The sequence below is a fragment of the Cheilinus undulatus genome, linkage group 19, assembly GCF_018320785.1.
Source record: "Cheilinus undulatus linkage group 19, ASM1832078v1, whole genome shotgun sequence".
Taxonomy (NCBI): Eukaryota; Metazoa; Chordata; class Actinopteri; order Labriformes; family Labridae; genus Cheilinus; species Cheilinus undulatus.
The window spans coordinates 25846507-26107884 of NC_054883.1; the positions used below are offsets into that span (position 1 = coordinate 25846507).

At 40.8% G+C, this 261378-nt stretch overlaps 1 protein-coding gene across 1 annotated transcript; it reads left to right on the forward strand.

The window, feature by feature from the left end:
- Window positions 1–106541: 106541 nt before the first annotated feature.
- zfhx4 (zinc finger homeobox 4) lies at window positions 106542–224041 on the forward strand. The gene is made up of 12 exons (XM_041813614.1): window positions 106542–106896; window positions 134713–137251; window positions 137642–137854; window positions 138254–138548; window positions 140916–141457; window positions 167733–167967; window positions 201363–201461; window positions 210888–211021; window positions 213169–213369; window positions 213637–213757; window positions 213857–219256; window positions 219750–224041. The coding sequence occupies exons 2-12, from the start codon at window positions 134759–134761 to the stop codon at window positions 221327–221329; spliced, it is 11313 nt and encodes a 3770-aa protein (XP_041669548.1). The 5' UTR covers window positions 106542–106896; window positions 134713–134758; the 3' UTR covers window positions 221330–224041.
- Window positions 224042–261378: the final 37337 nt, after the last annotated feature.

The following is a 261378-nucleotide window of genomic DNA, read 5'->3' on the forward strand; positions in this document are numbered from 1 at the left end:
AAAAAAATGCATTAAAACCAAGAATGTCATTAACAAGGGTGTCGGGCAGCAGCACAATCAACAGACATGCCAGAGCAGTTACAATCACAGATCAACCAATCCTGAGTCACTCATTAGTCAAAAACATCTACAACCTAATGCATCTTCCTCCAACACCTTCAGTCTGCTTTAAATAAGATTTAAAGAGACCAGATTCACAGACTTTCCTGCAGCAGATTCCAGGCTGCAGGAGCAGTGTCCCTCAGACTCCTTTTAACCATTTACAGATGGACTTTGGGGACAGAGAGCCAAACTAAGTATTGTGACTGAGTCACAGAGAGATGACAGCAGCTTCAAGAACTTTCCAACTGAATAAAATCACACAGGTATGATGGAAGCAGGATAAGGGTGCAGTGTGTAAAATTGGGGAATAATAGCAACATGTAACAGATTATTTTGATGCTCAATTCCACTGCAGCTAGTGCAGTTTTAAAAAATGTACATCCATTATTTTGCCCCTTCTTTGGTACTCTAGAGCAGTGCTTCCCAAAGTGGGGGTCATGAGACAGTGATGGGGGGTTGCAGGATGCTTTCCAAAAACCAAAGAGAAATTTAATCTGATTTGAAATCATAAACTACTGTAAAAAAATATTGTTAAAATGAGACCAATTTAAAATAAAAATGTAGGTATCAAGCAATATTTGTGCTTAAATGTAATTAAAAGTTATAAAATCTACCTTAAATGCAAGTTTTGTACATGATGGTTTGTGCAACATTGTGCACTTTATCCTCCTCAAGGGAAGGGGGAGGTCCCTGATCTCTGACGCCGGCTGAAAAGTTTGTGAACCTCTGCTCTAGAGACATGCAAGATGCAGAAACCCAAAATGGTGGATTCCATAGAAGGGACCCTCCCCATGTTTGAATGAATGGCTTATTTTAAGATAATAGGAATAAAACAACTTTGGACCTTTCAGGTGATCAAAAACTGATTAGATAAGCCTAGTTCTAAACATTGTTAGATATTAACCAAGTTTGTTCTGCTGAAACAAAAACCCAGACGCAACTTTAACTTCTTTACATGTTGCTCAATATGGCGCTTAAAAGTTAAATAATCAAAAATCAAAAGCCCCAGGCATTTATAAGAAGACACACCCCTTGATATGTAGTAGCAGAAGGCAGGTTCAGTGGTTTTATCTTTGAGTTTGAAAACATCATGAGTTTGGTTTTATCAGGATTCAGAAGCAATTTTAACTCACAACAGAGCCTGGTGAGAGTCATCTGCATATAAATGAACATTTGCATGAGTACATGCTGACCCATGCTGTTTATATACAGTGTAATTACCCGCCTTCCCAAGTGTGATCCCTGAGGAACTCCATTTTTAACTTTAAGACATTGAGAAGTCAGGCCTTCAGCCTGCACACCAGTCAGTTTGATCAATAATTTTCAAACCAACGAACAGATTGTTCTGTCACTGATTCGATAACTGAAGTTCTGCTTCCTGATTGAGCAGGAATCCATTAATGAAAAATAAGATGGATCTACAGTTTTACTTGGAGAAGGCTCTGCTTTAAAGATGCTCCTTGGGTTAGTCAAGCAGCATGCTTTAACTTTCCACTGAGCACATAGCTAGATATGGATGGATATATGGATAGATACATTTATGACAATGCATTTTGAATACAATAAAAATAGTTCAAAAGCAATAAATCCATAGTAGCATCTGAATAAGACAGTGCAACAAGCTTTATGCTATAAAGGAGGAGGTTGGGGTGGAGGAGGTTAAGCTTGCCAGCAGCAGCAGTGTAGTGCATCAGCTCTCCTCCCGCTCTCAGTGTGCAGCAGGCAGGCCACACTGTAGTGTCACTGCTTCATGTTCTTTAATAGATGTTTACCTGACCTCTTTATGGGTACCAATAATATTTACACTAAAAATAGAATTAGATTTCTTCTTCACTACATGTCACAGAAATAAATCCCATTCTGGGTGTTGTTTTAATCTGTTCATTTAGTAATTTTTAACAGTCTAAAGCTGGCGTATAAATGCATTTATGAACAGAGGGTACTTGCGTAAGGCTGCAGCTGTAGGAATTCTGCTTACACTCTACATTTTGAAATAAATATCTGTGTTAAAGTGTGCCTAGTGAAAGAATAGATTTAAAAACACACAAGAGAACACACAACTCAAAGTGTGCAGAATTTGTGCTAAAATGCACTGATTAGTTCCATAAAATAGCATAAAATAATGCAGGAAATAAAGGAATATTCCGGAGAACACCTCCAGACCTTCTTACCTGATGGTGGAAACAGCAGATGGTAAATAGGCCTATTTAAATGTTGCATGCATTGACCAACAGGTTGTTGCATGATTTGTGCTTTCTTAAAATCATATAGGAAATAATTTTGGGTGTTCTGATGTCTGATATGTGATAGTGACTTTATTTACCCCCCGCCACTACCTTCGTCCCCGGGACTTGGGCCAACGACCCTCCGGTTCTGAGTCTCTACAGACTGAGCTACCTATAAAAAAATCCCCTCTCTTGGATGTGGAGAATATACAGCAGTAGAACCTATTTGAATGGTGCCATGTGCGAATGTATCATTGAAATGTGTAATCCCCGAGCAGCCGGGGAGCCGTGTGTGATGGAGAGAGCCGGGCTTCATCATAGCCTCCACGGGAGACGATATGAGTCCAGAGCGAGGGAGACAGACAGAGACAGAGAGACTGAGAGGGAGAAGAGGGGGTGAGGAGGAGGGAGGAGAGACACCACACTGACAGTATGAATGATACATCATATGATTGTCTTGGACAGAGCTGTTCTCTCTGACTGCATATACCACACTCTCCAACTGTCCTCCATTTCACGAGCCCTGCTGGACTGATTTATTACACTCAACAAAACTGCTAGACTACATTCGCTGCTGCTGCTGCCTCTAAAGTTTGAACTTTTCTCTGAAGGATGTGAGTAGTTTTGCAGTATTTTAACTAAAATTGAAGACAGCAGCATTGAAATTACTTAAATAGTTTTAATTTTCACAGATACCCACCATGTCTGTCAGTAGTCCACAACCATTAAAAATGCTTTAAAGGGTGCACCAGATTAGGCCTAGCTACCTGCTGCATGCTGAAGCATGTGTCACCCCCTCCCAGTCCTCTGCTGGCCTGCACCCTCTTTGCTCGAAGCCCAAACAGGCCTGTTTGGGCTTATTTTGAGTGGTCCTGGTCAAATACAACTCTCTGACCCTCAGCCTCAGCTGAGGAATTGATGTTGATTATGCATCAGGTCCATGCTGCACACTGAGCGGGTGCATGAGCAATTGTATCATGCCAAAGATTACCTCCTCCATACCAGCCATGACCTGGGAAGGGCACCATGTCTACGAGTTCACCCTAAGGCTAAGAATGCAGAGATAGATGTTAGATAAACTGGGTGTTTAAGATGCATTTTTGATGCCTACCTTTGAACTTAATTGCTGGTTGCAAACAATACTGCATGCAACCTAATGCTAGTGAAAGATGGCACAGAGTCATTCTGCAAACAACTGCTTTCAGAATTCCTATCTCTTATGCCAAATAGGGGTTGATGAGCAACTTATAATGAGAGTCAATGGAATGCTCATAGTGCTCATTTCTGTATCCTGACTATAACCACGTGACCAGGAAGTACAACCCTATTTTAAGAAAATCGGACTCTAGTCAATCTAATCAAAACCAAATACATTGACTTGCAAATGTCACAAACCCATATTTACAGCTTCTCAAAAAAGCAGGGACAGCACCATGTTTACCAGTGTGTAGCATCCTCTCTTCTTTCTATTGGTGAAAGGTCTGGACTGCAGGCAGACCAGTTCAGGACCCAGATTCTTCCCCTGTGAAGCCATGCTGCTGTGATGAATGTGGTTTGTGGTTTAGCATTTTCTTGGTGAAATAGTCAAGGCTTTTCCTGAAAGAGACATTGTCTGGATGAGAGCATATGTTGCTCTAAAACCTCTATCTGCTTTTCAGCATTGATAGTTCCTTTCCAGATGTGTAAGCTGCCCATGCCAGAGGCACAGATGCAACCCCATACCATCAGAGGTGCAGGCTTCCGAACTGAGTCAAGATGGCAAGCTGGACAAGATCCCACTCCTCTTTGGTCCACAGGACACAGTGTCAAATTTTGATTCCTCTGACCACAGAGCAGTTTTCCATGTTTCCCCAGTCCATTTTAAATGAACTTTGGTCCAGAGAAGACAGCAGGGTTTCTGGAACCCATATGATTTCTTGCCTCCATGATCCAGCTTTACCTGTCATTTGTGGATGGCACGGCCAACTGTGTTGACAGACAATGATTTCTGGAAGTGTCCCTGAGCCCATGCAGTGATTTCCTGTAAAGAATCATGCCTGTTTTTATTGCAGTGGCCCCTGAGGGCCCCTCCAGCCTTGTCCCTTGCTCACAGAGATTTCTCCAGATTCTCTGAATCTTTTGTTGATATTATGGACTGTAGATAGTGGGAGATTCAAAGTTTTCACTATTTTACATTGAGGAACATTTTTCTGAAATTGTTCCACAATTTTTAGACTCAGTTTTTTTACAGATTGGTGAAGCTCTGCCCATCTTTATTTCTGAGAGACTCTGCCTCTCTAAAATGTTCCTCTTATACCCAGTCATGTTACTGACCTGATGCCAGTTAACCTTATTAGTTTCAACAGCTCCTCCAGATGTTCTTCATTAGCACAGCTTACTTTCCAGCCTTTTGTTTCCCTGTCCCTACTTTTTTGAGATGTGCTACTGCCATTAAATTCATAATGTGCTAATAATTTTCATGAAATGGTAAAATGTCTCAGTTTCAACATCTTATATGTTCTATTTTGAATAAAGTATGGGTTTATGAGATTTGACAATCATTGACTTCTCTTTTAATTTACATTTTGCACAGTGACCCAACTTTTTTGTAATCTGAGTTGTAGTTTCAAACCCACACACCATTTCTGATTTACATTTTAAATGCACATTACATATTTAATCTTCAGTCATTTTATTATTATTTTTAGTCCATGTGTATTACTGTATTATTGTAGTGGCAGTGTAAATATTATGAGTATTTTAGGACCTAACATGTTTTTTAAAGGTTGTAATATTTCAGCTGAACGTGCTGACACCAGCTCAGATTTCTGGCTTGTGACAGATTCTGTTAAGAAAGTTTCCTGGTGTTCATCTCAGGCATAGATATATATTTTCTACCTGACTGAAAAATTCCTCAGACGACGGCGGCACCTAAAGACATGTTTAAGTGGATTTATTGGAAAGGCACTTTGGTTTTATCTCCTATCAACTTGTCAATAACAATCAATGATCTCTGAAGAGTGAAGCCTTTCTCTTTTCCTCTTCTCCCTCCTCTCGACAAGCAAAGGGCCGGAATAAACACATGTCATGAGTTGGATAACAAGAATGGTGTGTTTGTGGGATGTAGGTTACATTTCAAAGGTTTGAAAGGCCAGAGAAAGCTGCCGTGTGTGAATTATTGAAGAGTTAGGGGATAGGATGGAGGAATATGAGTGAGTAGCATTTAGAGTTCAGAAGAGTGAGAGACAGTGCAGCATCTGTGTGCGTGACTACGATGGGAAATCTATAGACGCTAACCTTTCTTTGTCTTTAGTTTTATTGAAATTGACTGGTGGGGGGGTCACTAGCAAAGTACAGAGTTGGTTCAGTCCCTCCTGAGTCCAGACCTCCTCCACTCCTCCACTCAACCTGTGTTTGCAACCTATGCAGATGATGCAATCTTGTTCTACACGGCGACTACTTCCTTATTCTGTCTGGACTTTTAATCAGAGACAGAAACTCCCTCTCCTGATAATAAATGTGCACACTTCTACTCACAGTTCAGCTCTGTTTCAGATAATAAGCTCTTCTGTAAGGATGTATGGATCCACAATCAACTTATTCAAATATCACAACACTTATGGGATTATGTTTGTTTTGGACCCAAAAAATGCCATTTATTTTTTGGCGTTTTGCACCTATTTTCTAAATTTGCCAATTTACAGACAGAAATGACAACATATGGAATTGCAAAGAGGATTAGGCGTAAACATCTCCCGTATCTCCTGCAGCCGCCCCATGGAGGGAGGGCAGGTCGACAAATAGGCTTTTCACATTTCAGACACCACAATGTCACTCCATCTCATTGCTGCATCCATTACGCGCTACCTTGGGAATGAGGAGAGGTCCACGCTGAGAATCAGGGCAGAAAATGGCCGCCCGCTACGAGGGGTAAAATGGCCAGCGTTATTATTCCGGCTCCCCCCCAGGGGGAATTGGCCTGAATATAGATATGCAACATTATAAAAGCAGGTTATTATGTGGGTGCAGGGTAACGGCCTCTTGGCTCTCCCTCCCCTCTGACGCTGATAAACACAAAAACATGGCGGCGTATGTAGCCTGCATGTTATAAAATCTCTGAGCAGGATCTGGCTTGTGTAGCACGCTGTGATGACTGTAGCCTTCCGTTGATTGAGACATGTTTACCGTATCTGTAGCTGCTGTTTCTCATCATTTGTCAGGATTTCGCCTCATTCTTTTCTTTAAAGAAATTTAAGGTCCAGCTTCCTTCAGTTCTCTGTCTCTGCCTCTGCTCTCCCAGTACACATAATGTCATTTTATGGTGCAATGATATTTCCGACTTCAGTAATGCAGACTGCAGCTTCATATCAGAGGATATTATTCACTTAGGGGCCACTTGCTTTAAAACATATTATTACTTTGCCTATAAATTTGTTATTTGAGTCCATATCTTCTTGTTCTCTGTGTGTTTGTGTGTGTAGAAGGATTAAATGGAGCTTTTACACATTTTACCTGAAACACTGGTAGGGCTGGGCAGTATGGACTGAAAATATCTCTGCATTTTATCACTGATAAAGTCATACATGATATATTTATATATATATATATATCTATATATATATATATATATATATATATATATATATATATATATATATATTGTCTTTATTGATAACACAGTCTTTATTGTCATGATGAACAGACACATTGGTTTGATGCATGTCTGTATACTAACAATAATATATAATTATGATAATAGGAGTTTAAAGAGATATTTCGGGATTTTGAAGTTTGGTTGAATGAGGTACTTGGCTATAGTAGTGGCATTAGCCTCCAGTGATTCCTGTGAAAGTTGCTCCTGTAGTTATTACGAGCTCAGAGAAATCTGGCGCATAATGGCTGTAGATGGGAACATTTTGTCTGCGTAGTTTAATGAGTTTTGCGTAAGAATTAGCCAAGAAAATATGTTGGCTCATCTGTATGCTGTGTCGAAAACGTACAAAGACCTAAATCCCCCCCGCCACCCACCCAAAAAAAAAAAAACATCTGTGGCGGGTACTAATTTACAATGCAGCTTTCGGCAATTTGTCTCCTTCCGCTGTGCACTGTTATCCTCTAATCAGCTGTGTGGGTCTGCAGGCTTCTACAAGGATAATAACACCACACCAAGCTAAAACAAAGACAATACGAGCCATGTTGACTCAAGGGATGATGACGTGCCGTTTACTGTGGATACGAGAGGATATTTGTATGAACCGGAGTACACCGAAGAAGAATTTAAACAGATGGAGAGTCAGCAGGCTGAAAGAGAGAGCAGAGGAACTTCATTTGAAAGTTTTGACTTGTAGAAATCCCGAGCATGGGCATTTTCCTCACCTACACCACCAGGTAACTGGAGAGTCTGAACCCTGCTGGTGGTGATAACAAACTGAACAAGGGACCAGTGAGGTCACTTGGATGAGGAGACTGAGGTAGCAGAGAACCTGTAAGGATCTGAACTGAATAGAGGTAGCTGGGGTGGAGGAGGGTCCACACTGAAATGACAGGCAGACTATAAAAGTGAGAATGACATATTTTAAATATGACAGGTGCATGATGATTGGTCAAATGAGGCTGTGGTAGAATCTGATGAGCTGAATACTTAAGAGAGTGAACGTCCATAATCAGCTGATCACCAGATTGGGAAGAGAGGAAAAAGGGGATAGATATGAACGAGTAGTGACCAGTGAATGAGTAGAAACAGCTGCTTGAACTTTCAATGAGCTCCATTAAACTAAAATTCTTCCTTTATTTTAAGTACAAGGTTTGCATAAAAAATATTAACAGCTTTTGAAAAGGGCATATTGGAATAGGTTTAGTATTTGTCAGTATAAAAAAGGTTTAGTTATTTGTTTTTCTCCCATTTTCATTTATGATTAAGTTAGCTTGTCTTTAAAGCAATTTTACATCTAAAAATCAAACGTCTTTATCACCTGGTTCTATCTTTCTTTCTCTCTTTCACACCTCATATTTAATGCTTAATTAATGAGAGAAATGAATGTCATATCCTCCTAAATCCCCCCTTTAAATTTGAGCTGAAAATATGCCACATTATTATTTTCACTCATTAAAAGGATTTTTATATAAACTCAAACTAACCTAACCTGAGGAACATAGTTGGCACATTGTTCAGGGTTTGTCGGCGTGTTGAATGGATCTCTTGATTCTTGGAGAGTATTTCCAGGTTGACGCGCCAGCAGAGAACACAGGAGTTGATTCGTCGAGTAGTGTCATGTATGAAAGGTGCTTATGCAAAGACAGGAAAAGCTTCACCATTTGAAACAAACTACTGTTTGACAGTAAAACAGCTTATTATTTCAGTATTTATAGCAGATCCAACTGCAGAGGGAAATTATACAATCAGCGCTGCATCAATGATGAGCTGCTTCTGCATTGATATAGAAATACCACGTCTGCATTACGATGCATCGATGAAATGATGACTTTAAACACTAATAGCTGATATTAATGTGACCGTATCGCACATCAGTGCTGATCGAGAGAGAAAGAGAGAGAGAGACGACCTGACCATGAAGTAAGTATATCGTGCGCACAAAATACTAATTTGTGGCCACTAAGTAGGTAAAATGTGCACACAAAATACTTATTAATAATATTAATATCATTCCTGGACAGCTGGGTAAGCAAATTGAGCGCACCTTCTCAAAGGTCTAAGGTAGAGGCAGTAGAGGGGCTAAAGCTACACGATTGACAGGGATAGTATGATTGAATTTTGTTTTAGGCTGGGAATGAGATACAAAGACACTGAAAAGCCTGGTACTGCAAGGAACCATTATTACTGAGAGGCGTTACTTTACCGGCAGAGGTACGATTTGGACGCCAGGTTAGGAAGGTGCACTTGATTTTCTTACCCAGCTGTCCAGGAATGATAGTATTATTATTAATTCGTATTTCATGCACATATTATACCTACTTCGTGGCTACAAATTAGTATTTTGTGGCCACAATTCAATTTTCGTGGCCACGAATTAGTATTTCATGCGCACATTAGAGCTATATTGTGGCCACAATGTTTTTTTTTTTCAACCATGTCATGTCTGGGGCTCCGTGGAAATGAGACATAACATTAGTGGACCTATTACTGTGGCTGTATGGAGATGCTGCAGAGACTCAACCAAAGAGCACTGATAGGGACAATAAGCATCTTATTAATCTCAATTTAAAAAATGTAGTGCACTAATTGTGGATCTTGATTAATAAGTTATTTTTAAACAACCTTTTACTATTCAGTCTTACAGTTTACTGCACATTTACAGTTTTTTTTTGTGTGTTTTTGTCATCCCGATAGTGCGTAATATTTATGTCATATACGGGTGCACAGGAACAATTCATCACTGAACCTCCTAGTCATCACCATCGTTGTGATGCAGCCATTTTACAGCACATATAAACACAAAAATGCTCTGCTGGCTAAGTCTTGGTATAACTAAGATATCTGGAGAGAATAACTACAGATAAGTTGAGCTGAGTGTTGAGTTTGTCATGTATCAGCTCATAAAGATCAAGAGCTGCTGTGCACAGCTGATGAAGGAGAACTCGTGTTTACAGGTTTACAGGTGGATGTATCTGTGTAAAAAGTAAAAAAAAAAGAAAAAAATCACTACATGAATTTGAATATTCTACCTTGAACAGATATTTTCTTTGTATTTATGGCCTTTGAAAACGAGATTTCCATTCCCCATTAGACATTTGGGTGCTTGCAGCGTCCTGAAACCAGCCGTCTGTGACTTGATGAAATCAATCTCAGGCAACACTATCAGACAGCCTGATTGGAGATGAGACTTCTTTGATTTTTTTTTTTTAATGTATCTGAAAATCTTGACGTGTTGCCCAGCCCTAGATGTTGTGTTGATGATCCTGCTTTTAAAATACATAAATGAACATTTATGCTATCTCTTGGTGCAGCTCAGGATTGACACAAGCAATTTAAATTAGGAGTAAAGCCAGCAGCGACCCCCATCTTTCTCTTCTTCTGTCCCTATCTTCCCCTTCTCTTCCATATCTCCCCTCCAACTTCTATCCCTCCTTCCTCTTGTTTTTAAATCTCATTTTTTTCCGGTGATCTGCTGTGATTCCGCCGTTAGATTTGCCTCTTCCTTCCTTCCGTCTGATGCCTTTCATAGAATTTAATAGCTCCCTCTCTTCTCTTCCGCCACCTTTCTCTATCTGTCTATCTGACTCCTCCAGGTCTGCACTAATTCCCTCCCTTATTCATGAAGCTAACCCTGCTGGGCTGCTGGGCTGGGCTCTGCGTGTGTGTGTGCATGTGTTTGTAGCTTTTGTGCATGTGTTTGTGCGTGTCTGTGTAAGAGGAGAGGCAGACAGTAAATAGGAATATGAATCTTTAAGGGCCTGCTGCTACTGTGGCTGAAATGACTTTTCAGAGCCGCAGTGATTTTCCGAGAAGGATGTTGATGAGGGCTGGATGGCTGCAGATGTGTGTATGTGGTCGCTGCATGTCTGGTTTGTTTCTCTCTGAATACATAGATATAAAAATGCCATTTCAGTCCTCTTTTCTCCAAATCAGTTTTATAAATCCACAATCCTTTTAACTTTATAATCTCTTTTGCTTTTTAAAAATAGCATTAGAGTAGTGTATTGTTTGTCTTTATACGGGAAACAACAGGGAGAAATATTTCCACACTTTCACACAAGAACACAGCCCCAAAATTGTCCTTTTTATTTAGAAATATGGACGCGTATATCTTACTTTGAGGCTTTTTCAATTTCAATGAGGATTTTGGCTTTTACCGGCTGCATGCTTTGTTGGCGGATTGTCCTCCAGGTTTGTGTCTTGTAAATGTTTCAGGGTTTGTTGTCAGTTTTTTACCAGCACAATCTCAGTTTAATTATATTTTATATATGTATTTATAGTTACGTCCCTTATTTTCTTTCAGTTGTTGCTTGTTCTGCAGCGTGTTCATGATGTTAACGATGCTTAGGTTTGATGAATGACTGCATGATGTCAAACAATAATGAACATCCTCAGACTTTTCTTTGGAATGCATTTTTTGTTTGTTCCACTTATTTGGGATCAGTAATACCTGATAAGTTTATAAACTAAGCTTTGTCCAAGAACAGAAGTTAGTTTTTACCACAAATGATGTCCACAAGTCTCCTGAATGTCATGATTCAGGGGAAAATATAGGCTTGAATCGGTTTTAGAGCAGATGTTGAGGGTCTTCAGTCAGTCAGAAATCGGGTCAGCCACTCAGAGAGGGAGTGGGGACTCAGTTTAATTTTCCTTTTTTGATAATGGACTGCAATGACTTATAAAGGAACACAGTTTCAAAAGTTTCACCAAAAGTTCTGATTTTCTGGGAAATTCTCCTTCCAAAATCCACACAAATTCCCTAAATTTTCAAAGAATTGCCTTAATTTTCTATGAAAATTCTTAAACATTTCTTTAAAGTATCCTATTAAAAGTAATCCCAAAATAGCCCCAATATTCCTAAAATGTTTCAGTAAAACTACAGTAAAGCCAGAACATTTTAAAGCAAATTCTCTGAAATTTCTCATCAAATTCCCCAATTTTAAAAAGACAGAAATTCCCTCAAACATCCAAACAAGTTTCCTGAAATTTCATTTCATTGATTAAAAAACCTAATTAAATTTCCCAGAAATTTACAAATGAATTTAACAAATTTCCCACATTTTCATGAAAATACTAAAAATATCGAAGCAGCCCCCCCCCCCCAAAAAGTCAAATCAATTTAACAAAAATTACTGTCCTGATGCCCTAAAACTATTAAATAAATATTCCCCAAAAAATCAAATCAAATAAATTCAAAATAGAAAATGAAAAAACTAAAACTGTATTTTTTAAAGCAAAGTCACAAAATTCAAATGTCCGAAATTTCCATGAAAATACCTGATAAAAATTTAAATTCTTCAAACATCCAAAAAATCCCCAAATTTCCATGAATATACCTCAAAATATCAAAGCAAGTGTTCCCAAAAAGACTCAAATCAAATTCACTAAAAATACAAATACATTTCACACATTTTTATTAAAATGCCTGAAAAAGACACATTTTGGCAAGCAAATTCCCTAAATTTCCATGAGAAATACAACACAAATTCAAAAAAATGTACTCTAAAACTTTCAGTGACTCTCTTCTAAATATTCAAACATACCCCTTAAATTTCCTTAGAAGTACTTGAAATATTCCAATCAAATATCCCTAAAATATCCCTTAGATTTCCATGAAAATTCCTAAAAATTTCATTGTGTATTATCCCATCACTTCTTGAAGAGCACTCAAACTTTCATGAATATTTAATAGACGATTACCTCCAAATGTCTAATTGCAGGAATATTACTATGTTGTATGAAGTCAGGATGCCATCTCCTTATAAACATACGTATAGAATCTTAGAAGGTTAATCATGCTGAATAATCTCATTAATAATCAGAATAATCCTAATTCTTATTTTGACCCCATCTTAACTCCTAAACTCCTCTCTCACTTTGGTATTTTCTCCACTCCTGATCCCAGCGGCCCCTCTAATCCCCCCGGGTGTAGTGGACAGCGTGAGGGACCTAAATGACTGTTTGAGCACCGCAGCCATGTGTCTCGAGCCCCAAAGTGTCAGGTTGATTACTCACTGCTGACCATGATGAGTCAGCAATAATTCATTAGCGGCTCCGAGAGCACGGGCGGGACGGCAGCTGGGGGGTCAGGGCCGGGGTTAGAGGCCATGTGGGAGGTGCTGCACACTGAATTAAAATAAGTGGCTGTAGCCGTGGAACGTGGGCTATCAAAATATTTGACATTTGGAGGAATTCAGAGGGGACGGCAAATGGCAAATGTCAACCAAATGGAAAATATGAGCTCAAAGAAACGTAGATGAGAGATAAATATAAAACAATTCATCTTAGAGATGTTGCTGCTGCATCTGAGGAAAGATAACACTTGTTTGAGCTGCTGCTGTTTATTTCTGATCCTGATGGTTATTATCTGGTTACCAAAGAGCTGAAATGAACTCTGATACCTTTTTATGACCAACTAAAGCAAAGAAGACTACCGAAGATCCACAAATAGAAACTCAAGCTATACGAATCTCTGTATACCACAGTGTGGTACTCTGCTCTCATGCCCAGGATGTGGAATATGTCTCCTGTTGTTTGTGTATTTAGGACTGATGTTCTGCTGAGTCAGCAGTATGGACATAAGACATGGCTGTACCAGACGTGGACTGTCATAAGTCAAACAACTACAGTTCATAATGATGGAGGGTTTCCTTTTAGGGCCTGATTAGAATCAATTCCTTCTTCATTATTTCATTTGTAATGTATGTAAGAACGAATTTAGCAGAATAACTGCTGCTGCTACTGCAACCACAGACAAGGCCGCCCCTAAGGGGGGATAAAGAGGAAGATTTATTGGGGCCCGGGCAAACTGGGGTCAGCAAAATCATGGTAAAGTTAATTTATATTAACCATAGTTTGTTTTTAAATGCATAATGACCACTCTTATCAAAGCAAAAACTAGATTTTTGTCTTTTCATGCCATAGTATAGACCATTCTTCTTCTTAAAACAGAGTTAAAATGGGATTAAAGTGGCTAAAATGGGCAGTAGAGGAGGTAAAATGGAATTTTAAAAGCAACAGAAATGGGTTAAAAGTGGCAAAAACCTGGGTTAACTGGGTTAAAAAGGGTTAACAGAGGAAAGAAATATGTGGAAAGTGGCAAAAAATGGATTAAAAGCATCAGAAACAGGCAGAAAAAGTGGTGGAAAGGTTTTCAAATTTGCAAAATGGGTTGAAAAAGTGGTGAAGCTGGATTTAAGTAGCAAAAATGGATTCAAACTGACAAAAATATATTTAAAGTAGTGAAAATTGGTAGGGGAGTAATGATGGGTAGGGGTTATAATATGGCAAAAATTGTTTTAAAGTGACAAAATTGGTCAAAAGTGGCAAGAATGGGCAGAAAAGGTGGAAAAAGTTTTTTTTTTTTCAAGTAGCAGACTGGGTTAGAAGTGGCAAAAAGAAATTGAAAGAAAAAGTTTTGGAAAGGTTTAAATGCCTTAAAGTGAGAGAAATGTGTATAAATGTTGGTAAAGTGGGAATTTAAAAGTAGCAACGATTAGTTTAAAGTGACAAAAATTGGTCAAAAGTTGCAAAACTGGTCAGAAAGGTCGTTATATTGGATTTTAAAATGAGCAATAAAGGCTGGAAAAATGGTGGAAGAACAGTGGTGAAAAGGGGTTAAATGTGGTAAGAAGTGGCAAAAACATGTTTAAAGTGGCAAAAACCCGTTAACAGAGGCAACAAAAGATGTAAAGTGGCAAAAAAGGGCATAACAGAGGTGAAAAAGGACAGAAAAGGTGTTGGAAAGGGTTTAAAAGTGATAAATTAGCTAAAGGGGCAGAGATGGGTTGAAAAGGTGTAGAAATCGTATTTTTAAAATAGCATGAATTGGTTAAAAGCAGCAAAAATGTGTTTAAATGCATTAATAGTGTCCAGTACATCCCATTCTTTGGGTTATTCAGGGGCCCAGCCAAATCTGTGGGTAGGCCGGGAGCTAAACATCTACACTTTGCTTCAAAGAGCGTCCACCATGACTTTATTTCTAACAGCAATGTTTTTCACATTCTTATTCTGACATCCAAAAGCACAATAATGGATCTATATGTTAACTCACTAGTCAACTGCCATAGAGATGATGGTCTTTACCTGCCAATGTTAAACTGATGCATCGGTACATCCCTACAATGAAACAAGACCATTATGTGACGTAAACTTCCAGCTTCTACTGAAGTCTCTAACTTTCCTCAAAACTTGATCAGAGAGCATTTTCTCTTCTAATGAGGCTGATGTGTTACAATGCAGATTTCATTTCCTCTTCACCACCTGGGATTTATTTGATTTTTATTGCTTTTACATTTTTTAACATTTTACCCCAAAAAGCCCTTCATGCTTTGCAAAGTTGGCTCATAGGCTACAACTGTTTTTACATTAGATCAGATTTAGCTCCTGATGGAAAGCCTTGAAAGGTCAGCGGGTGAGATAGTCCTGTTTCATAAACTAATCAAAGCTGACAACCCCATCAAAAAGGTCTGAGCTACCGCTGACAGATTCTTCAAAAAACCTTCTCTAACTGTGTTTGTGTGCGTGGATGTACGGCCGTAGCTGCTCCAGTCTTTCCTGCCACTCTGGGGCGTCTCCATCACATTACCATACAGCCATGACATCTCTGGCAGCCCTTCTGAAGCCTCAAATCTGATAAAAACAGAGATAAATCTGATCTCTGATCTTCCTGATGAATATGATAAGACCTGCTCCAGGTTAATGGACCTTGACACCGATCGGGGCTCCGGGTAGCGCTGATCCCGGATCAGAGGTGGAAGAGACTGAGGAGGTGGAGTAAGAGGGAGTAAGACCCAGAGGGGGTTAGCAGAAGCTGCCCTGGAGAGGTTGCTCGCAGGCTGGGCTTGGATGACAGCCATCGCAGGGTGACGGTCCAAAGCTGCACGTAAAGCCCCGTCTGTCGTCTGTGGGAGAAACTCACACACTAACACACACTAAAGCACAGTAACACACAGTCACAGCTTTGTGTCTCTCCTTTCCAGCTTTTAATTGACCCTTTGTTTGTAAACTGATTGATACGCTGGCCCACCAATCAGAGAGCCCCCTCTCTTTACTGGGCTATTTCCAGTTGCCCAGGTGTGTCACAGTGAATGTTAATTTGGTTACTTCAGGTGGTTGAAAGGTGTGCTTGGGGTGTTTTCATCCTTTTTCCTAAACTGAGGGTTAATTACTGTATTTCCCCAAATACGGACCAGGTGTCAAACTGCAGCCAGACTCTGATTTACGGCTGGGGTCATGGTCCATGCTAATTAGGGCAGGTATATTTAACTTTATTTAAAAATAAATTTTATTAACTTAAATTTGCAGTATGTCATACATCCATGGTACAGAATATATCAGAGCTTTTCTTACATGGAAACAAAGATCAGCACACAATCATGTCAGAGTGACACCTGAAGCAGGTGCTCATCACACAAGTTAAGTTTTTAATATCTGCAGTCTGGTTTAGCACAGCAGGGACAGAGGAAATGTGGAAAAGTAGATCTACTTTGATAAGTGTCACGTTAAAGCAGAGAATAGCAGCGATAACATTAACAACAGCTTAAAAAAACTAAGACAAGTTCACCCTTAACAGCATCAGTCAGGTAATGAAAGAGACAAAGAAGCCAAGAATCAGTAGTGGGCTGTTTGAGCCAAACAAACAGGTAAGATCCTGTTTGTTCATACTCTCCACTCTGCTGCTGTGAAGTCTTCATTATTATTCAGAGGACTGATGAATTTAGTGATGATTTAAATATTTTAGCATGTAATAAATATAAGGCACAGTGTTTGAGGGTGCATTTGTGTTAAAAAAAAGATGAGATTGTTGATGTTTGTATGTTAATATGGAGCTGTCCATGGTGCTGACTGACATCTGTCACTGGTGAAGTAGGGAGAAGGCCATACACAGCTCAATCTACTTTCAACTGGATATTTAGAGTGATTATCATGATAGCTACGGTATGTCCTGTAGATTGTATTGTTGATACGGTCCGTGACCCAGGAGTCATGGATGCTGTTGTTTACTGAACGGACCAAAACGCGTCTTTCCTATTGCATTCCTGTGTGTGATGTAGACAGACAGACAGACAGACGGTAAGCAAATAGAGCTTATTTAAAGAAGGAATACATTGCCGTCAAAAGTTACCATCAATTTTAATTTGATAAACTCCTAACCAAACAGGCGTGTGCCTTTATTCTTACCCAAATACTTTTGTCTGAGCTTTAATATAATAATATTATAATACATTATAATTTTAATTTTGACAACCTTTTTGCAGACAAAGCCTCGTGCTCCCCCAGTTACTTACCCACAGCGTGTGTGGGTCAGTTTCCTTATGGATAATCATATATGATAGCACACTGATCATGTTTCAGGTTCCCGTCACCAGCTTCATCAACCGTCTGAATGTTGCCAACATATTTCAAAGAAATATGTTCAATTTCAGCACCTTTTAATAAAAATCCAACTGAAGATAATAAAAATTTCTGCACTTTTTGATACCAATCATTAGAATAGTGAGTCTTTGATCATTTTGAAAAATATGTGAGTATATAGAGAATCCTAACATCCTCACAAACTGGGATGTTGTCAATGTTTTGCACAATAAAGACAGTGTGCAGAGGTTTGTTTGCAATTTTTGATGGTTTTAAAAGAGAAATTAACATAACACAATTACATATAAAACACAGACGTGTATCATATACTGGCTTTCAGATAAGAGTAATCCAGGTATGATTTTTGGCACATAGCCTCCTGCCCATCCCTAGAGCGTCCCAGGCTGACTCTGAACATGTGTTCTGGATGTGTGCTAGCACATGTGTGAATGTGTTTGTAAGGCATAAGCAAGAGCAGATACCTGTGTTTTTCACTTGTACTTTTATCTCTGTTTCTTGGCCCTGTAATCTCCCACTGGGCATCAAAGCAGAGCCCCATCACGAGCTCTACCACACCCCTATATATCCCCCAGATCCCTCTGAGTGTGAGGGAGAGAGAGAGAGGAGAGAAAACAGATATAGACAGGAGGGAGAGGCTACAGGAATATGTGAAAGGATGGAGGAGTTGACCCTTTATTAGGCTCTGCCCCACTAGGTTGCACAAAATCTCATGTCCCTTAGCTTTGTCGTGTGTGAAACAATTAAAAATAGTTTTACTGACCTATAATTGATCCAATTATTGATTAACATGATAAAATCAATGCAAACATTATAATTAATAATCATTCATTTTTTAAAGGAAATGTTCAGTTTAAAGAGGAAGTATCTATATAGCTTGTTTTCAGGGATACAAAAACTTTCTGGTATTTAAGTGACACTCACACATCAAAATGCTGCCACAAAGAACGTCACGTGATTATTCTTTTCTTTTGTGCAGTTTTCTCTTCAAGTTTGTGTGACCCCCCCAGAGCCTCCTGGTGACCCCGAAGATGTCTATTCTTGTTTCCTTTTAACCAATAATGTAAATGCTTCTGAATGACATGAATTAAAAAATTGTCCATTCAGTCTTAACATTTCTGATATAATAAGCTCGTTGTTGTTAGCGGATCTTCTTGTAATCTCTCTCTTTCTTCATCATTAGGCCTGGCATCTCCTTTTATTTCTCAAAATCAACATATTGATAAAACTATATTATCTAGTGTTACTCTCGTTTGAGAAGGTATTGGTATGTCTTAAAAAGTGGATGTGTTGCTCAGCCCCAGGATGCACACAGGCCTACATACACACTAACATGTAATGGCTAGTCAGTGACACCGGGGTCTTAGCCCCTGTCTGCCAGTCCTCATTTGTTTCCTGGCCCCTCCTCTGTGTGTGCAGCACTAGCACTTGCTACCGGGTGTCTTGTTACTCCTCAGAAGGTCTATTGATTTAACTCTTGCCACAATCTATAACACTATTGTCTTGCCTTAAGTGTCTCATCTGTACAATTCACTGGCAGGAGTCTATACATCAAAAAGCCAGCCTGCTTAAGGATATTGGTATTCTGCAACATGCTGGGAATTCTTTTTCTTTTTTGCTCTGTGAATTTCACATTTCTTGCACACTCAACCTTACTTTTTTTTTAAGGCGAAGATGCTTGCAGCGAGGCATAACACAGGCGGGTTTATTTTTACTGCTGTTGTGTTTATGAAGTCAATATTTTATTTCACCATATCATATAGCAGAGGCGCAGAGCGGGAGGTATATTTTAGGTTTCCAAGAGTGGGACACAGATGAGATAGTCAGCCTTGTTGTGGGATTTTGACATATTGAAAAAATGACAAATATTGAATAGGCTTCGAGTTGAGGAAATAAAACAACAAAGGTTTGGGGCCTCAAAAGGCCCCAGGTTTGCTGCCAAAGCCTCTCTCTTTTTAGTCTACAATAAACTTTATTTTCAGTGGCATTTAAAGAAACTCGCTGATGCATTTGCGGATTCTAGTTCAAACAAATAATCACCCTTGTTGTCCAGTAAATTTAGGAGACACAACTGTTTTGTAATGGCCATCGTGCTCCTTGCATTCATTGGAGTCATCTTTAAAAGATGACAGAAACAAAGGATGAAATCAGAATCAGCTTTACTGGCCAAGTTTGCTTACACAACAAGGTATTTGACTCCGGTTAGCTTTCCTCTCAGTGTACAGGAACCATACATTAAATACACAAAATAAAAAAACTGAAAAAGTATTTAAAAAATAAGATTTAAGTATGCACAAGCTCTTGTAAGAATATTTCTTGCATATACAAATCCATGAGCATTGATAGTATGGTTGCAAGATGAGCAAAGCATGCATGCTGGCTAGACATGATAAGAATGTAAAACATGCAAGGATGTGGGCAGATTTACATGGAGTAGATAAGATAATTTATTTAAGATAAGATATTTTTTAAGATAGTTGATGATGCAATGTGCATATAAGGCATTTTACCACAGAAAGCCTTCTTACAGTGTTTGAGTGCAGTGGATACATCAATTAATTTCCCTATTTTACTATGGTAAATAGATTAAAGTAGTAATTGGAACCGTAAGTGGTGTTGGTCTCTGCTGCATGGATATGAGAGGTTATGAAGAGACAGGAGACGTTTAGGATTGACTATACAGCTCTGCTTGCTGCCTTCAAATAACATTTATCTGTAGGGTTAGTAGACCAGCTGGTTTTAGAACATTTGCAAAGTTGCCTGTAGTTTCAACCTCAGCCTTTGTTCTGACCTGGACTAAAGAGAGGCTTCCTGTAGAGAAGATTGTGATTTCTGTTGCACCTACCAACTTTATTATTGTTATTATTATTATTATTATTATTATATTTTTTTTTTAAAGAAAAAGGTTTAGTCAGGAACACTCTTACTTTACATTTTACCATTTTTTGCAAAATGAATCCACGGTTTTACTTGGCTGAGAAGACTCTACTCCAAAGATGCTTCCTGGGTTTCTAGCCAGAAACCCATATGGATAGATACATTTATGACAATGCAAACTGAATACAATAAAATTAGTTCAAAAGCAATTAATATAGTGTAGCATGATTCTCAATATGTGGGTGAAAGAAGCTTTATGCTATAAAGGAGGAGGCTGGGGCGGAGGAGGTTAAGCATTGCCAGCAGCAGCAGCAGTGTGGTGCATCAGCATTAATGCAACCAGAGATTAATGAGAAGTACGTAATGTTTAAACACACCGCTGTGTATGAGAAAGAGCTGTTATTGGCTGTTGGAGCTGGGAGGAGATGATTAGGATCAGTGGGCTGTCAGCTGATCACAACTCATTTGTTTAATTGGTTGCACGATCAAATGCAGACAAACCAGTGTTATTCTTCAACAGAATGCCAACAATGAAAAAAAAAAACTAGAGAGGAGCAGAAAGAGGATTAATGCTGTTAGAAGCTCCTCTGTCTCTTTAGGGTACTATAGACAGAAAACATGAACAGACTGTTCTACTGTGACATAAATCTGACTGTCTTTAACATTACAGCACCAGAACACTGACTCACAGCTGACAGTGATCCCCAGAATATCTATAGCTAACATCAGCTAACTTAGCATCTGTAGTGTCCAGTTTTCCGTGGCTGTCATTTGATGTAAACATGCTGCTTATTTGCAATAAGATGGAGAATAAAGTTCAAGGTGCAGCAGCTCCATGTCGTGGTCAGTCGTAGCTGCCTACGTGACCAAAAGCTATGAATAAACTAAATTATTTGCAGAATACCAGAATAGGATCCACAGATAATTTGAAGATAATATGGGACCACTGTTAATGACAGGTCACTTCTTAATGTTACCTGGCTTGACACCACATACCAGCCCACTTTGGGATGAGACCACCCACTTGGATCCAGGTCTGGGCCCCTCAAATAAAGTCTTACTCTAACTGTTTATCACATCTGTGTGCTGATTAGAAAGGGCAGCCCTCTTTTCAGGTAAGAAATGCTTTCCTGCAAACAGCCACTTCGCTCTGGTTTATGTCCTTCACTCAAGACTTTACAGTGCAGTATTCTTTACAATAATTGTACACCCTCTATTGATATTGCTTGTATACCTTTCTGAAGAAACAGCGATGTAACCCATAAAGAATATAAGTACTTACAAAGGTACTTAGTTGATGCCTCAACAATGTTTTTATGAGTTTTGGCCCACTGTGCATCAATCTCAAGGTAGCCTTTCAGAATCTGGAAAGCTCTGACCAGTGATTACCTTCAAGTGGCATCTCAGTACAAGTCAGTAACAAGGGACTTTGGCCCTCTGTGAGCAGTATTAATTGATCTGGTAAGAATGTATAGAAAAACAAAGCTGGGTGGCAAGGCAGGTGAGTAGTGCTCTGAGGCTGAATAGTGAAATTGTAAAAAGATGTTGTTTCTTTACCTTTTCAGAGAAGCAGACGTGATCCGGGATCTATACTTCTGTGACAAATGTAACAGCTGAAAAAGTAGGCTTTGTTGTGAAAGCCCATTATGTGTCTGCTGCTCGCTGCACAGCCTGCACAAGTGTAGGCAGCCAGTTGGTAATACGAGGTACTCAGTTGTAATTTCTTGGCCTTCAGGAACAAAAACCTTACCTGAAAAAGGGAAACAAAGGCTGCTAAAATGCACTTGAAAGGCCTCAGTTTCTCCAGATTTTTTATTGGAGCATCAAGTCTTTGACCAGAGGCGTTTAGGTAAACAATGATGAAAGTACAGCATAAGGATTAAGAAGAAGAGCAGGGGGGAGATTTCTCGAAGTGTGATTTTTAGAAATCATGTGTTTTATCGTTGTAGTTACATGCTTTGTAATATTTTGAAGAAGTAAAGTGAAATTGCATGCATGTGCTCATCAACTTAACTTAGCAAAACAAAAATACTGATATATATATATATATATATATATATATATATATATATATATATATATATTAAAGATATATTTTTAGGCTTTTTAGTGCCTTTATTGGAGAGAGGAGGACAGTGGATAGAGTTGGAAATAGGACGAGAGTGGGGAGAGACATTCGGCAAAGGACCACAGGCCAGATTCAAACCCGGGCTGCCCACGTACATGGGTTTTTTGCTAAAAGACAAATGTATAGCTAGTGTTGTCAAGAACACACTATCCAAGGTGTCTGCAGCTCTTTCAAAGCATAACATGCAAAAATCTCACATCTTAACAAATTTGTTCAAATAACTTCTTTTAAAAAATAAATCCTTGTATGTATTTAAAAGCCACTGACAAGTCCAGGTGTAGCTATTTGTTGTTTTGGCAAGTGCTTCTCCTTATTTCACAATAATGAAGTCGAAGAAGAGCAGATCAGTGCTGGTCTTGACCGGTCCCTTGACCTGGCCAGAGCCTATTCGAGAGCATGCTCTAATGTTTGAGAGCAAAGTTTCAAGTTTTGAGAGCAAAGCCTTTTTGTTTTGAGAGCATTTTTTTTATGTTTGGGAGCAGATTTAAATGTTTTGAGAGCAAAACCTTGTCATTTTGTGCTCAGATTTTTCCTTCAAATCCTTGTTTGTGCGCTCGCATCTCTTTTCTCCGTTCGGATTTCTTCTGCTCGCACACGAAACAAAACTGCTCTCAGCCAATAGGAAGTGAGTATCGGTTCGACCAATCACGGTAATGCTGCATAGTTGCTAGGGAGGTTCGCTAGATTGAGCCGAGCGTCCCGTACGGGCGGCTCCTCTCCCGTGTATCTCCCAACCAACATGGCGTCAGACAGTTGTCAGCAGACGATGCAAGGAATACAGCCGTATCTCATTCTAAGGTAAGAAAGCTTGTGATGTCCCAAAATGATTCAAATGTAAGCTCAGGGATTTACATCCTGCTATTTCACATTTGAATATTTGTCATAAACGAAGCTCAGATAGCTTATACCAGCCAAACAAGGATGATGCTAGCAGCTAGCCGGCTAGGTAGCATTGAACTAACAGTGTAGGTTTACAAACGCTAGCAAGCACCGAATAAAGAAACACATTTTTATTTTCAGTATGAAAAAGAAGAAAGCCTCGACTGCAGTGGTGGCTAAAAGTCAGGACCATCCACAGCTGGAAGGCGAGGTGTAGTGGGAGCCGGGCTGCGGGCCGGCGCAGCTGAAGCTGCAGAGCAGAGGGAGAAGCAGCCGTGGTTGGACGTGGACATGGAGGAGCAACAGCCTACGGTCCAATAAACAAGGATCTCGTAGAGGTGAAGCCAGAAAGAGGAGCCAGGTTTAGTTATTTCCCTTTGCCCTCAGTTTTAAGTATCATGGTTTTGTGCTATAGAATAAATGACAGTGAATGCTCGAGAGCATGCTCTCTAATAAAGATAGGATTTTAATTCCATAAAAAAATGCTCTTTAGTCTGAGACAAGACCATGTCATTCAAAGTGTGGTCCTGAGACCAGTCTCAAGACCAAGGCAGTTCTCGAGCACTACAGCTGCTTCAACAAACAATGCTTTGAAAAAGTTATAGCTTCACATGAGGTCCAAAGTCATAGTGAAGCATAAATGTTTTAATCAAAGTGAATTAAGGATCAGAATTTGTGCATTTTTAAAAATCACATTAATTACATATTCCATGTATAATACAGCCTTGACATCAAATATATTTTAACTAATACACAGTCCTTTTGGTTATATGGTGTGTATGTCTATTTGGACCCAAACCCCACTCATGAAAAAACACCTGTACTACAGATTCCAGGATATTATTTTGAAGCTGTACCTGGAAGCATTTTCTTTGTGCATGACTCATCCACTCTGATCTCCATCGAAGTCGCCGTCACGTTCATAACCCAACGCAGTGACAACGTAGGATCTAGCAAGGGCCTCTGTCACCATGTGAGATATCAGTGTGTAATCTGTGGGAGGTACATGTACATCATCCTCGTTACCATCAGCCTGCTCAGCAGGAAATGACACGGGCCCAGCAGGAAGAGGCAGTGATTAGAGCAGGGAGAGGTTATAGAGATGGCATTACAGCATTTCATAGGGAGCAGCACATACATGCTTGTTTTTCTCAGGATCAGTACATATTCATCCATCTATCTATCTATCTATCTATCTATCTATCTATCTATCTATCTATCTCTCCAGTTTTTCTCTGATGCTCACATTTTTCTAAATAATTCTCCCATCTCTGTACTGCTGCAGAATATTTACACTGGAAATCAAATTCTGTTGTTGTTTGTGGTGCAGGCATGAATAAAAACATGAGGCTGATTTTCCAAGGCAGAATAATGTGCCATTGGCGCCTTTTCCTCTGGAGTTCCATTGCCCTAAAATGAGGCCGGTCAGACGGGGAGTGATGGTGGTCCACGATGGTATTATACGATCTCTACCTACCCGCACGCTTCCGTCACCCCTCTGCCGCGCTCCCTCTCTCATTCGCCGTGTCCCTCATGCCTCATTTTCACCTCACCTCGGTGTCCACATACTAAAAACCAGCCATTTTGGATCCACATCACTGTCATTTCATTATGATGGGGAGCATGCAGGCATGCAGGCACATGTGCAAAGATCACAAATATGTATGGAGTAATGCACACATGGTCACATGTTGACATTGCTCTCAATGGTAAAAATCCCCTGAAAGAATCCAACACCGTCAATCAGTTTGAGACAGACATGTGGAAATACACTGAAAGGCATTGAGCAGTGTGACAATTTAAAGCTTTTTTTAACACAACAAACGCATGTGTGATGTATGGTACTAAAATAAAAGTCAAATAAGGTTTAATTGCAGTTCATGTTTTAACTTTTAAACCTTTTGTAAGGACAGATATGATCACTAGATTAATGTCTTTTTTGGTTACTGTGTCACAAAAATCTTTGAGTTTTAATATCCATTTAGTTTTTTTTTCTTTTGTGTTTATAGTGCCATAACTGTGTTTGAAACCCAAGTGACATTACTGCAGCACAGATATTCTGAAAGCTCAGGTTGTCCTGAATAAAAGAGGATGTTTAGAGCTTGACTGTTCACCAAAGGGTTGTTTTTACAAGATTTTTAGGACAAAGAGTCCTGAAGAGACTAAATGCTTGATCTGATATTGGTTTTGGATTATTATTTCTCATATTACATCTTATGGAAAGGGGGAAGAGAGCACATATACCCCCTTTAAAGCACAGAGGGAGGACACGAAGGACAGAGGGGATCGCTTGATCTGATCCTCTGTCCTGATTTAACTCAGTTTACAAGTGTGAAAACAATGCTGCAACTATAAATCACTTCTGCTTTTTTAGACTTAGAGCATTCTGCAAAAGGATGAATGATGCACAAGCAGAAGCACACGGTGGGCAAGGTCTTGGTCGACCTATGAACTTTTAAACACCTGGCGGTAATACTGCAGTAGAATTTTGGGAAAGTTTAACAGTAGAGGTGTGAAGAGACACTTAACTCACGAGATGAGACAAGATTTTACATTATTTTTTAAACTTTGATATCAGAATAAATGACTAGCATTTTCTCTTTGTTCAGTGTATAAAGCACATCATGGCGTAGTATATTCTACAGGCTTTACTGCTGCAGAATCCAATGGGCTTCTATGTATTCACTGAGTTTTGCCATGCAACCAACACCTGGTATGTGTGACTCCATGAGATAAACGCAGGAAGGTTGAGGCAGTGAGGAGAAAGGAGCAAAGTTGAGGAAGTAATGCAGATCATCGCTTTGCAAGCCATCTCTGTGCGAAAGTCTGCATGGATTTATACACTAATTAAACATACTGTTGTCCTCCTCTTTATCCCACCCATAAGGTGGATAAAGGGGAGAGCTTTCTCTGCACCATGGAGATCAGCAAAACAATAATCATTTGTAAAGTAAATCTGTGATAACCATATTTCATATTTTAGCTGAATAATAATCACTCTCATTAAAGAAACAAAAGCAACACATTTTTGTAATTTATGCTGTAGTACAATATAACATTTCTCAAAATGTTTACCCCTTTTCTGAAAACAGAATTACCTTTTTTTTTTTTTTTGCCAATGTTTACAATGTGGATGGGCATATTGGCTAAACCATTTGAAAAGTAATATTAAACTCCATAGTTTAGCACAAACGTCACAGTGCCAGAAATAAATCAGAAGGAACTGAAATTACTTTAAAGGTAAAAAATAATGAAACGCTTGCAAAAAGAAAAATTGGCAAAAATTGGATTGGCAAAAAATAAATGGTTACAGAGTGGCAAAAAAAGGTGAAATGGACAAACATGGGATAAAAGCTGGAAAAAAGGGGCCAAATGGGCCAGAAATGGTGAAAAGCAGTTAAAAAGTAGCAAAAATTGTTTAAGTTAGGACAAATATGGAAAAATGGGCAATAACAGTGATGAAAATGGGTTAAAAAGAGGTATAAATTTGTCGTCTTAATTTTCTTAGTCTCCAGACGTGGTCAACTCACAACAAGGTGGGGTAACAGCACCACAACAAAAAAAATCTTGTGAGTGTTTAGTCTTACGAGATCTCATCACATCCCGATTTAACAGTAATAAGAAATGGATACTCCCCAGTCCTAGGTAGCTAGCATACACAATAGTCTGTGTATCGAAATAGGATAAAGATAAAGTATCCTAGTTTTACTCTAGTATAACTGAAGCAGACAAAGTAACATTCTTCATTTTTACATACATGTAATGTTTACATAAAAGCCTCTGTTGATTCTTATAACTCTGGCAGCAAAGATTAACCACTGAGACAATCCCAGTCCTGATTCAAACATTTCCCAATAATGGGCCAAGTAAGAAGTCTGGAGCTGTCCTACCCAAGCTTTGTTGAGTAAACTTCAGACTTCTGTGGCCTGTGTCAGTGTTTCTTCCTTGAACCAAGGCAAAAACAGCCCCAGTGGTCTAAGGAAACTCAAGTTATAATTTTATAACGAAGCGTCATTACTTTGTGATGCTTTCTGTACCGTACATTACACCCAAATGATACGTGAATCTTTGAGACCTTGTGTTTCTGCATCTTTAAATGTCAGCATAGCAGAGGGGGTAAATGGTAAACTGTGACTCCACATATCTATGTCTGTAGTGGTCTAATTGTGCTGCTACTCCTCATAAAGGAAATCCATATGTTGGCAGTATAAATATACCCCAGACTGCTGGCACCATAGCTGCGATAAATACATCATTTAAGTTGTCTTACTATCCAAATTATGTGCTGCATGCTCTCTTTGCATTCTGTATCATTGGTCCTTCTGTCCTTGAAACGTGTCAGAATGTCTTTTTATTAGTGTGTAAGCCATCAATACGTCTTACTGAACATTCAACATTCCTCCATTCCTACGCCTGCGCCATTATAGTGTTTCTAATTCTTATTCTGTCTTTGAATAGGCAGTACATCTGAAGCAGACTGTTCATTTATCCAGGCTGAAGGCTGCTATTGAATGTAACAACGGGCCCACGCAAAGTAATGTTCAACGCAGGAACTTGATCCTTGGATGATGGCTGTGTTAAGATGGCAGATAGGAGAAAGAAAATCCTCCCCAGCGGTGTCTTCATCTTTGATATGCAGGCCTTCCACACATGTGGCTCCCTCTATGAGTATTTCACACGTTTGTTTATATATATTTATACACACTTTTTTATTACAGGGAATTATGTCTCGAGAATGTCAAGGTTAATTTCCTGGTGAGGAAAGTGAGTGAGGCCTGCACCGAACAGAGGAATGTGGAGGATTCAAACGTGTGTTTGTGCATGAGTCACTTTGTGGGTGCACGTCCGTGTTAAACAACCACACAGAGGAAAAGGACAGTAGCCAATGGAGGAAGGATAGAAATACTTTTATTTTTCACATTTTTTGTGCTGTAGCATGCAGGTTTTCTGACTGAGGAGGGAGAGAGAGCAGGAAAGAAAGGAGAGAAAAAGATCATAAGAAGAAAAGAAACTGAGGCAGGAGTGTACACAGTAAATATTTTAATCCATTTCTGCTCAGGCTGCAAGAGAGAGAGGCAGGGGAAAAAGAGAAAGAGGGAAGGGGAAGACATATTTAATAGAGATGCCTTAATTGATTGGGAACCATCATGATCAGCTGATTTGCATAAAAGATATGTAATTATATGATCTGATTTTAATGCTTGTATCACTCCTCCCCTAATAGGATCATGAGGAGGAAAGAGGGGGATGCTTTCAGGGGCCTGTCCATGTGGGGGACATGTATTTATGATCTGGATTTGCCCAGTGAGCAGCTTTGACTGTCTGCTGCAGGTCAGTCATCCTCTACTCCAAATGGACATGGTAAGACCTCTCAAACTCTGTAGTGTGTCTTAGAAATATTAATCCAATATTAAATTGTGTATGAGACCAGTAAGTCAAAGCTATCTATTCAACTGAATAAGGCAGCTTATGCTGTGTCTGAAGAAGTGTGTTTTCACACTATTCATACCCAATGTATCAAATGGAGACCAGTGCTGCCCATGCCAAGCCTCCTTCCTACTAGAGCTCAACAGCATGGGAAGGAAAAATCCCATTTATTTTCTCCATTGTAGGTTTGATTATTAGCCATGTTAGCAGAAATAAGTTAGACTTACCATGAGCTACTTGAACGAAACAATGGTGTATGCTACCATAGTAGAAGTTTCATTTGCCGTTTTAGCCCTGAAACAAGTGTTTAATATTTGTGAGAATTCAAGTAGGTATTTAGCTTGGTTTATATTTTAACTGTATTGTAAAATGACATTTATGTGGGATTTAAATGGTGAATTTTACTTCTGGAACTAAAGTTGCTGAAAAAATGGGCAGGCACTGCTGTGCTCTATACTTCTTCTAGTTTTTCACTAAAGACTCAGTTTGTCTAAAATTCTTTTCTATTTAGGTTTTATTCTAGTTTATACTTACTGCAAAAGGGCAAGTTGTTGTAGATTTTTTTTATTTGTATGCTTAATTTTGATTCACTTTATTCTTAGATAACCAACTGCATGTACATATTTTTGTTGTGTTTTTTCTACATATTTTTGATGCTTCTTTATGGTGTATTTATTTTTGTACTTCATACCTGTTGATAAGTTGCTGCTGTAACACTGCAAATTCCCAGATTTGGATCAAGCTATCGATTGATCTGTCGATCAGTCAACCAATGTATCGATCAAGGTATCCAACCATGTTACCATAAAGCATCCATCCATGCAGGCATTCATGCAACGATACATGTGTACATCCATCCTTGCATCATTTATTCATGTACCTATTGATCAATGCTTCCATCCATCCATGCTACCATCCATCTCTTCATCCATCCATCCATCCATGTTTAAAACCATCATTTATACACGTAACTATTTATCAAAGTGTCTCAATCAATGTATCCATCCACCCAACCATCCATCCATCATTTATCAATGTACCTATCGATCAATGTATCTATCATCCATCCATGCATACTTCATCCATGATTTATCCATGCAACTATCGATCAGTGTATCCATCCATCCATTCCTCCATCTAACTAAATGGAAACTCATAATGTGCATTCTTGGGTTGTTTCAGCCCGAACCTTTAAAAGCATTTTTAACAGCTTTTCTCCCTCCTCATGAGAAATTAACGTTGGGTTTCTGTTTATTAAATATTCTGGTCTCTACTTGTCATATTGTGTTATTTTTTTAATTAAGAGGACTTTATATTTTTTAGATTTAAAGCAGTAGCATCAATGAAATCATGACATAGCAACATTTTTTATCACACCAAATAATAAAAAGTTAAGAAACGTCAGAGTGCAGAAACCATCACAAAGGGGCTTGTATGAAAACATTCCTAAGTCAAAAACCTTCAACTATAACTAAAATGTGACTGTACCTTGACGTGCACAAACAAACATTAAAGTAAAAGTTGCTGTTTCATTCTGCACCCCTTCCTTCCACCTAATTTAGCCTCTTTCTTCCTGTTTGCTGTGACGTTTTTCCCTCCGCTACAAAGCCGACGTCATGTTCAGAGCTTTTCTACATAAACTGTTTCATGTCACTGCTTTTTCCCCTAAAACACACTCGTCTATTCCGTGTGTTTCTGCTCTTATATTTGGGTTTGAGAGAGGATAGGTAACATTAAAGAGCTATCACTTCCTCTCCCTGTCATTCCTTTCCTTCATACACCATTTGATCTGAAGCAGGATATGACTTTTAGATGCGGACACGCACACAAACACACACAAGCAATAGCTGCATGCAAACAGAGCGGGGCATGAGTGACACTTTAACAGTTTGAGGGAATACACGCACGCTCAAACATGTGCAAAAACACACCTTTATCTCACAGGGCTTTCTTTTCTCTCTGTGTATTTCCTCCTCGCCAAACATCAAACGGCGAATAGCATCTCACATCACACAGACAAACAACAATATTACAAACCTGGCTGCTCCACCATGCCATTTCAGAATGCCCCACCCTTGACAACTTGTGGAATGGATTCAAACAAAAAAGACATGAAAACACAACAAATACCACCTACAGCCAATAAAATATGCATGGCAGAGGACGCGTACCTTTAAACTGACTACTGTCAGAATTAATAACATGCACAAAACACACAAAAACACAACAACACTGACGGCTTCCACAGGTGCTCCATATTTTATTCCATCCATGTTCTATTTTTGTTCCAACGTGTTACACGATTTTGTGCTCTTGAGTTTAGTGTAATGTCAAAATGCATTCAAAGTAGGGCTGTCCCAGTCAAAGGATTTACAGTTTAGGATCCATATTCTCATTTTTAATATATAGAGATTAAAACATAATGAAACTAAGAGGAGACTTTAACATCATTTTTCTGCTAGGACTCAATCCTTTTTCTCACTTATTAAGCCTCCATTATAGTGGCATTATAACCACATGGAAAGCTAACAGCTTTAAATCAACAGGAAACAAGAGTGGCAGGGTAATAAAACTTTGATTTATTGATCTGTAAGTCACACAGAAACAACAAAATGATCAAATATCAAATAAAGTTTTGTCTCATTACCAACAGGTTTGCTACACAAATACCATGATAGTCATTAAGTCTTTTGACAGTTATAACTTACAGTTTAACAAAAAAGGTCAAATATATAACTATCATTTCTACTCCTTCAACCAACATTAACAATTTTAATCTCAAAAGATGTAGATAGTAATGCTTCATTGGCTAAACACAGATTTTAATACAGTTAACATAACTGTGCAAAAGACCCTAAGAAAATAGAGCCATGCATCTTTTTCTTACCTAAACACCTGTGTAGACAGTATTTAATTTTAGTTAATATGTCCATTGATAAAAAATATCCAGCCAGATCTACATTAAAAACTCTTTTTGCATATTTTCTTTTATGTAGATTAGCCAGATTATTATTGTTTAAAACTACTCTTTTTGTTTTTGTTCAAGAACAAAAAAAAAACAAAAACAAAAGAACATTAACTAACATTCTTAGAGCAGACTGAACAAAACTAGTCTTTGTTTAAATTACTTAACTTATTAGTCTAAATACATGTCATTTAAGTAAATCCAACTCATTAAAACCAACTTATTTTTAGTGTGTAGTTAAACAAAACTGGATTCTCATAGTTTGTGGATCCTTAAAAGCAGAGGAATTAAATTAGAAACATATTTTACTATACTGAGAAAGTATGCATCCACGTGCACACATCCTTGATTTCCCCCTCATAACTGAGGATAATAAATAAGACTGAAGTTTTTAAAAATCACAGACAGTTGAGCTGATCGTTTTGAAGTTCTCTCTTCACTCATGGTGCAAAAGTGCTGAACATCAAAAACAACGATTATCTCTCAAAAACACGAGCAAAAGAATCTGAGTAGTGGTCTGTGTACAACAGGTCACATCTGTGTTCAGCTCAACACAGCTAAACACTCTGCCCAAGGGCATCATGGGAAAATTCTGCCTACATATTCCCAGCGATTGTATCCACCATCACTTCCATGTCCTCAGTCAACAGTTCAGCTCCTGTTGTCTGAAGTTATGTATCACTAATTTTAAAATACCCACAATGCACCACAGGGAACTTTGATTAATAATGTAGTGTTTTGTAGTTTTGAACAAAACAGAAGTGAGTAAAGATAATAAGATCAGGTTTAGATATATGGATGAACTTGTGTGTATAAGGTGTATTTATGTGAAGTTAAAAATGAGTATTTTTATTGTTGATGTCAAAGATCAAATTAGGTAAAATTTTTCAGATTTATTTTTCTCCATGTGTGGATTTAAGGTTGTTAACAGAGCAGAAAAAGCCCCCTGAGATCTTTGCCCCCCCCCCCTTTGTGGGTCCTGGACCCAGGTCTGAGTTAAGGGATTCTGTCACATTGATACGGAATAAACTTGCAGCGACGTGCAGCACAACTGCAATGCAAAATAGAATTAAAGTCACATCAACATTTAAAATAATGCAAAATGAAAAACACCAAAGCACTAAAAAATCAAATAAAAATAACTGCAGGGAGACTTCAGCCGTTGAATCTCTTGGTTTTATGTACTGGTTTATAACTATGGTGCAAAGAAGGTTCAAATCTGCATTTAAACTTTGAATAAGGTGATATTTACTCAAAGATAAGTCTTGATTTATGTGGGGAAAAAAACAGACAGGGATGTCAGATCAGATATTTAACAGCTCTATGTCACCGGAATGGAATGATACTGGTTTCATAGGCAGCTGTGAAACTATTGAGGCTTGAATTATCTAATATGTGGTTATTTTAGTCTAATTAAAATCACATTTCCACTCCTTATTGATATAATAAACCTCTACATAATATCAGTGAGTAAATTACAACAACTATGGAACAATAAGAATGATTTTGAACCAGAGCAGACGATAACGGACACAGCTGAGCTCTCCAAAAATTCAAGAACAAAATGTCCCAGAAGTCAAATGTAATACTGTTGGATTTTAACAGCGTGTCCGTCAGAAAAACCTTGATATGTTAGATCCCAATAACTCATCCTTTCTTTTACGCCTGCCTTTGTTCGCTCGCTTTCTGATCTGTAATTGAAAAAGCATTCCATTTTTATTTTTCAGCGCTATCCAAAGGCTAAATCCAAAAACACCAGCCAAGAGGTTAGCCTGGTCACCTGGCACCCACAGGCGCTCTCTCTCTCTCTCACATACACACACCTGGCTGCTGTGCTTCAATAAACTGTAAATTCCTCCTCTGCGCCCACCGTACCCAAGCTAACCCTTTAAAAGTCACCCGCCTCCACCTTGTAATGCATGAACACACTCACACATACATAGTAACCCACAGTCACACACAACAGACGAGCCCAAACACACAAAAACAATGTGGCTTAGTGCATGGTATCAAATTTAGTGGCCACGGGGATCTGGCTGGGGTCGTAAATCTATATCTAACATGTGAGAAAATCTCAACATGAATATCTGCAGATACACTCGGAGAGAGAGAGAGAGAGAGCAGAGTCTTATAGACAGAACGAGGGCCATGGGTAAAAAAATGCATCCGTAGGAGACAGGAGGTTGAGCGAGGTATAGAAAACAAACAAATGCAAGACGGTAAAAAAAAGAAGAAGTGAGTGGGAGAATGGGCGACAAAGCACGGCGGAGGAGAGGAGGAATAAGTAAGAGAGATAAAGATAAACCGGCAGAGGGAGAAAGAGAAAGATAGACGGAGCCACAGAGCCACAGACGGAGGGAGAATATGACAGTGAAAGATATTTGGGCGGAGAGAAGGAGGGCTGAGAGACAGACAGACAGAGATACATGACCCCGCTCTCTCTAACAATGGCTCTTCATGTGGTGCCCAGCTTAGCAGGCGAGCCGCTGGAATCAGGAATGTGGAATGTGGGATTTCAGGCTTGGAAGTGATAGCTACTGTCTGTGTGTAATATTTAGGGCCGACACGGGGAGCCTCTGGCACGCCATGAAACACATGGACGCCAAGGCTTCTTCTGCCACAAATCTGTTTGTGTCTGTACTCGTACACAGATGCAAACAAACATCAGTAAACAGCTACGTATATGTCGGCAAGATCCAAAAATTTAACCTCCAAGAAAAACCGGGACATTTGTTTATTCTTCCCTTTTTAAAATAATTTTAACATCATCATAACGTGGCGCACAGACCCACAAATTAATAAAAGACATGATAAAAACCACAAACAGGAAAAGACACTCAAACAAAGCAAAATATACAGTAATCACAACCAGCATAGACTGCAGAGTAAAATCCTCCATGTTCTTACTCAGTTACATTTACTATCATTAACCACTCTTCTTCCAGGATTACTGCTAATGGAGGCCTTTCCCTTAAAAACACCTCAGATGGACGCACATTTTCCCTATCACACTGTGATATAAGGGCTCTTCCTCCAACCATTTCCATGATATTTTTTCAGGAAAAATATCTCTAAGAATGTTGCAGGCCTCCTTCACCCTTTCTCTGATTGTTCTTAAATTTGGTCTTAAAGTTCTCAGAGAAACCGATGTGAGATTCATAACATGTTCTTAAACTGCTGAATTGTCTCTCCTGTGCAGACGCTAGTAATCTGGAAGCATGTGCACATTCCTTACAATAAGCACAGAGAAACGCCCCTTTTATGCCCATATAAGGCCATGAGACAACAGGGCAGTGTGCAAACACAGAAGATGCACAGAAGTGAGAGGAGAGAAGCGACATATCAATAAGGTCCAAATAAAACAATCAGAATACTTTTGAATCTTTGATCATTCTAAAGTGGATTCTGCTCCAAATGACACCAAAAGAAAAAGATTTAATTCTATTTCAATTTTAAAAATTTGCAGCAGCTCAAAGTGTCCTTCAGCTTTTTTGTGTTGTCTTGCACATTTTTTACAATGTCAATAAATCTTATTATTCAATAACTTTTCACAGAAATGTCTTCATTTAACAGTCCTTTATTCAAAAGTAGCACTAGAACAACTTCAAAATATTCCTGAAGTAACACAAATGAAATATTTCTAAATGACTTCTACAACATATTACATTTCAATAAAATACCAAAAGTTACCGTGAAAACTGTGCAGAATTTATGACTAAATGCCTTACACAAAAATCCATAAAGTTCTGATCTCATCAAGATCAGGCCCATTAAATTCGCTGGTTTATTTTAGCTGTTGATATCGACAGGAGAAAATTTTTGGCTTGAACCGGCCCCTCGAAGCGAGCCTTAATCAATCAGAAGTGTATGAAATTTATACCTTTATTTTCAAGAAAATCTGCCTGAAACCTTTTTATTTTTAAATCAACAAGGCCATAATCTCATAAATGCTTACAGGTAAGAAACTGCAGATTCATTAAGAAAATGTGCAGGAATAATGCCGATAAACACATATTTTATTTTAGATACTTTAAAAACTTCTCTACTCTGACATTTGATGGTTCTGTTTAATTCTACTCCACTAAATCTCATTAGTTAGTGCTTTACTGTTTAACAACTAGACCAGACATTTTATAAAATACAAAATATAAGAAATTAAAGATTGAAATATGCTTATTAGCTAACAATTCATTTTGATTGTGATATAAGTATAATAGCAAATGAATCACATGTATATTTTTTTTATTATACTATTTAAAATAAGAAAAGTATCAATGAAAGTAATGTTACAGGCCTACATGTATTTAACTGGGATAAAGTCTGAATTTATTGTAATGGAGTAAATTCATGTGATAGTGAGAGGATTTAACCATCCCTTTATTCTTCAGATCACAGCAGAGCTGCAGATTTAATCTCGAACTGTTTTATTTTCTTTGTAAAAGGGACTCAAGGACTAATGATGTTCATTAGCCTTTATTATGGCACTCTACAGATCTTCCACATGCACCATCATACTGTCTTTGCAGACTGCAGTCTTGACACCTTCTGTGCATCTTGATTGCCAGTTTTTTTTTGTTTTGTTTTGTTTTTTTTTTTTTGTTAATTTGCAATTATTCACATATCCAATCATTTAATTTCCCACCTAACTTTTCTCAGACACTTTAGTTTCACTTTCTAAGCTGGAGCAGAGCAGAGGGAGGGGCTTAAACAGACCTTCAAGAGATGTGATTGGGCCAGTAAAATGTCATTATAGCAAACAACCAATGGGCTGCTGACCTTGCACTATGGGCTGGTGCTTAGAACAAAAAAGATAAATCCCACACAAAGTACATCGGCAAACTGGGAAAATGTCCGGTATGCCACATTGTCTGTTCACTCCTGGACATTTATTACCTTTAATTAAACTTCATTTTTAAATTTCTATTATAACAGTTAATATTTAGTGTTTTAGGAGTTTGATGTCTAATATTTCAGATGATGGTGCATGAACAATGTAATACTCAGCATCTCTCCACATACAACACGTTAATAGTAATTATTTTCTACATTTCTACTTAGATGCTATCCCTCGATTGGTAATTCTTCAATAACAATAAAGTTTCATCTGATTCTATTGAGAAATATTACCCTCCAAAATACGGTAGTTTTTATGTGTTTTATCACAGTAGTAGAAGCGTTTATATAAAAGGCTTGCTGAAGCCTTGTTAAATCCTAATATTCTGTAACTCCGCTCATCCTAAAGCTCAGAAATGACCCAGCCTTTGTTAACTCCAAAAGCAAAGCAGCTTTTTTTTACATTTTAAATCAAAAATCTGCTTTGCATGAAGCAAAACCCCCTCACTCATTACAAAGTTAGTTAATATTTCAGTTTTCCTTATTCATTTATCAGAAAGGCCACATTTAATCACAGGACACCACTTGTTTATAATATCACACATCATTAAGGGTGTTTTCTTTACTAAATTAAACATTAGTTACTATTTTCAAGGCTATTTTTTGCAAAAAAGTACTTGTATACCCTGAGGATGTTGCAGAAATGGGCAGAAATCACCTCTAAATACAATTAATTAAAGGTAACAGAGAAGTTTTTATTAATACAATGATGAACACTCATCTCCTCTGATTTTTAATTATCTCTGTACAGATAAAATGAGGTGAGAATAAAAGAAGGTCACAGATACAAACTCACAAAGACCTTTAAGACTGGGCTGGGTCATATTAGACCCTGAGAACACAGAAGAGTGGGGTAAATGTGGATCAAATGAACATGATAGACATGTGTGCATGTGTCAAAGCTGATGAAAAGTTGACTAAACTTTGTGGAGGTGAGTTTAGTCTTCCTGAGCTCCCTGCATAAATAAAACAGAGCAAACACACACACTGCATATCTTTGTCTCTCTCACACTCACAGTCAGGGCTGCTAACACAGGAGACAGTTGTTGCTGGCTGCCCCAATGCCTGTCATGGCTGTTAGGCCAAATCCTATGAATTATGGCTCTTCCAGATGTAAGAGATTTCTAAGCTGCCTCCAACGGCCTGCGGTCTGTGGCGAGAGAGAGAGAGAGAAATAGAGAAAGAGGGAGAGAGAGAGACATTGGGGTTTATGCAGTGTCATCCAGAAATCCATTTCCCTTTTCTGAATCTCTCATCTTTATTATCTTTCTGTACTCTATCAGTCACTACGTTCACTTACCTTCGGACAAATTTATTTCACTTATCACACATTCAGATTTCTCAAATCTGTGAGAAAGACTGAGCACCTGGCACACTCGTATGTTTTAGAAAGAGGGCTGGAAATTGGATATTTTTCAGGCGAATATATCTCCCCGGCTGAATGGCTGCATTTGTGTGAAATAAGACGACATATTCCCATTTTGATTCATTACCTGTCTGTGATTTTAAAAGTTCCTAACAAAAACCTGGAGGATATTAGACGTGTGAGAATAACAAAATATTAACTGTAGCTGTAGTAACACATCTGTTAACAATGGCGGTCATTTCTGTTAGAGAAGAATCCTGATCAGTCAGGAAACATGGACTGTTTTTGTTTAAAGAAGTGGCTGGAACAGGACTAGTGATGGTCTGGGTTCGTTACTTATGACCTACATGGATCAGGGACCCTCATCAAAGATTATACAAACAAGAGGCACAGCATTTAGTCCATGAGTTATTTTATTAGAGTTTGAAATAAGCCGACATCATGAATAAGGATCTGGATCTTAAAGGAAGAGACAGGATCAACACACCACTGTTCTTCAGAAGTTTGTTCTTCACATTTATTTAAAAGATTCTGATATTCACTGGCGTCTTCCTCTCTGAGATTTATTCTAGCCTAAGACAAAATCTATGAGAGATGCTGACAAACATTTGACTCTAAGATTATTATTTTTTACTTACCAGCTCTCAAATATGCTAAATAAAAAATGTGCAATAATGTGATTCTAAATATTTTACTGCATTTTATTGATATCATTAACTAACATGCACAATTACATGACCTAAATATGGTCAACTCCAATTCAACTATGCAATGTTTGATCAGCACCGTAAAATGTTAAATTATTAATATGAAATCACCACACTGGTGGGAATTTAGTTTTTTATGAAACAGTTATTTAAAACAATACAAACCGATGTGCCCTCATTTATAATTTTAGATTAATGTATGTTAACATCAAACCAGATTCTTTATGAACTAGCTCTTGCTAGAAGGGGTCCTCGGACCCTAAAAAATACGGGAGGAATTTGGCTGAAAACAATCTACAATTGGGTGACCTGGAATGTGGGGCAGAAAATTATGTACTAACTCTTTTTTGGGTTTTCCTTAGTTTGTGGTGTGTTGTGTTTAATTTCATCCCCCTTATCCTAACCTTTATGGTTCGGGTGCCTAACACTAACCCTATTTGGGTTTTCCTTAGATTTTGGTGTGTTATTTTTAATTTTATCCCCTTAGCCTAACCCTTAGGTTTCCGTGCCTACCCCTCTTTTGATCCCCTAAGTATCTGGTGTGTTAATTTTAATTTGTCCTCGTCTGTATATTTTAGAAGTTTATTCATAGAATTCTGCTGTTGTGAAAGACAGCCACTTACATCAGTTAGTACGTCAATCTGGTTCTGGCTTTGGTAATGTACGTCACTTTCTGCCCCACAGTGGAGGTTGCCTCATTTGTAGAGGTCTGCAGCCAGATCCTCTTGAAAAATCCCCCAAATTCATCATCTCTGATGCCAGCTTTGTGCATGTTTTTTCAAATGACAGTGCCCTCTGAAAGACTAATACCATCTGACTGAAGTGTTTTAGCGTATATTTAATACCCACTTCTGGTGCTAAAAATAGCCTGAAAACCTTTTTTTGGTTTCATTGGAGCAGCAGGATGTATCTGAGTATTCCTGGTTCATGGAGTCCAGTGTGGGTTATTTTTTATGGTGCATTTTCATTTGGACATTACTGACATCTCCTTACTTCTATTCACCATCCTGTGTACCTTCTATGTTTGCACACTGCCCTGCAGTCTTATAACCTTATATGGTCATAAGTGGGTGTGTCTATGCTAATTAGGAAAAACGTGCATCAGCTCAAGCTTACGAGAACATGGCAGTTATCGGATTAGGAACACAGGAGAGAACAATTTAAGAAGAGATCATGAATGTGACGGAGAAACTTTAGGAACAAATTTAAGAAAAATACTCAACAAGATATCGTTACTGAGGCCCAATGAGATTTCCTTAACAAGCATCATATTATACAATCTCATCTCTAGTGTATAAATGTCCTTATGTTGTTTTTTTGGTTTAGATTTTGCTAGATAAATGAAGAATCAAGTGACGACATCACTGCAGAACATACGGAGTGTCTTTAGTGAACAGCTACTTGGCTAACAATGCCAGGGACTGAGTGGTTTAAAAACAGGCTAAGGGAGAATAAAGAGTGGAAGAAAGAGAGCAGGTTTAAAGACTGGGAATCAGGTCAGGTAGGAGATGGATCACAGACACTGTGAGGATTTTTAAGTGTGAAAGATTTGCACATAATGATCTAATTAATATACCAGTGCTGAAGAGCACATTGGACATCACTACACTTAAATTACTGTTTTTGGTAGTTTTTTAAAGTTATTCATCGAGCTGCCTCTCATAATACATTGTGGTCTATATCAGCGATTCTCAACTGGAGGGTTGGGACCCAAAATGGGTTGTGTTCGTGGGTCACGAATGTGTACCAGGAAAACATAAAGCGGCAAAAAGTCTGTATGGAAGCCCTAATGGACATGGACAGAGTAAATTCACACATGCATTTTTCAGATTTTCCTATGACGACAATTCAATTTCAGTATTTGTCTCAAGATTTCTACATATTAATCTCCTTTTCTTTGGATAACAAAGCTTGTTTTTTTCCAGGACAATGAGGAAAATCCTACATAAATTACCAAATTTCCATGCTTTCCTTGAAAAAATGGAGTGAAATAATATATATGCATGCTTTTCCTTCTGCCTCTTTGTTCTATATTTTTTTATTTTAAAAATTTGCATTGCAGTTTCTCCTGAGGAGGCCATGGTGGGTCTAATTGACACGTTAGCAAAAAGCACGACATACATCATGTCACTTTAATCCCTTTTTTCTGTAGTTTAAGTTTTCAAAGTCATAGTTCACCTCGGAGACTTTTCGGTGCATTAAAAACCGCGACATGGAACATCTTGAGTTTTGTCTGCAGGGAAATTTTGGGAAAGAAAAATGCAAAAACTACAAATGAAGGTATATTGTTGATGGCTGCTTATGCAATGCAAAAACAGCCCTTATATAATTTGATCAAGCAGCCTCTATCTTACACATTATGGTCCATACAGTTTAGCATTTATTTATCTAATTCTCTCCCTAATCTCTGTCCATGCTGTTTCTAATGTTGCCATGCTCCTCTGTGGTGTTTGTATTTGTAGTGTTAATAAAATATAACGATGCTTCTGCTGCATTTGTGGTTGCATTTGATGATTAAATATACAGAAATATTTATCAGACATCAAACATTTCTGTAAAACTAGCAGTTTCTGCAGGATTATCGACAAATTGATCATTTTGTCCCGCCAGTGCATTAGCTTAAATTTTCCCGTACGCATGTCAACACTTAAAATTCACCCCCCATACTTCTGGTAGTTGGTTTGGGTCTGCTCTCACTCTTTCTCTCATTAGTACTTCGTAACCAGACAGTTTATTTGAAATTATGAAAGCATTACACTCTCTGATGTAGCAGTTTAAAAATCAATAGCTGAAACCCTACCCGCCTCACTTAAGCCCTCTCCTATGGCAAAGGGGATGTCTCTTTCTCCCTCTCTCTTAAATGGTAATTTCATTTGCAGTCACTAAGACCTCGCCGATAATTACCAATGCCCTGAGAGAGAAAGGCGAGTGAAAGGGAGAGGGGAGAGAGATGGGTAAGAGGAGAGATGGATTAAGAAAGGAGAGTGAATGCCAGTCATTAGAAAAGCTTTCCTCTCTCCCTCCTTTGATCAGAGTTAAGAACACGTTGCCTTCGCTCTATCACTCTCTGACACCAACCTCTGAAAAGAAAAGATGGAGCGCCGACGGGAGGAGGGGAAGAAAAAGGTGAGCGAGGAACAGACCGAGAAAAAAAAAAAAAAAAAAGATCCCTGAAGTCTTAAATAGCAGGCCTTAATTTTGACATTGAACCCTCTCTGTTCTTGGGTTACACCGGGGCCGTCCATTTTCAGAGAGCTCCACCATCTATTTCTCCCCCCGTCTTCATCTTTCAAATGAACTAATCAGAAAGAGGAATATGAAGTGTCCTGCAGGATCCATTTCTCTGCAAGCATATGGCAATGATTGATGGGGGACAACTTTGACTTTCCCAGGTCATCCTCCTTGTGCACATCTGGGAGCACGCAATAATTCTCTTAATTTTAGACCCCGGCTCTTCCTCTGCTCCTTCTTCTGTCCTTTCTCTTCAGTTTCAACTCGGTAAAAAAACCCTCCTCTCTCTCTCTCTCAAGGCTAACACAACCAGTCATTTTGGCTGAATTTAAGGTACTGTAGTGGTTGCCAGATGTTTATAAGGACTGTCGGGGCAATCCCCTTGTTTTTTATGGCTCCCATGATTTTTCTTTTTTCCTTAAAAAAGCCTCAAGAACCACTTATGTCATATAGCTGGGGTAACTGGATTTACCATATGTGTAATGTTAGTTTATATTTCATCATGACAAATACTGTAAAAGAGCCACAAGGAATATGAGTTACCTGTGTTTATTGCTTTTGGATGTATTTCAAGCTTTGAAAGCTTCTTTTAGGAAAATATCCACATTTATACACATCCAGGTCAGACCAAGGAGACGGGGGGCTTGTGTTTGGTTTCACTTCTGTTTGTCTGCAAATCAGGATGAATTTCTGCATCTCTGCTTATTCCTCACACCCCCCGACAAAATCTCAGCAGATGGATGTTCAGTATGAAGGTTTCGGCTGATAGAAGACGTGTATTTCCTCACCACCTTTCTAAATGTTTCTTAGTGCTGGGCTCACGGTGGATTAATATTAGGGATGCATGATAATCGATTTCTGACATTTCCAAACTTACTGTAGAGATGGTGATACCGATGAATACATGGTTCTGCTTAAAACTCAACAAAATGATGTTTCACCTTCTGGTTAAACCCAGTGGTGCATCGGTAAATTCCTCTACATGTACGGCAGATAAACCTTCTGTTAATACTTGAAAATATTTTCTATCTCTCCTCACCAAGAACAACTTTATGACCTGGTATTCTGGCATTGAGGAAATCATGTCAATTGTAGTCTGCCTATCTGATTCATTAGTTAATGTTCAGGCTTTGTTAGTATCACAGTTAAGACCTGTTTTTTTTTTCAGTGTTTATTATTATGAACTGGTGCAAAGAAAGATTGATGGTTTAAACATAAAGCAGTGGTTCTTGGGTCCATCTGCAACATGTCATTAAAAACCTGTAAATGGTTGACCATGTTTAAACCATTGAACTGTGAGGACACATGGATACTGATACCAGTATCACAGGACCCCTGAAAACCCAGAGGATGGAATGCATTGGTAGGATCTGTAGCATCAGTGTTAGCATCCTGGCTAACAGTTTCTTCATTTTGGAGCTAAAAAGTGTCAAACTTTAACTGGGTTCTAATACTGAAATTATATATTTGTGCTGCTTTTAAACCGATTTCACTGTGGCTTCCAGCCATTTTACCACTTCTTTTTGCCACTTTTAACCAGTTTTTTGGGTTTTTTTCTACTATATTCAAGACTTTTTGAACCTTTGTACAACATTTAATCATTTTTTGCCCCTTTTTGCCTTTATTTGGCCAGTTGCCACTTCTCTTTGACACTTTTAACCTTTGTTTTTTTTAACCACATATTGCCCATTTTTACCACATATCTACCACTTCAACCCATTTGTTACCACTTCTTTTTGCCACTCTTAACCCATTTTTAGTGCCTTTTACATATATTTAACACTTTTTGGGACATTTTGCCAGATTTAATGTATTTTTGCCTCTTTTTGCCTTTTTTTCTGGTCCTTCATTACCATTTCCCTTTTTAACTTTTAACCCATTTTTTTCATTTTTGTTTTTTAACCATATTTTGCATCTTTTCACTCATATTTGCTGCTTTTCGTCCAATTTTTACTCATTTTTTCCACTTTAGACCCATTATGCCATTGTTTGGGGCAAAAAGTCTGTTTCTGCCTTATTTTGCCACTCTTTTTTGCCCCTTTTCACTCCTTTTTGTTGCTTTTTACCTCATTCTTACCACTATTAGCCCATTTTCAGCCTAATTTTCACCTCTAATTTTTGCCATCTTGATGTGTGTGCACACTATGGCTTCGCTATGAAGTTGACATTAATTTCCTAATCATTTAGTTCAGTGTGTCGTTCCACACTGTTATAATTACCGATAAAAAGGTCATTCTGTTTTAAGGGGTTAACATTTTAAAAGTGCTAAATTGTACCAAAGCATAAATAAATTAAAAAGGATTGTTTTGTTGCTTTGATAAAGTGGTTAATATTCTGCTTAAATATAAAATAAATATAGTTACCACAGGTTAATTTAACAACAAACTATCATTTTTCTGACCTCCATGGACCCCCAGTTTGGCTGGGCCCTAGAGAGCCTACGGCCTAGCCAGTATCAGGTATCAATGCCTTTACTAAGCCTAAGTACTCACACTCATGAAACATTGCAGATACTGTACTCTATTGCGTTACAGCATGATCTCCTCTTATTATGTGACAGTGTAGTCAAAGATGGAGCCTGCAGTTTGGTGAATGATCTATGGAGGGATGAAGAACATCTGATGAAAATAACTCAAATTTTCAAAATAATTATAAGAACATTTCTGATATTATTACGTTCTTGTGTTTTTCATTTGTATTGGTGAGTACCTAAATGTAGGTGCTTGTACTTGGCCTGGATCCCTAATGAAGTCTCATACGGAGGTGGAATGGGTCATAATACCCAGTTAAGAACCACCAACATAAATCACACCGTGTTGCTGTTTGTGCCTCACAAATAAAATTCATCTTAAGTTAAACTAAATCTGACTGATCAGTCAGAGCCATCCTGAATTCTTAAAGCTCAAACTTTTCAGAGTATTTTTGGGAGAATGAAAAAAAGGAGAGGGAGAGGAGCGTCTCAAAGCACCCCGACAGCGACTGGGCCTTGTTAGCTGTGCATTGAAATCATCTTTGACTCCGGGTTTACAATAACAGAGAGGAACTTCGACCGCTAAATGCTTTCGGGAAACCCACCCCGTCCTCCTTCTGCCATGTGATGATCCCACCTCTGAAATATTCAGCACCATTAACATTCCGATGGGTATCATCCCCTTTCAGACACAATTCGCTCTGCTCTTCAGACCTGTGGGCCGAGGCAGGGAGAGGCCCGGAGCAGATGCTATCTGCTCTCATTCCTCATAATATCCATGCTCTTCAAAAACACACACTTTTATGTGTTAGATTTGGTGCAGGGGAAACAACACACCTACTGGAAAAATCACCTGACAAAGAAACATCTGCTTTAAATTGTTGGAATGAAGGTGCAGGATTACAAAGCTGAATTCTATTGCGTTTGCTTTAATTGAGCTTTTATTTCATCTTGTTGCAGCTTTCTTTAATCCTGCTGCTCAGATAGTGTTGTGTTATCTGTAAATACTCCAGCATTAAAGACTTCCATCAGTGTTATTGGCCAATAAAAGCTGTTTGATCTTAATTGCTAACGATGTGACTATGCAGCTAAATTGTTTTGCCAATCAAATGTGATGTCTCTCCTATACTTACAGCTGCTTTCATCCTGCGTGTCTCTAATCATGTGCGATCATGTGAGAGACAGAGCTCTACACTTTGAGCACAATTAGCCCGGCATTTAGGCATCTTAATTGGCGACATTCGATCTCCGGCTCTCGCTGATGAACCACTTAGCAGCAGATGTATGGATTAGCTCCCGGCTCGGCTCGCTCTTCTCACATGTAACTAACAGGTCAGGAATTAGTGCTCTTAACACCACCTTACAAATGAAGACAGCTGTATTGACTTGCATGGAGGAGTACTTTCTCCTCCACTCTCTCTTCTTATCATCCTCTGTCTTCTGTTTTCTCTTCTTATCAACTGAGCAGAGCTTTTGTTTCACTTCTTCGCTCCCTCCTGGATGATTTCAACCACACCATGCTGGCAGCGGGCCACTCAGTATTTGGCGTTTAGTTGTCATGGCGCTGAAGCTGTCTCAGTTGTCTGGGCAACATGTGCCGGGGCTCATGGGAGCCTCATAAATGTCATGTAACGACGGAACCGCTTGGAAGAGCAGGAAGTCCTTGCCAAAAAGAAGATAGATAGAGCGCCACTGGTGTTGGGGATGCCATGTTGCATTAAATCATGTTTGCGCAAGCTAATGCGGACATGCACATGCACATTTGTACAGATGTGCATGCAGCCATGCATACAAGTGCACAACACTCGCCTGCATTTGTGCTTCTAAACATGCAGTGATCGCATACAAAGAGGAGGTATTTCAGACTTGGGAGCTTTCTCCTCCTTCCGTTTTTAAAAGAACTCCCAGAGTCTGCAGTGCCCCCACCCCACCCTCTGTAGGTGTGTCACATTTTCCGACACTTTCCCCTCCTCAGGTCACTGTCATGTGCCTGGACCGACTGAGCACACAGGCTTTAAAGAGGAGAGACAGCACATGTCCGTTAGATTAGCGTGTCCCTGACGTCCCGGGCCTTTGCCTGCACACGTCACCACTTGTCTGGAGGTGCCTGTCGAGGTTCATTAGAAAACGCCAAGACTCAGAGAACAGAGGAATTTTGTCAAAAGGTAGACAAAAAGCTCCAGGATGCATGTTTCCACTGAACCTGGGACATTTCATGTGCACTGGTATGAAATAGGTGATGCTTTTTTATCAATAACACTGCCTTCTGAATTTTTTCCTCTGATCAAAAATAAATATTCTCGACCTCACGTCATTATTATTCAACACAAAACAGATATTCCAACCAACAAAGCAACTTCAGGCCGAGGAGAGGGCTAGCCGGCATTTCAAACGCCCCTGAGATTCCAGATATTCTAATACCGTGGGACCTCCTCTCATATTTATTGTGGGAATCAGAATTTATGATGAGTAAATTGGGCTTCTTCATCTGTGTGCCGGGGGGGTTGCAACATGCGGCCGAGATGGCTTGACTTATTGATTACAGGGAGCAGTATGCCCCATTTCAAAGGGAAGGAGAGCCCCCGCCACGCAACTTCTGAGAATTAATTTGCCCGGCATGGGCCTTCATGAGAAACACATGTCCATGCACACAGAGAAACGCAGGCAAAGACACACAGAAACCAAAGCCTGCAGGTAAAAGAATCACACTCCAGAAAGAAGAAGAAGGGAAAAAAAAAAAAAAAAAACAGTTGCACATGCATGCAGCCCCCCTCATATCCCCCCAAAAAACAGCCGTACACACATACATGAGACCAATTTCTGTAGTGCTTCAGGTGACAAACAAGGCCGTTCTGCTGCAGCCAAAGATTGTAATCAGACATGCTGGCATGGGGAGAAAAAACACATGAAGCATTCTCTTAGAGTTCAAAAATGTTACCAAGAAGTTGCTCTATATTTCTGCAAAAAGTCATTTTTCCCTGTGGGGCTTCACCTTAAAAGTCTTGATCTTATTGATATTTTTAGATATAAATAGTTTAAACCAGGCTTCTTTTTATTCTTTTATTCTGGCTGTTAATGGAGGTCAGATTTAAAAGGGAAAACAGAAATCTAAAAAAGTCCTCTTCCCCTTTCATATAAAGTAACGTCTAGTGACACTGTAACTGTACCAGAGGTATACATGACTCCGACACGGTCCCATCCTGAGCACTTTTCCAGATCGAGCCACAGCTGAACTATCATTGGTTCATCCCGGGCATTGTCCACTGGATCACCCTCTGCACTCAGACACCAGCTCCTATTTCACCAGCAGCACCCGCGCTAATTTATCATCATGCTCCTGACAGACAACACATCTGTGTGTGAACGGATTGAGCGAGGAAAGAGGGGAAGGAAGTGAAGGAGGGGACAACAGCGGGAGCGGGCCGGATTGAAGGGGAGTGGGAGGAAATATGGTAGTGAGGAGGATTCGGATCCCACAATCGGCGAGGGCTTTTAAAGGGTCATATTTTGTTTGAAGGGCCCCATCCTACCCTTCGCTCGACCTCTCTCTCTGTCCCTGCAGCCTGCTCCGCCGTAACACGCTGTCAGCTAACCCCCCCCGGCGACTGGACAGCTCATTGTCTTGGGCGATCTTATATTACAGCTCGTATACTGCAGGTGTGATATGGGAAAGCATTAAAGAGCTTAAGGAGTGAATCGAGAATGTGGACCTGCAGAGGTTTACATCCTCGTATAAAAACTGTAGCCTCACACCTAGGAAAGGGCGAGTCCATAAGGCAGCAGCGTCTTATAAAAGCTCCTTTTTCAAATGTTTATTCCTCTGTATTATCTGCTGGAGTCCGTCCAGGCTGTGCTGATGAGTTTGATGGACAGTTAGGAGCAAACATGGCTGGACGACAGATGGGATGACACATTTACACACATGTCTCCTGTTCACATGTGCATGCACATATTCATACAGCATTTGTGTGTGGTTGTGCGTACATGCATGCATACATGTCAAGACGGCAGGTGTGTGCACACTCGCCTTCTCATGTGTGTGTTCAAGCAAGCATATCTGTTTACTTTTGCTTCCTCCAAAACCCACTCACATTTGAATGCAGGAGACAGGACACATCTCTCTGCTCTGTGAGCCGCTCGACAGCTCAGTCAGAATATTTTAGTACTCACACAACCACACAAATACACGCCTCCCTGGGGTACCCCATATGCGGCGCCTGGGGAGTGCAAAATGGAACTTTTTAAAAGCCAAAAACACTTCTGCAGAACAAACTCGTCTGCTTAATAATACCACACCCGTGTTTTTCCCTCTCCTCTTTGGCGACAGGCCGTCATTATCTACAAGGGGTGGTGGGTGTTTGGGCTGCTTTTTAGGGAAAGGTCGTGGTTGTTGTTTCGGTGTCTGAAAGCCTCGCTACATGACGGATGGCAAATAGACAATAAACTATCTGGAATCTATGCATCTACAAAAACATTTTTGGTATGGAAATGAAAAAAAGGGCGGTTTGGGAATTGTGGATTTAGCATGAAGGCACTCATAAACTCCGAAGACGTTCAATTGAATGAATTTCTTGTTTTGGCGGGGCGTTCGGCTAAATTTTGAAATGTGTTCCATGGAAGAAAATCTACAATGCTTAAATTTATCTTCTCCCCATAGAGTGTGTGAGAAGCTTGAATCTTTTTATTGCCATTTGGATAAATAAATGTGTGTAAAGAGAGGTCGCTGGTGTTCAGCTGCTTCTTAGGGAGAGGTCGTGGGTGTTGTTGTTTTTTTTTTTTTTTTGGTTCTGACAGTCTGAATAAGACGTAAAAACACCAAAAACTACTTTGAATTTATGCATGCACAAAAACATTATTGGACTGAAATGCAAAGTGGCAGTTTGGGGATTGCGGATTTAAACAGACAAAAAAAATATTATGAATGACTAAATGTCTTATTTTGGCGGGGCATTCTGCTGAATTTTGAGGCCAGTAACATTCAATAACCAATAAAATCTGTGATGTTAAATGAAATTTTCTCATACATTTGGTGTGTGAGATATTTGGGTCTTTTTAAGATTGAATAAATGAACTATAATAAATGCATGGCAATCTCTTCATCCCCAATTACATTTTTCATACAGACATGAAAAAGAACAGTGGTTCAGAAGTTGTGGACTTAGCATAAAGATACTCTTATGTCTGATCGAATGAGTTTCTTATTTTGGCGGGTTGTTCTGCTACATCATGGTGCGCATTACATCAAGAAAATCAATGTTTGGTTTTGTTTTCCTCATACACTTTGTGTGTGAGCAGCTTGAATCTAGCCAGTTTGGATGAATGGTCTTTTGCAGAAGAAGTTTTAAGGGTTTGAGCTGCTTTTTAATGGGAGGTTGTGGCCGTTGGTCGTTATATTGGTGTCTGAAAGCCTTGCATGACAGACTAATAGACCAAAAACTATTTTAGATTTGTGCATCAAAAAAATAAGTTTTGGACTAAAATGGAAAAAAGGGATCTGGGAATTGTGGATTTAACACAAAGATATTCAAGGCTGACTGAATTTCTTATTTTGTAGAGCATTCAGCTAAAATTTGATGCCAATAACATCAAAGAAACCAGAAATTCTATGATGTTCAGGATGATTTCTTTCAAAAAAACTGGGGTGTGAGCAAGAATCCACCAAGCCTTGCACGATGGATGGTGAATAGTTTATAAAGTTGTTAAAATCTCTGCATCCACAGATAGATGTTTGATACTGAAATGAAAAAGAAGAGTGGTTTGGAAGTTGTGGATTTAACATAAAGATACTCTTATGTCTGATTGAATGAGTTTCTTAGTTTGGCGGGGTGTTCTGCTAAATCTTGGTATGCAATTCATCAAAGAATCAAGAGAATCGACGATGTTTGCTTCTATTTTTCTCATGCATTCAGTGCTTGAATCTTTTTTAGTCAGTGTGGATAAACAGTCTTTTATGAAAAGGACGTTTTTAGGTGTTTCTGCTTAGGTGGTGGTCGGTGTCATGGTGATAAATAGACAAAACTGTTTGGGCATCAGTGAACATATGGACTGAATTGGGAAAAAATAATTTTGTAAATTGTGGATTTACATGAAATTATTCATGCTAGACTAATATAATTATTTTGTGGGACATTCTGCTAAATTTTGACGCCAATGACATCCAAGAAATTCTCTGATGTTCAGTTTGATTTTTTTCAATAATTTTAGGTGTTACGCTCTTGAGCAGCCGTTTTTTTTCTTGGTTGTAAATGAGTGGACGTGTATAAGGCAGATTTAAGGAAAGGTTGGGGTTGGTGGTTCTGGTGTCTGAGAGATGATTGTAAAAAAGAGCAGATTTAGGGTTGTGAATTTAGCATAAAGATGCTCTGATTTCAGCCTATTTTTAGTGTGCATTACATCAAGAAACCAAAACAGTGGATGCTCTTTGGAATTATTTTTCTCATACATTCTGTGTGCGAGCAGCTCGGGTCTTTTTTATCCATTTTGGATAAACTTGTGTTTAAGGAAGTGCTCTGTGTTTCAGCTGCTTTTCAGGGAGACGTGGATGTTTTTGTTTTGGTGCCTCAGAGCTTTGCATGACGGATGACAAACAGATTATTAACTATTTCATATCAACAATCACATTTCAGGTAAGGAAATGAAAAAGACATTTAAGATTGCGGATTCTCTTTTGTCTGTCTGAATAAGTTCCTTATTTTGGCAGGGTGTTCTGCTAAATTCAGACGTGCATTGCGTCGAAGAATCAAGAGAATCGATGATGTTTGGATTCATTTTTCATACATCGGGCGTGTGAGCAGCCCGGGTCTTTCTCTCCAGTTTGGATAAATGAACTTGTGCACACACAGAAACAAACAGGAGCACAGCAGCAGTATGTATACAGACAAACACACATGCACCTTCTGCTCTTATGAAGATAAATATGGCAGGGGGAGATTTTCACTCGCACCCTCTGAATGGGACACACACATTCATCTTTGCTGTATTTGGTGTTTTGGGGTGTGGGTGTGAATGTGCATGTGTGGGTCCGTGACAGGGATGGCGGCGGATGGGGTGGGGGGGGGGGGGGGGGGGCCCATATTGGGGATACAGCGGCAAGGGTGTGTGCACCTCACTGCCTTTTCAATGTATGGAAATGTATGTGCATTTTTAAAGTAGGGGGGCTAAATTTATTTCTCTTCCCCTCCTGTTATACCCTTCGCCCCTTCCTCTCTCTCTCTCTCTCTCTCTCTCTCTCTCTCTCTCTCTCTCTCCACACCTCATTCCCGGAGCTGATAGACCTATGGATGCATGATGGATGGAAAGAGAGAGGAAAGAAAGATGGAGGGGGTCTCTGCATGGATGCATACATGCATGCACAGATGTATATACACCCCACTCCCCCTCTTGTCCTCCCAAACACTCACCATAAAGTCGCACACATATATTACAAACACACACACCTCTGAATGCGGGATTCATGCGCATACCAAACGTAATCCATAGTTTTACATAATGGGGAAGAGGAAAAGAGGGGAGGCGAGCCGGCTCCTGTAGCCGGGTGATAAAGATAATATGAATCATCTGACTCTTTCTCTTTCTCTGTGTATGTATACACAGTCACCTAAGGGAGATGCTGATATGCTATAGGGGAATATAATGAGATATGGAGAAGGTCCCCCCTGATCGTCAAGAACACATGTGGGTCATATGTGTGCTTTGTGCAATTTTCACTATGTAGAAGGATTATGGTTCACGGTATGCAGAGATTTAAGAAAATTGCTCCAAGTGCAACTGGCAAAGCTATTGCACTCTTTGCACGTATCGCATAAAAGCAATTGCATTGGGACGGCACAATTGAGTGCACTGTTTTGATATGCAATTGATGGATTTTTCCCCCTGCACGTTTGTATAATAGTATGTATATACTGGGAGATAGGAGTTTGTTTGTCACTGGAATTAATTAAAACTACACACTCTTCATACAAACAAAAAGAAGAGTCAGTGTTAATTATGCAGAGAAAGTTAATTCTTCTGAATATAATTAAAGGCATTTAACCATCAGGGACGCAGCAGATCAAAGATGTATATTTGATGTCATGCAGATAGCATTTTTAAATTAGCAAACCCTCTTAACTTTATAATTATCTTTGGTGTGAGAACTGAGGCAGGAAGTTCTTTTGTGTTAATTCTGGGCCTGAAATGTCTCTAAAGAATTAGAGGAAAATTAATTAGAAATAATTGCAGATAGACATGCAGATTGCATTTACAATGCAAATAAATCTTAGCAGAGCGGAACTAAAGTTGCTTTTTGCAAGTATTATTGTGTTAAAGCAGCAGAAATAAAAAAAGGACTTTTTATTCAATTACATCAACTTTTCATGACATTTTAAAACCATTAATTGAATTTAAATATTGATTCTGACAGGGAACTATCAAATTAAACTTTTTTCTCTCATTTAATTCAATCAAACAAGATATCCCTTTCTAATTTCTGGGAAAGGAGTAATATTTTTGTGTGTCACAGCGGCTCGCTGCCTTGTCTCTCCCATGTTTCTGCAGAAGCTGACACACAGTAATGTCCAGACATATCAGAGAAATAGAAAGAGGGAGTGGTGTGTGTGTTTGTATTAGGGAGGGAGAGGGGGCTGAGGGGTTGAATTCTATCTCCAAGTATCAGTGGCCCCACGGAAAAATAGAATTGTTTCCTCCATATTAGGAATCAAAGCTAAGCCCGGTGTTATTGTGTCCACCATTTTGACTGCAGCCGACAGACCTTGAGGAGGCAGGTGCACCGGGATGACTGTGTAGGTGTCCCTCCATTTTATTTATTCATTTTTCTTTTTGCAGCTGGGAGCGCATGCATGCGTTTCTCTGCTGCTCTGGAACTCTTTATTTTGTCTAACAGTCATACATGTGCACATGCAGTGGATAAGGGTGGAGCGTGTCTACGTATGCGGCTTGTGCACAAGCATGTACGCCTGCAGGTGTCCGTGCCGGGTGCATTTATAGTCCCAGAGAACTGTTGACCTCGACTGCTGCCCTCCACCACCACCACCACCACCACCATCACCACCACACTGTGTGTATCTAGCGGACCCTTGAACTTGACCGTGCAGGGAGAGGGCTGACGGGAGCTGAGGCTTAAAACAAACCACTCTGATGGACAACAAAGACAAGGAGGGAGGAGGGGAGGCTGGCTGGGGAAGGAGGGGAGGCTTGGACTGGGGGGGTGCATAAAGGTTGGGATTCAAGGGGGGAGGTCCCCAGGGTGTTTGTGTGTTTGTGCTGCTGTGTCCATATGTGGAGGAAATCCCTCATTCAATAGGTCACTGCTCATTTTTGGCTGACTTTTTTTAACATTTATTTTTCACCAAAAGAGTAAAAAAAAAAAATCACATTCAAATCCAAAAATGGCATTAATGAAATGAATATTTTTTAATGGCTTTTTATTGGGTGCATGTGCTACTACAATAAAACAGCATGTGTGGTTGTAAAGCTTTTTCTCATCAGCAACATGTGTGTGCCAACACATGCATATGTGCTGTGTGTCCATGCATGTATAATGTATTTAAAGCTCTGTGCTTTTTTTTTCTTTACATGCGTCCTGTACAGTCCTGCATTGTAGCATAATGCATATCAGTCTTGTGGCAGGAAATCTTACACATGTGATTTATCATGAGAAAATTGATCATTTTCATTTTAAAGATATTAAAGTATTCCCTAAAAGCAGAGGTTCTGTAATTGAGCAGCTTTTTGGTGCATCCACTGTGCACATGATCAAAAAATGCAACATGCACATTAACTGTGGAGGACAGAGTTGGAAAAAAAGGGATGTGGTTTAAACATGGGAACAACAGCAAATAAAGTTACAAAGAGCTGATAGACCAAGTCCAGTCATTGTCACTGCACATGAATAACTAAATAGAAGCAAGATTACTGCATGGGTTCATTTTGTGACTGTACAAACTGGTAACTTTCAGCTACAGTGCAAATAAAAAAGTATTCACCTCCTTGGATGTTTTATCCCTCTTCTAATTTTATAACTCAATCATGGTCAATATCTGCCTAGATCAGGATGTCCTCACAAACTGAGTGAGCGTGCAAGAAGGAGACTAGTGAGAGAGGCCACCAAGACACCTACGACTACTCTGAAGGAGCTGTAAGCTTCAGCAGCTGAGATGGGAGAGACTCTGCACACAACAACTGTTGGCTAGGTTCTTCACCAGTCAAAGCTTTATGGGAGAGTGGCAAAGAGAAAGACACTGTTGAAGAAAACTCAGATTAAATCTGGACTAAAGTTCACAAAAGGGCATTTGGAAGACCATGGTCAAGAGGAAGAAAGTTCTTTGGTCTGATGAGACTAAAATAGAGCTTTCTGACCATCAGGCAAGGCGCCAACCACTGCACACCACCATAAACACGCCATCCCCACTGTGAAGCACAGTGGTGGCAGCATCATTCTGTGGGGATGCTTCTCAGCAGCCGGCCCTGGAAGACTTGTAAAAGTAGAGGGGGAAATGAATGTAGCAAAATATAGGAACATCTAAGTAAAAAAAAAAAGAAGCTGTTTTCACTTTGACATTAAAGAGAGTTTTTGTATTTTTTTTGTCAAAAAAATCAAAATGATTTTGACCATGACTGATTACTAAAATCAATAAAAAGGGGAAAATATCCAAGGAGGGGAATGCTTTTTAAGGGCACTGTATGTGCATCAGTGGCTGTTTGTATTAGTTTTATTTTTATGTACACTATTATTAAAAGAGAAACAGTAGATATCAGTAGTTAACACTTTTACTCATTTAACTGTAATGCAACAATCACGTTTGTGCATGGAGGAAATCCTGCAGGAAGGTTCAATGCTGTCTTTAGCATCCCTTAAAGGGCTTTTTTTTTTTTTTGCAGTAAGATAAACATCACGTCTCATTCCATCAGGACAACAATAAATACAGAGAACAATAAAATAACATTTACAAAAATGAAAGTAAAAATAAAAAAATCATAAAGCAAGCTTCAGTTTATCCATGGAGTTTATTCATGTTACCGTGCATGCATCACATACATGGTAACATCAGGTATATTCAGGTATAGGTGAGGTATATTTACATTTGGGCTCATGAAGCAGCCAGAATTGGGAACACAAGGTTAATCAGAGAGTATATCTCTGGCCTAAAATGAAAGAAAGTTTGAAAGGAAGGTGAGAGCAGAAAGAGATGTGGATTAAAGAAGAGGAGGGTTTACATGGAGAAGAAGGAGAGAGGAGAACAGGTGGGGGTGGGAGGGGTTTCGAAGAGGTCAGGGAGCGTGGCGTCTTTCGTCGGGAAAAATGAAGGTGCGTGTGAGTGCCTCCTTAATTGTGAGGAGAAGGTGAGGGGTGAGGTCTAGGCATGCTTCTCCTGAAAGCAGCAGATAGAGATGGACAGTCAGAGGCAGCGCTGCAGTGTCTGAGTTTGAGTGCACGTGTGTATGCATGTGCGTCCGTTCACGTACGTGCGTGCATGTGTGCGCCTACGAGTGTGTGTTTTAATAGCCACAGTCAGAGAGCCTCTGTCAGACAGTCAGCTAATTGGCCATCTTACAAGTACAGAGGAGGCTGCTCGCAAATTGGCAAAAAGGGCAACCGGCTTCAATCTGATACCAAACTCCTTTCTGTCACGATGCTGTCCATTAGACAACAGCTTAAGTCAGGGAAATGGAACAAAAATAAAGAAAAACAGAATACAAAACAGCGGGAAAATAGTGGCGTAATTGTGCTTTGGAGACTTGTGTTGTTGCGCTTGACCCGTGTGTAGCGAGACAACGGGGATCATGCCAGATTTAGCGTAAATAAAAATTTGGGGGGGTGGGGGGCTCATTGGGCTGGCATGTTTTTATATTTGTGTGAGCAGAAGCCTCATGTATTTTAATCCATGTAAAGTCCCAACTGGGTTCCAATTAGGAACAGGTTTCCTCACGCCCGGAGGGGAAACTGATAATTATGCTGTTGACTGTGGTTGTGACTTCTAGTGTTTGTGTGTTTCTCTGTGTGTGCCACTGACAAACTCTGTGCATGATACTCTGTTTTAGCTTTCTGTAATGTTTACAATGCTGACGTTGTTCGCTCTATCAAATGATTCTTCATAATTAGACACAATGCAGAGATTCAAATCCTCTTATCTGGCTTGTTTATCATGAGTGCTGGACTAACGCACTCTTGTGTATCATGTTGTGTACTGAATCTTAGCTCCGAGGCAGATACAGTGTAGTGTAGCTGTTTCTGAACACTTTGGGCCTCGTCCATGAAGCATTTATTTGCACCCACAGTGCAGTGGGTGGTAGTCTCTCCTTTTCATCTGTTTTAATGTTTACACAGCTAACACTGTTAGCTCTAGCAAATGATTCTTCATAATTAGGCCTGATGCAGACATTCAAATCCTCTTAGATGTTTACTCACTTCTAGAGCCATAAAGTCTGAGCATAAAGAAATGGCGGCCATAATGGTTTTGTATATGTAAGCTAGGGATGTGCATTTGGAAATAAATTACTCCTTAAAAGTCCCCGGCAATTGAGGAAAACAGGATGATTTAAGATAGACATCCCCAAATTTTTCCGCCCTCAACCCCCCAAAATAAATAAATAAGAACAGTTCCAGAGACTTGGGACCCCCACTGTGGGTGGTCACACTGTGGACATTCATTACTAAACCTTTTCCAACACCGTACGCAACACTATACAGCATAACAGACAATCAACACATTTTAATTTTGTATAATCAATGAATGAAAGGCTAGAAGCAGAGCACGGGTATTCTTCATTTATGGGGTAGTATGTAGTGCATAATAATTGGAACTTAATAAGGCAACTATGTCTGGGTGCTGGGACACTGCACTGCATCTGTGGTTCTCAATTGGTGGGTCAGGACCCAAAAGTGGGTTGCAACGCTGATTCCATAGGGTTGACATTATTTGTTTCTCATTCATGGTTTGCTCCATTAAGGGTACAAACTGCAACACTTTTAATCAAACAAATGTCAGTGTTTGAACATTGAGAGGTGTAGAATAAACAGGAGGCCAAACTGAGATATCACTGCTCCTATCCTTTTTTTACCCTGTGATGAAGGGAGGCAATCCTCAAGAGGGCTTTCGGCTCTGGTATCAAGCACCCAGCCCAGCAGTGGCTGCTGGGACCGTTGACGCATTGCTTTCTGTGTGTGTTGGGGGCGACGACAACTGAGCTGCATCCAATCACGCGATGCACCAGTCTGACGCTGGTGTGTTTGGGGCTTAACTAAGGCCGGCCACACACTACAGGATTTTAAGACCGATTTCAGCCAAGATTTGACTTCCCTGGCGATTGTGGGGGCGTATACCGACTGGAGCCTCGTCGCAAACAATTATTTGTCTGAGTAGTCTGCATGTGTGTGGTGTCAACACGATTCATTTACTGCTCCAAATCGCGTCGTAGCCTCCCAGACCCTGAATCATAAATATCAAACATGTTTGATATTTACGATACTAGGTCGTAATGCTGCTGACGTAGCACCCACAACAACCAATGAGAGCGAGCACACCAGGTAGCGTCACCAGATGAATCATACATGCTTTCACCACTTACAACCATAAACACAACTGTACCTTAATTCCAGCCAGGATTTCGTCCTGAGTCTTCCCCCTGTTTTATGAATGTTGCTGCACCTGTAACGCACGCCAGGATAGCCTGTTGTGGAGAGACAGCATGACAGTATCGACAGACATCCGTGTTTTTTTGTTTTTGTTTTCTGAAGTCACGTGATCACGCGAGGTCGTTGGCAGGTCTGCATGGTCTTCAGTGATCTGACAGTCTGGCTGAGTCGTCTAGTGTGTGCGTTCAGAGAATTAAAAATGAAAAATCTTTGGAAATTGTCCTGAAGTCTGTGGTCTCTCATAGTTTTAAAATCGTTTCAGATTTAAAAATCGTGTAGTGTGTGGCAGGCCTAAGTCAGTAACTAAATGCCTAAAGGCATTCTGGGAAAACTCTTTAGATTAAGGAATGATTGTCAAATAATTCGAGTGCAATTACTATAAAATACTCAAAGTGATAAAGTAATGTTTATTTAAAACTAAAACTTGCATCCTATCGGAAAACTAGAACTTAAGTAGCTGTTTTGCATTTTAACATTACCACAACTAATTTTTTAAACAGCCTCCACCTGTTCAGCCTTTCCAAGACTGAAAGGTGCACTTTAGCCAGGAAGCACTCTTCCACAGAGTTCAATTACTTCTCCTTGTCACGTTAAGAATCGTCTCTTCAGGTGGGACATCTCTCACTGAGTTAGTAACTTAACTCATGGTGCTATAGTGTATAATGCTCAAAGGCATTCTGGGAAATTTCTGCAGATTAAGGAATGACAGAAATACTTAAACTGATTGAGTACGGATTACTTTAAAAATATGTTCAATGAACTCTCAGCAGAAATGGCTGTTTTGGATATTTAAGTTCACACAACTCAATTTCTTTACAACCTTCTACTGTTCAGTCTTATAGATCATGATGCATGAATGTATGTCTACTAAGGAGTTCAGTTAAACTTTTTTCCCAAGATTTCTTTCTAGGAACCCAATAGAAACAGCTCTGTGACCCACTTTTGGGTCCCACCCCACCAGTTGAGAACCACTGCTCCATAGCCATAGTCCGGCAGTAATGCAAAAATGAAGCTTTTAATGGTGATATTAGTTGCATGAAATGTGCAGGTTGGTGACTAAATATTCAAAAGTCATCGCTGATTTCTGATGAATGTGTGTGATGAGTCTTAGGTGTGTTTTTTGTGATCATGTCAGGTATCTGCTCCCTGATGCTCTTAAACTCTCCGCCCGCCCGCTGGACCGTCTAACCTTGAAAAAGAGAGAGTGACGCTGATGTAGTGGACAGCACGCCTCTCACATCTACACCTAAATGTTGAAAAATGTCCCCTCAGATAAAATGGATGACCCGAGCACACAGCCCATCGGTATAAATACATTGTTTTGCAAGGCTGAGCTGACAAGAAAGCCAAGAAAATGTTGAATTTTCTCTGCATGGTTTTCTTGCAATTTGAAAGCTTGCCATAGCGGTAAAGAAGCAGCCCTGTGTTTATTTTCAGTGCTGCAGTGTGTTTTTTTTTTTTTTTGTGGGGGGGGGGGGTTGCTTGGGCCCTCTTCACTGTGTATTCATGAACTCTTATTGTGGCTGCCACTATTTCCATATCATGTCAAAAAAACATCCCACAGAGGGGAATTGAATCTGAGATATTTACAGCGTTTTTCTTAATCCGTACAGATGGACATGCTGGGTTTGAACATATCGCTGTAAAATGTTGTAGACGTATTCATATCAGACCAGATTCTGGGAGGAGGTTAAAATCCAGCTCCAATTTACAAATCAGAGATAATTTTCACACTCCCCTCTGAAGATTTTTACATAGAAATGAAGCGCGCCCGGGGTTTCAGGGGCAAAAAAGAATCTTTTGAGACTGCAGAACAGCATAATTGTTTTGCTACCCAATCGGGTGTTATACTACACATAATATATGGTTATTTCATACAGCCTCCAGACTGCGAAGATGTTTTCAATTTGGCACAGCCCTACGATCATGATATCACAGAGAAAAAGGAGAGAGAGCCAGCTTCCAGTCTGGGATGGCCAGAGCAGCGAGAGGGCGATCATTTCGCCAAACTCAAAGGCTTTTTTTCCCCTACTCTCCCTCTCTCTCTCTCTGGGACGAATAATTCCACAGTTGCTGAGGCACTGAAAAAGCAATCTGCGGAATACCCCAGGGTCATGTCTGTGGCCGGATGATTTGTGTGAAATGTCATACATTAAATATAAGTTTAACATTCAGCCCGGTGCACTGTAAAACTGCCCTGTCGTTGCCACAGTCCGCCATTTCCCTCCGTGCGAGGGAGGGTTCGGGTTCAGGAAAGCGGTCACAAAGGAGTTGGACACACAAATAGACACACTCGCAGACAGACTCACACCAACCCCCTGTGTCTGCCCAATCTTGGAGGGGAGTAGGAGGGTGGGAGCGGACGACGGGGGAGTTGTGAGGCCATTCGATCCACAGCTGCATTTCATTTACGAATGCGAGAGCCTGAGCTTTTTCGTGAAAAATATATCTATATAATTTTTTTTTTTTTTTTTCAATTTCATCTTGTATTTTTTCCAGGGAGCTTTTGGGCCAGACGGGGGGAATAAAGAAAGAGTGGGGGGTTGGTTAGTCGACAGACAGATGGACGGAGAGACGGACAGTTTGTCTAGAGGCAGGTGTTGAATTCACGTCCGGCCTGAGATGAGAGAGTAAGAGAGAAGGTGAGGAAGGAAGAAAGGGTTGTAACTAATTCATAAAGTTTCAAGAAAATAGCAGCCGCTGAGAGGAAAAGAGAGAGGAGACAGAGGAAAAAGGTGTCTCCAGGGACTTGTGTGAAGCAGTCATCCCAAAGAAAGAGAGAGAGGGAAGATTCTGTCCATTCTAGCAGATGAGAAAGAAATGACAGCGAGGGTACAAAGGATGTCATCCGCCAGATGGACAACTGATGAGTTTTCTCCCTTTTCTCTTTGTCTTGGCTGTTTTTTTCTTCCTCATGGCTTGTTTGTTTGCGCTCAGTCTGTGCCTCTGGAAACTTTCTGTCTGAATGACTACAATAAGAGAGTGAGTTTGATATGTAGAGGGGAAACGCGGTGGATACTTCAGACACGGGAAATTCAGTCAAGAGGTGCTGATCAAAGGGCAGAGAGGCTGTGTCCGAAACGACATATTACTACAGTATAGTCAGACATACTGACCGTAGACCAGGCTAATGGTTAGCATGTTCTCCCACCATACTGACAAAATCACCTCAGCATCACATGACTTTATTGGTTATGCATTTCCATTCAGAGCTTTGTTGGCTAATCTATCGACAAGCTAGTGTTGCCTTCAAGACACAGATATTCATCAACAATTATCATGTTTTAATTCTTTTAATATTTTTTAAATTCTGTTAAGAAACCATGTATATTGAATGTAAATGCAGACTTTGATTAATTGCTCCGGACCCATTTATTATTAATACGGATACCCCTGTTCTTACTTGAGTTTTATTTAACAGCATTTAAATCATATTACAGAGCAGTTACTTTTATTTTTACAACATTAGTTGGCTGACTGGTGAGTTCCACTAGTGCAGTGATATCCAACTGGAGGGTCAAGGGCCACATCAGACCCCCTGCAGGTTCCCATCCAGCCCCCTAGATGATAATTAAATTCAGAAAATTTGAGAGGGCAAAAATATGGCATGCTAACCATTTTTCTCTAAGTCTAAAGAAAACCATCAACCTAGTGGCTTATCAGGCAAGAAGCACACTAGTATTTCTGTAATGTGGACTGGTAACGCATACTTATTATTATCTTGATTAAAGTTGCAGTTTTTCACAATAATTTTCCACATAAGGCTCTTTGAGAATGCAATTTCCCTTCTCTGTGAATTTTCACAGATCTGTTTCCTGCATGTGTTTTTGGCCAATCACAACACAGCATTTTAGCATCAAACTCAGTGATAGACCCTAAGAGGGTTCCAGAAATACGCAGCTAAAATATCTCAATCGCCCCCTTGTGGCTGGCTGCAGTAAAGGCGATATGAACTGCTCTCATTGTTCAAGGCTTAAAGTTCCATTCATTTTGGAAGGAAATAATATTTACAAAAGAATATTTCAGACAAAAATATTGATTTTATTTTTGTTTATTTCAATGTCCGCCCCGTATTTGGTGAAATAACTGTATTTATATCACAGCTCTTTCTTGTTCTATTTTACTCCTTTTATATATTTCATATTTGTTTACGATTTGGTAGAGGTGACGCCACTGTACCTGTGCAAACGGAAATAAACGTCTATTCTATTTTTTTGGTCTGGGCTCCACTGGTGAAACTTCCAACATTAGCCTTTGGTACATGATTAGAATCCAACAACACAGGGCCTTATACAGACATTTGGTCCTAAAACCCTTCTACACAGTTTTTAAGATGATTCTGACATTCAACAAAGTTTTCTTTTCTCTGATTGGTTCTTAGCTAAGAATAAAATCTAAGAACACGCTGACCAACATCTGAGGGCTGATATGACAGGATAAATGTTAAATTTTTCACTCATGAGCGCTCAGATATGCTAGATTAAGCATGAATGCATTGAAAAAGAAATTTTAATTATATTTTACTGCATTTTTAATAAATTTAACATTTGAACCCCCTTAGTCCTGGGGGGTCTACTGTTGCTACTAATGTGGGTAGACCGTTCAGTGAAATACTGATAATAGCAAAAACACTTTTCTCCCATGTCTTACTAAAGTGACTCAGCGCCAATGGTGGTTGTTTTGAACAAAAATAAATCCCTCTATAGCTATTTCTGCTTCATTTTTTTAGATCAAGCATCAAGATAAATGTTATTTTCAGCTGAAAATAACGAGTTACATGTTCTGTACCCATACCTGTTGCTCTGTTTGTGGCACTTATAACTACACAAAGTTACATTTGTGTGTCTAACAATGTCGTTTTAAACATGCAGTCTGAATGCATCAGGGATGTAATTCTTTTAAAGGGATATTTCATGCAGAATTTCTCTGCAGAGTTTAGTGAGTTTTTGGTAAAAATGGGCCACAAAACAATGTTGGCTCAAACATATGCACTATCGAAGATTTTTTGCAGTATTTTATTTTATACCCAGAAAGCCTCTGTATTTTTGTCACTATTTTGCAGTGCAAGAGCACGTAACCGGTGGCCAAAGCCTGCTCCAATATGATGAAATCAGACTTACATTGAAAAATGTTCTTATTTAACTATTCTTAACTTACCTGAATACATCCTTTTATTATTACATCATAAGTAAAGTCATTTCTGGTGAAAGCACAGTCTGGATAAGTGATTTTATCCCATTAATGTCTTTGTAGCATATATTGAATACCCAATGCTGGTGCTAAAATTAGAAATCTTCCTCTTTTGGTGTCATTTGGGGGAGAAATACATCCACTTTAGAGCTATCAAAGGATTTCAAAGTATTCTGATTACTTTAATACTTTATTATAATTGAAATGTTACTGATATCTCGCTTCTTCTCCCCTCATTCCTGTGTGCCTTCTGTGTTTGCACACTGCCCTGCAGTTTCGTGTTCTTACATGGCGTTACAAGGGGCGTTTCTCTATGATTATGAGGAAAATCATGCAGCTACTTGCAAGTTAGATCACCTGGCATTCCTCATCTTAAGAACACAGGAGAGAACGATTCAGCAGTTTACACACGTCATGAAATGCACGGAGGATTCCCTGAGAAATTTTCTTTAAAACAAAACTCTCAGAAAGAAAAATCTCAGAAGATACAAGATAAGTGGTGTAGAAAATGGATGGACGGATAGAAAACACTCTTGGCATAAGACAGAATCACAAAGTAAGAGCATAACAAAGAGCAATTAGTTAAGTGAGTCTCTTTTCTTAATCGTTAACTTGAATTGAAGTATTTAAACAGAAACAGCAGCTTATTGTGACCTCCAGAAAAGTAAATGCTGTCACTTATCTAAGGTTAGTTGATATAAGTGAGTCATTTTGTACATGCACTCCATATTTCTTACTTAGTAATAGTGATAAATACTGTGTTGGGATAATGAAGCTATCTGAATCTTAATTTGAATAATCAATCTTAAACTCTGGATTTTAAAATACATTTCTTTGCATTCATCTGACCCCAAAATCAACACACAGGCAAGAATTGAATCATGCTATCATTAAACGCACAGTATGTAAAATTCAGCAACCAGGGGGATTAATGAAGGTTTTGATGTTACGGAGGTAAGTTTGGTGATTGAACTTGCAACCTATGGCAGCCTCTGTTACAAATATAAAAACAAAAAATTTCCCTGCTAAACTTCGGGAAATATTTGAGAAAATCTAAAGGTCTCAATTTAATAGATATTTAACAGCAAAAAATCTACATATTGTATTTCTAAGAACTTAAATCATTTTTCAAAAAGCAAATGATAACATTTTAAGATAAATATCTAGATGAACTATCTAATTTCAGTGATAATCATGACTGAGACATTGATTTCTTTGACAGCCCTAATAATTCTGCACCTTTGTGCCTTTTTCAGAAATATTCTTATCTCTTTGGCACAGTTCCATTTGGCTTTGGCCTGCTGATGTTTGACAACATTTGCATCAAAAAAAAAGAAAAATCCATGCACCCTTTCTACAAATCCTGCTTATTATTGCCATGAAAGAGCTCACCACCAGATTTATCAATTTCACCTTGAAGGTGTTGTACTCGCCGGTGCATTTGTAAGCAAGTCGGAACTCTTTGAAGACAAACACAGTATCGTACAATCTGTAGCCCCCCCAATCCCGTCTGTTCCCCCCTTCCCACTCCCCACTTCAAAGCAGAAAGGCTCAGATGAAGGTTTGGAAAGAAATGGAAAACAAATTGTTCATTTGTATCTGGGAGGAGACCAGACACTTGAGTAAATTCCGTCTGTGCTCTCTCTTTACTGGCGAAGCGGTAAAGTTATCTTAGGTGGGATGGAGGAGTCAAGGCCTGGTGTTTTAGAGCTCAGACAGGCAATCAAATGTGTAAATGAGAGCAAGACTGATCAATTATCAGCTTCAGGATAAATGTACAGAGATATTACCTGAGTATAACTCACATAGATTTTTTCTGCCCTGCTGAAATGATAAGCTCTGCTCTGAATAAGAAATAAAACGTAGCTGCAATCCTTCCTTTTACTTTTTTAAATAAAAATAAAGCAGGATGATTAAATAACCCACATGTTGAATTAGAATAACACATTTTAGATAGTGCACTGATTGATTTTCTTCCCTTTTAGTACAAATCTCATAAATTAAAAATTAAACAAAAAAGTTCCCAAGAGCATACACAACCTAAAAACGATGAATCGATGTCAAAAGAGATTTAAGCATTGATCGACAAGCTTCGGCTTGTTGGACTTGTCTACAAATGAAACAACAAAGTGTACACTCTTATGAGAAACCTCCAAATATTCTTTTATTCTAAAAGGCCTTGTGTCTGCATCATAAATAACATTTTTTATGTAATTATTTTATGTTTAAGGCAGAGGTCAGACGTCCTCCATAATAGGGGATCTCAACCCACATTTACAGAAACTTTCAACCATTCATTGAAAAATGTTGCATTTTGGACCTTCCATGGCCTAGAACCAAAATATGCACAATAAGCATATATGTCATTACAGAGACCTTGGGAGGACATGCCTCTATATATCTGATTTTACACCATTTCCTGCAATAACAAACAGATTTTTGTCTTTTTTTCCCCAGAGATCTCAAGTAATAAACATGCAATGATGAGAAAAAAAACAGCTTTTTATCCAAATATACCAAGAAATTAAATCAAGATCTAGTAAAATGACCTAAATTTCCTTATCATCACAGCAAAATTAAATAATCCTGGCTATTGCCCCGTCTTTTTCCCAGGCACACATTTGCAACCAACTTTTATCAGAATAAGAATCAAATTTATTGGCCAAGTGCTCAAGCAACAAGGAATTTAGTGTATAGGAATTAAACATTAAAAACATTCTTTTAAAAAAAGAACTGAAAATACAAAACAAAAAAGAGAGATGTAAATATACACATGCTCTTGTGGGTTTTATTATTTGTATAATCAAGTGCATTGACAGCATAGTTGCAAGACGTGCAAAGGGTGCACAGATGCTGACATGATCAAAGTAGAAAACATGCAAAGATGATTGATGAGTGTAATGTGCATATGAGGTGAGGTTTTCATCACAGTGAGCTTTCTAACAGTATTTGAGATCAAGTAAAGCAGCCAGAAACAGTGCATGATATTTTACATTAAGCAGGGCTAACATGCATTTTTATTATAAAAGTTCTATCTTCTGACACTCTGACTGTTGAGTGGTTATCAGATTAACTCTTTATTGTTCAACTAGATCCCTATCAGCTTTGACATGTGACCATAGTTACTGTTTCTGCAGTCCATAATGTTCATCCCTACTCAAACACTCCCATTCACCACCACAGGCAGCTATAAAGTCATTATAAACCTGAATAATACAGAGTGAAGTTTACCTTCAACAAGCCAAACAATCTAACTAGGAATGTCAAAATTCATGCATTTATTATGATGTGATTCAGGTCCACAATTAGTGCATTAATTTTTTTTAACTGCATTAATATTATGCTTTATTGTCCCCTTTCAGGAGACTTTGGTGTCTCTCTGCAGACACAGTGATGTAAAGTAAACCCACCACTGCTTAAAGTCTCATTTACCTTTAAAAACTCAAAGACAGCTCAGAGGACAGGTCAGAAGTCATCTGCACCTTTTAACTTTTTACTGTTCGCTTATTTCATTTCTAATCCATAACACATTCCTTTTTCTGTGGTTTAGTTCACGTTACACTCTTGGATTTACCTAAAGTCATCTCCAGAGTGTATAATCAACTTTATATTGTCCCCTATTTATTTTCTATTTGTTTGTACTTAAAGCACTGTGTGCCACATATATTTTGTAAGAAAATGTTTTAGAATTAAAGTTGGATTATTTTATTGTTCTCCAAACCATAATACGCCATCCTCTTCCAATGGTTGAATTCATGCTATGATGTTCTACCCTTCAAAATAAAAGCAGGTCTATATCCAAAAAAAAAAAAAAAATCCCCCAAAAAATCCAAGTGAAACAACAATGGTTCTAATGCAAAATATTGACATTTTAAAAAGAGGTGATTAATTGCAATTAACTACAGACAGTCTGAGATTAATCAGAATTTAAAAAATGTTTATACAGCCCTTATCAAACCAAAGAAATGCTGAATCAGATAATAAAAGCACAGAATTAAAAAGTCAGTGTCAACAATTGCTAAATAAATCTCAAGTATCCCAATTGCATCACGTATTGTCCTTATAATCTTTGTGTAAATCATATTTCTGTATTTTGCATTCCCATTTCCATTATCTACCCTAGATGAGAACCACAGATTTAGTCATCACACTTAAAGGTGAAGTGAAAACCAAACAGACCAAACCTCAGAGATAAAGAAGAAATTGCTGCACATTTAAAGTCACCTCTGCACCAATTTATGGTGTCGCTGTTTGATTGATGAGACGAAGGACTGTTTGGTCCAACAAAATTGTAACTGCCACTTCTTTGTATTACTAGTGCAAGGTATCCTGGGAATTTACACCCATACGTTGGACGTAGGTTCAAACAGGAATTGAAAATGTGAGTCAGGACTGCAGGCTGAGGTTTAAACGCAGGTATTTCTACATCCACTGCAACCCAGACTGCATTGTACGGGGCTGAAGATGAGGGACTCCATACAATAAGAGTATATAACAGTAATTCATACATGTTTGGGGCTTCAGAGCCATGATAAGGAGAAATGGTTTGATGGGAGAAGGCCAGACTGCAGCTTCCTCGGCCATTATCCACAGGCAGGCAAATCAAGCCAGCAAATCAGGAACAATGGAGCCCTCAAAGAGCAGAGTGGGGATCAAAGCAGCGCTAACTGGCCATTGCAATCCAATTGAAATGTTCACTTTGCATCTCTCCAAAGGTAATGGATGTGGAGAGTGGGAGGTGAAAAGAACGGAGCTGCCCGTTCGCATTTGACGTAAAATTATGGAAGGTAAGAAGAAGAAAAAAGGAGAAAAAAATGCTGGTGACAGGCCTGGCCTTCTCAAGTCATCTACTGTAGAAGCTTCATAATGTCCCTTGGTTATTTTGACTTTGAATTTGCGAAGACCAATTTTTTCACTCCCTTTTTTTCTTCCTTTGAACCTTCCAATGGTAACATTATGATGATATATGAGAGCTATAGTATGGCCCTCGTGCATGTGGAGTAGTATGGAGGCAGGCTATTTCTTAAAGTGTCCTCTCTCTCATCTGTCTCTGCCTCTCTTCCTCTCTTTGTCCGCCCCATCACTTTCTCCCTCCATCTTTCCAATCTCTCCATCTGAATGTGTTGATCACCTGGGGAGATGCTGCATTAACGCTGACTCCCAGTAAAAAGCAGAATCTCCTCTTTATTTATCTGCACTAAAATTCCTTCCAATCTTTCCAGCACATTTCACTCAATCACGCAACTCAGGCCATTCCATTAGCCACACAGGGGCGTTTTACCTCATTGAGCACAACACGCCCCGCACTTCTATGAATATAGATTCCCCTAAATTATGTATAATGGGAGTGCTCAGATTTTAGCATTTTTACTAAGAGGGTTTTGAGGGTGTATGAGTTGTTTCTGCTGCTTTTTTGAGTGCTTCTTGAAATCCACGGAGTGTGCAAGCGACTGCTGCTGGTGTATATGCCTCTTTGGAGTTTGTAGACGGTAAATGGAGCTACGTGCATGTGCATGATCGTCAAAAGTTGGTCTAAGGTCAGAGCAGAGTTCACTAAGGGGAAGTTCCCGAGTAAGGCAGGAAAGGTGACGCATAAATATTCTCTTTCCCAGTGTCTTCTGATCTGTAAAAGCTGAAATTTCTTTGAGGCAAAAACATTAATCAGACAAGGATGTAGTTGAGGGCAAGGCCACCCATAAAGGGGGGTAAAGGGGTAAAGTTTCCTGGTGCTCAGCCAAACTGGGGGCCCATGGAGGTCTGCAAAATCATAGTCCATTGTTAAATTAAGCTGTAATAACTGCATTTCATTTTTAACCCGAATAATAACCACTCTTAAAAAACCCTGAATTTCCTTTATTTATGTCATAGTACAATATAGGCTTTTAAAAAATGGGAACCCCCTTTCTTAAAACTAAATGACCTTTTTATTGTTAAAAAATAACAATGTGGATGGACACTCTGAATTAAAGCATTTGGAATGTAACCTTAGAGTTCAAAGTTATAGGCCATGATTTTTTCCAGCCGGATCCAGAAAAAAACTAACCTTGCAAAGCAGATGGATACGCCCAATTTCGTGTTTCTCACTGGCGAATCCATCTTGCAAAGCTCCCGTCTGAACCGCTCGGGCCTGGTTAGAAAGTGACAGGACCTATCAGCGACGAGGGGCAGTACTGTTATGACATAAGCAAGCAGTAACAAGAGACCGGTGCCGTTATGGTGGAAGACAATAGCATGGATGCTGCTAAAGAACCTGTTTTTTCATAACTTGATGAGATTTCTTCATTAAAAAAAGAACAAAGAACAGAACGTTTCAAAAAACGACAAAAGTCGTGTACTGACATGTCTTTAGTTGCCATGGTTCGCGTTATGCAGTTCTATATGGAGTTTATTCCTCGGTAGCTGCACACGCACACCCTGGTAGCAGCAACGACGTCACATATTTTGTTGCTCTGATTGGCCTGTAAAGATGTGACAGACAGAACATTTATCCAATCACCCTCCGAGTTTTTATCCAAAGGCTCTGCCCTTTCCCAAACGCTGTATATTGAAGGTCTTCCAAGTTTTCCGGTGTGTCAGGTTAGAAAAAAATCTGAGGGGGGGGAAAAAAAAATTAAACGAGGAAAACTTTGGCGGAAAATAACATAATTGTGAAAAGAGGCAAAAAGGAAAAAAGTGTCATGAATGGCCAAAAAGCAGCAAAGACAGAGTAAAAATGAACTAAAATGGGCTTAAAGGCAACAAAAATGGAATATAAATACCAAAAAGAAGTGGCAAAACTGGGAGTAAAGTGGCTACGAAAAAGAATGGTTGAAAAATAGCAAAAAGAAGTGGCAGAAAGAGATGAAAGTAACTAAAATGGGGCATAAGCTGCAAGAAATGGAATGTAAATACCAAAAAGAAGTGGCAAAATGAGGTTAAAGTGAAAAACACTGGAAAAATGGCCAAAACATAACAAAAAATGTATGTAAATTTCCAAAAAATTAATAAATATTAATAAAAGCCATGTAAAAAAGGGGTTAAAACGAACTAAAATGGGGGATAGGCTGCAAAAATGGAATATAAATGAACAGAGATCCCCGTGCACAGCCCAGGTTGTCAGGTGCCGGTCGGTAGCAGGTCTGAAGTAAACTCTTTGTTTACCCAGAATTTAAGTCAGTTTTTTTTTACATAATACAATCAATTTGGTAAGATAAAGACAGTCAAACATAAACTAATTACTGACTTAATTGCACCGATTTTGTGATTCTCCTTAAATTGTCTAAATTGTACTCAAGTAAAGGTACAGGAACTTTGGTTAAAATGTACTTAAGTAAGAGTTTAAGTACTGTTCTAGCTGTTTTAGCTGTTCTAGGATGTGATGTCGAATCATCCTCTGGCTATATGCTACTATGTAGTCAACAGAAGTGGAAAAACTACAAGAGTTAAAGTACAGTTACACTGGTTGAAACTGACTTAGGTAAAGTAAAAGTACAGATTTCAAAATTTACTAAAAAGTACAAGTACATTAAAAAAAAAGTCAATTTGAGTAAATGTAACAAGTAACTTTCCACCCCGGTTGTAACCCTGTTCACACAATAACCAGATTTATTAATAAATGTAAAGGATAAAACAGAATATCATTTAATGATCAATGTAATTTCCTTAATACATAGTTAAAAGTGTATTGTGAGAAAAAAAAATCTGTTAAATATTGCTCATTTACACTGTGACACTTGTATTAAATGTCTTGTATTCAACTCAACTCTCTTAAAATCTCAAGTTATTAAAAAACAAACAAACAAAAAAAATTATATCACGTTTGAAATCTCGCATGATTACTTTATCCAATGGCAGCACGCACGCACTGTTTTTAGACAGGAAGTACCTGACGGACACGGAGAGGCGCGGAGAGTCATCAGAGCGGCTTGAACACTTATTTAAAACTCTTTACATTTCATCAAAACCCCTGTCCATGACTTAAACTCCTGTTGAAACCCATCAACTAAAGACAAGAAGGGATTTAAACTACCGAAGGAGATCATTTAAACATGAAATATACCACAAATTGGTGAGTGATGTTTCATACCTGGTTACCACTGACGTCATCGGGTTATTCACAAACTTTAAATCACCACATTTATGTGAAAGTAGAGCGAATTATGTTTGAAAGTCTGATTATTGAAGAACAAAATAATGTATTTTGTTTGATGGAATGTGTTTTGCTCTTCTTTGAGTTTATGCAAATTAATATTTAAAACTAAAAAAAAAAAATGTTTGAAACAAACCGCTTAGTTCTAGTCTTGTTTTATGCAGGTCATGTTTTTTTTTTTTTTTTACCCATATGCCAAGCCAAGACCAGGATTCATCATCTTCATCACTCATCACTGATTTGTCTTACTGGGCTGGTAGGACAAACCAACTTTTCCTTTCTTCCTCTTTTATTGAAGTGGGGGTATTATGCCTTTTTTTTCCCAAGGCTTTACACATCTCTCTGATACCCACGTAGTAGCTTCACATGGTTTACAGCTCAAAAAACTCCTCATGTTTCTCACACTGGCGTCCTGAAAAACCCCTGTTTTAACCTCCGTCTGAAACGCTTTGTTTTTGCTGCCGTCTCATTAACCCCCCCCCCCCGACCTGCTTTCCTCCGATTGGCCAATTTTCCGGCGGCAGGACTTAATGTTTTGTGCCTGCCCCCTCCAATGTGGCTAATTTGCTATGCTAGTATTTGTAAACTTTGAATGAACCGGTCCAACTGAGTAAAATATGGCGAAATTTGATATACGTCCGTACGTGTTAGACCCGAAGTCTGACACTGATAGTTTGGAGAGAGCGGGGGAAGAAAACCAGCAGCAGTGAAGGATAGAGAATGATGTATCTGTTTGGTGTTACTGTGTTACTAAATGGCTAAAAGGCCTTGTGGGGGCGGTCTGTTCCACTTTGCCAGCAGCACGGACAAACCAGTCAGGAGATCTTATTGCTATGACCTTATCAGTTCGCTCCATTGAAATCTCGTCTCGGGAAGATCTCGGAGGGATTCCCAACTAACCGTTTTCATCAGTTTACACTCTAATTCCAAGATTTCTGCCACACATGTTTATCTTGCGGTTTGAAAATTTGCATACGTGAAGTATGGACACCCAACATTGTTACTTTACATTTATGTTTTAAAAATTGGAAAAGTATAATACCCCCACTTTAAGTAAAGAAAAAGTACCTGAAGGATAAACATTTGTCTTTCCGGATACATTGAAATCAAACCGGACTAAAGGAAGTATTGTTTGGAAAAACAAACACATATTAATCAGAACTAAAGAGCTTAAAGAAAGACTCATTAATTTTGAACAATTTACATTTATTTGTGTTTGTTTTTTTTAATGCAAGTAATTCCAAGTACCATTATGAAAGTCTCGACTGTATTGAATATTGCTATCAGTTTGTTTCCTCCTCCTGTCCAGTCTAGAGTGTTCTGGGTTTAATTAGACTTCTTCTAATTTCTTACGTTTGTACCAAGTTTTATGCTAAAACTGAGTTTTAAAGGTAAACTTGTCAGTGCTTAACACAGGATTTTTAAGAGAGTGTTGTGGGGGGTTAAATGAACCAATCTTGTTCATTTTTTAGGATAGAAGTACGGGATGCTCCAAAGAAGAAGGTTTGGAGCCACTGGTATAAAGGATGACTGCCAGACAGCCGTTTATTTTACATTTTATAGCTGGTCTCTGGTCTTAGAATGGAGGTTAACAACAGAGCTAACACTTGGTAGAGTTCTAGGAGCAGCCCTGGGTGCTGGCAGTGATCACAAACCCATTTTTCAGAGCGCCTTTCATTGGCATGTATCAATGCTAGTTTATGAAAAATGATTTCTCCTTTCCTGAGTAATATCTGTAACAACACTGTGTGTTTAATATTCCCCTTTATCAACAATTTTGCAGTGTTTCAAGGAAGTTTTTTTTTAATGAGTGAATCAAAAGTGCACATAAAAATTGGTGGATGGTCACCCCCATTATGATCTGTACAGTGGAGCTCTAGCACAGGACAGACAGAGGTGCATCTCTGCTCATAACTGCAACGTGCCGATTACTCCCACCTGAACCCTCAACACTTGTGTCCGCCATTGAATCTCTGTTTGCTCTGCAGCACTTTTAGCGTGTTTTATGAATTAAACGATATCTTACTAACTCATTCTCACAGTTTTAGCAGGCACCAAAGACGCACGGTCCTTCACTGAATCAGGCCCTCATCTTAACAAAGCATCCCTCTGTTTGGCTGCAGCAGAGCTGACAGACACTCAATTATAAAAGATATATGTGCAAAACTTGTGCTTTTAAGTGACAAATAACAAGAACATTTTAACCCTGATGTCTCTGCAAATATCTCTAACAGCATTGGAGACATTTTTCTCTGTGCTGTGCTTTTAATATGAGCAGAAAGATGTGATTAAGTGACAGAATGAGAAATTCGTCCCATTGTGGTGGTTGCCTTGCTTTGTTTTTGTGTTTCAACATTCATCTTCCTTTTCATGTCAGTTCTAACTTAACTTGACCATCTAGGACCTGCAGCCACGTTTCTTAATGCCTGCAGAGACAGTAAAACTTGCTCTTGTGAGATTTGCAGTGCAACCCCAATGCAGCCCTCTAATTTGAAGATAAAGGTAAATTATAAAAATGAGGGGGGAAACTGTCCAAAGAAACGACTTTTTGAGAAAAAGGCTGGCTTCAGGCCTGCTGTAGACGGTGGCATCACTGCTTCTTAAAATGCTTCTTTATTAACTCCATAGCTTACAAGAAACTGCAAAGTCTTAGTGGAGGAAGTCTGAATTCGATCTGTTGTTGTGCTGAACATTTTCTGCTCCGAGCATGAGCTGTGTGACTAATTGGATGGTAAGTAATTTTAATTCACATGTTGGCAGTTGGTGTCCATGTAGCTCAGCAGGAGGGAAGGCCACAGCTGAGAAATATCAACAAACAGACCAGCAATTCTATAATCAGAACAAAATCAACATCCTCATTACTGACTCTGAGCTGCAGCCGACATCAAAAAATGGCTTCGACACTCTCGCCCTTGTTTTCAGCCAGTGATTATGTTTAGCGTCAGGCCAGACATATCAACCAGAATGCTAACAACCTAACGGGGGATGAAGTTAGAGATGTTTTAATCATATTTTGGCGGTTTATTTTATGTAGCTGTAGTCATGTGGCAACATCTTGCTGAAGTTAAAATCTTGGATTCTTTTTCTTTAAATAACATCGTAGCAGTGAAAACATGCTGTAAATGTTTGCTGGAATGGGATGTGAAATTGTAAACAGTATTTTAGCTCTAAACTCATCCTGGTGTTTTTCTTCCATATGCTCATTTCTGCACGCTTTATCACTTCATGCAAAAATGTTTTTTTCTGAATGTGCTTACAACCTTTTCATCAGTTGATCTGAGGCCGTATGTACACATATTCTCCAAAGATTTCAATGGATGTTTTTTAAAATAAAAAATATTTATTTCTCAGCAATTATCTTTGTTTCCACAAAGTGATTATCGAGACAACTTTGAGGGGAGAAATGAAAATAGTTTCCATGTGATTTACACAAACTGTACTCATTTTTCTGCAGTTTATAAAGGATTCTTACATTTACATTCAGAAATAACTTTTTTGTCCCTGTTTTTGCCATGTGATTATCACAGAGTATGGTGTTTAACCTCTGGCTGAGGTTGCTACCACCCATGGGAGCCTTTAGCTTTCTGTCTGTGCTGCAATGCTTATTCTCTAACAGCAGTCTTAGGCCACGTTTGCATGACAGGGATCCCATCAAAAACGGAAACCTTTTGTTGTTTTCACTGTTCTTTAACTTGATAACAGTGCAATAAAACTAGTTCCAGAGTGCAAACTTTGAAAACGCTGCCTTTTGCACTGTCATGGAAACTGAACATATGGAGTTCTTGCCAAAAAGAGGAACCATCCGCACATGCTCATTACAGTCTCAGTGGACTACAACAACAATGGCCGCCTCCTGAGTTCTGCTTGACCACATTTTCTTAAATTTACTGTCTTTGTAGTTTATAGTCACTCATTGCCTGTCTACTCAAACATTCATGTGATGGCCATTTTTGCGCAACACAAATTCCAAAAAAATTGGGGTGCTGTGTAAAGTGAAAAAAAAAAAATCAATGATTTTCAAATCTCAAAACCCATATTTTATTTACAACAGAACATAAAAAGCATATCAGATGTTGAAACCGAGACATTTTACCATTTCAGAAAAAATATAAGCTCATTTTGAATTTGATGGCAGTAAAACATCTCAAAAAGTCGGAACAAAAGTAGCACCCCTCTTCTTTAAACAACAGTATGTAGACGCGTGGGAAGTTAGGAGACCAGTTGATGACGTTTCAGGAGAGGAATGTTGTCCTTTACTTGTCTGATGTAGGATTCTAGCTGCTCAACAGTCCTGTGTCTTCTCTCTTTTGATACTCTAAATGTTGTCTGTTGGTGAAAGGTCTAGACTGCAGGCCAGTTCAGCACCCAGACTCTGTCTTGCTGAAATAGTCCAGGCCTTCCCTGACAGAGACGTCGTCTGGATGGGAGCATATGTTGCTCTAAAACCTCTATCTACTTTTCAGCATTGATAGTTCCTTTCCAGATGTGTAAGCTGCCCATGTCATAGGCACTAATGCAACCCCATACCATCAGAGATGCAGGCTTTAAGACTGTGTGGTGATAACAAGCTGGATGATCCCTCTCCTCTTTAGTCTGCAGGACATGGTGTCAAGCTTTGAATCCTCTGACCAAAGTACAGTTTTCCATGTTTCCTCAGTCCATTTTAAATAAGCTTTGGTCCAGAGACAACGGCTGTGTTTCTGGATGCTGTTCATATATGGCTTCTTCTTTCCATGATCCATCTTTAACTGTCATTTGTGAATGGCACAGCCAACGGTGTTGACAGGCAATGATTTCTGGAAGTGTTCCTGAGCCTGTGCAGTGATTTTGGTAATTTTTTTAACGCAGTGGCCTGAGGGGCCCCTTCAGACTTGTCCCTTGCTCACAAAAATTTCTCCAGATTCTCTGGATTGTTTGATGATATTATGGACAGTAGATGTTGGGAGATTCAAAGTCTTCGCTAATTTACGTTGAGGAACATTGTTCTGAAATTGTTCCACAACTTAGTTTTTCACAGATTGGTGAAGCTCTGCCCATCTTTACTTCTGAGAGACTCTGCCTCTCTAAAATGCTCCTCATATACCCAGTCATGTTACTGACCTATTGAGAAGTAAATTAGTTAAAAATGCTCCTCCAGCAGTTTTTCATTAGGAAAACTTACTTTTCAGTCTTTGTTCCCTACTTTTTTCAGACCTATTGCTGCTATCAAATTCAAAATGAGCTAATGTTTTTCATGAAATGGTAAAATGTCTCAGTTTCAACATCTGACAAGTTGTTTATGAGATTTGACAATTGTTGCATTGTTTTATTTACACAGTAACCCAACTTTCATGGAATTGTTGTTATACATAAAGAAAGCACAGCTGAACCTTTAGACTGATCTGTTAGCTAGCTATTCCTTTATTGATAATTGCCATTTCTTTCTTTGTAGGAAGCTTGATTGTTTAATCCTTGTTACATAGAGAAATGTAACAAGTAAACATGTAAATGCACAAATAAGGGCATGTAACTGCGGTGTCACATAAAGCCACACAGGATTGAAAAGAGAAATAAGGAAACATCAGAAAAGAGCAAATTAAAACCCAACGAGTGGCAAATGTAAAAGACAAACATGCACGTTTATTTTGCCATCTTTAAGAATAAAAACTACAAACATATTTTTGAAATTGTTGAGAGAAATGCCACACCAGTTGAAGTTCTTAAACTTGAGCGTCAAAAACAGCTTAAATCCATAATAATAACTTAATAGTTATTCAGAGTTAGTACCACATAAAGGTGGATTCTTTCCTTAAAGCTGCTGCTACAAGACAATATGTTAACATGCAGTACGCCAAAAATGAGGCTATATTTGTTGTGCATTTCACAAAATGTACCTGGATTATTAATTATTTGTGTTGCATTTTTGTAGATTTTGTTATCTGAGATATTAGTTTGTTCTCATAATTGAACATTTTGCAGGATGGATCCATATATCAACATCTAAATCAAGTTAAAAAAAAAAAAAAAAGAATACAACTACCAGTATTTTTACCCCAGCATGTAAGCTCTCAGATGAGCGTGAGAGTCTTCTCAACTGTTTATAGATTAGGTTCTTAGTTCTTAGTTAAGAAGAAATTGCAGAGAAGAAAACTTTGATGAATGTCAAAATGTTCTTGACAACCAAGTAGGCTTTGGTTACAAATCCCTTCTTTGTCTCTCTCATCCCTCTGAGAATGAGTGGTGAATGAGGCCCATTACTTTTTGAAAAATATGAAAATAATTTAATATCTTGCAGCAATTCAAACCATTTATGCATAACCTGTTTTGGTCCAAGTTTTCCTCCACCGTTGTGAATGTAACCTTGCCGCCAGATGCATTGATTAAGCCGAGCACCCATCAGCTCCAACCAGCCAGCAGACATGGATCAGAGCTGGACCTCAAGCTGCTTGGCTGCACTCACAGCATTCACTCATCTGTCCTATCTGATCACAGCCTAATGCACTATAATTTATTCCATAATATCACATGACTGTGCATTTTATTTGCCTGCGGCTAATCTTGGCAGCAACCAGCCAAAAGTGAAGGCCAATAGGTTGAAGGTTTCCCTCTGCATGTTTCATGAACACAGCACCCATGACGCCTGTTGAAATCCTGAAACCTATGTCGAAATCTTTTTTAGGAATGATTTTCTTTTTTTTTGGCTGCACGGAAGCAGCCGAGAGGCTGTCAGAGACTTTTTTAAGGTTGAACCGGGCCTCTGACGCCGGCTGTTCCCCGGTGTTGGAGCGTAATGGACGTGTCACCTCGGAGGAAAGGCTGCCGGCTGCTTGGGTCACTGTGCCCTTCAGCTCATGACACTCACATCACCGATGTGACAGCAACATGCAAAAGCACCAACACCATGGCAACCGCAGCTTGTTTTTCTGTGTATGTGCCGGGCTGTGCGTGTATTGATCCAACATGTTTTCTAAACTGTATTATTGACCTAAATGTTGTTTCTAACGTCTAATCTGTGTGAGGCGAGATGTAATTTTATAAAGAATTTCGAAACACTTGTTAGTCTCACTTAAGAAATTGTCAGCTGATAGAAATTTATTGCTGTGATTCAGATGGATTGCTTTCATAAAAACCTGATGTTGCATTGAAGGGAGCCAAATATAGTAAGTGTTCCAGTAACTGTATGATGCCTCAGCACCCACACCCACCCACACCCACCCACCACACACACATAAACATAGGACAAACACTTTCACATATACAGACACACGCACCAACACTTGTTATCGATCTACAGCTTAGCTCATGCCAGCAGGTAGTCCGACTCACCGCTTATTCTGAGGAATTGCTTTCAGTAGCTCTATCCCCACACACACACACAAACACTACATGATAGTTTCCAGTGGTTAAATCTACACAATTTGAGCACAAGCAACTCTTAAGACACCATCACCTCCACTTCACAGATCAAGGGCTGAATCTGTCGATACCATGCACGCTCACATGCGCACTGCAGCCATGTAACTGAGGCATGTTTAACGCTGCGAGGAGGTGAAGAGTTCCAACAAAGTCGTCCAAACCATCTCCTCATCCCTCCTTTTCCTCCTTCCAATATTTCTCCTCTTCCTTTTGTGAGGATGATTAAAGCCACTGAGAAACTTTCTTTAGTCCAGATTACTCTCCCTTGTTTGCCCTTTGATTGATCTGTTTACCCACCAATCAGGGAGCCCCCTGTTCTAGCAAGCATGGATTCCAGTTTGACAAACTTATACTAGAGCCAGGTCTTTTTAGTTTGTGGTGCTGAAATTGTGACCTTAATTAGGTTACCTCTACAGGGTTAAAAAATGTGCAAGGGTTGTCTTCAACAATGACTCAATCCACATTATAATCCAGGAACATCTTCCATCCTGTTCCCTAACCCAAAGGTTAATTATGAGTGGTTTTCTTCAGATCTGACCCCGTGGTAACCTGACACGCTGGGAAAGCTTCAATAGGAAACATTTGAGAAAAGGCAGTGGCTTTGAAAAAACTTGGAGTGTAATTGGGTGAACATTCTGTCACATCTCTACGGGCCAATCAGAGCAACAAAACACATGACTTAGCCGCTATTGAGCTGCACGTTCTCAGCTACTGAGGAATAACGTGAAACATGGCGACTATAGACATGTAAGTACTCGACTTTTGTCGTTTTTGAAAAGAAAACAACTCACTGCTGTTCTTTGTTCTTTTAATGGAGAAATGTTGTTAAGTTCTGATAAAACTGGCACTTTAGCAGCATCTACGCTAATCTCATCTTCCATAACTGCACCAGCTCTTGCTGCTGCTTGTTTATGTCACGACTCTGCTGCGCCTGAAAGTACTGCCCCTCATTTCCGATTGGTCCTGTCACTTTCTAACCGGGCCCAAACGGTTCAGATGGGGGCTTTGCAAGATGGATTCGCCAGTGAAAAACAAGGAAACGGGCATATCTATCTGCTTTGCAAGGTTAATTCTGTGGATGATGAACTATTGCTAAGTCCCGCCCCTACATGCTATAAGCCAATCACATTTCTTGCAGCTACTTAGGCCCTGATTACACCAAGCGGCAACCTACGGTCCTGAAAAACGAAGCCAATGTGGAAGTGTGAAAAATTGCAATACCACAAGTGTCCACTTGAGGCTGGCTGCAGGAACACAACACATTAAACAGCTGTTTTTTTACCCTAGAAATAAACCAGTTTACAGCCTGGTTCAAAAACCAGATGTGTCTTATCAGCTGATGTCTTCATGTTCTCTCACTGTACGGGGATGAACTTTTTCATTTTGATTATATTGGAAAAAAAAAAAAAAAAACGCACTGCCCACTGATTGGCATGTCTCATCTGATTGACAGATAGCTCAACAGGCAGAAGCTACCTTTCTGTCAACCAGAATGCTAGCTAGCTAGCTGACAGGAAGTCAAATTGGTGGGCGGGCTGTTAGGTTGATCCAAAGTTCGGTTGAGACACCGATTTCAATATGGAAGCCACCGCGGATTGGCTTCAAAAGCAGTTTTAGCCCGCCTATTGTAAGCAGACAGTTAACGTCACACAGGCTTTGACCAATTCTTTTTACAGTCGATGGCTTACATGATGTTTTCGGGTGGAAAGCAGATTGTTTTGCATGTTGACAGTCTCTGTGTTTAGGTATTTGGGTGCCTGAAAATGGGGCAATTTGGAAACAAGCTCAAGCGTGAAAAGTTTTCAAAGCACCTCCGTCTTCATGTAGAAAGGCAAAACGCAACTTCCTAAAAAAACGCAATTCGGCACTACGGTTGCAGTCATTTGCTATGCACAAGAAGGGCTTTTGCACATGCATGGGTGGCATGACTCCTAGTCTACATTTTTTTTTTAAATGTACCCGCCCTAAGGTTAAAGCCCAGTTCAGACCAAAGATTAGCGGTGTGATGAAACACTATGCGCAAACAGTCACAAGTTCCAACTCATCTTTTGTCTGACCTGGGCTTAAAGCCTGGTACACACTGTGCAATTTTGGACCTTCCCAGACTAAAGATGACCAATCGGTGATATCTTTGCTTATGGCTCTAAAACGGTGGTCCTACGTCACACTGTGAGACAGGTTGACAAGCCACCGTTGACATGGTCTTGTGACAAAAGATAGCCTGGGAGAAAATTTTGACAGTGTGAGAAATTTAGGATGACCATCTTGCAGTGTGACTGCTGCTATGACCTACGACAACTACATGTCTAGTTTGACAAAGTATGACAATAGAACAGCCTGCCATTGGTCTTCACAGCCCTTTCACAATGCACTGTGGGATACAAAACAGACAATATGGTGGCATCAATGGTGTGAATTTAATCTTTTAAAGTCCCTGGAAAGTCATCCAAGTTTCAGGTTCGCTAGAAAAGCTTCTGTAAGAGCTACTAAGGCGTGGATAGCGTCATTAGAATGGCAAAACAGAAGGCTTTTTAGAAGGAAGAAAAGTACGTGGCTTTGATTGATGGTCCAACGTCGTCTCAGAGGATTAAAAATAGAGTAAAGAACCACAATGAAAGATTTTCTTGGTGAAAATATGTTTTTGTTTTTCTCCTGACTTGCTTCAACAAGAGCTTAATTTACCAACTGGCTCCACTGATGGTGAACAAACCTGGACTGACATAACAATGGCAGCCTGTTGAGCTCGCCCTGTATAGTTTAATCCCTGACTACTATGTCATGTGTTTATATGCTCTGATTGGCCCCTAGTGAGACAGATCAATAACTCTAAAGTCTTTATTCAAAAGTCCTTTTCTTAGATGTTGCCCACATGAATGTGGAATTTATCTCATGCCATGCAGATGTAGAAAAAAGTCAGAATAAGAGGGACTATTTCTAAGTGGCCCTAATTGTCTTCCATATTTCTGTCATAGTCAAACTTTTCTAATTGTCTTTACAGCCAATAACAGAGTTTTGAGAAGAATAAAAGCATTGTGTATATATGAAGGTCTCCAGCCTGCTTGTGTGCATGTGCATGTCATGTTTGTTGTGATCCCAAACGGCCTCTGCTGCCGTGTCCCTTTTCTTTTGAATCTAATTTGAAAACAAGTCAGAGGAACACAAAGTTCAGTTAGTAAAAGCAGCGTTTGGTACAATGGAATGTTTCTCATTAAAGTCAATCAGCCAGTAGACAACAAAAGAACCTTTCATTGAAGAATATGAAGTGAAAATAAAAAACAGGGCAGAGCTTTAGCTGGCACTGCTTCGCCTTCTAATATGTTATGTGTGCAGCCTCCTCCTCTCCCAAAATCGGCCTCTGTTGTTTGAAACGGATTGAATTAAGACTTTCAAGGATTCTTTTTTTTTTCTTTAGCCCTTCCCGCTCCTCTCAAAGGTCATAAGTCTAATGTAATTATGGCACATAACTGTGGTAAGGGAAACACATGCCAGGAGATGATATGAACATACAAGCTGTAAACTGCAACTTTCTCCTCGCTAAGCAGAATGCTGCTTTTTTACGACCGAATCAATATCTTTAACTAAGGCTTGTAAAGCGGCCCAGTTAGAGACTTTATTTAGGCTTACCTCTGCCTGACCTCCTCGCACTACGCCTTGACTTTCAAAGCATGGGAACAGCAGGAAGCCTTGCATAAGAACCAGCAGGCATTACGTACTGCATGAAAGAGGCTTGGTGTGCTGGATTTTCAAACACACCATTGTGATGTATGTACTGTTATGATTCCTCTCCAATTAAATTAAAGCATGCTCCTTTCCAGTTTTAGAACTAATGAAACTTTGTGTGGTGGGTCATTTAATATATTCAAACCAAGTCAGGCATAAAACATTGACCAAGTACTGGCTCAGAACTAAATATGAGAACCTTTTCATTTACTTTTGATCACTAAATTCCAGTTGGGTGGTTTGTAAAACCATTTTCCAGCACTTTCCCACAAGAATAATGAAACTTTTTAAGTGGACCAACAATCAGGGCTAAAGAAGTCGAGACTTGACTGACTCTACCCATTTGTACGAATACTTTGAAGCAGAGGGAAAATGGCGACACACAAGGTGAGGTAGTAATTTGACAGCAGTTTGTATATTAATGCATCTGAAAGAATTAATATTACAAACTATAAAAATTAATTCCACAATCAATATCATCATAAGAAGATGGTTTCATTTTTATGTAACGTTATCTGTGTCAGAAAGTTAATTTTATTTGACCAGGTGATATTCAACATCATCGATGAAGATTCATTAATCTTGGAGGTGGAAACCACAGGATTTTATTTGACACCACACTTCTTTGCTCCAAAAAAGTTAGGGCAATGTGTACAAGGTAAATAAAAATGGAAGTCATTAATTTTCAAATCTCATAAACATATAAGATGTTAAAACAAAGAAAGTTGACCATTTCATGACAATATTAGCTTATTTTGAACTTGATGGCACCAGCACATCTCAAAAAAGTAGTGACAAAAGGCTGAAAAGTAAGTGGTCGTAATAATAACAGCCGGAGGAGCATTTTTAAACTAGTTTACTTCTCAACAGGTCAGTACCATGACTGGGTATTAAAAGAGCATTCTAGAGAGGCAGTCTCTCAGGAGTAGAGATGGGCAGAGGTTTGTAAATCTGTGAAAAACCGAGTCTCACAATTGTGGAACAATTTCAGAAAAATGTTCCTCAATGTAAAATAGTGAATACTTTGAATCTCCCACCATCTACAGTCCTTAAAATCAAAAGATTCAGAGAATCTGGAGAAATCTCTGTGAGCAAGGGGCAAGTCTGAAGGGGCCCTCAGGGGGCCACTGCATTAAAAACAGGCATGATTCTGTACTGGAAATCACTGCATGGGCTCAGGGACACTTCAAGAAATCATTGTCTGTCAACACAGTTGGCCGTGCCATCCACAGATGACAGTTAAAGCTGGATCATGGAAAGAAGAAGCCATATGTGAACAGGATTCAGAAACATCGCCTTCTTCTTTGGATCAAAGCTGATTTAAAATGGACTGAGGAAACATGGAAAACTGTTCTGTGGTCAGATGAATTAAAATTTGGTCAGTCTTCTGTGGACTAAAGAGGACAGGGACCATCCAGCTTGTTATCCTGGCACAGTTCTAAAGCCTGCATCTCTGATGGTATGGGGTTGCCTATGGCGTAAGCAACTTGCACATCTGGAAAGGCCCTATCGGGCAACTGTGGGTCAGTAGTTAGAATTGGTTGTCTCACATTTAGAAGGTTGTGAGTTCAATTCCCAGCTCCTGCAGTCACAAGGCCTAAATGTGCGAAAGTGGGCAAAATCGAGCAAAATATGCTCCCATCCAGCACCCATTTCAGCCAGATACTGCTAAACCATATACCACATCCATCACAACAGCATAGCTTCACAGTAGAAGAGTCTGGGTGCTGAACTGGCCTGCAGTCCAGACCTTTCACCAAAAGAATTTCAACATCTGATATGTTGTTCATGTTTGATTGTGAATAAAATATGGGTTTTTGAGATTTAACATTATTGACCTCTGTTTTTTTTTTTTGACATTTTTCACAACGTCCCAACTTTTTTGGAATTGCAGTTGTAATTACCTCATTTACTTACTCATGGTAGAGGTAAAAACTCCCAGAATAAAGGGGCAAAGTAACCTGCCGTTTACAGGCTACTCTCCCTTAGAACTCTTATCGCCTGATCTTGAACTTCCCACATGAACTCCTAGTTCTCTGTGATCTTGTGATCTCTCCTCTTGATTGGGTGAGGGTGCACGCCATCAGTTGGAACACAATGTGTATGGAGCAAGAGGAAATCTGAGGGTGAGATTTAAAACATGCAGAAGAGCTCTGCAGTGTCAAAAAGAGAGTAAAAACATAACTATATCTAAGTAAACTGCAGCACATTTCTTTCATTTCCTTTTCTACGTCACAGCTTTCCTCATATTCTTCTCATCTGTCACCTATTCAACTCAACAACAGCAATAAATAGGGTTTGGTGAAGTATATCTTCCCAGTAGTACACAATCAGATTTGAATTCAGCCATTATGCTTAAACAGCCCTGTATTTCCTGTATCTCCTTCACTTTTTCATGTCCAACTGTGTAATTCCATACATTTAAATGTATGTTCCATACATTTAAATGTCTAATCTAACTCTATCACTGTGATTCGTCGGTAATTCTCTCTGTATCCAAGGCAAAAATAGCCATGCCAAAATCATTCAATAAACGGAAGAAAATATAGGATAAAGTTGTGATAATTGGAATAATAAGCACATTGACTAAGCAACAAAGAAACAGGTGTGTGTTAGAGTGTAGGAGGATGGAGGTGGCGGTGTGAGCATGCTCTCTCGGCTATTTGCTCCACTGGTTATCAGCCAAACACGCTACAAGTCTCCTGCTATGATTTGCCCCCCCGGTGTGTCTCCAGTCTGAACGCCTGTGAGTAAGTTTCTTTATGCCGACTTGTGCATGTATTTATGTTGCCGTGTATGTGTCTGCCCCTGTCGTGGGATTATGTATGTGCTCTCTCTGTCCATTTGTGTGGATTTATGTTTGTTTCCTGTTCCTTTCCCCCCGCTGAGGGGTGCACCCCAACTGAGCTTTACCGCTTGTGTGAGTGTGTGTGCAGCCGTGCACGCTTTATGGATGTGTGTGTGTTTGCCGGACGGAAATACAACTCCTCAGACATTTGATCTATGGAGAATTTCACACTAGTTACTGCTTGTCATCAAACGTTTCTAGCGTAAAAGACTGCAGCAATCTTTTATCGGTGGACGTTTGGGACAAATTCGTGCACCTCTCTGTTTGGTTCCCAACTGGTGGGTCGGGACCCAACAGTGGGTTGCAGAGTTGCTTTCAGTAAGTTGCCTGGAGAAAAAATTGTGGCAGAAAGTCTATGATGTACAGAAGACTAAAGCGGACTACCATATAAAGGTGCATCTAAAAATATCAGAATATCATAGAAAAGTAGTTTTTCTGTTATTTCATTCAAAAAGTTAAACTTCAATATATTCATGATTCATCACAAATGAAGAGGAAAATTGCAAACCTGTTTTTTTTTTTTAACTTCCAAATAATTTTTTTTTTTTTTTTAATCTGGAAAGAGGACTTTGTAGCGCTGAGTTACTACTGTTGATTCATCAGGCCAAACCTGTAGCAGCTGTCTTCCAGGAGATTTTAAATAACTTCATGCATCCGTCTGCTAACAAGCTTTAAAGAGATGCCGATTTTCTTTTCATCTACCCACAGTGAAGCCAAAACTACCAGAAAATGCCTTGCTTACCATGGTATCACTAAGGCCTTGTCCACACAGGGATGAAAACGATATATATTTCCATTTCGTTTTGAAAACATTTTTCGTAAGTACGGGATCGTTTCAGGAAATGTCCGCGTAAGCATGGAACCTCTGAAAATGGCTGAAAACGCTGTAGTATAAATGCCAAGCCTGTCAGTGGCGTTGTAACAAAGAGAGAAGATAATTACAGAGCATGAGTATGAACCAAGCGGCAACCTCTGGTCCTGAAAAATGAAGCCAATGAGAAAGTGCAAAATAATTGCAATACGGCAAGTGTCCACTTGAGGTTGGCTGCAGGAACACCAGAAGCCCCGTCTGAACACCTGTTAAAAAGCCGGGCTTTTACCCTAGAAATACACTGGTTTACAGCCTGGTTCAGACCCTGTGTGACGTCAGCCATCACAGGGTTTGTCCAATTCTTTCTACAGTATATGATGTAAACCCTGTAATTCGCCATTGTTGTTTTGGCTGGACCTGTGCATGCTTAAGTGAGCTATGCTATGTATGACGTAATCGTTTCAAGAAAGATGTCGGTGGCTGTCCAAATGAACATGAAAAAACATGTCATGTTGCAATGAAGCAGTAATCCATGACCAGGGTGCAGATGGCCTTGCATTTAGTACTCTCGTCATTCCCCACTCTCTGTCTCTGACTTTCAACACTATTCGTTGTCTTGTCCATATAAAGGCAAATGGCCCCCCATAATAAAATGGACATGTCTTTAAGGCCTTTGCACACTCAGTCTTTTTTTTTTGTCCTAATTTTTTGCACATTAAAAAAGAAGATCTCAAGCTGTTCTTATGTTTACACACTTATGTCAAATCTTTCATCCGAATTGTTTTCGGAAAGGGTCTGATTTTGTTCAAAATTTAGCCCCTTTCCCTCTATTTGAAACCTAAACCTAAACCTCTCTTTGAAAACCAACTGGATATCAACCATGGAAATACAACATCAAGGCACAACTTTGTTCTCACAGTCACTTAACAGAGACTGAATTATTAAGGTGCTATCGTCTCTCCAACTTTGCACAGCTGTGACGTATGAGCTGGTGCTGTCAGGATTGATGGATGCAGAGGCATTTTTTTTTGAAGGAGTGACAAAACCACAGGCTCATCCTCACTGCTTAAGTTCCTTGCAGTACAGAACTAATTGCCACATTTTCGCACTGAATACGAATAAAACACAGCAGACTCGGTGTGCAAGGTTCTAGTGCGTTTTTATTTTTTGGATTAGGGATCAGAAAAAAAAAAAAAACACATCTGAACTTCTGCTTTCCTCACTACTATCAATGTCATATTTAAAGAGCTCAGTGCTTTTAATTTTTTTCTTTTACTCAAGGAAATGTCACTGAGAATACAGTTTGAAGTGGTCCTGTGCTTAAATTTCTTTATTTGAAGAGACGATCAGACAAATTTCTCCTCCGACACTGTTGTTCACTGGGCTGCTTAAAGTCCCGCCCCTCCTCAATTTTGATTGGCCAATAAGGGAGAAGTGACATTGACGAGCAGAATGTGGGTAGTTACAAAAATTTAACTTTTTTTTCAAACGAGATAGCAGCAACCAAAAGGAAGAAAGTAAGAACAGCTGATGCAGAGAGTGTTTTTAAAACCAGGATGCTAAATGCTGATTTTTTAAAATGTTGACATTACTGTTTCATAAATCCTTTTTTTTTTCTTTTTTTTTTTTTTTAATTACAACTCCTAGGAGATTTTCTAGAGTTTTGAGATACTGGAGTTTTAATTTGATTTCTGTGAGCTGCAATTATCAGGATTAAAACAATGAAAGGTTGAAATATTTCACTTTATGTGTAATAAAGCTAGATAATATCAAAGTTTCAGTTTGTGAATTCAGTTGCTGAAAAAAACTTTTACACAATATTATTTTTCTAAGACTTTTTAAAATTTTACTTCTTTTTGTCAGGGTAATAGCTTTTATCACAAGATCTCCTTATTGTTTCCTGGGAATAAAAGCAGTATTATGCATTTTTCAGTTAATTATCTATTGACTATTTATTGATCTTTGCATTTTCTTTCTGCTGTTTTTATTAAAAGCACACTTCTGTCTTGGTGTCATCCTCCATGTCTGTTAACAATTAGTAGTTATTCCTATTTTTTTGTATTTTTTTATTTTACTCACAGGTGGTTTATTCTTCCTTTGTGTCTGTTGTTTCTTGCTTTTATTTACCTTATTTTTACAGGTGGGTTGTCTTTTTTTATTTTTATGAAGGGTTATCCTTTATAGCACTGTTGTCATTCCATCATGTTTTGTCCTGTGTGGTCGATTATGTGTGAAAAAAGGCCGACTGACTCACTGTAAACCTTGTCTACCTACAGGTATAAATAACGCTACCTTAGCTTACCTTTCCTTACCTTATATGGTCTTTCCTTGTGAATATTAGCCCATTTAAAGGCACAGATATGTCTGTATGTTTTCTATTATTCCTGTTTGCTTTGATAAGGAGTAATTTGAGTAATTTTCATGATCCCAACTATTTTATCCCCTTGACTTGGGATTATAAAGCTTGTTTTCCATGATAATGTGTTAATTTAAACCAAAATGTCCCTGTAATGATGGGGTAAAATAAAATACCTGCTGTAAGTCCTCCCAGGACTGTAGTATCAATTACTTTTTAAACTTTTTTTTTTTTTTTATAAATCTGTCTAAGGTCCAAACTGAACATTTTTGATTGGTTGAATATTTTCTGGTCATGATTTCTCATTAACAAGGGTGTCGGTGGCTTCTGAGGACAGACTTGTAGAGAACCTGCGATAGACTGAATGTTTGTGTTGAGGAAGATTGAGGAAGACACTAATCATTGACTGAGTTTGATGCCAAAATTTTCCTTTCCTCTTGGGTGAAATGAATCCAAATTTAGCGAGTATATAAGAGTTTTCTTTGCAATTTTAAAGTTTATATTGCAGATAAATTTGAGCCTTTTTTCTTGACATCCACTCACAGATGGGATCTGGAGCCTTGGGGAAGACGGATCTAGTATATCGTATGTGTTCACTTAGTAAGCCACAGCTGCTAGCACCATTACTGTGATTTCCTGCGTGTACGTCTCTGTCTCTCTGCCCCCTCGACACAGACTCACATCTAACGGCCAAATCCGAACGGGTTTTAGCAGGACACATATTTTACACCCGCCGAGCCTCTCTGATGTTCAGGTGCTTTGCTGTAAAATGTGACCCAGGTTGTCTTCTAATGTATATCACAGCCTGAAAAAAATGACGTATTCCCTCCAACGCTTCCTCAAAAACGCAGAGAAGGAAGCTGTAACCTCAGCTTTAAACGTCTGACTGATTGCTTTTTTGTGTTCATATTAAAAAGCTTTCAGTGTTTAAGCGAGCAGTAAAAAACAAAGGACACATTTGTTTAATAGAATAATCCTTCCTGTGTTTAAGGCGACTCCAAAGCTTTCAGATTTGAGCCTTAATGTTTCGACAAGCTGTTCAATCAGTTGTTTTTGAGGACATCACAAATGGCAGGCTGTCTCTGAAATACGTTTGCTTGTTTTACCTGACCCACTTTTCCTCCGCTCTGACTGTGTGTGCTGTCCCTCTCTGCTCAGAAGGTTGTAAATGTAATCTTAGACACATGTTACTCCGGCTGATGTTTTTCAGATTGATGTCAGTTGCGATTAGCATATCTCCTGCCAAGACACTGGAGTGCTCTTTAGAGCCTGGCCTCACTCACACACAAACACACATGTATTTGAACCGTTGGGTAAACACAGCTCAGCTGCCATTTTGAATGATTGCACCATGATTATTTGATGCAGTGATTTATTTTGAACGCAGCCTGTAAGTAAACTCAGGCAGGAAAGGGATGAGAAATGTGACTGACAAGCTCCAAAACTCAAATTCTTCCCCAGAACTCCCCTTCTCCCAGAAATTTATCATTTCATCACACCATAAATATGCATTTTAAATACAGAGCATGTAAAATCAGCCACCAGGGGGCATCTGGTCAAAACAACAGCGAAAGGGTCTTCCCCATCCTGCCTTTACAATGTGGCCCCACTAGACATTTCCAAGTCAAGAGTGATACCCTGTTAAGCTCCTCCCTCCTCTGCCACTAACTAGTTCTCTTTAATCTGTGCTAATTTTGGCAGCTAAATTTATTCGTAGCTTAAATCTATAAACACACCAACGCCACAATGTGACGTCACGATATGCCTCAACTCCCGCCCAACACAACAGTAGCAGCGCATCAACATCAATCTCCCCATCAGCCAGAGTCAGGAGCCTGCTTGGGCCTCGCCTACCCACCTCACCAGGTAAATGGAAAAACGATAATGGAAGTGGTATTTCACTGTCAACCTAGGCCTCCCATTTATTCTACACCTTGAACGAAAGATGCTGTCAGATGTCTCCTGTGCTTTGAAACAGAGCTGCTACAACAGCAGCCACAAAACAGCTACAGCCAGGTTCCCACCTTTTGCACTGTAAACAGTCAAAAATGAAGGAATGAGATTTTTTGGGTGTACCAGACCAGGTCTGAATGAACTGTTAAATATTAAATGGTGTGGGGCAAAATAAAATTTTTGTCAATAAGTGTCCAAATTCGATGATTTATGTCACATTTAAAGCCTCTTTTCTAAACCGGTTCACTGTTAAAAAGCAGAACTATAATTATTGTCAGAACTGGACTCTAGAGTTTCACAGCAGTTGAATTACGGAGAATCTGTTACAGCTGTGCATCAGAGGGTAGAGTTGTCAGTCGTGGGCTCAATCCCCAGCTCCTGCAGTCACATGATGTGTCTTTAGGCATGCAACTTGACCCTAATTTGCTCCCGCTGCTTCGTCGTGGTGTGTAAATGGGTATGGATGCGTACGAATGGGATTCGCCAATACTGCTGGCCTATTCTCCACAGCAAACTCTGCAATCATTGTGTGAATGTGGAGTGAATGAATGGACCTGCTGTGTAAAAGTGCTTAGAGTAGTCAGGGCTAGAAAAGTGCTACACAACCTCAAGTCCATTTAATAGTTTAAAAAGTTAATAATCCGTTTCTGCTAATTTGAACATTTCCGTTGCTTTATCGTCTATAAATATATGAATGGATAGACCGACCTCAGCTGAAACTGTTTCTTTGCTCATAGTTCCATGACTTTAAAGAGTGCTAAATATTTTCGCACTTTAAATCTTTTATGTATTGTTTTTGTATTTCAGGCATTATGGTGGTTGTTTTAGAAAACTACACTGCAAACCTGCTGTTTAACCAGGATAATTCATTTTAATAACATCGTATTTTAGTTTAGGAGAGACTTGCTGTTCTTTACAACATTTTTTCCCACGACTACATTCGTGACCCACTGACAAGGGCTCTGCGACCCATTTCTAGGTCCTGATCCACCAGTTAAAAGCCACTGCTTTAAGATAAAATAAGTGTGTATTGTTTTCAGGTAAGTTTGGTATTACTGACAGTCCAGATATCAGCAAAAATCCAAAATCCTGAATTCTTTGAAAATACCCTTCTGGAGTGCTGTTCTTGTTGTAAGGCCGTCTGAATGTTGGCGAAGCTGAACATTTCGCCACTTGACATGAAAATGTCTCATAAGGCCATGCTATGACACGGTTGGGGGTGTTGGAATTACCCATTACTGGGGGAGTTTGGGCGACAGGATGTGTAGCCGATGGCGGAGAATAATCATGATCCATCACGAGAAAGCAGCACAAAACACGGACGAGATACAGCAATAGAGCGGCAGCTTCCTGCTGCTCACACCTCCTAGTCTTAAACATAATTTCTGGTAATGATGAGCATGTCTTTAAGGCTCTGTCGTGATGGCCATCTTGAAAAGACTTGACCAGTTAGAAATAAAACGTCAATGATTTCTCTGGCTTTGACACTGGTTGAAATATCCGGGGTAATGTAGAGAAGTAAATAGCATACATTTTTAAAATAATTCATACACTTTATTGTGAATATTCAAGATATTGTACCCTAAACTCTTCCTGGCCTCTGACTTTATTGTCGCCCCGTCTGTCTCTTGAAACGCCGCCATGTAAATGCCGCTGTGACCAACACACTCTGAGACGAACCTGTTTCATTTACATTCATCTTGCGCTCGGGAATGGAGAATTCCTTCTCCAATGTAAGACAGCGGGGGGAACTGTGCGAAACGAATTTCTCTCCATCTCTGGAGAGCGAACGGTATAGGGATTCAGAACACACCCTTCAGACAATGGAAGAGGAGGGGGGCTTATTTTCCTCTCCCCCCTCCTCCTGTCTTTCTCCACACCTCCGTGACCCTGCCTCCCCTCAACCTGCCCAGCAGAGTGAGAGAATATGTGGAGCGCCAACAGCAGGGTGGAGGGAGAGACAGAAAGAAAGTCAGAAAAAAGTAGTTAAAAGAAGAAGAAGAAATTTGGAAGAGGAGGGGTGAAGAAATAACAGAAGAGTGGCCGACCAAATACCCAGCGACAGAGCGAGAGAGGAAGACGGATGCAGAGAGACGGAGGGAGAGAAGATGAGAATATATATGCGGTGGCCAGTGTTGTGAGACAAGGCAGGTTGCTGTCACTTTAAAAATGACTGTAATAAAAGTGACCGTCGGAAGATGGATCTGGTGATTTTGGCTTGCTAATCAGTCATCTGTGAAGAGGACCACAGCCCAGATTCAGCGGCCGCCTGACATCTCTTGATTGATGCCTGCGCCCGATAAAAAAGGCCCATTAACTGTCCCTCCTATTAAACTGGGTGAAATGGCGAAAAAATGCTCCTCTCTGCTGCTCCTCTTTTCTAATCTCGCCTTTATTTAAACCGTATATCCCTTTATTTTCTCTGACGTTTTATCACTGCAGCCCGCTCCTCTTCAGACTCAGTTATGTTAATGCTGAAGGCCTACCAGTGTTTGCACATGTTTGCCAGATGTCACTGACTGTATTTGACTTAACCTCAACACTCAAATCAACAGATCAATAAACACAACACAGATTAAAGCCCATGGATAGTTTTAGTCCCGGATATACGACGTGTAAAGAAAGCCTCATTCTTGTCTTTTTTGTGTCAGAAAAAAAAAAAAGAAATAAGACCTCTTTAATAGAGGCTGCTAAACTTTACCATGAAAGGACCCCCCCAGTTAGCAAAAGCTTTTTGTGTTTTATTTAACCACACCATTGTAAATATCAAAAACTATATATAGGCTGCAATTATATCACATATTCCCTCCATTATTGTCAGATATTTAGCTGTTTTTCATTAACAGGCTTTTATAATTCCTCTATTAAGGGTGACAACAGTTAAGTAACAGTAAAGGGTTTTTTTTTCTTTTTTTTAAGAAATTCTCACTTATTTATTGATTGCATTCATTACTTGTTATGGAGTGTTTTTATTAAATTAAAATATATGGATAGAAGAACAGTAGCATTCACTCTGCATCAATCAATAAACCTATAATAATTCTAATAATTCTAAGACGAATATAAGGAGGGAATTGATCTTGCACCCCCCCCCCCCCTTTTTTTTTTTGTTCAACAAATCACTGCATTTCTGTTGTTCTCAAGGATGGGCAACTTTGGTTTCCATGAGTGCTGCTTTAATTTTGTTCTCATTACCACAGGGCCAAATTGTTAAAATCAACTTTATTAGCTAAGTCTGATTATGCAACAAGAGATTTAACTCTAGTCAGCTTTGCTCTCAGTATACAGGAATTAAACATTAAATAAAAATATAAATACACTAAAAAAGTATAAAAAATGAGGATTAAAATGTGTTATTATTTCTAGAATACCCAAGTCTGTGTGCATTGGTAGTGTGGTTGCAAGATGTGCAAAGGATGCAAGGATGCTGACTAGACATGATCAGAAGTATTAAACATGCAAGGATGTGGGCAGATTTATATGAGGTAAATGGGATAATTTTAGATAATTAGTGCAATTTGCACACATGATGGGAGGCATTTTAACACAGAGAGGTTTCTTACAGTATTTGGGTTACAGTGACTAGAATAATCACTTGCAGCATTTGTGTACAGTAAATAGATGACATTAAAATGGTAATTTTAACAGTGTACAGTGAGTAGAATAAGTAGTGCAAATGTGCATATGAAGAGAGGTATTTTACCACAGAGGGCCTTCTTACAGAATAAGGGAGTTACAGTGAATAGTTTAAGTAACTTTCAGCATTTGAGTACAAGTAAATAGATTAAATTAGCAATTAGTAAAGTGAGTAGTTCAATAAGTGCATATATGCATTAGAAGAGAGGCATTTTACCACAGTGAGCTTTCTTACAGCATTTGAGTTACAGTAAATCACTTAATAACTTGCAATATTTCAGTGTGGTAATTAAGAGTAAATTCAATCAGTAATTAGTATGGTGAGTAGATAAATTAGTGCAAATGTCCATGTGAAATGAGGCATTTTACCACAGAGAGCATTCTTAAAGTATTTGAGTTGCAGTGAATAGATGAGGTAATTGCAGCATTTGAGTACAGTTAATAGATTAAATTAGTCATTAGTATGGTAAGAAGTATAATTAGTACATATATGAACATGAGGGACAGAATTTTACCACAGAGAGCTTTCTTACAGCATTTGAGTTACAGTTAATAGATTCAGTTAATTAAGTAATTAGTACAGTGAGTGGCTTAATTAGTGCAAATTGTCAGATATTTTTATTTTGAACATTGTGATTATAAATGATTCAATGAATGGAAGAATGTGTTGCTTTAATTATTTTTTATTACACATTTGTTTTTAAACTGCAAACAGAACAAAGTTGATTTATTAAAAAGACAGAATTAAATCAGTTTCAAGCTGCTTTTTCAAAGCACTGAACATTAAAGTTGCTTGTTATTGTGATATAATTTTCTTGCATATTTTTTTTTTTACTAGTGCATTTAGTGATGCATATAAAAAAGTTTTGCAGAAACAATTACAGCCAATTATTTTCAAATAACAAATCCTACACCAATAATCAAAGATAAATAGATGAGGGTTTCCATTTTCATGATTTTTATGGCAGATTTTGGCATTTTTTTCTTCATGTTTATGAATTTTTAAATTGACGTGGGGGCAGCGTTGAGTAAGGCTGCATGTGGCCCCTGGGCTGCCAGTTTCCCACCCCTAGCTTAGATAGACTAATTTAGTCAAAGTTTGACTCCAGGTGAATGTTTTTGAGTGATATGAATGAAAATACTAAGATTTATCTTGCGCATATTAATCATCTTTGTCTACTTAGAGCAGTGAGGTGATAAAATATGGAATATTTATGATACGTAAAAGTTAGATAAAGTAGGCCTGGGTGTTCTCTCCTGTTCTAATCCTAATTTCAGACCTCACTCTTAACTTGATTTTCTTTAATTTCAGATCTTTGAATGAGACAGCATGGAGACATCTTTGAACTTGGACTGAGTCTCATACTTGTCCCCTTTTGCTCAGCTGAGATCTGCAGGAAAATCCACAGACCCTGAACTTTGATTTTAAGACTATTTGAAAATAAAATCACTGTTGTCTGATTTAACTTTGAGCAAATATTGATAAAATATACCAGAGATGTCACTGACGCAGCGCTGACTGTGAGACAAACCGCTCTACCTCTCAGGATTGTCTCTGAGACGTTTGAGAACGTGACCAGTCTCTCCTTTTGGTGCTTATTTTTGTCATAAATGAGATAAAGAAGCCAGGATGTGTTTTCCTGTGAAGTCGGTGCTTGAGCTGCTCAAACTCTAGTTAGGCATGTAAATGGGCCTGCATCATTAGTGATGTCACGAATCACGTGACTGCGAGCTTCTTTTTGCCCCATGACATGCGTCAGAAAAAAAATAATGACCCCGCAGCTGAATCTCATATCTCCCCATCTCTGCTGCTCCTTCACACACACACAAAGATTGCCTGCAATAATAATAACCCCACAGACGACAGCTTCACCCCCCTCCCTCCCATCCCCACCTCTACCCCCCCTCCCACATACAATCAAACAAAGCCTCTCTCTTACCTTGCGCATGACCAATCCTTCCATCTCTCCCTCTTTTCCTCCTCCTCCTCCACCATCCTATCTATGCATGCTCTTCCTTCTCTGTAAACCTCAACCACACCTAACAGCAACACCTTGCACTCTCCCCGACCATCCCACAGCCTACAGCGCGGCACTCACACCCCCAATAAATACAGCCCTGGTCTGCCGTTTTCCCATCTATCCCTCTTTCTCTAGCCCCAGTCTCTCTCTCTCTCTCTCTCTCCCCCCTTTCTCTCTCTCTCCCTCCGTCTTTCCCCTCTCCACTCGCTCCTGGCTGGTGCTGGTGAAATATCAGGGCAAACGGATTCCAGCTTTTTTCTCTGGCTCAGAGGGGTTGTTCTGTGCGATTTGGCCCTGGGGTGCATTTCAGCGCTTCTGATGTGAGAGAGGGGGCGAGAGAGAGTGAGACAGAGAGAGAGAGAGGGCAATGTAGAGGAAGAGAAAGAGAGAAGGAGACACTGCTGAGGTTTATCCTTTCTTTTTTTGTGAAAGGGGCAGTCAGTGGTTTAAAAAACGACAGGCTTCTGACCGGCGTTGAACCGGCAACTCGAGGTGTGCATGCTCTCTGTGGCTTAGCGAGGCCTTGAGGTGATCTCCATACATAATCAGGACAATCCACCTCCATGACAGGTGCGCCGCCATCTTGGAATCTCTCTGAGCCAGTGGACTTGAGCAGAGAGCCCGCGGTAAAGATGAACGACTGCAGCGCTGCAGCTTTATTGCTTTAAATAAACCCGAGAACGGTCAACAAAAAGGGCAAAATAAATCTTTCTGCAACACATCCTTTTTTTCATTATCACTCAAATTCTTTGCTGTTTTGATTTTTATTTGGTTTAACCTTTATTTAACCAGGTCGTCCCTCTAGATTAGGATCTGACACCTGTCACAATTTAAAAGCTGCCAAAGGAAACCTCAAGGATTTAAAATTTTCTTGTATTAATGAGTAAAAGAATGACCATGCAATGACAAAAAAAAAAAGATTACATTTATTTACTGGTGCATTGAAAATATTTAGATGCTGTCAGGCCTGCAGATGCAACATTTGCTTCTGAATCTGCACAGCTGCTGGTGTTTTACCTTTCCCTTTGTGCATCCATGCAGGTGTGCAGCCTGCACAGCTTCATGCATGCATCCATGGATGTGTGTGCGTTTGTTTCCTAATCTCACATCTGACTGCGGGCTGCTCTAAAAGGATTTGTCATTCTCAGCTCAGCTGGGCTGATTGTGAATTAAATGTATTTTTAGGCACCTTTTTCTCCGTCCCTTTGTGAACCCAGTTAGAAATTGAGGTCAGGACACACAAACAGACAGACGGACACACAAATACACACAGGAAAACGCACACACCATCTCAGAGAAAGACACATAGCTTTCAGAACAAATCACTGTTGAAGCAGCCTGTGTGGAATGATTCTGACATTTTGTTTGGGAGAAATAGCGTTTAATTGAAGGGAGGGGCGATACGGATGGCAGTTATGCAACCCAGGGAAAATGTCTACATTTCAACCCAAATTGAAAACATAACAGAGTTTGTGTTTGTGTGAGTCTTTGTGTATACATGAGGGTTTGCACCCAGGGGTAGCTGTACCGCTTCACTGTTAGCCTCGCTCTGCTCACACGTTTAGTCGAGAATTAGTTCAACTTGGGGAATTTATGTTGCACAATATTGACTCTGCATTTTTTCACAAAGTCATCTATCTATCTATCTATCTATCTATCTATCTATCTATCTATCTATCTATCTCTTAAATCAACATTATAACATTGTAAAATCTCAGTCATTAGGAACATTAACATGCATTTAACTATGAAAAATGATTAATTAAATTTTAAAGGCCTTCTAAATGACACCAGCTTTAAATTAATTGTTGCCCTTTGCAGTTTTTTGTATAAATTGTCATTTTGATTCTATTTTAATTTCTATGGTGTAAATTAAATGTCTTTTGCCCCCAAATACAGAAAGGTCAGAGATCACACGGTCCTCTGGAGGGAGGAGGGGCTCTGCGTTTTGCTCGATGACACTCCGGCACGGTGGATTCTTGCAGAAACTGCTGCTTGAACTCGGGTCATGCGGTCTAATGATGGTCACTGGGAAAGGAGGCTGAAGAGCCCTCATAAGGACTCCTCTAACACTGTGAGGAAGCCAACAAGCATCTTTCAGGGTCACTGCACACCTTAAAAAATGACGCCTCTTTCTCTCTCGCCCTCTCTCTCTCTTTCTTTATTCTCTCTTTCGCTTCAAGCGTTGCCAATTTGTCTGAGCCGCATCCGCTAATCCGTGCGCATTTACGCATTGGTCATTGCGCCTCCGGTTGACTTGGTTGGCTTGATGGATGATGGCGTCCAGGCAGGAGACTGACTGACTGACTGTACATGCTCACAGCTGACAGCAGCGTTGGCTGGTAAAAATCTGGGCTGTGTGTTGCTGCAGCACAAACAAATAGAGGAGAAGAAAACACCCACTATTATATTATTTATATGCAAACTTGTATAATTGATTCATTAAAATATTTGCTTATTTATTTTAAATTAAACTGATGGAATAAATTGTTGCTGTTTTATGATATCATGCTGATGCATCCCTTATTGATTAATGTGGAGTCTATAAATAAATAAAGTGTCCTAAGGTAGCATTTGTTATTAATTAATGCTCTACAAAGACAGATTGATTGGTTGAATATGAAGCACACTGTGTTGCTCTATTTGATAAAGTTTGGCTTGAATTCAGTGATTTACAATGATGATATCAAAGCCTGATTTTGGGAAAATTTAAAGAAATTGGGACCAAAAAAGGATGAAATTATTGTAAAAAATCAGAGCTTTAAAGGTGTCAAATAATGAAGCCACAGCCACAGATGCAGGCCTGCTGGTGCTGCAGCCCACATCTACAGTAGAATTGTTTTAAAGGCATAAAAAGACATTTCTGAGCATCTCTGTCGACCACATCCTCCTGACGTTTTCCCCTTGATGTCAAGATGTCAATCTGCCGCCGTTGAAGTGGCTTCTCGGTACTGACCGGGTTATTCGCTGTGTTGGGACGGCCCACTGACTGTCAGAGGAAACAAGAGGATGAACGCGTGTGTTGGGGGTGTATGGATGGATGGATGGATAGATGGATGATGGGCTGGGAAGGTGGAGGGGTGACTGTCCCCTAGAGAGAGGGAGAACAGGCAGGGGGTCTCCTGGTGAGGACCTCTCAGACCACTAAATTGACATGTAGGAGCTAGTGGGTTGTCATGAAGAAAGCACTTTAATAAGGCGTGTGACAACACGCAATGCAGCAGTCTTACTTTCATGAAGACGGCCTTCTGCTAGTGTTCTGATTCAGCTTTTTATGCATTAAAGTCACTTGTGTTTTATTGTGAAAATATCTTAGATCATAATTGATATCTTAATTAAAATATTACTATTATTATTTACTTTTTCCTCTTATTTTTTCAACAAGTTTTGAAAGTAAATAAAGATGTGTTAAATATGTATTTACTTTTTAAGTAATTCATATGCAAATATGAATGTAGTAGTTAAATTTCAAATTAAAAGCCCTTTCTTTTATTTCCCTGATAATTTTCCAAATTAATAAGCCATATGAGGGAGCATACAGGTGTTGTAGTTCCCATGCACGGCAGCTTTACTGCTCTATAAGCGTGTGCTGATCTGAGTGATAATCAATAGAATTCGGCGTTGAACGTTGCTGGAGGCGGATGGTTGTGTGTGTTGGGGGCATTACACAGAGACCGTGTTGGGGGGGGGGGGGCATGTGGGGGGCTTTTTTTTATTCTTCTGTCCATATATGGAGGACACTCACTGGACGCGTGTCTATTAAAGAGGGATCAACAATGAAAAAGATCGGAGGAGCAAAGGGCCAAGTGGGAGGAGGGCAGCAGGGCGAGGTGGAGTGAATGGAAGCAGCAGTGGTGGTGGTGTTGGTGGGAGAGATGCACATGGGGAGCGTGTCTGCGTGTTCCTCTCAGTCTGTGTGTGTTGATTTCCTCCCAAACGCTGGCGACGACGCCTGCCAAGTCACCCTCCTCCTCCTCCTCCTATCTTGTGTCCCCTCTTCTTCTCCTCCACTTTTCCTGCTCGCTACAACACTTGTTCCCTCTTCCTTTGGAGCCATACCCTGGCAGCCCCCGCCATTCTGCCCCCGCCTGCATCATGGGAAGGAGAGACTGAGCTTGGTTGTGTCATGTTGGTTGGTTGTCACATTGTTTAGAACAGCAAAAAATTCTGTTTCTCCATGGTCATTTCAAATATTTGGCTGAATTACTCCTACAAATTTTACCAGGCAAACACCAAACATAAAGGTGACAGTGGAATTTTTCATGTAGATATTTTAGTCTTTAACATTTCCAGTTGATGTGTTATTTCCCAAAAGTGGATGATTGTAGCTTTGATTTGAGCTACGTAGGTAGCTAAATCCATGCGGGCGCTATAGGATAAAACTATTGTCATGTAGCTCAGGCATATGTAGCACCAACACACATTGCAATTATGCATGCTTGCTATTTTGAACTCTTTTTCAATTATTTTTGATGCTTTCTCTCATCCACGCCAACATATATATTTTAATTGCATTTAACACCTCCTTTTTATTTGATTAAATAGGATTATTTAAACAATTACACAAATTTAAATTGCATAGATGATTATTAGGAGGCTGATTTTGCTTTAAAAAACACATTTTTTAAACACTTTCTTTCTGAGTAATTAATAACAGAAAGGTTGACAGCATCTATGATTGGGCCTTTAATTGATTTTCTGATAAATAAATTGCTGTTAAAATAATGTAGGAGGATTAAAAATGATGCTCATTTCCCTGTTAGACCTTAAACTCTGGTCTTCCTCAGGAATGATCACTGCAGGACGTATCGATCATGAGGAATTCACATGAGAGTAAAAAGTGTGACAGCCAACCCCGGTCTCCCCTAAAGACTTTACAGTCAGAGGCCATCGATTGCTCTTATCAAATAAACAGAATGGCACCAGCGGCTGCACAGACCCCACCACTGCCGCTGCCCCGTCCCCTAATCTTAACCCCCCCCCACTCCTCCTCCTCCTCTCCCCTAATTCCCCCCACCTCTTCTCCTGCTCGAGAGCCTGAGCAGCTGTGGTCCCATGTAAATTTTACATGATTGGCACCTCCTTATTTTACCCCCCCATGCACCCCCACCTCTTCCTCCCCCTTCTCCTCCTTCATATCATATTGCATATTAATGCAGAGTTTATGCAATAGCTATCATGTCCAGGCCTTTCCCTGGGAATTTGCATAGCTGATGATAGAGCCTGAAGTGGCTGATTGTTGCATGGCTGCCTTTATTTGATGCTGAAATGTGATATTTGTAGTTGAGACAAGAAGAGGGAGGGGGTGGGGGTGAAACGGTTCCCCTTGACCCTTAAAATGCAACGTGGCTCTGTTTGATTGGGGTGTGTGGGGAGGGCTTTTTTTTCTGTCTAATTGTTGTCATCAGGACTTGAACTATCATTGTGCATCTGGAAACACTTTGACATCTAAGTCAGTAGTTCTGCAAAAGTCTGCTTCAAGGGACCTCAAAGGTCCACCGAGGCCATCGCCCCCACCTTAGACTCCTAACCCCAACCTCAGGCAAAATGTTGTTTTTTCATTTAAATTTCACTGTGATTTCTTTGACTCAGTTCAGGCCAATCAGAGAGCATACTGGAGATTTGACGCAATCTTTAAGATCCATCAGTGTATTTTAAAGAAAACATGAGGCAGTGAATGATCATTTATATCCATGTGATGATGGGGAAAAACAGGCCGTATCTGATGCAAAGTAAAAAGAGAATTAACAACATGCATTCTGACCACAAGATGATCTATTTAAAATATGTCTAGAAGCTTTCATACTAGTTGTACCTGTTTGATTCCACGGCAACAAAAATGTTAGTCCTACATGCCCAAAAGTGGGCAGTTTGTTTCTCTTAATTATCACACTTTACAGGAAAACTACTTAAATTGCACAACTACACTGGACACATTTGGAAAAGTTGGCCCCTTTTTTCCAAATGCTTGTGCACAATTACACAGTGTGCATGAGTATGTTTGCACTTTTTATGCTTAAAAATGAAAAATTGCTAATGCAGGTTGACTGATTTGTTGCTGTGGTATCAAACAGGCTTCAGTTAAGATTTTTAAATATCAAAGTTTTTCACTCTTCTCATGCTGACTGCTGTTTCTTTGCACATATGTGTCACGTATGACCATTCTGCTAGAATGCATAATGCTGTGTGATTTTGGTCCTTCTCGCCCAGCCCTATAACATATGTAAGAACAAAGGTTCCACTTGTATGTGCCGCTCTTCTATCACAATGAAACTGTAAATCAATAACAAAAAAAAAAAAAGAAAAAAAAAGAAAAAAAGACGGCACATTTGGAGTCCCAGGGACCAAATCCAATTAAATGGGGACCCTCGGCATAAGGTGTGTCCATTTGGGGGTCCTTGACATGAAAATGTTGCAGAAGCCTCTGATCTAAGTGACTGAGGCAAAGGGCTGCATTGACAGTCTTTGTTTCTTTTTTCTCCTCACCCCCCCACCCCTCTCTCTCCCTCTCTGTCTCTCTCTCTCTTTAAAAGGGAGCGGAAGAGTGGGCTGATACTGGTCTCATGTTGCGTATGGATTTTCGTTTATATAATCGATTGAAATGTCCCAATACATTGATTTTGGGTTCAGTGTTTTACAAACAAGCGTTTATGGGTCTCGATTTTATGTTAGGGATGATTCCAGTGTGACACCGAGGCGCACAGAAGTCTGGGATGTTGATTTGAAAAGAAATGATGTAAATAAAAACAAATAATTATTTGTTGTGTCCTGTGATTTAAAAAAAAAAAGCATGAGGTTGATCCGGAGTGGAGGAGAGCAAAGAAGAGGAGAAAAAGGGGTGAAAAGACATAATATTGGTCTGCCTCTCTCCTTAATCAAATAAAGTGGTGTAAAAAAAAAAAACACACAGAGTCACGCACACGCACGCACAAAAGCATTTCCTTCCCTCTGAATTTCTCCTTGAATTATATGCCATCACTAGTGTGTGTGATTGCGGAATATTAAATTAAAGTGGGATAAGTCCGCACCGAGGCGGGCTGCGTCCAATCCGCAACTCATTTCCCGTGTTGTAGCAGCGCATCACTGCGCTCCTCTCTTTTCAATGACAATGTGCCAAATCTGGGCATTTTGAAAACACTTTCCATATGCTATTATCGGATCGCTACTGAGCAAGAGAAAGGCAGAAAAGAAGAAAAACGGAATGTTTTATACCAAAGGTACCGAGACTCTCCATTCTGATTTCCTTTCTCTTTAACCGGCTTTTTCTACTTTTGTGCTTTTTTGTGGGATTTAAAGGAGGTAAGAGGAGGTAAATTTCAACTTTTTAGAGCGACTGCATATTTATGGATCGGTGTTGGATGGCTTTGAGCTGCAGAATGAGAAGGTGGAGAGAGTTTGTGTGGCTCAAACTTTCATCTTTTCTTTGTTTTGAGTCGTTTTGACTGATTTATTTTATTTAAGAGGACGGTGATTTTTCACTTCTTTGTGGAGTTTTATTGCTTGCAAAGACGTTTAAGAAACATTTAAGCTGATTTAGATGAAATCAGAGATAATTCTGCATTTTTTTTTATTGATTTGTAATTTGTTGATTTTGCAGCTCGGAGCTTTATTTCAGTGGAAATGATTTCACACTGCGAGGATTTCTGTCAGACTTGTTTTGTAAGGGTTAAATAGGAGCTTTAATTATTGCACAGATTTAGATTTTAAACATTTTTATTTCACGTGGATCTTTGGGTGAATTTTCATGCTTTTGCCACACTTTGAAGGACTCACCTGAGGTGTTATTGCGCGTGCTGTTTATGGTATTGTATTGTTTTATGGGCCTTTGTGTTTGTGCGCGTGTTTGCTGGTCCAGACTTGGCCAGTGGGTCACTGTGGCAGGCTGTGGGTCAAAGCTGTGGGCTTTTTTTTTTTTTGGGGGGGGGGGGTTCTTTTTCTCCGTGCATGTGTGAGTGTCTGTGTATGTGTGTGTCGTGGGGAGGCAGAGGGGTCAGCCATGTAACCCCATGAGGGCGCCGACGCATAGGACAAACAAGGTGGAAGTGTGCGCGCGCTGACCAGGTGACTGATGGAGCAGACGTCAGGATGGGATGCAAATAATAATAATAAAAAAAGATTTTTAAATATTAGAACAAATGACATCATTGCTTGTTTTTTTTTTTACCTCAGAGAACTGATCGATTCAGCAGCAGTGTGGCTTCTTTCTGCGCGTCAAGTCTTTATGGAAATATCCGCATGATTCGAACTTATTGATCTCTTCAAGTGGCACAAGATCACTGCGAGTGCTCTGTGCTTTCTTTCAGGTCCGATGCATTCCAAATAAAACAAATGCAGAAGTTATAAATGCGTCATAATTACACTAGAATTAAAAGAGTTAAATTTGGGACATTCTGATCAATGTTTGTGCTGGTGGCACGCGCTCATTTCTACTTCATTAATTCCCCTTTTCCACGCAGACTTGCAGCCACACTGGCAGACAAACACAAGCATGCACACACTCTTCCACAGGCACTAGCAGAGCAGATAAAAATCTATAATTAATTGAGGATGCTGCTGATATGGAAATGGGGCGAAATATTAGTTAACGCGGTGTATTGTTGCGCGGTCCTCCGGAGAAAGAGCATCGTCTGTGGGGAAGAGAGGGAGGCTGGAGATAAGCGCCAGTCTTTATCAGCTCTCTAAATCCGATTTCTACCTTCCCCTCTTTTTCATTTAAAACAAATAAAATATCAGAAAACGCGAAAATCGGCGAAAAATGACAGCAGCGCGCGGAAGAAGTGGATAAAGTAGATCCTCTCCCAGAAATGGAGATGCTCGAATAAAAAAAAAAAAAGGGACAAACACGGTGGTTTGCGTGCGTTAAAGTCCTCCGTTTTTGCTCAAAGTGAGGAATGAGAAATAGGTCCACTCCGCGCAGCTTTGGAAACCTCGACGCACAGCCACGGTGGACTTTTTTTTTTTTGCGCTCCAGCAGCGGGTAGACCCGATTCCCCAAGCCGTCTGTGAGCGACGCCTCCGAAGGCTTGACAGGCTAGAAAACCCCCCTGGAGGAGAGGCAGGCAGCTGCAGCAGCAGGAGCCGTGGATCCGGGTGAAAAGTGACGCCTCTGTTCCTCACCTCGAACCCACCCACACCCCCCCCCCCCCTCCTTTCTTTTTTGTCGGAGACCTCTCTAAAGCAGAATAAACAGCCTCGGGTCGGGTCGGGCTCGGATCTCTTGGCTTCTTAAGGATCCAGTTGGTGCGGGTTGCAGTCCAGTCAATGTGGCTGCAAAGTAGACCTAGTAGTTCACTTGCCAGCAGCAGCCTTATCATCACATCCCCAGCCCCGGCTCATGCAGTTCAATTCACCCCCAGCTTCGATTTTTTTCCATGAAGGCGAACAAGATCTCTTGATTTTCTCCCCGATTGAGACTGTGTAAAGTCTTCCTCCTGCCCAAAAGCCACTTTTAAAGCAGCACAGTTTGCATTGAGAGGCTATAGGGGCCAGCGGAGCGATGCACTTTGTAAGAACACTAAATGTAAACGTAAGTGAATAGAGCTTTGAATAGAGAGGGGGATTTTTACTCTGACCCTGTATTGGATTTTGCAGTTTGGCTCGATTGAACCCACGCGGGGCCTCAGCGCTCCCGAAAGGGCACTGATGACTTTCCAACATGTGCTGGATTACTGGGATGCATCGTGCCTTTGACTTTTAAGCTCCAGTGTTTATATGTTTCGTATTTGTAACAGATCACTCACAGGCTCCTCCACATTATTAGAAAATAAGATAAAAGTGCGCATCCATGTGTGGCTTCAATCACGCACATGTGTGCTTTAAACCATGTTACCTATAAATGTTCTCCAGGCCTCTTCTCAAGCACGACACGAGACGCTTTTGTGCTTTTAATTCTCTCCCTTAGGTGTTTTTTCCTTTTGATTTTAAGCTGATAAAATATGTTGTTCATTAAGCCCTGCTCTTGTATCCATTTTCATACATTTCTCCCAAATTCAAAGACGCTCGTGGAAGGATTTAGAACATTTCCCGGAATGCGCAGACTTTTCCTTTTGCGCATCCTCACCTGTGGTGCCCTAATCAGGCAAATCACACTGATATAAAACACACGAGAGCATCCTGCTCAGAGATTAATTATTATTTGTTTAATGGCAAATTTCGGGGAAATGTATTTTTGCGCGCCAGAGTTGAAAACTTTGGTGCCAAAAGAGAACTTGTAGCGTGAGTATTAATTCTTCCGTGTGCTTTAAAGTGAGTGCAGCCTGTTTGCAGTGCAGGAAGCGCCTGTCCATTGTTCTACATGTGATTTGGCCCTTGGAGAGGGAGCGTACAAAAGGATTTTTCTGCGCGCACAGACCTCTACGGCCGCCAGGGCTCCGTGTGCGCGTCATTTGCAATGTGGAGACTGTTGATCAACTCACTAATTACACTTCTCTCCTCTCTCTCCCTCCCTCTCCGTCTCTCCTTTGCTCCCTCCCTCTCTCTCTCTCCCATTCGCCCTCTCTCTCTCTCTGTCTCTCTACCCATTCCCAGAGTGCATATCGGGAAATAGACACACAAAGACATGCGCACTCAACTTAATCAGCCATTTTTTTAAACAGGGCTAAAACGATAATAATTAGCAGAATAAAGACATATCGGATTTTCATTTCCTTTCCTCCGTTTCAGACCCCACGTCAGTCCACAAGAGAAACTGCGAGGCAGCCCGTCGACACGTCGTTTCACCGCCAACGGAACCAAAATAAGGGATAGCTCTCAAAGCGCTTGACATTTGTGGTTTTACTCCCTTTTCCCAATATAAAGTTGGAGGATTATCCTAATTTTCCCCGTTTTTTTCCTCGTTTTGATTGTCCACTAACACGAGCCGCTGGATGTGACTGTTTTAAAGCCACGAGCAGAGAGAAGCGGAGGTGACGGCTTTGGAGGGGAAGAAAGTAAGTTTTTTTTTTCCTTTCCACCTCTCCCTTTAACTTTTATTGAGTAGTTTGGGCTGTGTGTTAAATTTAGGGGTCGGCTATCGATTATCTATCTCACTTGCTGGATCTTTGACATCGGGGCTGTTTGGAGAGCAGGTGCTGGTTGTTTTAAGTCCAGAATAAAGGCGCAGATCGGGATGTTAGTCAAACTCCAATAAAGCGAGCGGATAGCTGACAGGCTCGGAGGCGTTCTTACGCATGTGTCCGAGTGATATCACGTCCAGCCCGCCGTTTGAACACTTAACACGTCTGTTAAAGAGAAAAGAGCCGGACAGATAGACCGGAGAGCACTCCACGGTTGGACTGGCTTGAACCACCGGAGTGTTTGGCTCCTTTTGTGGCTTTGCAGCGCGGATATGCTGCTGCCTTTCCAGGAGTCCGATCCCTCGGACATGTCCGCTCTGAGCCGAGGGGTCCAGCTCGGTGTTTCCTCTCACTTCCTGGATCCACGTCTCAGCCCTCAAACATCACATTTCTGATTTAAACCCACCGCTCGGATGTACTACCTCTGAGCTCAGAGCCAGTTTTTCACACCGAGTTCCGTGCACCTTCCACGGTCAGACTCCTGACACGATCCTCTCTTTCTTGTAAAAAAAAGTGAAAATCTCTGAAAAATGTCCGAGTTTGAATCTTTATTCGTGTATCACTACAACAGAAAGGTGCATTCTCGCGATCGCTTCACCTGGCTGCGCTTCAAAAAGTAGTCCCACTTCACCGAGGCGTGGGTGGCTGCGTCGCCCAGGAGGGAGAGCGATCGCTCGGCTACTGATAGCACGGCGAGTCCCTGTAGAGCCATCAAACTCCTGGTCCTGTTTGTCTGCAGCAGTGGCATTTTAAAGACCAGCATGCACCCAAAAGGCACAATATGATGTTTTTATCGGTGTGAAGTCATTTTAAATTCAACCTTTAAGTTCCTTTTCTCGCTCCTAATCCGAGCTTTGATTTCCTTGTCTAAATTGTTCCTCTTTATTCCCAGCATTTCGGCTGAAAACATCCTCTTTAAGTTAAACGTGTAATGTATTAATTTGGAGCAGACAGGACGAAGACGAAAGGCTTCTAAGGCTGTTTTTTTTCTGCTTGGTGGATAGACTTGGCTCGGATTGGGACGCGACAGTGACATGGGGGACATCGATCGCACGGGAGAAAAAAAAAAAACAAAACATGAGGGCCAAGGGGCCAGTCAGTCTCCAACCCGGGTTTGTAGTGACTGTGTGAGCGAACAGACATGGTGTGTGAGGTTCGCGACCTCTTTTACAGTTCTGCCTCTGTTTATTCACGGATTTCGGTTCTTTTACGCGTGGATTTTTAGACCTTTTAACGCACGAAAATACAGACTGTTTCCAAATATATTAGACTTCTAAAATCTGACAAAATTATTGATTGTGGGCAGCTTTTCACACACAGATTGTTGACCACTTTTTCAACAAAATACTGGATTTTCTGCAGAAGCCAAAACGTTGACTAAGACACGTTTTTACGTCTTTTTCAATCAGGATGAATCAGTTTTACTCTCATTATTGTTTGAGTTTTAATCAGTCACTTTATGTGAATATATCCTACAATGTTAAAAATTTTAATCCAATGAACACTTTTAATTTTTCTTCCAGTTATTTTAAATCAGATCAATGTTTAATAAATTATGAATCCTATATTGATATTTTCTCTAATCACCCTATTTAATTGCATCTGCATAAAATCACACGTTTCATTACACAAATAGGCCTGATGCTAAAGTCCAAAAAGTGAAATTATGAGATGAGATGATCCCATCTAATTGCAGTGAATTTCATCAGTTAATGATGCCATTGTTTCACTCCAAAATAACACAATCTCTGTTTTTATTTTCCTCTACTTGTAAATGAGATTTTTTTTTATTATTTTTGAGGCTGATGTTTGCAGAAGCTCAGGCCCTTCTTGTTTTTTTGTTTTTCTGTGCCGGGCTTGTCTTAACACTTCATGTGTGTGAGAGTGTGTGTCTCTGCATGTTAGTTAAGCAGCTTGTAGCGTTCATTTGAGCCGCAGCAGTCGGGGAGGGATATAAAAAAAAAAAAAACACATATAGTGTGAGAGATGGGCAGACAGCCCTGGGAGGACAATAGCTGTTGGCTTGAAAATGCTTCTTGATTATTAAAAGCTAATGCATTTTCAGCATTGCAGCCTTCATTAAGGGTGCGGATGGAGGGAGGCGAGCGGAGGAGGGGGGGGCTTGAGAGGGATGAGAGGGAGGAGGAGAGGATGGGAGAGAGAGAAGGAGACGGGGGGCTGAGTCTGTCCTATAACTCCTAGGCCCAAGACACATGCAGCTAGAAGATTGGCTCGGGCCTCTCCTAGGGGTCGACAATGTGTCATTTCCACCCGGCTAGATTGCCCTCTGCCTATCTGATATTAATGTGCAAATCAATATTTCAGGGATTAAATTTCCCTTCTTCATTTTTTATGGTTTCTACCTCAATAAGTCTCCCGTCTAATAGAGGAGGCTGGATGATTTAGAAGCCTTTGCTGCAGAAAGAGAGAGAGGAGCTTTGCAACAAGGCTATCGCTGCATTTTAATGTTCTTCTTCTTGGTGGATCCCCCATAGGCTTTTAGTAAGGAGGGCTATATCTGCTGCTTTACACTGTAAAGACAGCCAATTTGGCTAAAAAAGGCTGAAAGAGAAAATATGAGTCCGGTTGAATACTTAAGACGCTGTGGTAATCCGAGTAGTAGGTATTAGTGAAAAGGGCCCCCCCCCCTCTTTTTCTAAGACACACACACTGAGCTACATCCAAACCTGCATTACCAGCCGTCATGCTCGGCTGAACCGTATAGCTTACTGCACGCCGCTCTGCTATAACAATATATTTTTCTTCTTCTCCTTTTTTTGCATGGAAGCCCATCGACATGCAAAGGGGAGATTTACTCTCCTGCGTAATAACATCTGGCGTACGTGTGTGATAGAAATGAATCACTCTGACACAATGACCTGTGTATGATTATTGGTGAAGGGAGGAGCGTATTACCATAGTCATAATGCTGCATCTCATTGAGAGTCGCCTAAATGAGCTTGGACCCTTTGACTCCCCGTAGACATTCATTAGAGGGACACCGTGAGGCGTCTGTCTGCCAATAGGTGTGGTGTTTATTTAATCCTCCTTCCTGTACCATCTGGTGCGTGAGTACGTGCGTGTCCAGCAGCAGCAGCAGCACAGTGACCCCCTCCACCACCACCACCACCACCACCACTACCTCCTCATTCAGCTTTTGCAGCAGAGTCTGTTTTAACATCCCCTCGATAGGGAGAGTGTCAGCGAGTGAAAATGGCAAAAAAGAAGAAGAGGGGAGAAAGAGACAGAGGAAGAGGCACAAAAGAGCTCTAATTGTAGCACGACCGCTTGGCTTCCTCCCTGATTCACGGCCATTACGATGTGAAAAGCACAACCGCCTGTCCTCCATTATCAAAACGGCAGGCCTACACACACTCTCACCACCGTGCACACACTCTCACTGGGGGAATCATGTAGATTTTTTTGTCTCTTATCTGTGGCTCAAATAGCAGCTCTCATTCTGGTCACCCGCTCTGAGGAGAAGCTCTCTTCTCCCACAGAGCATGAGTGGTCGGATTGTAGAGTAAAATAAAATTCATCTTTTTTCAAGGTTTCCAAGCAGCCAGAAACAAATAAACATAACCAACTGTACTTCACTGGGACAGGCCAAGTCGTCTCTTTAACACTTTTTCTCAGTCTTTTATGCAACATGTATTATGCAACGCTCCAAATGATGTGGTTTTTGATGGAGGGTTTCAGATCAAGGTGTGATTTTCTTTGGTGATGGTCAGCTCCACGAGGCCTGTAGGGGGAGAAGCATAGAAGTCCACAGCAGCTCAGTCCCAGAGAGAGAGGGAGTATGGGGGGGTTCCCTTTGTCAGCCCCGGGGCAGCACCGCTAACACACACTTTCTCTCTATCACACACACTGAGCGGGAGGCGGAGGAGGGTTAAAGACTTGGAACGAGATCAAGCCCCTCCGTAGCTCCCGGGGAGGGTGCTTGTGAATATGCGAGTTTTAGTGTAATTAGCACTTAATTATATTAACATATGCAAATTGTCAGGCGGAGAGCTTGTACCGCCGGTGGGTATCGGCTGAGATACAAGTGACTCTATTGTACCACAGCGGCAGAAAGGAGAATAATGGGTGTGTGGAAGGCAACCAGCCAGCAGCCAGCAAGGCAGCCCTCTGTGCTAACACATCACCAGCTAGCTCATTTAAGTCTCTGCCTGGCCGCTTTGCCAAATTTCATTAGTCGCCATGACGACCTGGCTAATTGTGCTGACTAATGTCCCCTGATATGTCGTCAGCCGGGACGGGTGCACGTCCCTCCACCCCTTAAAAAACATGAGAGAGAGGCCCGACTGTCCAGATTAAACCGGCACACAATGACTCCTATTTACACACGTTCCGCTCCTACGAGCATTTGCATATTCAAAAACACTCTGCCATGTTTCCTTGTCTGCTCAGTGCGTGTGTTTGCATGTGCACTCGTGCATCGGCAAGGCTGCGCGCATGTGGTGGCAATGTGTGTGAGGGGACGACAGCAGTTGAGCTGTGTGCGTCACATGTGGAACACACTGACTGGTCTACGGCTGCGTGTAGCGACACAGCAGAATTTGTTTTTGATTATGGTACAAGACGGAGAATCTGGCAAAGAAAGACTCGGGCCTAAAGAGCAGGCGTGAGGAGTTGTGCCTTTGAAAGTTGCAGGCCCTCTTTTCACTCCATCCAAATATCTAATTACAACACATCTTTACAGCGACCCCCAACCGAGCTGCAGGACTTTCTTTTTCAGGGGGAGGGTGGACAAACATTTAATTTTCTGTGCTTCCCTGCTAGCCAAAGGTGGATGGAGATTGGGCCTAGTTGGTGCTACTAGTACTTGCATGCTAATCCTGTTTTTTGACAGGAACGTAAACTGATATAATTGCTTTTCAGAGGCAGGAACGGCGGTTTATACAAGTGTGAAAGCACGGGAAAGGGGATTAGCATTATTTTGCATAATGCTGGGCAGGCGCTGAATGGGGCATTGAACGCTTGACTGGGTGACAGAGATGAAAGAGAGATGAAATGCTCTACCCCTCTTCTCACCCTCCCTCTCTCCCCTACCGTCCCCTCGGTTAGCCGGTGGAGGAGCGTGTTTGCCGGGGAGGACCCCGGAAACACCACGCAGGCTGCTGTTTGTTCGGATGCCAGCAGATGGAAGCTGTCATGTGAGGTGATATGTATGATAATAGAGTAAGTGTGCAGACTCCTTAAGCCTCCATGTATACACTAAACTACATCCCTAAAGCACTGGAGTGTGCAATTATGTCGTGGATGGATGTGGCTCAGGTAGCATTTACATGGAAGGAAGGGAGCGGCTTGCATGGATCAAATCAAACTACACTCTTCTTACATTTTTCTTTATTGAGATGTTTGCTCAGGATTTGGTTGGATATTGTCTGAGTAGAGGGAGCTGTGCTGTTTCAGGGCAGGTGTCTGAACGACCGTGTCTGTGTGGAGCAGGGCTGAAGAATTCTGGAAAGACACTCAGATATCTTTTCTTCCTGCAGTATAAAAAAATAAACCAAGTTAGTGAGTTTGTAGGCTTTGATTTGAACTGTTAACAATGATTCTTTGTATCAAGTATTATGGATTTTTAGTCTGTATTTATGTTAGGTTTGCACCATGTGAGGAATCAATGTGATGCACATGCTGTTTTTGGTATTTTGAACCACTAAATTTGCAACAGTGACATTACGGCTGCATTGGAAATGGTGCTAGAGCACGTACAATGTGCACATGCTGCATGATGAAGCAGTAAAATCATCTTTCTTATTTGCTGTGATAAATTCAGACTTTATTGGAAAAGCTCACATTGCAAAAGTGATTTCTCGTGCAGCCCTAGCGTGCAGTGTAGTGGTAGTAAGAGGGAGCACCCGTGTGGTGACGCAGCTTAAAATCGCCACCGTGACTTCCATCTGACCCGACTCGACTTTGTGAGTAATTTATGATCAACCGTCATCATTGCTATTGCATCTGGCGTATGGAAATGATCCGGGGAGGGAAGGGGGGTCTGAGGTTCTGGTAGTGGAGAACATGAACGCCACAAAGGCCGGTGTGGCCTGTTTTTGTTGTCTCTCATTGGACAGGATCCTCTTTCTTTGACCTTTTGCACGCCTTCCCTCGCCTTTCATATGGTAATGGCGGCCCGGACCTGAGGAGGAAACGTGCTGGAGCTGAGTGGAGGAGGACAAAGACTCCCCTCTCTCTCGCTCGCTCTCTCTCCCCCTTTTTTTTTTTTTTTTTTTTTTTTTTTTTATTCTACGCTATATCTCCTCTTTTTCTTGCCTCTTCCCCTCTCAACAACTTGACAGACTTTGGCATGAAAGGAAGTGAGTGCTTAGCGGATGGGAAAGGTGGGGATGGCGTTCTCGCTGTGACCTGCACCAGGATCAAGTGCACTGTGTGTATCTGTGGGTGTGTGTGTGTGTGTGTGGAGTGTTATTTTGAGTGGCCCCTTTAGAGTGTGTGTTGTAAATCGGCCCTCATTTCTACCGGCGCTGATGGTTGAGGAGTTGTTGGAGAGATTTACATTCTTTTCCTCAGTTATTTTTTTATTTGTTTCGTTGTTATTTTTGCAGAAGGAAGATACTTCAGGGGATTGTTGGTTTCATTATCAAGAATATTTAAGCGTTTTGTTGCTTTTATTTTGACAGGATTGACACAGGATAACATTAAGGATGGGCAATATAAAAATCACTCAACATGATTTTATCATTATTCATTTTGCAAATTTATTTTGCATCTAATTTTAAAAATGCACAACTGTGTAACAACCTGTTGGTCATTGCATGAAATATTTAAGTATTTGTCTTTTAATAGTTAGCAGCACCAGGTGAGGGGGGTCTGGAAGGCTTCTCCACAATAGTTTAAGCACATAACATTTTTATCTCCCTGCAGTCACCACAATAGCATTGTCGTTGACTCTCAGGATGCATGCTCTTCAGATTGTCAGAGAAGTTTGTAAACTGGATGCCAATCACGTAATTAAGCATTCCTTGCACCCTAGCGGTTTAGAAAAAAGCAGAGTTATTTTTAAGGATTAAATCTTATGTTTAATTTTCAGCCATGAATCCCCACTTCATCAGGAACTAGAATGAGATTTCTCAGCTTCAGCAGATCTTCATGATCTAAGATCGCCCTATTGTGCAGTCACATGCGCAGGGCATGGGCAGACACCATGGAGGGTAAATGTTTTTTCTACCTCATGCCAACATGAGGATGCCAGTTGAGACAGACTTGTTGAATAAACAGTAAAAACCCTTTCTTGATCCTGGGTCCGATCTCCTCTCCCATGCCTCAGCAGCCGGTTTGATTCTGTTAATTGTGGAGAGCAAATTGCCACTCCAGGAGTGATTTGTTGCTCTTCCAGTGAAGCCAGCGGAGTTGTCATATTTCTCCCGGACTCTTTTCAGCTCTGCCAACTCTATCTGCTTACAGCCAGTGAAGTAGTGTCTCTGGCGGGGTAAAAGGATACTAATATAGTTACTACAACCCTCCCCTAACATAATACTTCTGTTGAGCATGACGTGGTTTCGGGGCTCTTTTGGCTCTGTTATGGGAAGGGGGCATGTTATCTGTAGGAAATGTAATTTTTGTCCTCATTGAAATCGTTCATTATTGAGCGCGGTTATCTAAATGTTTTTGTTGCTGTTGGTCCAGCGCCAGTCAGGATTGCGTTACCCTCCCTCTCTCTCTCTCTCTCTATGTCCGTCTCTCGCTCCCTCATCTCGCCAGGCCCTTCATCAATCTCTTCAGGGAAAAATAGAAAAAGAGGGGGATTTTTCTCTGCGTCCCGTTCTCAGGCTCTCCTGCCTATTTTGCATCAGCCGTCTCATACAGGATATTAGCCGTGGAAAAACACGGCTCTGGCTATTTCATTTAGAATAATATGTTTATTCTTTTCCTTTCAAAGTGAGGGCGGGGGGATTTTTGGTACAAGGTGGGGGAAAGAACAATCAAGGCCGTGTGTTGGAGGGCTCTTTCTGTTTGATCTGAGGTCCTCAGGGCCCCGGGGGTGGCTGGGATTCTCGGGTTTAGGTGAAATCAAATGGGCTGTTGAGAAAATGAGGCCTCATATTGTCTCAGTGATTTGCTTTCTCTGTTGGTGTCTCATGTTCTCCGCTGCTTTCTGTCTCGTCTTTCATTTGCATTTGTGGATGCTTTTTTTTCCTGTCAGATAGAAGGAGAGCAGTGATTGGGCGATGTGAGAGCGAAGAGAAACTCCCTCAACTCTCAGATTTCTGAACTTTTGCAGAACTTCTGTTCATATGCAACCACTCATTTTAATTCTTTACATTCCTGCTGTTACCTTTGAGACCTTGGGGACATTGCATGTCCTCTGTACTCTCAGCACATTTACATGCAGTTAGAAACAGTCTCACTTTTGTGTTAGTGTGACTAAAACTGGACTTTTAAAGTCACATTAGTGAAACTGTACTGACTTGAATTTCTTGAAATTGGATGAGGACACCTTGATAATGAAATTGGATTTTCTCTAGCATACTTACCGATGAATCAGACCCAAACTGGGCGATGCTTTCTGAGCATGCTCCTGAGTTTCCATGTGGGCTTTGGCCCAGAGGTCAAGAAGCATATATGTTAAATAAAGCTAAGATTGTTGTCTTCAGACATCACTATAAGCTAGAGAGATTGCGTGTTTGTACCAAGGGGAAAAGCCTAGCATGTGTATGACGTGTGCACAGCTGTAAAGTTTGTGCAGTGTTCGCAGTTTGACAAAAGTCCCAGCAAGGACAAGCTCACCTGTTGTAGCAGGTGGACATACCTCAAATCCATAAAGTGATCTTCCACAGTGTTTGCATACTAGGACAGTAGTACGTTTAGACTTAACTGTGCATGCAATTCTACTGATGCTGAAGGACATGCATCAGGTCCACATGCATACCTCAAAGTCTTCTTATTTGGTATCTGACAAGCATTCAGCAGATTTTTATCTAAAGCTTTGTCCTCTTATGCTTCCTAACAAAGTAACGCACAGTACAAAAGTTCAAATTCCACATTTCATTGATTGAAATATTCTCAGAGATGTAAAAATCAGCTAGCAATGAACTAAAATGCATAACTACCTCATAGAGAGAGGTTAAAAGAAAGCTAGGAGAGGGGGAAAAGTTGATGAATGACTAAGTTTCTCCAGGTTTTGAGAAAAGATGCACCACAATAGCACAAGACGTCTCATGACAAATGATGCGTTTGCTTCCTCGTTGGCCAAAGACAAAGGAGGGGATTGAAAAGGCAGAGAGCCCAGTCACAGGACAAATGCACATTAATAGACCTGCAGGAAAAACGGAGGAGAGTGAAGCAGTATAGCTGTGGAAATATAATAAAGCTTTATACAAGTTCTCCTTAACTCTCTGTTTCTTTATTTCTTAATAACTAGTGTTTGTTTCTGTGTCAGGGCCTAGAAATATGGACCAAAAATTACAAAAGAAAAGAAAAACAAAATCAAATCCAAAACAAATGTCAGAAGATTCTGTTTAAACAGCTGGCTGCACAATATCAACATGTCCATGAAAAATATCATCAAAATAAGCAACCTGTTAAATAGAATAATAAATTAAAATGCTTTTTTAATAGGATAAGATAAAATAAGAATTCCCTCTGTGTTTAAACATTCACACCCATGATCTTGAGGTCTGTTAGAGTACTACTGTGAACAGTGTTTATACTCAGCATCTTTAATTTCACAGACACTTCAGTGACATTGCCCTCACCACCAGTGTTTGGATGAAGCTGAAAGATGCGTTATTTTAATGCAATGATTTAAAGGTTATTGTCTCACCCTATACCTGGATAGATGTGATTTAAAAACTCGACTAGCATGCATGTAAATCTCACATGCATCATGATTGGCGTGCAGTATTCCTAAAGGCAATAGCATGTGAATATCAAGGCCACTGGCAGGGCTCGTTGGGGAATAAGTGGCTAATTAATTATGCATGACTTGTGGGCTTAAACAAACAGTGTAATGAGAGATGAGACAAATTTACCAAAGAATTAAGCCCCAGCTGCATGGAGACCTTCTCAATTATTCTATTATTCTCCTTCTTGTTATTGTTATTCTAAAGTCTGCATTCTTTGTCTCTTTATATATCATAAACATGATTTCAGACTGCCCATCCACCTGGCCTTACTGTGTGAGAGAAATAAGACGCGTATTGGAAAAGAGAATATTTCCTCTCCTAACTTCGGCCTCAGTCTGGTCTAATAGAGTCAAGCTAGCATGTGTCTCCTCTACTCCCTCGAGGAGACACTATCCCTCTCTTTCTCTCTGGCCTGGCACCAGCCCTGGAATTATCTTTAATTATTTGCTTTTAAAAAGGAAAAAAAAAATCCTCCTTTTTGCCCTGACAGTAGAGAAGAAGAGCAGAACAGGCGCAGGAATGTTCTGTGTATGGAATTGTAGGTATTAACAGGGGCCGGTTTTGTCAGCGGTTTCACTGATGTATCAGCTCTCTGCCACTAGACTAAATAAAGACGGGAGGTTTTCGGGGTGTTTCATCCCATCGAAGATGAGCAGATATTGGAGGGCTTTGGTTAAAAAAGCAAAGTATGGCTGAAGAATGGAGCTCTGCTTTTGACACAGTACCTAAACAAGTGTCGGGAGGTGCTGATGGATGTTCCTTTAGGCCTTTAGGAGATGCTTCTGCTGTTACGTTTTCTGTGATTTTGTCAAAGTCAGAGCAGAGATTTAGTAAAAAGGAAGACTGCATGTTCCTTTACAAGTTATTGTGATTTTCAGACTGTATCTGTTCTTTTAGGGATGTGTGCTTCAGGTCTTTGAATGGAAGTGATGGAGTACGATGTCTGAGTTTGTTAGCTTGATGCTAACACATAATAGAAATTGTCATTGATGGGCTAATGGATTTAGCATTGCTTTGCACTGATAAGAAATGGCCCAGAAGGATGTGAAGCTGAAGTTCAGAGAAGCAAAGTTTGTTTCTTAGAGTATCTTGATGCTACTGATGTCTTCTTCTTTAGGTTTTTTAACAAAATTACAACCAGATGCTGGTGAAAATAATAAAAAATAGGCAGGCATGATAGTGGATTTTTGCAGATAGCTAGCATGCAAATATTTCCAAACTCATTTTATCTGAAACTGAGATAAAAATGCACACTTTTTAAATGTGCAAAACTCATTCTTTTGCAAAGAGAGGCTGTGCCAATCAGAGCTGAGAGAGGAGTGGGGTGTTGGACAGTCTGGTAGTTGTTTTAAGTTTGGGGCCTTATGTTCAGGACTCACCGTGGGCCTCCTTGAGTGTACAGCGTCCTAAACAATCAGCTGCACATATCAAGAGAAACTTCACATTTTCTGATACTGATATTAGAATTTTTGTGCAAATGTCCACTGATAATATCATGCATCCCAATGAAAAAACATGCATGAAACTTTGATTATTTGAAGATAGTAAAGCCACTGCACATCCCTAGTTTGCATGCAGCTTTCTTTGCTTTAAGCACACTCTGTGAGCTCCTGTGTGTCTGAGAGTAATATTGCTGACTCCAGTCTTCAGCTTCCTTGTCATTGACCTCCCTGCTCCCCTGGTTGTCACGTTAGGAGCACTGCAACACAAATGCACGCACTTTTAGAGGAAAAAAGGAGAAAAAGCGACCTTCATTCCATGCTGATAATTTAACAGTGCGCACACAGCGGGAAATACTTTATCTTGCATGTTAGATTTTAACATGTTATTGTGTCACTTGTGTCTAATAGGAGTTATTTCCTGCAGAGAACGTGAAGGTAATGGGTCCATTTCATGTGGGCTCCCTCTCAGCAGGCCGACCCCGTGGATTTGCGTGACACGGTGTTTATTTGATAAAGGAATATTGTGGTGCTAATCTGAAACCACGCTAATTACATCTGACAGTTGTTTGTTTGTAGTGAAATCCAATTAAAACGTACACTTTTCAACTCCATCGCTCATCCCCCCCACCCACCCCCCTCTACCATTCTCTTTCCTTCTACCCTCCCTCCCACCCACGGTAAACCAGAAAAAGAGCCGATGATGGCACAAATAACAACTGTGCTTTCCTTGTGGTTTTTTTGTGAGAACAGGGCAAACTCGCAACAGCTGTCAGAAAAAGGGGGTTTGTTTAAAAAGCAAATGGCTTTGGTCTAAAGTTCATTTGGAGACCTCTCTAATTAAATAGAGAGCCAAAAGCTTAAGTTAATTAGTAATTCCCTGGGTCCAGAAATTAGACCCGTCACGAGTATTGGAGCTCTTGGAAAGCCAAAAGATACGTGTGCACTTGTGTTTTTTTTTTACCGTGCGTTCATCTGTACTTTATCTTGAGTGAGGCCCGCACATTCTTCCTGCAGAGACATTAATGGTCTTTTTGTGGCGTGTCAGAGAAGTACTCAGGAGATGTTTAAGTGAGGGGCACATAGCTTGTGGCGTCAGTCGGGATACCTGCCCTATGATTATGTTTATGAAGATAATAACAGGGCTGGGGTCCCGCCGAGTACCGTCTTTAGAAAACAGCGGGGGTTTTGAACTTTTAACTTTATTGTTACCCCTGGAAAACAACTGGATTGGTTTGGTTTGTCTGAGAAATGTCTGTACAATTAGCAAGGTGTCTCTGCATGCTTACTGCTAACTGTAAAAGCAGATGTTCTCTTCTCTACTCCTCTTTTATTCAGCAGTGTAATTGAAGGGATAAGCTCATGTTAAGCACACATAAATCAGCTGACTTTAACACAATGAACAGACAAGATGTCCCTTGCCATCCACACCATAATAGATACTAGTTACAGGCTAATAACTGGCCTGTGAGGCAGCAGAAACCACATGCTTTACTAAAATGCATGGTTAATACGTGCTGTCCTATCACTAGCTCTACTGTTAGCATAGTGGGCATCTTTTACAACATTTTCCGCATATTTATTTCATGAACTTTTTAAGACAAGTCTCAGAAGTTGCTACACAACTTTGTAATGCTTAATAACAGGTTCCAAAATGTCAGCAGCACTGTGTGCCCTTGCAAAACCGATTTCAGTGCTGGAAAAGTACTTCATGTTTTTAATTTCAGGCTACAGTGAGGCAAGTCTTTGGGAGGGTACATCATGCTATTTTTGAGTTTGTGGATCCACAACATTGCCGTTATCTTGTGCCGACTCTGCGGCCCATGCTAGCTGATCCAGTGTAACCTGGTGTCTGTGTTTGCCAGGTGGATGTGAAATGCCTGCGTCAGAGACTGCTCTCTGTGTCTGTCTCTGAGAGCGTGCGATCCTTGACTGACGTGGACAGTGTTTGCTTAACCTCTTCTGCGCTGCAGCGCCACGGCCTTGTCAATTTAAGCATGTGTGTGTGTGAGGGAGAGTCCAGCAATGGTAGCTTTCATTTTTCATGTTCCCAGCAGAATTTCTGCTAAACAAACCCGCTGAGAGGCCGAGCGAGAGAAAAGAGAGGGAGTCTGAATCAACACAAATGAGTGATATTTGTTATTTTCTTCCTGGGGTGCTGCATCCACACACATTTTTAAAACCAGATTTTTTTCAGGCTTTGTATTTAGCAGGATTATTAATTTCTCTTGACAAATAATCCCGTCCTGTCGTCCCCTTTAACTTGCTGTTATTGCAAATCAGAGGTGTGCATGCATGCATGTGTGTCTGTGTGCACTCCCTCATTCCAAAGGATAAGGCAGTGATTTATATAACATCTAAGCCCTTTCATATTGTGTATGTTGTACCTTACAAGAGCATGATGAGCAGGCGAGATTAATATTTATTTAGCACAGGGAAATCAAGGATTAAGCAGTCATCATTTTAGCACTAATCCATGTCTCTGGTGAGATGCAGAGACAAAGAGAGGCAGATTACTAAACACATAAAGCTGAAAAAACACAATTAGTTGGCGACTTGTGGAGAAAGAGCCGTGGTTTTGGTGCCTATTGTTTCCTTCGCTCCTCTCCCTCTCCATGACTTTTTAACTTCTCCTTCTCACCCTCCCTCTCTCTTCAAAAGAAGCCCTCATTGAAATTAGCGGCGGTTTGTCTGATTCACTCATCTGACGTAAATGTGTCTCATGATCTTTTCCACTGTCCGAGCTCACACACTCACACTGACACACACATGCAACGGCGATGAATACTTCTTTCTTAGCTGCGACCACGTGGGAGAGGGACGGTTTGCTTATGCTGTGTCTGTGAGTGTGTTGTGAGTTAGTTGGGAGTCTGTAAATAAAATTACATTCTTCACTAATTGAGTTAAACTGCTTTGCTGGAGATGTGGTTAAAAAAAAGATGAAAGCTGCCTGTGTGTGTTTTGTGTTTGCATGCCGTGTGTGTGTGTGCAAATCTGTGCATGCACGGTGCTAATCGAGTTAGCTGTTAGCACTCTCAGGTGGTGACCAATAGAAAGTTCTGTATGCAGCTATGTTTGCTAGTTCAGTCCTCGAGGTTGGATGTATGAAAAGTGCCAAACATACGCCTCGTTTTAACTGAAGTCTGTAACTCTAAAGAAGCTTCTCCTTGGCCCTGAGAGGCTTATTTGTCCACATTTTACCACTCGGTGAAATAGTGTTAGGTCGATGTGGTTCGGTGGCACCCTGTGTACCCAGGTGACCTGGGTTCAAGTCCAGCCTGTGGCTCCTTTCCTGCATGTCTCTCCCCCACTCTCTCATCTATCCACTCTCCTCCTCTCTAAATGAATAGGGCTGTCAAAAGATTAACATCTTGCTAGTTTGCATTTTAAACTGTTTTCATTTTGGATTAAACTAAGGCTAACTGAGTTTGTCTACAGTTCTGCTTTAAAGTTAAAGTTTTCATCCAGAATTTGCCTCAAATAGGTGAAGAAATGCAGCTTTTGTGGTGGAGAGTGTGCAAGCTTAGCTTTCAGGCTGCAAATAAGATAAAAGATTTTAACATGAAATTAACCATGGAAAAATGAACTTGTTATGGATTGAAAAGGAAATGAGGGATCAGTGAAAAGGTTGGCGTAATAACAGAAGGTTCTGATGAATTTTGACGTATCCAGTGAGCATTGATGAACTTATTTTACATCACCTTGGCTGTAGGGGGGCGCTGATGTGGATTAGACAAAGTGTCTTGAAAGGGACAATAAATCACATAAATTGTGAACCTTAATTAATTGTGATTAATGCAATTAATGTAAACAGCTCTAAAATAAAATAGAATGTGCACTGGATTGGTCCAATAACAATACCCGGACAGCTTTCAGCCTCCTTTTTCCTCATAAGTGTTGATTCAGGCCCCGTTTAGGCCCCAGCTCCGGGTAAAATGTATTGCCTTAGCAGCGGTATCAGAAAAATCCCAAATGAAACTGTCAAGAGGATCTGACAATGTCTAATGAGAGTGTCAACAGAGTAACTCAGATTCACAATCTGTTAAGCCACAAGTTTTCATGCAGACTCACTCGACTGTTGGCATCGCTGACAGAGCTGAAGGAAATAGCCTTTTAGTGAAGCTAGCACGCTTTGACCACTTTGAAATCCACCACAAAGGTTAAATCTGTTTTAAAGGAATATTTCAGTATTTTTGTACAAGATATCTAGCAGTAGTAGTGTGGCATTAGCTCCAGTGATTTCAGTGCATATTGGTCCTTTATAGGAAGCTAGGCTATAGAGCATAACAGATGGGTACACTTTCTCAGCAGATGTTTTTTGGAAAGAATGGCCCATAAAACAATGTTTATTCAAACCTTTGCACCAATGAAAACTTTAAAAGCATTTTATTTTTTACCCAGAAAGCCTTTTTGTCAGAAAGAGTTTTTGTCACTATTTTGCAATGCCGGCTTTGGCTACCCGTTACGTGCTCTTGCATTGCAAAATAATGACAAAAATCGGGTAAAAAATAAAATACTTAAAAAAACTGTTTATAGTGCATACATTTGAGCCAACATTATGTTTTTGCCCATTTTTACCAAAAACTCAGTAATTCTGATGAGAAACTGTACCCATATGTTACGCTGTGTATAGCTTAACTTCCCTCTTAAAGGAGCACTGCTCACTGAAATCACTGCTGGCTAATGCCACTACTACTGCTACGTACCTTATACTACTCAACTTAAAAAATACTGAAATATCCCTTTAATGTACACGGATTCTGGGGGAAGTTTTGCAGGCGTCTTTGGGCATCACAGAGACTCCCACAGGACCAATCCGACTTTGGGACCAGCCTTCATAAACAAGCATATGTGGAAACGAAGGGTTAGTCTTGCTAAACAGATAATAAGGAGCCAGAATTAAACTCAGTAGTGCTCATGTGTTTGTGTGTGCTGTCTGTAGGGGAGCACCCCTCACATAGAGCAACAACAAGGGACAGCTAAGGGGCCAAAAAGAGCATTAGAGGGCCTTTGCAGTGTGGTGAAGGGTGATTTGGGGGGTCCGGACCAGATGTGAGAAAATAAAAGAAGAGAGATAAATAAAAAGAAGGAGCAGACAAGTCGTGCTGAGAGAGAGAAAGACAGAGAGGAGCTGCCATCCTCACTTCCCCTTTGCCCTCCTTCCTCTCTCTCACCCGGCCACTGAATGTTAATGGCTTTTTCTGCCTCCCCCCTCCTCCCCCCTCACGCACACACTCATATATCCACATCCACCCTGCCATCCCTCCCCACGGACACTGGCGCATTGTTTGTGGCAGTGCTTCTATTCTTTCAAACTTAATTACCTTCTTGCCTTTTGTGGCGTCGGGGGCTGGAAGTTTTGCTCCGTGGCAGTGGAGGTCGTCACACATTCTTTGGCGGTGGATTCCCTTAATCTGGGGGGGGGGGGGGGTAAAGAGAGAGTGAGGGGAAGAGTCCACAGAGAAGAGTTCCTACCAGCATGAGCTTCTAAAGGTGATTATAGTACCCCTCTTTGCACGTGTGCACACCCGTGCACGCTCATAATAGTTGGGGCATAGGCTGCCCTTTGTTTGTGCGGTTCATTTCCAATCAACCCTAATTAAGTCGAGAGTGTTTCCAGATTGCTAGCGAAAGAAAAATCCCCATTTTTTTCTCTCGCTCTCTCCCCGCAGTCTTTGCTGTGTTTGAGTTCGAGGAAAGAAAAAAAATTGAGGCATTAGCTATGTAGATTGCCTCCGCCTTTGATGCTGGAAAATCTTTAGCAAAGGGCAGTAAGTGGTGACTGCGACCCCGGCAGTGTTTGACTGTTTATTTTCATGTTTCAGTATGAGTTAAGTCTGAAATATCGCCTCTTCAAAGCAGGGAGACTTGTACATATATTTAGACTGGACTGTGTTAGAGCAAAGTCCATTTGTAGAAATTTTAAATCCTGCCAAAGTTGTCTTTAATCCCTTAAACTTTGTGTGCATGAACAGCAGATAAACGCTGACACTGACCAGGCAAACACAAAGTTTGTCGTGTTGAGGCACTACAAATAAATTCAACTGGCTGATCCTCAAGTGTTTGCCTCCTAGCACTGCCTGCATCATATGATAGATGTTTTCACCTCATCCTGGCTGAAGTTAGGCTAGAAGCTGGTGTGATCTGATCCTAAGGATGACTTTAGTCTATACTATTCAAGGCCTGGTGTAGGGCCCTGCTTAGCCCTGTTCACCACTGATTATTTATCCTCCAGAGTTGATACGACTCTGCTGCTCCTGATGGAGTCTGCCTCATCCAGAATCATAAAGATTAAATGTTTGATATTTATGATTCCAGGTTGGGCCAACTTTGATGGAATACCTGCAACAACCAATGACAATGAAGTACACCGGGGAGCATCACCAACAGGATGTTGTGTACTTTTGTATCTCACAAACAGAGCAGCAAACATGAACATCACTCTGTCTGTCTGCTCAGCCTGTATTTCACCAATAATCACAGCAGCTGAATGGTTTTGAAAATTATCTTACTGTGTTTTTTTTGGATTCATATTGCAAATTTGAGCAGTTGTATTGAAGGGAATGATAATTCTTATGTTAATAGGAAAATCATTATAATAAATAAGGAAAGTAGAAATTTTTGCAAACTATTCTATAAACTTAAATGTTTGCATGACATGTAGAGAAAAACATCTCTGCAAAAAAATTTGCATTAAACTGGAATTTTGACACATTCAGGTAAAAAATACTGCACCTTATGCAATTTGAAAATTGAATTTCACATATTGCAATTTAATCTAATTTAAATGAGTTGCTCAGCCTTAATCTTCACCTGTATTACCTTCAAAGTCACACTTTATAATGAAAGTTTCTTATCAATCTGTGGACTCTAGAGCCCCCAAAGCACACCTATCATTCCAAAATCTTAACATATCCACCTCTGAGTCACACCAGCCTCCTTCAGCCATGCTACGGTATCTTTAGTTGTTGCACAGCTGTAGTAATGGATTATAAATTCCCATGGCACATCTAGACTTGCCTCAGGCTGCACCAGTTTGCCTCACAACACCATTTGGTGGTCTAGAGTAGTGCTTCTCAGCTGGTTGAGCTTCATGACCCACCACTTCTTTCTTAGGTGCTTTTTTATGTGACAACATCCTGCTTTGTTTTTTTTTGTCCTTACTTTCAAATTATTCCACGTGCAGATGGTTTTGAGAAAGTCTCTGCACACAAAACACTAAAAATGCTGTAGTATACATGCCAGGTCAGTAGTTGGTGGTGCGATTTTGCAATGAACCAAACCAGCCTTTCTTCTTTTTCCATGCATGCATGTGTAAAAACCATACTCAAGCAATTGACTGCAACCTTAGTGTGCATTTTCAGAAAGCTGCATTTTGCCTGGAGACAGAGAGCTGGGGTGTTTCCTTCTTATTTAGACAGATGGCCAAAACGCAACAAAAGTTTGGTGTTCTCACCTCAAAATGTCAAGCCTTAATAATGGGGCAACTCAAACTTTTGTAAATGTTTCAGGCACTCAAAGGTATTGAGTAAAAGCATGTTTTAAAAAAACAGATTCTTTCAGTTGCAGCTGGAGAACAAGGATGCATTCTTTATTTTCCCATCAAAGTTGAAAGTTTTAGTGATTTCTTGGGGAATCGTCCTGCTAACTCTGGAAAACCAGTTTCACCATCTGAGAAAAGGAGATAGATTAGTCAGGATCATGGAATAAAATTAGTCCTTTTTATCAGACATGGAGAAGCACTAGTCCTGACCCACCAGTTGAGAACACCGGTCTAGTGTTGGGGTTCTGATGGTTGCAATGTTAAAAATCAGTCAAGACTGTCCTCATATTTTTGGTCTTCCATGTTTTAAAAAGAAGATAAGATTTAAATATTGTCTGGAGTGTAGCTGGCCTAAATCAAATAAAGACATGGCTGAAGTGATAAGGTTTTGGGTCAAACATGGCTGCCGGCTTCACTGTTTGTCCTTACCAGGTCACCAAGTTTGTTTTTGCATGCTTTCCTTCCTCATCAGTGTTTCCTGTGACACTCTCATGTCACATGTGTGCAGATTTGCCCCAAAAGTTACCTGGATTATGTTTCACTCAGACAATGAAGAATCAGGTTGGAGCCGGGGGCAGTGAGGTGTATGTTACCGGAGCAACCAATGAGACTAATTTATCTGTCATCAACCTCAGGGATAGACGCTGCATACCTCTTTAGGACAGAAAACTTCCGTCCTCTCGTTTAAATATTTCTCATTGTTCTTTAGCACCCTTCACAATCCAAGATCATCGCTCATGTAGGTGTAATTTGATTTGCTTAAAGGCATTTTTGTGGCCAAGGTAATTTGTTGAACAAGATTCCTGTGCTAAACGGAGCGCTGTTTGCTTTAGGTGTCTGGGCCGCGCCTTGCAGTAATGATAAGGTGTCTTTTTGGTAATGAAGGCCTTTGCTCTGAAGGAAGAGGACAGGCGGACAGAGGAGTACAGAGTGTTTCTGTGTGAAGGGGGGTGGGGGGTTATGAGGGAGATCTGCTGCATCTAGCGTCTAATATTACACCTCCAGGCAACAAACAAGGCCTGCATGAAAATCCCTTTGTGAGGTTAAGAAGCAGAGAAGACAAAAAACACTTGGTCACGCAAAAGCCCTCCCCCTTCCCCTTCTCTCATCCTTTTGCAATTTTCTCCCTCTGTCCTTTCTTTTAAGACTTTAAACAGCGAGCATTAGGCCCTCTCCTGTGATTGCGTGCATGTGTGCATATGTGTTTGCGCATGCATGCGTCTCCAACGCTCTTTGATGGCTGCCGAAGCTCCTCTTGCATTGTGAGGAAGGAGATAATTCCCATTCCCCTCCTCCTGCTCCTTCATCCACTCCGTTTTTCATCCCTCCCTTTCTGCATGGCAACAAATAAACAGGTCTAATTAGACCAGAGTAGGCCTATTCATGGCACTGACAGTGGGAGATGGATGCAGGGGCTTTCACAGTGCCCTTCGCCTTTGTCTTTCACTAACGCTTGGTGACATTTTGATAGAAGATTTGGTGTTAGAGCGAGGGGACACATGCAGAGAGAGGGATGACCTTCCAGGAGACCTCAAGGAACGGACACATAGTCTCACGCTGTCTTCTGACTTTGTTGTTTGACTTTGCCAGCTTAGACGGGTCACCTTAAAAAAATCTGTCTGGATTAAATTTCTCCACTTATTAGCCGTGCTCACATGTGAATCCAAATGTTTGACAAGTACAGGGAATGGTTTCAAACTTCTGACCACATCTCAAAGCACAGATCAGCCTAATTCCAGCGTTTACAGATCTTATAAATATTCACAGGAGTTTTAAAGGCGCTGTCTGTCCCTGCATTAAAACATCGGACAGTAAGTGATGAATCTGAACCTGGCAGATCCCAGAGTAAACTCTGATGACAATGTGGCGACACTGCAATTACAGGTTTGGCTTTATACCGAGCAAAGGCAGGAGGAGACGCTGACATCAACAAAAGTTCAGTGTCCGACTCTAAACTGTGGACCTATTCAAACACCTCTTATATTATAGGCATATTTATGACAGTCAGTGATACTGACCCAACACAGTGCATTTACATGCACAGTAAAGCTGAGCTACTTTTAAAGCTCAGTTAGGATATTTAACTTGACCACTGTCATTGTCCCAGTATTTAAACAATAGGAACATGCAGGATTTTGTCCAGCTCTGCTTTTTTTGGTGTCAATTCACCCTCTCTTAGCTAGTATCTTTGTGAGCTCCTTGCCTACCTGTTAGCAAGGTCAACCATACAAAACTCTGGACTGGATTTAATTGTGCAAAAGTGGACAACTTTCCAACTTCAGTTTTATCCATTTACTCTTTGATTTTGGTCCATATTGATGCATGATGCACAACATTGGATTTTTGCAGATATCCATATATCAGTAGCTCCAAACTCATTTAAGATGTAAAAATATATATGCACAACTTTCTTTATTGTAAATAAACACCAAATTTCTCCATGCAAAAAGAGGCTGAGTCAAGCAGAGCTGAGATAAGAGTGGGGAAGTAGACAGTCAGGTGGTTGATCTAGAATACGGGCTTCATTCAATACCAGTAACACTGTGCATCATTAATGTTGTTAGACCTTAAGGTCAAAGCCCAGGACAGAAAATGTGGAGCATGCTCAGAAAGCCTAGTCCAGTTCGGGTCTTGTTGAGGCGTATACTTGCATCGTAGTTGCACTAACTAAATAATGTTATTCTAACTGCATGTCAACTGACAGACTTTCATATGTTTGTATTTAAAGAAGAATCCCTCGTTATTAAACTTGTGTCTAAACTTGAAGTGCTTTAAGAAAAAATCAAGTCATAAGAAAGGGGGGCATTAAAAGGTGGAGAAATCCCCTGCTCTCTCTCTGGGCTAGCTACTGAAAAGCAGATGGAGGGATAGAGGGGAGAGGGAGAGAGAAGGGAAGGGGAGGAGGAGGTGGGGGAGAAAAACAATAGGCCTTGTAGGAGTCTCCAAGCCCCCTTTTCTCCCCTCAGAACTCACAGTTGTCCAAAACCAGGCATTCCAGGGCTATTATTTGCCTCTCGGTGGATCTGATCTGCCACTTTAATTACCTTAGTGTATATGTGTGTGTGTTTGTGCGTGTCAACCGGTGTCAGTGTGCATGTGCGTGAAAGCAAAGGGACATGCTTAATTAAAAAACAGAGGTGGGAGCAGCTCAGGCCGGCTCTTTTGTTCTCCGCTTTAAAAGAAGGGAACTGTTTTTTCAGTGTGTAAAAACCTGAGCTTCATTGTTGGTCTCTCTCTCTCTCTCTCTCTCTCTCTCTCTGTGTGCATCCCTCCCTGGAATGAAAGTAGTGTGGTTGGTTAGCAGAGCGAAGGGAGACGGGGTGGGGGTGTCTTAGCTGGTGGTAATATGATCCGCCTTAAAAGAAGCAGCAGTGGGCACTACTGCTGAGGAAGGTGCAAGGCTAGGAGAGAGGAGCAAAACAAGGAGCAGGAGAGGAGGACTTCCGGGTCACAGAGAGGATGGCAGCGCAGAGGAAAACTCTCTTCTGATACTGAGTAGACTAAGAAGGAAAACAGTGACCCAGGGCATCAAGAGAGTGCTAATGTTTGCTGTCCTACAGCTAGGACAGAGGGGAAGGGTCCATGAACCCTAATTCAAAGTTAGAAAAGGCTGAAGTTATGTAAGTCTGTCTAAAACGTCACTTTGAGCTCAGAAAAGTACATCAGGAAAATATTTTATTCATCTGATAGCTAGACCAGACATCTCATTACTCCTCTGTCCAAGTAAGTTAAATGAACACATGCTGAACGGATCAGGATGACTACAAACGCCCACAGCAGGCTGCACTGAAACACAGCGCTCTTTCATGAGAGAAGGTGAGACTTTTAGCCTAAGATCTGGAACGGAATCATCAGATACTAGAAGACAGCATTTCTATCCTGACATCAGATTAGGGTCAATAATTAAGGCACGTTTATTTGGTAGCGTGCATGCAGAAACTCTGTTAAAGTACAGTTTATGTCGCATTTTATTTCAGCCACGAACACTCGTCATTTTTCCATGTAATGGCAAAATGGATCTACAGTCTTTTTTGGCAGAGAAGGCTTCTGAAGATGCTCCCTGGGTTAGTCAGCAGCATTCTCTGACTTTCCAGGGAGTGCATGGCTAGTAACCTCCATATGGACAGATACATTTATGACAATGTGTATTGAATACAATAAAATCAAAAGTAATTAATCCATAGTAGCATGAATACGAATATGAGGGTGCAACAAGCTTTATGCTATAAAGGAGAAGGCTGGGGTGAAGGAGGTGAGGCTAGCAGCAGCACTGTGATGCATCGGCATTAATGCATGGAGGGATTAGTGAGGAGCACGTCATATTTAAATACACTGCTGTGTTGAGAGAAAGAGCTGTGATTGGCTGTGGGAGCTGGGAGGCGACAATTAGGATCAGCTGGCTGTCAGCTGATCACAGCAGGGCTTATGACATTTTTTCACACCAAACATAGCAGCATTCAGCAGGAAAACATGACCACTCAAATTATCCTTAATTCTGCTTAAAAAATCTCCCAAATCGATTAGTCCTGAGATTAATAAACCCATGGAGAACACAAATAAGAAGGCAGTTCATGCAGAAAAGCCTTATTTATCAATGTTCAATTCTTCTGTTGCACATGGAAGACCAACAAACTTCCCATGCAAGACTCAACGATGAATCCAAATCAGAGAAAAATAGCACCAGCGTTGTATTTTTATCTCCTAATGCCAGAAATTGACAAATAGTTTGTGCATATTTCCAGTGAGGTTTGTCTGGATTTACAGTTAATTGCATTAGACTGTCTACTTTTGCATGCAGAGTTGCCTTTAACATGCATGTGCAAATAAATTAAAGACGCATCGTTGCACACTTTGAAAACCAAGTTGCAAGCCTGTTCTGCTTGTTCCAGCAAGTCTTAATGAGGATAACGACCAGAAAAGAAAGTAGAAAATCTCATATTAAAGCATCTCTGTGTTACTCTGTGCGTCAGTGCTCAGTTAGTTTGACAAATAATGGGCTCAATTACAACCAGGGATAATAAAATAATGGACAGCAGCGTTATTGTTGGCAGCCAACACACATGTAAACAGCTGCTAACCTGTTAGCAATAAGGGCGATATGTCAGTGCCAAGTGCTTAACACATTGGCTTACCCATAAGACATAATTCCATGCTTAAAGTGTTAGGAGATGCATAATTCATAAACCCACAGTGTTTTATGTCCGAGCTACAATTCAAACGGGTTGCTCCCCAATGAAATAAGCAGTGAAATGACACCACTGACAAGTAGTAAATCCTGTCGTATGTGTCGCATTAGCTCTCAAACCCACTGCTTCTGAACAGCTTTACCCTCAATCACATTTAGCACACACCACGGTGAGAGGGACACTGCTGGAAAAATGAAATATGGAGACTGCAGGAAGGAGCTAGGTATGCAGCTTTGGTGAAAGGTGAATGTCATGGAAGTTTTAGGGTTAATCACTGAGGGAGCTGTCAAGTATGTGGATGTAAAAAGCTACAGTTTGCTACCAAAATCTTGATGTTTTCTTTTCTATGTCTAGCAGAGCAGCCATATGTAAAACTAATGAGAGATCATTTTGTGGTTTAACTGGCTCAGTTTGTGTTTGAATTGTTGCCATGCATTCTTGTGGCTCATTTGGCCTGCTCAAGCGCCATGCTAGATTAAAAAGTAGATCCATCTGCTGCTAATTTCTCTGAAAGATAACAGACAATCAGCTGTGTTTATGCTGTTTGTGTATGGGAGAGTAATTCTGCAGGAGACATGTTCATGATCTGCTCTTAAGGTGTAAAATTCCTGTAAAGCTATAAAACACAGAGTACTCCTGCCCTAATGAAAGGATCAGTGAGGAGACCCCCAAGCCCAGTTGTGCCCCCACAAGTCTCCACCATGTAAACTGTTGCGCAGGAAGATCCAGGTCATGGAGAACCTCCCCTCACCCAGGTTTCATCCAGGTGGTCCCATGACACTTCAGGAAGGTCTGACAATGATCTCTAGTGCCTCAGAGCCTCCACCTCCATGCTCGCTCTCACAGTACCCCCACGTAATCGTCCTTTATCTTACCTATCCAACCACATGGCTCTTACAGCCCACACAGCCCTGTGACCTTCCACAAACCTGGGCTCTGCACATGCAAGCTCCAGGTGGCGACTACGCCGACTACTTCCTGACAATACACAAATGTGTAGGAGGTGATTTTGTCATGTTCCCGTCACAAATCTACCTAGCCCATTTTGACACGTGCATGCAGAACAGATGAGCACAAAAATAATCTACTGCTCCTTATGAGTTTTTCTTAATCTCATGAATAGAGATGCAGAAAGTGAGTGAGACGCAAAGAGAGAAAACATAATTTCTCTCTTTAATCTATCACTTGTCCCCATGGAATCATCTCTGGGATATGTCAGATTAGACCTGATTATAGCGCGTGCACCCACATGCACCCTCCACCACACTCACACACGTTTGATTTCATTCCTCACGCTTTTACTGTCTCTCCCACTGGCTTTGTTTAGCCCTGGATTGTTGCGGATTAATCCTCTAATTGCTTTGTAGCTTTGTTGTGAGAGAGAGGGAGTGTAGAAAAAGAGAGGGGAGAATTAAGCAGCAGGTGGATTGGGTTAAAGGTTAACATGGCTCTTTAAAGCTTTCTTTTAATGCCAGCTCATTTACACGCATGCATCTGAAAGGCGCTGGTACTGTATTGAGAGAAAAAACACTGGCACGCACAACTAGTTCTCATTTTTTGCATTTAGCTGAGCAAGAAGGCGCTTTCCTCAAAGTAATGAAGCCTCAGTTCGTCTGTGTTTCTCATCCTCTCCTCGTGGCTTCTCCTCAGTTCTTTCTTCTTGTTCTTTTCAGGTGATGAGGCATCATAGGGATGAGTTTAAAATGTGTGTGTGACCGTTTGTGTGCCTCTGCATTGTTGTGAAAAGCCAATATATTGAAGTAGTGAGGGGCTGAGAGATGGGCAGACTCCCAGGATTGATAACATCTCACTGGTATTCCAAACGCCATTCCTCATGGAAGTGTGCTCTCTCTCCTTTCCCTTTCTCTCTCTTTCCTTCATTGCCTCTTCATAAAAACACTTTTTAAACCTCATGAATGTAAATTTGTCCTCCTGATTTCCTTAAGCTATATAGAAAAATGTGTGCAATCTTAAGACATGTATGTCAAGGAAAGTCACTGAAAATTGTTTGAAGGAAGTCATGTCTGAGTTTGTTAGCTTGATGCTAACAGGCAATGAAAATTGCCATTAATAGGCTATCAGATTTAGCATTTCCTTTCTAACTTAAGAAACAGTCTATCTGACTTGATAATACAAATAAAAAAAAAAAAAACTTTAGAAATGCTACATTAGTTTTTGGCACCTCGGCAATGCACTTTTGTTTCAGGCTCTGTTTACACGACAGCATTCTCTGTATTTGTTTTCAACGACTTCCACTAAGGCGGCAATGCCTTGCACATGAGACTGCAGAATCCATCAAAAATTGCTGTAGTATACATGCCAGGCCAGTAGTTGGAGGTGTGATTTTGCAGTGAATCAGAACACAGGAATGTGTAGAGACCCTTCCTTTCACCGAGCGGAACCCTACCTGTGCATGCGCGTTATGGTGGACTGCAACCATAGCGCCCATGTGTGTTTTCAGAAAGTTGCATTTTGCCTGTTTACAAGGAGACGAAGATGGGGTGTTTGTAAAACGTTTTACTCTCGAGCTTGTTTCCAAATTGTTTCATTTTCAGCCACCCAAAATGCCATTCTCATGTAGACAGACAAACAACAATAGTTTTGCATTTTTCACATGAGAATGATTCCATGTAAACAGAGCCTCAGACATCACTGCTACCTTCCTGAATTTCTGCAGTTAATCGCGATTAATTGCATCCTTTCTATTGCATTTTAAAACTATGCTATTTTGCATCATAAACATTTTATGTGTGTTTTGGATTTGTCTTACACCAAGAGTAACTGACTTCCTTTTTGGATACAGACCTGCTCTTATAGGCAGATCATAGATGACCTTAATTGTAGGAAAAGGAACTATGGATTGAAAAGGAAATTAGTGAACAGTTAAAAGGTAAATGCTTGGTTGCCTAACGCAACCAAGCACATTATGTAAAAATATCTTTAAATTGACATAAAAGTTCCGGGAAATCTTCAGTTTCTTTGAATAAAAATTTGAGTAAATATTGAAAACTGTTGACCACCCCTATTACAGTCCCATCTCCACTACATGACAATATGCTAAACTTTCCTTGTCTTAGTCACTCGTTCATTCCATTAATTGGTTAATACATGTGGGCTAATTAGCAACTCCTGCCTGGTAAGAACATGCCAAGTCTGATTAAGCTAATGAATGAAGACTCCTCTACCTCCAGTCCACCTTTTCTCCTAAAGGAAGATGCCATCTTCAGCATAGAAAGATTTTAATAAGCCTTATTGATGCTTGTTAACTCTGAGTTGTGTTATTTAGTCCCAAGCTGCCCTTTTAGTGTGTTTTCTGGTTCCCTCCTGACGTCAGAATCTTTAATAGAGAATTTACGCACACAGGACAGAGCGGAGGCTGCACTATGGGATGTTGATCAAAGAGTCTCTTTAGCAGACAATTGGGTTATTCCCATAAACATATCTTCTGCTGGCTGACGTGGTTGCAGCTTCATTCGTTTATGCCTAATTTGCTCGTGTTTCGAAGCTCTGCTCCCTCAGACCAAAGGGAGACAAAACTTTGATTCAATGATGTTTTTCCTTTCCTGTAATTATGTCAAGTGATCAGTCTGTCAGAGGCAAAATAAAGATGCACTTTTACTGAATCTAATTTGTCCTTTTTTGTCCAATCTTAGGTCCCTGTTACGCTGGATGAGATGAGATCCTTATGTAGTGGTCGTCATGGCAAGTTGTGACTCTCCCCCTATGGTGTCATCACGGCAGCAAGAACATGGTGGCCAAAGGCTGGACGCTGCTGCTGAGGACAACTCCGTCATTGCCATGGAGACCAGTGTCGCTAACAGCAACAACACCAACAACAACCAGTCGTCACCTGCTGCCATCGGAGAGCCGGAGAATGGCCTCGGAGAGCCCGCTGTGAGCCCGCTGAGGTCCACCGCCACCCCTACCACTGTCAGTGCAACCACCGACCCTGTCAGCGAGCAGAGTCGGAAAGAAAGCTTTAATTCTGGTAACAAAGGGAGTGTTACTGGGACTTTACCAGGAGTCGGAGGAGGAGCAGCTTTGGGTTCGGACTGTTCTGCCCCTGCCACGTCTCCCGTGGCACCGGCAAAGGAGATCCCCTGCAACGAATGTTCTAGTTCCTTCTCCAGTTTACAAAAATACATGGAGCACCACTGCCCCAACGCCCGCCTGCCTACCACCGGAGGTCACGAAGAGGGTGAGGAGGTTGAAGGGATGGTAGGAGAGGAGAGTGAAGACGAAGGAGAGCGTGAGGTGGGTGCTGCAGAAGTCGGGGATATGAACAGCGAGATGGAGATGGAGGACGATAGTGATGTTGAGAACCTGTGCGGCGAGATCATCTACCAGCCTGATGGCTCTGCCTTCATCCTGGAGGACTCCAAAGAGCAGCGTGGCAACCAGGGGGGGCTTCCTGCGTCTCTCCAATTCAGGGGCCTGCTGTCCTCCCAGACTTTCCCCAACGCCCAGGTCAGCAGTGGCCAGAGTGGCCTGAGCCCAGGGGGGGAGCGGTTGGAGCAGCCCGCTGCACCCATGTCCTTCTACCCCCAGATCATCAACACCTTCCACATCGCCTCATCCTTGGGAAGTAAATCCCTAGTGTCCGACCACCCCTCCTTCCCAAATACCTCAGCTGGAGGGCTGGCGGGCGCTGGTCCCGTGTTGCACAGTTTCCGTGTATATGACCTCCGCCACAAGAATGACAAAGACTATCTGACGGCGGATGGTGCAGCCAAAAACTCCTGTGTGTCCAAAGATGTCCCCAACAATGTGGACTTGTCCAAGTTTGAGGGCTGTGTAGCCGACGGGCGGCGGAAGCCTGTGCTGATGTGTTTCCTGTGCAAGCTGTCTTTTGGCTACAGCCGCTCCTTTGTGACACATGCTGTCCATGACCACCGGATGACCCTGAATGATCAGGAGCAAAAGCTGCTGAGCAACAAGCACGTCTCCGCCATCATCCAGGGCATCGGCAAGGACAAAGAACCTCTTATAAGCTTTCTGGAACCAAAAACCCCCCCAAACTCTGTGCTACCCCACTTTCCCACACCTGCCAACTTCCTAGGGCCAGACACGGGGCTCCGCAGCTTGTGGAACGCTTTCCACAGTGGGGAGAATGCCGATTCCCTTCAGGCGGGCTTTGCTTTCCTGAAGGGCAGTGCCAGCAGCTCCTCCAATGACCAAACCCCCAGAACCCAAACCATGCCAAAGGCTGAGACCAACCCAAACCTCGGGGGAGGGGCTGGCGCCCACAGAACCCCCAGTGGGAGTTCTGCTGCTGCTGCCACTGGTGGCAACCTGGAAGGTCAGAACTCTGATAGTGACTGCAAGGGCCATGTTAGAAACACATGCACTTTGCAACCCAATGGGCTGGATCTGAGCCAGTACCCGCCCATCAAGCGGGAGCCCGGTGCAGTGGGAGGAGAAAGTCCTGAGCAGGATGAGGATATTTACTCCAATGGTGGTGGAGTAGAAATGGAGGCAGACGAGGAGGAGGAACAGGCCATGACCATGGCGATGACAGGCCAGCGGGCGGACAGCACCAGTAGCAAAGATTTCCCTCTCTTAAACCAAAGTATTTCCCCCCTTTCCAACAGTGTGCTAAAGTTTAACAGTGACAGTAAAGGCCCTGCATCCACCTCCTCCTCCTCCCTGCCTATGTGTGAGAAGCTGGAGATGGAGAAGAGCCGCCTGTCCACAGCGCTGGCAGCTGCCAGAGAGCGGGAGAGCAGCAATGACTCAACCAGTGAAGCCCTAGCAGGTCGGGATGGATCGTCACCACCCTCCCATCCACTCGACATGATGATGTTGCGCAGAGATGATGAAAGTCCAGGGCCTCTGCATCAACACGTGGGAAATCCTAGTACGCCTGGAACTCCAGGGACGCCTGGTACCCCGGGTCCAGGTGAAGGGTCCCCAGGCAGTGGAGTGGAGTGCCCCAAATGTGACACAGTCTTGGGGTCTTCGCGGTCTTTAGGAGGGCATATGACCATGATGCATTCACGAAACTCCTGCAAGACGCTGAAGTGTCCCAAGTGTAACTGGCATTACAAATACCAGCAGACACTTGACGCCCACATGAAGGAGAAACATCCGGAGTCTGGTGGATCTTGTGTATACTGCCGAACAGGACAGCCTCATCCTCGTCTAGCCAGGGGTGAAAGCTATACCTGTGGATACAAGCCTTTCCGCTGCGAGGTCTGTCCATCCCATTTCTTTATATCTATGGATTGCTTTTTTTTCCTTTGTTTTTTTTTTTTGGAACATTTTTTAGGTTGGGTGTCATTTGTAAATCATCTATAGTACTATTTTTTACTGAAGCAGTCATTAGCATAGACACCTCTGAGGCATCAGTTCCTCTAAAGCAGGACAACAGTATTTGTGTCTTAAGTGTAAGAACGGAGGAAAGCTTGGTTAACCTCTTTTACATTCAACATCTATCACAGTCATTCAGTCATAATAAACAATTTAAATCCCAGAATAAAGCAAATGATGTACATATATTTATCAAAAGATGATAAATGATCTAGTTCTTTAAAGGTACATTGAGTATAATTTTAAATAAAGTTTTACTTTTTCCCTTTCTAGGTATGCAACTACTCAACCACCACCAAAGGCAACCTTAGCATCCACATGCAGTCAGATAAACATCTAAACAACGTACAGACGCTTCAAAACGGTGGCAGTGAGGCACAGTACAACCACAACCACGCCAACCCCGTGCCCAGCGCCAGCCTTGGTGGTGGCTGCGGTGCTCCCTCGCCGTCCAAGCCCAAACAGAAGCCCACTTGGCGCTGTGAGGTAATGAAACAAACAGAGCACCATTGTAGCTCTGGAGTGGCAACACACCAATTTGCTTGTTTCTGCGTCCACACAATGAGCCATTTATGTTCCTCTGCGTCACTATGTCTATTATTTTTCTTGGACACATCATCTGACCCCCGGTCATTATAAAACACAGTTTTACAGGCCTTATCAATATAAAAAATTCTAAGAAAATGAATATTATAGCCTCTATATCAGAATACTTTCACTGGATTATTTTCTCTCATTAAAATATTGTTGTTGCTTGCTTTTGAATAATGAAATAAACTGATTTTATGTTCTTCCAAAAATTAAACTACTTAAAAAACTGAGCTATTAAAGTCTCTAACAATACTTTAAGGATGACTATAAAGAAAGTTGTTTTTTTTTTTGTAGGTGTGTGACTACGAGACCAACGTGGCGCGGAACTTACGGATCCATATGACCAGCGAGAAACACATGCATAACATGATGCTGCTGCAGCAGAACATGAAGCAAATCCAACACAGCCTCCACCTGGGCCTGGCCCCGGCCGAGGCAGAGCTTTACCAGTACTACCTGGCTCAGAACATGGGCCTGGCAGGTGTGAAACTGGAGAACCCTGCCAGCAGCGGCGGCCCTGAAGCCCAAATGATGATTAACCCCTTCCAGCTGGATCCTGCAACGGCAGCTGCTCTTGGATCTGGTTTAGGTAAGTGCTGCTTGAATTTACACGAAACTCTCAGTATGTTTACATGCATTTGGAAAAAGACAATTTATTGCAGTCAAGACTAGAGTTTTAAAATGCATGTAGACATGTTCGTCTGATGGAACACTCAGTGTGTTTACATGCATTTAGAAAACAAGATTTATTGCAACAAAAACTAGATTTTTAAAATGCAGGTCAGTCTGTCTGAAAACATACTAAATCCAATTTCATGATTCAGTCAGTCACTACACTACACTCATATTGCTTCAAGCCTGACCTGGCCTGGGCATCGATACGTCATCACACGGTCATGTGACTCAGACAGTTTAGACACTCTGTTTCAAAGAGCCATGGAAGTGTACCATGCTTCAGCGCTGCAGAGTTCAAACATGCTGGGGTACAGTAGAGGTTGCCTAGTCCAAGTGCACCCTAGAGATTAATTTACTCCTGCATGTAAACTCCTCAGTCAGACCCAAAACTGGATGAAGCTTTCTGCACATGCTCCACAGCCTTCACACTAAAGTCAGGCTGCATAGATGCCAAGTGTGGCAGAAGTCACATGACCTCAGATATCCCCATAAGCTAGGGGGTCAAAGTGAATCATAAATTCTGCCAACAGTAAAGGATGGAGTATGTCCATCTGTTTTTCCATTGCCTGACCATTCACCATAGAATATATTTGTTGTCTTTCTATTTGTCTTGCTAATCTTTCTTGGTGGGATTAGTCTGTTTCGTCTCCCCTCTGATGTCATCTATTGTTTTTATCTCTTTGTTGCTCTCTGTTTCCCTCTCTACCTCGTCACTCTCTTCTTCTCTGCTCCCATCCTTTCTACCTCTCCGCTCCTGCCGCACCCTCTTCCCTTTCTCTTTCCCTCTTATCTCTCCTCTCATATTGTCCCTCTGTCATTGTCTCCTTTCTTTGACCCCTCTCGCTGATTAAAAAATGATTATGAGACGCCACATGAGAATTATTCTTAATCTTTCATTTGTAATTTTCTTAAGTCAGCTTAATCCTCCCCCATACACACACTACCCCACCTTCGCTCACCCAGGAGAAAAGACACACACATGAAACACACGGACACACACTCTCACACAGCAGGAAGCGGATTCCCGTAGGAGTGAGAGAGATTTAACAATGACCCTGCAGTGTTACACACCCACTCCCTCCTCTAGTGTGGAGGTCACAGCCCAGCTAGCAGATGTACTCTCAGCGAATTACACTGATAGCACACAGCTCCCCATAGTGAGCACAGCTGTACATAGGTTAGATGGTGTGAGCGGAAGATTTATTCATTTAAAGAGGAGCACATATCAACATGAATGCATGTACAGATGCATGGAGAATACAGAGTTGTGTGCTCCTACTCTATGGTGGGCATTTTCTGAATGCATTCTCATATTTGCATCCAAGTTCATGTAGGAAAATTATCTTTTACAAATGCAGCACTCACTCAAATATGCAGGAAGTTGTCGACTACTTGGTGCGATTAAAAGCACAGTATGTAAAATTAACCTCCAGGCAACTCTCAGTCAAAGTAGGAACTAAAGATGACGAGCAGAGATGCTAACATTAGCCACATCCTGTAAACCAGCTGTGTATTGTTACTGTGTTATTGTATTTTAAATGACTTTGGACAGGTCAACTAAACACATCCCTTGTTCATGTTTCTTATTTTAAAAACTGTAAAAATCAACTAAAAAAGGGATTCAGAATAATTTAAAACACTGCTCTGTGTATTTAGATGTTAGGCATTAAAAAAGGCATGATGAGCTTTGGTTTCCTTCATAGAGACAACAAAAGGATGAAATGAAAGAGTTAATTACATGTGTATGAATGGCAGACTTGCTGTTTTTTTGTTCTAGGGTGGGTGGGCTAAAGAAAGAGAGAACACGTGTAACGCATTGATCAGCTTTTCAAATCTGTGTGTGCATGCGAGAAAAGCCTCGAACCATCGTCCCCTCATTGCTGAGAGGAGTAATTAAAGCTACCTGATGAGCGAGTTAGCAAGTTGAAAAGGATGATTGTAATTGATCCTGATTCAATCCTATTAGGGTTTTTTATAGACAAGACTTTGTAAGGAGCCCTAGTCCTCTGTGAGGCTTTATTTTATCAAATCCTTTTGTGTGAGAAAGGCCTGCATAGTAGACTCTTGCTTCTCTCCATACTTAATTTCATTTAAAGAGCCTTTTCTCTTTCCTTATCCCTCCCTTTGCATACCACACTCTCATTTCCATCAGGGCTTTGTGTCTCCATCCCTCTTTGTTTTAATGTCTCTGTCTTACATGCTATGCCTCACTGCTTCCATGTATGTAAATTCTCAGAGACTCTTTCCTGTCTAACTGGCGTTGTGTTCATTCTCTCTGTAGTGAACAGCGACCTGTCGGCGGAGTTGCGTCTTGCCAGTGGTCAGCTGATGGCAGATGACCTGTCTCTTGTGTCCTCTGGTGGAATGGGGGGAATGTCTTCCTCAGACCCCTCCCTTTCCTCTCTATCGCCACCTATTAACGACCCAACACTGCGCCTCTACCAGTGCGCTGTGTGCAACTGCTACTCCACGGACAGCCTGGAGGCCCTAAATGCCCACGTCAACACCGAGCGGTCTTTGCCTGAAGAGGAGTGGCGCTGCGTGGTGGGTGATATCTACCAGTGCAAGCTCTGCAGCTACAACACGCAGCTGAAGGCCAACTTTCAGCTGCACTGCAAGACCGACAAGCACATGCAGAAGCACCAGCTGGTGGCCCACATCAAGGAGGGAGGCAAGGCCAACCAGTGGAGATTAAAGTGTGTGGCCATTGGCAACCCCGTGCACCTCAAGTGCAACGCCTGTGACTACTACAGCAACAGCGTGGATAAACTGAGGCTGCATGCCACCAACCAGAGGCATGAGGCCGCCATCCGCCTCTACAAGGTAAAAAAGTTCTCCTGTTTTCTCTTTTCCACACAGATATCACTCATCTCAGATTTTTGTCCAGGCAGAGATAAAACAATACACACCAGTAAGTATTCCATTGAATTTGGTCCTGTCACATTTAATGCAGAACATTCAGCACAAACTTAGAAGAGCAACATTCATTCTCAGCTCTGATTCAGAAAAAGCCCACATGTTTTTGTTTATAAAGAATTTGCCCCATCCTCTCAAGCTAGTGTCACAGGGATATAAAGTTCCCATGAGAACGGAATGATAAAGATGGAAAGGTCGCTTGTTGGAGTGCCTGGGATGACTCTCATCAGATATGGGTACATCATATCTGCTGATCTTAAAAACTGCTGCCACTCTGATCATTGGTGACCACACAGCCGTCACACATTGACGGACTTTTAGATTTGTTCAGTTTTGATTTGATTTGGCTTGTTTTGTTTTCATTTTCAAAAATTTCAAGGATTTGTGGAGTATGAAGCAACATGAGTCACTTCCTTTTGAACCAAAAGACAAAAAACTTTAAGACTTTAAACCTTACTATTTTAAATCTTGAATAACAATAAAACAAATGCCACTTTTTGTTATATGTCTTTGAATTTTTCAAACCATGAAAAACTAATTAGATGTTTTTTATTGAGTACGATGGGGGTGCCACGACTAAAGATGGACAAAGTTTGACTTGATTGATCAGATTTTACCTATTAGCGACTGAAAATAGTCAAAAACCATGGTATGGTATGTCGTATGTTTTAATTTCTTTGTCTTATCTTGGAGACCTCAGTGTTATAAATCAAATGAAATATGGAATAAACACTGAAGTTAAGACATTTATTCATAGTAGTATAAAACTCACTTTATATGGCTAGAAGTGCAGGGCAATGGTGATGCAGAGTAGGATAAAAATCACAAAAAAAAAAAAAATTACAGGAAGGTGTCATGAATTTAATAATTAAGTTTAATGTCATGGTTTAACTTTTATGTTGCAAAGTCATTAAAAGTTTACAGCTGTTTTCAGAGTTGCATTAAAAGTAGGTCTGTCATAATGTTACAGTTTTAATCGCAGTTAGGTGAAGAATTTCTATAGTTAATTGTGATTAATCACACCCTTTATCACATTTTGAAATTCCTTTATTTTACATTTTCAACTGTTTTGTCATTTTTTACATCTTAAACTAAGGTTAAATGACTTCCTGTTTAGACTCAGACCTCCTTTTATTGGTATATTGAAGATTCTAACATTAACTTGATTACAGAAAAAGAAATTTGTAATGGATCAAAAATGAAATAAGAGAACATTAGAAAGGCCCAGATGACTTGCACTTCCACTGAGCTGGCTCAGAAACATGAAAGAGCAGTGGCGGACTTATTTTACATCACTGTGGCTGCAGGGAGACACTGATATGCTTGACCAAAGTGTTTTGAAAGAGACAATAAAGCATGCAATGAATCGCACTTATTGTGGGTCATAGTTTGCACTAATGGCAGACCTTGATCAATCGTGATTAACTTGATTAATCTTGACAGCCTAATTTAAAGGTATGATTTATTTAGAGAAAACAAACAAACTCCTGTAAAACAGCCTCATTGAGCTAGAATGGAATGATGCTTGTTCTGATCAGCAGTAACACTGGCAGTCAAATGAGGCTAATTAATAGTCAAATATCCCACAATAAGCGACACATGTAGACTACATGTAAATATTTAAAATGGAATTGTTACCAAAAGTGGAAAATAACTCATAAAATCTACTCAGATTGACATAACTGAGTAGTTTTTTGTGCACTTGTACTCATTTGAGTTCATTTTGAGATCAGTAATTTCACTTTTACTTAAGTATATTTTGGTGGAAGTATTGTGAATAAAATGCACCCCTTAGTGAGCAAAAAATAAAAGTGGGGCTGTCAAAAGATTAATATTTCTAATCGCGATTAATCTCAGGATTTCTGTTAATTGCAAGCATTTTTATCACATGCTCAGATTTCATTATTTTGCATTTTAAACTGTTTTGTGTCATATTAGATTTTTCTACCGTCTTAACTGCCAGGGTAACTGCCTTACAGTTGGATACAGACCTGCTTTTAGTGGTAGATTGAAGACTTTAACATGACCTTAACCAAAAAGGAACTTGTTATGGATTGAAAATGAAATAAGTGAACCGCAAAAATGTAACCGTTTACATCACAAGGTGCAGATGACTTGTCCACTGAGCTGTCTGAGATTTTTAAAACTGAAATGAGACACTAAAAAGCAGTGTTGGACATGTTTTACATGACTGTGGCTGCAGGGAGACATTGGCATGACTTGATCAAATTGTATTGAAAAGGACAATAAAGCATGCAATGAACTGCACTAATTATGGATCATAGTTAAGCGCATTGATTATGAAGGTGTGACTTTACCTGAATGACCTCAACCATCCATAGTCTCATGCTGTTACTTCCAATAAGGAAAGATCAGATCTGCCTCCTCAGTGATATAAGTAAACATTAAATGCTATAGATTAGCACAGTAACTGACCTTTTACTTGAATAAATCTAAATTTCACTGAGGATATTTCAGATCTAACATGTTTCACACACAGACAGCATTCTATGTGTTTGTATGCTGACGGCTCACCTGCAGGCACATACTGTTCGTCAGACCTATAGGTGAACTCTGCTGCCTTGGATTATTCGGTCACGACCCGTCGCTGGGTTACCTCACCAGTCGCCCATCAGAGCGGTAAACCCAGACGGGAGTCACGTACTTAACTAATTAAACTCTTCACCGTGCTGTGCCTTGAACCTGTTCTGCCAGAAACATCAAATACCGCCAAAATTTGGCATTTCTCTCCCCTCTGTCACGTTCACATTGATTAAGTTTGTCAGACGTCTCCTTGAGTTTAATACGAGTCTGTTACGTTTCCGAGGCCTTGACCTAGCGGACAGGATCAAGTGCATTACATTAATGAGGATTTCTTTACTACTCTAAGCAACACTTAGTAAGGGGGAGGTGTGTGTCTGTGCAGAGACAACAGAGGGTATAAAACAGAGCTTTCATTGATTTTCTCTAGGTGGAAATGTAACTACATTTTTATTTCTTTAAGCATCAACCCTCCTTTTTTTATTAGGAGGAGACCCCTTCCCTTAATAATGACTCTTCTGTTTGATTGTGACTTTTTCATTAGAATAAATAAGGGGCTGATTGTGCCTGCATGTATACAGGCTGCTGTTCTCAGAGGTTGTGACCCGAGCCCTCGGCTCCTTTCCCTCATGCCATTCCCCATCCTATCCCTCTGGCTCTATTTACTGTCCTATCAGATAAAGGCATAAAAGCCCTAAAATAAATCTAAAACAAAGAGTAATAAATTAATTAATAATGCTAATGGTATTTGTACAAATTTTCTCACAAATCTGAGATAGATAGAATTGCATAAAACAAATATTTTGATAAATTAAATCCTTAATTATGACATTTATACAACTTCTTCTATGTTTTTATGGTAAAAGCCTCTCCTACCTTGAATTCTAATGTGAAAGGAATTGTATTTATCTTAAAAATCTCCGTCTGATTCTTATTTAAAGGTTCAAGGCCTTTAGCGGATTAAGCCCATCAGTAATCTCGGGGTTATTTAAAAGAGTCGTGGTTACTTAAACAGGATGTAGGCCCACATATTGACACCTGATCAGCTCTGCTTCAGACTATGGCTGCTCAGGATCAGTCTAAAACCCTGTGGGGCTGATCATTACGTTTATTACAGTATTTTACAAGTATGATTCGGAACTAAAGTTGGTGAGGTCCTGAGTAATTGGATCAGCTCAGTAAGTCCAAACTAATCAGGATCTCCATACTGTCAGAGGAAGAGTTTAACGTGCATGTCTGCATCTTTAGAGTTGCACTTTAAGCAGATGTTGGCACCTTTAATAGGAAATTTATCCCTGTTAACAAAGACATTAACCTAAACAAGAAGACTTTTGGGGTAAGCCTGTATTTTGAATGTAAATGCATGTAGAAATCTGAACCTTTTTAGACTCAATCAAGTCACAGACATTGATGTTTCAGGACAGCCTGGACTATCAGAATGTGTGTGCTGCAAAGATCTCAGATCAATGAAGCAGCATTTATTGACCAGAAAGGCCAGGTTAAAGCACAAAACGAAAATAGAGTCTCATAGAACTACATATCGCACCCAGATCGGACCTTAAAACCGGTTCACATTTTGCATGCATGTGGTGTAAAATATGCATGAGTCCCGTTTTAGGAGCACAAACGGCCTCTTCTCATTATTTAGGCCTTAGAGAACGATTTTCTCTAAACTTCTATCTGGACTCTTGTTGATCTTTGTCGGGCCCTGATTGGTCTTTACCGCCAATTAACTAACTGAAGAAGATATTGGAGCATTGTGATTGGCTGACAGGCGGGTAGGAAGTCTTGGCTGATAGCAAGACTGCTAAGTTTTCATTGTAAAATGCAATAAATGTTCACATTAGCATTGATTTAACAATGTGCAAGTGAAGTATCAAAGTTCTGAATGAATACTGTGCTTTGCACCTTGACTAAAAATGTTCTAGAGGGGATCAACAGCAGGATCCATCTGTAGTTTATCAAAAAGGTGAGCTTCAGATCACAATTGACTCCATAGAGACCCGTCTTATTGGTGCTTAGATATTTTTAACAATGCATGCACTGTCACATGGCATTGTCAAGGAGGGTTTGGAGGGTTAATCTGTTCACAATTAACTAAAGTTATGTTAAAGTCTGTTGAAAGTCCAAATGCCAGCCTACAAACATCAGCATAAAAGAATATGCATGCATGACATGATATAGTGCCTAATACAATTTAAATAGGGTCATATATTTTTGTTCTAGTTTCAAAACATGACCACATAGAGTTTCCTAAGGGTGAAGTAGGCTTTATAAACATATACCCGCCTTTTATCGTGTTTCTTTGATTGTGGGAAGGCCAAAATCAGGGCTGGGATTGAACTCCAATTATTGTCCAGCCTTGTAAGGATGCATTAGTCAGACATGTTTACTAGGCTGCACTGAAGCTGTGACATTTTTTATCGCCTCATTTTAAGTAGAACCAGATCAGAAATGAAAATGAAATGAAATAAAGACCCTCACTGTGTTGTGTATGAATAAAGATTAAAAGCTAGGCCATAGTCTGTAAGGCTCAGTTCAGCCAATGCTGCTGAGGGTCTTCCCAGTGCCCTCTCTTTGCACCCATACACCCCTCTACCTCATCGACCCACCCACCAGCCCCACAGGCCTCAACAAATCTGTTCCACAGATGACGCTTTTAATGCCTCTGGCAGAAATCCCACTATTTTACCCTTGGACATGTGGTTGTAAAGCAGAGAGAGAGGGAGAGAAAGAAAGCGTAGAGGAGCAGAAAAAAAATCATTTCTTTATTTGACCAGAAAAACACCTCTCCTTTTATGTATTGGCAGAGGTGAAAAGCACATGGGGATGGAGGTAGCTTGGCCGAGCGCATAAAAGATCCGAGTGTTGACGACTTTACCATCTGGTTTTTTGGAAACAGAGAATATCTTTATGGCATGGGAAACCATTTGAAGATACAAACAAAAAGCATATTCAGGAGATTTTTATGGCTGCTTTGTAGCAGCGATGGAGTCCTTCTGAAGAGAGTTAGAGGTTTTTTTCCCCAGACTTTGAAACAGCGAGAGGGAAATGACATTAGCAGCACATGGACAACCAGTCATCTGGTGTCCAGGGCACAGCAGGTGGCACAGGAAGTCAGGCCTTATATGGACAAAGAGGATGTCTAGGCTTAGCTTAGTGGCAACAAACTATAGGAAACTGGTCAAGTCTCGCTCTTAACATCATAAATGGAAAAATGGAAGGAATGGTAGCGCCAACATGCTAGCAGCACACATGGACTTTTTACACTGGTAACACTGCAAACAGCACATTTTGTGCAGATCATTTTTGAGCAATTAGCCTGTGTTTCTAATGCACTCATACTCAGCTAAGAGGCTAGCTGAGCCTCTTTAACTGCTTTTCTCCCTTATTTTGTTATTAACATTATTTTAGTGGAAATACCAATATACTGTTAAGAAAATAAACTTGTGAGGTAAAAATCTGAATAAGGGCATACCATTCACGATTCTAACTGGTACTAATTGAAGAGCTGTCTGGGAGCCAAAAGGTTGGCTCTTTTTACTGAACTGATGTGAATCTCTAAAGTGAGATGGATTTCCCATCACAATGAGTGAGACTGGACAGACATCAGCTGAGGAAACACAGAAAAGATAAGGGTTTACTGTGACAAACAGGACTGAACCAAACCAGATGTACCATACACAATCTAACTCCTCTCACCAAGCTTTGCACAGAGGCTTTTAATTCATGTCTACTGCCATTTTTAGAGTTTTATTTTGGGGCTTTTTTTCTGCTTTTGCACTTTATTAGAGATAAAAAAGACAGTAGATAGAGCCAGATACAGGGATGAGAGAGTGTTGAATGACATGCATTGAAAGAGCTAAAAGGGATGCAATCTAACCACTACCATCGTGCCCCTTCTGTGAGCTTTCAAAAGAATTTTTGCCTGAATGTGTCACTACTTTCAGGACTCAGAAGAAGTGCAAAAATTATGTTTTTGCTCTACTTGTTGCACAATTTGAGTTGTTGGCAAAGCTGGAAACTCCTTAAAACTTTGGCATTTTGATAGAGCTTTTTCATGCAGAAATCACTTCCTGCCCCCATCTGGAGTTCTCCCCAGTGACTTAAGTTTTTAGTCTAGCTTTCTTTGAAAATTGTTTTATTCTCACAGCTTATGTAGATTGTTAAGCTAGCCGCCTATTTAAAGGGGCAGTTTTAATGCTTGTAGCTAGCATAAATGTGATGTTTCCATCATAACTGCCTCTGTTTGAAATAGTAGATTGGTTTTTCACGCTAACAGCCCGTGTAAAAGTAATACTTTCATAGTAACAGCATAGATGTTGTGTTTTTATTTTAAAAAAAAGGCCAGTGTAAATGTGTTTTCTTTATGCTAGCAGCCTGTGTGAAGGCCCTGATTATGCTAAAAAGAACCATTTTAAGGCTAGCAGCGTGTGTGGTAAGCTCTGTATTAAATGTAGCTGTAGCGTAGCATGTCCATAGCTGGCCTGAGCTGTGTTGGTCTTAGCGTTGGATATGATGATGTATGGCTTGGTTATGATTTTTAATAACAAACAGTGTCTTTAATACACACAGAGAGTGAAGTAAATCTGTCAGTGCCATTGAGGAGTGCTGCAGGGCTAAGTAGGGGGCTTAGTTTGTAGTTGGCTGTCTGTGTCCACAGAGCTTTGAGGTTAAGATGTGCGGCTGCGCTGGCCCCTGGGTCATTAGGAGTTGAGAATGTTCATGGTCAATGTGGCGTGGTCAAGGACCACACAGATACAGACGCGCCGTGGTCGTCTCCGTGGCACCTGTTTCTCAGATGGCCGTGCGAAAAAATCTTCAAACATCCTCAGCCAGCTCCACCTCTCCACCCACTGTCTGTCTGTCTGTCCGTCCAGCTTTCCGTCATAATTCAAGCGGAAATAAATGTCCGGGGTCCACTGCAAATTTCCATATCTCTGTTTTTCTTTTCATTATTTTTCCCCTTCCTTCTTTTCCCTCTCGCTCTCCTTTGAACTCTGAATCTTAAGCTCATAAAATGCTCAACTTTTTATGATGGAGATGGAGGGAGGGAGGAGAGATGGAGTGCTTTGTTAGTGGGAATTAAAAAAAAACGATAGAAAGTGTGTTTTTCTCTCTTTTGACTGGGCCTCACACTCTTCCACTCCTCTGTCTTACCCTTTGTTTTGTCTCCGACTCTCTCCCCTCTCCTCTCTCTCTCTCTCTCTCTCTCTTTCTATCTCTCCCCTGGGGAGCCGCAGATAGGCCATCTCATTACCCATGATCCTCCTGGCAACACCATGGCCGGGAAATGAGGGGTGGGGGGAATTAAATGAGGGGAGTGATGGGAGGAGGGAGAGAGAAGGGGACAGGATTTGTAGATGCATCAAAAGAAGAGTCATTTTCATCATCTCCTTTATATATTTTTGTATTTGTATTTTTTCATTTCTTGCTTTTTACCATCAATCAAACCTCTGCTGCCCCCTCCCTCACATTTCATTCTCCTCCGTCTCCCTCAGATGGAGATGGCTGTGCTTATGCATCTGTGATATTAAGTCTACCGCTGTGCCTTGGCTATTAGCAAGGGTCAACTCAGCCCACTCTCATTTGAAAATCAAATGGCCCTATATATATGCAGCCCAAATTATTGGACTGTCATTTGGACTTGTGTGATGGGGAAATGGACAGGAGATTGACTCCCATAGATTTGCATAAAAAGCCATTGTGCCGGTCCCCGGAATAGAAAAGAGACGGGATCTATTTCAAATGCACTGCACCATTTATGACACTGCAGACCCACATATAAATTCACAGAGATGCGTGCCATTTCATACGTCCAATCTCCACTCCCGCATACATAACGTGGTAGTTTTGGTTATGGAGTTGCTTTTTTCCACTTGAGCCCATGTCGGCTTGTTCCAGATACAGCCTCTTGATCAGCGCGTCCTTGTCTCACACTCAAAGACAGACTTTAAGAGTCACTATTCTCTTTAAAAAGGAATGTTCTCAGACACTTCACGCTGGATGCTACTTGACTGCGAGATATAGATTTTCATGTTCTGTCATGGAGACGGATGATGCAGCCCGCCGCCGATGAGGGTTCAGAGCTGTAAACTTGAACAGACGAATGACTTCACTTCAGGTCGTCTGTCTGTCTCTCTCGTTCATTTCTCGACCAGTTGTTCTTTTTCCGCCTGCCTCTCTTTGGTTCTACCGGTTGGTAGATTATTCAAATCGTCTCCTCTTTCACCTGCGTGGCTGTTACAATGGAAATCTTTCAGAGGTCTGCAGAGGAGGGGTGGGGTTGGCGGAGGGTGGCGGCTAATTAAAGCATAAAAGCAGGTGTGTGTGTGTTTGTATGTGGTCGCTTTGTGCCTTTGACAGAAAGGTTTGAATGGACAGACCCATCCCCCCCCTCTACCTAATAATCCTCATAGATATTAATAAGAGTTTGGCCCATTCTCCCTGTAACGCCTTTACCAGATGGTCAGCTCAGCATTAGGCTGTGTGAAATTGAGTGTGTGCAGTGTCCAGCTTTGGTCTGGCTCCTGATTGGTGCCTGTATGTAACCTTTAATTACCCTCACCAACCCCCCAAACCCCCGTCCTCTCTACCTCTACCTCTAACTCAAGGATGAACTGTGGAGTTACTAATGATTTCCTTCTTCAGGACCCTCTAAACCTGATAAGGAACTCAAAAACAGAGGAAATTGATGACATCAGAGGGATAACATGACACTAACTAGAAAAAAAAGTTTTTAAGTGGCAGCAATAAGTCACTCATTTTTACTTGAATATGGCAAATGTGTTATTTATGCATAGTAACTAAACTTTTTGTTTTAACTGAGCTTTGGAAACTTTACTGAAAAACAGAGTCATAACAGCATGTTAAAGGTTAGGGCTGTCTAGACTAATTGCATTAATTGGAACTAACTACAATCCACAATTACTGCACACCATTTTGAAAATTGCAATTAATTGCATGCTTCATCTTAGTTTTTAACAGACATGATAAAGCTACATCATCAACTCTTGACAGCCCTAATCTATATAATTTCATTTCCAGAAAGTTGAGACCAACACTGCACAGCGACATGCACCTCTGTAGCTTTCCTTCTCAATACTACTCCTTAATTTAAATTAGGGCTCTTATCAGTAAAAATGTCACACCATAAGGCTGATTTACTAAACAGAAAACCAATCACCTGTTTTCATGAATTTCTCATAATGAGGGAGAAATGCACTTAAAAGTTCACTTCCACATTCATGTTTTAAGCAACACAGGAGCACATGTGCATCCTGGGAGCGCTGCCAGCACACTTTGGTTAATCCACATCAGCATCTCCCTGCAGACATAGGGATGTAAGATAAATCCATCACTGCTCCTTAATGTCTGAGCTCAGTGGACAAGTCAGAAGACATCTGAACCTTCTGATATCAAACATTTACCATTTGCTGTCCATTACGAGTTCTTTTTTCCATGGTTAAGTTCACTCTATAATCTTTGGTGTATTCTAAGGTCTGTATCTAAACAGGAAGTCAGTTACCACTGGTTCAAGAGAGCAGAGAGATCAAAATGACGCAAAACAGTTTTGAATGCCAAATGCAATATAAAGAATGTGATCACTTACAATCAGCTACAGGATTAAAAGTCTTTGACAGCCCTAATGTAAAGTAATGAACTAGACAGGATATCTAAACCACAGGACTGAGTCCTTTTTAGAGATATTTCAGAGTAAAAACTGGATGTGTTGTACCTTTAATCTGCGGGTCATTTGGGCAAGACCATGCCACACCAGGCTGAGGCTGAGCCGTTTGTCCGTGTGCACAGGACTGTGAAGCAGATCGAGGCTGACAGGTATGGGAACGATAGCAGAAAGGGGGGGGTGTTATGAAGAGCTGTGGAGGGAGGGGGGGGTCAGTGTCTTCCCGACCACCAGAAAGAAGGGAACATCACTGGGATGCAGGAACAAAGACCCTTGCAGGAGTTTGTCTTTTCTTTCCCCTTGAACCCTCCCACCCTTGCTATATCCCTAAACCCACCCAAATACCCCCCCCCCCCCCGCTCCTCCTACTCCTCACACACTTGTCCTCCTTCCCCTTCCTTTTTCATCCTCAGATCCTTTGTTTTCTCCTCGGTCTTGATCATCCTGTTGGGACAAAGATAGGTGTGTTTTCAAAGATAAAAAGTTAAAATCAAAGCGGGCGCATTGACCTTCATTCCTGCTACCTTGATTTGATCAGAGCTGCCTCAGAAACATCACATGCCAGTGAGATCTGATAAATATTTTTGTTTAAGTTCATTAGCGTGACTTTAGAGATCACCTGATTGGTATGAAGCTGTCTTTGTCTCTTAAAACTGTACGTGTCAAACAGGGACAAGGCGGCGTTGTTTCCTTCCACCAGCTTTAGCAGCGTATTTAGATAGCACTCTCACGCTTTCTCCCCCTTCTCATGAAGCTATCAGGATATTGATATGGACAAAGTTGAACTGAAATACTCCTCAACGCCCTTCCAAATCAATAATCAATCGATTGGAGGTAATTGTGCCTCCCTTGGAACGGTCCCAAGCCTCTCCCTCGCTCCTTCTCACACTCTCTCTGTCATTATCAGCATGTGGCCCAGTATTCGGCATTTCAGCATTCCAGCTGTAATTGATTTTAACCATTAGGTGCTCAGTGAATAGATAAGTAGTGGGAGATATTCGATTATACGGTGAAAAAGAGAGAGAGAGACGGGGATGAAAAGAGAGAGGATTGAGGGATGTCGTCGGAGAGCTGGAGAAAGAGGAACTGACCTGTCCTGCTGTCTATCCGTCTCTACTATGGCTCTTCCATCCTTGCAGCAGCACAATACCGCTGACCTCCTGTGAGTTCAAGCAGCTTAGTTTCTGCGAGGTAATCCCTAATGCTTTGAAATAGACCTGATAGAAAGCCCACTTGCTTGTTCAGGATTAATGTGGGTTGGTGGGGGTAAGGGAGGCGGGGGTCCTTAGTTTTCAGCACATTTAGTCAAATTAACCCATTGGAATTATCATATTTGAGTCTAATTGCAGACTTAGTTGCAGATGAGGAGTCTTTAAAAGCCTTCATGAGCAGACAGATGGGATATATGCATTTACCATGCTTGTATAATATCCTCCGCCATGCATTAATACCCCCCCCCCCCATTGTTTATGTTTAGATTCACTATGCTGGTGGTCAAAGTGCTATTATTCCTTTCAGTGGTCATCCGTCCCCTACAGAGGCCATTTTGAATCAGAGTGCATCTAAGCCCAGGGTGGTATTGCTTTCCCACTGTTTTCTGAAGATATCCTCCATCCTCTTTTCCTCATTCTTGCAGCAGAGTAGGTTAGGACGAGGGGTAGGGACGGATGGAAAGGGGAGGGGGGAGGTTGGTGGTGGGGGAACAAAGGCAAACATTTGAGTAATCTTCAAAGAGCCCATTGGTATGTTGAGTGGACGCTGGTATGCGGACCGCGGCTGAGGCTTTTTCAGGGGAAAACAATATCCTTCCTTTAGACGGCCCGGTCCTGGGCAAACATTACCAGGCAGGCGACTCTGCCCAATGTTGCCACTGCTATCATCTTACCCCCTCCCCCCCCAGCCCCTTTTTCTCTGCCTAATGCAGAAAATAGGGTACTGGATGTTGCCGGAAGAGAGCGGACCTCATCATTACGGAATTACGGGGGTAGAGAGTACATCTAGGCTGGTGAAGGACGCTTAAAGCTGCAGGAGACTTGACTGGAAACGTCATATCAAAATCAAAGAGAGGCACCTGGCTGTGGATGTCAGACATCTGTAAACACATGCATAGGTCACATATCTGTGAGTGCATGCATAGTTGACTTCTGTAGGTGTATGCACCAGCAGAATCTGCATTTACCACCATCAACTGCTGCAGGCAAACAGATGACAAGAGGGAAGCTTACAAGCTGTAAGAAACAAAATTTGAATGATATAATGAAGTAACTCAAAACTAGCCATCTGAAGCTGTCCTAACTGCTAAATTATTGGTGTTAAATATCCGAATTCCATCAGAAATGTTGAAGTCCATTAGCCCTTCAAACTTGTGAAAACAAAGTTAAAGAGAGTAGCTCTCACCAGTCAGTCCTTTCGATGTACGGATCAAAAGCTGAGACCGAAATGCACATACATTTGCAGATATGTCACCTAAGCATGCATTTAGAGTTGTTGGACATCTGCAGCCAGGTTCTCTTGAGGTGTCATTAGGCAGTCACAAAAATCTTAGTAAAAAGTCCAGCAAGTCTGGCTTTTGAACGACTCTGCCCTGGCTTACCAAAATCCACTGTTCCTTTAAATTCACTGCAGTTTGGAAAGAATGTTTGGTAACTAGCTATTTAAAGATGATGCACAATGAATTTCGCTGAGATTTAAGGCTGATTCGGGATGTTTACATGACGCGGTACTTTACCTTTACTATTAATGTTGTGGAAGTGTAGCAGGGGATATGTGACCCCTCCTCTGCAGAAGCAAAGGTTTAAAGAGGTGATAAAGGACTCAGCGGAGCCAGCAGTAGCCCAAGCGTTGTGTGTATTTCTCTTGTAGTCCCACGATGCCATAACAAAATGCAGAAAAACAGACTAATCGAGTATCATGCCGTTGCAGAATCAATATGTGTGGAGGCGTAACGAAGGTGGAGCAGTATTGCTGCACTTGTGTGTGACTTGTGCATGTTCTAACGATTGGTTAAAAAGTTTCAGTTTTTCAGATTGAGTCAATCAAATTGCTCCTCTCAAAGTTTATGATTCAGATAGGACATTCGAAAAAACACCAAAAAAACACACCAACATATAAAAGCTATTATCTCACTTCCTGTACATTTTAGAGGATGGTCCCATGATGATTTTTTGTTGGTCTTGTCATGATATATATGTGTCCCAACTTTCATGCATGTGCAAAACTGTGCTGAACTGATTTTCAATTCTAGGGGGGCATTTTTGACCACAGAGGTATGAAAACAACCAGAATATGTAGATTATATCCAGGAACTAAAAAGCCACCAAATTTGGTGAGTTTTGGGGTATGTTAACATCCAGGAAAAGAAAATTTATTTGCCAAAATAATAATACGAATGCTCTGGCCCTAATCAAGGATGCATGTTGGTATTGGCATTCTACTGGCTAAAATTATTTTGTAGAGTTGATATCAGCAAAAAGTAAATACCATGCATCAATATTCAAATACATCCCTCCCACCACCTCACACACAGCATCAAAACTTTTTCAGAAACCTAAAACAAATATTAATCTACAGTTCTAGTTTAGTTCAGATATTTTAAATCTATTTATGTGATGATAAATGTCATTTTTAGAGATTATTGTTGATTTGGGTTACAGTAGACTTTGTCAAAGATTGTTCCAGAAGTTTTTATCAGCCAGTCCCTCGTGAACATTACTCACTCTTTAAATGTTTGACTTTTGGTACAAAGGGTTAAAGCTGTAGAAAAGGCGGCGGCTAAAATCGGCCATCTTTTGTGCAAGAGAAGAAGGAAAGGGATCAAGTGTGCCATCTTGTAGGTCAGCTGCGAGGCATTTGATTTCCTGTTGCAATATGCAAACGTGCGGCGCTGAAGAGGTGCTCTCATTGTGCTCTCTCTCTCTGGCAGAGGTACCACTCCAGCCCGCACACAACAAACCACACTGTTCCGCTCCTGCCGTGGTAGAAGGTCTGAACTTTGCTGTTTTGTTCTCTGAAGTGTGTTGAAATATCACTTTAAAGAGTCAGGAAGAGGATTATGTAAGAGTACATTAGGTGGTATTAAACGTTAAGCAGGTATAGATTAAGGAAGTCATGCATGCAGAGATATAGCTTTAAAAAGGCGCTCATTTAATAAAGACGGCTCTGAGAGGAGAGGAGAGACAGTCTGCCATTTTGTTTCAAATGAACTCTCTTTGTCCAGTAATCAGTAGCCATTTTCTCACGAGGATCCACCCCAGGGATAATTTCTCCCATTTCTCTGTCATTAGGAGGGCCTGGCATTAGGCTTGTGTTTTGTTCCCTGTACCTTTTGTTTTGTGCTAAGTGAAACCATGCGACAGGGTCCGGGCTAACTGGAAAACAATACTCCCCTTCACAGGCTCAGGAATGTGTAATTAGTGATTTGAACCCGACTACGCTCGTCTCCATTCTCCCCTATCATTCTCTCCCTCTCTCTTTCCGTCTCTTGTTCTTTTGTTCTGGCTGTCACAGATTCTCACTCCGCTCGCCTCTCAATCTCTCGCTTACTCTCCTCTCACTGTATCTCTCTCTTTTGTCTAACTCGCTCTAATAGACATTTTTCAGAAAGTCTCCATTACTAACAGAAAAAAAAAAAAAAAAAAACTTGGCAAAAAATCTCACTGCTCCTCTCGGCACCAAAATTATTTTTCCTTCTCTTCCCCTTTCAGTTTTAGTTAAATATAACAACATGAGTGTAGTACAAAGCTCTTTGATGGTAGCAGCCAATAAGCTGTAGGCCCAGAATTTCAGCCTCTTTATTTTTGTTTTCTCCCCGTCTTTCATAGAAACTGTCAATTAGGCCCTGCCTTGATTTTCCCAAAAGCATCTTTGCATGCTGGAAAAAAAGATGAACCCGACCCAAAATCATGTTTGTATTTCAGCTCTATCCATCTCTGTGTGCAGCAGTGGAAAAAAGATAATCCCACAAGCATGTTCAATGATCCTGATTTCAGCTTTTTATGATCTCTGTCCCTTTGTGAGTCGATGGAAAAGATAATCTTTCTCCAGCGGGGAATTGGGAGGTCTGGTCAGTCTCACCTGGCGGCAATGGAGACAAGCGGGGGGCTTTTAGACCCTAATGGGCCCAGGTCAGGATGGCTAATAGGGAGTAAGTGGCTGAGCCATGCCGTCTAAATCTAATGCTAATGTAAATACTGATCCATTCTCATGAAGGGCGGAGGTGAGCTGGCTCTCTAAGACACCTGACACACATGAAGATTGGATGGTTTGTCTCTCTCTCTCTAATGCTTTTATTACACATTAACGCAGGCAAAATCCCCCAAATTTTCCTGCATGTGTCAGTTTTATCCACTGGGACTTTTCTTTGAGACTTTCTCCCACCCTTTGAAAATGAAAGGAGTGCATGTGTGAGAACAGCATTAGAATTTTCCTTGTGAGCTGCATATTTGGGAACAAAAACAGCAGAATTTGTCATCCCAGTTCTTGCCAGCCTTCTAGTAAAGTGTCAGCATGAAGTCAGGGCGTGCTGGTGTATGAATGCAGCAAAAATATTCACCAAGAGTATGTGGAGTGATAAGGTTTATATCAAGCCATGCCTTTTTCTCTTGCAATGCACAGTTGCATAATGCAGAGTTCTTAAAAGATGTGGCAAAAGCAGCTAGCTACATCTCAGTTATTTTCATTTCCATTTACAGTGACACTTGTGTTCACTAGCAGCAGAGGTGTGGACATCAATAATCAGACAGTGATATCACTGTTAAGTAGAAGTGTCTGCTGCTCCTCTGCTCTTTTCGTGGGACTAGTGAAGCTTGTTTGGATAATACTGCACCATGAGAACAGCTGAGCTACTGAAAAGCTTCTTGGTTCAGGAAACACCTATGCTACTGCAAAGTTATTGCAAATGCATTTAAACTAAAGAAAAACCCTACTTGTTAAAGCATCACTGCCCAACGAGATGCCATCATCATGCATGTGAAAAAGCCTTTTTATACTCTGAATTACACCCAGTTATAAAGAAGGAGTTTTGGGCCGTTTTCAGGTGAAAACTCAAAAACTTTTGTAGCGTTTTGGGTGTCTGAAAATGGAACACTGGAAATGAGCTCCAGAGTAAAACGTTTTCAAAACTCCCTGGTCTCCGTCTCCATGCAGACAGGAAAACTTAACTCTCTGAAAACACACGTGCACTAGTAGGGTTCTACTCTGAGGAAGGAAGGGTCTCTACAAATGCTTGTTTTTGTTCATTGCAAAATCACACTGCCAGCTACTGGCCTGGCATGTATACTACAGCATTTTTTGTGTTTCCTGCAGCATCGTGGCTTTTGGAGATGTCACTTTTAAATCATGTGTCATCTCCAAAAGCCTCCATCTTTTCTATCCATTTCAGCAACTTAAACTGTGAGAGACTCATTCAGGATTTAAGTGGCAAGCAGTCTTATATTTTTTTAGATTTTCATGAGCACTTGTGTGAAAACAGCTTTCAAAATGGTCACCCTTACTCCTTGTCCTACCTGCATGCTACAAGAGCGATTACAGCGACATCAGCTTGATGGAATTGATTCTAGTTGTTATATACTGTCAGTCTGTACGTGCTGCTTTGTGCTGCAGAGCTACATGATAGTGGTCCTTAATTAGTCTAATTGCAACTGCAATTGCAATGTCAGGCTTTGCAATTACATAACTGCATAAAAAGCTGCAATTATTTTTCTTTTAAGGAAATGTTTTTCAAAAATGTCTGCAAGCTTTGATAAGTTTATGATTGTAGAAGTACCTTTATTTGAAAAAAGGAAAATCTTTTATTTTTGGGACAAAATGTTAGGTGTTACTGAGCAGTACTGTGGTACTGTGTGCAGTACTGTGTGCAGTTACTGTGTGTAATGTAAATTTTTTTAACCATTATTCTCTGCATTTTCCTTGATAAGCAAGTAGACTCATGATCCTATTTATGGGTTATACTGTGATTGCAATCACAAATTGAAATATTTTCCGATATTGCAATCACACATTATTACCATAAGTGCAACAGTTTTACCTCTGTCATAGTCGCTCACATGGATATGGACACGGTAGAAGAAGAAAAGGAGATGACAAGGCACGGGGACTGGACAGGAGGACTTTCTCTCACTTTTCTCATCAGCACAGTTTGTCGGGAGACAGTGGTGCATTTATGATATCTGTGATTGGAATATAATCATTTGTCGTGCAAACTTTGAGGTGAAACCTCGCAGGTCACAGCCGTTAAAGGCTCGTCAATACAAGCACCAAAGTTTCGATTCTCTGCATTCAAAATCAAAGCCTACAATGCCATATATACAAGGAGGGAAAACTGAAATTTACAGAGCAGGAAATCACATTTGTGTGGTTGCAGTACCTGGCTGAGCATTGAGACCCACATAGAAGTATACTTCTTTAAACTTGTGCAGTTATTAACCAGCAGAAGTGTTTGGCATTATAAAGAGTTTGCTTGTTTACTTCCTTGTTTGCCTCTCTTGCATGTGAGCGTTTGTGTGTCTGTGCTGAAGAGAGGAGAAAGATTGAGAGTCAGATGGGATTTTTCCAAGAGAGGGGCCAGGGGTCAGGAAGCTGTGAACTCCTGATTGACCTCTGCCCCGTACGTCAGACACACTTACGTCACGGCTACAAGTGTCTGTGTGTGGGAGGAGAGACCGTTACCCGGACTATTTACTTCCCCCTCCCTCTACTTTTTTCTGACTAATAGAAAAGAGGAAATAAAAGGTAAATTGAGGGAAAAAGAAGGGAAGCGCATATTAAAGTGAATAAGAATGGCAGAAAGCTAGCATGAAAGCCTCGCTGTGATAATTTATTTATTTGCCTTGCCGGCCATTATGCAATGGATGCTTATTATTGTTGGGTGACCTAAGCTAAGCTAGCTCACAGGTCCTGCGCCTGTTATTCAGGCCCCAGAGCTGTGATCACATGCGGCTGCCAGCAGAGAGGGAGAAGAAAAGGAGAGGCAATTTAGCACTGGGAAATAGTTTTCTTTGCATTTGTGAACAGAGAAACGGAGGACAACCATCACGAGTAAAAAGAAAAAAAAAAAAAAAAGGGTCCGGTGGGTTGGGTTGGATTTTTTCTGGCATTGTTTTGTGTCTCTAGATCACAAATAGTGGCCTTGTAGGAGTGAGAGAGCGAGAGGAGCAGGAGATGTGTGGATACTGGAGCATATGCAGTGTGCACTCAGCAGTTTTTGTATGCAGCTTGTATTTGCATATTTGTTTTTGTGCGTGTGCAGCACTGAAACTGTCTCTCTATACATTATCTCTGCTGCTTTCTTTATCTGTGATGGTGAGGTGACATACCTGGGCCCTCAGCAGCTCTGTTTTTTCCTGCAGCACTGCAGTGAATCCATCGGCAGTGATCTTGCGTTACATCTCTGTCTTGGGGGCTGAGCGGCGGTTAGCAGTAACATGTGTTAGGGAGGTGGTAGCGCTGATGGAATCCTACACTTGGCAGCATTCCAGGCAGCGCTGGTATGTGTTTAAAATACTTTCAAGGAACAAAACACGCTTTTGTTATTTGCCGGGGCCAAGTGGGGCTGTTTTTGTCTCCAATGGCCCCCGGGGGCCCAGGGGATAGCACCGGAAGCGGGTGATGTTCCAAAAAAGAAGGTATTCGCGACAACAGATTCCCTTAAAAAAACACTGATGAAAGGAAATAAAGAGGCTCTCACAATGTGTGGGATGCACATTTGCATGCAAGCTCAAACTCTCAGCGGACAAGAGGAGGAAACGGAGCGTATGCAATGAATCTTTACGTTTAAAACGCGCACATACACGCTGCTGCTCTCACAAAGTGGTGATTAAGACAGCTGCAGTGGAGCAGCGGAGCTTCTTATTTTCAGGATGTGTTCATTAGCTGTCTGCTCCTACATTTAATGACAGGAAATGTCATGTTTGTTCCACATGCTCTAATTTTTCATTTGGTTTATGGAGGAAAATACAACTGTGCTGCTGCTTCAAAATGTTCCTCACACAATCAGACACAAATAACGGCACCATTAAATTACATATAAAAAAAAAAATAAAAAAAACACTCCTGCGAGGTTAATCAAAAATATGGAGTCAAAAATTACGGATCCATTAGAAGAGAAGCCAAACAGGTACAGTAGGAAGAGAGGAGCCGTGATGGCACACACAGCTCCCTCCACACAGGCGTTGACATACGTATACATGCTGGGAGAGATGAAAGAATCTGGGAGATGATGTCTTTTGCTTTGGCTTATTAAGAATTCAGTTAATGAGGCAGCTTTGTCACCACAGATGGAACAAATGAATATGAGATAGCAGCGCCGTCGTCCTCCTTCCCCACAAACACAGGGAGCGAGCAGAGGGGAGGTGTGTGCGCCCGTGTTTGTGTGTTTGTGAGGAAAGGTGTTTTGTAAACATCTCATTCTGCATAATGAATGCAGCCTCACAGAGAGAGAGACAGAGAGAGAGAGAGAGAGGGAGCTAACACAAGGGAGCTTCCTTAACTGTCAGAGCCTCTCTCTCTCTCTCTCTCTCAGGATGTTGGTGTGTCATCCACAGGGCTCACACTGTTGTGTTTTTGACAGGTAAACAGGAAGTCCCAGGTGTCATAATTTACATTCAGTGTTTAGGATTGGGGGGGGTAAGTGCTCCGCCTCCACCATCCTGAGACGTCTGTGCCATGTTTAGGTCCACCCAGGGAGGCCTGTTTAGCTGATTTTGATTGGCCCACGGGGAGTGTTAGAGTTCTTGGTTGTTTGCCAAACACTAATCCCCAACAATTAACCACCGGGAACTTTGGAGAGATGCCATATTGACAGAGATGAGCCTTTTTTTTTTTGCAGGTCTACCCACACTAAACACATAAACAGAGATGTTATATGACAAAAGAGAGGCTGCAGTCAGAATGTCTCAGCTCCACTGATGCAGCATTTAGTCAACTGAAACTAAAAATGTTGGTCAACTAGCTACACTGAAACCAGCTCAAAATAGACCTTTGGTGATAAAAACTCTAATAAAAAGTAAGTGTAGTTTTTCATCAATGAGACTAAAACCAGACCAGAATGAAAATGCTGGACTGTTGGAATCTCAAAAGAGTGTTTTACATCAATTTTATGTTCACATTTTGGCTGATTATATTGGTTTAAAGAGAATTAACATTGTGACTAACAGTAAAGACTAAAACTCGACTGAAAGAGGTTAAAAAGACTAAAATGGGACTAAAAAAATACATTTTAATCTGAAGACTAAGACTAAATATCACATAGCTGCCACATTACAGGGCTGTTGTTATCCTTTAATTTGTGTGATTGGAGGAGTCGTCTATTAAACGCCTGCAGCTGGTTCAAAATGCTCACTCCCTATCCATATGTTGGAGTTCAAAACCTGGTTCAAGAAGCTGCTTTTTTGCAGTTCATCAAAAATAAAAATTGAAATATGGCCTGCTGCAATTTTTAAATTGCTGACAGTGCAATATTTCTAAAACCTTAAATGTATCAAACTACCAGTTTAATACTTTTTTTGCAGCAGAGATGTTCTGCTCTACGCATTTTGAAAACATTCAAGTCTCTTTAATTCTTGAATAGTTTTCAAAAATCCTACTTTTCTTGTTTTGTTTTGTTTTGTCTTAATTAAAACAAGAATGACAATTGATATCAAATTTGCATACGAGGGAAAATAATTTTGATTTAAGTTTAATTGATTTAAGATTGTGCTGGTTATAATACACATAAGATTAGCAACCTAAAAATAAGTGCATATTAAATCGCAGTTGCATTGTTGGAGAAAAACAATCGCAATAAGATTATTTTCGGTTAGCCCTACTTGATAATCAATTGTGTTTTAGCCTAGCAATACTGCTACTGAGCCTCCTCACACTGGGTTCATCTGCTACAGGACAGTTATCCTCCTCATCCTCTCAAAGCCTTCTCAACTTGTATCATGTTCTGTTAATTAAGATATTAAGTCAGTGTAGAAACCTGTTAAAAATCAGCAGAATAAAAGTTATTTCTATACTTGATGATTGTTATCTAAGGCCAGCTCAGTAAAACCACTATTTTCCCACAACTAACATGCACAAAAAGAGGGAGCACGTCATCTGTTCACTACAGGATTGCTTTTAAAATGTGCCTTACTGAAGGGAACCTCTCCATATTCAGAGCACTAAGGTCAACCAGCCAGCTGCTCCTGAACGTACCCGCAACCTCAGATTCAACCTCAGTTCAGCTTTCTAACACTAACCATAGCTGCTCTATTGAAGAGTGTATCCTTCATATAAGATCTACCCTCACACCAGGATGTCTGAAATCCTCGTAGACTCATCTCCGCCCTTTGGCTTTCGTTAAGAGATAAGCCCATAGATTTACTAATACCTGATGATGTTTCATGTTCTACCTTTTTAACTCCATAAAGCTCTTGTTATATAGGCAATGTGAACCTGTCTCGAAAAAAGTGCATGTAGAGCACTTGTACTCACACAAATAAAACCAGCAGCAGCGTAAATTGCACACACATTTCAAGCAGACACATGGGTGCAAACCCAGAAGCAGGAACAGTGTGTTTGTGTGTCTGAATATGCATTACACAGCCCACGCCTGGCAGGAGTCAAAGCGCTCCTTTAAAAGTTCATAAATCATGGATGTTCTGGCCTGTGATCACCAGACCGCCTGCATTTGAGGCCTACCGAGTGCCAGAGAGCGACAGACAGCCCTCTAGTTTAGGTCTTAAACAAACCCTCAGGAATGTGCTGATGGAGAGAGAATTAATATTAGGACTAAACCTATCCGGCAGCCCAGTTCAACCCCAAAGTATATGATGCACAGACTCCCAGCCAAATCCTGATCATCTAAAAACAAACAGAAGGGAAGTTAGGGCAGGGAGGGATGCAGAGCATGCAGGCCTCTGTGGATTTATATCAGTTTTACTGCAAAATGACCTTAATGGTTAAACTACAACAGATCTGTTATGGTCTTTACCACTTTGAGAATTTATTTTGAATTACTGAAAATTAGTTGTGTTGTCTTGAGAGATAAACACAACTGTGCAACAAATTCAGTGAGTTATTTTGCATTGCATTTAAAGGGTTAAGGAAAAAAATTCAAAAGTTCTTAATCTTGATTTCTATTTATAAGAAAAAACACAAATGGAAAACGTTCTGTTTTCTGATTTTGTTCAATGTGCGTCCAAAAGAGAATTCTGGAATTAAAACTAGTGAGAGTTTATGCCTGGATGTTTATTCTTTCAATTTTCAGCTGAGATTTCCTCCAAATCACACTTTCTTTCTCACATTTTATTTTTTGAGGATCAAAAAAGGAAATGAAAACAGGGCCACAAGATGATCAGTTTTAACGTTTTATTTGTGATACTGAAGCGACTCCATTCAGGTGTAATGCCTAGAAAAATACTCATATTATAGAGTAAACATTGCAAATGCAATACTGCATTTTGTGCATTAACATTTCAGTCTTGACTGTTTTGCTTTCATAAATGCTAAAAGGTGAAACCATGATTGTTGTTAAGTTTATCATGAAGAACATTTTTATCAAACACCATCCGTCTGCATTGATTAGACTCTTAACTATCATGGCTGTCTTTTAGGCAAAGGGAAAAACTTGTTTGCTGTTAAAATTTTCTGATTTATTTTATGGCATTTTTAATCGTGGCACCAAAAAATGTCAAGGACTGAGTTCAGAGTACTATTTTGAATCTACAAATTCTGCAAATCTGCAATTTCTCGTGCAGTAGTTGCAATGTAAAGGAATGAATACTGCACAGCATTTTGAGGTTTGCTTGTTTTCCAGACTGAAGTGGTATTGATTAGTGACAATGAGTGAAGTATAAAAGCTAATGTGTATGTTTTTAATGGATGACCAGAACAGGATGATTCTTGCATGCATTTTTCTGCAGAGTGTCCTAAGTAAAATCCTGATGTAGGCAGGTTAGGTGAATGAGTTTTTAGGTTTTCCCTGTGTGTCTCTGACTGGTTCAATCTGTTGCTAGAATTCATCTTTCAGTGGAAAGAGAATAAATCCAAACCTGTCTGTGTTTGCATGTCTGTATCCAGTCAGTGCATGTGATTGTATGTGCATGTGTGTGTGGTTTCCACGGTAAGGCTCAGCAGCCTGCTTCTCCTGCAAGGGAGGGAGTGGAAGAAAGAAAAGAAGCAAAGAGAGAGAGAGGGAGAGAAGGAGCGAGGGAGGCCTCTTTTCACAGAGAAACAAAGATAGCTGTAATTAATGGCCCTGAGCTCTGGACTAGGGGAGCTTTCTTCTGACAACTCCGACTTAATTAAAACTTAAGACTTCTGAAAGGGCCTCTGACTGCGAGGGGGACGTCCCACCGTCTCGTGAGAAAAAGCTTGTAAGATTTCCTACAAAAGAAAGAAAGAAAGAAGGGAGAGACAGAGAGAAAAGATGTGTTAGCGGCTGTAGCTATGTTGCTAATCCCCGTTTGTCAAAGGAGGAAGAGGAAAAGCAGGAGGGGAGGTGAGGGGGGGGTGGGACTCACACACCTGCAGCTAACTGTGCCCCCAGCACCACCTCCTCTCCCTGCTTCACTCCTCCCACACATTTTCTCTCTCCGTCCTGCTCCGTGTAACATCATGCAATAATGCTTGGGAGAAAATATCACCTTGCTAACTTTTCAAGAATGAAACATGTTTCTATAGGAGCCATGAGACTGTTACAGGTATTAATTCATGCATTCAGGCCTGCACCTGTTTCTCTCATGGCTGTATGAATAAATCTTCACAAAGAAGAAACTAGCCTCCATGAGCACCACTGTGGCTCTGTTCTCCAGAGTTCAGCTACAGTTAGAACTCGATTTAGATCCTTTTCCTGGCATACAAGCATCCAGAGAGAGAGATGGGAGCATGTCTGACTCCACCATGCAGGGTAGCACTATACCCCATTTATGTTAACTGCTGCTGGACTCAATTCAGTTGGAAAACATGAAGAATTTTAAAACTATGTACATTTTTTTTTACATCCACTCCACCTAAGCTTTGGTACCAAAATGATGCACATGATCATACTGATATCTAAGACAGACAACAGCATGACTCTTTAGCAGAGATGCTTCAATTCTGAGTCTAAGATGGAGTGAAGGCTGTGGATCAAGTGTACAAAGTATTGCTGTATTAAGAATCTAATTGCAATTGTGCTGTCAGGCTGTGCAATCTGTGCAATGCACATTGTTACCAAATCTTGTAGAACTAGTGGAAAGTAGTAGTCCACTTCAAGTTAGACTGAGGTCTAAACATGTCAGAGATCATCATTTCTGTGTGTCAGTGCAGCTTTAAGAAACTAAGGGAGTTGTCACTCATGGAAGAATTGTTTCATACCATGTCTGGATGTAATTGCTCTCCCTCCCTATGCTCTGCTAACATCAATAACATCGTTGCATGCCAGATTTTACATGCATATGAGCACAGGTGGTGCTATGTACATAGTTGGTTTGAAAATCCACCAAGAAGAAAAAAGAAGAAGAAATGGCCATGTCAGCTTCTCTGTTTGACCTTTATTTATGCTCTGTGCAGACAGTGGAGCCCCTTATGATACTATGGATGATTTTATTTGGTTAAAGACTCCAGCAAGGACCCGCTTCCTACTTTTACATCTAGCTTGCAGATTAGTAGATGAAATGGGCCTGTGCTGCACCGATAATGGGTTCTTAAAGAGACAGGACTCATGTAGGACTGACTTTTTGACCCTGAACTCAGGCCTGGTTCCATTCACTTAGCCTGAGTCCACATGAATCGTGCCTGAGACCAAAGCTTCAGGTGGACTCAGATCTGGTGCTAGAGTACTGTACTGTTGTGCTCACAAATAGAACTAGATTTTGGACTCAGATGCAGGCCTTTTAGTCCCTAATGTGAAAGCCCCCTTATTTTAGTACAATTGCAGCTGTAGTAACAAGTTTACCTGCATTTATAAAGCCCAGTTTTCATGAACTAACACATAAATGTGACTTTTTTTTTAACTGTATGTAAACCTACAGTGTCTCTGTCTCTTTGCCTTTGCTCTCTTTTTTCTCTCCGCCCCCCCTCTCTCCACTGAGGATCAGATAATAAAAGCTTGGCCTGCTCTTTTGTTTTTGTGCATTGTTCATTAGCCCGGCAGCAACAACAGAGGCACACTTGATATGCTTGGCTTGACTGGGTGTATGGGAGTAGGGCAAGGTGGGATGGGGGCTGTGCGTGCATGAGCGTGCATGTGTGCATGTATGTGTGTTGTTGTTGTGTGCAGGCACACATCGAGGCAGGGGGTAGCTTTGCATGGCTGCAATGCCATTAAAGAGGCAACTGGAAATTAAGGGCTTGCAACTGACAGCACACGTTGAATAAGAAACCCCTGCAGCTGCGAACAATGAGGAGAGCTGGACAATGTGCATGTTAAAGACTAAAATAGTGCTCTGAACTCAGGCCTTTATGTGACTTTTGTGGTTTTTATCTTTACATTACCTCAGACTTATGCAGGTAACTTAGAAATAGAGGTGTGCAAATATAAAGGCATCAATCAAACTCTAATAAAGTTTTCTCCCTGATTTTAATCATTAATAAAATTTTCTTTAAGATGGACTTGATTTTGAGCAAGTTTGGAAATAAATTACTAAGGATCGGGGCAAAATCTTGCAGAATAATGTCTCTATTTGAGACAGAAACTTATTCAAATACCTCCACAAGGTTTAAAATGCAGTTAAAAATAAATATTTCAGGTCAGCTGATGGCCTTGCATTGAGGTCATGCCCTAAATATGGATGCTATTGTTCTTTAAGTGGGTTCAACTCGGGCTGTGGCTCCTTTCCCACATGAGCAGTCTCCATTCTATCTATGACACAAGAAAAAAACCCTGAAATAAATCTTTAAACAAATAGACAAAAGTTAGAGCCATTACAAGGACTTCCTCTTCAATTGTCCATAGCATGCCCTAAAAATGCGAGCACACATCTAACATCTGCTCTCTCTTCTCTTCCGCAGCACTTGCAGAAGCAGGACAGTGCGTACAGCCCTGAGTCGTGTGTCTACTACTGCACCCTTTGTGACTACTCCACCAAGGCCCGCCTCAACCTGGTGCAGCACGCCCGCTCGGCTCGCCACCAGCAAAATGAAGGACTGAGGAAGCTCCAGCTGCACCAGCAAGGCCTGGGAGGGGACGAGGACGCGCTGAGCCTCCATGAGCTGTTCCACGTCAAGGAAAGCCCGTCCAGCCAAGGTTTGTGGCTCTTTTAGCTGACTTTTTCTTTAGCTGGAGCTCTTGTGACCTGGATAAGGCTACTGTGGATTGTGTGAATGTTTTGTGTGAGATCCGGTACTTGATTTTTGTTTGCCTGTATTTGAGTTGAACACTCATTTGATTTGTAAATGTAATTTTTAAGCCAGATGAGTCTTTTATACTTCTTAGGCTCCTCCTTTCTCCTTTTTCTGTATTTTTGCACCACTCCCTCATCATCCTGTCAAACGTCTCTCCCTCCGTAGTCCCTCCTTCCTTCGGCCTTCATATCCAGATCACGTCTCTCGATACAGACCCGTCCATTCCTCCTAATCTCTCCAAAATGAGCATACTGTTCCTATTAGGCTGCCGTGCTTATATCTGCTACATGCACTCTCCTACTCTCACACAAACACAGGCTGTGTCCCGTGCACGGGGACATCCCATCCAGGCAGGCAGTCAGTTTATGAAATTTCACCTTGGGAGTATCTTGTAGTGAAAAGGCCTGTGCACACATACGATAGCCATACACACGCATACATCACTCTGGCACATACACACACTTTAACACGCACGCACACGTATGCTTGGGCTACACAGCCTCTCCCTGGAGTGAGCTTTCATTTCCTTTCTCATGACCAAAGCAATTTGGCTTTCATTTAAGACTCTCCGTCCTGCCAGCAGCTAATAAGTGTAACAGAACTGTAAAACATTCAGAGAGACAAAAAAAAAAAAAAAAGATTAATCGTTTTTCTTTGAGTGGGGGGTTGGATGGTTGGTGAGGGGTTGCAGGGTGTAAGGGGAGGGGGCTGTGCTCTAATGTAAACCAGAACACCAAGAGTCAGGGTCCATTATTTAGTCATCCTTATGTTAATGCTGCCGGGAGAAAATGAGCGCTTAACTTGTTTTTGCTTTGCTTGACCTGAAGGAGCGGGTGGGATACGGTGGGGTAAAGGGGGGGGGCTCGTTTTAAATAGCATTCCAGCATAGACTTAGCCCACATCCATCTGTCAGTACGGGAAGAACCGATTCATAGACATGCCCTCTTTTGGATAGGTACTACTGGATCTCATTCTTGTTAGCCTTCTTTAATTGTTGTATGTGGAACATTGAAAATATGAACAGTTTTAAAACTGCATACATTCTGCACATTCTCTGTTCAATCCAACAACTAAAAGTTGACCAAAGTGGTGCACAATATTAAAAACAATAAAAACACAATAAAACACAAAGCCAATCTAAAAACAAGAGGAGAAGATTTAAAGCCAATTCTCCTGCAGAGTCAAAAGCATGGCACTAAAAAGTGTGTTTTTAGTGTGATTTAAAGACAGGCAGTGTGAGAACATCCTAAAGCTTTGACTAGCTTGTGCTTATATCTGAAGGCAGACGAATGATAAAGGACTATCTAGTGGATATAAAATATAACATAATGGGAGCAACAGGAAGAGACAGTCAGAGTTTAAGGCCAATGCAAAGAGATTTAAACTGTTGATGACTGGTCAGATCTTATGAGGAAGGGGAGATTGTTCCATGATTTGGGAGCAACCACTGCGAAGGCCCAATCCCTACAGTTTTTGAATAAAGGGCTAGTAGATTTAGCATTTCTCTGTGCTATTTCAAGATTATTTTTTAGGCTTTTAACCTTTATTTTGATCAGACAGTTGAAGAGACAAAAAATGAAGCTCAGGGTTAGGTCATGCAGGACACTGTAGTCATATGTCCAGCCGTGATCGGCTGACGCCAGCTGATCCCAATTATCGCCTCCCAGTTCCAACAGCCAATCACAGCTCTTTCTCTCAACACAGCAGTGTTTTTAAATATGACATTCTCACTAATCCCTGCTTGCATTTGTACTGATACACCATGCTGCTACTAATACTGCAGGCAAAGCTTAACCTCCTCCACCCCAGCCTCCTCCTTTGTAGCATAACGTTATGACGCATGACGCTCATGGTCGTGTCCAGGGTCAGGATCAGTTAGTCAGACTGATGAATTTAATTTCTTCACGTTTTCAGTCAGACTAAAATGTTAAATCTACATTTTTAAAAGTTCTATTTCACTGAGACAAAACCATGGTGTTTTTCTATCTGCATGTAAACGTTCTGCCTGTGTGTATTAGTGTGTATTTCAACGTGAGTCTGTGCGTCGTCTTTTACTGTACATGTACTCCTGGAACAGATGGAGGCTCAGCACTCAGAAACACATGTGAACCCAAACACAGACTCACACATGAACAGGAGAAGAGCTCCCAACCCTGAAATGGAGACGTAGCCGCTGTACGTTTGGCTTTAATTACACATGGATCAAAGTTTCTCTGAGAATTGGGGGTGCAGCAGAAAAAGCATGCTTACATAAATCATTACCGTACATTTTAACACACACCTCCCTCTTCTCTTTTTCCTCCTCCTGCTCTCTTTTTCTATCTCTCTCCTTTTTTGTCCTGCTTACTCCATCTCCCTCTCTCTCCTGCTCCTGTCCGATTTTTCAACCAGAACAACTTCAAGCCTTTTTTCCCTATTCTCTCCCTCGCTCTTACATCTTAAACCAATGAGCACAGGCATCTTTTAAAGCTGTCAGATGCAATAATCGCCTGCTGCACCTATTTCAAATGTTCCACTCTTAAAACACACCATATTTGTTGCTTGGGCCCTTGTTTTTTTTATACCTCAGCTTTGATGCCACATGGTGAATTTCCATGAGGAAGCTAGTGCAAAGCTTAAGCGGACGCTGGCGGCGACCGAAATGCTAAGCCACTTTTTTGGATGCCCTCCTTTTGCCCGGTCTATATAATTTTTCAGTGAACAACAGTTTTCTTTCACAGGGTGCATGGGTAATGTTTCAGAGGTATTTCCTTGTAGACCTTACAAAGCTTGCAGGTGTTGGCGGGGAGGGTGTTTCAGTCTGAGATAAACAAAAGTTAATGTGATAAATGAGAGCTCCAGCTTGTTCTGCAATCCAGGAGAACATTTTTAAAATCAGTGTGATGCAAAATTAGAAACTGGTCTCTAATTACACCACATATGGGGGGGAGATTTCCTTAAACATGTGGAGGAATATGCTTCAATGATTTTTGGGGGGGCTTGATAGCGGGGTTTTCACATTGAGCATGATTGCGACTGTGGTATGCACAAAGTTGCATATTAACTACATTTGCACAAGGGCCAGCTTTTTCTTAAAAGGGCACTTTGGGGGCCAAACTCTCAATTAAACTAAAGAAATTTAAATAATGGGCTAGTTGACACATTTTGTTTAAATATTTTTACTTTCTTTTGAATGCACATGATTTTTAGGCTCTAACAGTGAGATCAGTCCCTATATCGCAGCAAGCCACAAGGGGGCAATTGAGATATTTTAGCTGCAGATTTCTGCAGCTGTCATGTTGTCTATCACGGGGTTTGATGCTAATATGCTGTGTAGTGGTTAGGTGAAAAACCCAAGCAAGAAAACTGCAACTTGTGTGCAAAGCTGGAGCACAGTATCTGGTCCTTAATATGAAAGCAACCTTACCCAATAGGTTTATTTTAATAATTCAGTTGCTATAGTGCAACAACTTTTAGCATAAAAGTTTACCTCCTCCACTCTGCATGTGCATCCTCCTAGAATGACAGAATTTTATCCCAGTTTTAGAAAGAAGAGGGATGCATGTCAGTCTTGCATGTCGCAGTGGTTTCTGCACATTCAAACGGCATAAAATATAGACTAAGTTATTCTTTTAAATAACATTTGGCTTAGTGGATAACAACAAAAAGATGATCAGGCAAAAAAGAGGAACAGGATATGTCTTTCATTATGTACTATAAGAAAAAAGTCAAAACACTGAAGAAAAGTTAAACTTTGGAGAAAAGTTTTGAAGTGCACAGTGGAAACTATCATTTTCCTCATTTTCTTTCTGATGCATTACCATAACAATCTTCTGTATTAATAGCATGATGTAAAACAAACTTATGTCATTGCTTGTAATGTGTTTTGTAGATTTGAGCACTTTTAAAGCTGAGTCCTCCATGTTTTAGATTACATGACAACACATGCAGATATTACACGCCAGAGTAGCTTTTGTTATATGTAAGAAAAAGTATATTCTAGCTGCTTTAGGCCCCCATAGTGATAGATGATGTGAATGTTTTCACTGATGGAAAAGGCTCCATAGTAGGCAACATTTCCAGCCAGTCTTCAGTTTAAGGAGACCCTCTTATTTGTGTGTATGTGCATGTGTATGCGGTGCCGCTAGTTTTCTGGGGCTACAACTCCTGACTCGAGCACTTTCTGTTCATTAGAGACTGGTATGAAAAAGATTAATTTAAGTGCTGACCGGTATCTTTCTCTTAAAGCCTGGGACCTGGCACTGGGCCACATAATTATAGGCCCATTTGGGAATAAGAGTTCTAATGCTCTGGACTTTATGTACATGTGAATGGCTTTCATTAAACAATTGTGATGCTGATTTTATGGCCTAATTAAGGATACAGTGCTGCAGAGACGCACCGTGAGGGTATACGTGTTACGAACAAAGACCGGAGTGAACAAGCAACACCTCTGCTCCTCTGCATTGTGTGCATGTTGATGTGTTTTCTGATGCATGTTTTGATAGGAACTTTCTTTTCTGTTAGATTTGTCCCTGATGGAGGATTTGCCTGGTTGAGTCTAGGGTTGCAGAGATGCATCTGTTGAATCAATCAGTCTCTGCTTTAGTAAAGCTATTTTCAGACACCTTACAAAGAGGGCATCCATTTAGACAAACTCTGATCTGTTTTCATGGTCAAACATAAGGGAATGGTCATCATAGTGGGAGTTTTACACCTAAGAAGTGATTTAGAAAATGCATGGATATTGGTAGTGCTGCACAATTTGCAATACTGGACAATATCACTATTAGTAGTTGCAATTGCAGTGTAATCCATAATGGTATCATGAGTCTACTTTTTTGGTTATTAAGGAAAATGCAGATTATATTCATGTTTAGAAGTGTTTATTTCTCTACTCAAAACAAACAAAGATTAATCAGCATTAAAAATACAAAAATCTAAAGTTTTTACAGTATTGCTTTCAAAATAACATAAATATTTTCTAAAATTCAAGAGTGGTTCTTCTGCAGGTTTTTTTTGTTAACCTTTCAAGTACTGCTGACTGCAAAAAAAGGCGGCGGTTTATGCAATTATGTAGTTGCACAGCCTGGCGTTGCAATTGCATTGAGATGAATTGTGCAGCACCATTGTTATTTTTAACATCAGTATGTGCCTGAAGTTTCAAAATCTTTCTCCCATGTCTCATAGAACCTGATCGCTAGGGTGTTGCTTATAGTTGACGTAGAGGTGACCACAAAATAAGCACTTAAATAAGCAACAGGCTTGCGCATGCCTTGGATTTTAATCTTCCAAATTTATTTTGAATGTTTTGATGCTAAAGCTCAAATTCTGGATTATGATTCAAAGGATTCCTTCATGTTAACGTAAGAGTTGGCAAATCAAGGTAGCATGAAGATCACAGAAAAGTTTTGGATTACAGAAAAAGAAATACACCAAGCCAATTATAAAAAACAGCAGGGAGAGAAGCAGCAAAAAAAAAAAAAAAAAAAAAAACCCAGAGCAGAGCAGGAATCAGTGACAACAGAATGACACTGATAAAGTCAGATGTAGCACAGAGGAGGAGCTGGGGTGGAGGAGGGTTGTAAAAGCAGCTTGCAGAGGGAGCAGCAAAGCATAGCCAGGCTAGAGCAGTTTAAATATGGCAGCATAAGTGTGATTTGATAGCGTGCTTAGAGCGAATCAGCTGGCCATCAGCTGATGAGGGCTTGCCAAACTCCGAACCTATGGAGACAGAGCCTTCAGTGCTGCAGCCCCCACCCTCTGGAACACTCTTCCTGCAGACATCCGTAGCGCTCCATCTCTGGACATTTTCAAAAAAATGTCTCAAGTACCACCGGTTCACCACAGCCTACAGTCTTCACTAAACCCCCCCTTACACTCATCCTTCCCCTAACATAGTTTGTCCATGTCTATGTGTTCCTGTAAGGCGTCCTTGGGTTTCTTGAAAGGCGCTATATAAATTCAAGATATTATTACTATTATTGCGTGAGATAAGCTGATCTCATGTATATGGCAGAGTAAGACTTCATGGTCTGCCTGAATAAATGCTATACGCTGAATATTTCAAACTTGCATTTCAAGTACTCTGAGTTGATATTAATACCAACATAGACCATGATTTATTTGAAGAGCACAGACCAAATTAATGTAAAATCAGACATTTCAAAACCCCTTATAGTTGGAATGGAAGGATCCTTGTTCCATATGAAGGCGTTTGTGTGATTGTCGCAGTCTGAGGCTATTTGAATGCATTGTTGAATATTTGACTTTTTAAGATCCCCTCTCCACTCCTTATAATCTTTCTGAGGCTGTACTTCCCACATCTGGCTCGGTTGTCTCATATTTTATAGCGGCTAAACCCAATTGTTGACTTAGTCAACTCTCACTGACTGAACTCTACAGCTCAAACTTTCTACTGTGTTTTTTATTTGTGTGTCCTTTAAAGACAAAAGGTCCTCTGTGCCCACATTAGCGAGATAAATCGTCCCTCTCTGTGTACAATTAGAAGTGTTAAAGAAAATTGAGTTTATAAAAAAAAACGCCAGTTTGCATCAGAAGAGCACGCATAAATGAATTGCCTCTCAACATGGAGGACTCGGAGGCCATTTTTCTTTGAGGGTCGTCCAAAAGTTGTTAGAGAAATTAGATTTTTTTGTGCCCTTCTCCACTCGTAATGAAGTTACGCCCTGAATGGAGCTGTTTAGTGAAATCCAAGAAGAAGAAGCAAAATATGACAGATTGCGAGTCATGGGTATTCCATCATCGATTTTATAATTTGACCAATTTGTTTAGGCGGATTTTGGAGACATTAACAGTCTGTGAAGTTTGGTTGTTACAGTGATTTTTCTGGCTCTGTCGCCGCCTCTGCCTCGGCCGTCAGACCGTTTGTTTGGGCGTAAAGAACACTGAGAGGAGGGTCTGTGTACGTGTGTTTTTCTATGTATGCACCCTCGCCCATTAGCCTCGTGCTCCATCATGTGTAAAGCTCCTCATAAGGCAGACCAAGCAGAAACACAAGGGTCTTTTCTGCATACTTTACTTTCTGTCATTTTTTTCCCCCGTCCCTCTCAGAAAGGAAAAGGGAGATGGGATCTTATGGAGGTAATTATTTCTGAGAGCCCAGCCTGTCATCCACCCCACCACCCACACATCTCCATCCCTCTATACGCCCCCCTTCCACCCCGCAAGCCCTACCATCACCACCACCCAACATGCATTAAAGAGGGAGGGAGAGGGCCCTCTTTGTCTGAGTCCCCCTTTTAAACAAAAGACCTCTTCGGACTAAGAGAGACCAACAACACTTTTATCTTCTGTGTATGTCTGTGTGCATCCAGAGCCTTTTGTTTTGGCTGAGTGATAAGGCTCTGGGACATTTTCGGTTTCTGGTCAAATTAGTGTAGCAGTGCTAACCATTTACATAGCTGCTGTAGGCTAAAAACCCAGGCTAATGGACACTTAATATCAGCTACATGTGCTTGTGTGTGCTGCAAGAAAGAAAGTGACAGAGAGCAAAATGTGCCATGCTGCTTGTTTCCAGTTGCACTGACATTTCCATGTTTCCAAATTTACTCAACCCAGACTGTAGGAGTCGACACAAAGAAAGTCAAATGGAAGCATGATTGTTGCAAAACTGGGGACTGCATTTAAGAGTTTGGAGAGCAGAGATTGTTCTCCAAATTTTCCATTCAAACCTGCCTCCTTGTGATCAGATTTTTTTGTTTGTGCTCTAAATGTCTGTCTGATCTCGGATTTTTAGCTGCTTGCCCAAATTTCCTGCATTCATGCTCAAATTATACCTCTCTGTGTGCACGTTTGACACTTTCTCCTTGTGCATTCAAATGTTTTCTGCATGCATATGAAACTTTTTCTGCTCCAGGGTTTTTGGGTAAACCAACTAATAGAGAACAGGTACGGGAGAGTCTTAGAGAGTCCCAACATTCTGTCACACACACACAAATTATCTTAGTCGACTTCCAAGCCCTTTAGCTCCAACTCAGTTCCTCCTACAGACTTCATTTTGGCTGTATTGTAGACACATTATTCAGCTATTCATGTTGGATTCACTGTTTTGCTTTCTTTGACAGATTTCCACTTATTAATGTTCAAGTTTTATGATGATTTTTCCCTTGTGTGTGTATATGATAGAATGTTGTGAATTTCTTAAATCAAAGCAGATTCCTCTTGGAGAACAGCACAGCAACAACGAGCAGGTCCATCCTCTACCTGTTTCTTGGTTGGTTCAGCAAAATTCCAAGCAAATTGATATGTTTTTAAAGACTTAGTTTTGTGCACTAAGAAAGTTATGTATGGACACAAAGAAAAAAATCAGGAATGTGCAAAACCAACCTGAACAGAAAAAAAGAGGTAGTTTAGAGCGTAAAGGCAGGTTTGAATGAAAAAATTAAAGAGCCATAAATAAATCAATGCTCTCAAAACTCTACAATTAGCTCTGGAGTTTTGCAGCAGTACTGACTCCATACAATCACTCGCTTTCCATCGTGGGAAAGCGTTTGGATGCATCGGCACCAAGGCATCTTTCAGCGTATTAGGTTTTCCCGCCTCCTTCTGTTTCACTCCTTCATGTTCTACTCTTTTTTTTTTCCTCCGGGTGGCGGGACTTGGTTTCGCCATTCCAGCGGTTCTCTTCTCTTCTCTTTCCTCTTTTTTTTAAGCAAAGTCTCTCCTCAGACAGGAGTCTATTTCCAGGGTTTGTCTCAGTAATTTGTGGCCATTACATAAACAGTCACGGATGGTCGGAGGAGTGAGAGAAAGGATGCAACACACACCCAGATCAGGCTAACCGCTGGAGACAGCGCCGTGGTGGCCATTTTCTTTTTTTGAGTTAGGATGTAGAAGGTGAGAGACGCTGAAAAAGGACAACTTTATCCTCCTTCTCCTTCTGATGAACAATCCATTAGACATGTGTGTTTAGATGACATGCTTAATAAGTTAGGGCAGCCAATTATGTTGCATATTGATTTCCTTACAGACAGCTTATTAGCTACAGTTAACAAATAATCTCTGACCTTTTCTGTCTCATTTACAGTTAAGGAGAAACTTACTTACATAGAAGATAAAGTCCAGTAATTTCAGACAGCCAGGATCCATTCCTCGCATAATAAAAACTTGGAATGTTATTTTATGTGCCCGGTATGAGTTAAACGCCGTTCCTGCTGAGAGCGACTGATGAGAGTGATGTGATTTCACCCCAGAGGATTTCACTGAAGTACGCTGCTTTTTATTGCCGTACAATTAGTTGGAGACAATGCGCTGCCTTTTAAATCATTTGTCAAATCAAAATAAGACACATTCATATATGTATATTATTATATTTTAGGCAAGTAGCAATTTACCCCCAAATTTCCCCAAACCATATTCTCTATGGCTGAGGGAGTCAAAGATGTGGTCATTTTTTGAATAATTCCATCCAAGCAAATTATAATTACTCTGCGGTCTGTGTGCACACAGGGAAAAAAAGGGGCAGCCTCTTTCACCATAAACTATTTTTGAAATGGTGTGTCGGGGCGGTATGGGCTCAGGACGATTGTTTTTCTTTGAGTTGAGCAGCCCTTTGGTGGAGGGGTATTACCCGGGCTAAATTGTTCCCTCATGTTTTCCGCCAAGGTTCTGTGCCCACCGCACTGACAGTTATAATTTGCAGAAATTGCGCTGATTATCTGAATTAGCATACCTGACCAATGCCACATTAGTCTTATTTACAATACAAAGCCGTGGGGCTATGAGGACGCATACTAAATATGACTTAACCCTTTTGGGGGGGGGGGGTCTGGCGTCACCAGGCTGGGGTGCCTTTCACGTGGGTGATATCACACGGCTTATGGAAGTCAACACCTCTGGTGGAGGAAGTCTGAGGGCCACGCTGAAATCACACTTATTGCATGTTTTTTTTTTTTTACATTCCATCTTCTCTGTGCATCTTTCACCCCCACCCCCCCACCCCCTGTCCTTTTCACTTCAGCTCTTCTTTATTTTCTCCTCCCTCACCTCCATTCTTTTCTCTCTCTCACCCCGATCCCCCTCATACACCCTCTGTCCATTGACTCTTAACCACAGATGGACAAAACAATGGGCCATGTCACACAGTATTAAGACAAACAATCCACTGATGGGAGGAGGGCCGAGTGGAGCCGGAGCCTCGGTAACCAGGCAATCCTCTGGCTGGGTCCAAGCAGCCGCTAATCTCAGAGCGCGATGATTCAATTCACAGATGGACGTTCAGAGCAGCCTATACCCTCACAAAGAAGAAACGTTACTTCAAGACGATGTTTTGTCAAGTAGAATCTGTGCCGTTCCTCTCCTTCTTCCTCTGTTTTCTCTACCTCATCCATCAGCTGGAGGTATGGAATTGATAGCAGCTATCGATTACCTATAGCCAAGGCTAATCGTCGCTAACCGGGGGAAGCTTTGCAGCTCTTGCAGCTGTCAGTGGCTCGTCGTGAGCATGTGTACGACCCTGTAGCCGTTGCTGTTCCTCTCCCATGTTTACCTACAGCAATCTGACAGAGAGACAGCTCATGTAAAAGTCTATTCTTGACCTGGTTTTCCTTCACAAAATAAGGGAAATAGTGTGTTTTGTCTGCCCAAAAGAACACTGAGAGGCATGCCAAGTTTCACCTCCGCACCTATGTGAATAAGACCCATCTCCCTCTCTCTCCCTTTCTTCATCTCCCTAATAGGAAATTTGAGCACACTGTGTGAGATTAAAGCTCAGAATCAATGCCTTGTGAGCAATAATTTCCAGACAAATCTCTTTCATCTTTTCTCTCCCCCTTTTTTTCCTCCCTCTCGTTCTCTCGTTCGTTTTCTCTCCCACCTCCTAATGCTAACAGGAGGTCCCGTGTCATGACATCCCTTTCGCTTTTATCATGTTCTAATAACGCTCTGAAAAATAGAGAGCCAAAGAGGAATGTGACAGAGGGAAAAAAAAAATGGATGCTGAAGAATGAAAAAGAAGAAGAAATGGATAGACTGATAAAAATCCATTGAATGAGCCTGGGTCGTCTTGATTTGTGCTTTGATGTGGATGTCTTTGTGCAAATTAGACAAATATGCTCGCTGCTTTAGTCATCTTGACGCTCCTCAAAAGAAGCCTTCTCCCTTTGCCATCTTTGAAGAAGGATGGAAGGGAAGAAGGAGAAATGAGTGACAAGTTCATTTCTGGGGGCAGAAGAGATACATTTTTAAAAATATGGCTGATTGAATCGAGGGTGTGCACCGACGTCCCAGGAGTGTTAAAACGCTCTGAAACATGGCTGTCTTCAGAAACGATGAAAACAGGAGTAAAACAGACTCATATCTGCTTAAATAAGGGACATGAGGACTCCACAGACATCCATACGGACATGTGGCCTCGGCCTGCTGTCCTGGTGTTTATATGTACCTGAATTCATCCGGCAGGGAAGTACACAAAGACAAGCCTGCAGGCGTACAGAAGTTTTTAGGTGAATTAAACCATTTTCTGCTGACTAGAACTGTAGTCACTCCAGCCTACTGCGTCGTTACATAAACACCCATATCAATGGCCTTCGTCACAGATGTGGCGTGGGCGCTTGGAGGGCAAAAAGAGCTTAGGCACCATGACTCTTTCATATGCTTCACTTCAGTGATGCTCACTGTGATAAAAATTGAGACGAACGAAAGTCAGCGTATATGCAGATGAAACTGTGGTGTTTCTGCTCGGTTGGACCACGAGATTCTTAATCTACGACGGCAAGCGGGGTTAACGGGTGAAAATACACGCTTATAGGCACACTCACAGATGAACACACTCACACACACCTTGGTCAGGCCTTTGTTTCAAAAGCAGGTTAATGGGGAGTGAGGAAGAGGAGCGTTGCAATTTTCTGCTCTTTAGGCGCCAGAGAATTCTCTCCAGTGTAAGAGAGACCAGACTCTCAGCGTAATAGGCATTTTACACCCTCGCCACCCCTCGCCACACAAACACGCGCAAACGCCAACACGCACACACTCGCCAGGAACGTGTGGGAGTGTAATAGGACTTCTATGGTGTGTACTGCTGTTCCCCAGAGTGCTCCTAAGTGTTAGACATGCATAGAGTCGGCAATGAGACAATCAGCATGCTGAAATTGAAACCTTGTCTGGAGTCACACTGGAGAGGAGGAAGAGGAGAAGAGGAGAGGAGGAAGGAGATTAAATACAAAAGAGGAATAACGGGGCAGTAATTGGTAAAAATAGTAAATGGACTTAGTTCTTTTTAAGTCATCTAACTACTGAAAGAGCTTCTACAACACAGGTCACCTAACACCACGTCCCACCTCCAACTCAGCTTGGTTGCACTGATTCATATTGTAGTATCCTTACAGCACATGAGCAGTGTGGCATGGCGTTCTTTCCCCCCATTTTATTGCTTCTTTTCGAAGAAACAGGGAGATAACAAGGTACAAGGTGAGAATATATCCTTGATTTTTCTTTTTTAAGATTTTTCCTGTGACTTTACTCGCTCTGCACTGCTTGTTAGTTTTTTTTTTTAACAAAGTGGAGATTGCTGTGCATTGATAAGAGATTTCTTCTGAATTGAGTCAACACAGAGCTGTTAAAGGCTTGTTAATACAAAGCACCACATGTCCGTTTCTCTGCTTTTAAAATAAAGCACTAGATGCAGTGTGTAGTGCAGGGTATATGCAGGAATATGTGGAAAATGCGCGTTCATATAGTTGTCCAATCCATAGTATTAAGGCGAGTGGGGATTGTAAAATCTGCTGTTCTCTTTTTGTTAATATCTTAATGTGTCTTAATTCCTGAAGCAGCAGAAGCTCAGTGATGATGTGTGAATGCTAAAGGCCCATTTTAAGTTAACTAAGTGACTATGCAAGAGATTGTTAAATGTTTCTGCATATAATGCAGGGTGGTTATTCTTTGCAGGATGGTCCACGTAAAGATGTGTAAGGTAAATTAGAGTGTACACTCTCTACCACTATACACTATTGGTTAGATGTCAGAATTTTACAAGGAATAACTGAAGTTTATATGGCAGATCCAGTGTGGGGAGTAAAGGTGTGATCCTGTGCCATGCAAAGCATGTCTATCACATGTATGCTGTTTCGACACACAGTTACCCATTCATACACTGAGGGTGTAGGCCATCAGTATTATTAATGACATGCATACACAGCCGTACACCACTAAAGCAGCAGTGGGAGCAATTTCTGATTAGCGTTAGTAGTTGTCTCACCCAAGGACACATAATCATGTGACTGCAGGAGCTGGGGATCAAACCTTTGGAATAATTCTTCCTTTGAGTCACAGATTCGCACTACTAAAAGTGGTACAAATAGGGATATATTCAGGCATCCATACTGACCAATATTGGCTCTGTTATGTGGCGTGAACAGATTTATCTGTTATATCAAATCAATTTAATGCCACCATCTAGTAAACCTAACCTCTGAATCAAATAAGAGACTTTTTACTGGGCAGAAGAAGTCACAAGCTGGGCAAACCCTGATCTATTTTCATGCTCAAACACGAGAGAAAATGTCAACATAGTGGGAGTCTTTCAACATAAAAAGTGGGGGAAATTATAGGTATCAGCATCAGTGTTTATTTTCACAATGGATGCATATTTAGTAGAAATAAGCTATAGTTTGCACTTGATTTCTTCACAGCGCTGTGTCTTAGCAGAGCAGTCGTCTCTAAATCGAAGGTCAAGGGCTTGATATCCAGCTCCTTCAGTCAAAGGCATGACCCTTAACCCCAAATCACACTCTACATAGTTGGCCTGAATGACTTACTGTGATTATTTTCACGCGTATTGCAAATGCCATGTGAATTGTTGTACAAAAGGAATGATTATTTTAATGCCAGTCTCATTTTTGATAATAAAAACATATGCAGAAATCGAGAAAGTGGGATTTTTTTGCAGAGTCAGCGTGATGTGCAGCATCTCTGCTGCAAGAACTGTATTAAACGGGTATTTTGACAGTCATTTAAGATCAAATAAATATTGCATCTTCTCTAAATTGAATATTGCATTTTGCATATTGCAATTTAATTGCAGCCTTCACCATCATTGTGTGAGTGTTTAGTAAATGGATAAATGTTACCTGCAGTGTGTAAAAATGAAAACAGATTGTATACAGCTTGGTACCTTTGTAGCTCAATGCTTCGTGTTTTGCAGAGTTGCTCGTTGCTCAGCTCACTTCCTTTTTTCAGCAGCAGAAAGAGGACGAGGAAGCGCAGAGAGGAGAGATGGAGGCAGAGGAAATAGAAAGTGATGTTTGTTTAATTGCCTAATAAGTGATGACACAGATAATTATGTTGCAAAAAGAGATGCTCCTCTTAGGCAGGGCCAATAAGCAGCACTGCTGTTGTGTGAGCGTGCCGTCACTCCCTATAGCCCCATCAGTCGTCATCCCCTCCAGCAGCATCCAGTATAGGACACCATTAAAGCATTACGGTTTGTGTCATATCAGATCATTCGGCTTAATTAACAAAAAACACACACACACACTCATCATGTGGATTATTTTAATTACTCTCTAACATCCTGATTATTAATATCTCCGCTTCATATACCTGGGGATATGGAGACGGGACTGTTCACCTATATTTCTGGCGCTCTGCTCCCCTGACTTGGTATCTAATTGTCTTTTTTAATGACAATACTCGGCTGTGTGCCGGCTCTATGTAATGAGTCAGGGTGTGTCAAAGTGCAGGCCTGAGCTGTCTGCTTGAGTTAAGCTCTTCCCGTCTACTGTAGAAGCCTCCAGCGCACACGCTCACAGAGACAGTATCAATGTGGGAGTTCCTGTATCTGACACGAGATTAAGAGGGCCAAGTGGAGGAACGTCGAAGAACTGCCCCGTTGCATTTGCAAGAGGGAAAAAGGACCATCCTGTCACACGCACACATGCAGGCATCCTGTGCTGTAAGTGAGCAGTAGCCTCCCTTGCATTATTCACAGTGGCCGAGTGATCGAAGCCTGGTTCAATAGCACTAAAGCGGCGCACGCTGGAGAGATTTGTCTTACAAAACCTTGACACACACACACACACACACACAGGCGCACATATGCTCACACACACATTGATTTTTGGTGGTGGGAATCTCCCAGGCTTTGGACGAGAGAGGGGCTTCCCCCGTCAGAGCAGCACACGCTCCTATTCTCAACCTGCACACATGCACGCTCTGCAGCTCTGCACAGGCAAATAGTGTAAGTACATCTTTAATTCTCTGGAAATGAGATCTGATGATGATGAGGTCCGGCGATAGCCTGAATAAGAAAATGAAAGTCAAAATGGGAGAGGAAGGATCAGCCTTTTAGATCTGATGGGGGTTTCATTTACACAAAGATGAGCTGATGGTAAAATAAAAAAGTCTAAGAGATCATATTTCTTTTTTTGCTGACTCTGCTCTTTTGCTTTTTGCAAGCGAGGCAGAAAAAAATAAAATCAGGCATTCCCTGATATGTCATATCTCCTCTCTGCAGTGTGTTTCCACACAGCCGTGTTCAATCTGAAGCTGATTTTAATAGCAACACATCAGTCACTTTATTCCTATTTTCTTCCGAGCTGCACAAACCGCCCCCTCTAGCGTTTTTGGCGTATTAACATGTATCGACAAGCCAGCATTCACATGCCTGTAAACACTGAGGTACAGGCGCACACACTAGCACACACCTCTGTCCCCTGAAGACATGTGATCAACCAGAGCCAATCCTTCGTAATCATCTGGAACCCACATACACGTTAGTGTAGTTCCCCTTCAATCCGGGGTAATGGTTTGGGGCGGGGGGCTGCAGCGGTGGGCTTCTTTCCCTTAGCCCCAGTGTCTTAAGCCGCCATTGATTAAATGTTAACTGATATACTCGGCCCTGGCAATCTTGTTAGAGCCGGAGCAGGCAGGCAGCTAGACAGACAGTTTAGGACCCGCGCCCTCCTGATCAATAGCACAGATAAAGATTTCATCCATCAATGAGCTCCCAAAACAAAAGGTATCTGATACGTGATTAGGCCCGTGGGGACGGAGACTCTCAGATTTGAACATGAACCTACAAATAGGACCGGAGACATCTGCACACCTGGATGACAGATAGATGCAGAGAAGGGAATAAAAGCCTGATCTTGAATGAGAATGGCATCCACACATGCACTTTTTTTTTAACTAGGTCTGTTATCATGCAGGGGTTTTCAGATGCATGTGTTTTTATGGACAGGCTGGCTCTGCGTGTAAAAAGGGAGAGTCAGCTCACATTTAAGAGCTGGTTTCCTTTTTCTCAGGGTCCCTAATGCTTGATGGTCTAACAGTCAGGTTCTATACCAGGGCTGTAAGCCCAGCCAATGAAGAGGTTTTATCTGAGCCAGTAGACATGAGAGGAGACGGGGCATTTTAGAAAATAACATGACATTTTCATGAATTACAAAAAAATGCAGAATTTAAATTGCATGCATGAGCAAATATCAGTCATAAATGAAAAAAGGCTTTATTTGACCGATTTAAAAGATGACACAATAAAAAGCCATTAGAGCAGTGTGTCACTGGGTGCCCTCCGAAAAGGAATGCATTTATTTTTTAGAAAAACATATGCGTAAAATGTGTTAAAAGTCAAATAAGGCATGGTCATTTGGTGAGATTTATGCTGAAATTAAAGCAAAGTTTTAAAAAATCCTTAAAATGTGAGTCTGCACATGACTGTTCTTGAATTGCACAGCTGTGTTCAACTGTGCTTCAATCGCCTTCAGGTACAGGGGGTTCCTCGGTCTCTGTCGCCTTTATTTTAGGCTAACGGGGTGAAGAGTTTGAGTATCTCAGCATTGAAGAGCTGAAAGAGCCGGCTAACTAAATGGACCTAGGAAGGAGAGGTAGGGTTGGGCAGGAAACAGAAAAAAATGAGAGGAGATAGATTTAAACAAAGAGAAGAGAAATGGTAAGAAAAAGTTTAGATGTTAAAAAGAAAAAAAGACAAAATGTTGGGAAAGAAGTCAAAAATATAAATAAATAAAGCTGAAATGTTGAGAAACAAAGTCAAAATGAAATGAAAATGTTGGAAAAAAAATTTGAAAAATATGTAAATGGAGAGGAAAAAGTTTAACTATTGAGACGGAAAACTCAAACTGTTGAGATTTGTTTATGTGCAGTGTGCTTTCTAGCTTTCTTTCTGCAGATTTTGTTCAGAATTAAATCTGAAGATCCATAGTTTTTTTTTTTTTAACTTTATTACATTTTGATCCTATCGATCATTAAAATAAAAGAGATTCTACAGTTTCAAAACATCTGGTGTCTAAAGGTATGGAAGAATCCAGAATTCGAGCATCTGACTGATGTCTGGAGTGAAACTTCAATCAGCTGAGTCAGTCACACAGTAACAACAGACACACTCTCACATATATGAGACATGCACATAGTGAAGTATGCAGATAACGCTGTACTTTCCCCCCTGGTTAAGGTTAAATATTCTCTGTTGCTGCACCATGTGTGTGTTTATTTGTGCATGCAGCAGTGTGTGCATGCTCTCTGCTAACGTGTGTGTATGTGGGTGTGTGTTTCCGTGCATTTAGGCCCTGCGAGCATGCCAAAGGCACCGCAAAACGTCTGAATCAATGTCTGGGCGACCACCACTGCTAAAGCGTATCAATAATGTTCCCCTATCTCCTTCCCCTGGCCGACGTCACCCGGTGGTTTTCAGAGTCCAAGCCTGGCCGCAATTAAGACTTAATTTTAAATCAATAAAAGGAGTCATTTGAATATTGATTTTCCCTTTTTTCTCAAATTGTTAACATAATCCCCACCCTGTCTGCGCTTTCTTTTTTTTTGTTACAACTTTACAGAGAATCAATACTTCTCTTTACAGTCGGCTGAGGAGAGCTTTGGCGTAATTGGAGCCAAAAACACGGCGGGATGTCTTCAGAGGTGGTCAGTGGGGTAAAAAAAAAATGTCATCGCCTCTTAAATTCTGATGGCTTTTCAAAATAAAATAAAGGCAGCAGCTAATGATGCTCTGTGGCTCTTAAAAGTGGGGGCTTTGGGTTGACATTTGTTGTCACAATGCCAAAAAAGCATTTCCATAATTTTCACGGCTGACATTTTCTTTGATATGACACCATAAAAAAATACTATCAATGCAGCCCTGCTAACCTGCATTTCATTTGATTAAATGATATCTTTGCTGCTTTTATTTTCTGCTCAACCATTCTGAGGGGCTGTGAGATTTTCAAGTGGCGTGTCAGGGGGCCAGGAGTCTAATGCATGGAAACATGGAGCTTTCTGTTTTCTGACGGCTAGCAGAGATAAGGGAGAGATATGGCTCTAGCACTGGCTCAAATCTAAAACAGATCCCGCTGTCGGGGAAGGTGGAGGGGGTGGGGGGGTGGGGTTTAGAAAGTGAAGGAAAGGGAGGAAAAAAGGAGTGGTGGGGGGGGGTAGCAGGGAAAGGGAATATTGTCAATCCTCTAAGTGTCTGGCGGTGTCTCTCTTTCTTTCCCTCTTTCTCTCACTCTTTCTCTCCCCCCACTCTCACTCAGTAATCTGATTTATTCGAAGCATATGTGTGCTGCTCTGTCTTTGTCTGCTTCTATTAGGGCCAGTGGGGGCCCATATGACATTGTTTAGCCAGTAATGAAATGGACATTTTTTGCATGTTTTTGAGAAAGTCAGGGGAAAGCCAACACTCCTTATTTGTAAGCGTCTGTGAATACCATCTCTGTGGATCACATACATCACCGGCTCCATGTGGTCATTCTGGAGACGATTCGGAGCAACAGGAGGAATATTTTGACTTGAAAATATTTTCTTCTTTTTCCTCCGTGACTATTCTTCTGATTTTAAAGAGTCGTCCGTCCTAACCTCGACACATAATAAGGGCCGTGTGATGCACACATTTTTGTTTTGCACATCCCTCTATGGTCGTCACATGGACTTATTATCAGTGTATGGAGTTGTTATGTGCTAATGGCAGCTATGTGGGGCTACAGATCCCCTTAAAAAAGGAGTAGAGGCAAAGAAAAGCTTCTGTGGTCACATTTCTCTATGTAGGAATAAGGGCCGAACAGTACTGGGAAAAAGTAACATTCAGATATTTGTGATGTTGGAAAATAGAGGATGTGTCCTAAATAAATACAGTAAATTTCTATTTTTCTGAATATGGACAGTTAACATTTTGGACTCAGTTTTGATATCTGTCTCAGGCTCGCACCAATGAGGGAAACATCAGATATGAAGTTATGGTTTTCATGATGATGAAGATTAATCATACGAATCACTGTTAAATGAGCTTAATATTTAGTGCATTGCTTTATTTTAATTGCGATTAATCGCAGCTTAATTATTCCTTTCTTTTGCCAAACCATACCAAGGTCTCTGCAGCCACAGTGATGTAAAACAAGTCCACCACTGCTCCTTAAACTCACAGACAGCTCAGTGGACAAGCCAGAAGTCATCAAACATTTACCTTTCTACTGGTCCTATTCAATCCATAACAAGTTCCTTTTGCTGTGGTTCAATTCATGTTAAATTCTCTGATCTACCTTTCAAAATAAAAGCAGGTCCAAACAGGAAGTCAGTTACCCTCAGTTCCAGACAGGAGGAAAATCCAACTTGATGGAAAAACAATTTAAATGCAAAATAGAAGCAATTTAAAATGCTGTAAACAGGATGCAATTAATTGCAATTTACTACAGCAATTCTGAGGTTAATATTTAAGAACTTCGATTGTTTGACAGCCCTAAATTAACCCGAAACTTAAGACTGCATATTAGCTTTAGTCAACGCTGTTTGCAGCATCTTTTGGAACATATTTTTTAACCAATCACTTAGACTCTGAGAGCAGCAGAAAGCAAACTGATTGTAGGGAAATGGTTGAGTGTGCAAAATGTAGACATGCAACTTTTTCAGGCAGAAACCAGGGAGAGAAAGAGAGGAAGGACATGTAGGAAAGGAGCCGTTTTTCGCAGGTACACGGTAAAAGAACGGTTCTGCAGGAATGTTTCTATTTATTTGATAGCACTGAGTGAATATTTGTAATGAAACTAAAGTTACTGTTGTATTTATCGAATCAGGGAGAGTTGCTTCACAGTTAATCTAGTTTCAATCCTAACGTCTCACTGTGTATATACATAATGCATTAAAGGCTGCAACTATTTTTGCATAAAGTAGTAAAAAAATGTCTGCAGAAAGGCCTTCAAGTTTACAACAGTGCCACTGTTACAGTTTGCAGTTCGCAGGTAACTTTATTTGCAAAAAAGGAAAAGCTTATTTTTTTGGATGTTATTTTGAAAGTGCAAGGTTTGTATTTTTATGTTTCTAAATGACTCTTCTTATTTCACTGAAACAAGTAGACTCATGATAGCATTCATGTATTATATCATGATTGCAAATTGCATTAGTGTCTGGTATAATCACATATTATTACTATTCATGCAGTGAGTTTAAAGTGAGAAAGGGGAAGGGATACGAAAGATTTATTTCTACCTCCTCTTTCTTAGACACAATTCCTTTTTTTGTCATATTTCATGATTTTTTTCTTTTTTTTTTCTTTTTTGCTTTAAAATAAAGTCATCCATTCATTTCTAGCACAGTTTGTGGAGCTCCCACATAAATCGACGGCTGTTGTCACACAGGTTGCAGGTTTAAATCCTGCTGTTTGCTTCCTGTTGACCCACTCTCTCTCCCTCCATATTTCTTTTCCTTTCAGCTGACCTATCCGTCTAATAGAGGTGAAAAGTCCACAGTGTGTTTTGATGCAAAAGCTCATAACACAAAATAGATAAAAATGTGATTTATTGCATTAGCAGAGCAGCATTTTCTATGAAAATATCCTGATCAGGCTTTTCTGGATCGAACACATCAAACTTTTGGATTGTATTTTCTGCTCACTGATAAACGTTGCAACTTTTCATCATCCTTTAACTGCATTTTCATCTCACACATAAATCTTTTCACATAAATTTCCCTCCCAGGATTACAGTCTTGTTTTGGGTGGCTCTGAAAGCAGATGTTTGTTTTTTTTTATGCAGCTAAAAACGAGACAGTAGCCCAATAGGATAAAGATCTGTTTAAGCATTATCCATTTGGCCGCTGCCCGTCACAGGCCTATTTTAAGCATGGACGACACACACACATACAAAAAAAACAAAAAAAAAACAGCCATTCTCTTAAAGCATGGCAGCCATTTTATTAGATTCCCTCCTGGTATTAGTTCCCGGAAAATAAATAACCCTTGAATACATGACAAGGAGCAGTCTTGGAAACTCTATCTTGCTTGTATCTTTGTTTACCACGTGAAGATGGACCGATGGATAGGAGAGGTATACGGATGGATAGCTGTGTGAAAAGATATAAAAATAGACGGAGAGATAAATGGATGGATAGATAGACGGATGAATGCGGCCAGGAGATCTTGTTGGGCTGATAGAGTTGAGCAGGTATGCCGAGAAACAGCTGCTTTCTTCATTAGGTTCATCTATCGATCTCGGACCCTGGCTGTGCTGCTGTGGTTGTGTTTTTGAGGGAGAGAGAGAGAGAAGGGGGGGAAAGACAGCAGCGTCTGTAGATAAGTGCTGGTAATAGAACAGAATGAATTCTTATCACAGAGATGGGAAGGCCATTAACCCTCAGCTACTAGTTCTTTCTCTCCGTCTCTGTCTTCTCCAACTCTCTCGCTCGCTCTCTCTCTCTCTCCTGCTCCGGCCCTGACAGGGTCACGTTGGCGAGCGTGTGTGATATTTCCTCTATGTGTGTGACTCTTCCAGTGTGTGTGTGTGTGTTTTTTTTTGTGCGGCTGCCGCTGTGCAGACTGCCCCATCGGCCAGATGTTTATAATCAGAGGCTGGATAAATATTGGACCGAGGAGTCATGAAAGACCCGGAAAAACAAAAAAAATAGAGAAAAGATGAGGGGAGATGAAACAGAGGAGAGGAATCTTCTTTTCAAATTATTCCTAAATCCCTCTGTAAGCTTGCCGTGCCGCCTCTTCAATTCACCTACTCAGCCTAAGGTGATTCAAACCGCCGAAATGCAATATGGCTGTTGTGTAAGCTGCAGGTGTGTGAGTGTACGCACACGTGTGGAGGTGTACAGTAGGTGTGCTTGCCTTTTGTATAAGGCCAGGTGTTGAGGCTAATTTTTTTCCACTGCTGAACCTTTTGAAGGCGTATTTTTGTCCTGTGAAAACCTTTTGTATTTGCTATTAAAGAATCATTAACAGCCCCCCCCTTCAGTGCTCGCAGCGCTGCAAATGAAACCCCCTCTTAACACGAAACAACACTTTCTGTCTGCGCAGCAAGCAAGACATGCAAGCCTTTAATCTTAGCTATGTTTATTCATATGATTTTCTCTTTTTTCTCCTTTTTTTTCAAAGGAGTAATAGGTGTTTTGTTAGTCGCCTGCGAGACAGCCGAGCGGGCAATTTGAGCGAAAGAAAATACAATGAAGCGTCTCAGGAAGTCGTAATTGACAACAACAAAGCAAATTTGGAGCTGCTGATACAAGCGTTTTTTACACAAAAGTCATTTTTTCAGCTTATTCTGTCAGTTCAACTTATTGACTTTCACACCAGGAGCGCATTAAATGTGACAATCCTATTGTCTAGCTCAGTGGTTCTCAACTGGAGGATCGAGACCCAAAAGTAGGTCTCGGCGCTCAGTTGGGATTGTTTGCCTGGAAAAAAAAATGGTGAAAAGAATATCATGTGAAGTCTTAAGCCGACATGCATCCATACATTTTATGTAGCTCTGTTTTTATGTTATAGCTGGGGAATTTTGGTTGCTGTATCAGTATATTTATCCCCTTTTATTGGGATAACAATGCTGGTTTCCCTTGATTGCTGAAAAAGAACCTGGGAAAATCTGTCACCAAAAGGTCAACAGAAATCAGACCCAGATGCAGAGAATGACAAAAAGGATCTTTAATTAAACAAGAAGCAAAAATTAATCACAGGTAAACTAAACAGTTCAATGACAAATGTCAGCAAAAAGGAGAATGTGACGAATTACCAAAGGCAGAAGACAAACTGACAAAGACTGGGAGCAACACACAGACTAAAGAGACTGGTGATTAGACACAGGTGAGACAGACAAGACAGGTGAGCCTGGAGAAACCCAAGGACATGAAGAGAACTGGAAATCCAACACAAGGGATTCAAACTGAAAATCAAACAGAAAACACAAGAAACTGGACCAAAGAATAAAAGACAACTAACCACAGGAAACCTTATGGACTAAAAATAAAATGGGAAATGCTGGAAATTAGATAAATAAAACAGGAAACACTAGAATTTGAATAAATAAAACAGGAAACACCAGAATTTAAATAAATAAAACAGGAAAAAACAAGAAACTAAACTAGAGAATAAAGACAACAAAATATTTGGAAACACTGGAAATTACATAAATAAAACTGGAAACACTAGAATTTAAATAAATAAAACAGGAAAAAACAAGAAACTAAACTAGAGAATAAAAGACAAAACAATAATTGGAAACACTGGAAATTAAATAAAAAAACAGGAAACACTAGAAACTCGATTAGAGAATAAAAGAGAAAAGAAAACAGAAAAATACAAATAAAACAGGAAACACTGGACAATCAATAAGAGAATAAAGGAGAAACCTAAAACAGGAAACACTAGGATCTTAATAAATAAAACAGGAAATACTAGAAACTCAACAAGAGAATAAAAAAACAACAAATGAATTGGTTGGTTAAATAAATAAAACGGGAAAAATCAGAAACTAAGTTAGAGAATTAAAGACAAATAATAGAAACTTGATAAAACAGGCAACACTAGAAATAAAGGCCAGAAAACACAGGAAATTTAATAAAAAATACAGGAACTACCATTAATAAAAATAAATATGAAACACTAGAAACTCAACAAGAGATTAAGACAGAAGGTTCCTGTATGTTTCATTTTAAACTTGGGTCTTGGTCCTTTTTGAAGGTGGTGTTGGGTCTTGATTCTTTATGAAGGTGGTGTTGGGTCTTGGTTTTTTTTGAAGGTGGTGTTGGGTCTTGGTTCATTTTGAAGGTGGTGTTGGGTCTTTGTTCTGTATGATGGTGGTGTTGGGTCTTGGTTCTTTATGGGTGGTGTTGGGTCTTGGTTCTTTATGGGTGGTGTTGGGTCTTGGTTCTTTATGGGTGGTGTTGGATCTTGGTTCTTTATGAAGGTGGTGATGGGTCTTGATTCTTTATGGGTGGTGTTAGGTCTTAAATCTTTATGGGTGGTGTAAGGTCTAAAATCTTTATGGGTGGTGTTGGGTCTTGGTTCTTTATGGGTGGTGTTGAGTCTTGATTCTTTAGGGGTGGTGTTGAGTTTTGGTTCATTATGAAGGTGGTGTTGGGTCTTGATTCTTTATGGGTGGTGTTGGGTCTTGATTCTTTATGGGTGGTGTTGGATCTTGGTTCTTTATGAAGGTGGTGTTGGGTCTTGGTTCTTTATGGGTGATGTTGGGTTTTGGTTCTTTATGAAGGTGGTGTTGGGTCTTGATTCTTTATGGGTGGTGTTGGGTCTTGATTCTTTATGGGTGGTGTTGGATCTTGGTTCTTTATGAAGGTGGTGTTGGGTCTTGGTTCTTTATGGGTGGTGTTGGATCTTGGTTCTTTATGAAGGTGGTGATGGGTCTTGATACTTTATGGGTGGTGTTAGGTCTTAAATCTTTATGGGTGGTGTTGGGTCTTGGTTCTTTATGGGTGGTGTTGGGTCTTGGTTCTTTATGGGTGGTGTTGGGTCTTAAATCTTTATGGGTGGTGTTGAGTCTTGATTTTTTATGGGTGGTGTTGAGTTTTGGTTCATTATGAAGGTGGTGTTGGGTCTTGATTCTTTATGGGTGGTGTTGGATCTTGGTTCTTTATGAAGGTGGTGTTGGGTCTTGGTTCTTTATGGGTGATGTTGGCTTTTGTTTCTTTATGAAGGTGGTGCTGAGTATTGGTCTTATGTAGGTGGTGCTGGTCCTGAGGATAGGCCAGCCTAAACCTGGAACATTAGGGGTTTTTTATTATTTGGCGGTGTAAGAAGTGTTCTAGGCTATATGGTGGGTGGATTGAGGAAGCGAGTGGATGGAAACACGTGTGTTTGCTTGTGCTGGTGCATGTCTGTTTACATGTTAGCATGTGGGCTGTGGGCCTCTGTGCGTGAAATCCATAGAGCGGCGTGTGGGAGTGGATGTGTGTTACGTGCAAAGTGATTGGTGATGTGTGTGTGAGCGAGTGCAGGTGTGTGTGTGTCGGTTCTGTGCAGGAGCTGTAGCCGCTCTCTGCTGGGTTGATGTTTAGTATTTTAGACATGCTACATTAACAACATCTGGTTAAGATCTAAATGCTTGTTAAACGCGCTGAAATTCGGGGGGAAAGGTAGGGAGAACGAAGGGAGCGAGGGAGGGGAGAGAAGGGTAAATAAAGATTTGAGGGTGAGAGAACGGGGGGGGGGGCTCTGTGAGGTTATTACCCTGGCAGTATTACCACTGGCCCTTGACTGTGTGAGAGAGAGCATTGGCTGTGACTGTGTGGGACGGTGTAATGTTTCAAAGCTTTCCCCTTTAAAACCTAGAGGCCAAACTAGAGCCACGCGCGGCGCAGGAATGTGACATCACAGTGCCCCTGTAGCTCACATACACACACATTGACTCACAAGGGACATGACCAGAGTTGTATGGAGAAATCAGCGTCAACATCAGGGCTAAGTGGGGGAGACATGCCAGTCATGGGTGTTACGCAAAACATTAAGGCTGCTTTACTACCACAGCTACACCGGATATACACTCTGTCTTTGTAAAATCATTTTAAGACGTGAAACAAGGGCTGGATTTAGTCATGATTAACTGCTGCTTTTTAATACTTAACTGCAGCTTTAATCAAACGTTTACAAATCATTGATTTGCACTTAAAAGTAGAGATGTACTTACTGGTAAAATCTGGGCCAATAGCGAACAGATGTGTATTTTAAAACTTTTTTTAAAGCCGACACTTTCTCTTGTGTTTTACTTTAAATATAGATGAAGTTCTGCCCAATCTGTGCATCTTCTGACCAGTAAAAACATCTCTCAGTTGATTCAGCAGGTAGGTATGCTAGAGGCCAGAATTAAATTGATTAGACACTACAGATAAACACTGGTCTCTGATAGTGATTAATGCCACGTTATTTACAACAACAATAGTATGGATGCTTACTCAGCATCAGATCTAAATATATGCCAAATTTGATGGTAAACCCATTCATCCCTGCATATAGCCCTTGTTAGTTTTTTCCTCAGTTTGTGGTGTGTTATTTATTATTTTATCCCCCTTACCCTAACCTTTAGGAATATGTTGCCTATCCCTAACCTTGAGGATTCTGTTGCCTAAGCCTAACCCTCTTTGGGCTGTTGTCGGTTTGTGGTGGGTTATTTTTAATTTTTGCCCCCTACCTTAACCCTAACCTTTGTGGTTCTGTTGCCTAACCCTCACCTTTAGGATTCTGGTGCCTAACCGTAATCCTCTTGAGGGGTTCCTCAGTTTGTGGTGGGTTATTTTTAATTTTAGTCCCCTACCTTAACCCTAACCTTTAGGATTCTGTTGCCTAACCCTCACCTTTAGGATTATTTTGCCTAACCCTAACACTCTTTGGGGTTTTCTTAGATTGTTGTGTGTTATTTTAAATTTTGTCCACTTCCCCCTTACCCTAATCCCAACCTTTAGGGTCTGGTACCTATCCCTAACCCTCTTTGGGTTTTCCTTAGTTTAAGATTAGTCTTAGCTACAGTAGCTTAGCAACTCTGCATCTAAAAGGACAAAATATCAAGTGAATAATATGATTTAAATAATTCAGTGTTTTAGTTTGATGACTGATGCATTAGTACTGACAGGCCGTCTTCTAACACTACAGCACTGATGGTATAGAAACTAGCAGGGAGAAAATATAAGCTTCTTTGACTCTATGTTAAATTATTTCACATATACGTCTCAAGGAGCAATTACGTTTCATCTGATGCTCTCCTCTGATTTAAGATAAACAATAATGTAAAAAAAAGACATTTTTTTTACTCCCTTACCCTTTTAATGAGCACCATCCAAGCCCTAAGGAAGCAAATTAGAGGCAGCTCTGCCCCGGCTAATGAATTCAGCCATTTTGGAGCCTTGGCGTCCAGTTTCTCGGAGATGGCATTGCTCTGTACGGCTGTGCAGCTGCTGCGACTGAGTCCTCCAACGGGCACATAATGACCCGGCATGGCGGTTATGGGCCCTTAGGGGGAGACTGGGAAGGGGAGCGAGTGGTCTCAGAGCAGGTCATTATACAGCTAGAGGGCACACACAGAGCGCTGACACTTTCAATACATCCTCCATTGCCTCCATCTCCCATATGTCTGTTTTTTTCTTTGCAAATGTCTCTTTTTGTGTTTCTTTTTCTTTTTCATTCTTCTATGATGCTTTTTTTCCTCTTGTTTTTTTTTCAAGAAGCATTTGAACTTGTTAAATATGTTTCTGCTCTAAAAAACCTTTCTTGTACCATTATGGGGAAAGGATGCTGTTTTCAGGGGTGTATTTTTTTGTACAAACAAGAGGCTTATTCATCCAGTGACCCTAATGATCTGCACTGGCTTCCAATTAATAGTTAAATATAAAAAGCAACCTCATTTAGCTGTATCCCTGATCAGGAGTCACTTAATTATTCTTCCTCTCTAACAGTTAAATATAGGCCGGCGTTGGTTGCAGGGTAATCGGACCCAGCGTCTGTGGTTAGCTCCAGCTCACCGGCCGGCTTTAATGTTCCGACCGAGCCACATCAAAAGAGTCCCACCAGGCCGCCAAAATCACACACCCTGCTCCGCCTGACCCGCTCCCGGGGTGTGTGTGTGTGTGTGTGTCTGTGTAAGGCTGGGCAATAAGTCCAGATTTTAACATATATCAGCATATTTTAAGTTTAGTTTAGTTTTTAAGCATATATAGGGTAAGACAATGGTGTTGACAGTATGGCTTAGTGATAAAGGTAGTTTATACTGAAGTCCACTAAAAGTCGGAATGAATAATTAGCCCTGGTAAAGGTTTGTGTGTGCACAGAGACAGTAGAAGGTGAATGTGAAAGTTTTCACTCTGGCAGCGAATAAGTCGAGCTGCAGATCTCTCTGTCTTTTTCTCTTTCTTTCTTTCTTTTTTGCACATGACATCTCACATGCAAACACATGCAGTCACCATCTCACTCTCTTGATCAATGGCACACACACACACACACACACACACCAACATTGTCCAAAAACACACACACACACACACACACATAGTGGCGCTCACGCACACACTCATGTGGTGCGTAACTGTGCGGGGTCAGTGAGAGGGCAGACGCTGTGCTGATGTATCGAGAGAGAGAGAGAGAGAGAGAGCGTCTGGGAATGTCCTCAGTGTGGAAACACATTCCCCCTGTATGCACGCACACACACTTAACACACACTCACACCGCAGATCCAGAGGAGGAAAGGAGTGAGAAAAAAACCCCTGATGAGGCCCAGATGATCACCCCTCCTTCTCTCTTCTTCTCCTCCTTCGTCGTCTCTCTGTTCATTGTCTCTCGTCTCTCTTGTGTCCTGTCTTGCTACAGGTAGACTGCCCCCTAGAGTTCACATGGTTTAGTGGTGTCATCGTGAGGCTCTGGCTGCTTAAATAACTAGAGATATTGGATTTTTGCTGGTATCCACTGGTGTGGTGTCCTGGAGTGGGTACTCTCTTAATTTGTGCACCTCTCATCCAGTAGAGGATTAACACTTGACCTGGGTTTAAAACAAAGACATTTGAGGCCATTTTGCATTTTAATTCACCTAAAAATGAGCCTTTAGTGTTTGCACATTGTCACTCAACTTCTGCAGCTTGTCTTCATGGAATTAGGATCAGTTTGACTTAGGAAAAGCAGATCACCACTGACCCAGAGACACAGTTCTGCATTTTGGGGAACTTTATCCATATTTATCAGCACTGTTGGGGGCAGTATCTCTGAATGCACGCACTATTTTACTCTGATTACTTTTTGTTGCCTTTGCCATCCCAGGAGAGAGGGTTTAGAAGTATATGGTACACTATACTCCATATGCCTGCATACCTTTGCACTACACTGCCATTAATATCCGATATATTGATAATCCTATCTAAAGATGATTTTTAACATTAAGAACACTGGGCCTCATTCACCAATCAATTCCTAAGATTTTTCTTAAATTTGTTGTTAAAGTTTCACAGAGACGGGACTCATGACAAGTTCTGAAACTGCTGAATTGTTCTTTCCTGTGTTCCTGTGATGTATGATGGAAGGATGTGCACATTTCTGCTAATTAGCATTCTATGAAATAGAATTAAAAATACTTGCTAAATTAAGCACTTTATCCTGTTATATCAGCACTCAGATGTTGGTCAGAGTCTTCTGAGTTTTTGTTCTTAGCTAAGAGCCAATCATGGAGTAGAAATCTTCCTAAAAACAGCGTTTAAGAACATTTAAGAGCAGTTATTGAATGAGGCCCACTGATTCTCTACTATACCATCACTGAGCTGTTATTCTCATTGTTACATACATATATAAAATGATGAAAAAGCTCTCTCTTCTTCATTTATGTGAACATACAGTCAGTCTCAGCACTGTAGACTGTGACAATGGAGATGAGAAAAGGTGTTTTTGTCCTCCCTCTTTTGGAGATTTCTTTTCTTCTTTCTTTTCTTACATTTCCCTGACCTTGCAGTATACACGATCCACCAGAGCTTATTTTTTCCTCTCCGTATTTCTATTTTGACCCTTCTCCCTCCCCTTCCCTTCTCACTCTTCTGTGAAACATGCTGTTCGATTTGTGCCATTTGCTTTTCCTTGGCATCGAACAAAAGTCAAGTACAGAGAAAAGATAAATCAGCGAGGAAGGACTTTCAAACCCACTACACACTCACACACTAACACCCACCCGTGCACACGCTCACAGACAGCGGCGGGCTAGCTTCTCTTCCTGTTTCCATCCACATGAAGGTGGGGGGAATTAAAATACAAAGATGGACGCTGCAGCACCAGCAGTGAAAATTGCAATTTCTGCAGCCCGGGCTCTCTTGGCTGACAGGAGATATTTCATCCCCGTTGTCACCAACGTATTAATAAAACATCAGGAGCAGAGTGCAGTCTCTCTTTCACACACACGTTGAAGGATGCACGCATACACCTTGAAATAGAGCGTGTATACCCTTGTGCAAATTGTGTGTGCAAAAATACAACAATGTCCATGAATCAAGCGGATTTCTCCTCTTCAATCACATGCCAGCATCTGCCATGAAAATTTCATGCTGTATATAATGTCCACTTAATGTGTTGGCGCTTAAAGCAGCGGCGCCAGCGGTTAGTCTGTCTGTCTTTCTTTGGTTGTGTGTGCACCCCGCTGTATGTGAAAGGGTTAATCATATCATGTTTCCGAGGGGGGTTTGCAGACCCCTTGTGCTCGTCATACAATGGCCAAAGTGATTGTATGCAAATGCAGGCTGACCTCGGTGCACCCTTTGCCTGATTTCTATGAATATGACTGTGGGTAAGCGTGCGTGCGTGAGCGTGTGCGTGGTATAAAATATGGTTATTAAGGCAGCACAGGATTGATGAGCGCAGCTATTTTACAAACACAAGGAGCAGACGCATACTCCAGTGTTATTCTGAGGGGTTTGTGGTAGAGACCCCCCCTCCTCCCCCCGTTTAGGAGACATGAAATTTTTAATGCCTTTTCTCTGAGCGTGTGTGGATATGATACTGTGTGTTTGATTTTTGCATTTGTGTGAGCCACCCCGACATGGAGGAGGGGGCTATATGTGTATATATGTTTTTGTGCGTGCATGCGTGCGTGCGTACATGCACTCGCCTGGTTATCTGGCCTCTCTCAGACTGCTCAAAATTCATTACAAAGTGACATCAGCCCAGCCGGAGACAAATGATGGCTGGATGAAAGGGAGCGCTGGGGCTTGGCTAGGATTAGTGTTAGCTTGTGCTGGCGACACATATACACACATACACACTAGTACACACACACACAGACACAAAGCACACACACACTCACGCGTACACACACTTTAATCCACTGGCAGAACACTGCAGATACACAGAATTATCAAACAAGGGGCTGAACTCTCAGAGATGGGCAGGCTAATCTGCTAATATTACAGAGCTGCATGTGTGTGTGTTGGGTCGTTTGCCCGTGCATGTGTGCATAATTTACCGTAATGCATAGACAAAATATCTCTGTTCTTTATGTTAGGGAACACCTCTTCGTGCATATTTCAATGCTCTTAGAGGGAAGAAGGAACCTGATGTAGTATTTGATCTTTCAGTTATTAATGTATTTAAAGCAATCAAAGATTTAGTGCAACTTTTACCTTATTTAAGAACTGAATTTTTCTTTAATTTTAGCCAGGTCCTTGTTGTAATGTGGTACTCCTGCCATACGGGGGCTGTATCTGTAAGCTTGTTGCAAACCGCTGTTATATGGCAGACGAAAAAAACCATCTACGATCTGTTTCACTAGTGCATTTATACCGGACAAATCAAGTACTGCTGCACAAATAATCCAGCTGCAATGTCATTCTGTGCATTTATTTTATTATTATATTAATTAGTACTGTAAAGATTTACTAGAATGCACGTTGAAAGGCCTTTAAGATTACAACAGCGCCAGTATTAACTTTGTAGAAGTACCTTTATTTTTACAAAAGGAAATACTTTTTATATACCCTACTATCTTTGCATAATTAAGTTGAGAAATACAGACTTCTAAACTCTCATTATTCACGGCATTTTCCTTGAAAACCAATCAAACAGACTCATGATACCATTTATGTGTTGTAACAGAATTGCAAATTATATTATTGTCCAGTTTAATCATGATAACTGACCAAATCATGCAGCACTATAAATAATCTATGAAACAGTTTATTTAACTTGTTTGTTTTTTCCAAGGGAAATAGATATGATCTAAAGTGAAATAAGCACAAAGCAATGCCAAATCTGCTAGCCCATTAATGGATATGTCCATCATGTGTTAGCATCAAGCTAACACACTCAGATGCACGGCCTGAACTGTCAGATTGTCTTCAAATTGCTGGGGCCTTTTAAATGGTAGTTTTCCTTGAAATGCAAATCCCTGGAGATGATTAATTTTATCCCCATTTTTTCATTGGTATTAACATAGTAGATTTGCTTTTTCATTCAATTACATTTTTAGAAATTTTTAGAATTTTTTGTCTATGTTGAAAAACAATCACAATTTATTTTAGTGCAGAATTGAATCCGTCCCCATCATTTTTTTGTCAGGGCTATAAAGATGAGTAAATGTATAAACATAGTAGTAAATGCATCTACAGTGGATACAATTTTTTTTTTTCTATTGTTTTTTAAATGTATTTATTATTTTTTACAGATATATTTTCGAGCTTTTTATGCCTTTATTTTTAACTGCTAGGCCCCTACATACTTTTTTATTGATTTTCAAGCCTGTATGTGTTAATTTTTTCCATGTGTTTGTGCTTTTACATCGTCCAACTCACTAGAAGCTACAATTCTTACAATTCTAGCGTCCTAGGATCATGACAAGAAGATAATCCAGTCTAAACATCTCTGCTTGTGTTGTCCATAGTTTTAGTCATGTTTAGTAAAGTGAGTGCTCGCTCCTTTTCTGTACAGCAATAATTCCCAACCTTTTCCCATGGAGCCCCCCTGAGGGACCCACATAAAATGAAATAGCTAAATGCCATCACAAATCAGCATCAGTTTTGATCATTTTATTAATAAAAACCTGAGAAAATAACTCTCTACAAGGCCAGAAGACCTTTTAATAATGATAAAACATGTATGCCATCATTGTTTTAGTTTATGTGTGCAAGTCTATCTAATTTTTGACGGTATCAGAGCAGACAAAACCTCACAGCCCCATAGACCAGGGCTTTGCAGCACAGCATATGCTATGCCCCTCCCACAGAAACAGGTCTCACTCTCGTTTGAGTGAGGAGCAGAGAGAGCCACGAGTCAGGAGCCAAACATGGAAGGATAAAAACTTGCAGAGTTTAACGTTGCTTCCCCTCATGAAAACAAAAACAATTGATTTAAATATTCTTCCACAAAATGATAAATAACAATCATGATCTCATTATCAATGAAAGTAATCATGATTATGATATTAGCAATAATTCATCAGCCCTACTCGAGGGATTTAGTTGGTGAGAGTCTTATGTCTTATGTCAGAGCAGCTCTTTATAAAGAAACATGAGTTTTATTATGACCCTGAAATGGTACAGCGGTATGTGATAAACCACGGGATGCAGCCCTTTTTCAGAGCATTCTGGGTAATGTAGTCCTTGTTTCTGTGTGCTTTCCAGAAGAAACTGCTGAGGATGGAGAGAGACCTCCTCGCTCCTCATCCAGGCCAGCGCTGAACCTTTCTGAACGAGACCCAGCAGAAAGCCGGAGTACCGACCGTGAGTCCATTCAGACACGTTTATAAAAAATCACACATGAACCTCCAGCTTCACCTCTGTTTTAAGTTCCAGCTCATCCCTCTCTCTCCCTCAGATAAGGCTCTAACATGTGTGTGTAGCATGTGAATGCTGCCGACTAGCCTCCATGTGACCCGCTTTAATCGTTTCCATCTGACAGAAAGAGAAAAAGAGAAAGAGAGGGAGAGGGAGACAGGGGAGAGAGAGTGAAAAAGAAGGGGGGAGAAAAAAAACGGAGAGAAAGGGAGAGGGATAAGTTGAGTGTTGTGGATATTACCAGGCAATGTCCAGGCCCCAGATTATTTTTTAATCAAATCAGTTTGCGTGCTTGTAATTTATAAGCGCCTTGCATTAATCTTTTCTCGTTCTTGTGCCCTCTCCGATGACATATTAATTTTTCATAAGCGCAGGATTAGATGGGGGGGCCTGTGTATATGTTTTTCTAATATTGCACCGCATCCCTGCAACCCTTAAATTAGTTTTTTCCCCCCCTCCCTTCATTTTTCTTTCTCCTGTGTTTTTTTTCTGGGCTCAGTCCATCCCTTAATTGTTGTCCAATCTGTGACCCCATCACCCGGCATTACCTCGGATAGAAAAAGAGCACAAAACAGAACGAAGCATGCTAGAATGACAATGTTGTAAGCCGGGAGGGGCAACAATCCGTACAAGAAGGCTTGGTGTTTTTGTTATTTTGGGCGAGGTAGGGAGCACATAATGCCTCTGCTGCGAGGCTGTGGTCGGGATAGCCCCGGCTTTGTTAGATTTGATTTACCCAAATAAGAATTCATATGGTCCTTTTATGTATGAGATGGAAATCCATGGCTTGGGATGAATATTGCATGGGGTCTCTACTCCTTTTTTTTTTTCCTCTGTCATTGCACGGGTTTCTCTCTCTCTCATTCTTTCTCCTTCTACTAATGTCTCCCCTCCTCTTTCTCTCTTAACCCCCCACCCCCACCCCCACTCCCAACTCACACACGCATACACCTTCCAACTCCCTACCTCTATCCATCTCAAGCTCCCTCCCCACCTCCACTTCCTAGCATGCCATACCTAGCTCCATAATGTGAGGCTCAATGAGGCAGAAGGAGAGCTGAGTGAGGCTGGGGCCTATTAGTTTAGCTAGTCATCTATCTTTCAGCTCTATCTCTCTGACAGGCCCGTCTGACAGACTGGCGGGGAACCACCATCCATGCATTTACCGCCGCATATTACCGCCAGCGTCATTTAACACCAAGGCACACATGCAAAAAAGAAGTGGCCAGGTCCCTCCGACTATAAAGCGTGCTTATGCATCGCCCTGAGTCTAGTTTATCACATGTAGGCAATCTATTTAAAGGAACAATGTGCAGGGTTTCTGCACAAAAATGTTCAAATTCATTAGAAAATGACTAAACATACCACATCATTGTACCTGAGTAGTCATATCACCTCAGATATGTGCTAAATTTCACAGCTAAAGGACTTTCATTGTTTTGTCATGGCAGAAGCTATCATCTTATTTACATTAGAAACATGCTGAAGGTAAAAAATCAACTGAATGCAGAGATAAGTCATAAATGGAGGCAAACAACTATAGGGAGATCTGAAATGAATAAAAACACACCTGTACTCTGACGTAAATCATCAAAATAGTGTGTAGAAACACCTGTGTTTACCAGGAATCCTCAAAAAGAGCGACACAACTTTACGAGTGACTTCAGTAAATAAATAAATAACTGCCCTGCAAACAAATTCAGTATAAAAGCATAGTAGGAAAACATGAGTATTCATTCTAAAAAGGGCTTTTACTTTGAAAATCATACCAGAAGTGTGGCATTACCTCAGACATCTGCCAGAGTTTTCAAGCCAAGAAATCAGACTTTTACTTTTGTAACAGGAAGTGTCTTGTCATGGCAGCTGCAAGATATTATAGTGTTATAAATAATAGTGTTAATATAACATGGTGTATGAAGGTGCAAAATCAACTGCATGTAGAGGAAGTGATAAATGGTTGCAGAGAACAAGAGGGAGATTTAAAATGAATTAACATAGCAATTTATCAGATGTTGGAAATAGTCTAAATAGCATGTTAAATCTAAGAAAAGGCTACAAAACTCCACAAGTGACTGAATAACTTCTCTGCAAACAAAGTCAGACTTAAATAACAAAAAATAAATGCAAATATCATCTTTGAAACAAAGAAATGTTTGTCTTTTACTTTGAAAAGCATACCAGAAGTGTCCCCGTATTTTAAAATGAGTCTTGCGGCATTGATGACTTCGGGATTCATACAGCCAGTTCATTATTTAGCATGAATATAAGCGTGCTGCCCATACTACCCATAATTCCCTGCTACCGTCCACATCATCTTCAGTTATTGTTTTGATCATTCCTGGAAGATGAATTTAAATTTTGTGCATTCAATAAAGCACCATCATATTCCTTTTTAAATTTTTAGAGAATAAGTTGTTGTTTAAATCACCCTGGGCTCAGCTGCTTTTTTGGCTGCATTATTGCTGCGTTTTTTTTCTGTTTTATTTGCATCTGGATTAAAAAATGGAATGCATAGAGGGTCTGTTGTGTCCGTGTGTTGTTAGTCCAGGGTTATCATCAGAGTCGGAGCGTTGTTTTTCTCTGTTTCCAGCTTAAAGTAGTCAGATTTAGCATCTCCATCCTCAGCCCCAAATCTCTGGCAAGCTTCAAATGTTCAGACCCGTGCATGTGTGTGTGCGTGAGATCTCCAGGGAAGGGATTACAGTGTGACCAAGTGAGCAGTGTGTTTGTGCACTTCATCTCCAAGACCAAGATCCTTTAAACAAAGAGGGGCAGATAGATAGTGAGGGGAAGAGGGAGGGAATCAGAGGGGGGAGGGGCGAGGAAAGACAGAAAGTGCTTTTTCCCTTTGCTTCATTTACATTGTCTTTTATAATCCCATGTCACTTTAGATTAATTATAATCCATGTTACATTTTCCATGCAAATGTCCCTGATGTGGATTACTTCCAGATAGCTTTGTGCTGTGTGTGGATGGTACATGTCGCCACCATGGCTCTGGGGCCCACTTCTTATAAATAACCAACCAAACAAAGGCTCCAGCATGGAAATGAGCCTGTCAGGCAGCCTAAGGAAATTACACATCCCTACCTGCTTCAAATTAGCAAAGAAATTACTCATTGTTTCTGCTTTCAAATGGTAAATTTTATGTACAGTTTTGAATTATGCAAACAGGATCAGATGTTAGATATTCCATTCTTTAAATTCAGGATAGTTGTTATTTGCATGCATCTTGTAAGTTTGGCGAGCTGGAGATGGGAGCGGTTGTGTCTCGGGAAGATGAGATTAAAATATATTAAAGACATTAGCATGTTTAATTACAAGCCTGCAGCCATTCTTTTGTGCATGTATGTGTTTTGTGTGTAATGACAGCTTGTTGAACGTCTCAGACGATTTGTCAAATGTGACAAGGCCATGCTCATATTTATCTCTCATTAGAGCCCGACGAGCTGGAGATGGAAAGAGAAAGGAGGGCTAGTCATTAAATAACACAAACGACCAGACAGCTGTTGTTTAACAGCCTTCCTCTCTCTCTCCCACCAATCCTGCGGCTGGTTCTGGACCTGCTGAGTGCTTCACTGGGAGTTTGGGGTTCAGAGTGTGTTGCTGTAATGTTATCAGGTGACCGGGGGTCAGCCTAATGCGTAACCTCAGAGCAGTAGGCCAGTAAATCATGCCGGCTGGCCCTCCCTGGCCCGTTTTGGCCAGCGCTCCTTCCTAGATTTACTGCTCCGTAACCTTAGCCGCTCTGCCAGGGCTCAGGACAGCTAAATTGAATACTAAATCCAAGCTGCCGCCACCCAGCCTGCTCCCTCTTAATTGACAGCCTTTTCCCTGTCTCCCTGCTCTACGTTTGTGTTTTTTTTTTTAACTTCATGAAATGAAATGTCAGGAACTGAATCTAATTGTTCTGCAGCTTGTAAAAGAAAGAAAAAGGAGAAAGAGATCGCAATAGTTGCAGTGTGATTGTTTTGAAAGCCCGCTCCTCGATGTAGTTGATTTCATATAAAGTCATAGTTGCAGAGATTTAGGGATTCAATGATATGCTTGTTGTGTGAAAATCTCATTTGCTTGGTTCACTTTGCGCAAAATGTCTCAGCCTTTCCAACAGAAAAGGACAGATTTTAAAATAGATCTTCTGGAGAAGCGTTAGCTGTGATTGTACGTCGGTCCTGACGCTTTTAGGGGAAAAATTCAGGACAGAAATATCCTGAGGTATTTAGAGCTACAGCCTCTCTGTCCCCTTCCATCATTTTTCACTTTTTTTCTCCATTGCTCTGTATTTCTCTCCGTTTGAGCGCCCACTTGCGTGGATATAAGTGTGTATATACGCTGCTCCCTAAACGGCATTGACAGTTGCAAATAAAGATGGGTGGTGAGTGCGCCGCTTTCTCCCCCTGCAATGCAAAAGGGGTTGAGTGTCATAAATCACCTTTTGATTTATCTAATCAAGCAAGGTCCTGCCGCATGCAGACATTTGTCACTGGCCGTGGCTGTGGTTAGGGAGGGGGGTCAGGTTTATTCTTGCCCTTCGCTTCACTGGGCTACAGCTGGTGGAGCCCTCTGAAGGATGGAGGAAAAGAGGAAAAGAGGAGTCATTTAGAGAGACAAAGGGAAAGGAGATGAGGCTCTTCTTCTCCTGTTGTTTCTGTCAGATCATTTTTAGGGATTCATGTTGTTGGATTTTTCTCCATATCCAATATGCCAATACTTCTAAACTTATTTTAACCCATACTGATATATACACACACTTTGTATTAATATTATTATTGCAAAAGACATGAAGTCGTGTGCTACAACTGGCCTGTTTTCATATACTCAGCTGTTCACAGAAGCAGAAATATTCATATCACCAATACCAGTATCATGCAGGTAATACCATGCACCCCTGCCAAAAAAAATAAGTTTGACACATGCTCTGTTGCAAAAAAAGCTTTGCAAAATTACCCAATTATGATAAAGTTTGAAACATACAGGCCTGAAAAACATGCAACATTTAAAAAGAAAAAATTCTCCCTCTGCAAGTGCACAGACAAAATGTTTATGCATTATAATCCCTTCAAAACAAATCTTACACACTATTCTCAAATATAGTTTTAATTTATTATTATTGTCTTTTAGACAAACATTTGTCTTATTGTGCAACTTAAGCCCTTAGAACACAATTTGAAGTTTAAGCAGTGAGGATAGAACAAAAAAAACTTGAGCTGATGTTGGTCTAGTGCTGCATGATTTGGAACATACAGACCTAAAAAGTGTGCAACAATGCAGACGTATATACATCTGCAATCACACATAGATTAACATGCAGTTGTAGCTATACTGGACATGGTGCAATAACAATATAATCCATAATTGGTATCATGAGTACATGTTTGTTTAGAGTAACAATAGTTAGAAGTGAGTATTTCTCAACTGAAAACATGGAAATATTAAGTAGCATAAGAAAAGCAATTTAATAACTAATTTTATGAACATAAAGTTACTTCTGGAGAGTGTCATAGTGACACCATTGTAAACTTAAAGATCTTTTTGCAGGCTTTTTTTGCAGTAGTACTCAGTACAAAAATAATTGCAGCTTTTTACTCAATTATGCAATTGCACAGCCTCACAGTGTGATTGCACTTAGATTAACTGTGCAGCTCTAGGTTGGTCTGTTTGTTCTGGTTATTTATCACTGTGCATTTAAGCTTTCTCTCGATATGTGTTCCGTTTATATTAGCAGAATTCTTCACATCTGCAGGTACGATAATGACGTTTAAAGGTATCTGCCCATATCGATATGACGTCATGCATCCCTGCCTATTTTAGCTGTCTTTGAATTTTTAGGGCAAGACTATGAATCATTACAAGCTGAGGGACATTTTGATTTTGTCAATAAATGTATTTATAGTGTTTGTCGCTTGTCATCTTGTTTATTTGTGGTACAGGTGATTATATCCTTGGAGGACACTCTCCAGTTTTGAATGCCATTCTATCCTTCAAAACAACTTTATTATGCACTGGCAGGGCTCACCATTTAAAGCTCCTAAGTGGCCATAGAGAGAACTGCTCTCTCTACATTCAAGGTTAACCAACTGTTTTTTCTGCGTGGGAGCCTCATAAGTGTTGATGAAAGCGCTCGGTCGAAGATGAATCTAAACCAGAAGGACAGATCTCCGTGTTGCACACGCACACATGCTACACAAACATACATTTACATTCAATATGACAGTAATCAATGGTGATCTGTGGGCTCTTTCCCCCTGCTGCATTGTAAATGTGTTTGCAGCCCCCTTGTCCGACAATCGCCTCATCTCCTTTCGCCGGGATGTAATTTAGTTGCAAATTGACTGGAAGATGGAGGCAAAAATTGAAAGTTGAAATTAGAAATGGTCATAATAAATACGGGAGGCGGGGCGCAGGCTTTGGAAAGGTCAGCGATATCACGGGTGGACCCATCTGACCAATGGAGTGTTAGGGGCCTGTCATGAAGCACACAAAGCACACATGCACATAGACACACAGGTTAACCCTGCAGGGGCCATCATAAGCAGTGGAAGACCAGATTACCTCGCTATTCTGAGCTGCCAAGCAATTCTCGGATGTTCTTGGAAATTCACATTGTGCCCTTGTGTTTTTTTTTTTTTTCCTCCCCTCTCTCTCCCTTTTTCTCCCTTTCTTCCTCCCTCCCTCTCTCTCTTGTCACTTTCCTTGACAGGCCAATATTTCAGGCTCCAGATATAGGGGATTACAAATAAAATAAGTGGAACGCCTACTTAATGCAACAGAATTAAAATGCATGAACGGGCCGGAGGAATTGATATGCGCCCAATACAAACATGAGCCACAGAATAACATAAAATACAAAATGTTTTTTTCAACCCCCCTCTCCATGTATCAGTGCTTTGATTTCCCTTTTTTTTCCATTTGTGCATCTAGCGTGAAGCGTTGATTCGCAAGAGTGAGGCTCACATATTGCCTTGAGTGACCAGACGAGGGAGGGGAGACAAGAGAGCTAGGGTGGGGGTGATGGCTTAGGGAGAGAGCAGGAGGGAGGGAGAGTTGCTGTTGCTGTGTCTTTGTGTTGTGCCGAGTGAGTAAATTGCAGTGGCAGAGTATAGCAAGGCCTGCATGGCCTGTATCTCAGGATGAGGCTAATGAAAGATTTATCAGCGGCTGCAGCATTTACTAAATACAACCAGAGGCTGATCTCCCCACGTTGAGCCCCGCTGTTAACGTCGCACACGCTTACATGCACACGTACAAACACATGCACACAGCCGAGCTGCTACTGTACCACCAGCCGTGACCAAGCCCAGAAAATTTAGCATCTAGAGCAGACAGAGAAGTTGTTGAGGCAGCTGGGGAAATGTATATGAACTAATGAAGTGTATAATATTACCATAACATTTAATGTATGTCGTGCTGTGATAATGAGCCTGCCTGAGTTTTCTCCATTTCACATGTCCTCAGGGCACAAACACGTCACTGCGTGTGAATGTGAATAATAGTCCAAGCTTGTATCCATGCTTATGTTGTCTAGGTGTCAAATCATTCTTAATACATTACCTACTTCCTGATAAATATTAATTTTCTAAATGATTAGCTTTTCTGAACAGACATTGGCCACAGTATGATCTAACACAGCCACAAAATGTCCGACTTTTCAGTTTAACTGCTCACGTGTGTCATTTTATTTACTTCATATGTTCTACAGCGATGGTTCCCAAGTGGTGGGTCAAAGTCCTAAAGTGGTAGTGATGCACAATGTTGGATTTTTGCTGATATTTCATATGCACATATTTTCAAACTCATTTTAAACCAACACATTTTTTGTAGTAAAGAGCACCGGGGGTTCGGTGTGCACAAAATAGGATGCAATCACAGCTGAGAGAGGAGCAGGAAGTAGACAGTCTGGTGTTGGTTTTATGTTCAGGATTCTCTGTGGGCCTCTTTGGGTTATAACTCGCTAAACCTGATGGTACAGTTGTATGTTTTGCAAATATTTAAGTCTGATACATGGTTATACTGCTGATGTGCAGAGGCGGAGTGAGGGGTGGCTAATGGGGCTTAAGCCCTGAATGTTTTTTTAAAAGCCCCAAACATTTCAGGTTGGTTAACAGTATGTTGTTTAAGAATGCAATCATAGACAAAAGCTTAAAGAAATGAGCTATAAACACGTGGGCCTTACTGATCATAGCATGGAAATATAATCCTTAAAGCAAAACGTAATGAAATTTTTAGCATTTTTGTGAATAAATCAGTCTGTAACCCCATATGTTGCTTTTTATGTTCTTTGAAAATGCATATTTCCAATGGTAAAATTTTACAACTAAAACTACACTAGCCCACTTAAAAGATAAACCTCAGACATTTTAGGATGCAGAAGTAAAAACTACTGAAGTTCAACAGGGTATGTCATCATTTTAGAATGATAATGACATTTTTAGTGCAATTAGATTAAGGACTAAATTGAAGTGTGCACTGAATGACTTTTATCTGGGTGAAATGAATCATTTTTGTCTATATTATGCATAGATTTTGTGGCATTTAAAATCTAAATTTGTGTTTATGATTGCAAAAATTAGTGCAAAAACTTGCTGATGAATGCAGAAAATTTCTATTAAGGTGTTTCCCTGGACCATCTTTGTTTGGGCTTAGCCCCAGATATTATAAACATCTGGCTCTGCACATGCTCATATGTAGAGCAGATATATTAGCTGTAAATATCAGCAGAAATGTTAATATCTACTGATATCATGCTGATAAAAATTATGCATCCTTAAAAAGTAGAAAAAACTTTGGTAAAAAAAATTCCATAACGTATGGATGCCCTGAGAAGACATACAGCATATAAATTCCTTCTTTTGCTGTGAGAAGGCATAAAATTTGGTTGTTATTTTAAGCTCCTGACCTATTATTCTCGTTATTGTTCGACAAGCTTAAAGTACAGCATGCAGTCCTTGATGTGCTTTTTAAACTTCTTTGTCCTGTCTCTTTCTTCAGTCATGTTTCTGTTCCATCTTAACTGATCGATTTTAAATTAAGTGGTTCAAAACTTTTTTAAATTTGGGGTGGAGATTTCTCATTAAAGAGGTTGTGGTGGCTAATGCTGCCAGACCAGCTGAGAGACACAGTTCTAGATTATTATTTCAGTTTCTCATACAATATGTATGTGATCTATGGGTGATTATATATCACTGTCATATCAGCCCTGTTAGTCGCTCTCATCTATTATGTTCAACATGCCAATCTAATCCAGAAAAAGCTCCATTTGAAAAATAAATGTATTGTTCAGCCATTAATCATGTTCAATTTTGCAGCTCTGGTGTGTTTTTAAATTGTTAATATGAATTTGTCTAAATTCTGTCTCTCTCCCCCCACCTTTCAGGAGTGAACGCCATTTCCAAAGAGGTCAGTGGGCCTAATGCTTTGGTGAAACATTCCCTCCTACCGGATCGGCAAATCGAGAGTCCGCCCAAACGGCCGAAGTCTGCTGAGGGGAAGACCTCTGCGAATGAGCAGGTAAAGTGACCCTTTGTTAAGCCCCGCCCTCCTTGGTGAATGTCAGTTAGTTAGAATCTCATGTTGGGCTCTTTCCCATTTGAAGCTATTAAAAATACTTTTCAATGTGACAGACTTTTATTTATATTGAACTGATTTGATTCTTTTGTACACTTGTCCTGAGTGTTTTTAGCTTCAAATCATTCATATGGTCAAACCGATAGAAGGTTTTTTCAAAATTAACCTTCTATTTAGGAAACAGGACCAAAAATACTCCTGGATTATGATGTGGATATCTTAAGTCAGTATTGCAGACACCCCTAGCACACTTTTGCATACTTCTGCATGCACAAGACAGAGAGCGAGACTAAGGATTAGCTCTGTATGAAATAGGAACAAGGTCTTGCTGGTGTAGATCTTAGTGACTGGAAGCAGGAGTTTTCCAGATGATTCTCAAACTGTTTTATGTGCAATGTGCACATGAAATGTGTGCAAAAATGCATCTGTGATGGAGCTTGTGTAAATGATGTATTTTGGTCGATACCTATCCCAGTTAAATTGCTGCATGTTAGCTGTAGGTGTAGATAATGAGGCAGGCTCTCCTTCATAGGCACTAATGAAATCTAACCTTCACTGTCACTTTTGGATAAGCTAATGGGAGGATACTTATAGCAGAAATGCTAAGCTAAGCATTTAGCAAGTGCTGGCGCCAGCTCTCTATCAAAGGGTTAAACTGGGCCCAGCATCCCCTCCCTGACAGAGCGTTTTAACATCAAGCACGGCAGACTGGTCTTTGTGTTCTTAAGTGGAATACCTTCACTCGCTTTAGGCCCCCTCCCTGCTACTTTCCCCCTTTTTGCATCTCTTTAAATTATATGTGTTTTTAAATTAGATTATGAAGTATTAGCTCGTCTACTTCTGGGCCCTGCAAGGAGGGAGGACTTAGTCATTTCAGAAATGGATTCTATTAAGACAGGTGGTGGGGAGGCAGCTATGTTGGGAGTACTCCCTGTAATGAGGGCAAAGCCAAGCTTCGGAGGGAACACACCTTTGTCATCTGTAATACCCTGATTAGAAATTCTGGCCAATCGTGTTTTCTGCTAATAAAATTGCATGAGTTGCGAGACTTAAGTGAATTACATGAAACATGGTTGATCTACATTTTCAGTGTTAAGGTGGGCATGGGGGCCTGGTAGGGAGAGGAGGATGTAAAAGGAGGATTTAGATTTTTCAGAGATGTGGTTATCATCGTCTCAAAGTGCATGGGAAAAACAGAACAAGGCTTGTTTAGTGGGGGGGGGGACATTTGTTAAGAGATTTTTATAGTGTATGGATCTGTTACTTAGACCTGGAACCAAATTTGGCTCCAGATGATTTTTGTGTTTGTACACAGTGATGACATGCTGCAACTGGTGGCAGTAAGTTAGCTAGCGAGAGCTTTTAGTCATTTCTAGTCAGGAAGTTCTTTATTTGAATTGCAGCAGATGACAAGTTGTCTTAACGTGCTAAGCTAACATTAGCAATGGGGTAGTGTTCTTGAGCCGTTCTCAGCTCAGAGGTTCAACCATCCAACTAAACAAACAAGGTCACAGTAGATGGACATCTTTGTTTACCTTGTGGAGAAAGCCAGAATCTATACTGAAGACAAACTTGAGACATCAGTACTCTGTGCTCATGTGTAGGACGTTGAGTACTGAGACCAGAATACTGCTGAGCCAGCAGTAAAGACATAAAACAGCTGTACAAGACATGGACCATCATAAACAAGTCTAACAGCTACAAAGTGATGGTGAACTGCACATGCATGGTTGAATTAGTATTTAGACTCTGTTTATTATTTCACAAAGTGTGTAATTTATGTAAGAACAATGTAAATCACAACAAGAGCTACTGCAGCCAAAACTTGCAGCCAGTTTTAAATAATTCTTATTAGGTAAATCATCCTTCTTTGGCTGTAGGGTGGTGGTTAGCAGAAATATGTCTATTAAATTCTTGCCTAAACAAAAACTAGGCCAAACCAGTAGGGCTATATCACCTTCTTAATATTAAATTCCCAACCTGCATATCTTGTAAAATGCATTGTTCTTTTTCCATCTTTATTACCACCTTATTATTTCTTCTCTGTTAATAATAAACATTTTACAATTGTTTGTTTTCTTCTTGTTTAGGTTCAACAGTGTCCCTATTGCAACTACAGCAGTAAAGATGCCAACCGTATGCAGCTTCACGTGATGTCCCAGCACTCGATGCAGCCAGTGATTCGCTGCCCGCTGTGCCAGGACGTCCTGAGCAACAAGATTCACCTGCAGCTGCATCTCACCCACCTTCACAGTGTGGCTCCTGACTGCGTGGAGAAGCTGATTATGACAGTACGTACAAGGAGCCATTACAAATAAGATCTGTATGCATCAGCAGTAGTTTTATTTATGTTTTGTTTGCAACTTTACTTTGAATTACATCATTTATATACTGTGTTAACCTTGATCGTTCTTATCCACTGAGACACGTAAATGCAATAAAGAAATAGTTTTTAAAAGCAAGAGAAAGTTGAAAAATAGCCTCAGTATTTATAGATATCTAAGAAAGAACCATATATATTGTAAAAAACATTTTAACAGATTTCTGTGTCCTCATAGGTTGTTGGACCTGACACAGCAACACCAAATAATACAATGCATCCCCAAACTGGACAAGACAAAGGTCTGTCATTGATGGATTCCTCTACCTCTCTTACTGATGGGTCAGGAAAGTCTCAAGGTGAGCATGACATTATTTTATATCAGTCATTATTTATGATATTAACAGAAATATGACTAAATGGTGCAGTGTATTCAAATAGTTTTTTTTTACTTTTAGGACACATCTCAAAGGATGAGCTGATCACTCAAGACAAAAATGAAATGGACCTTCAGGGTGAGGAACTCAAGCCTCCAAAGGAGGCCTCTGAGGCCCCAGGCTGGAAGAGAGCCAGTGGATTAGGACATGATAGAAAGTCTCCCGATACCCTACAGGATCATCTCAGTGAGCTCCAAAGGCTCCAACAACAGCAACAGCAGCTCTCAGTATCTGATCGACATGTCTACAAATATCGTTGCAATCACTGCAGCCTGGCCTTCAAGACAATGCAGAAGCTTCAGATACATTCCCAATACCATGCCATCAGAGCAGCCACAATGTGCAGCCTTTGCCAGCGCAGCTTTAGGACATTCCTGGCTCTCAGGAAGCATTTGGAAAATGGGCACCCTGAACTGAGCGAGGCGGAAGTGCAGCAGCTCATTGGAAATTTGCCTCTAAATGGAGATATCACTGAGAGCGAGGCCAGGGCTCTGGAGGAAGCTCAGGCTTTTGAACATGACTTAGACAAAGATGATGAAATGGACCAAGAAGAAAAGCCCAGTCCTACAGGAAGTGACAGTAGCTCTCTGTTAGATGACATGGGAGCAGAGCCAAAACGGACCCTACCGTTTAGAAAAGGGCCCAACTTTACAATGGAGAAATTTCTGGACCCTTCTAGGCCTTACAAGTGCACAGTATGTAAGGAGTCCTTCACCCAGAAGAACATCTTACTGGTCCACTATAACTCAGTGTCCCACTTGCATAAGCTGAAGAAGGTCCTTCAAGAGGCATCGAGTCCAGTTCCACAAGAGACGAGCAACAGCATTGACAACAAGCCATTTAAATGCAATATTTGTAATGTTGCTTACAGCCAAAGCTCAACACTTGAAATCCACATGAGGTCAGTTCTCCACCAGACCAAAGCCAGAACAGCCAAATCCGAGATGAGCAGCAGTAGCAGTAACACTGGTGCTAGCTGCCCAGTGCCCGCCAAAAGCCCAGCTCCAAGCACACAAGGGAACAACAGCAACACAGATACCGCTAGAAGTGGCACACCTTCTGCAAACAAAGAAAACACTGTGGAACCCAAAGAAGCCAACAGCAGCAACAACACAAAGCAGGCGACATCTACGGATCATGTTTCGTCACAGGCAAGCAGCCACCAGTCAGCACAGTCCTCAGCCCAGCTGCAGCTACAGCTTCAACATGAACTACAGCAACAAGCTGCCTTCTTCCAGCCTCAGTTTCTTAATCCAGCCTTCTTCCCCCATTTTCCAATGACCCCAGAAGCCCTGCTGCAATTTCAACAGCCACAATTCCTCTTCCCATTCTACATCCCAGGTGCAGAGTTCAACCTTAGCCCAGAACTTGCCCTTCATTCAGCTGCAGCTTTTGGGATGCCTGGCCTTACTGGATCATTCCTGGAGGACCTGAAGCAGCAGATGCAACAGCAGCACCAGCTGCAGCAGGCTCAAGCCCAGCAGCAGGCACAGCAGCAACAGCAGCAGGCCTCTCAGTCCCAGTCCCAGATTCAGCAGCAGAAAAACCAGCAACTGCAGAATCACAAACCCAAAATTGAGTGCAACACTGTATCAGTTTCTGAAATCCAAATGTCCAGAGAGGCAGAGGACCATCTAGAGAAACAAGAAGGCAAGGCAAAGATCGAAAATGCAGGTGATGCTTTAAATGATGGAGGAAAAGACAACCGAGACCCTAAAAAGTCCAAGTTCCCTGAGCCATTGATTCCTCCTCCTCGTATTGTGTCTGGAGCAAGAGGAAATGCAGCGAAGGCACTGCTGGAGAACTTTGGATTTGAACTGGTCATCCAGTACAATGAAAACAGACAAAAGAACCAAAAGAAGAACAAAGATGGCGTTGAACATGCAGAAGTGACCACTGACAAACTTGAGTGTGGGATGTGTGGAAAGCTCTTTTCCAACATGCTCATTCTAAAAAGCCACCAGGAACACGTACACAGCCAGTTTTTCCCATACGTAGAGCTTGAAAAGTTTGCCCAGCAGTACAGAGAGGCCTACGACAAACTCTATCCTATCAACCCTGCCTCACCTGAGACACCACCACCACCACCGCCACCTCCTCCCCCGCCCCCACCTCCACCTCCTGCTCCAGCCCCTGTGACAACCCCACAGCCGCCGTCAACAGCAATGACCAAGCCCCAGACTCCGGTACCTTCACCTGTTCCAGTTCCCCATCAGTCCCCACACCAACCCTCTCACCAGGCAACATCAAACCAGCCACCACCGCCACCTCCACCTCCTGCTGCCCCTCCTGCCCCTCCCCAGGTGCAGCTTCCAGTGCCCTTGGATTTGCCCCTTTTCCCACCTCTTATGATGCAGTCCGTCCAGCATCCAGGCCTGCCTCCACAGATCGCCCTCCAGCTGCCTACCATGGACTCTCTTCCTACAGACCTTACACAGCTCTGCCAACAACAGTTAGGTCTTGATCCAAACTTCCTCCGCCAGTCCCAGTTTAAGAGACCACGCACACGTATTACAGATGACCAGCTTAAAATCCTCAGAGCCAACTTTGATATCAACAATTCCCCTAATGAAGAGCAAATCCAGGAGATGTCAGAGAAGTCTGGTTTGCCCCAAAAAGTCATAAAACACTGGTTTCGTAACACTCTTTTCAAAGAGAGGCAACGCAGTAAGGACTCTCCCTATAATTTTAGTATTCCTCCTATTACAACATTGGAAGATATCAGAATGGAGTCCCAGCTCAGCACACATGAATACTATAGAACTGACTCAACCATCAACAAAAGATCCTCCAGGACCAGGTTCACTGATTACCAGCTGAGGGTGCTTCAGGATTTCTTTGACACCAATGCCTACCCAAAAGATGATGAGATTGAGCAGCTCTCCACTGTGCTCAACCTCCCGACCCGGGTTATTGTGGTGTGGTTCCAGAATGCCCGCCAGAAAGCTCGCAAGAGCTACGAAAACCAGACTGATTCTAAAGACAATGAGAAAAAAGAGCTGACCAATGAGCGGTACATAAGAACTAGTAACATGCAGTACCAGTGTAAAAAGTGCAACATTGTGTTCCCACGCATCTTTGACCTTATTACTCACCAGAAAAAGCTGTGCTACAAGGATGAAGATGAGGAAGGAAATGAGGAAACCAATGGAGAAGATTTCACCGAATACACTGAGCAAGGTCTAGTTAGATCCAACCAGTTACCTTCAGAGCTGTCCAAACCGTCCCATGGAACTGCCACCAGTTCTGGCTCAAGTTCACCAGTGATGGCCTCTCCACGTGCAAGCATGGGCAAAACTTCACCCAAACCAGATGCTGCCACTGAAACCGAACCTAAACCAACTGAGACAGCCCCCTCCCCAGTGATCAAGACATTACCAGAGCCCAGACCATCCAAGGCCTGCACACCTCAGCCACCTCCTCAGAAAGCTCCCCAACCACAAATGTCAAGGCCTCATTCCCAGCCACAGGCAGCTGCAGTGCCCTCTAGTCCTCTCTCCTTGGCCCTTTCCTCCCTCACCAACAGCCTCCCCCACCAGATGCTGCAGTACCAATGTGACCAGTGTAAGATTGCATTCCCCACTGTGGAGCTATGGCAGGAGCACCAGCACATGCATTTCTTGGCTGCACAGAATCAATTCCTTCACTCTCAGTTCCTTGAAAGACCCATTGATATGCCCTACATGATATTTGACCCCAACAACCCCCTTATGGCTAGCCAGCTGTTATCTGGAGGGCTCTCCCAAATCCCCTCACAAGGCAGCTCTGGTTTGGCATCTGCTACAGGCTCAGGGTCAATGAAGAGAAAACTTGATGACAAGGATGATAATGCTAACGAGAAAGAGGGTGGAAATAGTAGTGAAGAGCAACACAGAGATAAACGTTTGAGAACCACCATCACACCAGAACAGCTGGAGATTCTCTATGACAAATACCTGCTTGATTCCAACCCAACAAGGAAAATGTTGGACCACATTGCACGAGAAGTTGGCTTGAAAAAGAGAGTTGTGCAAGTTTGGTTCCAAAACACACGTGCAAGAGAAAGGAAAGGGCAGTTTAGGGCTATAGGGCCATCCCAGTCCCACAAGAAATGTCCCTTTTGCAGAGCACTGTTTAAGGCCAAATCTGCTCTAGATAGCCACATACGATCAAGACACTGGCATGAGGCTAAGCAGGCAGGCTTTAGCTTGCCACCAAGCCCAATGATGAATCCAGACGATAGAGGGGAAAGCCCCAATAAGTACAATTTCTTTGACTACCCACAGTTGCCTACAAAGACTGAGCCAAATGAGTATGAGCTGCCTGCTGCATCCTCAACCCCAGTCAAACCAACCGAGGCACAATTAAAAAACTTCTTAAGCCCTTCATCCTTAAAAGCTGAAAACTGTGATGAAACTGAAGGGCCTAACATAAATTCAGCAGAAACCTCATCTTACGATCTCAGCAAGATGGACTTCGATGAGACATCATCGATTAACACAGCCATAAGTGATGCTACAACTGGAGATGAGGGTAACAACAATGAGGTTGAGAGCTTCACAGCCAATGGAGGGGACAAGCTAGGCGACAACAAGAGTAGCCTGGCATCAAACTCTGATGGTGGCAATGAGAGGTTCCAATTCAGCATGGTGAGCCCCGCTCTCAGCTTCTCTGGAAAAGACTGTGACTCTTACTTCAGTTCTAGAGATGATGATATGGATGACAACAACGACCGCAGTGAATCATCAAGCCTAGCCGATCCAAGTTCTCCAAGTCCCTTTGGGGCAGGAAACCCCTTCAACAAGTCTGGAAAAGGCAGCAATGCTGGAGATAGGCCAGGCCACAAGCGCTTCAGGACACAGATGAGTAACCTGCAACTTAAAGTCCTCAAAGCCTGTTTTAGTGACTACCGCACTCCCACAATGCAAGAGTGTGAAATGCTGGGAAATGAGATTGGACTCCCCAAGCGCGTTGTCCAGGTGTGGTTCCAGAACGCCCGTGCGAAAGAAAAGAAATTCAAGATCAACATTGGAAAGCCATTCATGATAAGTCAAGGCTCACCAGAGGGGCCCCGGCCTGAGTGTACTCTGTGTGGTATAAAGTACACCGCCCGGATGTCTGTCCGAGACCACATCTTCTCCAAACAGCACATCACCAAAGTGCAAGAAACCCTGGGAAACCAGGTGGATCGTGAAAAGGACTACCTAGCACCAACCACTGTCCGTCAGCTGATGGCCCAGCAGGAGCTGGACCGGATGAAGAAAGCTGGTGAGGGACTCGGCCTGCCTGGCCAGCAGCAGCAGACTACAGTGGACAACAATAATGCACTTCATGGCCTCAGCCTTCCTTCAGGCTACCCGGGGTTAACTGGCCTCCCACCAGTGCTACTACCAGGGGTCAATGGGCCATCATCACTTCCAGTTTTCCCACCCAACACACCTGGTGAGTTAGTATGACGAACACTGAAAGACAAAGTGAAATAGAGTAGAAGCTTTATGAACTGAGCTTTATCATGCACTGTACTACTGTTTATTCTGTACCACAGTGGTGTTTGTTTAAAAGTCTTATTTTTTAAAACTATTTTAAAACTAAAATGATGGTGTTAGTGCATGCAGAACATCATCGTCAGAGTCGAACTGCTAATTGATAATTCAGAGATTTTCTAATACAAATGTGTCTATCATGGGTTTTGCTTGTGTTGTTTGTTTTCCCCTTATTGTAGGTTTGGTATATTTATATTATAAAATATTGGCAGATTGCAATTATCATAGAGCGCATGTGACAGTTTTGATCCATAACAAAATCTTAACATGAGAGATTAAGACTCAGCCAGTGAAAGATTAAACATATTAACCGAAAATTAATTTCCACAGTGATTTGGGGTTGAATATTTAAATATTGAATATTTCCATATTTATATACCACTGTATTTCAGCTTTAGCGTCTCCCGGTGCTGGCATGCTTGGGTTCCCTACACCAGCCACCCCCTCTCCTGCCATGTCTCTCAGCACTACCCCAACCAAGACTCTTCTGCAGACTCCTCCTCCTCCTCCTCCACCTCCTCCTCCTCCTCCTGTTCCCTCCACACCTTTGGCAGCAGTAAATCACACAGAGCAGCAAGGTAAAGACACAGAGAGAGACAGCAGCAAGAAACCAGGAGACAAGCCACCTCAGATGAAGGTTAAGGATCGAGAGAACGAGAGCAGCTCACGCCCTGAGACACCCAGCATGGCCAAGAAAAGGGAGAAGTCATGTCCAGCTTCAGGGAAACCAGGAAGTGAGACTTCACTGGACGCCGCGCAGCTTCAGGCACTTCAGAATGCTCTGGCAACAGGCGATCCCAGCTCTTTCCTGGGCGGGCAGTTCCTGCCTTACTTCTTACCTGGATTCCCCAACTGCTTCTCCCCGCAGCTTCCTAGAGGGGTCCAAACGGGGGGCTACTTCCCACCACTGTGTGGAATGGAGAGCCTGTTTCCATATGGTCCAGCAGCAGTCCCACAAGCTGCCATGGCTGCTGGCCTCTCTCCAACCGCTCTCCTGCAGCAGTACCAGCAGTACCAGCAGTCCCTACAGGATTCACTGCAGAAGCAGCAGCAGCAGCAGCAGAAACAGCTGGAGCAGCATCAGAAACAACAGCAGCAGCAGCAGCAACTGAAAACAACCCCCGCGAAGACACCCCCAAGCATAAAGAGCACCACCAACAACAACTCCTTCAAACCAAAAGAAGCTCTTGAAGCTAAGGATGAAACCAACAAAGGCTCTTCAACAGAAAGCACAAAAGAAGAACCGAAAACAGATACCAAAAGTACCACGGATTTTCCAGACGCTTTTATCGTACCGTCCGTCAAGCATGAGTTTATATGCAGGAAGTGCCAGATGATTTTTGCTGACGAAGATTCGGTGGTGCGTCATCAGAAGTCCTTCTGTTACTTCGGACATCCTTTTACTGACCCGCAAGAGACAGTGCTTCGAAAGGCAGTGAGCAACTACACTTGTGTTGCCTGCAACGTGGTCATTAACGGGAACGAAGCACTTGGCCAACACCTTCAGTCGAGCTTGCACAAAGAGAAAACAATCAAACAAGCAATGAGAAATGCCAAAGAGCATACTAGATTATTACCTCACTCTGTCTGCTCCCCTACTCCTAACACCACATCTACCTCGCAGTCTGCAGCTTCTTCTAATAACACCTTTCCTCATCTCTCTCACTTGTCCATGAAGTCCTGGCCAAATGTCCTGTTCCAGGCCACCACAGCCCGGAAAGCTGCTTCCTCCTCCTCCCCGTCTGCCTCTCCTCCCCCTCCCCTCTCCTCACCTTCAACGGTTACCTCAACTTCCTGCAGCACCTCAGGGGTTCCAACCTCACTACCCACCGAGAGTTGTTCAGACGAGTCTGACAATGAGCTAAGCCAGAAGCTGGATGACTTAGATAATGCGTTGGAAGTCAAGGCGAAGTCAGCCTCTGGCCTAGACGCGAGCTTCAGTAGTATCAGAATGGATATGTTCAGTGTGTAGGAGTGACAAAAGGATCCCTTGCTTAAAGAAAAAAATAAGACTTTTTAAACTGCAGTTCCAAAGTTTCTCTTAACCCAAAAAATTACAGTACCAAATGATTGACTCAGGATTGTTTTTCCCATATTGATATGCTGGCAAGATATTGATTGATTTTTGTTATGGACAGAACTGTTGCAGATGCTTGACTGAGCTTATATTGTATACAAAAACAAGGAGTAGGAAAAAATCCCACAGGCTCCCTTTGGGGGGGCTTGTTTCAAGCCAAAAACTCTCACGATAGCAAATTGCACCTCAGCTGGATTGTTTTCCAAATGCTAGCATGTACTGTATGGGATGACGATCCAGAACCCTCAAAGAGAATCTCTCTTAGTTTAGATAGGTGTAATTCAGTAGCTTTAAATTCTCAGGTCAGAACATAACATTTCTCATTTGTTAAAGCAGCAACGAGCCTGGGTACACTTGGCTTATAACCAAAACATGTCAAGCTTTATCGGACGCATTTCCTTGATGTGTATAGAGTACCAAGAGACAATATTACTGTTACAGTGGACGATGTGCATATCCTTTTAGTTTTGCCCTACAAAGACGGTATGAGGGAACTTAGAATGATGAAGTAAATGTGTACGACGCCCCCCGTGTTTGCCAGTTTGTATTACAACAAGCTGTATCTATTTCCCACCCCCTTTTTTCTTGTAGTATATACTAATCTGTGCCAACTCTTACCCTTTCACTTTTACCTCTGCTCACACCCTTTTCTCAAGAGGTAATAACTCTAGTTTTGATAGACTCTCTCGGATTATGTGAATATAACATTTTTTCATTTGTGAATTGCTGTACTGTTACGGTACCTGCTTGTGTCTGGACTATAGTGCACTTATTTTTATTTGTCTTTTTATTATTTGATTAGGCCATTTGTTAATTTAATAGAGTTTTTTTCTGTTTGTATGTATGTATGTGTTTTAATTATTATTTGTGTCTATTGCAGCAGCATATTGGTCCATATTTGTTACAGGATTGATGCCTAACAATCTAGAGACCTATTTAACAATTGGTGCATCCACGAAAGCAGTACTGTATACTTGAAACTGTTAAGGTACAAGTTGGTTAAAAAACATGATAATAATGATCGTTTGCAAATATGCTGCTTTAAAAGGGGGACAACAGCATTTTTGTTGTATATTAAAACATTTCATGTACTCGTAGGACTGAAAACAGTGTTACACCTGCACACACCTGTAGGTCCACGTCCTCCCATTGCTTTTCCGGGCACTTCTGATGATCTACAGTTCGAGTTAATTTTTCCACATTTCAACATTGCAAAGTATTACCTTACAAAGTTTTGCTGCTACTGTGTAATGTTATTTTGCTTGCCATAAAAATCTCTCGACTTTCTACCAGACATAATACTGATCCATTAATTGCTTTGCTTTGCTATTTTTATTTTATTATGTTATTTTGCTGTGGAACTAAGAATGTGAAAGCTGTCAAAGGGTGTTCAATTTTTTACGAATCACTTTCTAGTTTGGTAATCGAAGCCAATGTGATTCATTCCAAAGTAACAGAAGGCTATTTGTATGAAAGAAAAAGGCTTGTGAACAAAGAAAGCTAAGCTGTTGTACATATTCGTAGTTGGCTGTGCATGGTACAAATTTATTAATATGAAGAAATGCAAAAATGTATTGCTTTTGGTATTTCCTATTCTGAGATGAGCAAGTAGCATGTAATGCAACTGTTTGACAGGTTAAATCAAATCATGCTTCGTTATTGTTTCAAACAATGAAATCAAGTAACATTTCCTCTTATGTTTTATTATTGTAAAGGTGTTTTTTTTTTTTCAAAGTTTTAAAGCAAAATGTCCGTTTTTAATTTTCTGTGTGAGCTTTTTAATGTCATTATTTGGATTTTTAGTATTTTAACATTTTCTTTAATCCTGAAGACACTTTTCGATTGTGTTTCATAAGAGACATCCTGGGCTCCCAAGGTGCAATTCTGCCATTGTACAAACATGAGCGACTGTCCTGATTCCAAAGGCTTTCACAACTCGGGCTTTTTGCCTTTCCCACTCTGTGGCTCAGCATTAAAAAGACTGAACTGTCCGCTAGCATCGTGTGCTAAGATGCTAGCATCAGACAGGACGCTTTCCACATCAAGGACTGGTAAAAGCTAACAAACCAACAAAAAGGATGGTCCAACAATATAACTGTACATAGATATTGCAACTGCACAGCAGCCAAAAAGAAAAAAAAAGAACTTTTTAAAAAAATGGATGGATTGTGTCATGTTTATGGGGACAGCCTTCAAAAGGTTGAAATTGGAATTGTTCTTCTTTCTGGATGTCAAAGGGATTTTCATGGCGCAATCATATCCTACACAATATGTACTCTTCAACATCTGGGTTACATAGGAAATGCACCCTGAGGTTTTAATAAGAAGAAGCCCCTATGGCTAAAACTTTAAATAAACTAAACCAAAAATGTTATTGATGTTTTATATATAGAGAGTAGTCGCATTAGTTTTTGTTACTGTACTGTTTGAGGTCTCAGCTGTACCGTATCACGGTAATAACATGGTTTTGAAACCTTTTTTTTATTTTGTCACAGACCTGTTGTCATAGTTGAAATGACGTTTATTGTAGATGGTATTTGAACAACTTCTGGAAATAGTTCATCAAGTATGTTTGTTGCTCATTGTTGTGATACATTAAAAACTGTATCTGCAAACCAGCTGGGTCTCCTCCATGTTTATTCTCTGTCTGCTTTCCTCTTTCATGCTTAAAATATTCATGAGTCGTTTTTATTGGCTCTTCTTAATTCATAGCTTATTACACTTAAACTGTATTTCGGCACGAATTAAATCATAAACTACATTTCATACCCAAACTTTTTTTTTTTTTTTTTTTGCTGGGCCCCCTTTTGGCAAAAGTAACACTTTCTATGAAGCATTTATGGATAATGCATTATAACTACTGCTGTCAAGATTAACTGCACTAATTGCAATTAACTGTGATCTACAATTAATGCATTTTTTCTAAAATTGTGATTAAATGCATGCTTTATTGTCCCTTTAACAAACTTTGGTTAAGCCCCTGCAGCCACAATGATGTTAAGTAAGTCCATCGCTGCTCATAGATTATTTAAGAGCCACCTGAATCATGTGCTTTAAAATACTTACCTTTTAAGCCCTTCACTTATTTGCTTTTTTCCTTTTTCCATTGTTAAGTCTTCAATCAACTTTTAAAAGCAGGCCTTTATCCACTGTGTAATTATTTTACAGTTAATTTAGGCCAGTAGAAAGATCTAAAAACAACAAACTATTTTAAATTTAACATTGTGAGATTTTTTTTAATGCAAAAAAGGGTGTGATTGATCGTGATTAACTACAGAAGTCCTGAGATTAATCACAATTAAAAGCAGCCATAATTATAACACATTGTAAGTACATTGTAATGCACCTATAATGCTGCATAACCACAGATATAGGCACTCATGGTGGTATAGAATGAATATTAAAAGTGTGTAAATCTTAATACACCTCTATCTATGCTAGAGGCCAGCTAACATGTTGCTCTGGCACTCAACCAGAGCGCTGACAGAGTGTGATACTTGTTATAAAGCATTCTGAATATTTCTATAACCATATGGACGCTATAAAATAAAATTGAGGCCTAACTATGATGTGTAATGGTGAGTAAGCCTGCCTGATGGTGCCATAGGGCAGGAATGGGGATTGACACAACCCTGGCTGTGCTCTGGATGTCCGTGCACATTACCAGGGGTATGGTATGGGGTGGATGTGACGAGAAAGCATGGCGTAGGGTGCTGTAGCAGGGTTGCCACACAACCCTGGTCATTCTGTGGATTTCCCAAGGTGCTGAAAACCAGTGGGGGGTTTTGGGCGTATTAACAGGGGTAAATAGGCCCAACAAAAGAGATGCCATTGAGCTTGGCCTTGCACATTGGGCCTGTGACGAATCCTTGTTGGCCTACATATACTTCAAACTTTTGCTTATATATTATATAAATAATTAATTATGAAAACTTGTTATTATGATTTCTGTTACTTTGTGTAACTATGGGTGCTTATAACTATGGTTAAACAGCATTATAAGGCATTATGTTTTTACTGTGTTATAGAGCTAGGCTTTATAGATATATATAGTTTTTATACAGACAGAAAAACCTCCCATGAAGGAAGGATGCAACCAGAAGGAGTGTGGCTCTCTATTTCATGCCTATCTTCATACAGGAGAACTAAGGGTCACAAATGAGTCAGATTTTTTCCTTTACTTCAGGAGTTGTTATTTCTGCTGTAGATTCATCGTTAGCTCTATATTATTTTGGAAATTGTCTCAAAATTTGTTGTGCTCTACTGTGCAAAATGGTCCATATTTATCACACCACTGCATCAGTCCCCCTTTGGGAATAATGTTTTTTTAAATCTCTACAGTAATGATTTCTTATAGTCTAAAGTTAAATTGTCCTCTTGGATATTCTTCTTAAATTTTTTGACATTTGAATATATGACTCATGTCAATCATAAACAATCTACATTACAGCTTCATTCATCAATTACACTAACTATCACTTTATTAGATACACCTTTTCAACTGATTGTTAACCCTACACCTCCTCCTTCATGTGAAACAGTAAAATTCATGACCATTTAACCACATACACAAATGCAGTGAGAATATCTGAAACAAAATGTGACTAAACTAAGAGACAGAATAAAACAAGGTTAAAAAGCACGTCATCACAGAAGCCCAGGAATGACATGCATGCAGACATTTATTTTACTCTGTTTCCCATCACAGTGAGAAAATTTAGGCTGAGATCTTGAGAAATAACCACATTATCATGGGAATACCAGCTTTGATTTCTGAGATATGAGATAAGTCATTTAAGATCTTTATAATACAACCAAAATATCCTTGTTATCACAGCATAATTGAGTTAGAACAAAGACACAGATGCATCTTCCCTTGAGAAAATTAGCCACATTTTTGTCCTGGCAAACATTCAAGAACCACTAAAAACAGCTCCTTGACCCACTCTTCAGTCCCTACCCACAAGTTGAGAACCTTTAAAGGGCCTTTCCTTAGGATCATTGCAGAGACTGAATTTTGTCTTTCAGAAGTAAAAGGATTTTAGTCAGTGAAGTTATGTTTTTGATTTTTCTAAGCATTATTATGGCAGTATAGCAGTGATTCGATGTCAGACTTCATCACACCTTCCAGATTTATTTCACATGCAGAACTGAGGACTGTCAGAGCCTGCAGGTGGATGCTGGGGTGGAGGTGGGATGAAAGTGAGAGCCCAGTGCTGATTCAGAGCAGAGGAGGAGACTGGTAATCTTAAAAGTTTCAAACTTGCAGGTTTGTTACATTAATATACCTGGAAATTAAGATGGAAGAAGAGTGCATATCAAATACCATGTCTGCATGTATCACAGCAATCTCATTTTAAAATCATAGCAATTTAGGTTGAAGAAAAAAATCATGCACCTGCACAATACAGGTGTAGTCATAAAGTGAAACAGAAGTATACTATGTAATAAAGATTACAACCTAATTTCCAAAAAAGCTGGGTCGCTGTGTAAAATTCATCCAAACATTTTATATCGGTGAAAGCTCTAGACCACTGGCAGACCAGTTCAGCATCCCTCTCCTCTTTAGCCCCCAGGACATTACATCCATTCAAACCTTGATTCCTCTGACCACAGAACAGTTTTCCATTTAGCCTCAGTCCATTTTAAATGGGCTTTGGTCCAGAGAAGATAACAGTTTTTAGAGGTCATGTCTCTAAGATGCTCCTTTTATACCCAGTCATGTTACTGACCTGTTGACAATGAACACAATTAGATTTAAAATGCACCTCCAGCTGTTTTTATCAGTACTGCTTAATTTTCCAGCCTTTTGTTGCCCCATCCCTACTTTTTTGAGACTGTTGCCATCTATTTTAAAATGAGCTGATATTTTCATGAAATGGTAAAATGTCTCAGTTTCATCATCTGAAATGTTTATGTTCTATTGTGGATCAAATATGAGTTCGTGGGTTTTCACAATCATTGATTTCTGTGTTTATTTATGTTTTATACAGTGACCTAACGTTTTTGGAACTGGGATTGCACATAAATAGTAATATATATTATCATTTATAATTGAATATCTAGCTTTTATTCTGTATATGTATACCTTATCTGAGTCCATGCAAACAAACTCAGTTATGATGTAAATGTGGTGTTTAGAACTAAAAGAGACAACTCACCATGCATTAGCTTTTTTGAAAAAATTAGTATTCAAACACTTTTAATAAAGGTACACCTTTACCACTCTATCTTTGTAGAACAGCACATTTATAGTCAACATCTCTCTAGTAATGGTCGTCCCAGTCAGTGACAGCCTGAACTTCCACATCATATAACGAGTGTTTCCTGTCATTAGTGGTAATCTGACGCTAAGCAGATGATGGGGATTATGTTTGAAAGTGTCTGCTAATCTGGATGTGATCAGGTGCAGCTCTAGACCCCTCCCATTAAAAGGGAAAAGATGAGTAAATCACAACAATTGACAAACTGAAGCACAGCCTCAACAAGGAGCACAGAACACCTGTCTGACCCACCAAGGTGGATCTTCAAATGAACAGGTGTAATAGGAGGCTGGTCCAGGGATCATTCAGTAACTCAGTACCAAAGGACATGAGGACCCATGCTGACATAATTCTATTTCCAAAGATATATTTGTGTAACCTTGCAGACAGAAATGTCTACCATCAGGTGGATCATCTTTCAAAGTTTTAAGCTGTTCCTGGTCAGCTTTAGGCAGTGTTAAATTTACCAACTGACTCCACTGATAGTGAACAATCCATATCTACATTTTGTAGCTACTCTTAAGTGGTGGCACATATCACATATGTCATATGTTTGGTTTCTCTGGTTGTCCTGTGCTCAGTGTGACAGATAATGGATGTGAAATAAATCCCATGATATGTCAACAGTCTTTTTTGAGTAGTTTTTATTATAAGTGCGTAAAAAAAAAAAAGATTCCGGTCAAAATCACACATATAAATGCCTACAATTCTGAACCAATTCAAAATTTCCAAGAATTCAAGTATTTGCTGTGATCATTTTCCTCTGTGTACTGTCTCAGACACTGATGCTGCAGGAGGCGTATAGCGTGTTAGCTGTGCTGTTAGCATGAGCAGTGCTAGCTCTTAGTATCAGTAATGTTTACAGCAGTATTAACTTTGACAGCTGTTTTTCATTTTAGTCTTAGTCTTTTAATTACAGTGATGCTTTTTAGTGTTAGTCACATTTTAGTCATTTGTACTCTTTATAGTTTTAGTCTAGTTTTAGTCGACAAAATTAACACTTGTTTACAGTCACACACTTACAGTACATACTGTCTGAACTGTCTATGGAATTACTCAGCCTCTCCTGTTTTGACACAAGAACATTTTTAAGACTGTAGATTCTGAAGTATCAGGTTATAGAAAGTCTGAGCTGACATATCTGGTAACTGTGAGAAACTGAAGTAGTCTACTTCAGGAACAATTCATGTCTGAATTTACATCATACAGACGCTTTCACCTGGAGTAAACATCAGCCAATGACTGCCAATAGGCATGGACAATAAACATAACAGGATCTATTGTCTGTTTCACATCAATGACTGGCGTTACGGTTAACTGCTGACCATATGCATACATCCAAATTTTAACAGTGTTGTAACTAAAACAACTGCTGACACTTTCACCTGAAATCACCAGTTAACACGGTCACTAGTTACAGTATAACACCTGCTCTCCCACAGCATTAGTGAAGGCTTCAACTTTATGATTGTTTGTTTTCCCACTAATTAGTTTCTGATTTAAAAAAAACCTTTCCTGCTTTAGCCCACATTTCATTCATATTCAAATATTTTACAATGTTTTCAATGACTTTCTGTGCAATAATTGCAATTAGATGATTGAAAACCACACAGTACCTGGAGGGGGTTGAAGCACAGTTAACACAGCCATGCATATTCAAGAGCAGTCGTGTCAAGACTTACATTTAAGGATTTTTTAAAAACATACTGTAACTGTGATTTCAGCCTGTCTCTAACCACTTGATTGTGTTATTATTAAACAACCAACCAACTTTGTGCATATATTTTTGTAAATAATAGTTGAAATATATAATTTGAAATCATTTAAAAATATGTTGTTTTTTGGGAGCCATCTGGTGACCTGTCTCGGTGTCTCACGAGCCCCATGTTGAGAACCACTACCTTAATGCACAGCAGACTGGAGTAGATGTTGAAATGATCACTTCTTTATACCTTATGGGGAATGTGCTGTTAATCAGTTTCAGTCCAAAACTGATTCTAAATGGAATCAGACCCCCAGAATCTGAATCAAATTAAATCTAGAGATACTTAAAGATTCACATCTCTAGTTATCAGATCAGTTATTTATTTAGGTACATTTTGTGGAAAGTATGTACTTTGTTAAATTAAAATTCACTGTGTATTCTACTGAGGATAAAAGTCAAAGATACAAAAGGAGATCAAAACTCTTGTCAGCAAAAAGAACGGTCTTTAAAGTCTCTTGGAGGACAGCTGCTTTGAATCTGGACTGAGTAAAACACCTCAGACCAACAGCAGAAACTCCAAACTCCTCTTTTCAGCTTTAGGTGAATTTTTGATTTCAGTTAGATATTTTAAAAAGTCTTGAAAATTTTCACTCTGTGTGTGATGAATAGAATATATGAAAGTTTCACTTCTTGCCTTTGTTGCCTTTATGATTTCTAAATTTCTATTAAAAGCTAAAGGCAGGCCAGGGTTTGACATGAGGGTGAGGTTTTTCGATGTGAGGTCAACAGACGCTGTCACATTAAAAACTGCACCTCTAGAACACCTCGACACAATACATCACAGCCGCCAGAGGCGCGTCTGCCACCAGAGTCAGGGTCAGCCAGAAAACCCACATTCACAAGTCGTTAAATCCACCTAATGAAATTTCACAAGGGCGGCAAAAAAATGAAGGGAAGATGAGGATCTTTTCACTTGGCCACAATCGGCTGTGGCCTTTATTGTTTCGTTTTAACACACTTCAGCGTGCGGTGCAACAGCCGCGACATGTAACGGCTCAAAAACAGCTTTGTCCTCCTCTGACTTTACCCCTCGTCCTTGACGAATGTGCTCGGCTCACGGGGTAAAACCGTTCTGCTGAATGGCCCTTTCCTGTCGCTAACCCTTAAAGCGAAGGCGGTTGCCGAGGAAAAGGCTCCCCCCTCCCGCCATATTATAGGATTGAATTGCGTTTGACCTTTGTGGAGAACAATGGCTGAAGGCCTTTCATTTTTCTGGCCTTCTAAACGGCTCAAAAATGGACCTCTCTGTGTTTTCATTGTGGGCTGCCTGTAATTCACAGGTATGATGACAGGCTGGATCCATGCTCACGGAAGGAGCGATGAGGACACTGTGGTACACAACAGGAATGATTTCAAGTTTAATGCATAAATACACAAAAATTAAGACTGCATTCTGGTGGATGGTCTAAATCTGGCTAACTGCCACACAAACATGGAGCCATGCAACAAACTCTGAAACTCTGAGCATCATGTCCATGGGTGGTTTTAGCAACAGGCAAAGGTAAAGAATCACCTCGGACCTCAAGATGTAATCATTATGGGGGTGCATCAGAGAATGAGGAACGGTCACATGCATCACCTTTGGGCATGTTGGGCACTAAGGATTCAACACTGGGTCCGATGTGTCAGATTAAAGCTACACATGTCTACAGATAAAGCCAAGGTCAAACTTGATGGCATCGCTTTAATCCAGGCCTTTTCACCCCGGTGATATGCCCAGAGACTGCCGGCAGCTTTTGGGCCCTTGGTACATCCACAGCACGATCAGGGGCTCATGGCAACCCTACTCCATCCTAACAGTACCCTTTGCTGTGCTTACTTGCCACATCCATCCCTTAATCCACCCTTAAGGTGGGGACTTAGTTATATTTTCTAAAGATTATTTCCCCATTCCCCTGGTAATATGGAAGGACAACCAGATCACGACCTGGGTTGTGTCAATCCTTCTTCTGTCCTCAGATGGCCTATTTGACACAGCTGCGCCTTTCTTCAGTCTCAATTTGTGGCCCAAGCATGCCCATAAGTTCTGCACAGTACTGTCAAAATCACATTTGATTTGAGGCTTGTAGATAATTATTTGTCCAAATAATCCTGCTGTATTTGTAAGTACAGTTATTCCACTGCTCTCAGCCCAGTAAGACCTTCCTGATCCAGAATCATTAACTTCAAACATGTCTGATACTTAGATTCCATGTTGGACCGCCTCTGATGGAATACAGATCAACAGTTCTCGCCCACTTTTTCAGCTGTTCTAGTTGCAGAAGTATAATTTACCTTTCAGATCCCCCACAGACGTTTCACAGAATCCCTCTATCAACGATTTTAATGCATGAACCAAACTAACCAGCGACTAAAAAAAACTTAACTAGGTTCAAAAACAGCATTCAAAAACAGAAAAAAAGCAGAAGTACATGACTGTGGACATATCTTTTTATGAAGATGAAGGAACTTCGTATCCCACAAGCCACTGCAATTCCATTTGTTCTTTGTTAAGATAGTTTCTCAAGCTTTCAAAGCATATTTGTTATCAACATTTCTATTTTTAAAGGATAATGTCAAGAAGTTAAAGTTGCATGCATCTTCTCAACCCCCAGTTTTTGGATACTGTAGACAATAGGTGTCAAACTCAAGGCCCGGGGGCCAAATCCGGCCCTTGATACAGTTGTATCCAGCCCTCAAGATCATAAGATCATTCTATTATACCTGGCCCACCAGTCTGAGGTCTGCAGATTTCCTCCAGTGTAAACATGTAAACTTTAGCTTGATGATTTAAAATGTCCTTGTTAAATTCTAAAAATCTGAAAAAGTAAAGATTAAAAGTAGTTAGATAAAAAGTCAGGAAGGTGGGAAAATAAATTAATGTTGTAATTTAATATTTTCAATTTTGCATCTCACAGTTCTGACTTAAACTTATGATTTTGACTTTTTCATGTTTTGACCTTCAATATTCACAATTCAAAATTATAAGTCACATTTTTACCTTTTAAACTTGTGATGCTGACTATATCTCATTTATTTGCCTTTTAAAAACATTATTTTGCCTTTAAATTACATTTTATGACCTTTTGAACTAATAGGTTTGACTTTTTATCTCAGACTTTGTGCCTTTAAACTTATCATTTTTACTTTTTTAAAAACTCAGTATGATTTATTATCAGTCTTACTTGTATTTTTTCATATTTTACTAATGGTGAAAATGGGTTTGAAAGTTTATGTTTAAATGTTGACCTTGTTAGGCTCTTAGGTAAGGCCTAAATTCAGAATCCAGGATTGACTCTCACAATCCTGGCCTAAATAGTCCGGCCTTCAGGACTTCTCATCAGAGCAAATCTGGCCCCTGACTCAATATGAGTTTGACACCCCTGCAGACCATGTGCCGCTAAGATTTATAACAAATCTGAAGTCCTTAAGTCATCATTGTACCCTGTATGACTGAGTCAGGTGGCCTTCTTTGACCACTCAAAGGCTAAATCACTGGCATATCCTTATTTAGAAGGCTATACTCAATCTGCTTCCATACTTATGTGATTTTATTACGGTGAAAAGTTCTGTAAGCTACAATATTCTCTGTGACTCAGTCACAACACTTACTTTTGCTTTCTGTTCCCAAAGTCTGCCTGTAAACGGGTGAAAGGAGTTTTAAGATGTGCTGCTCCAGCAGGAGTCTACAGGAGACTTTGTGTCTGGGGGAGCTGGTCTTCTTTAAATCTTTTCACAAGCAAACTGAAGCTGTTAGAGGAAAACGCATCATGTTGTTGATGTTCTTGACTAATGACTGTATTCTGTGACTCAGGATTGGTTGATCTGTGTTTGTAACTGCTCTGTGTCATGTCTGCAACTCTGTAATTGTGCTGCTGCCTGTCTTGACCAGGACACTCTTGTAAATGACATTCTTGATCTTAATGAGGTTTTCCAGGTTAGATAAATGTAAATAAATATGATAGAAATGTTAGACATGATCATGAAGACATGATAATGTACAGTACTGTCCTTATTGTAGAGAACGATTTATTGCACAGTAGCTTAACTGGGTGACAGTAAGGGTATGTGCCATAGAAATGATGCATCGTCTCCTTCAGTTGCAGCGGTGTGAACTGGAAAGTTTCCAGAACATTGCAGAGAGGACCATTGCAAGCAGTTGCAGGTTTTTACTTGCCTTGTCTTTGGTCTGAACTGGGCTCAAAGGTGTAGGGGTTGAACATTATGTTAATGTCTGTTTGCAGCCCAAGAAATGTCTTCTGAGCACTCTGATCTTTTCTTGCTGTCTTTCTGCATTTCCTTTGTCTCTCTTTGTTTATCTTACCCCTCTTCTCTTGCACATTTATCTTCTCTTTTTTTGCACCTCCCTCTTCTCTCTTTTTGCACCTCCCTCTTCTCTCTTTTTGCATCTCCCTCTTCTCTTTTTTTGCACCTCCCTCTTCTCTCTTTTTGCATCTCCCTCCTCGTCTTGTTTTGCATTTGCTTTGCTACATGTTTCTTAGTGCTGAGCTGATGGTGGATTAATGTTGAGTCTTCATAAATAATTTTTAAAAAAAGAGTACGGTCTAGACCTGCCCTCTTTGTAAAGTGTCTTAAGATAACTTCTGGCATAATTCAGATAAATATTGACTGACTGATTGATTGAACACTCCCTTAATCACTCAATAAATATTCGTAGTGGAAGGGTAAACAGAGGCTGTTTCTGCAGCATGCTCTAACTAGCTACCCCACAGTAATGATTATAAGCATTTAAAAACTAACCATAGAAAGGATGAGTGGTGTCACTCATGGTCTTGTTTGCTTTCCTATCATATGTAGAGGCATCAGTATTACTTTTAGGCTGTTTCAAAGCAGCTAAAAACTCTCCACAGGAGCTTTAAAAGAGGAGCAGTTCATCGTAGTTCAGACCCAGCTTTGCTAAAGAGGCCGCAGCAGCGAGCGCTCTTGCCCTCAATACACGATAAAAGGTTTACTGTAAATTCTAAATGGCGTTTTCTGCAACCCATACATCACTCATGACCATTAGGTTCCACCCCTCTCTGCACAGCGCACCCTTCCAGCCACAGCTTTCCAGATGATACAGTACAGAGGCTGCAGTTCAGGCAGATCTGCCTTTGAATAGCCTGCAGCCAATGGATTTTCTCTGGATAATACAATGTTTGGGACAGAGAGGCAGGGATTAGTCCAGACGGATACATCCAGCACCCCCCACATGCCCAATCTAATTAGACTGGAATCAGTTTAAGATGAAAGCAAGCCCTAGCATCACCGCACTAAATACTGGAATTAGTATTCCCCGCATGGGAATTTAATGACGGAGACTGAAAATCCAATCACATTCACTCTCCGTTTAGCCCCTCATGCATCGGGCCTGGACAATGACGAAACGAAAGAACAACAACAATGATTTGTCTGTCAATAGATATTGACCAACATCACATCTGAGGCCACTTGCGTATCGGCGTTGCTATGTTGTCATCGTTTAACGAGGATAAACAGCTTATAATCAGATATTTAGACAGTCTGTTTCTGATGTAAACCTTTGTCGCACTGTGACTTGGGGCCATAATAGAAATGAATCATAACAGGAAGAGGAACTAAGGAAGACAGATCATGTTTTTGGACAGCCGTGCTCGTACTCTTGTGTTTCTATTTACAATATTTTAATGTATGAGTTCATTTAAGGTCTCAAATCAATAGTGCATGTGCACTACAAACATTTTCCTGACTGTTTTTTTGTATCTGTGTTTCCACCCAACAAAAAAATCGCATGCACCTATTTTTGGGGAGAAGAAAGGCTTTGCTTGTCCTCGAAGAAGCAAAATCCTCAACACGGCCTGCTGAAGTTATTCATTAATCAGCTCCTTACATCAAAGCTCTGATTGCTGCACAGGAATCAAACTGTCAAATTATTGTTATCAGGCAGACAGCATCGGATCCTTTCTAGTTTCTTATTATCTGGCAGACTTTGAGCCCACATTCCCTGATAAAACACAGCACAGTTTTTGCTGCACACATTGGTACAAAACATTCTCACAGTCTCTTGACTTTATCTTGCCCTTATTATTATTATTTCTGCACATAAGTATATGCAGCCAAGGGAACTCTATTTTAAAACCGCTAAAATGCGAGCCATATTTCAGCGTCAGCCGGTGATTAACAGCAGAGGCTGGAAATAGCTCCGGCACCTGGGTTCCATCCACCAAACAATATCTCCTACACCTGCGATTCATCCACCGAGGCGTTACACCTGAGAAATCAGGAGGCCATTGTCCCCCGTGCAAAAATACTCAACATGAAATTATGTTATTTATTGCTGGCTGTGTTTGCAGATATGCACCAGAACAGAACCTGTTGTTTTTCTGCTTACAGGTGTATGTAACTTTTACCACATCTAAGTACTGATACTGCAGAGCTTTGTTTTTTTCCTCCCACACTGAGGGTTGTTACACCATTTACACTCTGCAGTAATGCATGCTGGTTGATCTGGCTGACCTTACATGCCAAATAGAGAGTTTCACACCCCCATACCATGGGATATATGTCATTTCCGTCTGGGCAGGGCAGAACCTTGAAAGAAGAAAACCCATGAAGGGTGATTGGACAAACTTTCTGTTAGTCACTTTTATCTTAGGACAATCAGATCAACAAAACATATGACATGGTAGGAGTAATAAACTACATAATGGTGGCTCAACAGGCAGTCAGTGCCATGTCAATCCAGGATTGTTCACTATCAGTGGAGCCAGTTGAAGAAGTCGGTCAGTAAAAGAGCAAAAACATGTTTTCTGCCAAGAAAATCCAGTGTGGTCTTCCAGCCACCATTGTTTACAGGCTTGCAGTCGCTTCAACAAAGGCCTTGTCCACATGGAGACAAAAACGATATTGAGTTATCATTACAATCTAACCAGTACCCCACAAGGTTTATTTACTGGGTACTTTATCCTGGTTTCCTTTTAAAGCATGTTTATGAGGGAGAAAAGGTGTTAAATAGGCACTGTTAGCCTCTTAGCTTGTGGCTAGGTATCCCAGAATGCATTGAAGCTGCCTGTTGTCCAAAATAATTTAAGAAAGTTACACTGCCTTCCATTTGTTCTTGAAAGGTTCCGCTCGGTGAAAGGGATAGATATGGCTCAATTATGTCACTTCCTGTCGCCAGTAGGGGGCACTACAGCAAAATTATGAAATTAACCTTTTGATGTGTCATACATGTGAAATTTGAAGCAAATCAGATGTTTCAGATGGGATTTATGCCAACTTCCTGTGAAATTGGCGAGACATTGAAATGCTTACCATAGTTAGTGAGGCATTCTTCAATAAGACATGTCCGTGTTGTAGAGAAATATTGAGACCTTTCTATGAAAATCTGAGCTCGATCAGTTCAACTAAGTAATTGGAATTAAGATCTGGCCCTATTGTGTCACTTACTGTTGCCAGTAGGGGGCAGCGTGATGGGATGTGTGCATGTTGGCATGTTCAGTTTGATACTGTTGTCCTGCAAGAAATTGAAGAAGATCACAGAATAAAGATAATAATGTATACTAAAGTTATAAGTTAAGATATAGTCTAAAGCAGTGTTTCTCAACAGGTGGGTCGGGACCCAAAGGTGGGTCGCGGAGCAGTGTTCAGTGGGTCTGGAAAAAAATGGTGGCAAAAGTATATGAAGAACATGCAACTGTACAGTTTATTTTACTCTGTTTTATTGTGATAATGGGTAAATTTAAATGTTTTATTGATATTTCAACATATTTATCTCCTTTTCTTGCAATAAAAGAGCTGCTTTTAACATGTTAATGAAGTAATTTCTCAAGATCTCTGAAGAAATTGGCTAAAATTTACATGTTATCATTGGGATAAGGAGGCGGGGTGTAAAACCTGAGTTCTGTTCCATCCAAGATCTTATTTGGGTCGTGTTTTGTCATCAAAGATATTAGTGAGTCCTGAGGCTAGAGCAGTTGAGAATGACTGGGTTAAAGTCAAAGTCTTAGCTGCGAAAAAAGAGGTTAACAATACCTCTTTAACAGCTTTTCTCCCTCATTTCGTCATGAACATGCATGTCTATAAAGATTTACCATTTAAGGAAATAAATGCTGTTTTTTACTGTTTCAAGACAAAAGACAAAATGTTAGAAGGCTAGTATCTTAGCTTATCATTATTTTGCCCCTGCATATCTGTGATGCAACAGCATACAACATGCTGTTATACCCAAGCTAAGAGGTGAACAGTGCCTGTGATCTTTTCTCCCTCAAATCATCATACATATTTTTTAGAAAATGATACATTTGCATACAATAAATACTTTTAAGAATTATACTAGCTTGAATATGACGTTTATAAAATGCCTTTCAAGGGGCTCAATGACGAGCTTTAAATTTAAAGAACAAAGACAACTTAATAAAGTCCATGAACTGGGTTGAAGAGGTGGGTTTTGAGTATGTTCTGGGACACTTCAAATTCATCCCAGGTAACCATGTAGGGTAGAAGTTAGACGGATGGATGCATAAATGCATGCTTTTATCTTACTTGAGGACAACTGCAAATAACGTCACACTGTCATTCTGTCATGGTGTTCATTCCACCAAACATATGCAGATGAAGGCATATGCAGTCTGAACCATCAGATATCAAATAGTCTTCAGTATAATCCGAGATGTGTTCTCATCTAGCATTAAGAGTTTCCACATACTGCCCAAATACCCAGTCCAGATGTTAATGCAAGGTGACAAATAAGAAGATAAATTATGTTTGTGCTCTTTGCAGCCTGCTTCATCGGGGAAGAGGACACAGCATAAGGCAACAAAAGGCACAATGCTTCCTCCCACTGTTAGCATCCTTGGGGATGGGAGATAAACATTAAAGCATTTCCTCTGGATTTGCCCAGGTGTCAACACACAAACTAACATATGAAAAAGGCAATCTATTTTTTTATATATATATATCTTTCTTTTGGCCTTCCTGCTTTTAGTGTTTGCAGCCGCAGAGCCTCATTTCTTTGGTACAAAAGGAGAGAAAGAAGGTGAGGAAAAGGGAGGGGGCAGGAGTACACCTGCCTTATTATTGCCTTGTGGATGAAGGATACAATCACTGCTGGCATTTCTACAAGACACACAGCCAACTAACACGTATTTTAAAGTGAAAAAGAAAGAGGAGGAGGTGTGAGGGAGAAAGAAAGGGAGGCAGGCCCGAGAGGAAAGGAAAAAGAGACGCAAACAGACAGGCCAACAGGCTGACAGAGAGCGAGTGTCAGCGACAAAGAGAAAGGAAAGAAAGTAGGTGATATAGACAGCAAAATGAGCAAGTGATAGAAGTGAAGTGAGAGTGAGAGCAGGAGAGAAAGAGAAAGGAGGGGCGACCTGAGAGAAATCAAACATGGGCTCCGTGCAACAGAGGTACGTCGGCAAACGAGCATGTTATGGCAGCCCGCTGGGACTTCCCCGGCAGATCGTTTGTGCTGTTTCCCAATCTGTTCTGAGGAGCGGCACAGCCCCACATGGGGACGTGAAGGCGTCAAGATAGGATTGCTTAAGACAGATGAAACAAGGTGTTTTTTGATGCCATCTCGAGCGGACAAAAGCCTGATTTCCTGTTTTGCCTGTGACACAAAGGGTGCTGTGTAGTTTGCAGAACGGTTCAAGGCTTTTTGTTGTCACGGCTGTAAATAACTAAACACGAGAGGTGAAGTTACACAGTTTCTGAATCGACATGCTGAAAAATATGTGCCACATTTTCACCTTTTTTTTTTTTAGGCATTTTTAATGCCTTTACATCTGTAACAAACAAACAGTGTTACAGTTCTCTCATCAGCTATGAAGAAGGCTGAACGATAGTGACATCTTCTCTCTCTGAGTTTTTATCACGATATAAGTTATTCCAAAGAGACACTGTGTTTATGTAGGCAGTTGATGGGTTAGGGTTAGGCTCAGTCTTTAGGTACATATATTGATCCCATTTTAAGTTACAGTACTGTTGGTCAGTATACCCTTCCCAATTTCTTTGTGTTTTTAATATGGAAAAAATTAAATGTTCCAAATCATCAAACTAATATTAGACAAAGATAACCCGAGTAAATACTAAAGCAAGGTTTTAAAGGATGATCTCATTTATTAAGGGTAAATCCATCCAAACCTACCTGGTGAAAAAGTCATTACCCTCTCAACCTAATAACTGGTTGTGCCATCCTTGGCAGCAACAACTGAAGTAAGCGTTGTGGTAACTGTCAGTAAGTCTTTCACATCATGTTGAGGAATGTTGCCCCACTCTTCTCTGCAGAATAGTTTTCATTCAGCCACATTGGATGGTTTTCCAGCATGAATGGTCTGTTTAAGGTCATGCCACAGCATCTCAATCAGATGTAAGTCCAGACTTTGACTAGACCACTCCAAAACCTTCATTCAGTTTTATTAGTCCATTCAGAGGTGGACTTGCTGGTGTGTTTGGGATCACTGTCCTGCTCCATAACCCAAGTGTGCTTGAGTTTGAGGTCATGAACTGATGGCCGGACATTCTCCTTCAGGATTTTCTGGTAGAGAGCAGAATTCATGGTGCCATCAAGTGGTCCAGGTCCTGGTCCAGACCATCAAACTACCACCACCATGTTTGACTGTTGGTCTGATGTTATTCTGATGAAATGCTGTGTTAGTTTAACAGCTTTTCTCCCTCATGATGTCATAAACATGATTTTAAAGGACACTCTGATATACCTTATCCTGTAGGATACTGGTTAGACTGGTCTAAGTGCAAAAGGCAAGGATGGAATGTCATCCTTTGAAGATGATGTCATCCTTCGAAGGATGGCATCATCCATTGAAGATGATGTCATCTTCAATGGACGACGTAGTTGGTCACTTTTGTAAAAGTGGGTGGAATTGTTGAAGAGTTATGGTTCCAAAAAGTCAAACTGAACTCAATTCTACTCAATTCTACCCTTTTCCAACTGAGGACCATGGCCTCATATTTGGAGGTGCTGATTCTCATCCCAGCCACTTCACACTCGGTTGCGAACCGTTCCAGTGAGAGCTGTAGGTCACGGCCTGATGAAGCCAACAGAACCACATCATCCGCAAAAAGCAGAGACCTGATCCTGAGGCCACCAAACCGGACCCCCTTAACGCCCTGGCTGCGCCTAGAAATTCTGTCCATAAAAGTTATGAATAGAACCGGTGATAAAGGTTAGGGACCAAACTGCTCTTATCAGGGCACCTGGTTATGAGTTGGCTCTGCTGGTGGGGGAAGATGCCGGTCAGACCTGGAAGGCCCAAATGTATTGTGAGGGTCTGCTGGGAACGTCTGGTGGAGGCTCCTGTCAGAAGGCGCTTCAACTCTCACCTCCGGCAGAGCTTTGACCATGTTCCGGGGAGGCGGGGGGCATTGGGTCCAAATGGGCCATGTTCCGTGCCTCTATTGCTGAGGCGGCTGATGGGAGCTGTGGCCGTAAGGTGGTCGGTGCCTGTTGTGGCTGTAACCCCCGAACCCGCTGGTAGACACCAGCAGTGAGGGATGCCAAGCGGTTTGTGGCTTCAGAAGTTGCCAAGGCAAAAACTCGGACGTGGGAGGAGTCCAGAGAGGCCATGGAGAACAACTTTCGTACGGCTTCAAGAAGATTCTGGACCACCATCCGGCGTCTCAGGAGAGGGAAGCAGTGCGCTGTCAACACCTTGTATGGTGGGGATTGCGCACTGTTGACCTCGACTCGGGACGTTGTGGGTTGGTGGAAGGAATACTCTGAGGACCTCCTCAATCCCGTCGACACACCTTCCAGTGAGGAAGCAGAGTCTGGGGGCTCGGGTGTGAGCTCTTCTATCTCTGGGGCTGAGGTCGCCGAGGTGGTCAAAAAGCTCCTCGGTGGCAGGGCCTCGGGGTGGACGAGATCCACCCTGAGTTCCTCAAGGCTCTGGATGTTGTAGGGCTGTCTTGGTTGACACGCCTTTGCAACAGCGCATGGACATCGGGGACAGTGCCCCTGGATTGACAGACTGGGGTGGTGGTTCCCCTCTTTAAGAAGGGGGACCAGAGAATGTGATCCAATTATAGGGGGATCATACTTCTCAGCCTCCCTGGAAAGGTCTATTCAGGGGTCCTTGAGAGGAGGGTCCATCAGATAGTCGATCCTTAGATCCAGGAGGAGCAATGTGGTTTTCGTCCTAGCCGTGGGACAGTGGACCAGCTCTACACTCTCGGTAGGGTCCTGGAGGGTGCATGGGAGTTTGCCCATCCAGACTAAATGTGTTTTGTGGAACGGGAGAAGGCATTCGACCATGTCCCGTGGGGACTCCTGTGGAGAGTGCTCTGGGAGTATGGGGTGGTGGACCCATTAATAAATGAAATCATCATTTCAAAAGTGACTTTTGTATTTTTAATGCAGGGGCCTCTGCATTGTTAATCCAGGTCTGTCTCACCTTCTTCTTGTTGTTTTTGTAATTTTCCAAATAACATGATGCATAACTAGTTGGCTTCAAGTGGAATGGGATGGTAGCCAAGGAGATGGTAGAGCACATGGTTAGATGGATGTCTGAAACAGGGAAGAAACTTCCTGCTTTGAGGCGACAACATGAGTGTTCATACAATGAGCCCCACAAGATAAACCACACACCAACTGAGCTGGACTGAATTCACTACCAAAATGGATGTAGCAGGTAGCTAACAGCTAGCCACAATCAGTATTTCCAATATTTCATGTTTGGAGTGAATGAAAAGTTAAATAACATTTTTCCATCACTGAATTTGCAACAGTTACTCTGAGGACAGCTGATAGCTTTAGTTTCATTTGACTGCATGAAAACAGTACTAATAATGGCCAAATGCAAGAGTACAAATTTTTCCTGTATTACAATACATTTGGATTTTTGCAACTTTTTTTGCAAAAGCTTCTGTCTTATGCAATAATGACACTGTGATTTATTGCACAGCCTTATTTATGAAAATACTTTCCCTCTGAAACAAACTTGTGATATGAATATGGTAGCACATGTTTGGACCCACAGTTTTCTTTGGATTCAATGCAGCCCTAAAACAATCCCATAGTCACAGAGATCAAAGTGTCAGCTTTCCTAATATTGCTTTACATTTTAAAGGGCGCTGAGCAGCCACGCTGAGGCTTTTACAAGGCGCGCTGAGGGAAATAAGGGAGCAATGGAGGAGGGAATGAAGGAATTTTAGAGGGTGATGGGATATGTCTCACTCTTTGTTGGCGTGCACACACGTGCACTCCCAAACTGAAATCATACCATGTGCAGCGGAAGAGCAGGCGGTGAGGAAATAGAAGCTAAATATAAAGTGACACTCTGCATTCCCTAGGTCATTCTCAGACCCTGCACCACATCACAATGCTCCACGGCTCGTCGTTTATCACACACTGGAGCCTGCAGAGAAAATTATAAAGCAGCAGCATAAGCATGCCTTGTAATTTATAGAATCACTGATGAAGAGACGGGGAGATGCACTGACATCAATTTGGCTCAGATTCGGGGCATTCTTACGCTCCTTTTTGTGTATAAAGTTGGCATGCGGGCAGGACCATTTGTAACAAAAAGCTTTTTTAGCGTTTAAATGAAAATTTTAATGAGGCCCTGTGTTGCCTTTTCCTTTCCGAGTCTTTAAGAGCTCTCTAAATCATTAAAACTTGCTCTTTCTTTGATTTCAAGGTCATTTGAAGAAATAAGGCAGCCTTAAGTGGCCCTCGGACCAAAAGTGGCCTATATGCCAAAGACCGCAAATGAATGTAGCCTAATGCTTTTTAATTTGCATTCATCTTTAAAAACACAGAAGAGCCATCTCCAAGTTATAATAGGCTGAGATGGCAGTTGGAGGCCCTCTAGTCATTAGTAGGAATACAGCTCGTCTGAAAAGAGGGCCTTTCTTATCGTCTTTTAACTTAAGCCCATTACTGCGAAGATACATTAGCCTGCCATCCAATGGCTGTTTGTCTGAATCTAATATTTTCTGTCTGTGTGTGCCCACATATGTTAACATATGTGCATGAATTGTTCTTTGCACGAGTGTGAACACATGCCCCACTGTGCATGAAAACAAAGGATGCTCCAAACGCGGACCTTAGGAGGAGCAGACATGCATTGTTTGTTTAATCACGTGTTAAAAGATGACTCTGTAATTATGTTGTCATCTGCCCGCTTCAGCACTGTAAAACGGGGCCGCCACCGCATGCCTGACCTTGCTCGTAATTCCATACTTCAAGATTTAACGGTCAAAAGCCACAAAATATTCTTTTTTTCTTCATTCAGATGTTTCAGTTGATCCATTTGTTTTATTGCAAATGTCACCCAGGCTTTTTTCTTTCTGTGCAGCAGGAACATAAAGCTGCTTCGACAGCCTCACTGTGTCAACGCGGCGTGCACACGAGTGCAGGGCAACAGATGAGCAGTTTTTACCTTCTATATTGAACTGATGAGACAGCAAATAACAGTGTGTCCTATTAAACACAGAAGGACGGGTCTCTCCTATTTTCTCTTATTCCCCCGATCCTTCCCTTTCAATTTAGCCTCGTGTTTCCTTCTCCTCTCTGTTCCATTTCCTCGCTGTTCTTTTTTCTTCTTCTTTATCTCCCTCTTTTCTGTGTATACGTGTGTGTGTGAGCGTTCTCCCACAGCGGTGTGTGTCTGTGAAAAACTGAACATCTCCAGTGAAATTGGTTTTCTGTGGAGAAACTGATGGATCACTCTGTGTTCCTGACAGCAGTAGGGGATTGTTTATGCTATACGGGCAAATACATGTCTACACACAAACATGCATGCAGGGGTGAGTGGGACAGCGGATTGTTCACGCCACAGCAGAATTAATTTTTATGAGCTGTAGATTGCTGTTTATGGGAGAATACACGTTTAAGCTGCGGGACGTGTAATCTAGATTGTAGCATTGCCTACAATGAATTTATGGTGTGGGAGCAAACAGCTGCAGCAGCCTCCGTTTCTTCAACACGCACATGGACAGATAAGTAGTAAAATGTTAGTGCTTTAAGAAACTAACGACCACACAAATCAGCTAAAGACGCGCACAAGCAAAGATCATGGAAATGAAAGTGGAAACTGGTGAAATGCAGCTGATCTGCAATTGATCCTTTACTAAGCCCCACCCACTTTGGTTACAGCTTCTCTTTTAGACAAAATTTTTCATCACCAGGATCCTTCCCATCTGGAACGACTGATACTCCTACATTTTGTAAACCTTTATTGATATTTAACTGATTAGATTATTTGATTAACTTGTCCTCAGTGAAAGAATAAAGACAAAAATCCAGGAGGTCAGGGGTCATCGACTACATTTACACTGGGGCCAGCTTTTTTAATGGCGGACTCTGTGGGGTCAGATTTTATTGTAAGTCAATCTGGTTGATCTGTTACTCAGAGTGAACTACCATAATCAGCTGATCACCATCGCAGGGTGGGATAAAGAGAGACAGAGGGTTGGAAATGTGGAGGAATATGGACCCGTCTTCTGCTTCATGTCTCTAAAACCTTGTTAAAATGATTTACAGTATTACTGATGTGACACTATGTCGGCTAATGTTACACTCAAGTAATTCCTTGGGTTTACTTAAAGTTAAGTCAACAATTTCCACCAAACTCAGTTATGTAAGATGCAGTTTTATAGTTTTAACATCATGACTATAACTTACTTATTTACAGTCATTCTAACTGTATCAATACCAACATTATGGGGTCAGCATAGATTTAGTTAAAAGCTTCATGCACAGTTAACTTAACTCAGCAACATTAGATCAACAAGTCAGTGTAGTTAGACTAACTCAACTTAAAGCCATCATAAAGATAGACTGTTACTTACTGAACTTGGCCATGTAAACACAGCTCAGCTGTGTTCAGTTGGAGCAGCACAACTTTGATTTTTAGTTCACAAATAACTTTCAGCAGAAAAACTTTGCCTAATCGTGTTCCACACAGTGCAGTTAAGTCCTTTATTAAGTCATTTATTAGTGGTGACAGAGAAATGTGCATGTTCAAGAAACCAGTTTTAACATGTCCTTCATATTTTCAAGACTATTTTTCTTGTTAGAATCATCTTTTAATTCACCATACAGTTAGTTTGAGCATTGGTTTATTAGTTTACTTTAATGAAACACAAAATGTTCCATGAGACATGAAAATATATTAAAAAAAAAAAAAACCTTTAATGACACACATTTATGTTAATTAAAAAAACAAAAATGTTCAACGAAACACAAAAATGTTGAAATCAAAAAATATTTTAAAAGATTCTTTAATAAAATGCAATAATGTTAAATAAAACACAAAAATGTTTAATGAAACATTCAAGAAAGTGAAAATTTCATGAAATCCAAAAATGTTTGACAACAAAAACCTTTAGGCTAATAAAACAATAAGGCTTAACAAAACACAAAAATGTTTAATGAAACACAACTTTACAAAAAACAAAAATTATTAACAAAACACACAAATGTTTCACAAAAAAACAACTTTGATTAAGGATATACTGTACTTTTAACAAAAACATTTTTTATTTTCTGTTTTTGTATTGAAAGTTTTTTTTAATTTTTGTAAATAGTTTTTGTGTTTTTTTATTAAATGTTTTGTGTTTTTCCAACTAAATGTTTTTGTTTTTTCATTAAATGTTTTTGTGTTTTCTTATTAAATGTTTTGGTTTTCTTTAGGGCCGCCGTAATAAAAAGATCCATAACCAGTCTATAGGTTAAATTATTATGCAGGGCTTATTCCTCTGACTAACATCCCCCCTTGGTTTCACCTGCTGTACTCTGCTTTAACACAGGGCTAAATAAAAGACGACAAAGAAAATTATCAATGCTAAACATAGAAGTTGTGGTGCAGTCAGCTCCTATTAATGTATGCTGGATATAAAGGTTTTTATTCAGAGATTAAATTCATTCCTCTTTTTTTTGTTCCCAGTTTTTATCAGCACTCATGCAATAACTCGAGCGGAGACGGAGCAAATGTATTCCACCCGTATGTATGAATGAATGAATGAATATGATTAGAGAGTCTTGGACCCTCTCAAGGACAAAGTGCTGTGTTCCTGCTGTTGACGGCTTTGCTTCAGTGCCCTGTCTGTGTGCCTGTTTCCCTCTAGTGTGTGTTTTTTTTTTTTTTTTTTTTTTTTTAAAGCTGCTGTGCGTGTCTCAGTTTGGTTTTTATGCATGCGGGAAAAGTTTTGATAGCATCTTTCCTCTAAACGTGTATTTCTAATAAGCTTTATTAATGATATGACAGAAGGAGAAATGACATTAAAGAGAAAAAGACATTAAGGCAAATGAAGAATAAAACTAATGATGATTCAGTGAAGTATAATATATACTATAGTATATACAGTACGGACTTGGGTTGAGAACCAGAGGGTCAGTAGTTCAAGTCCTGGTCAGACTACGTCTGAAAAATGGCCTCTAGCTGGAGAGGTGCTGATTCACTTCCTGTTTAGGTGTCTGTGCTAGGAGCTGAACCCTCAGCCTCTCAGGTGGAGCTCCTTAGATGTTTTTAATTCTTTATCTTTACAGAGAAGACTGGATGAGTAAATGAGAGTAAGGGTTGAGGGATGGAGGGATGAAGGGTGATGGGAATCAACTCTCCATGATGGATGAATGAAGAATTAGTCCAGGTAGAAAGATGCTTAAAGGTTTGACGGAGTGGTGTGAGCGGCTGATGGTAGGACATGGAGAAACCATGAGAGGTCGAGTCTTTAGGTGGGGGTCGGTCTCTTCTTCACTCTCATAAGGGGCCCCCAGTGGCTCCTGCATTAAGACAAAGAGAGAGGGGGGATTTTAGGGGAATAGATGTGGAAGCAGATCCAATAAGACTTAGGCTCACTCGTGACACCGAAATGGGCTGTGATAAAGAAGTGGGATATGATAAAGGTTAAGAACAAGAAATTAGAATAACTGCTGTTGATTTGAGGAGAAATATGTTTGTTTTCACAGCAAAATATGACAGAAAATCTAACATCTCATCTTTCCATCTAACAATAGACAAAAATAAATAGTATTGCTGAGCAGTCAGTCAAAATTGAGATTAAATTATAACCTGTACTAATGAAATATTCAAATCACAGGTGGTGCAATATTTTTTCAACATGTGTCCAAATACCAGATTAATACCATGTTTTTTTTGCAAGTGTCAATATATCTGGAATAGTTTGAAAAAAACATCTGTTCCTTGTTTTGGTGTTTCTCTTAATCAAAATGACAATGACTTAAAAATGACCATTCCTTTAATTCAAAGATTTACATAGCACTTTTCAGTAAGAGTCAAAATAATCCAATTTAAATATATATATATACATATATATATATATATATATATATGTATATATATATATATATATACAACATTTATCCTTAATAGATAGTAGCACTGAAAAAGGCTCAGATCAATAAGGCAAATTATGTCTGTTTAAATAGAATGTTTTAACTACTTATAAAACTTAGACTTTTTAATTTGACTAAAACCAAATAAAATATTTAAGCGGTTTCATCCATTAAAACTGGAATTATAGTAAGAACCATTTTCATCTAAAGTAGTTCTCAGCTGGACATCCCCAACAATAACTCCTGAGAAACTGCGACCCAAATATCAGATATTTTTTCAACAAATCAGATTTATTAAATGTTAAATTATCCATTTTTTACCTCAAACAGTACAAAATCTGTGTCAAATGAAAGAAGCAGGGCAAACAAGGCTAAGGGAATTTAATCAACTTTATGTCACAGTTTTGTTTCAGATTCAGAAACACATACAGTACAATAACCAAAGACATGACATAAAAACAATACATTCCCAAAAACAGTTAAAATGGGTGATATGATAAATCAGACAGGATAAAATGATAGATTTGAAATACTTTTCATGTAAATTGGCCTTAGTAGTTGTCAGAAGATTCTTTATTGTTTATTTAAGGTATTTGTGGCAGTAGGAATAAAGTAATTTGGGTCCAGCATTTGTTCATGTAGAACACAGCAGTCATACGCCCAGCTGTGATCAGCTGACAGCCCACTGATCCTAATTATTGCCTCCCTGCTCCCACAGCCAGTCACAGCTCTTTCTCTCAACACAGCAGCGTATTTAAATATGATGTACTTCTCACTAATCCCTGCTTCATTAATGCTGACGCACCACACTGTTGCTGCTGGCAAAGCTTCACCTCCTCCACCCCAGCCTGCTCCTTTACAGCATAAAGCTTGTTGCACCCTCATATTCAGATTCATGCTACTATGGATGAATTACTTTTGAACTTATTTTATTGTATTTAGTACACATTGTCATAAATGTATCTGGTAAGTATCTGTAGCTGCTAACCCAGGGAGCATCTTCAGAGTAAAGCCTTCTCCGCCAAGTAAAACTGTAGATCCATGTTGCAATAAAATGGTAAAAGAGTGTTCCTGGCTGAAATGATTAAAACAAAAATAAGTCATCAGTTAAAACAGTGACATTCTGAAAATTTGGATTCAAAACTCTTCACTGGTGATATAAAAACATTCAGAGTGTCCAGGTTTTGCAGCTTTAATTCAATCTGCTTATAAGCATTCTGTCTACAAACTAAGACTAAATCTAAAAAGTAACAATAAACACTGCATCCCCTGTACACATAAATGAATTAATCTATAAAACCTTTATAACACCTGTTAAACATGCACTGAGAGTAAAACCAGAGCTGTGAAAAGGTTAAATTTTAGCTTGATTAATCTCAGGATTTCTGTAATTAATTGCATCCTTTAATGGAATTTTAAAGTTCCATGCAGTTGCATTTTCTCCTGTCTTAAACTAAGGGTAAGAGACTTCCTGTCTGCACACAGACCTGCTTTTATAGATCAGAGATTCTAACATGAACCTAACCACAGAAAAAAGAACTTGCTATGGATTGAAAAGGGAACAAGGGAAGAGTAAAAGGACAAACATAAAAATCAGTAAAATACCTGATTCATGGTCACATGATTCCCTGTGTGGACTGTCTGTAGTAAAAGCTTCCCTGACATGTTTTCATGTTCACTTCCTGTCTCCTCCTGTGCTGTTAAAGGTTTACACCGTGTTTTTTGTGCATGTTGTTGTGTTGACAGTCTACTTCCTCTCTCTGCACACACAAATACCCATCATTCCCTGGGCCCCTCCCTTGCCCCTTCTGTGCCTGTCACAGTCAAATGCAGGCGTTTGCAGGTGACGTACCCAGGAAACGCTGTCCTGTAATTGTGTCGCTCTGTCTTCCTGTGGTGAGGTAGCCGGTGGCTTGCCGTCCGCCCGCCGCCTGCGACACACCAGAATTACCAACTGAGGGGGAGAGAAGGGGCTGATGGGAAGAGAGGAGGGGTACCATTAAAATGCAAAATCACCACTGCGGTGCAGTGTGGCGCCCCGCTCCCTCACTCTTCCTCCGAGGCGGCCATCTTATGATGGAAGGAGTCTGTGTTTGATGGTGTGTGAATGCGTGTCCGTTTAAGTGTGAGCGCGTGCATCTATACGTCCGTGCGTTTGATAGAGTGTAGAGTGCAGCCGCGGCGACGAATGGCTGAGATGGCGTGGGGTTGGCAGGCAGGATTGTGTGCGTGTGATTATGTGAGGAGGGGTGATAAATCAGAGCTAGGTAAAGGCTTTTTAATGCAGCCGACCCCTCTCCCAGCCTCCATCTTCTGTCAGAGCTCAGTAAAAGATGAGAGCCCCCCGGGGAACGGCACTAGCCCGCAGCAGAGCACGACTATGCCGCAGGTCACACTGATGCATGGCCACTGACTAGGCCTTGTGAATGAGTGAATACATGAATAACTGAATCTACTGAATGCATGAATATATAAATAAAACTTTCCATCCACAGTGGCCACCTTTATTGATGAACACCTCCCAAATAAATGTGTTTTTCAAATGATTTCCAAATGAATTCCTAAATGATTTATCGCCACTGATATTGCGTTTATATCAGGGAAAATGTTTTCGTAGCAAACAGGATGGATATTTGGTTCATTTCTGCCGTGCTCCCGAGGTCAAATCGAGTCTTTGTCGATGATGTGCCGTGAGTCTTGAAGCAGCCCCAAGTTTCAGGGGGCCGGATATGAAAAATATGTGGAATTTGCCAACATCTGACAATACTTAGTCGGCAATATATCTCCTGTCTGATAGAAAAATGTGTTCTGAATTGCAGATACGCTCTCCCTTTTCTGGCATACCTTTTTAATTTGACTTTGAGGGAAAACACGCCGGGCTCCTGGATAGACAAGCAGAGATATGACTGCTGAACGCCGCGCGGATGGGGCAGAGAGGACTCCAGCAGCTTGGCGCGGGAGACAAGCACAAACACTCGAGAACATAATACTTGACAACGAGCCCGGAGTGTCAGTTAGGGGGCCTGCAGAGAAAAGTTTGGCATGTTTGTGAAGACAGGATAAAAGCAGAGACTATGGAGATGCCAGAAAGCTGATTCTGAGGCAGGAATCCAGAAAAATCTCTATTTAGGTCCTGTGTTTTTAAAGGAGAAATTGTGCTAACGCTTCCTTTATCAGGCCCCTAATTACCAGGTACAGCCTGACTGGTAATTATGGAGCACTAATGGGTGATAACACTGTTAATAAGGAGAAGGTAAATACAGCTGGATGGTTCCACATCCAGGCCTGGATCTGACCTTAACCCCAGAGTCCAGGTCATCAGTCTGTCTGAAGCTGCAGTCCCTAGCATGGATCATGTGAACTCAGCACTCATGAGGAACCAATCAGTGACTTTCATCCTCTGAGACAATGTTTCCCAACACTGCGATCTGGGTGTTGTCAATTTTTCATATGTATATTTAAAAAACATCCTGATTAGAAACAAAATGTATGAAGGTATAATAGGGCCAACTTAAAGATGGAAGAAAAGAGAATCTGTTCATTTATGAGCAAAAAAGCCGAAATCTTTATAAACAACAGCAGAAAATCGGAAGTCTATGAGAGCGCTTGTATGCTTACATTTATATGGAAAAATAATCACATATTACATTTTTATATGTTGCATTTCCATTTGCATACATGTATGTATGTAAACATCAATGAACAGATAATTATATATTTCATAAATGTTGTGACGACCCCTCCCTTTTAGTTTTTCATTCTGCCTGATTTCCTCCACGCCTTGCTCAGCCATGTTTCCCTCCTTCAGGTGTTTGGAGTTGGCATTAGGGTGGGGCTTTGAGGAGTCGTCAGCTGATTGCTGCTCACCTGAGCAGGGCCTTCAGACAGGCAGATAAGCCAGCCTGGTTGAGACTCTCAGGCTACGTTCACACTGCAGTTGAAAGTGACTCGTATCTGATTTTTTTCTGACAGTGTAAACAGCACAAGTCACAGTGAATCTGACTGTTTCGAATCAGATTCAGGCCACTTTTGCATGTGGTTCTGAATCAGATAGGTATCTGATCTTTTGGAAGTTGACTGCAGTGTGAACAGGCAAACAGAAAATCAGATCTGAGAAAAGATCAGAATTGAGCATCAAGGCCTGCGGTGTGAACGTAGCCTCATTCTCTCTCAGCTGGGCCTGCTGCCGACATTACATCCTTTTGTTTGGTTTGATGCACATTTCACCACAGTCAACAAATTCACTCATCCATACATTCCAGAACAAGAACAGCAGTGAGTTGGGTTTTAAAAAAAAACAAAAAAAAACAAAAGTCGTGTACTGACATGTCTATAGTCACCATGGTTTCCGTCAGTAGGCGTTTTTTTTTTTTTTTACAAGGGAAATGCACCAATTGCAGTCAGTCGTGCTATCTCAGGTGGACCTCATTAAAACATTTTGCCTGTGAGACGTCACGGTGCCTTCAAGTGCAAGTCAGAAATCTGACTTATGCTTGAATGATAGGCAGGTTGCTTAAAACGGGACAGTTAATATTTTATTTTCCTTTATAGAAATGCAGACATTTGCCATTCCTTCCCTGGATGGGAATGCAGGCATGAAAACAGGGAGCTAATTAAACAGCAGCGATCCGCGGCAGTTTAATACATAAATAGGAAACACTGTAAAGGATCAATGAGTCAGGCAGAACATACTTAACTAAGCATCCCTGCTCTGCCCTGACAGAGAGGGGATGGCAGGTTAACAAAGGGGATGCATTTTGGCCATTTTGCTAACATGGGGGACACCATCCCCCCTCAAATCACCTACTGGTTGCCGTTATGCAGTTCTATATGTAGTTCATTCCTTGCTAGCTGTGCATGCACACCTCGGTAGCGGCGATGACGTCACGTGTTTTGTTGCTCTGATTGGCCCGTAGAGATGTGACAGACAGAACATTCATCCAATCACCCTCTGAGTTTTTTTTTTTTTAAAGGCTCTGCCCTTTCCCAAACTCTGTATATAGAAGGTTTTCCATCTGGATGTGTGAAACAAATCCGTCTGGCGTGTCAGGTTATATTAGGGGTGATAGGATACGGAAAATTTTCGGTTCGGTATGTGCCTCGGTTTTGAAGTCATGGTTCAGTACATTTTTGGCATGGTAATTAAAGCAAATAAAAAACAGATTTTTTTTTTTATTATTAAATTGTATTAAAATAAATAGGCTGAATAAATTACATTCAAATGATTAATAATGCTGCAACCTCCTTCAACAATGATTTCAGCAGTGGATTACTTTTTTAACTAATGGGACCTACTACAAAGTTTGGGAGAACTTGTCACAGCCCATCTTGGCGGATAAAGAGGTTAGAGCCGTGTGAAATCTGATAACTTTACCTATGATGCAGCTGGAGACATGACAGAGTCCCCTCTCCCCCTCCTCCGAGGCTGACAGTTGAAAGTATTTAGAATGAATTTTGACTGCATCTGACACTCTTTCATATTTTTTGTATCACCCTTTTAACTCTTTTTATTCAAAATAAATTTGAAATGTAAATTCCTATTTCAAACTCTGAATAATTTAAATTTTTAAGAATATAAAGTTGTACACTTACAAAAAAGAAAACTCTTAATTTTAAAGTTTCTAAAGTACAAAATTTATGAGAAAAACTCAAAATTTCCAAGTATAAAAAAGTCTCAAATTGTAAGATTAGAAACTCAACAAATTCAAGTTTTTTGGGTAAAATGTATGGACAACTCAGTGAAAGCAAAAAGACAAAAGGCTATTTTTAACTAAGTTTTATTCACTCTGTAATAGGTTGTTTGCAACCATGTGATCCTGAACGCTCCATGGGGGGCAGGAAGTGGTGCACAGCCTTAAGGGTGAAGGAGACTGCAGTAAAGTAAGTACTTTACGGCTGTAAATGGACCTGTATGCTTCAATTATCATCAGAATATTTCTACAAACAATGGTAATGCCTCCACTTTACAAAAAAAATATTTTTTTTCCAGAGTCTAAAAGATTTACCTGGCATGGAGATCAAGATGGAGTAATGGATGGAGGATTCTTAATCCCTGCCTGCTCACTTTCACTGTTAGTTTTTGAAATCCTTTTTCCCTATTGGGCGTTCTCTGCTGCTGTGTGACGTTATCTGCAAAGACCATATCCAAGTAGAGAGAAAGTTGCATTTCAGTGAGGGCTTTACACTAAAAGTTCTCTTTCCAGCTTGTCAGTTACCATGAATCTCTGGCTTCTCATAATATATTTGCAGTCTTCACCACCCAAGGATGGAATGCTGGTGAAGCTGGGGATGTTGGGGCCACAGACAGACGAACCAAGAGACTATCAGAGGACAGTAAACTGATATCCTCTGTAAAATCTTGTTTAAAGTTTCCAATGAGACCTAAAGGTATAGATATGTATTTTTATTTATTCTAACAAAGGAAGGTTTATATTTTAATATGATTGTTATGATTTAAATCGGACTTATATAAAGGAAAAAGGTACAAGCTTAAACTGCAGGCCAGGTTTTGAACTCATCCACATTATTCTTCACCCTCCAACAGGGGATTTTAAAGTATGCATATATATATTAATTTGGTAGGTGCTGCAGGAATATAAATGAATAATTCAGCTGACATGGTCCCATTTGGAACAATCCACTGACCTTGGCTTAATGCTCCATCAAGCTAAAGTACCACACATCAACGTCTGAGGTTGGTAGGGGTGTCCCAGACCGAGGATTTACACTCTACAGACTGATTGGTTAAATGTTACCTTTAAATGGTCAGTGAAATGATTTTTAAAGGCTTATTTGTCATGAAGATGGCCTGGCCCTGCAGCAGAGTACACTCTGCCTGAGTTCATGTGGAGAGGTAGACATGAGAACGGGGAGAGCTTTCTGGGGCTCAGCAACACCCTGGTCCATTATAAATATAAATATATATATATATATATATACACATATATATATATATATTTTATATCATCATTTTATCTTTTACCTGAATAATAACTGCTCTTATCAGAGCAACACATTTTTTAAAAATTTATCTGCACTGTAGTTTATTACAGCCTTTTACAAAATCTAAACCCCTTTCTTAAAACAGAATTATCTTTTACGATATTGTTATTGATGAGGATAGACACTGAACTAAATCATTAAGAAAGTCATGTCAGACGTCATATATCTTAGCTGTGATTTTCACAAATGCCAGGATGACAGCAAATAAAGTGGAAAGGACAGAAATAACTTCAAGAGGCAAGAAAAGGTGAAATTGGCAAATATGGGTTAAAGTGGCAAAGAGGTGGAAAACAGTGGGGAAAATTGGTAACAGAGTGAGAAATACTGGTTCAAAAAGGCAAAAATGGGATATAAACAGCAAAAAAAAAAAGAGTTAAAATGGCAGAAAACATGTGAAAATGGCGAAGAAAGGCAGAAAAGAGTTTAAGATGGGCTTAAAAGTGGCAAAAAATGGGGTTAGATGGCAGGAAAATTGGCAGCAAAGTGGTTAAAGAGTGGCAAACAAGGGTTCACAGAGACAAAATGGGATACAGGCAGCAAAAATGGGATAAGAAAGGCAGAAAGGGTTAAAAATGGGCAGAAAGTGGAGAAAAGCCGCTTAAAAGTGGCAAAAATTGGTTAAAAGAGGCAAAAATGGGATGTTATGGGTTCAAAGAGGCAGAAAAAGGAAAAAAGATGTGGAAATTGGTTAAAAGTGGCAAAACTGATTAAAAATTGGCAAAAAAAATAGCAAAAAGGGGCTTTAGTGAAAAGGAGTTAAGAAAAATAGCAAAAACTGGTTAAAAGAGACAAAAATGGGTCAAATGTGGAAAAAATGGGTGGAAACAGGGATGAAAACGGTTTTAAAAAGTAGCAGGATTAAGCAATTTGAAAATCATAACCTGGTAACAGCTTCACACACTTTTCAGCTCATAAAGGAGGAGACTGTTCGCCAGACAGCTAGCACCAATGCTACTGATCCAGCAAATGGATATAAGTAAAACGGGACTGGGGAGGCCTATTCTCTGGTTGTTTAGGGGTCCAGACAATTCTTTGGGTAGGCCTTCTGATAGCCAGAGTAGTATGATCCTAGTTTTATTATGAGGCTGCAGCTTTGACGTGATTGAGGTTCTTTGAATGAAGTGTCAGACATCTGACTATTTGGGGTCAGTCCATGGGAAAAGGTTAAAATATCTCTGAAGTTATCTCCTAATTTTAACAAAAATGAGGGAATATTTCTGAAGAAATCAGGATAAGGTGATAAAACAAACAGCGCGGAGAAGTACAGAGAAGTACGAGACGCTGAAGAATGGCCTAGTTTGTGTGTTTGGAGACTCAAGCTCCACATCGGGGGTTTAGACCTGATGTAGTACAACAGAACAACATTCTAATCAAAGTTTTTCTCTTCAGGTTACTGCTCCATGTTCACTCAGGGGTATATCAGCTCCCATAATGCCTAGCTGCACTCAGGGCTGTGTGTTTGTGTATTTAGCAGTAGTGTGGAGATGAGAAGGTTAATGTGCATGTTTATTATTCTCTGCTGTGCGTGTGAGTCTCTGTGCATCACTTGGACTGAGCAGGTTAATGCCGGTTGACACATGCGGTTCACTGATCTCCTGGAGGAGCCGAGACTCGCAGCGAAAAAAAAAACCCTTCACACACAGGTATCCATGGCAACCTCAAAAATTATATTTCCTCCTTCATCCGCGAGCCGGAGATTCCAAGATGCTGAAATGCACAAATACGTTGTCATTACCCGGCGGCCTCATACTTAACAGTGTTAGGCTTTTTTTCTGCTGCTGCTCTCATTGTTCAGTATGTTGCCTACACATGTAATTTAGAAATTCCTCCTGTTAGCTTTCTCAGACACAACCTCTATATTATCTTTACATGCAGTCGACCTGTAGGAGGATGCCTCTATACAGCATTTTATAGGTTTTCTGCTCCAAACTGGGCCCTGTGATTTAAAATATTTGATTTTAAAAGTGAATTAAAGTGATAGAAGTAAGATTGGCAGGATTTTATCAAATATTCATGATGCTTTACATGTGCTCTGCCTTGTATTTTGCTGCAGATGTGGATTGAAGGCCTTGTAGGAGCAATGACTGACAGATGATGGGGAATAAAGCTCTGTTCTACTGCACTGTTTCTCTCTGTTGTTGCTGTCAACTTGTGGTTGATTGCACAATGATCAGAGGTTCTTTTACCCCCCAATATACAGTATATATTTATGGAAATAAGTCTATGAGTACATCCATTCACACAACATACAAAAGCAGCAACACAAAGGAGGGAGAGTAATGTGCTGCACCTGAGAATGAGATTTTATATTAATTTAAGCATCATGGAGACAAAAAGAATCATGAAAATCCTGATATTCATCAAATGATTCACCACCTTCAACCGCACTATGTTCATTATGTTTTCAGGTATTCACAGGTATTTAATCAACGATTGTTCAGATGAGGCTGCATGGCAGGGCAGGGGTTAACGCTGTTCCCTGACAGCAAGAAGGTTCCTGGTTCACTTCCTGGTCAGGGCCTTTCTGTGTGGAGTTTGCATGTTCTCCCCTTGCTTGTGTGGATTCTCTCCAGCTTCCTCCCACCTCCGCAGACATGCTCGTTTGGTTAATTTGTGACTCTAAATTGCCCGTGGACATGTGAATCTGTCCAGTCTGGGTGGGTACTGAGGCAAATTTTTAGTCATTGTTGTCTCTGAAAAAGTTGAGAGAATATGGCCTCCACACAGTATTCACACTCAATCCCGGTGGCAGTAATGCTCCACACTGTTTGAGCGTTAGTACACTTCAAACAACAAGAAGAAAGAAGTAGGTACAACAAAACAAGGAAAAATGTTAGAAAGTTAAAACAGCTACAAGAAACCCCCAATGTCTCTGCTCTGTTTGTAAAAATCCTCTAGAAGTGAAACCAGAGAGAAGAGACTGATTCTGATCTTTTTTGCAGGCTTTGGTCGTAGGTCGTACGAAACTTTCTCCGCACTGACAACTTTTCAAAATTTTGAGCATGCATGCAGAATGAGACACACAGTGAAAAATCAGAGAGTTCATGAGCAAGTAGAATAACCAGGAAAGAGAGGAGCACGGTTTGAGCTCAAGTGCAGGAAAACAGTAACCTTGCAAAGCAGATGGATTTGCCCATTTCCGTATTTCTCACTGGTAAAAGCTCCAATCTGAACAGATTGGGCCCTGTAAGAAAGTGACAGGACCAATCAGGAGTAAGAGGCAGTACTCCCGGGCGTGGCGGAGTCGTGACGGAAGCAAGAAGACAAGAGGCCGGTGCAATTATGGTGAAAGAGATTAGTGTGGATGTTGCTATAGCGTCAGTTTGATCAGAACTTGATGACATTTCTTCATTAAAAGAAGAACAAACAACAGCATTGAGTTCTTGTCTATGCAGAAACATTTTTGCCCATGTTCTGTTGCTCTGATTTGCCCGTAAAGATGTGACAGACAGAACGTTCATCCGATCACCTTCCGAAATTTTTTCAAAGGCTCTGCCCTTTCCCAAACACTCTCTATGGGAAGTTTTTGTGTCAGCTTAGGAAATAGAAGTAACAACTAAAGATTAGAGATCAATGTGATTTCCACGACATCATGTGATGTTTGTTGTTGTCCGCCTGAGTATCTCCATCCTGTGTCTGTTAGTGCAGCTCCTTGATTAGAGTAATGTCACACACCTGGGCTTAGAGTGAGGAGGTTATTTAAGCTCCTGCAGTCACACATTCACTCTCTGACCTGGCCTCTACAGGTATACCGCACTTAGGTTTAGTTATGTTGGATTAGGTTGAGCTTTAGTTAAGTTTGCATTTTACAACTTTTACACACATTATCTTCACTGATGCACATCCCACACTACTGACTTACATACTTCCCACTGTAAATATTTATTTGTTCTAATTTGAAGTGATGTAAAGTAATTTGGTCTAATTTGGTTTAATTTGGCCTTATTTGGTTTAATTAGAGAATTGTCTGATTTGAATGTTTAATTTGAAAAAAAAAAATCCCACGACTTGATTGGAACTTTGCCATGCTAGTTGTCACCCTTCTTTGTTGTGACCACCTGAGCCAGGTCATGACATCACGCAGACATTTAGAGCACTAACAGACAATCTATGAAAAAGGAGAAATTTTAGAGCACAAAGGCAGATTTGGATGGAAAGAATGAAGAATCTGTGCCCAAAATCAACAAGTCATGGTCCAAGATGTAATAATGTTAATAATGCTTTTGAGCGTTTGAATAAAGATTCCATTGTTTTCACTCTTTTTTTAGTTTAACATTTTTCCTCTGCAGACCATATCAACTATTACAGGGAGTTTAGAAGAATACAAGATGGAACAAACTTGAGCTGACAGTACTGTCAGTTCATAATAACCAAGGAGACAAAACTAGATCATGCTGACACCTCGTCTTGGTGCTTTTATCCTGTTAAACCGAACATGTAGGCCTGTGTTTAAAGTCCATATAGCCCTGAATCTGGCACCAAGGGCCTACACAGGTAGCCAACATTCTCCAACTCAAAATGCATCAAAACGTCACAGCTTGCAAGACTGTGATTGGTCTGTTGAGTATCACAGGGTGACTCCCAGTCTCTGAGTAATGTCTATGGCTACGTTCACACTGCAGTTAAAAGTGACCTGAATCTGATTTTTTTTTTCTGACAGTGTGAACATCGCAAGTCACATTGAGTCTGACATTTTCGATCAGAATCAGGCCACTTTGTGGCCGAATGTGGTTCTAAATCAGATACGTATCTGATCTTTTGGAACTTGACTGCTGTGTGAACAGGCAAACAAAAAAAATCAGATTTGAGAAAGGATCCGAGTTGAATATTAAGGCCTGCAGTGTGAACGTAGTCTATGTGCTCTTTGCTCTGAGATAAATGTCTTGAAACAACCACTCAGATCTTTCCTAAATTATCAGATGAACATCTCCTCATCCATGTCTCTCCCTCTCTCTCTACATAACTGCCAAGAGAATACACTCACTCTTCAGTCACCGTGGTGTCATATAATCAAACCTGCAGGAAATGTAACGATAAGACCGGGAACTGACAGACAAACTAGTGCATAAATACGTGCTCACAATTCTGTAGGCCATTATGGTGTAAATTTTGATGCAAAAGTATAAACTTTGATTTAAACTGCTTCGTTACTGGTTAGTGTAGACCAGGGGTGCCCAAATTCTTTGAAGGGCCAAAAATGAATTGGGGTGGAGGGTTGTGGGCCAAAACTAAACATTCATGTTGCAGTGCATGAAATTAAATATGCCTATAGCATAATTGTGCAAAATAATAACTCATTCAAAGTAATTTTGAAAATGAATAACCCTATTCTTATTGTGTTTCACAGCATGAAATTACTGAACATCCATATGGCATAAATACTAATTGGGCATAACACCTTGAAATCAATTTCAGTAAAAAAGAACTCATGTTCCCAACTATTTTTAAACTTTCTCTTGTCAGTGCGCCACTGCCTTACAAGCTCTATCTCTGCCATGTCCCCAGCATCTTCTCACTGACTCACTCTCTGGTCATGGGCTTCCAGATCTGAGCTGACAGGAGCTCAACAGCGCCACCCTACCCCCAATGTAACACAATGTTAATTTGTGGTCAGGAGAGGAAGTGCAACAATAAATAAACATTGAAAGAAATATTGAGACTGCTAGCAGTGGGAAAATTTTAAAAATAAATAAATAAATTCAAACATGGGCAGCGGGCCAAAAATAATAGCTCGTGGGCAAAAATTGGCTCGCGGCCCCAAATTGGACAGCCCTGGCGTAGACAATACTATGAATCAATCAATCAATCAAACTTTATTTATAAAGTGCTTTTCATACATAACATGTTACTCAAAGTGCTTTACATAGACAAATAAAAACATTCCCTCAAACCACCCCCCACCCCCACCTTTTGCTTAACATAGACAATTAAAGTCATTCCCTCACACCCACACACCCGCAAACACCCTATCCCACTATCAACCACCCCACAGACAACAGTTACATGTACACCCACCCACTCACACACACGCACGCACTGTTTCACAAACATGCACACACACACACTAAAATAGTGGGCGTTAGGCTGAGTACAAGAGGCTGAGTACAATGCAATGCTACAAGATGGTTCTGTTGAATTAGCTTGTGCTAAAGCTTTTGCAGAATTTTCCTCTGCCTGGCATTGAGAGCTGATAAACAAAGGCCTGCGTTCAACTCTGACAGCTCCAGCCCATATTTAACAGCCATCATTATGTATGTATGTACAGCACTCTGGAGCCAAAGAAGCCTCAAACTCTCGTGGTCCATTTGCAGAGTTTAAAGCACAACATTAATAAGTCTGCAGTCATAACCAGGCCTGTTCAAACCCAGTATCAGGAGAGCCCAGGAAAGTGCAATGACAATATTTCAAATCTGGATTTTATCTCATTTCATATACTATTAAATTTTGCTCTTATGCCCATAAGAACCTAAATTACATATTTATAGGGCCTTTTGTGGATGCGGTTTTCCTCTGGCTTTAAAAGTGCACATGACTACATGGTACCAATAGGTGTATTTGTTCGGGAGCCGAGCGCATGCCTCCTTTTTCATCTCTTTGAGGGGAAATGAGAGTAAGCACATTGTGTCCTGCACCA

Coding starts and splice junctions, on each gene's coding strand:
- zfhx4 (XM_041813614.1), top strand. CDS start 134,759: ATGGCAAGTTGTGACTCTCCCCCTATGGTGTCATCACGGCAGCAAGAA. Junction 211,022..213,168: donor AGACCTCTGCGAATGAGCAG/GTAAAGTGACCC, acceptor CTTCTTGTTTAG/GTTCAACAGTGTCCCTATTG. Junction 219,257..219,749: donor TTTCCCACCCAACACACCTG/GTGAGTTAGTAT, acceptor ACTGTATTTCAG/CTTTAGCGTCTCCCGGTGCT.